Source organism: Neoarius graeffei, chromosome 7 (assembly GCF_027579695.1).
Source record: "Neoarius graeffei isolate fNeoGra1 chromosome 7, fNeoGra1.pri, whole genome shotgun sequence".
NCBI classification, from domain to species: Eukaryota; Metazoa; Chordata; class Actinopteri; order Siluriformes; family Ariidae; genus Neoarius; species Neoarius graeffei.
In genome coordinates this window covers 84,701,166-84,972,023 of record NC_083575.1, presented here as the reverse complement: position 1 = coordinate 84,972,023, position 270,858 = coordinate 84,701,166, and the positions used below count along the sequence as shown (strand labels likewise).

At 42.4% G+C, this 270,858-nt stretch overlaps 2 protein-coding genes across 3 annotated transcripts; both read right to left on the bottom strand.

The window, feature by feature from the left end:
• Positions 1-43,907: 43,907 nt before the first annotated feature.
• mmaa (metabolism of cobalamin associated A) lies at positions 43,908-73,190 on the bottom strand. The gene is made up of 7 exons (XM_060926538.1): positions 73,119-73,190; positions 66,719-67,128; positions 58,807-58,929; positions 55,392-55,562; positions 53,739-53,824; positions 53,464-53,613; positions 43,908-47,496 (listed from the first exon to the last, which is right to left on the bottom strand). The coding sequence occupies exons 2-7, from the start codon at positions 67,107-67,109 to the stop codon at positions 47,209-47,211; spliced, it is 1,209 nt and encodes a 402-aa protein (XP_060782521.1). The 5' UTR covers positions 67,110-67,128; positions 73,119-73,190; the 3' UTR covers positions 43,908-47,208.
• A 12,760-nt stretch (positions 73,191-85,950) lies between these two features.
• Positions 85,951-192,640, bottom strand: smad1 (SMAD family member 1). 2 transcript variants are annotated; one of them, XM_060926537.1, is made up of 7 exons: positions 192,580-192,640; positions 138,617-139,119; positions 128,838-129,116; positions 128,356-128,487; positions 108,486-108,707; positions 104,831-105,087; positions 85,951-96,179 (listed from the first exon to the last, which is right to left on the bottom strand). In XM_060926537.1, exons 2-7 carry the CDS (start codon positions 139,014-139,016, stop codon positions 96,036-96,038), a joined length of 1,434 nt encoding a protein of 477 aa, XP_060782520.1. In that variant the 5' UTR covers positions 139,017-139,119; positions 192,580-192,640; the 3' UTR covers positions 85,951-96,035. The 2 variants fall into 2 exon arrangements, with proteins under 2 accessions (XP_060782520.1, XP_060782519.1); XM_060926536.1 differs by lacking the exon at positions 192,580-192,640 and adding an exon at positions 169,507-169,580.
• Between the last annotated feature and the right edge of the window lie 78,218 nt (positions 192,641-270,858).

The window sequence follows — 270,858 nt, the reverse complement described above, 5'->3', positions numbered from 1 at the left end:
GAGATGATATGAGATTTATTTTTGGCAATTCTAACAAAATATTACGTAGTTATTATGCAGAAAAGGCCTACAGGTTTACTACATCTTTCCATCTTACTGTAATATCGCCCACCTTCGTGTCCCATAATAAGGGCCATATAGATTATAGTCAGGAGGCCTACAGATTAAAGCAGGCTTAGATTACTTTATATAATTAACAGTGGATGTATTCCTTTTATATATATATATATATATATATATATATATATATATATATATATATATATATATATAAAATGTGTGTATAGTCTAGACAATGTAGGCCTAAGAAAACATTTTGTATAAAGGATAGGCTACAATTTGTTTGCCTTCAACTGTCAACAAGGGCTTGTAGTCGTTTTTGACAGCTTGTCTCTCCTCATCCTTCGTTAAAACGCATGGTAAGTTCTGGACTGATGCTGCATAGGCAAGGGCAACCAGTTCTTTACGTTTTGCCCTAGTGCCAGTCGTGGTCTTGGTTGTCACAGGCAGTCCACGACGACTGCAAAACCGTTTCAAATCGTCAACTTTCCAAAGTTTAAACTGCTCTAAATCGTAGTTGTCAATACTGCTTTCCATCATTTTGAAGTGCTGTTTGGTAGCCAAAAAAATTAGCGATCCCATAATGCACTGCGCGGGCCGAGATTCGCAATTCGCTTATAACAGATCTATAGCTCCCTGCACACGGGCAATTGCTCCAAGACAACGAGGGAGGCTCAGCCTCCTCTAAAAATGACGAACATCGTGTAGGATGAATTGCGCTAGGCTTATGTTATAGCCGACCTTATAACATTGCTATTTCAGATCCAGAATCATAGAAATATATGTGCTCAACCCAACTACAGTGCGAAATCATTCCCTTATAACTTTCCCCAGTTCGCCTAATGTGTGCATGAGTTTTTCCCCCTCGTGACAGCGCGATGCAGCCCAGCCTCAGTGGATTGGGAGCTATGCGCTTTTCAATCTCAAAATGCAAGATGGTTATTGGACAAATACTGCGAAAACGCCCGCCTACGGACTCCCAGCCTCACAGTGGGAGGGACATGGCAGTTTCCGCGAGGAGACTGGTGATTGGTGAAAGCGGACGGATATTTTCTTTGACAGCTCGTTTCAAATATAGACAGGCAGCAGTGAATTTCAGTTCAGTCCCATGCAGATTCGCAAGTGCTGTGGTGTATTGTAAGAGATCAGCTTACCTTTCGATTTCATTCATTACATACGGTTTCTACCAGCTTTTTTAGTTTGTATGTTTTCATTGTAAATAAAGTGTAAATATAGTGTTGTCAAGTTTGCTATCTTAGTTCCAGAAATTTCGTTTATTTGAGTGACTGAACTTGAACTTGAGGGGGCTAGTCAGCTAGCAAGAAAGCTGCGCATGGATGCCAAGCATTGCTGATTTAATTTTGGCGAAGCCATTTGCCAGTCTTCTTTTCGAGGAAAAAATTAAAATTAAAGAGCAGGGTAGACCAACGCCTCAAATTGACTTGGTGATAAAGGTAGGGAATAATACTTGTTCCTTTCAGCTCTCCTGGTACGAGAAAGTGAATTGGCTAACAGCAAGTGACCCACATCAACAACAGTAAATAGGCTACTTTAGTAATATGTCATGGATGGACCAAAAATATAGAATCTATTTAAAATGTTTATGCTGAGTATATTATATTGGAATATATATTTTTCTGGATATGAATTAAACACCGCTACAATTTGGAAACCATTTTTAAACAAAAACACAGCTGAGAACATTTCACACTACAGACCTGGATTAAAAGTGAAGGGTTATCAAAATTGTCAATAAAACATTTCTCAGTCAAAATAAGTAAAATATAAGGAAAGTGTCATTGAATGAAATGTGTGGCACCCAGCTCTGTTTGGCTCCCCAAGGTCAGTGCTTGTGCCTATTCCAGAACACTCTGCTGTTACTGCTGAGGTTCCTGACAAAGAGCTGCTTTCAATAATGATCAATTTTTAAACAACATGCCACAATTTTAAAATATAAAATGTTAAAATATACCCCTCCCCCCCAACACCACCATCATGTATATTGGACAGTAGGCTAATGGGCCAAAAGAACCTGTTATTTCACAGTTTGTGACCCTGCCAACAATCAGCCAGATCAGAGGCAAGAGTATGGGCAAAATTGATGTGTTTTTTCTTTTAAGATCTGGAAATATCGTAACTGACCAGCCTCCCCTGTTTGAAAGACTACCAGCCGCCACTGGCCCTGCATGATTCTTGTCCCCCTTGTAAAGTTTAATAAAAAGGGATTTAAAAAAAAAAAAAAAAACTTTTGAAGTTGCTTCATCTCCTACTGAAAAAAAACAACTAACTTTAAACTGAAATAAATTTTCAGAGGAAAAACAAATCCCTCATCAAGAAATATTTAACAAAAACACATGCTCCTTGGCCCTTTGAGTCCTTTTTTGTTTGCCGTAGTGATGACAGACGAAGTGAGGTAAGAGTCACCATGGAACATGATGTTTGCGGATGATATGATATGTGGTGAAAGTAGAAAGGAGGTTGAGTTGGGTTTGGAGAGATGCATTGGAATGAAGAGGAATGAAGGTGAGCAGGAGCAAAACAGAATACATGTGCATCAATTACCCCTTTTCCACCAAATCAGTTCCAGGGCTGGTTCGGGGCCAGTGCTGGTGCTGGTTCACAACTCGTTCAACTTGCGAACCAGCTGAGAACCAGTTTGCTTTTCCATAGCTTGGGGTGCTAAGGGGAGCCATGTCATTATGTCACTGTATGCGTCAGTTACGTCTCTGCATTTGCATAAACCTTGGCGCGAACATCGAAGCAAAAACAACACGGAGAAGAAGAAGAAGAAGAAGCAGCAGCAACAACAACAATAATGGGTGACTGCTGCTTTACTGCATCCATGATATCTCGTTGCTTATTTAAAAATGGCGCCCTCTCGTGGTCTTGCTATTGTTGTTGGTCTTAACAACTCCGCCCCCCCCGCTGACGTAAGCAGTTCTTTCCTCTAGCCCAGCAAAGAGCTGGTGCTACCCTGGAACTGGTTTTTCTGGCCCAGAGCCAGTTCTTTGTCAGTGGAAACAGAAAACCCGGTTCCAAACTAAGCACTGGCCCCGAACCAGCCCTGGAACTGATTTGGTGGAAAAGGGCTAAATGAGAATGGGGATGAGAGTGTAGTGAAGATGCAAGGAGTAGATGTAAAGAAAGTTGGTTAATTTAAGTACCTGGGGTCAACTGTGCAGGAAAATGGGGGCTGGGATAGTGAGGTGAGAGAGAGAGTGCAGGCAGGGTGGAGCAGTTGGAGAAGGATTTCGGGAGTCATTTGTGATCGGAAAGTCCCAGCAAAAGTGAAAGGTAAGATGTATAAGACAGTAGTGAGACCAGCTGTGATGTATGGATTGGAGACTGTACCCTTAATGAAGAGACAGGAGGCAAAGTTGGAGGTGGCAGAGTTGAGGATGTTAAGGTTTGCGATGGGAGGTTGGACAGGATAAGGAATGAGCACATCAGAGGGACAGCACATGTAGAGAGCTTGGGAATTAAGCTAAGAGAGATGAGACTGAGATGGTACGGGCACATCCTGAGAAGAGATGCAGAGCATGCTGGAAGGAGAATGTTGAGGATGGAGCTGCCAGGCAAACGAAAATGAGGAAGGCCAAAGAGGAGATACATGGATGTGGTGAGAGAGGACATGAAAGTGGCAGGTGTGGGAGAGAAGGATGCGGAAGACGGAGCAATGGAGACGAAAGATCCGCTGTGGCAACCCCTAATCGGGAGCAGCCAAAAGAAGAAGACATGCTCCTCAGACCTGCCTGATCCATCCTGGTGCCCTGTGTTTTGGTTGGAGTCTCATCACATCGCTCCTGTAGACGATGGCCCTATATGGACAGTTGAAAGTCACACCTGGAAGACGCTCTGGACACTTATAGTAATGCTTTTATGGCTGAGGACTACAGTTGACTTGCTAACTTTTAGGACTGCAGTTGTCATGAACAGTTTTGCACTCAAGTTTCCATTAATGAAGAGTTTATAACATCAACGAAACTGAATTCATGTTAAGTATAGGTAATTGTATGGGGCAGAGTAAAATTAAGGATTAATTTTACGAGTGATTTCGAAGTTTTGAAAATTGGCAATTTCAAAACTTCAAAATCACAAGTGAAATTGATCCTTAATCTTACGAGGAACCATACAATTACTTGTTTATAATATATAGGGCCAAATTCATACTTCGGAAGCCATTCAAGTTCACAACATTTGTCATTTCACGTTTTCTGAACCAATCAGGGCGCAAGACTATCTTGCACGTTTGAATCAGTTTCTAAAGCATCTTTCATCATGACACAGGGACACGACACGAGGATTTTGAAAGTGGTTTACAAAATTTTATTGGAACTTCTTTACAAAAGCCATTTTGTTGACAAAATTTGTTCATTTTTGTAACCATAACCAAGCAATGAACTAGCCAATAGCATTTCAGAAATACAGCCCCGTGTTAAAAAAGCCCTCCTTGATTGACCAATCAGAATTGAGTAATTTGGCCATTATAAAACTGTTAATGTTATAGTCATGTTGTCTGTTGTTGTCCAGGTGAGGGTGGGTTCCCTTTTGGGTCTGGTTCCTCTTGAGGTTTCTTCCTCGTGTCGTCTGGGGGAGTTTTTCCTTGCCACCGTCGCCACGGGCTTGCTCATTGGGGATAGATTTGGGATAAAATCTGCTCATGTCTTGGGTCATTCAGATTCTGTAAAGCTGCTTTGGACAATGTCTATTGTTAAAAGCGCTATACAAACAAACTTGACTTGACATGTGCCACTGTTATTGTCCCTCTGCATTAATATTTTGTCCAACCTCCCTTTAGTAGTAAGCAGACATGGACAAAGTACCCAACTTCATTACTTAAGTCAAAGTACAGATCCCACTGGTTAAATGTAACTCCGATACAAGTGAAAGTTCTCCAGTCAAATTTTTACTTAAGTACTGAAGTACTTGCTTTTAAAAATACTTAAGTATTAAAAGTACATTTCCTGTCAACGCATTGTTGGATTATTGCCACAATGTTTACAAAACCTAACGCCTCTGAAGCAACCGACTGGATTTTCTGACTAGTTTGTCGAACCTGTAGAGCTGAAACTCCACCTGACATGCTAGCAAACTCTTTTCAAACTCAAAATCGTATTGGGTTGCTAACGTTACTAGAAAAGAAAGGTTTCTACATTCTGTTTATTTGGCAAGATTATGCTAAAACATATTTCTGAAAGGACTATAACGAATATCCAGTGAGAGTTTTCTGCTGCGCATGTGCGCAACCATTTCTTTGCTCGCCAGGAAAGAGAACGACGTGTTGAACACCTGAAAGGTGAACAAAACTTATTTAGATATTCTTCACACACATTTATAAGAGAAAAACATACCAACGGGCATCAAAAAACTGGAAAAGGGAGCAATAGTAACTCAAATGTGTATGTATCAGAGGTGGACAAAGTACCCAACTTCATTACTTAAGTCAAAGTACAGATCCCGCTGGTCAAATGTTACTCCGATACAAAAAGTTGTACAGTCAAATTTTTACTTAAGTTAAAGTACAGAAGTACTTGCTTTTAAAAATACTTAAGTATTAAAAGTACATTTTCTGTCAATGCATGGTTGTATTATTGACACAACGCTTACAAAACCTAATGGTGTTACCAAAGACAGAAATGTGAGTTCACAAAATGAACGCATGCTGTGCCATCATGGTGGTTTAACGTTAAGCTAGCTAGTCAGTGAAGCTCCACCTGACACGCTAGCAAACTCTTTTCAAACTCGAAATCATATTGGGTAGCTAACTTTACTAGAAAAGAGATTTCTACATTGTTTATTTGGCAAGATTATGCTAATGTTAACATTATTCATATTAGCGTAATTCCGTGTTATGCTAATATGCTAACTAACAGTATCCAAGTTAACTAGCAATGTGTTAACGTTAGCCGTGGACAAGGCTACGGCAACTTGGCGGGCAAATCCGGGGCGCCACCAGAAATTTTGGGTGGGCCCCATGAAAGATTAGAATTTTGGGCCCCCCAACTTTGCCCACCCTCGTCACAATTGCACTATTGTCATTATTTGACTTTTGATAGCCCATGGACCTTGATGAAAACTGGTCAGTGACGAATTCTAAAACTTAAATCTAATTTAAAATTTAAAAACTTCAATCCTAAAGCATTTATGGGTTGTATTGCTGCTTACCTCCTTCTCCAAAGGGGGGTTCAGTGGTTTGGTAGGGCGGAGGTCCCCCTGAGGCTGAATCTGTGCGTATTTAGGGCACCCCATTAGTTATGAAACTGGTTATTAGCACTAGTTATTAGCACCAGCATAACGTAATATTTCATCTTGTTTATCACACAGTTATTAAAATGGAAAAAATGTCACTGTACAAACTGTAAAAGTGTTCTCTTGATAGGCTAATCCAACCACGTTCATACTGTTCATTTACCATTCGCTAATATTTTGAACACGCATGTGAGCGATAGCTACCTTTCTTTGGGAAAAACTGAGTGACCAATTGCCTGCCTCTCCGGTCCCTCTCAGCTTTCAGCTGCCTTTCTTTACGTTTTTGACAGCCACGCTTCATATTTAGCGATCATAGACTGTACGCACTCCACTGCTGGCTGCTGCACCGCGACACAGCAGCAAGTAGCGTTGCACTGATCAGCACACAGATTTAACGCATCGCGCTTCTACCAGAACTGGACTGTACCATTTCGCAAAAGGGGGAGGGTTAAATGACAATATGTTGAAGAACTCAAGAAACAGACAACCTTGTTCAATTAGCTCATTTTACCAGATGGAATATTGCATTGTTGTTATTTCAAAAGTCTTATTAAAATCATTAAAAGCCCCTCAAAGGGCCCCATGGCAGTGCTGGGCCCCTAGAATTGTTCTAACCTTTCCCCCCTGGCGGCGCCCATGGGCAAATCCATAGAAAGTCAATTGACTAACCAGACTGCATAGCTACATTTGCAATGTTATCGCTAGCTCTAAAAGCACAGACAACGTCGTTGCAAGCTTTCTCTTGGAATAAAACATTTATATACCTCAATATGCTTCCGCAGGCCGGATGGCGAGTTTTTGAAAGCCATGATGTGGTTCATTTTTGGCAAACAAAGCAAACATTTAAAATGAAATGAATCTAATCTTTTCTGAAAACTGAAACATGAGTTCTAGGTATGGTCATGAGGGCGTGCATTCCCCAGAAGAACCGCCTCCTTCCATTCTGCCATCAACTGATCGTGTTCAAATAATACCGCTGAGAAACTGAACTTGATTTTATATTGTCTATGGACGTGACGTGACCCTAGTGATTACTGATGGACTGTCTCAGTGCCACCTGTGAAAAAAACAATCATGTTTTATAAAAGAAAAGAAAAAAAACCATCCACTTTCAAAGCTGGTTCATAGTAACGAGGACCTTGATAGAAATGTAGTGGACTGAAAAGCATGATATTTGTCTTTCAAATGTAGTGAAGTTAAAGTCATAAGTTTCCAAAAAAAAAGAATACTCAAGTAAAATACAGATTCTCAAAGTGTACTTAAGTACAGTACTCAAGTAAATGTACTTCATTACTGTCCACCTGTTGTAGTAAAACAGCCCTGAGTCTCTCCTATAACATTTTATAAAGGTTGGAGATACAGAACAGGGCATCTGAGACCATTCCTCTTTACACAATCTGTCCAGATCATCCAGGGTCCTCAACCCTCTCTTGTGCTCTCTGCTCTTTATCCCAGCTCGCCCCACAGGTTTTCACTGGGGTTCAGGTCAGGGGACTGAGATGGCCAGGGCATAAGCGTGATTCTGTGCTCAGTAGCCATTTTTTTGTTGATTTGGACATGTGCTTCAGATCATTGTCCTGTTGGAAGATCCAATGACGAGCCAGTTTTAGTTTCCTGGCAGAGGCAGAGGAGCCAGCTTCAGATTTAAAATGTCCTGGTATTTCATGGAGTCCATGATGCCATGGACCCTAACAAGGTTTCCAGGGTCTCTGGAGGAAAAACAGCCCCAAAACATCACAGAACTTCCATCATATTTTACAGTTGGGATCGGGTTCTTTTCATTATAACCATTCTTCTTTTAACACCAAACCAACCGTGAGTGTTTATTACCAGAAAGCTCCATTTTTGTTCCATCAGACCATAGAACATGGTTCCAGTCAATGTTGTAGGAGCAGTTCATAAACTTCAGGTGCTAATGTTTGTGGTTAACTGACAGAAAAGGCTTTTTTTTCTGTCACCTTTTAAATAGCCTGTTGGTATGGAGGTGGAGTCTGATGGTGGTTTTGGAGACTCGGAAACCCTAAGATTTTACATTTTCTTGTAATTCGTCAACAGTGATCATTGGGGATCTTTTTTTTTTTTTTGCCTCTCTGACCCTCCCCTCACTGTACGTGCGCAAAATAAACTTGGGTCCTCTTCCTGTCAAGTTTGTAACAGTTCCAGTTGGTATCTACTTTATTATTGCCCTAATAGTAGAAATGGACATTTTCAGGCGAGTTGCTATTTTTATAACCATTCCCTGACTTATGAAGGTCAACACACTTCTCCCTCATTTGGTTTGTGTGTTCTCTGATCTTTCCCATGTTGAGGGAATTAGGCCTCTGTGTCACCTCCTATTTGTTCCCCAGTTAATCAGGAAGTCCATGGATTATAGCTTGAAAGTTCCTGCACACTCCAATCAACTCAAAAATACTGGACAATTTAAAGAACTGAAGTCATTTTTAAACTTGCTTTATTTCTTAATTAACGTGTTATTCAATAACGTTTTTGGTTTTAGTAACCTTATATCGTGACTCGTATTGGCAACTAATTACAATTAAATATTATACTTATCGGCCTATTCGGTTTTCAGCCATGTTGAATTTAGTTGGTTTGGTCCACGGCAGGCGTCGCTTATCCGCGCGATCTTCACGAGACTTGTGCGAGACTTCGAAACGTGAAATGTCAGCCAGGTGTCAGTGCTGCCATTTTGAAAACTGTTTTCCAAACGAAATATTGCACAAAAATGAGTTTAAATGATGATTACTGCCTACTTTTTTCAAACTTTCCTGATTGCTATCAAAACAAACAAAACTTCCAGCTTGATTACGTCAGCATTCGAAAGAGGACGCGCACGTCTTTGGACAACGTTGGCAGATGTCGGTCACTTTGATTTTCGCTGTACGTTTTACCTTCCGTTCTACGATGTCTCGCACAGGTCTCAATGAATCTCGTTTACGGCCATTGCTTTGACATATGGACTGATATATTACAGAGCACATTTCAAACACTCATAACTTGCTATAGCAGCGACAAAATAGCGATCAGAAATGCATTCCGATAAAATGAGGAATAGAATTTTGATCATAAATTTGCCTTCAGGTTTCCTATTTAAAGGAGAAATGTTTCAGGTATGGTACGTTGTGTTTACGATCATTTCCAGGGGTGCCAATAATAGTGGCTCATGCATTTTTGTTGACAATATATTTCTCGATGAGGGATTTGTTTTTCTTTGAATAAATTTATTTCAATTGAAGGTTGGATTTTCTCATTTTTTCAGTGTGAGATGAAGCGACTTCACCAAAAGATGGGGCGCGATACCTGTGGAGGGCACTAGGACATATCTGCGTTAATTCAGTTTCTCTTTAGTTTTATGATAAATCAGTTCCTGTTCACAATTCAACTGAACTGAAATAATTGAAGGCTGCTACATAAAATAAAGAAAATCTTGATTTTGATTTTTTCCGGTTACAAATGACTGTATAATTATATCACAGCCTGGAGAACTTTAAACTGGAAGACCCATTCAACAGATTTAGATTATTCTTTTTGCCTAAAGCAGATTGCACTATCCAAAAAAAATGGAACAACATGGGTTTCAATGTTTTGCTGAAGGGCACAATGACAACAGTTTTCAGCTGGGATGAAACCCCCTGACCTGATCAAAGCCGCTGGTCTAGCACTCCAGATCCACAAAGCAAAGATGATGTTTGAAAGGAAGGCCAGGAGGGAGAGACACGCTGCACTTCCTGCCTGTCCACTGCTTCATTATAGCATATCATCCCTACCAGACAGAGATGAAGGAGCCAGGCGAGGGGCGCAAAGGCAACCTGCCTCTCCAGGTCTATCTTTTCCGCTTGGGAAACGATGCATCACAGAGAACCCGGTTCACCTCCGTAGCAGGCATGCTGCCATGCTCTGATCTTCCTTTGCTTATTTTATTATTATTATTATTTTTTTTTAAATGTGTACATCTGTATGATGATGTTCTGGCCTGCAAAGAAAGGTTCGTTTTGGCTTTGCAGTCAGCGAGCAGCTGTTTTCTCTTAAACTGGCAAAGTGAGCAATTAGAGGGCGGATCATAAAGGATTGAGTTCTGTGGCCTGAGGAGGATCCGGGCGCCATCTTGAGATTCTTTGGTACCGTTGTGAATGAGAGAGGGCTGCCAGGATAAATGAGAAGACCACAATGCACATATCTCAGTTTAAAGAGGGAAGTTTTGACATCAAAGATCGGATGGGGGTGGAACCACAGGAAAGTCTCTCTCTCTCTCTCTCTCTCTCTCTCTCTCTCGGAAAGGCCAACCAACCCAGGAGACCCCAGTCTGATCCAGCCCTGATTTTGCGATACAGACCAGATGGAATTCATTAACTGAGCGCTGGCACTCTTCTCCTTTATGCCAATGAGTCATCCAGTAGAAGCTCACATATATTTTTTTTTGGTTGTTTTCATTTTCTGATATCACCATCATCAAAAGCTGTACTTTGCAATAATTATTCACTCAGATCCATTACTAGAGGTCTACTGCGTTCGCCTGCTCTCGCTGTTAAACTCTGATTATTCCCGCCAGTGCTTCCTCTATGGGATCAGGACTCAAAAACAGCCCAGAGGCAGACAAGAGAATTACAGAGATATTGACACACACGTACACACACATACACACCATTAACAAGATGAGCTTTTCCTTTGGCGACTAATAAAGCCTTATCACGTTGACCACCTACAGGCATGGCAGGTTTTGCATGAAAATGAAACAAACAATCTGTTGATCTTACTATTGCTGGAATGCTTCATGCCATAAACAAAAACGACAAAACACGATCATTTAATTCTCAGCTGTGGCCAAAGGGAACTGACACAGTTCCTGGGTCTGTGGTGCAGCCTTTTCAAGCTCCAGTCTTGTAACGTTCTTGCAGCACAAATCCAGCACCATTAGGCTTGTACTCATGGGATCATTTGCAGCAGCTCAGCTCTCGAAACAGAGCCCACCACCCTGGAGGAAATGCTTTACACACTCATCTGTCATGAGAAAGAGAGAGAGAGGGAGGTGGACAGCAGCCAGTTGAGCAGTCAGTGTGTATATATATATATATATATATATATATATATATATGTGTGTGTGTGGAGATAGTACAGCAAACACAGCAGGGAGATGGAGGCTTTTGTCAGGCTTCAGAGCGTGACCAGTCTCCACACACTGTACACACACACACCACTTACACTTTCTCCCCATTTAACTCCAAAAGTCGTATTATTTGTTATTTCCTGTCATTCCAGCTGTTCTGATACTAATCACACCTGGAACGGCGCTCAGAAAAGTCAAACCCCACATGTGAACAATCAACATGATTCCCAACCGATGTAATGTTTCACACATTTTTCACATCGAGTTCGTGTTTATATTTCTCTTATAATGTAAACCTCTTATTTGTTGCAGTTCTTCTATTTGCTACACATATGACCTTTACAGGACGCCACACGTAAATATCACACCGATAGTCACGTGCGAAAGCCTTCTGATCACACGGGTAACATGTGATTTCTCTAAGTGTTGGCCATGTGGTGGTTTAGATACACGTGATCCAGATGTGCATGAGAAGAGAAACGTGCTCCAGAAGAGCTTTAGTACATGATGGAAAAAAAAAAAAAAACCACACACAAAACACCCTCGAAATACTCACAGAGGCCCTGCTGAATACTTCAGCAAAGGCAAAACAGAATAACGCAACGACATGATGGACAAATTGCGCTGTATGACTCGAGTCCTGCCAGTTTGAGATCCACTCCCAGCCCGAGTGCAGGAGACGACGTGCCTGTGTGTGATTGATGGTGAGGGAGGTCCTTAGGCCTTAAGAGCTTATTAGTATTCACGCTGCATTCAGCATGGAGTCATAAGACAGAGGGCACATGCATGAGAGACAGGACACACACACACACACACACACGTCCAGCTTGTAGTACAAAGGCACAGATTGTCGTATGCACAAGCAGTTCTGGATTCATCAGTGCAAAATCAAGGCAGGAGGTCATCCAAACACACACCTCTAACATCATGAGGTAATGTTCAGCAACACACTTTTTTTCCACCTCCAGTATGACAGTGTAGACAGGGAGCGAGATGGTTAATGACATACACACACTTTGCGTGCTTCAGTGGTACAACACACTCATGACACACACCACTGCGGACTGAGACACACAGCTGTGGTATGCAGAGAGAGCCTTATTTACATAATGACCAACACTCTGTCCAAGCACATGGCACCATCTAGCGTCAACAGAAATAATTCCACTCCAGAGAGGTCAGATTACAGCAAGTTCGCAGCGATGTAAAGACATACAACACAGTAAAGCTGGTAATTCCAGTGTCTTGCATAAGTAGTCACCCCCCTGTGAACTTTTCCACATTTTGTTGTGTTATGAACTGACCTGGACTTAATTGGGATTGTATGTATGTACATGTTACAGGTGATTTTTGAAACTGGGTGATTCAAGATTTACCAAGGTGAATTAGGTCGACATTTTTTTTTGGGGGGGGGAGGGGGGGGGGGGGCTCATTTAAAAAAAGGACTTGGGTTTTTTAGGGGGTTCATAAAAGAATGAGACAGGCTTATAGTACTGGAGTCCAGGACTTGTACCCTAATTTTAAGGACTCGTGTGTCACGAGTGGTGAGCTGAGGTGAAGTGAGGACCCAAGGGCAGACTCAGAAAACAGGCAGTGTAAAGAGAAAACATCTTTAATGAAGTAGATGGCAGAAAGGCAAAGGTACAGTAGGGCTCAGGCAAAAATCGGGAGTCAAAAAACAGGCCAGGAGGTCAAAAACACAGAGGAGCAGGTGGACACGATTAGGGACAAAAAACAGGGCAGAAAAATATTCACAAAAACTGATGAGCACAGGGACAAGGGAAATCCAGGCAGAGGTAGCAAAAGACACAATCCAAAAGAACAGGCAGGTGAAAACAGGGACAAAAAACTAGACAGAAAAGCTTGACAAAAAAAAAAAAAGGAAAAATTCAGGCAGGGGGAATCAAGAAGACACAATACCAATGAGCTGTAACAAGGCGAGGAAAGTCTACAAGAGACAGTTTGGCAAATGGCGTAGCTCCAAACAGTTCTTAAAAAGCCCTGGCTGATGGGAGAGGAGTGGTAGTAGGTGTGGGAGTGCCACTTCAGGAAATGGCCTTCAGCAAGGCAGGACTTAATTCCTGTCCTGGATCCAGCCTGGAGCTGGCATGGAAGTCCCACAATCTAAGGCATGGATGGACTGGACCAGACTGTGACAGTAACACCCCCCCACCCCCCCCAACTGGAGACAAGGGGTTTGACTTGGGAGATATGGAAAGTTGGGTGAATACGGCACATGGTTACGGGCAGAGACAGTCTTACAGATCAGGGATTAATTACGTTGGAGACGGGGAAAGGTCCTATGAACCTGGGAGCCAATTTGTGGGAGACCGTCTTGAGGGGCAAGTGGCGAGTGGAGAGCATTACCCGCTGCCCCACCCGATAGATGGGAGCTGCCAAGCGGTGTTTGTCGGCTAGCTCTTTAAAAATCTTGACAGAACATAGGAGCTTTTCCTGGTCAATGCCCACGTTCTCCTGCAGCAGCGCACAAACATCTGGGCAGAGGGCATGGCGACTTCTTCTTCTTGGATGGGGAAGAGTGGTAACTGGTAACCCAGCGAGCACTGGAAGGGGGAAAGACCTGTAGCAGAGGTGGGTAAGGAGTTGTGATCGTATTCTATCCAAGGAAGAGTCTTGCTCCAGGAGGCAGCATCCTTGGACACCATGCACCTGAGAGCCACTTCCAGCTCCTGGTTGTCCCGTTCTGTCTGTCCATTGGTCTGAGGGTGAAAACCTGAAGGCAGACTGCGAGAAGCAACAATGAGTTTATAGAAAGCCTTCCAGAATGGGCAGAGAACTGGGGTCTATGGTCTGATATGATGTCTGAGGGGAGTCCGTGTAGACGGAAAACATGGCATATCAGCAATTCGGTGGTCTCCTTGTTGGTGGGAAGCTTGGGCAGAGGGATAAAATGAACAGCTTTAGAAAAACGGTCGACAACAGTGAAGATACAAGTATTGCCACCTGAATTAGGGAGTCCTGTGATGAAATCCAGGGCTGTGTGTGACCAGGGCTGGTGGGGAACAGGAAGGGGTCTCAGCAGCCCAGCAAGGGGTCTGTTGCCAGTCTTGTTCCTGGCACAGATGTCGCAAGCTGCCACAAACCTCTGGATGTCCTCCTTGATGGATGGCCACCAAAAACGTTGTCAGATGAGTGCCAGAGTCTGGGCTGCTCCTGGGTGGTACGCCATTCTGGAACCATGACCCCACTGCAACACCTGTGCCTGCACAGAAACAGGAACAAAAAGATGGTTAGGAGGTGCATTACTGGGTCCTACTCATGGGCCTTCTGGACCAGGGTTTCCACTTCTAACAGAGCAGCCCCCACCAGGCACCATGGAGGAAGGCTGGTCTCAGGGGAGGTCGATTCCTCCTGGAGGGGAGAAAACATTCTGGACAAGGCATCGGGCTTACCATTCTTAGAGCCTGGGTGGAAGGAAAGTGTGAGCTTGAAGTGAGAAAAGAAGAAAGACCATCGGGCCTGACGAGAATTGAGGTGCTTGGAAGTCCTGAGGTATTCAAGGTTCTTGTGATCTGTCCATATGATGAAGGGAAGGTCTGACCCCTCCAACCAATGTCTCCATGCTTCCAAGGCCAGTTTAATGGCCAACAGTTTGCTATTGCCAATGTCATAGTTTCTCTCAGAGGGGGAAAGCCAACGAGAGAAGAAGGAGCAAGGATGAAGCTTGTTGTCACTAGCCGATCTTTGGGACAACATGGCCCTCACCCCTGACTCCGAAGCATCGACCTCAACCACAAACTGCCGGGACGGATCTGGAATGGTGAGTATAGGTGCTGACATGAACCTTCGTTTGAGCTTGGAGAACGCCTTCTCGGCCCCTTCCACCCAACTGAAAGGGACCTTGGTGGAAGTTAGAGCCATGAGAGGCCCAGCCACCATACTAAAGTTCCTGATGAATCGCCTGTAGAAATTCGCAAACCCAAGAAACTGCTGGAGTTCTCGCTGAGAGGACGGGGTGGACCAGTCAGCAACTGCCTTGAGTTTCAGGGTGTCCATCTGAATCTGTGTGGGGGAGATAATGAAACCCAGAAAGGAGATAGAACTTCTATGGAACTCACATTTCTCGGCCTTAACAAAGTTTATTTTCCAGGAGTCGCTGAAGAACCTGCCTGACATGGATGCGGTGTTCATCAAGGGAACGGGGGGAAAAAATCAATATATCATCCAGATAAACAAAAACATTAAGGTAGTCCCTCAGGACATCATTAACGAGGGCCTGGAAAACTGCGGGAGCGTTAGTCAGGCCGAACAGAACCACGAGATATTCGTAGTGGCCCGTGGGGGTATTAAACGCCGTCTTCCATTCATCCCCTTCCCTGATCCTCATGAGGTGGTATGCATTATGCAGGTCTAGCTTGGTGAAAATCTGGGCTCCCTGGAGTAACTCAAACGCCGTAGACATAAGAGGTAGGGGGTAACAGTTCTTGATGGTGATATCATTTAGCCCACAGTAATCAATGCAAGGGCACAAGGATTTGTCCTTCTCCACAAAAAAGAATCCTGCCCCTGCAGGAGAAGAGGAGGGACAAATAATTCCAGCTGCTAAGGACTTGGTGATGTATTTATCTATGACTTGTCTTTCAGAAGGAGAGAGAGAGTAAAGTCGTCCCTTAGGTGGTGCAGTCCCAGGGAGAAGGTAAATTCCACAGTCATAGGGTCTATGGGGAGGAAGGGAAACAGCTTGAGACTTGCTGAACACAGGTTTTAAGTCATGGGTATGTGTGTGTGCTCATTGCTCACGTGTGTGTGCATGTGTGTGTTCACTGCTTCAGATTATACTCGGGAGGCACATTAGAGAGGTCAGGATATTCACCAATGGTGGGCTGGAGCAGCTCGGCGTGAGGGAGGGCAGATCTCAGGCATGATGATAAACAGAATTGACTCCATCCTAGAATGGTGTTGTTAGTCCAATTGACATGGGGGTTATGGAGAGTTAGCCAGGGCAGACCAAGAACTATGGGCACATGGGGATTACTCATGACAAAAAACTGGATGGATTCAGAGTGGTTGCCAGAAATTCTTAAGGTGACTGGGGCTGTTCTATGGGTGGTGGTGGTCAGACCAGTACCGTTAAGGGTCAGGACAGTGAGGGACGGGTTCAGAGCCAGTAGTGGAATCCCCAGGCGCTTGGCGGTGGTTGAGAAGATCAGGTTTCTGTCAGCCCCTGAATCAGTGAGTGCCTGGAGGTCGTGGGGCTGATTGCCATGGATAATGACCACTGGGAATAGTAGTCGATCGGTAGGGGGCTGATTCTGGACATTGCCCACCAGGGCCCCTAAACTCACTGGTGGGCTCTTCCTTTTAAAGGGCAGAAATGCCCCAGCTGTCCGCAATAAAAACATGACCTCATATCCCAACAGCACAGTCGTTCCTCAGGTGAGATGCAGACTCTGTCTACCTGCACTTGCTCAGCGGAAGAAATAGGAGGCTGTGGGGGAGCAAGACTAGTCCGAGTTCTCTCTTTCACCCGCTGTCTGATCTGGGTGTCAATATGACTGGCGAGGTCCATGAGACCGGGGAGATCAGGTGGCAGTTCTCGTGAGACCAGCTCATCCTTGATGGAGTCTGACAGCCTGTTCAAAATGTGTCAAGCAAGGTATTCTCATTCCAGCCACAAGATGCCGCCAAAGTGCAAAACTCAATCGCATAGTCAAAAGTGGAACTGGACAGAAAAACTTGACAAAAACAAAACAAGGAAAAATTCAGGCAGGGGGAATCAAGAAGTTACAATACCAATGTGCTGTAGCGAGGCGAGGAAAGTCTACAAGAGACAGTCTGGCAAATGGAATAGCTCCAAACAGTTCTTAAAAAGCCCTGGCTGATGGGAGAGGAGTGGTAGCAAGTGTGGGAGTGCCGCTTCAGGAAATGGCCTTCAGCAAGGCAGGACTGAATTCCTGTCCTGGATCTGGCCTGGAGCTGACATGGAAGTCCCACAATCTAAGGCATGGATGGACTGGACCAGACTGTGACATCGTGACTTGACTTGGACTCGTGCATTAACTGCATTCAGACTCATAAACTGGAGATGACACTGACACTTGTAACATGCCATAATAATGGGCGGCATGGTAGTGTAGTGGTTAGCCCTGTCGCCTCACAGCAAGAAGGTTCTGGGTTTGAACCCAGTGGCTGATGGGGTCTTTCTGTGTGGAGTTTGCATGTTATCCCCGTGTCTGTGTAGGTTTCTTCCGGGTGCTCCGGTTTCCCTCACAGTCCAAAGACATGCAGGTTAGGCTAAGTGGTGGCTCTAAATTGACCGTAGGTGTGAATGTGAGTGTGAATGGTTGTTTGTCTCTATGTGTCAGCCCTGTGATGATCTGGTGACTTGTCCAGGGTGTACCCTGCCTTTTGCCAGCTGGGATAGACAGCTGGGATAGACTCCATCTTGCCCACAACCCTGCACAGGATAAACGGTTATGGATGGATAATATCTTGGCATAAGATATTTATAGCTACATTAATTTTTATACTCATTTCGTGCAAGAGAATACGCATTCACCTGTTCATACACCATGTTCAGGAACAAACTAATGTTAATGGTCCTAAAATGCCTGGAGAGAAGCCCCTAGGATTGTCTGCTTTGCTTCTTCAGACTTCTCGTGCAGTGGGGGAAAAAAATGCACTGCTATGTGTTCCATATGTAGAAGAACTATCGAGGAGACGATGGGGACAACCTCGAACTTCAATCGTCATTTGGTAAGACTCCACCCAGAGAAGGAAGTGACATGCTATGTTCATTGCCCTGTTGATAGTGGGGCTTGCTTGCTGACCGATGAACTAGCTAGTGTTAACCCTCTCTCATGTTATTTGCCCTGTTGATAGTGGGTGGGGCTTGCTGAGCGATGAACAAGCTTTTTATCTGTAGCCTATTAACTAAAATGGGGCAGTCGAGCAGTAACATTAGTCCAACACAGTAGCAGAGACACTTTCACATAAAGGCAGAAACAGCCACCGTCAAATGATACAGATGGAGTCTTGTTCTCAGATTCAACTCAGAATTTTCTTTAACGACTTGAGGTTTAGTGACTCAACTACAACACTGGAATGAGAACAGTTCAGCAACCACCCTCTATTCACCCCACCCACTTTATATCTTCTATCCTCTTATAGCTGTCTTTCAAATTTAATCTGCTTCCCCCCACCCACTTTTTACTGTCCTTGCTGGGAATCAAACTCAGGACTTTCTGGCTTTGAAGTCCACCACTTTACCACTATACCACATAGGATTCAGTTACAGCCCAGAAATTAAACATTCCACTAGATTACCCAACCTTAACCCAAGCCCTACCCTAAATCCTAATTCACCCAGGTAAATCTAGAATCACCTTGGTGAATCCAGATTCACCTGATTTCAAAAATCACCTGTAACATATGCATCTATCTATCTATCTATCTATCTATCTATCTATCTATCTATCTATCTATCTATCTATCTATCAACCATAACCATATAATTGAACATAGAAACAAACCTGTATAGTTGATAAAATTATTTCCAAATTTTAGAAATGCAAAAGTGGCAATTGCATAAGTATTCACACCCATAGGTGCACCCAAGTCATATGCAATTAAAGTGTCACGTGATCTCATTATAAATATGCATTTTCTTGTTAATCAGAGTTTCATCAGTTTCACAGAAGAGCTACTGTAGCGCAAACTGCTGAAGAAGTTAATGCTGACACCTTTCTGTTTTAGCCAGCATTAACTTCTTCAGCAGTTTGTGCTACAGTAGCTCTTCTGTGGGATTGGACCATATGGGCTTGCCTTCGTGCCCCATGTGACTCAATAAGCGTTTGACACCCATGACCCTGTCACCGGTTCACTGGTTGTCCTTTGGATCCTTGGACCAACCACTACATACTGGGAACACCCCACAAGATGTGCCATTTTTGGAGATGCTCAGACCCAGTCATCTCGCCATCACAATATGGCCCATGTCAAAGTCGCTCCTTATGCTTGCCCATTTTTCCTGCTTCCAATACATCAACTTCAAGAACTGACTGTTCTCTTGTCTTGCTACCTAATATATCCCACCCCTTGACAGGTACGAGAGTAATGAGATAATCAATGTTATTCACTTTTTCACCTGTCAGTGGTTATAATGTTGTGGCTGATCAGTGTAAATACAGCTTTTCTTGTTATCCAGAGTTTGTTAGGCAACTAAACACTAACAGCATCATGAAGACTAAGGAGCTATCAAAACAAGTCCAGGCCAACATTCCAGGAAAGTATCAATCAGGGTTTGGTTATAAAATACAGTAAGTATCCAACAGCACATCATTAAATCTATAAATAATATGGTGCAAATGTTGCTGGTTGGCTGTTCACCCAAAATCTGGCCAGGTATAGACGGGATTGGACAGAGTTTTGGGTTACTTTTTGTGTAGATTCAGGACATAAAGTGCCTTGGAAAAGTATTCATCCCCCTTGATGTTTGTCCTGTTTTGTCGCATTACAATCTGGAATTAAAATGGATTTTTGGAGGGTTAGCACCATTTGATTTATACAACATGCCTACCGCTTTAAAGGTGCATTTTTTATTATTATTGTGACACAAACAATAATTAAGGTGAAAAAATAGAAATCTGGAGTGTGCATAAGTATTTACCCCCTTTTGTATGAAACCCCTAAATAAGAGCTGGTCCAACCAATTCACTTCATAAGTCACATAATTAGTTGATTAAGATCCGCCTGGGGCGGCACGGTGGTGTAGTGGTTAGCGCTGTCGCCTCACAGCAAGAAGGTCCTGGGTTCGAACCCCGGGTCCGGCGAGGGCCTTTCTGTGTGGAGTTTGCATGTTCTCCCCGTGTCCGCGTGGGTTTCCTCCGGGTGCTCCGGTTTCCCCCACAGTCCAAAGACATGCAGGTTAGGTTAACTGGTGACTCTAAATTGACCGTAGGTGTGAATGTGGGTGTGAATGGTTGTCTGTGTCTATGTGTCAGCCCTGTGATGACCTGGCGACTTGTCCAGGGTGTACCCCGCCTTTCGCCCGTAGTCAGCTGGGATAGGCTCCAGCTTGCCTGCGACCCTGTAGAAGGATAAAGCGGCTAGAGATAATGAGATGAGAAGATCCGCCTGTGTGCAATCAAAGTGTCACATGATGTTTGTATAAATCAACCTGTTCTGGAAGGACCCTGACTCTACAACACTACTAAGCAAGCAACATGAAAACCAAAGAGCCTCCAAACAGGTCAGAGACAAAGTTGTGGAGAAGTATAGATCAGGGTTGGGTTATAAAAAATATCCCAAACTTTGAATATCCCACGGAGCACCATTAAATCCATTATAGCAAAATGGAAAGAATATGGCACCACCAAAACTCACAGACCGGGCAAAGAGGGCATTAATCAGAGATGCAACAAAGACACCAAAGATAACACTGAAGGAGCTGTAAAGTTCCACAGTGGAGATGGGAGTATCTGTCCATAGGACCACTTTAAGCCGTACACTCCACAGAACGGGGTTTTATGGAAAAGTGGCCAGAAAAAAAAAAGTCATTACTTTAAAAAAAAAAAAATCACGTTTGGAGTTTGCCCAACAGCATGTGGCAGACTCCCCAAACACATGGAAGAAGATTCTCTGGTCAAATGAGACAAAAATTGAACTTTTTGGCCATCATGGGAAACGCCATGTGTGGCGCAAACCCAACACCCTGAGAACACCATTCCTACAGTGAAGCATGGTGGTGGCAGCATCATGCTGTGGGGATGTTTTTCATCTGCAAAATGGAAAGACTATGTCACCACTACAAACCTGACAAGAGAAGGCCACCCACCAAAACTCACAGACCAGGCAAGGAGGGCATTAATCAGAGATGTAACAAAGACACCAAAGATAACACTGAAGGAGCTGCAAAGATCCACAGCATTTTAATTTTTTGCAAATTCAATAAATAAAAACTTTGTACAAAACATCCGACAAAATCATTTCCACTTAGAATGTAAACAAACTGGCGAACTGACAGTAGCAATTTGTGAAAAATGCTATAATAATAATTCTTGAAAAAAAAGATATATGTTCTTACCATCAAATACTTACATTCCATATTTTGTTGGGTTTTGTTTTTGAGTCGAGCTTTTATTTCGTCCTTGGTTGTTTCAGCAACACGCTCCACCATTTTGTTTTTCTTTACTCATGGTATATGAGCTGATAACCTAGTAGTAGAGTAGCCAAGCAGACCATGCGATTGCTAATATCCAGTGAATGTAGATACAACCTCGGTGCGATTTGCTGGGGGGGGGGGGATCATCCCCCCCTCTGGTTTTTATCTCTGCTGAAAAAAAATCCTCGGGGACAACCCCGTCAATAAAACAAACAAACCAAAAAAAAAGTTGACATGACAGGCATGTTGTGACACAGTTTTCTATGGTCTACATTGCACTCACTTTCAAAATGACCCGAAGTGGCAGTTTTGATGTTCACAAACGTCCCCAGCAAATAGATACATTGTAGATAATAACAATATCTTTGCGTTCTATGCAGGGATGCAAACAGCGCGCCTTTTGGCGGATGCCGCCTTTTTCACGGCCGATTTTTTTTGGGGGGGGGGGGGGGGGCATTGTAGTGTCTGATTATAGTTTCAAAGTAAATTCTGTATTAAAATTACTAAATAAGCAAATCCGTTACAGTCCATGAAACAGGAAGTATAAGGATGAGAAAAAAAAAACAGTTTAAATCGGAAAGCTGCGCACAATGTGAACTGCGCCATCAGAGCAAACTGTTCATTTAGTATTCATGTATTTTAGTGATTTTCGAGTCACTGTCCATTTAATCCGGAGGGAGAGAAACATCACAGCAACGCGACAAGCAATGTGAACTTTGTTGTGTTAGTGTTCGTGTATTTAGTCAGAGAGATAGGAAGATGAATTTACCATCTCTGGTTTAGTGTTCGTTTTCATTTAGTGTTATTCATTTGATATCATCGGATGTTATTGAGCTGTTAGCCTACTGTTACCTTAATTTTGTGACATTTCATGATTTAAAAAAAAAAAAAAAAACATCCCCCTTCTGGTTTTTTGACAAATCGCACCCTGGATACAACTATATATCAGCACTGCCTAAAAGCTGAGCTCCCGATAAGGGTAAAATGTGTGTCTAAGTATTATTCATGTTCCGAGTGGAGCTGTCAGCCCAGGAAGTTATACAGGGTTAGTCAAAATTATGTTAACACTTAAATGATAGAAACCGTTTATTCACAAAACGTACATCATATGTGCAAGATGATTTTCAGGACGGTCTCAACCTGTTCGCCTTTGTGTTCAACACACAAAAACCAGCGAGCAACAGTACCATTTAATCTGTCACCCATGGCGTACGTCTATCTGCAGGAGAAAAATAATCCATTAGTCTGAACATAATTTTGACTAATCCTGTATTTGTTATGCTCCAGACACTCTCTGCTGTGTTTGTATTCACCATGAGAGGTTTAGCGCGGTATGTTGTAAAGCTTTGCTGTCATCTTGATGTCATTCATGCATAGGCAAGGCAAGGCAAGTTTATTTATATAGCGCATTTCATACACAGTGGCAGTTCAGTGTGCTTTACAGAGGTAAAAGCAAAACAGTAAACAATAGAAAATAAAATTACATAAAATAAAGGGGGAAGAAGAGAGAAAGTTCAGTAAAAACAGCAGAATAAAATGGAATAAAAGTTAAGTAAAGTTTAAGACATGCAAAGACTATAAAAGTTAAGTAAAGTTTAAAACATGTAAAGATGATATTTATCAGTTAGCAGAAAGCATCTGAGAACAGCTTGGTCTTTAGTCTAGATTAGAAGCTGCCAACAGCAGGAGCATTTTTGATGTCCTCTGGAAGTTGGTTCCATAGCTGTACTGCATAGTAGCTAAACGCTGCTTCACCACACTTTGTTTTAACAACAGGTTTTACCAGTAAATTTTGCTGCTGTGATCTGGTAGATCTGATTGGGTTAGGCCGCTGCAACATATCAGAGAGGTAATTGGGCCCTGTACCATTTATGGCCCTTTTCCACTACCCTTTTTCAGCTCACTTCAGCTCACTTCAGCCCGACACGGCTCGCGTTTCGACTACCTCAGAACAGCATGACTCAGCTCGTTTCAGCCCTGCTTAGCACCCAAAACTCGCACGGTTTTGGAGTGGGGCTGAAGCGAGCCAAACCGAGCCGAGTGAGGCTGGGGGCGTGAGGAGACACTCCCCTGTGCACTGATTGGTGAGGAGTGTCCTCACATGCCCACACACGCCCCGCGAGCACGCTGGGATCTGTAAACACCGTAAACCCGGAAGAAGGAGAATTACGAGAATTATGAAGCCTTATGCGCCTCGCCTCATCTATACGCTCTTGCCAGTATCTGTTGGCGTTGTTGGCGACAACAAGCCACAGCACCAAGACCAGCAACACTAACGACTCCATGTCCTCCATGTTTATTGTTTACTCTCCGGGTTGTGAGACTACCGCTTAAAAGCTCACTGATGTCACTGTTTGCGCCACTTAACGACATCACGTGACATGCACCCACTTTCGCTAACTCCACCCAATGTGTCCACCCACTTCCAGCCAGCACGGTTCAGCGCGGTTGTAGTCGAAATGCAACTTCAATAGCCCCACTCAGCTCGACTCAGCCCGACACGGCTCAGCCGCGTTTGTAGTGGAAAAGCGGCATTAGAGATTTGTACACCAGCAGCAATGCTTTAAAGTCAATTCTGTAGCTTACTGGAAGCCAGTGAAGGGAGCTTAGAATTGGAGTAATGTGCTCTGTTCTTTTTGTTCGTGTGAGAACCCTAGCCGCTGCATTTTGAATCAGCTGAAGTCGTTTGACGTTTTTTTTTGGCAGGCCTGTGAAAAGGCCATTGCAGTAGTCAACCCTACTAGAGATGAAGGCATGTATAAGTTTTTCCAGATCATTTTTTGACACAAGTCCTCTTAGTTTGGAAATGTTTTTTAGGTGATAAAATGCCGATTTAGTGATTTGCTTTCATGTGACTGTCAAAGTTTAGCTCGCTGTCAATGAAAACACCAAGATTTTTAACCATTTCTTTTGTTTTAATCCCCTTTGTGTCAAGAATAGTGGTAATCCTGAGTCTTTCATCTTTTTTCCCCAAATAGAATTACTTCTGTTTTATCTGTGTTCAGCTGGAGAAAATTTTGTGACATCCAGTTGCTGATTTGGTCGATACACTGGTAGAGACATTCAAGGGGGGCATAATCATTAGGTGATAGATAATAATGTAAAGTTTGTGTTTTGTTCAGTGTTTGATGCTGTACTCGTGTTCAAGAGGAATACAATGCCTGTCAGATTCTCTCTGCTGTTGTCCTGAATGCCGAGAGTTGCTACAGTGTTCGTAAATAATCCCACGTTATTTAAAAAAATGGCTAATTAAAAAGCAAAAAGTGATCATATGGTAGCAAAAGGCATCAAAAATCAGGTCGATGCATTACCATATTCTTTTAAATATGGAGCTTTGCACTGCTACAAAATGGTAGAACATTTCAAGGGCGTAAATACTTATGCAAGATGCTGTGAGTATAGTTGACTGCAAATAAATTGCATTCCAAAATATTTCTCAAGGCAGATTGTGTTTTTGAACAGTTGCACCAGCACAAATACTACAAGAGTTCAGGGTCAGTGCACTCCATCAAGACATTTCATGACTTAACACAAACAACAAATTCAGTTTCATCAATTCAATTCATCTTCCCTGAGAAGATACAAGTGTTAAACATTGCCAAGTGTGTTTACAGGATGTTCAGTATGAGTAGCCGGGAATGAACACAAAACAGCCTTTATGTATAATTTACAGAAGCAGCAGCAGTTCTGAGGTAAAATTTACAATAGCTAGATCAGATACTGACCTTTGAAAGAGATGGAAAGACAAAGAGATAGAAAAGGAGCGGCACGGTGGTGTAGTGGTTAGCACTGTCGCCTCACAGCAAGAAGGTTCTGGGTTTGAGCCCAGCAGCCGGCGGGGGACTTTCTGTATGGAGTTTGTATGTTGTCAGTGTAGGTTTCCTCGGGGTGCTCCGGTTTCCCCTACAGTTCAAAGACATGCAGTTAGGTTTACGTGGGGCAGCCTTGGGCTGAAGTGTCCTTGAGCAAGGTACTTACAGTGGTGCTTGAAAGTTTGTGAACCCTTTAGAATTTTCTATATTTCTGCATAAATATGACCTAAAACAACATCAGGTTTTCACACAAGTCCTCAAAGTAGATAAAGAGAACCCAGTTAAACAAATAAGACAAAAATATTATACTTGGTCATTTATTTATTGAGGAAAATGATCCAATATTACATATCTGTGAGTGGCAAAAGTATGTGACCCTTTGCTTTCAGTATCTGGTGTGACCCCCTTGTGCAGCAATAACGGCAACTAAATGTTTCCGGTAACTGTTGATCAGTCCTGCACACCGGCTTGGAGGAATTTTAGCCCATTCCTCCGTACAGAACAGCTTCAACTCTGGGATGTTGGTGGGTTTCCTCACATGAACTGCTTGCTTCAGGTCCTTCCACAACATTTCGATTGGATTAAGGTCAGGACTTTGATTTGGCCATTCCAAAACATTAACTTTATTCTTCTTTAACCATTCTTTGCTAGAACGACTTGTGTGCTTAGGGTCGTTGTCTTGCTGCATGACCCACCTTCTCTTGAGATTCAGTTCATGGACAGATGTCCTGACATTTTCCTTTAGAATTCGCTGGTATAATTCAGAATTCATTGTTCCATCAACGATGGCAAGTCATCCTGGCCCAGATGCAGCAAAACAGGCCCAAACCATGATACTACCACCACCATGTTTCACAGAGGGGATAAGGTTCTTTTGCTGGAATGCAGTGTTTTCCTTTCTCCAAACATAACGCTTCTCATTTAAACCAAAAAGTTTGATTTTGGTCTCATCCGTCCACAAAACATTTTTCAATATCCTTCTGGCTTGTCCACGTGATCTTTAGCAAATTGCAGATGAGCAGCAATGTTCTTTTTGGAGAGCAGTAACTTTCTCCTTGCAACCCTGCCATGCACACTATTGTTGTTCAGTGTTCTCCTGATGGTGGACTCATGAACATTAACATTAGCCAATGTGAGAGAGGTCTTCAGTTGCTTAGAAGTTACCCTGGGGTCCTTTGTGACCTTGCCGACTATTACATGCCTTGCTCTTGGAGTGATCTTTGTTGGTCGACCACTCCTGGGGAGGGTAACAATGGTCTTGAATTTCCTCCATTTGTACACAATCTGTCTGACTGTGGATTGGTGGAGTCCAAACTCTTTAGAGATGGTTTTGTAACCTTTTCCAGCCTGATGAGCATCAACAACGCTTTTTCTGAGGTCCTCAGAAATCTCCTTTGTTCGTGCCATGATACACTTCCACAAACATGTGTTGTGAAGATCAGACTTTGATAGATCCCTGTTCTTTAAATAAAACAGGGTGCCCACTCACACCTGATTGTCATCCCATGGATTGAAAACACCTGACTCTAATTTCACCTTCAAATTAACTGCTAATCCTCGAGGTTCACATACTTTTGCCACTCACAGATATGTAATATTGGATCATTTTCCTCAATAAATAAATGACCCAGTATAATATTTTTGTCTTATTTGTTTAACTGGGTTCTCTTTACCTATTTTTAGGACTTGTGTGAAAATCTGATGATGTTTTAGGTCCTATTTATGCAGAAATATAGAAAATTCTAAAGGGTTCACAAACTTTCAAGCACCACTGTAACCCCTGACTGCTCCCCGGGCGCTGTAGTGTGGCTGCCCACTGCTCTGTGTGTGTGTGTGTGTGTGCGTGTGTTCACTGCTTCAGATGGGTTAAATGCAGAGGACGAATCTCACTGTGCTTGAAGTGTGCATGTGACAAATAAAGGCTGCTTCTTCTTCTTCTAAGTGCATGTAAAGCATATACGTAATAGGAGAAGCCAAAGACATGATCAAAGTATGTCAGGAAAAGTAACAGGAACATCACTGGAGAGAAGGCAAACAGCAAGAGACATGAAAAAGTCCACATTTATATAATAATTCAGGAATCAACTTCCTCGACAAAGAAATGTCATGTCCATGAATAAGTTCCTGATGTTATTGTACAACCCCGATTCCAAAAAAGTTGGGACAAAGTACAAATTGTAAATAAAAACGGAATGCAATGATGTGGAAGTTTCAAAATTCCATATTTTATTCAGAATAGAACATAGATGACATATCAAATGTTTAAACTGAGAAAATGTATAATTTAAAGAGAAAAATTAGGTGATTTTAAATTTCATGACAACACCACATCTCAAAAAAGTTGGGACAAGGCCATGTTTCCCACTGTGAGACATCCCCTTTTCTCTTTACAACAGTCTGTAAACGTCTGGGGACTGAGGAGACAAGTTGCTCAAGTTTAGGGATAGGAATGTTAACCCATTCTTGCCTAAAGATATATTTTTTTTGGCTTTTTTCACCTTTATTATTGGATAGGACAGCGTAGAGACAGGAAACGAGCGGGAGAGAGAGACGGGGAGGGACCGGGAAACGACCCCGGGCCGGAATCAAACCCAGGTCCCCGGACCCACGGCACGACGCCCCCAACCCATTCTTGTCTAATGTAGGATTCTAGTTGCTCAACTGTCTTAGGTCTTTTTTGTCGTATCTTCCGTTTTATGATGCGCCAAATGTTTTCTATGGGTGAAAGATCTGGACTGCAGGCTGGCCAGTTCAGTACCCGGACCCTTCTTCTACACAGCCATGATGCTGTAATTGATGCAGCATGTGGTTTGGCATTGTCATGTTGGAAAATGCAAGGTCTTCCCTGAAAGAGACGTCATCTGGATGGGAGCATATGTTGCTCTGGAACCTGGATATACCTTTCAGCATTGATGGTGTCTTTCCAGATGTGTAAGCTGCCCATGCCACACGCACTAATGCAACCCCGTACCATCAGAGATGCAGGCTTCTGAACTGAGCGCTGATAACAACTTGGGTCTTCCTTCTCCTCTTTAGTCCGAATGAAACGGCGTCTCTGATTTCCATAAAGAACTCCAAATTTTGATTCGTCTGACCACAGAACAGTTTTCCACTTTGCCACAGTCCATTTTAAATGAGCCTTGGCCCAGAGAAGACGTCTGCGCTTCTGGATCATGTTTAGATACGGCTTCTACTTTGAACTATAGAGTTTTAGCTGGCAATGGCGGATGGCACGGTGAACTGTGTTCACAGATAATGTTCTCTGGAAATATTCCTGAGCCCATTTTGTGATTTCCAATACAGAAGCATGCCTGTATGTGATGCAGTGCCGTCTAAGGGCCCGAAGATCACGGGCACCCAGTATGGTTTTCCGGCCTTGACCCTTACGCACAGAGATTCTTCCAGATTCTCTGAATCTTTTGATGATATTATGCACTGTAGATGATGATATGTTCAAACTCTTTGCAATTTTACACTGTCGAACTCCTTTCTGATATTGCTCCACTATTTGTCGGCGCAGAATTAGGGGGATTGGTGATCCTCTTCCCATCTTTACTTCTGAGAGCCGCTGCCACTCCAAGATGCTCTTTTTATACCCAGTCATGTTAATGACCTATTGCCAATTGACCTAATGAGTTGCAATTTGGTCCTCCAGCTGTTCCTTTTTTGTACCTTTAACTTTTCCAGCCTCTTATTGCCCCTGTCCCAACTTTTTTGAGATGTGTTGCTGTCATGAAATTTCAAAATGTCTCACTTTCGACATTTGATATGTTGTCTATGTTCTATTGTGAATACAATATCAGTTTTTGAGATTTATAAATTATTGCATGCCGCTTTTATTTACAATTTGTACTTTGTCCCAACTTTTTTGGAATCGGGGTTGTATAATCTCAGTAGTTTACACACATGGATGAATGGAATTGAGCATAAAAGCTGGTGGTGGAATGGTTAGACTCTGAGGTGCATAAAGACAAGTGTGTGTGTGTGTGTGTGTGTGTGTGTGTTGTGTTCAATCAGGACATCTCATACAAGAAAAAAAAACCGTTTTTGTTAAATGCGACACGAAAAACCTTAGATGTGTTTCAGCCTTGTAGATCTGAAGACGCTGGCGGTGGAATGCTCACCTGACAGGATTGGCACTGCTTGATCTGATCATTTTTTTAACATGTTCATACACTTTTTGACCGTTTCTGTTCCTTGTAAAATGAACACATGGTAAAAACCTAACTTTTCATCGTAAGGGTGTGCAAACTTTCGTAACAATCAATGAAACAGCTCATCACAACATCATATGTTATGAATTTGTAATATCACATGGCAATCCAAAGAGACACATGAGAGAGATGAGCCAGAGAGAGAGACACACACGAGAAAGAGAAGAGCAAGCAAGAGCAAGAGACCGAGAGAGACGAGAGAGAGAGTACGGAATCACTTGTCTTGGAGGATGTTCTTTCAGCTGTTTTATTTTGTAGCAAAAAAAAAATAAAATAAAAAATAAAACTAGATAGAACTAGATAGAACTCGACACCAACGGCGTCAATGGGGATGCCTCCGCCCGGTAGACTACACGCCTTATTAAAGTTGTGATTTGGGGATGGACATTTGACCTCACAGTAATCGTGACCTGGTGAAATTACTTGTATCAGCCTTGGAGATATTGTGTTCACAAGGTTTTCGGATAGACATTCGACCTCACAGTGACCTTGACCTTAGACCTTTTGATCTCAAAATCTAATCAGTTTATCTGTGTCCCCAAATGTACAAATGGTGAAAGTTTGGTGAAATTCCTTTCCTTTCATTAGCCTTTGAGATATCGCGTTCACAAGGTTTCGGGATGGACGCACGGACGCACGCACGGACAGACAGACAACCCGAAAACATAACGCCTCCTGCACCTTACGGTGGCGGAGGCATTAAAAAAAAAAAAAAAAAAAATCACAGATATGACACAAAATTGTTTTATTTAACAGCTGAACATTTTGGCTTTGTAAAATATACCTCAAAAAAATGTAAATTAAATTGTCAAGTTTATTTGTATAGCGCTTTTAACAATAAACACTGTCGCAAAGCAGCTTTACAGAATTTGAACGACTTTAAACGTGAGCTAATTTTATCCCTAATCTATCCTCAGTGAGCAAGCCTGTGGCAACGGTGGCAAGGAAAAACTCCCTCAGACGACATGAGGAAGAAACCTCAAGAGGAACCAAAAGGGAACCCATCCTCATTTGGGCAACAACAGACAGCATGGCTATAACATTAACAGTTTTAACATGAAGTCAGTTTCGTTGATGTTATAACTCTTCATTGATGGAAACTTGAGTGCAAAACTGTTCATGGCAACCGCAGTCCTAAAGTTAGCAAGTCAACTGTAGTCCTCAGCCATAAAAGCATTACTGTAAGAGTCCAGAGCATCCTCCAGGTGTGACTTTCAACTGTCCACATGGGGCCGTCCTTTACAGGAGCGATGCGATGAGACTCCAACCAGACACAGGGCACCAGGATGGATCAGGCAGGTCCGAGGAACAGAAGAGGTCAGCGTCTCAGTCCCAGGACCGACATGTAACTCAGAGGGACAGATTTGGGGGGGGACACAGGTTGTTAGAGGTATGCCCAATGTCCCAAAGCAGGGACTCCGGCAAAACTAACTATGACAGCATAACTAAAAGGGGAGAGCCAGAAGGTAACACAGGCATGAGGGAGCCCCGGGACATAAAGCAGCAGCCACTGCACCATCAACAAACTCGAGTGAGCAAGCGAGTGGGGACTGACAGCATCCATACATCCCAGTTTACCAATTGTTGTCATTAATGGCACTTTAAGATCAAGTAGAGGAAAAAAATATGGACTCACTCAATATGAGGAAAAAAAATGATGGATCATCCTATAACTTGCATTTCTAACACAAATACCTGCACAAGCCGAAATATGCAAATTATTCTGCAATTAAAAGAGAGCGCTTGTAGACGAGCTGTTACACCTGGCTGATTGACAGGAAACACGGCCCCAGCAAGAGAGCCGTCAGTTGAAACAATGGAAAGGATTATAATAAAACTCCTTAAAGAAGGTAATTCAACACAGAGCGTGGCAAAAGATGCTGGTTGTTCCCAGTCGGCTGTGTCTAAAATTTGGCACAAATACAAACAAAATGTTAAGGTTGTAAAATAGAAACATACAGGGAGACCAAGGAAGACGTCAAAGCGTCAGGACAGGAAACTCAAAGCAATATGCCTTGAAAATAGAAAATGCACAACAAAAGAAATGAAAAACAAACGGGCAGAAACAGGAGTCAGTGTTTGTGACCGAACTGTAAGAAATCAGCTGAAGGAAATGGGATTTACAAACACAAAAGCCAAACGAAAACCATCATTAACACCGAAACAGAAGAAAACAAGGTCCCAGTGGGCTAAAGAGAAGCTGTCATGGACTGTGGATGACTGGATGAAAGTGATATTCAGTGATGAATCACAAGTCTGCATTGGCTAAGGAGATGATGCTGGAACTTTTGTTTGGTGCCGTTCCAATGAAACATACAGTTGTGGTCAGAAGTTTACATACAGTGACATGAATGTCATGGCAATATTTGGGCTTTCAGTAATTTCTTTGAACTGTTCTTTTTCTGTGGCAGAATGTACAGCATACATCTTTAATTAAAAAAAAAACACTATAATTTGGTGCACAAGTTCTAATTTTCTTTGGGTTTTCTGAAATCAACACAGGGCCAAAATTATACACACAGGGTCAAAAATTTACATACGCTCACTTAGATTATTAATTCAGAGGTGCTGAAACTTCCAAAATGTCTATCTTGCCAAGGCCGAGGTCTGTTAACTTCCTGTTAGTGATCATGATTGACTACAGCTGGTAGCTTCTCTGTGCCTTCATAAAAAGGGTTTGTTTACAGCACTCATTGGCTTGACCAACACACAGTAAAATCGGAAAGTCCAAGGAGCTCAGTGCAGATCTGAGAAACAGGATCACAGATATATACAACTCCGGAATGTCTCTTGGAGCCATTTCTAAACAACTGCAAATTCCAAAATCAGTTCAAACAATTGTATGCAAGTCATTGTGAAGTGTAGTCACTTTGCCAAGCCAATTTGCTTCAAGAAAACCCAAACTGTCACCCTTGGTTGAAAGGAAATTGGTTTGGATGGTCAGGAACAACCTGGGAACCACCATGGCACAGCCCTGCCATGAGATGGAAGCTGATGGATCACTGTCTACAGTTCAGATCACCATGGACTAAGAGGCTGCTTTCCAAGAAATAACCCCCTGCTACAAAATTGACACCTTCAAGCTTAACTAAAGTTTGACGCTGACCACACAGACAAAAAAAAAAGCCTTCTGGAGGATAGCTGTATGATCAGATGAGACAAAGATTGAGTTGTTTGGCCACAATGACCACCATGTACAGAGGGACACTGTACCAGCTGGTGGTAGTGGTAGGGTCATCATGCTCTGGGGCTGTTTTCCTGCCAGTGGAACTGGTTCATTGCACAAAGTGGATGGAATAATGAAGAAGCAGGACTACCTCAGAATTCTTCAGCATAAACCATCAGAAACTTGAACACGACTTGGGACTTACAACAGGACAATGAACCCAAACATACATCAGAGCTGGTTGTGGAGGATAAAGCAGGCTAACATTAACTTTAAAACAAGTCCTGACTTCAATTCTATTGAAAATATATGGACCGTGCTTATAAGTCGAGTCCATGCCAAGAAAAAAAAACAAATTTAATTGAACTCTACCTATTCTACCATGAAGAGTCATGAAATACCCAACCAGAATTCTGCCAGAAGCTTGTTCATGGTAAACAAAAATGTTTGGTCAAGGTGAATCTTGCGAAGAGACATTTTACCTAAATATCAGGTGTGCTGTATGTACATTTTTGACCCTGTGTTGATTTCAGAAAACCCAAAGAAAATGAAAACTTGTGCACCAAATTCCAGTGTTTTTTTTTAATTAAAGATGTATGCTGTACAATCATTCTCCCACAGAAAAAGAACAGTTCAAAGAAATTACTGAAAGCCCAAATATCACCATGACATTCATATCCAAGATGACATTCATGTCACTGTATGTAAACTTCTGACCACAACTGTATAAAGATGATTGCCTGAAGAAAACAAGTAAATTTCCACAGTCATTGATGATATGGGGTTGGATGTCAGGTAAAAGACCTGTGGAGATGGCAGTCATTAATTACCTCTACATTAAATACACAGGTGTACATTGAAATTTTGGACACTTTTCTAATTCCATCAATCGAAAGTACTTTTGGTGATGATGAAGTCGTCATTTTACAGGATGATGATGATGCATCTTGCCACAGAGCAAACAGCATTAAAACTTTTCTTCAGGAAAAGCAGATCAACTCAATGGACACGGCCAGCAAACAGTCCGGATCTCAGTCCAACTGAAAATTTATGGTGGAATTTGGAAAAAAAAAAAAGGTCCATGATGAAGCTCCATCCTGCAAAGCTGATCTGTCAACTGCTATGTGAGAAAGTTGGAACCTGACTGATAAAGAATATTGTTTTTCATTAGTGAAGTCCACACCTCAGAGTTCAAGCTGTCATAAAAGCCAGAGGAGGTACAACAAAGTACTAATTGTGATTTGTTTTTGGTTTTTTTGGTTCATGATTCCATAATTTTGTCCTCATCGCTGAGTGATTCCATAATTTCTTCCTTTACTTGATCTAAAAAAAAAGTGCCATTAATTACAACAATTTCATTTAATTTTTTGAGGTATATTTTACAAAGCCTGGATGTTCAGCTGTTAAATTTTGTGTCATATCTGTGATTTTTTTTTTTTGCTACAAAGTAAAACAGCTGAATGAAGATCCTCCAAGACTATTGATTCCATATATATATATATATATATATATATATATATATATATATATATATATATATATATATATATATTTTTGCCAGGGGTTGTATATCATCTCAGATATGCATGGGTAAAGTCGTTCTACACAACAATACTGATTTGAAAAAGAACTAGATGTTTTATGCTCACTTATAGATTCTGTTTATATTTTTCTGGCCCAGAAACAAGCTCCACCCCCATTTGGAACTCAGCACTGTCTCTTTTCACTGAAAGGCAACTCAGGAGGGATGACGAAGAGGGTAGGATTGATGAAATAGGGGAAAGGGAGACGAGGAGGCTTGTCTGTGTAGGAATTAAAACAGAAATTCACCTCAAAGGCAAATAAAGGGCTTTAAAAGTCACAAACTGCGCCTTTAACTCTGGTTGTCAGTTTTGAACATGCACCGCCAGTATAACTGTACTTATACAGTGGCATGCAAAAGTTTGGGCACCCTTGCTGAAAATGTCTGTTACTGTGAATAGTTAAGTGAGCAGAAGATGAACTGATCACCAAAAGGCATAAAGGTAAAGATGAGACATTTCTTTTCAGCATTTTATGCAAGATTTGTGTATTATTTCTGTTTTGTACAATTGGAGTGAAAAAAGAAAAGGAACACCATGCGAAAGCTTGGGCACCCCAATACATTTGAGTTCTCGGGTAACTTTTACCAAGGTTCCAGACCTTAATTAGCTTATTGAGCTGTGGCTTGTTCAAATTCTTCGTTAGGAAAGGTCAGATGATGCAGATTTCAAAGCTGTATAAATTCTCTGACTCCTCAAACTTGTCCCTAAAATCAACAGCCATGGGCTCCTCCAAGCAACTCCGTCGCATTCTGAATAATGAAATAATTGATGCTCACAAAGCAGGAGAAGGCTACAAGAACGTAGCAAAGTGTTTTCAGGTAGCTGTTTTCTCAGATTGTAATGTTATTAAGAAATGGCAGTTAACAGAAACAGTGGAGATCAAGGTGAGGTCTGGAAGATGAAGAAAACTTTCTGAAAGAACTGCTCGTTGGATTGCTAGAAAGGCGAATAAAACCCCCTGTTTGACTGCAAAAGACCTTCAGAAAGATTTAGCAGACCCTGGAGTGGTGGTGCACTGTTCTACTATGCAGCAACACCTGAACAAATACAGTATGACCTTCATGAGAGTCTCATCAGAAGAAAACCGTTCCTGCGTCCGAGCCACAACATTCAGCGTCTGAAGTTTGCAAATGAACATCTAAATAAGCCTGATGCATTTTGGAAACAAGTCCTGTGGACTGATGAAATCAAAATAGAACTTTTTGGCCACAATGTGCAAAGGTATGTTTGGAGGAAAAAGGGGGCCAAATTCCAGGAAAAGAACACCTCTCCATCTCTGAAGCATGGGTGTGGATCGATCATGCTTTGGGGTTGTGTTGCAGCCAGTGGCACAGGGCACATTTCATTGGTCGAGGGAAGCATGGATTCGAATAAATATCAGCAAACTCTGGAAGCAAACATCACACCATCTGTAAAAAAGTTGAAGTTAAAAAGAGGACGGGTCCTACAATAAGACGATGATCCAAAACATTCCTCAAAATCTACAATGGAATACCTCAAGAGGCCCAAGCTGAAGGTTTTGCCCTGGCCCTCACAATCCCCTGACCTAAACATCATTGAAAATCTGTGGATAGATCTCAAAAGAGCAGTGCACGCAAGACAGCCCAAGAAACTTGTAGAGCTAGAAGCCTTTTGCAAGGACGAATGCGCGAAAATCCCCCAGGTAAGAACTGAAAGAATACAACCCCTGGCAAAAAGTATGGAATCACCAGTCTTGGATGAGCACTCATTCAGACGTTTTATTCTGTAGAACAAACTGAGATCACAAACATGATACAATAATAAAGTCATTCCAAAGTGCAACTTCTTGGCCTTCAGAAACACTAAAATAAACGAAGAAAATACATTGTGATAGTCAGCAAATGTTACTTTTATAGACCAAGCACAGGGAAAAAAATATGGAATCACTCAATTCTGAGGAAAAAAATATGGAATCACTCAATTTTCAGGTAGAAAATAAGGACTCACCCAGTCAATTTCCTTTCCCTAAATTGACACCTGCCTCAGATTAGATCTGCTCGTTAGTCTGCAGTTAGAAACAGCGCAGTTATCACACCTTGGAGGGCTGCTGGACCAAGTGGATTGGCAACAATCATGGCTCCAACAAGAGAGATGTCTCTTGAAACAAAAGAGAGGATTGTCAAACTTCTTAAAGAAGGTAACACTTCACGCATGGTTGCCAAAGATGTGGGCTGTTCACAGCCAGCTGTATCTAAGATATGGACCAAGTACAAACAGCATGGGAAGGTTTTTAAAGCCAAGCGTACTGGTAGACCAAGGAAGACATCAAAGCGTCAAGACAAAAAACTTAAGGCCATATGTCTTGAAAACCGAAAAAGTACAACAAAACGAAGCATAAATGGGAGGAAGCTGGAGTCAATGTACAAGTATGTGACCGAACCGTGAGAAATCGCCTAAAGGAAATGGGATTTTCATATAGGAAAGCTAAAAGAAAACCATCATTGACACCTAAACAGAAAAGAACAAGACTACAATGGGCTAAGGAGAAGCAATCATGGACTGTGGATGACTGGATGAAAGTTATCTTCAGTGATGAATCACGAATCTGCATTGGACAAGGTGATGATGCTGGAACTTTTGTTTGGTGCCGTTCCAGTGAGATTTATGAAGAGGACTGCCTGAAGAAAACATCCAAATTTCCACAATCCTTGATGATATGGGGCTGCATGTCAGGCAAAGGCACTGGGGAGATGGCTGTGGTTACTTCTTCAATAAATGCACAGGTTTACATTGACATTTTTGGACAGTTTTCTTATCCCTTCAATTGAAAAGATGTTTGGGGATGATGAAATAATTTTCAAAGATGACAATGCATCGTGCCATACAGCAAAAACTGTGAAAGCATTCCTTGGTGAAAGACACATCCAGTCAATGTCATGGCCTGCAAATAGTCCAGATCTCAACCCAATAGAAAACTTGTGGTGGAAATTGAAAAAAATGGTCCACGACAAGGCTCCGGCCTGCAAAGCTGATCTGGCAACTGCAATCAAAGAGAGTTGGCACCAGATTGATGAAGAATACTGTTCGTCACTCATCAAGTCCATGCCTAAGAGACTGCAAGCTGTTATAAAAGCCAGAGGTGGTGCAACTAAGTACTAGTGATGTGTTTTGAATGTTCTTTTGTTTGTCTGTTTTTCATGATTCCATATTTTTTTCCTCAGAATTGAGGGATTCCATATTTTTTTCCCTGTGCTTGGTCTATAAAAGTAACATTTACTGACTTCCACAATGCTTTTTCTTCATTTCTTTTAGTGTTTCTGAAGGCCAAGAAGGTGCACTTTGGAATGACTTTTTATTATTGTATCATGTTTGTGATCTGAGTTTGTTCTACAGAATAAAACGTCTGAATGAGTGCTCATTCAAGACTGGTGATTCCATACTTTTTGCCAGGGGTTGTATTAGCTGGCTACAAAAAGTGTTTACAAGCTGCGATACTTGCCAAAGGGGGTGTTACTAGGTACCGACCATGTCAGGTGCCCAAACTTTTGCTTCAGGTACTTTTCATTTTTTGCTATTTTACACCTGTAAATGATGGAAATAAAAAATTAATCTTGCGGAAAATATTAAAGAAATGTCTCGTCTTTACCCTTGTGCCTTTTGGTGATCAGTTCATCTTCTGCTCACTTAAAGGGCTGATGACACGAACATGACTCTATGCAATTTCTTAAACTATACAACATGGCAAACATGTTAGATTTCTGTTATAATTACGTGAAAAGAAGCTGTTGTTACGCGAATATCCAACTTTTAATTGCACAGCGCAAGAAAACTGGGTCCGTGGCTCGCGGCCATGTTGTGACGTCAGCAGAAGAACATGCTGCGGTTCACTGGCTGTTCTACTCTGGTTCTACTCAATGGAAATGGCGCATGAAAACGCCGGTGAACTCTCTAGTGCTAGCTCTTCCTCTTCTGGGAGTCTAGAATTGTGTTGATCTCTTCCGAATAGAATCTATGATAGCCTACCCTCTTTACCCTTTGCCTCTCATTGCTAGGCGGCAGTTACATGAAAGCCGCAAGCTTTCACAAGCAAATACATGACTGATATCACGCCGACTTTATGATTACATTTATGATCATGTAGAATCTATAGCTCTACGTACCTTTATCTTATGTCATTTCACAACACATGTTCTGACAGGAGGACTGTCTTTGGATCCGGCATAGCTACTAGTAGACCCCCTCTGGAATACTGGCAGTGTTGCCAGATTGGGAGGTTTCCCGCCCAGTTGGGCGGTTTCAAGTGCATTTTGGTAGGTTTTGAACATATTTTGGGCTGGAAAACTTCAGCAGTATCTGGCAACAGATACTGCTGATGTTTTCCAGCCCAAAATATGTTCAAAACCCACCAAAATGCACTTGAAACCGCCCAACTGGGCGGGAAACCTCCCAATCTGGCAACACTGTGTAGGCACTGCTGATGGTAGTAACACACGTTTGTGCTGAACTGAACACCCAAGAGATTCTTTTAAGCTGGGAAGGGTGTCAAAACAATCCAAATCGAAGTGTTCAGAGCACAGGACGGATGTTGGTGAGGGCTCCCACTTGTCACGAGTGCGCCTGACTTGCTTCACCCACTTCCCATGCAGCTCGGGATCTCTGGGAAACTTGAATAAACTTACCCCATCCTTGTGGGTTTTGGAGCAAAAGCCGGCAACACAACGCGAAGGCATAATAACTAATTTTATATTTATTTATATATATATATATATATATATATATATATATATATATATATATATATATATATAAAAAATGTATAATAATAATACTAATAATGACAAACTGAACACCTGTCGCATCAACAACAAACTGGTAAGTTAGGAGGAAGGTTCTTTCGCTGACGTCATATAGCTCCTCCTCCTCCTTCGTCTCCTGGGTGCTGCAGCCCCGTCAAATTTGCCCAAATAGCCGCGTTTTTTATCATAACTTGTAAAATAGATGCCTTCGTGAATTAATATATGGATCATCAGGAATTACTTTTTATGTTATAAAACATCACCAAAGATGTCAAAAACGTGTCATCAGCACTTTAACTATTCACAGTAACAGACATTTTCAGCAAGGGTGCCCAAACTTTTGCATGCCACTGTATATGAACTAGAGCGACTCATGTTCATTTATACTGATAAGGACAGTCAGACACAGTGTGTAAAAGGTAATAGATAGTAGGCATATCAGACACTCGCTGGCCATGCTGTGAAAATCGTCCATGCAGACACTCATCTAAGTTTCCAAATCTGTCATTGCTTAACTCTTGAATATTTTCTATCGGGAATACGATCATTAAAAAGCTTATAATCTATGCTTTCCAAAGAAATGTATCCCGTTAAGATCTGTTTGGTACTTTGAGAGTAACGGCAGGTTGAAGATTCACAGCAGAGTTCACTCTCTGCTCGCGGGACGTCGGGAAACGGCTGGTGCTTTTCTTTTTGAGTCACGGGAAAGCAGTCAGGCGCCCTCTCTCTCTCTCTCTCTTCTGATCAGTTTCCGACTGGATTACTTGTCAGTATCAATCATAACTTTTATAGGGATATTCTCTCGTTCACACTGTTTCTGATGAAGGATTCAGTAAAATTTTCCGTCAGCTAGTTTTGACATTATGATTCACGGGAGACTTTGAAGTGAGTTTCCATAGCTTTACCTACTTATTTTTTCAAATCAAACTGATTCATGTAAACAAATAACTATTTTAGAATATAACTGTAGTTGGTTTGATGAAAAATATTGAGATCTTAGTGGGTGGAATGATATTCTAAAAAAAAAAAGCAGAAATCAGAAACACGAGTGTCAGTTTCAATTCATTTAATTGGAATTGTTTACTGGATGTGGATCACGCAGTTTTTTTCGAGGTTCGCCTTGAAAGCTGTAAATATTATAATTTATATTCTTTAATATAAACACTAGTAGGCCCTACTTTTGAGAAATACAAAGGCCTACAGAGCATAAAAAGGGTATTAGAAATAAACTTTTATGACTTTTTTTACTGAGTGTACAGATTTAACATTTTACCTAATTAGCATAAATAACACTAATTATACATTAATTTGCATAATATGCTTTAATAATTTTTAAACTTTGCATTCAGTATACAACCATCTACCGTATGTTCCTGCCAATTTCCATGTAAATATCTTGAAAAATAGAAAAAAAGTTATTAAGAAAGAAACATTTGATCTCATTGGTTAATGAGGCCCATTTTGGACCATGTGATCTTCGGACAGAATATTACGGCAGTTTTCTAAAAATTAAGCCGGTTCTTCAGTCTTTGATTTGTAATATCTCAAGAACGGATAAATATATATTAATTCTGTAAAAAGGATGTTGTTCTGCATTCAATTCTGGATTCAATGAAACCAGTTTCAAGCAGTTTGGACTGAACTTGAATTTTCACCTGATATGCCTATAGATAGGTAGCCTGGGAAATCCCATGCTGCTTTGCACAATCGTTCCGATCTGAAAAGACAGCATGGAAACTATGGTCTAAAGGCTCGCCTGAGTTAGGGAGCCAATCAGAGAGTGGGGAGGGGTGGAAAGACGGTGACGCGTACTATTCGACAAACAGAAGCTTGTAGTTTATTTGGGACTGTTTACGGATCACATTTAACATGGCGGCGAGCGATACGAACCAAACTTTCGATCAAGCTTTAGACACTGTTCTGAATAGTTTAGAGCGAAAGTTTGTTTTAAAAAAAGAACAGCGTTTGGCGTTACAGTCTATTTTTGTTTTGCGTTCTCTTTCTCTTTCCTTCTCTTCTTCGCCTCTTCGTCGCTCTAACTACGTCACCGGGTACAACTGCCATGATTGGCCATGGGCTACGTATACGCCAAATGATAGACATTCGCAACGTCCAATAAACGGCCGTTGACAATCGTAAACCACACCTCCCCTACGAGAAATTCAATAGGCGGATTCCGGACCATATTTCACTTGTGATATGGTCTGGTGTTAACCAGACTAATAGATAGGACGTATTTTCAATAAAAACCTCTCCAAGCTCGATTATCCGTCTGTTTATACTCAAAAGAAGCTGGTCTTCAGCGCTGAAAAGAAATGTACTGAACCTGTTGAGACTAAAATGCAAAAAAAAAAAAACCCATCTCAACATAAATGATGAGAAATTATTAATTAATTTAACGTGCTGTTTGAATTATGTATATTTAAAACCTGGACAAAGAGGATCAAATTATAGTACATTTTAACTAATAATTTAATTAATTTATATATCTTTTCATCTTCGTCAAGTAATTAAAACAATCATTAAAACCCATATAACGTACAAGCATCACACTTACCAAAGTAACAGGTTTGATACAGTATATTTAACAATTATTCGCTGAAGGTGAAGTGAATATCGATGAATAATAACGGAAATGAAGTCGGGTACCGATATTCACCGACCCTGAGGTGGATAATTGTTTTAGTGTAAATACACAGGTGATTATTTAAAAAACTTGGCGCAGACTTGTGTCACTTATCTACACCGAGTCACATAAAATACTTTGTTCTGAAATCGATAAAATAAATCCTAATTCCACCTTACCTTTGAATAGTTTTAGACCAAACTTCGTAGTGCTTTTAGGAACAGCATTTTCTTTCATCGTGTGTAATTCTTCCTCACTTACGGTGACGAAGCGATCGGCCGCCATTTTGCCGAGTCGCTTGAGGTGATTATCGAGAAACAGTTTGAATCTCTCGACCAATCAGCACGCACGATTTTCTATAAATCACCTCCGTATTTATACTAAAACACAATAATCAGAGAAGGTAAATATTACATTTCCAATGGTACATTTTGGCTCATTCATTTTGTCTTCACATTGGAGAGGAATATGATATAAACTGTGTCCTACATCACAGCACTGGAGGAACAAACCATTATAAAACACTCTTCAATTCACGAAGAAGAAAAAGTGATACGAATCTGGAGAATGGGTTAGCAACTCCATTTAAAAGTGAGCTCACGAAGCAATATCTTCATTTTTACACACATTGTAAAGCTACAAAGTGTGTTCTGCTCTAACACCACAGTCTACCAGGGCAGGGTGGACAAATCAGTTCCCTGAGCATCCAGGACAAGATGCGTACATGTCCGCGCTATTTGAATTTTATTTATAGTTACTCAGCAGTTGTTTTTTTTCCCCACCTTGTCTCGTTCAACAAGCAGAGAAAATAAAATACCTACTTGATATTTTCTTTCACCAAAGGTAAAGTGCTTCAGAGTGGTGTAAAAACGTGGCAACTCTGGCGTAAGCTACTTGTTCTGAAACCCACCTCCTGCTGCACTACACACATCTCGGCGGATTAATTAGCGTGCATGAATGACTATGATCTTTAAGAATCAGGAAATGGCAGGGATCTGAAAATGCAGACGAAACAGAATATAATAAAGTGCAGTGCGAATCTGTCATATACAGTCATTCTCCTGAATTTTTTTAAAAACCTCAAGAGAAAAAGATCATATTCATGCAGTACCAGTCAAAAGTTTTTATTTATTTATTTCTATTAATTAAAAGTGACTTCATGTCTTAAAGTAATGATGGATGTCGTTTCTCTTTACTTAGTTGATCGGTTCTTGATATAATATATACGGATTACTCCAGTTGTGGTGTGGAATAGGACTATTTACTGTATTTTTATTATTAATGACAGTATTTACTGTGGCGGCATGGTGGTGTAGTGGTTAGCGCTGTTGCCTCACAGCAAGAAGGTCCGGGTTCGAGCCCCGTGGCCGGCGAGGGCCTTTCTGTGTGGAGTTTGCATGTTCTCCCCGTGTCCGCGTGGGTTTCCTCCAGGTGCTCCGTTTTCCCCCACAGTCCAAAGACATGCAGGTTAGGTTAACTGGTGACTCTAAATTGACCATAGGTGTGAATGTGAGTGTGAATGGTTGTATGTGTCTATGTGTCAGCCCTGTGATGACCTGGCGACTTGTCCAGGGTGTACCCCGCCTTTCGCCCGTAGTCAGCTGGGATAGGCTCCAGCTTGCCTGCGACCCTGTAGAACAGGATAAAGCGGCTAGAGATAATGAGATGAGATGAGATTTTGGTTTTTAGCTCATCTGGTCGCAGACCAGGCTGGATGAGCTGATGCCATCGTCTGTCCATTGTCGTCGTCCGTCCACAATTTACAAAAATCGCTACTCCTCTTACAGGATTGATCAGATTTCGATCAAACTCGCATACAATGTTGCCCAGGTGGATGTGCATAAAAGTTGTCAAGATGGTGGCGTCGCCTGTCATCTCATCTCATCATCTTTAGCCACTTTATCCTGTTCTACAGGGTCGCAGGCAAGCTGGAGCCTATCCCAGCTGACTACGGGCGAAAGGCGGGGTACACCCTGGACAAGTTGCCAGGTCATCACAGGGCTGACACAGACAACCATTCACACTCACATTCACACCTACGGTCAATTTAGAGTCACCAGTTAAACTAACCTGCATGTCTTTGGACTGTGGGGGAAACCGGAGCACCCGGAGGAAACCCACGCGGACACGGGGAGAACATGCAATCTCTGCACAGAAAGGCCCTCGCCGGCCACGGGGCTCGAACCCGGACCTTCTTGCTGTGAGGCGACAGCACTAACCACTACATCACCGTGCCGCCCGTCGCCTGTCATATTTACAATTTTATGGGCGTCTGAATTTTCAAACTCATACACAATGACAGTGGTCGGTATGAACTACAGCCTCATTGAGGCTATTTTTTAACGCTTTATTGTTTACCACATGTGTTCCAGATGTTATTTCATAGTTTTAATATCTTCAGTATTGTTCTACAATGTAGAAAAGAGTCAAAATATATAAAAACCTATGAATGAGTAGAATGGGGTGTACAAACTTTTGACTGGTTCGTTGTTGAGGCACGAATGAGACACTAAACGTGATGATACACGGGGCAACTTTCTGGGCAATGTTGCTGGGCAATTGCGCTTCGACACTTTCCCATTGAGATCGGGCAACGTAATTTCTATCTGAACGATTTTGATCGTTTTGGGCAACTTTTTATTAAGATCATCCAATCAGAGTGGTAGCAGTGAATCACATGACCACCTTCTGAAATTTTCAACAAAGATGGTGGCATCTCCAGCAGTGCAGCGAAGAAAAAGAGAGATAACTCGTCTCTTTTTATGCTGGCAAGTTGTTCGATGTAAACCCAAAGTGGTGAATTTACCTCATCAAATGCTTAGAAAACCAACAGACATGTATTTTTATGTGCTCAGGTTGGAATTAAGACATGGATTTTTTCAGCTAAGTGTAAACTGCCGTTAGCTAACCACCGCTCCATAGAGAATGAATAGGATTTAGCTAACTAGTGGTGGTTTTTGCTAACATAGTTAGCTGAAAGTTATCGCTAGCTATGGAATAGCTAATAGCAGGGCTCGAAATTCGCGGTGGTCCGGTCACCCGAGGAGACTTAATTTTTCATTTGGAGGGTAATTCCACATATTAAGTGTGTGCCGTGTCTGTGTTCATCGATGTGTTTATCGGCAGGACGGAAACTACCGAAGAATTCTGAATCATATTGTGTACGAGTCAGGCTGTTGGTTTTTTCACTACTGCGCATGCATATAACGCATCTCGTTGAATATCGTGGTAATCACGTGTAGCATTGGACCAGGTGGGTGGAGCACAGAAGCACGGCAGGACAGAACTGAGTTCTCAATGAACTATTTATTGCTAGCTTTTCAGACTTTTATCACTTCCCAGCCACGCACACGTGTTCTGGTTGGGGAGAGAGAGCTCCCTTTCTCTGCTCTCCTCTCCTTTTAAAGGGCGCGGTCACTGGGGAAGATACGCAAACACAGGTTAATCCCCATCAGGTGCAATGATTCCACCACTTACCTTCCCTGACTCTGCCCTCCATTCACAGACCGACACTTGGCCACGCCCCCGCTGCCACGTCACGTTATCAAATTCAGTAGATGTGGCCACATTATCGCCCATTTAAACACGTGTTTTTGTTGTTGTTTACATCTACATCTGCCAAAGCTACGTTGCGTTGTGGAATTTTCTGAAAGGTGTACAGAAACCGCCAGAGATGGGGACAAAGCGACCTCGGTCTGAAGAGGAGAAACGACAAAGGACTTATAAGCAAACGTGGGAGCAGGGTAGGCCTTGGCTGCGATACGATTTTTATGGAATAATAAATTTTTTTCAAGTTGATTCCTCGTCAATATGAAGCTCCTAATGCTTTCTCTCTCATAAATGGTTAAATACAGAAAGCATGCTGGACATATTTTGGGTGCTATAATAATAATAATAATAGTAATAATAATAAGTTAAATTTATATAGCGCCTTTCAAGAAACCCAAGGACGCTTTACAATTATAGACAAGGAAAAAAAGTGAATAAATAAAAAATGACAAAAATTTTTTTTTAAAATAATAAAAAGTAAAAAGTCCACCAAGTAGGGGTCAGGATGTAATTCCCGTGGTGTAGCAGCCACAGTCCCACCAAAAGGCACACGAAAACGATTCCCACATCTCCAGCACCGCCGCCGTGACGCCGTCAGCAACATCGCTCGAACACCATGCCATGGATCCACAAAGCGAGCAGAGAAGCTCCGCCATGCAAAGCGCTGGTGTGTCCCAAACCGCCTGCACAGCCGCCGCGACACCACCGAGCAACATCGCTCAGAACATCACGCCAAGCGTTAAAGCGCAGAGCGCTGGACAACCACGATGTAAAATGAGCAACGAGCTCACTGCAGTCCACAGCTGGGAGCACAGGCATCACCCACAGCGAACCAAGGCCTGGAGGGAACCGACGCCCAAAACTGGGTCCGGAGCTACACCACAACCGGCGGACAAAACACTCAAACAAACATCAAACTACACAAACACACAGAAAAAATAAATAAATAAAATGAAAATAGAAAAATAAAAATAAAATAAAAAAGCTCTGGTGAGAAGCGGCAGCCAGAACGCGCACGACGTACTCTCAACCGGAAACGGAAAAAAAAAAAAAAAAAAACTTATAGTCATGATAGTAAGTATATTTGTTTTCAATACTCGTACACCAAGTTGCCAAGTTTTCCAATATATTATTATTTGTTGATATTATATTATGGTGCTCTGTGTTGTTCTCATTTATGTATTTAACAACAGTATCAAAATACTCGGGTCTTGAAATAAATGCACATTAGTCATGAACAATGGTAACTACTCTCTTTTGCGTTATTTTTGACAGAAGTAAAATTCATACATGAACAAATTTTGGCTAGTTGATTTTCTGTTTGGCAAGTTACTTTGGAAGGGAACTAGTCCGGCTGGCTGGTGAAAAAAAAAAAAAAAAAAGAATTCCGAGCCCTGAATAGTGATACATACTTGAGCGAAATAAAGACTGAAGCCAAGACAATAGTGACAGCTGCAAATGTTTCAGTGTCCATCTTTGCGGTGTCTGTCTCCCTGGCAATAGATTTGCTCTTACCTGATTGGTTGTTGCCAATTGTCTGTTGCCCTAATTAGTTGCCCCGTGTCTCACCTGGTTGCCCGTTGCTGGCAACATTGCCCAAAAAGTTACCCCGTGTATCAACACCTTAAAGGATAATCACTATGGAACTTCCATATTAATGTGTCTCTGTATTAGTGCAACTACTAACTAACTCTCCATTTGTTATTCCATTATTTAAGCTACCACTTTTTTTTCCCCCCTGCCTTGTCAGTTACGTTTCCGGGCCAAAACGCAGGACTAATCAGCACACTTCGTCCACTTACTTTTATGATTTGTCCAGCCCTGCTTCATGACTTCAATCTGATGTATAAAACCTGGATGAGCCTCAAACTCCCCAGTGATCATACCAACCCATAAACCAAAGCTATGAAACCAGCGTCATGGTTCATTCCTCACAAGTCACTTCTTTATGAAATACGCTTTGTACTACTGTGTGGTCCTGAAGGCCCTCAGCAGGAGGTCGGCTGCCAGTCCGGGAGAGACGTCTCCTTGTGCCACCCTGCGCTCCATCTCGGGCAGCGCCGCCCGCACCTCTGGATGTTCCTGAAAATGGCGCATGGCGTTTTCCTGGATCAGGCTCCACAGCCAGACTTTCTGCTGCTCACGCCTGCGGGTTTGCAGCTCACCGCTAGACAACATGGTGTCTCGATACTGCAGCATGATGTCCCAGAGCTCATGTACACCTTGTCCTGTTTGAGAGGACACCCGGACCACCTGACCGTGACAGCACAGAGACGGAGAATCAGTAATGCTATAGCATGGACTCTTAGAAAAGGATGACAAGCTTTCCATCACATGCAAAATGGCATCCATTTTAATAACTCGGTGGTTTCAGTTAGCATACATCCTGTGTGAATATAATTCTTAGGCGAAATTTTTAATCCAAAGGTCAACTCTGCTGACATTTCTATCAACTTGGACAGATGAAACATAGGAAGTATTAATTGTAGCAGCATGTAGTAGTGTTGTAGTACTCGAGACTGGTCTTCAAGACCACTTCATGAAGGTCTTACTCAGTCTCAGACATGGAGGACTCGGGATTTTATTTCAAGACCGGTCAAGACCACGACTGTGGGGATTTTACTAAATCGCCTATTTATTGTCTGATTTATTTGTTAACATCGTTACTGTGATTGGATGTAAAATTTCGTGCTTCAAAAGCAACCGATAACATGAATCATTCCTAATTTGAAATTTTTCTTCCTGTTAACAGCTGTCACCTCTCCCCCGTCCCCCTTCACACCCACGGGTTCGGTCTTGGTCTTGATTCGGTCTCGCCCTGCCTTGGTCTTGACTTGATCTCAACCCCTCAAAGTCTTGGTCTTGTTTTGACGCACTTTGATCTTGGTCATGACTTGGTCTTGACTACAACACGAGTGTGCAGGCATGAGGCATTGTACAAGGACGCTTGTGCAAACGACAGAGTTCATGAATCTTGAAATGCAAGAACCCTGTGCAAAAAGGTGGGATGTGTCCTAATTTTTTCAACAGGAATCAAAACAAACATTCGCTGGTCAAAACATGACATTTGAGTCAGTGAGGAACAGGAGGTCACTGAAGAAAGTGCTCTCCGTCATGGACAATCTGTCCTACTCTCTTTAGGACACACTGTAAAGACAGCGGAGCTCATTGTCCAACAGACTTCTTCAGTTCCTCTGTCAGGAAGCTCCTTCCAGGAAATCATTCCTAACCTGTGCTAGGACATTGTACAACAGCTCACACAAATATTATATCCTATTCCTGTACATATTATCCACTGCCACTTTCCGCATGTCTGTTCTTACTGCTCCTTTTCTTCTTCTCTTTCTGGTTTTAATGTATGTACTGTACAACCCCAATTCCAAAAAAGTTGGGACACTGTGTAAAACAGAATGGCTGAAGAGGAGAGGGACCATCCGGCTTGTTATCAGTGCACGGTTCAAAAGCCGGCATCTGTGATGGTATGAAGGTGTCTTAGTGCACATGACCTGGGTAGCTTGTACATCTGGGAAGGCATCATTAATGCTGAATGATATATACACGTTTCAGAGCAATAAGCTGCCATCCAGACAAAATATTTTTCAGGGAAGGCCTTCCTTCCTTCCTTCCTTCCTTCCTTCCTTCCTTCAGCAAGACAATGCCAAACCGCTTTCTGCACATATTGAAACTGCATGGCTCTGTAGTAAGAGTCCAGGTGCTAAACTGGCCTGCCTGCAGTCCAGACCTGTCTCCTATTGAAAACATTTGGTGCATTATGAAGCGCAAAATACGACAAAGGAGACCCCGAACTGTTGAGCAACTGAAATTGTGTATCAGGCAAGAATGGGACAACATTTCTCTTTCAAAACTACAGTAATTGGTCTCCTTAGTTCCCAAATGTTTACAGTGTTTTGTTAAAAGTTGAGCTGATGGTAGTTTACAGTGGTAAACATGCCCCTATCCTAACTTTTTTGAAACATGTTGCTGACATCAAATTCAAAATGTAGTAGTTTCGTATGGTGTCACACCTCCAGGTGAGCATCTCTAAGCCAGTTGTTAAAGGTGTCATCTCCTTCATGTATAGTGGCGTAGCCCCCTGGCATTGCTGTTACTGGACAATGCAACACTATTTGGTCAGTGTCTTGTGGGGATTCCTGACATTTAGGGCATACAGGGGACTCTATGTAGCTCCAACGATGCAAACTGGCAGCTGTTCTGGCATGTCTTGATCTAAGCCTGTTTGCTTGAGTCCACTGTATTCTAGTTTGGTTGAAATTCAAAATGAGCATATATTTTTCAAAAAACAAACAAAATTTCTCAGTTGCAACATCTGATATGTTGTCTTTGGACTATTTTCAATGAAATATCGGGTTTCCATGATTTACAAATTATCGCATTCTGTTTTTATTTACAGTTTACACAGCGTCCCAACCTTTTTGGAATTGGGGTTGTCGATATCTTTATTTTATATTCAGTGTCTCGCTCTGTTGATCTGATATTCTGTTTATACTTCTATTGTTACTCTTCATCTACTGTTGATTGCGTTGATGCAACAGAACAATTTCCCTCGCAGGATTAATAAAATCTATCAATCAATCTGCCTATCTACCACCACAAAAAGCATTTTTCACACTAATATTTTAAGGAAAGACTTTTTCACCTGCTTTTCTGCTTATCAAAAATCCAATACGGACACATCCGGCATAGTAAATCGACGCAATAGGGATTCTTTGACAGATGATAAAGTTAATATCTTCTTTTAAAACACACTGATAGAGCTGGACATGTAAGAAGGTTAAGAACACCCACACAGGCCTTCTCAGTTTCAATGGCTGATGAACTGCAGGTTGGAACATCTTCAGAGTAAGGAAAAAAAAATCAATATGGCTGAGTGAAAGGATGCTGCACTGAGAGCCCTCTGTGGATATGGAGACAAAGATGTGAGCGACTCTCGTGCGAGTGGGTGGCCTCTAATCAGTGAAATGCCATGCTGGCGCACTGCCAACAGGCAGATGTACTGCTGTGGGGATAGAAGACAAAGGGCTGTGTGCCAGTGCCCAAAAAGGCAGAGCAGAGCATGCTGGGAATTAGACATGACAGCATGTTAGGTATATTTTATAAATATATATAAAAACTCCTAAGCTCAATGAGAGTGATGAAAAATGTGAAGGAACAGAGCTGGAGTTGCGACTAAATCCCTTATTTAGCAGAACGTTCCATGAATACTAGTCATGTCGATCATGGCATCCCAACCCCAGTGTTAATTAAAGAAGATGGATCAGTCCTCTGGTATAAAGGCAAGTATTCACAGGACGGAATGTTCTCAGAGCTCAGCACTCCATCACCGAGATGCTCTGTGAAGAGCAGCTCTGGACTGTTTCATGTATTCTGGACGAGGACTAGGTTCTGGCTGACATCTGAAGCAGGACAGATCATAAACAGCGTCCCCTGCTGGCTGCAGGGCATGAATAAATTGTGTAGGAATTATATTCGGGACAAAATGACTACATAGGTTTCATCTCAGGCAGAAATCCATGGTGTAACTGCGTCTCGGTCTTGACCAACCTCTGGAGTTTTTATGGAATTTTATTTTTCTCTATTTAGTTGTACTTTTGTCACTTCGTTTGTATGGTTGGTTTGTTTCTTTGGCTGTTTGCTGAGTATTGGTACTTCAACAGAAAATTACGTTTAACAGCTATTCCACGAAATTGAGTGGTACATGAGCTGACAGCTGACAAGGAGCATAGCACCAAGTCTGTGGAATCAATTTTGTGCCAAAATGTTCATACAATACTTTTGAAATATCAAACAAAAACGACAAATCAAAATACAAAAAAAAAAGTCAATTTTTTTAGACTGGCAAACAAATTATTCGTGTAATCGTGCAAAATATCAGTCTATTACTCTTCAGAAACCTTTTATTTTTGTTCCGCGTCTTTCTCAGTTTTGTTTGACGTAATTTATTTTGGTTGCGATTCCAGCTTTCTCGTTTGCGCTCCCTGACTTTTTGCTTGCAGTTTTGGCACAAACTTTACGTGTGGGCGGGCTGTCGAGGAATGCATTCCCATTGGCTAACTTGTGTTTGACTGACACGTCACTAAAGTCCACTCGATCCTTGTTTACCGTCAATGGATCGGTCACTCGTCAAACAGTCCGCCAAAATCCGAGTAGGGGGGGCGTCATGGCTCAGGTGGATAAGGCGCCATACCATAAATCCGGGGACCCGGGTTCGATTCCGACCTGAGGTCATTTCCCGATCCCTCCCCGTCTCTCTCTCTCTCCTACTCATTTCCTGTCTCTACACTGTCCTATCCAATAAAGGTGAAAAAAGCTAAAAAAAAAAAAATCTTTAAAAAAAAATAATAATAATCCGAGTAGGGAATGGCTGAGCGTAGCTGTCAGTCAAACAAGTTAGCCAATGGGAATGCATTCCTGGACAGCCCACCCACACGTGAAGTTAGTGCCAAAACTGCAAGCAAAAAGTCAGGGAGCGCAAACGAGAAAGCTGGAATCGCAACCAAAATAAATTACGTCAAACAAAACTGAGAAAGACGCGGAACAAAAATAAAAGGTTTCTGAAGAGTAATAGACTGATATTTTGCACGATTACACGAATAATTTGTTTGCCAGTCTAAAAAAATTGACTTTTTTTTTCTTTTTTTGTATTTTGAGTTGTCGTTTTTGTTTGATATTTCAAAAGTATTGTATGAACATTTTGGCACAAAATTGATTCCATACAAGTCGGCTATAAGCCGTGTACGACGAGCTCGAGTGGAATAACTGTTTTATTCTACCCACATTCACTGGATTTTGAGAAACGGAGCTTTTTTTTTTTTCAAATCTGATAAATAAAAACTTTATACAAAATGTCCGACCAAATAATTTCCGCTTAGAATGTAAACAAACTGGCGAAATGACAGTAGCAATTTGTGAAAAATGCGATAATAATAATTCTTGAAAATAATTATAAAAAATATGTTCTTACCATCAAATACTTTCGTTCCATATTGTGTCGTTTTTTTGTATTTTTGGGGGTTTGGTTTTCCCAATCCGCCATTTTCTTCTTCTTCTTCAGGGTTTTTTTGGGGGTTGGCAAACCAACTTAAAGGTGCCACCGACTGGGCTGGAGTGTGGAACAGGAGATATTAGGGAGAGAGAGAGAGAGAGAGAGAAAAGAAAAACTATGTTCTTTTAGCTATTTTGGTTTCTTTTTAAAATACTTGATAAAAAATGGGATACATCTGACTTGATACATGCCGCCATTTTGTTTCCTGGTAGTAGAGTAGCCAATCAGAGCGTGCGATTGCTCATATCCAGTGAATGTGGATAAAATAATAAGTGTTAATCTGTCACTTGTTCAGCTGGCACTAGAACTTTCTTATCTAGAAGTTCAGCACTTCACGTACCTGACTTTTGCACTCGTTGTACGTCGCTCTGGATAAGAGCGTCTGCTAAATGCCATGTAATGTAATGTAATATGTAAACGAAAAAAGCAAATAGATTAGATTCATTACGAAGAAAGATAGGGAGGATATGAAGAGTGCGTAGAAGGTTGTGAGTTCAAATCCCAAGAAAAAAATCCTTCTTCAATCACTATCCATATATAATCTTGATTATAATCTTCAACTGTACAAAAATTGTTTCATAATGAAATTCATGGGCCCACCGTTGCCTCAGATTCCTGTTCTTCTGCTGTTGTTGCTCATCCACTTCAAGGTTCGAGATATAGTGCTGTGTAAAAGTCTTAGGCACATGTAAAGAAATGCTGTCGACCAAAATTGGCTTAAAAATAATGAAATGAAATGTTTCAACATAAAAAAAAATACTATAAGCAGTAATCAGTAAGCCATAATACACGAAACAAAGTCAATATTTGGTGAGACGATCCTTTGCTTAAAAAAAAATAAAAAAATAGTAGTCTCAGGTACAATGAGCTGTAGGTTTTACTGAACATCTTACAAAACCAGCCACAGTTCTTCAGGACACTTTGACTGTCAGACTCGCTTCTTAATTTTGCACCAAAACCCAGCAGCCTTCATTATGTTTTCTCTTTTTAACCTGGACGCTTTGTGTTTGACTGATATTTGATGTGACCTTGACCTGAACCTCTTCATGTTTATCTGCATGAGGGTATATAAATAATTTCAAATGTTATAATAATTTGCTGGTGCGTGCTACACAGGAAAGTCTTAAAAATAAGGACCCACTTGAATGAACATGTACCTTAGGTGTCCAGGTTTTGGATTTCTTTCGGAGCAGCTTCAACGCACTCGTGTACTCGGCTTGAATCTTGCGTGCCGGAACGACCAAATCACCATCTGCCTTCGTGACCACGACCAGGTCAGCTTTCTCAATGATACCTCTCTTTATTCCCTATATTCGCAATTTTTTTTTAAAAAAAAGGAGAGAAGAATATTTACAGAGAATTTTAAGAGAGAAATTATAATCATCTTTCACTATGATGGTTTCAGTCGAAATAAATGAAGCGAAATGTTTACTTGTAGCTCGTCGCCTCCTGCTGGTGGAATTAGCAACACAAAAAGGTCCACCATATCAGCCACAGCAAACTCAGACTGTCCGACACCTTCACACATGTCACAGATCAACATTCAGTCATGTTAAAATGCAAAGACACCAACTTAGGGGCAAGTCGAGATTTTGAATCAATCAATCAATAAATATACACTACCGTTCAAAAGTTTGGGGTCACTTTGAAATGTCCTTATTTTTTGAAAGAAAAGCACTGTTCTTTTCAATGAAGATCACTTTAAACTAATCAGAAATACACTCTATACATTGCTAATGTGGTAAATGACTATTCTAGCTGCAAATGTCTGGTTTTTGGTGCAATATCTACATAGGTGTATAGAGGTAGCCTAGTAAACTAGACCCACCCGCCTAGCGGCCAAAAATATTTTTGCCTACGAGTGGGTCTAGCCTCGCACCATATAAACAAAAACACCCCGGGCATCAAATCGTGCCCGCCAATCACAACGCAAGGTTTTTGTTTGGATTCTTTGGGCGGGCTTTTGCAGGAGTGACGACAAAGCTGTGCGATGCTGGAGAAAGCGCAACAGGAAAGATGGCTACGGCTAGTGAACAGCGCGCGTTTGACTCCGCTTTGGAATCAGTTTTAGAAGAATTAGACTTGGAGTTTTCGTTGAAACATGAGCAGGAAGAGGCTCTCCGCTCATTCCTTTTCAAGAAGGACGTTTTCGCTGTTTTGCCGACCGGCTATGGCAAAAGTCTGATCTACCAGCTGGCTCCGCTGGTAGCCAAAAGGATGGGGCTGGTTTGTGCAGTACGAAGAATTAATAAACAGCTTTGAAACATTACTTTTTGATTGTTTCTTATTTTCCCGTTATTTTAAATTTAAGGGAAATTATTTCACCAAACACCACTAAATAAAAACTCTCAAAAACAGTTTAAGCAAACACTTGAAAAACACTTGAAAAAAAAAAAGAGTGTATGTTAAGTATGTGGTACAGACTCCAAACTTGTGGTCATTATCTCCAAACTTCTTAATATCTAGAACCTGTTTATTAATTAATAAGCATTTTGAAAAATTATTTATTTCAAGGCCTCCCCCACTGCTTTCTGTCGCTCTGACTACGTCACAGTCACTGTTGCGCTGATTGGTCAGAGCGTTAGCCTATACGCACAGAGACAGTTTGAAAGACAGCGGTTTGTTCCACCCCCACCCTTCAGAAATGTCGACGGATCGAGGCCAGACTAAATATTCACATTTAGTCTGGCTTGCCAGGCTAGTATAGAGGCCCATTTCCAGCAACCATCACTCCAGTGTTCTAATGGTACAATGTGTTTGCTCATTGCCTCAGAAGGCTAATGGATGATTAGAAAACCCTTGTACAATCATGTTAGCACAGCTGAAAACAGTTGAGCTCTTTAGAGAAGCTATAAAACTGACCTTCCTTTGAGCAGATTGAGTTTCCGGAGCATCACATTTGTGGGGTCGATTAAATGCTCAAAATGGCCAGAAAATCGTCTTGACTATATTTTCTATTCATTTTACAACTTATGGTGGGAAATAAAAGTGTGACTTTTCATGGAAAACACAAAATTGTCTGGGTGACCCCAAACTTTTGAACGGTAGTGTATAAGCGATCCGCTGTAGTCAAACATGTCCTTACCCACGGTTTCCACGAGCACGATGTCATAACCTGCTCCCTCACACAGGACTATCGCTTCATTGGTGGTCCTCGTTACCCCACCGAGCGTACCTGAAGCCGGCGATGGCCGGATGAAGGCGTTCATGTCTCGCGAGAGCTCCGTCATCCGCGTCTTATCCCCCATCAGCGAGCCTGCAATGGCACAGTGGCTTTCATGCTGACGGCGCTTTTTTAAAAATTTGATAACATCAATATGTGGCATTTGTCCTACAGTGCTATTGAATTCTTGATTCATTTTCCATAACAGCAGCATGGACAGTAGCGCAGTTACAAATCAAAGGCTATTTCTTCACATACTACCATTTCTATAGTAACAAATACTGTAATTCATGATGATTTGCATGGTGAATGATCATTGATATCATGAAGTTTTCTGTGAGGAGATATTTATTTAAGATTTACCAGAACGTCAAGGACGTAGTATCTCATCTGGCCTGCTATTAAAACAACCATTACGACCAAAAACATCAAACACAACTGAAATGTGATGATGTGAGAGAGGACCAACCTCCACGACAAATTGTTTACAACAGGAAAATCAACTAAGGACTACGTTTTGTTCCCCGGGGCTACCCAAGATCGACCCAAAACATCGATCAGAACTGAATTCTCATGATAAATGAGAGAGGAGATACAATTCTACTCAGAAGAAAATGTATTAAGTTGACCTAATTACTAATTTGTTAGCAAGAAATTTCAAAATACAATGACCATGTGTTGTGCAGAAGGTCTAGTTCTTTCAAATGAAGAAATCAGAACTGAAATCCATTGAGAACTGAGGGAGGAGACACGATTTAACTGAAAAACAAAGTTGTAAACAAATTATTTACAAGAAAATCAACAAATAAACGACCAAGTCTTGTTCCCCGAGGGAAGATCGACCCAAAACATCGATCAGAACTGAAATCGGATGAGAACTGAAAGAGAAGAGTTTAATGAGAAGTCTGAAAACTCATTCAGGTGATCTAATTAGCAGTTTGCTAGCAAAAATCGACAAGACAATGACCAAGTGTTGTGCAGATGGTCAAGTTCTTTCAAATAAAACAATCAGAACTGAAATCCATTGAGAACTGATGGAGGGAGGAGATACGATTTAACCGAAAATAAACAAAGTTGTAAACAAATTGCTTACAACAGGAAAATCAACAACCAACCAACCAACCAACCAACCAACCAACCAATTAATTTTTGGTCCTCAAGGGAAGATCGACCCAAAACATCCATCAGAGCTGAAATTGGATGAGAAATCAGAGAGGAGATACAATTCTAGTGAGAGGCCTGGAAAAGTCGTTCATTTGGCCTAATTAGTAACTCACTAGCAAAAAATGTAACAAAACAACGACCAAGTTTTGTGCGGACTGATGAGTTCTTTCAAACAAAACAATCGGAACGGAAATCCGTGGAGAACTGACGGAGGAGATATGATTTAACTGAATTGTGGACGGACGCCATGCCATGGCAACAGGTCATCGGCCTTATGGTCAGATGAGCTAATGAGAGGCGTCTCTGGTGTTAGCGCTTTGTAACACTGAGGTACAGTGGTGCTTGAAAATTTGTGAGCCCTTTAGAATGTTCTATATTCCTGCATAAATATGACCTAAAACATCATCAGATTTTCACACAAGTCCTAAAAGTAGATAAAGAGAACCCAGTTAAACAAAAGAGACAAAAATATTAAACTTGGTCATTTATTTATTGAGGAAAATGATCCAATATTACATATCTGTGAGTGGCAAAAGTATGTGAACCTCTAGGATTAGCAGTTAATTTGAAGGTGAAATTAGAGTCAGGTGTTTTCAAACAATGGGATGACAATCAGGTGTGAGTGGGCACCCTGTTTAATTTAAAGGACAGGGATCTATCAAAGTCTGATCTTCACAACACATGTTTGTGGAAGTGTATCATGGCACGAACAAAGGAGATTTCTGAGGAGCTCAGAAAAAGTGTTGTTGATGCTCATCAGGCTGGAAAAGGTTACAAAACCATCTCTAAAGAGTTTGGACTCCACCAATCCACAGTCAGACAGATTGTGTACAAGTGGAGGAAATTCAACACCATTGTTACCCTCCCCAGGAGTGGTCGACCAACAAAGATCACTCCAAGAGCAAGGTGTGCAATAGTCGGCGAGGTCACAAAGGACCCCAGGGTAACTTCTAAGCAACTGAAGGCCTCGCTCACATTGGCTAATGTTAATGTTCATGAGTCCACCATCAGGAGAACACTGAACAACAATGGTGTGCATGGCAGGGTTGCAAGGAGAAAGCCACTGCTCTCCAAAAAGAACATTGCTGCTCGTCTGCAGTTTGCTAAAGATCACATGGACAAGCCAGAAGGCTATTGAAAAAATGTTTTGTGAATGGATGAGACCGAAATAGAACTTTTTGGTTTAAATGAGAAGCGTTATATTTGGAGAAAGGAAAACACTGCATTCCAGCATAAGAACCTTATCCCATCTGTGAAACATGGTGGTGGTAGTATCATGGTTTGGGCCTGTTTTGCTGCATCTGGGCCAGGACGGCTTGCCATCAGTGATGGAACAATGAATTCTGAATTATACCAGCGAATTCTAAAGGAAAATGTCAGGACATCTGTCCATGAACTGAATCTCAAGAGAAGGTGGGTCATGCAGCAAGACAACGACCCTAAGCGCACAAGTCGTTCTACCAAAGAATGGTTAAAGAAGAATAAAGTTAATGTTTTGGAATGGCCAAGTCAAAGTCCTGACCTTAATCCAATCGAAATGTTGTGGAAGGACCTGAAGTGAGCAGTTCAAGTGAGGAAACCCACCAACATCCCAGAGTTGAAGCTGTTCTGTACGGAGGAATGGGCTAAAATTCCTCCAAGCCGGTGTGCAGGACTGATCAACAGTTACCGCAAACGTTTAGTTGCAGTTATTGCTGCACAAGGGGGTCACACCAGATACTGAAAGCAAAGGTTCACTTACTTTTGACACTCACAGGTATGTAATATTGGATCATTTTCCTCAATAAATAAATGACCAAGTATAATATTTTTGTCTCATTTGTTTAACTGGGTTCTCTTTATCTACTTTTAGGACTTGTGTGAAAATCTGGCAGAAATATAGAAAATTCTAAAGGGTTCACAAACTTTCAAGCACCACTGTATGTTTATAGTTAATATAACAAACTATAAGTGATTACTTGTTTCTAAACATAACTATAAAGGGATCAAATGTGGTATAAGAGGAATAAAACAAATCAGGACAAAGAGTTACTGTCCTGAACAGGAAGTCCACTTCTCATTGGATCACATCACCCCACCCTGTAACTGTTCTAACAAAATCCCTCCGCAAGACTTTTTGTGGTTGTTTCGTCTGAATGCTATGAGACACTGTCGTGTACACTGTGGAGCTCACCTCCTGTAGTGCATGACGAAGGGTCCACAGCCAACACTGAGACTTTGTGTCCTTTTCCAGTCAGCAGTTTCCCCAGCACCTCGATAAAGGAGGATTTCCCAGCACCGGGAGGACCAGACAAACCTGAAGCACAATAAAACACAGCTTTTTAAACTTCACTGAAAGAGAATTTTGCAGGATTTTCTCTACATGCTTGAGCACCCGCTCCGCTGCGCTGTACTCTTTGCCAAATGTGTAAATATAAATCACTGATCACTTGGATCAGGAAGCAGAGACCCTCACACGTCTCCATTTTTGAGTCCTAATCAAATTTGAACGTGATGTTTAGAGTACAATTAAAATCTATAATCAAATCTGAGAACATCAGTCCAGGATCATTTATCCTTAGCTGTAGAGTCCAGCTCCTCCTGGTGGATCTCCCAACATTCCCAAGCCAACTGCCAAAGGTTTGTGGACACCTAACCATAACTCTTATACTTATTGAATGTCCCATTTCAAATTTAGTCCCCCTTTTACTGCTGCAACCACCTCCACTCTTCTGGGAAGGTTTTCCACTAGGTTTTGGGGCGTGGCTGTGGGGATGTGTTCATTCAGCTACAAGAGCATTAGTGAGATCAGGTACTGATGTTGGTTGAGGAGGTCTGGGGTCACTCACACTACGTTCACACTGCAGGCTGAAGTGACTCAAATCCGATTTTTTCGCCCATATGTGACCTGTATCCGATCTTTTATTGACAATATGAACGACACAGATCCGATTTTTTCAAATCCGACCCAGGCCGTTTGGATATGTGGTCCTAATTCCGATTCCTATCCGATCTTTTCATATGCGACTTCAGTCTGAACCGCCAGGTCGCATTCATCCAACTTGCACGTCATCAACAAGCCACAAACGTCACTATTCTGCGCTGAAGTAGGCGGCGGGTCTCTCAAAAAAAGTTACAACAACATGGCGCATGACATCAATGCGACTCCGCACCCACACGTTCCTTTGAACGGAAGTTGCAGTCACTACCCCGCAGAACGCCTGAGCCAAACCCCTTGCCCTCTTCCTTCTCAACCTCCTCCTTAACATCAGGCTATTGTGCATGTTCTGGCTCCGTCGCAACAACAACTGCATCATCGCCAGGTACTCCATGCTGGCTACTGTCATACACAGGAAACTTTAGGTTACTTCCGTAAACACTGGCCATGCTCACTGCGTGTGACGTCGTCGTATCCTGCAATGCGCATGCGGAACTTTAGGTCGCTTTTCGTTCATACTGAGGATCACATACAAGTCGCATATATTTGTTAATGTGAACGACCTCACAAAAAAATCGGAATTGAGCATTAAGCCTTGCAGTGTGAACATAGTGTCAGTGTTTCAGTTCATCCCAAAGGTGTTCAGTAGGGTTGAGTTCAATCAGAGCTCTGTCCAGGACACTCGAGTTCTTCCACTTCATCCTTGACAAACCTTTCCTGTGTCTGAAATCGTTCACTACTCCCTATATAGGGAATTACTATATAGAGGACTATACAGTGAGCTCATTGGTAAAATGAAAAAAAAAAAAACGCTTTCGGAGACTACTCCGTCGCGCTGGTATTTACGTCATTACTGTCGCACAATTAAAACGTGCCAGATCAGCCAGCTGGTGGGTTTTCAAAATAATAAATACATGCGTGTATTTGTGTGATAAATCCATATTATACTGAGCGTATGTCCCATATTAATCAATCCAAAGTACATGCATCTTTCAGTTTTTTAAATCAAGGCTGAATACTTTCTTCTTTGCTGCTGCCTTTTATTAAATCAAATTTGAGGCTTCTAGTTTGATTTCTTTCAATGCGACTGCAATGCATGATGGGATATACTGCTTTGGTTAGTGAGGATCGTTGTACTTTTCGTGATGCATCGTGGGATACTTTGAGTGCACTATATAGGGTGTAAATAATCCTCACTAAGGTTTCGGACAGCACTACAAAATGGCATCCTCGTTATATAGTGAGTAGGGAGCGATTTTGGACACAGGGCATGGAGCTCACTGTCATGCCAGAACAGGTTTGGGCCTCTTATAATTCTTACCCTCTTATAAGGGAAATTTTAATCCTCATCTCATCTCATTATCTCTAGCCGCTTTATCCTTCTACAGGGTCGCAGGCAAGCTGGAGCCTATCCCAGCCGACTACGGGCGAAAGGCGGGGTACACCCTGGACAAGTCGCCAGGTCATCACAGGGCTGACACATAGACACAGACAACCATTCACACTCACATTCACACCTACGGTCAATTTAGAGTCACCAGTTAACCTAACCTGCATGTCTTTGGACTGTGGGGGAAACCGGAGCACCTGGAGGAAACCCACACGGACACGGGGAGAACATGCAAACTCCACACAGAAAGGCCCTTGCCGGCCCCGGGGCTCGAACCCAGGACCTTCTTGCTGTGAGGCGACAGCGCTAACCACTACACCACCGTGCCGCCCATAAATTTTAATCCTATAGGGAAAAAAAAAAACATTCTATAGAGAGCGTGCACGTGACGTCACGAGGTCATGTGATATTTGTTTATCTGCCATCTTGGACGGCATGGCCGTGCATAGAACTTAGACGAACCCGTTCTAATTATCAAGTGTGTGGGAGTAGATCTTTCGAGAATGGTTATATCTTGTTCAGCATTTGGTTGTACCAATAGACAGGGCCAAAAAGAGGGCCTGTCATTTTATAGATTCCCCGCAGATGAGGAGAGACGCGCAAAATGGGTGTCCGCTGTGCGAAGAGAAAACTGGTACCCCAGTTCTACCAGCCGAATTTGTAGTGAACACTTCATATCAGGTAGGTGTAATCTTCTAATTCAATACTCCTAGTACATCTGTTAAGTTGATTTTCGGATTGAATGATAACTGCATAGTCGGTGATTTGTGATATTTTTTTTCAGACAAAAACATACATATTTACAACCCTGTCATTATCTGGAACTGAGTTTAGATTTCGAACATTCTTATGATAAAACGTGCTGCATAGTCCCTTTATGATAAACGTCTTAATGCCACTTACCCGTGAGGTTATCAAGTAGACATTCTTCTTCGGAACCTTCCAGAGGTATAGTTGGGATACCCATCCCGCAACAAAAAATAAGCTTCCGGGCTCTTGTAAGCTTTGAGGGCTTTGCCAGTGTAACACGATTCACGATTAACAAGAAAATTGTAAATGTCGTGGTAGGCCAGATCGGGCAAATCGCCGGCACCGCAGCTCCGAATTTCCCTGAACAAGGATTGCGGTAAGTTGTACGAATCTGCAATCCCCAACCTGGAACACTTTTCCATGTAACGCTGCCTCACGTCACCTTCAAGATGCTGAACAAACTTAGACAAGTTATCGCGCGATGTAGATGGGGTATTTTCCGAATTTTCTTGGGGATTACTCCCTGGATCCATTACGCTCACGCAAGGTAAATAATCCTGAAGCCGTCCAATATGGCGGAGTACACATGGACGGGTCACGTGACTGCACATCCTCTATACCAGTGTTTCTCAACCACTGGGCCATGAAGCACCATCTAGTGGGCTGTGAATTTTTTTTCCCAAGCTGAAGCAAATTTTTAGTCGGGTACAACTGCCGTGTTCAAGTCAAGTCAGCTTTATTGTCAGTTTCTTCATATGCACAGGTCATACAAGGAAATTGAAATTACGTTACATTACGTAACGTACGTGTTGCATCCGATGTCACAGCCGCCTCATTAGATATGCAAGACGTGAAGTGGTGGTCAGCTGAGCTCACTCTTTACAAAGTGTTACTATCATTGGGGTTCCTTGCTAGTTGTTAAAATGCCCTCTGCTTGCAATGTTTTGGGCTGTTCGAATCAAACAAACTGTGAAACTGATAAAAGTTTCTTCCTGGTTCCGCATGAAGTGAAAGGGTGAAAGAGCAAAGGATTTTACCAAAAGACAATAAAAAAGCCCAAAAAGTCCTACTTACCCTGGCATAAACGATACAGGATTTATCTTGTAGTGTCCTGATCCCCAGATCTTTAAAGGCCTAGAGAAATGTACCCCTTTCCCCCTTGGATAATAATAGTACAAGTCCCGACAATGAAAAACTCATCATTGAAACCCACATCGTAAACGTCGGGAACTTTCAGAATTTGTCGAATTTAAATTTCCCGCCAAGGGAATCCCAGTACCAACATCCCCATTATTAGCTGGCTTTTGCGTGACATCACGAGTGTGAGTGGTTTTACCGGTGGTTTTTCCACCGACATCCATACAGTGTAGCTTTTGTCCGACTCTCTGCTAGATTATATTCATTTTGACGGAAACTTGCAACAGAACACGACGTAGAAAGAGAGACAAATCGGTAACCTACAATCCAGGACTGTTATAGAGAAGAAGGGGGAAAGAAAAAAGGGAAAGCGCCTGGAAAGTGATGTATTGCTGCTGGGTGCAGCAACACAAATGCCGTGGGGGGAGTGGCCCTGTTCCTTTTCCTGAAAGATAAAGGTAATCCCTAATTAGTCAAGACTTTGCTACAATGAACTGCAAAGCATTTTGTTTCCAACATACTGTAATACTATTAACTTGAGGAATGCATCTTCAACTTCCAGTCATCCAAACCCCTTAAGGCGCGGAGGTGAGCTCGCGCCGGGGCGAATAACGTCCTGAGGCATGGTCCTACCAGGCCGTGGCCATGCTGGTTCGTAGTGGATTGCGTAGAGGGAGGTGCCTGCAAAATTTGGCTTCGCTGGGACTTCCGGTGGCAGAGTTATGAGCGTTTAAAGGCCGGCTGAAGCCGTGGATCAAATTGAAACTTAAGGTTCATCATTGTCACTGACCTCACTCTCATCGGACAATTCTGGCTCGAACCGGTACGGTTCGATACCGCTCCTTTCTTCCCTACTGCTGGCTACTTCTTCTATCAGTACGTCGTCATCAACTTGAACTGACGAAAAACTACTAAAACTTGAATTTTCTCCTTCGCTAAATTCCTGCTCACTTTGGTCGCTCATGTTGTTTGTAGCCGACATACACTCCTGACGTCACGTGGCTCCCGTCTGCTACTTCCGGTTGCTTGGTGGGCGGTTCTAAAAGGGCTAAATTTACTCGGCTTTTGTCTGCGAATATATCTGCTACCGTGCGGTTTAGAGAATAGTTGCCTCTGTCCAGGGATTCAATAAACCTCACCAAATTTAACTGCTATTCTGTTTTAGTGCAAAAAAAATTTAAATAAAACCAAAAAAACCCCGCATTTCTCTCGGCCTTTAACCCAGCCACATACAAAAACTTGTACGCCTCCATGCTCTTCCAGGTTTTCATCTGTGTGTCCGTGTAGAATGATGTCTACAGCACCAGGTAGTTTGAGACGTCGGGGAAACTCAACGGATGGACAATTTTCCAACTCGTAGAAAAATCCTTCTTTGTTAGCGTGTAAGGCTTTAATCCCATTGAGTGGTTTCTCGTCTATATCCACTTCTTTTGAGTGCACTTCTTGGTTTTAATAACCTGCTTGTTTGCTGAACACAAACATGGCAATAAGTTCTTGTGCTAATGGACCACTTTTGGATCATTAATCCCTTTTGACTGAGAATGCCCTGCCTGCATGGTTTGGCGGCTTATGGCACATCCATACAGTTTTAAATACAAAACCTACAATGACAAACAGTTTGTTTTTAGTGCATTTGTTTAATTCCTGGACTCCTGTCTGTAACAGGGAGTGATGTTGCATCCCATTAATACTCTTTACAATAGATTAGTAGATTCTAATCGAACAGATGAGTCAAAATACTTGGTGATCTTCTTTAATGTGCCTTGATTCGTTACAAGTATGAATAGGAGGGTCTTAAAGGTTGAGAACCCTTTTCTATACAGTTGTGTGCTTCAAACTTTGTCGCACCAGTCAGGTGTCCAGAAACCTTTGGCCACATAGTACAAGACTACGTTCAGACTGCACCCTGAAACGACCCATATCCGATTTTTTTGCCCATATGCGACCTGTATCCGATTTGTTATTGACAATCTGAACGACACAGATCCGATTTTTTCACATGCCGCTTGGATATGTGGTCCTAATTCCGATGCATATCCGTTATTTTCACATGCGACTGCAGTCTGACCGGACAGGTCGCATTCATGCGACCTACACGTCATCAACAAGAGACAAACGTCACTATTCTGCGTTGGCTAATCCCGCCTCTTTGGTGGAAAACAACAACATTTGTACAGTTTTCAGAATTTAAATAGACTTTTATAGAATTGATCAAGCTAATGGTGGATTTGGTAGGGACCTGGATGTTGATCTGTTAGCCTGATTAAATAAAACAGTTTCTATAACTGATTTATAACTTAAACCATCCTGTATTACAAGATTATAAGATTGTTCTGGAAATTTCCAGTAATTTGACACCTTCGGTCTCATTACTCTGCTGCCCACATTAATCAGATTATTGTGCGAGTTCCGCCGCCGCCACAAAAACCACATCGCCAGGTCTCGCCTCATCTCCATAGCAAACTGCACTGGTGTTTCTGCACCTTGAACCAGCGCTGAGAGAAGTTGCAGAATTCAGCTGGCTATAAACAATCTAAATAAATATTTATAAAAATGCAGAAAAAGTTTATTAATATGACGAAATAAATATGTGCAAATTATTAAGCCTGAATTAAGAGTTTGGTAATACAGCGGCCGTATCCCAAATGACTGCCTACTGAAGCTCGAGTGCACTATATAGAGTTTAAAAATCCATTACTTCCTAGTAACATGTAGTGCACTTATATAGAAATTAAAGAGACATTTAGGAGTCAACCCTCATTACCAGGCAACACGTTTTCATTTCAGTTCAGAAACAAAAACACACACGAGACCTCACACTTTAACACTAACCAGATAAACAAACAAACAAAAAAAAGAAATCATTAAACTTGAAGACTGCGCTTTTTTTGCTTACGTATTACGTAGATGTGCTTATTACGTGTCAATCTGCGCATGCGGGACACTTTTGGGTCGTTTTCCGTTCATATTGGAGATCGCATACAAGTCTCATATAACTGGTAATGTGAACGGCCTAACAAAAAAATCGGATTTCACAACAAATCGGATATGGGTCGTTTCAGGTTGCAGTCTGAACGTAGTGTAAGAAGTGTATAAGCTCTGTAGCAGGTTCTGGATCTGACCCGGGGTCACAATCCAGTCTATCATACCTGATACAGCTTGGTGCATCCTTATAAAGGTGCTTAAACCAGTTCATCATGCTCTTCATGACTCAGAGGATCATCAGCGATATTCGGAGATGTTTTCTGATTGTCAATCAACTCACCTGATCATGGACAGTAGACCACAGAAAACCTTGGAGTATCTTTATTTCTTATTTATTCGAGTGGCTAAGTTGTGAAGGTCCTGGATCCCTGGTTTGATCCTGGACTTGTGTATGTTCTTCTGTGTCTGCCTAAGTTTCCTCTGGGTTCTCTGGTTTCCTCACATCTCAGAAAGGTGATAGTCGGTAGATTAGTGAGTCTAAATTACATTATATTACATTACAGGCATTTAGCAGACGCTCTTTTCCAGAGCGACGTACAACATACATACCCAGAGCAGCCTGGAGAGCAGTTAGGGGTTAGGTGCCTTGCTCAAGGGCACTTTGGCCATTCCTGCTGGTCCAGGGAATTGAACCAGCAACCTTTTGGTCTGCTTCTCTAACCATTAGACCGTGTCTTCCATTGTCATAAATTGTCCATTCCGTGTGACTGAGTGTGTAAATGAGAGTGTGTATTTCATCCAGGGTGTATTCCCTCCTAGCTTCAGATCCGCGGCAACCCTGACCAGGATAACGCGCTTACTAAAGACGGATGGATGTATTTATTTATTTTCATCCAATTCATATTAATCCCCGAAGCCGTTTCAAAAGGATCAGAACAAACCCCCCAGCCCGAATCCTTTACTCACCCACTCTGAAGGCCACTGGTTTCCCTCCTGCGATCCTCTCGCACTCTTGCCGGTACGACAGCACCCTTTGCAGTAGCACCTGGGCCAACTCCTTCTTCCGAGGATGCTGCGTCTCCACCAGGGTTATACATTCAGCCAGAGATGACCTCTGACCCCTGACCAGGCCGTCATACAGCCGCTCGAGCACTGTCCTCTCTCTGACCGTCAGGTCCGACACATTGTGTCTCAAAGCCTCCTCTGTAGACGCGCTCCTCTGGTGGTACAGGACACAGATGGGTCCGTGATAAAACTCTGCGCTGGTCCTTTGAAAGATGTGGGAGGAATGTTTAGCTGTGGCTGAGCTCAGAGTCCTGATACGATATAAAAACGGGAGGAGGGCAGCTGGAGCCATGGCACTGTGACAAAGAGGCCTGGACACAGTGAGAGGAGGAGGAGGAGAGAGAGAGATCACACACACAAATCAGAATGAGAATCAGACTACTTTGGAAAGTAAAATGGAAAATTGTCTTCGGCACTGGCATGGAATATCTCATCTCATCTCATTATCTCAAGCCGCTTTATCCTGTTCTACAGGGTCGCAGGCAAGCTGGAGCCTATCCCAGCTGACTACGGGTGAAAGGCGGGGTACACCCTGGACAAGTCGCCAGGTCATCACAGGGCTGACACATAGACACAGACAACCATTCACACTCACATTCACACCTACGCTCAATTTAGAGTCACCAGTTAACCTAACCTGCATGTCTTTGGACTGTGGGGGAAACCGGAGCACCCGGAGGAAACCCACGCGGACACGGGGAGAACATGCAAACTCCACACAGAAAGGCCCTCGCCGGCCCCGGGGCTCGAACCCAGGACCTTCTTGCTGTGAGGCGACAGTGTTAACCACTACACCACCGTGCCGCCGGCATGGAATATAAAAAGACAAATACATCATACAAAACAATAGACCTTAAAGGAGAACTGAAGGCAAATTTTTTTATCATCAAAATTCTATTTCTCATTTTATTAAATATCAGAATACACTTTTGATCGCTATTTTGTCACTGCTATAGCAAGTTATGAGTGTTTGAAATATGCTCTGTAATACATCAGTCCATATGTCAAAGCAATGGCCGTAAACGAGGTTCGTCGAGACCTGTGCGAGACATCGTAGGACGGAAGTAAAACGTACAGCGGAAATCAAAGTCACCAACATCTGCCAGCGTTGTCAAAAGACATGTGCGCGCGCCCTCTAGGGGCACCTGTGGTTACTCTCGAAAGATTCAAGTAAGACAAGCCAAATTGGTGTTTTTAAAAAGAAGGGATCATGGAGAATAAAGAAAAAAATATTTAAAAAATCTGCGCACATTCCCACAAGGTGTTATGGTGCTCTGAAAATGACATCCAAAATGATTTGTCAGACTTGTGAGGTCTTCTGTTCAAACACTGATAGAGTTTCCTTTCTGTTTATTGCTTTTTTTGAGAGTGTTTCTACTTATCTCAATAAGGGAAAAAATATGTCTTCTGAAGGCCTAAACAGAACACAGCCAAAAACTCCAATAAAATTTTGATCATCTTTGAGGGAGTGCTATGACCATGCAGGATCATCCAGATCCAAAATGACAGTTTTGCTACATACTATTCCTATTTACGTACCAGCATGCAAAATTTGAGCCTCCTACATGGTGTAGTTCTTGAGCTATGGGCTTGTGAACTTGGACAAAAAAAAAAAGAGTCTGAACAAAATTGACACCCCCCCTCCACCAGTAAAACTGGCTGTAACATGGAAAGTATACATCTTACATTCAAATACATTTACAGCGTTTCTCCTAGGTAACATGGGTACATCTGGTGATTTTTTCAGAATTTTTTGAGACCTAAGTGCGCAGGCCCCGGTTGAATTGATGTGGAATGACCCAATTGTTAATTGTTAAAACACGATTATAAACATGAGTTCTGGGACCAGGACTGAAAAATTAAATCATCTTCTACTTAGAAACCTTGGAACATAAAAATGAAACAAACAAACAAACAAACAAAAAGGCCACAGTACATCAGGCTGAAGGACATCACGTGATTAGTGACACTGTGATTAGCAGCACCAGAGCACCCCAGGGCATGGTGCTGGCCCCTCTTCTCTTCACCCTGTACACCACGGACTTCTGCTACAACTCGGGGCTGTGTCACATTCAGAAGTTTGCCGATAACACAGCCATAGTGGGGTGTATCAGGGACGACAGAGAGGAGGAGTATAGGAGCCTGGTGAGGGACTTTGCCGTTTGGTGCAACAGGAACCATCTGCAGCTCAACACCTCGAAGACCAAGGAGCTGGTCATTGACTTTGGGAGGTCCAGACCAAGGTCACGACCAGTTCTGATCGAGGGAGTCGAGGTGGAGGCTGTGGATTCCTACAAGTACCTCGGGCTGTGGCTGGACAGCAAGCTGGACTGGACTTGCAACACCAAGCACTTGTACAGGAAGGTACAGAGCAGGCTGTACTTCCTGAGGAGGCTGCGGTCCTTTAAAGTGCATATTCTGGACCAATTTCGTGTTTTTTTTATATGAAAGTATGTCCCTTTACACACTCATCCAGAAGGGTAATTTTGCACAAGGCCAGAAAAAAATAAAATAAAACGCGTCTGGAAAAATCTCAAGGGAGTCTGGAGCCAGATTTGTGACGTTACCTGCGGAAGCGCCAGCAGGCTGGGTGAGCTTTGCACGGTTTCAGTGCACAGCCTGTGTAGACCAAGCGCTCCCATTTCTCTCTCATTGTCTGGTCTTTTGGAAAACAATGAGTACTAATCCCAATAAGATTGGTGTTGAGACATGTCAATTTGGCTTGTCTTACTCGAATCTTTCGAGAGTAACCATAGGTGCCCCTGAAATCACTGAATCATTGAAATTGAAAAGGATACCTCCACCCCTGCACAGGCACGAAACAAAAATCAATCACGTCACGAAAATCAATGTTTGCCGGGAAATCCAAATGCCAAGTTTTTTCAGAGGCGGACCAATTCGCCTCAAATGGGTCGATTTCAACTGAATTTTTCTGGTATTGCGCAAGGTAAAAAAAAAATTTGCGCAAAATGTTACAGATATTTGACCAAAGTTTAATATAAAATTGATCTTGCTCCTGAATTTACCCATGATATGCACTTTAACATCTGCAGGAAACTCCTGTGGCTGTTCTATCAGTCCGTGGTCGCCAGTCAAGTCAAGTCAAGTTTATTTCTATAGAGCTTTTAACAATAAACATTGTCGCAAAGCAGCTTTACAGAATTTGAACGACTTAAAATATGAGCTAATTTTATCCCTAATCTATCCCCAATGAGCAAGCCTGTGGTGACGGTGGCAAGGAAAAACTCCCTCAGACGACATGAGGAAGAAACCTCGAGAGGAACCAGACTCAAAAGGGAACCCATCCCTATCAGGGCAAAAACAGACAACATGACTATAACATTAGCAGTCCTAACATAAAGTCAGCTTCACTGATGCTATAAACCCCCCACCGACGGAAACCCGAGCGCAAAACTGTTCACGACAACCGTAGTCCCAAAGTCAGCAAGTCAACTGCAGTCCCCAGCCACAAAAGCACCACTGCAAGAGTCCAGAGCGTCCTCCAGGCGCGAATCCACATGGGGCCGCCCTCCACAGGAGCGATGCGATGAGACTCCAACCAGACACAGGGCACCAGGATGGATCAGGCAGGTCCGAGGAGCAGAAGAGGTCAGCACCTCGATCCCAGGACCGACATGTAACTCAGAGGGACAGATTTGTGGGGGGAAGAGCCAGTGTCCTGTTTTACACCGTGGTGTGCTGGGAGGGCAGCACATCCAAGAAGGACACATCCAGGCTGGACAAACTGATCAGGCAGGCCGGCTCTGTGGTCGGCATGAAGCTGGACTCTCTGGTGATGGTGGCAGAGAAGAGGTCTATGGACAAACTACTGAACATCATGGACGATGCCAGTCACCCTCTGCACACCGTCATCAGCAACCAGAGGAGCCTGTTCAGTGACGGAATGCTCCTTCCCAAGTGCAGGACGAACAGATTTAAAGGGATAGTTCGGGATTTTTGACATGAATCTGTATGGCATCCCCATCAATAGTGTCGTGCAAACACACTGACTTACCCCTGACAGCATCCTGTGAGTCCAGTTCTTGTCCAGTTTTGGTCCAGACGAAAGTAGTCCGGCAAGTTTGTTGGGGTCACGAAAGTAAAACGTTTTTCGTCTCAAAACAGTATGTGTTCAAAAGAGTGATATATTTGCATCACAAAACCGTTGCCAAATAAAAAGTCAGACCTCGAAATAGCTTGGCACTATTTTCTCTCCCTTCTTATCACTGCGCGCTGCCGCCAGGTGACAGCGAAACGCAGACCCACTAAGCTGGTGGGAGACCAAGGCTGCACTCTATCCACGGCTTACACACGTGATGGCACGGAGGATGTGTATAGTGGCAGCATCTGTCCCCCCAGAGAGGATCTTTTCAAAAGCAGGACAGATTATAACTGAGAGGAGAAATAGAATCAGAATTAACTAGTTAATTGCAGCAATTAAAGGAATAGGTAGGAAAAGGAAGGCGCAAAGAGGGCGGCACGGTGGTGTAGTGGTTAGCGCTGTCGCCTCACAGCAAGAAGGTCCTGGGTTCGAGCCCCATGGCCGGCGAGGGCCTTTCTGTGTGGAGTTTGCATGTTCTCCCCGTGTCCGCGTGGGTTTCCTCCGGGTGCTCCGGTTTCCCCCACAGTCCAAAGACATGCAGGTTAGGTTAACTGGTGACTCTAAATTGACCGTAGGTGTGAATGTGAGTGTGAATGGTTGTCTGTGTCTATGTGTCAGCCCTGTGATGACCTGGCGACTTGTCCAGGGTGTACCCCGCCTTTCGCCCGTAGTCAGCTGGGATAGGCTCCAGCTCGCCTGCGACCCTGTAGAACAGGATAAAGCGGCTAGAGATAATGAGATGAGATGAGGAAGGCGCAAAGACACCGCGCAGTGTCTCTGCGCCTGCAGCGGTGCTTTGCTTGTGCTGTGGCTGAAAATAGTTCCAGATATAAATTGGTCTAGTAAATCCCTTCGTGTTAATTTGCATTGATATGTGTACTCGATGTGAATGTACAGGTCATGAGAAATAATTATAAAAAATCTTGAGTTATTTGATTCACTTTTGTAACGACAATGCTAGCTGGACACGCCGGATTACAGCGACTAAGCTAAGCTAGCCTGGGCGTTTCTAGATCAGGGCAATGGCTGGGTCGGCTACAAAACGCTTTGGCTCACTCATCCAACTCTAGGGACTGACTCAATTTCATCTGGGGGTGGCGTATTCCTTTAAATCAAAAATAAAATCTCAGGAGCCGTTTGGGAGCTGAAAGAGCCGGCTCCTTATAGTAAGAAGAGCCAAAAGAGCCGGCTCCCGAAGAAGAGCCGAAATTCCCATCACTAAAGCAATGAATGAAACAGCCGTGGCTGTCACCTGGCGGCAGCGCGCAGTGATAAGAAGGGAGAGAAAATAGTGCCAAGCGATTTCGAGGTCTGACTTTTTATTTGACAGCGGTTTTGTGATGCAAATATATCACTCTTTTGAACACGTACTGTTTTGAGACGAAAAACGTTTTACTTTCGTGACCCCAACAAACTTGCCGGACTACTTTCGTCTGGACCAAAACTGGACAAGAACTGGACTCACAGGATGCTGTCGGGGGTAAGTCAGTGTGTTTGCACGACACTATTGATGGGGATGCCATACAGATTCATGCCAAAAATCCCGAACTAACCTTTTAAGAACTCCTTTGTCCCTCACGCCATCAGACTGTCCAACTCCTCTCTGGGGTAACAGGAGGACAGAGGACGGGAAGGAGCAGTACCCCAGCCTGACTAAAAGCAATACTGGACAGTGTGCAATATAACGTGCAATACCTCTCCTGCTGGACTTTTTTCATATCTTTTTTTTTTAATTATATTTGTATATGTAAATACTTAATTTATCTAGAAGTTTTCTCTATTTTCTATTTATTCTGTAATGATGCTACTGGAATTTTAATTTCCCTGAGGGAACCCTCCCAAAGGAATCAATAAAGTTCTATCTAATCTAATCTAATCTAATCTAATCTAATCTAATCTAATCTTAAAAACAAGTCTGAGATGGACCAATACTAATATTTGTATTTTATTTTAAAGCTCATTTCATGTTACATAACACTGGATGTACAAAAGAGTGTCCTTACTCAACTAAAACTGTATTTTCAATGAGACTTTTTAGCTATTTTAATATTTTAAACCCCTTATTTTAAAATGAATTGTTTACTAGTGTTCTGTAAGTCATTGCTCAGAAATAATGACCCTCACTAACACACACACACACACACACTCTCTCTCTCTCTCTCTCTCTCTCTCTAACATTATTATTATTATTATTTTTACCTCAGAACCCCAACAAACCGCTTCACTCCGCCGGTGAGTCGCTCAACCAGCAGCCGCGTCCCAAACAGCGTCCTGCAGCTCACCAAGTGGACTAGATCAAGGGAGAAACGCCGTTATTTCAATCGCGGTGTAGTGCGCAGACGGAGGGACTGAGGAGATGTTCGAGATGCAGTCACTATATCATTGAACTCGCACGCGAGACAACAGAGGGTTAACGTTCTCTTCCGGGTCGTGACCTCGAGTCGCGTTTTCTTTTTCTATGATAAAAGTCAGGTTTTGTTAAAAGGAAGTGATTCAGCTTCAACCGAAATCAATAAAAAAAATAAAATAAAAATATAATATAAACTATAAACTATTAATGGAACATAAGTATTTATTATTATTATTATTATTATTATTATTATTATTATTATTATTATCAGAAGAAAGTGAGATAAAAGGGCTAGAACTGAATGCAAAGAAAACAGAATGCATGGTGATCTCCAAGAAAGAGCAAAAGCTCACATGCAACATCAACTGCAAAGGAGAAAAAAAATCAAAGAAGTAACTAAATTTAAATATCTCGGCTTCATGATAACATCAGATGCAAAATGCAGTACTGAGATTAAAAGACGCATAGCAATGGCGAAAGATACCTTTGGTAAAATGGGATCCATACTCAAAAACAGAAATATCACAACAGACACGAAACTAAGGACACTAAAATCGTATGTATGGTCAGTCCTCCTATATGGTTACGAATGACTTAAAGAAGAAGTTGGAGGCAACAGAGATGTGGTTCCTCAGACGAATGCTGAGAATATCTTGGGAAAAGAGAAAGACAAATGAAGAAGTGCTACAGCTGGCAGGAACAAAACGTTCACTTATTAAGACAATCAGAAAACGACAACTGGATTTCTTTGGCCACATCAACAGAAAAGACGGCCTAGAAAAACTTGTGTTAAGTGGTAAAATTGAAGGAAAGCGAGGAAGAGGAAGACAGAGAATGACATATACAAATAGCCTTAACACCTTTGCCACCAACAGTTCACTGACCAATAATGATCTTATCCACCTTACTGGCAACAGAACTGACTGGCAGACCATGATCGTCGATGCCTGTGCCAGGCCTGACACATGAAGAAGAAGAATTATTATTATTGAGAAAACAATTTTTATATTTCATTTCTACAGCGTTAGTGGAAACTGATTTAATTTTTTCTTAATTGCGAAGGCAGTGTGGCCATGATTAAAGCTATCTATCTATCTATCTATCTATCTATCTATCTATCTATCTATCTATCTATCTATCTATCTATCTATCTATCTATCTACAGTATCTAGTCTAACTCCCAACTGCTCCCCGGGTGCTGTTAGCATGGCTGCCCACTGCTCTGGGTATGTGTGTGTGCTCATTGCTCATGTGTGTGTTCACTGCTTCAGATGGGTTAAATGCAGAGAGGAAATTTCACAAGTGTGTGATGGATAAAGTTGTGCTATCTATCTATCTATCTATCTATCTATCTATCTATCTATCTATCTATCTATCTATCTATCTATCTATCTATCTATCTGTTGATATTTTCATATGTTTACTTCAGAGTGGTTAGCTCTGTCACCTCACAGTAAAAAGGTTCTGGGTTTGAACCTCATGGCCACCTGGGGCCTTTCTGTTACCCCTTTTGGGCGGCACAGTGGTGTAATGGTTAGCATGGTTGCCTCACAGCAAAGAAAGTTCTGGGTTCAAACCCAGCGGCTGGTGAGGGCCTTTCTGTGTGGAGTTTGCATGTTCTCCCCGTGTCTGTGTGGGTTTCCTCCGGGTGCTCCAGTTTCCCCCACAGTCCAAAGACATGCAGTTAGGTTGACGTGGGGCAGCCTTGGGCTGAAATGCCCTTGAGCAAGGTGCCTAACCCCTGACTGCTTCCCGGGCGCTCTAGTGTGGCTGCCCACTGCTCTGGGTGTGTGCGCGTGTGTTCACTGCTTCAGATGGGTTAAATGCAGAGGATGAATTTCACTGTGCTTGAAGTGTACACGTGACAAATAAAGGTTTTTCTTTCTTCTTCTTCTTTTCCACCACCAGGGACCAGGTTCTGTTCTGGTTCACACACTAAATTTTGAACCATTTTGGCCCAAAAAGAAATTGGTTCAGAACCTGAAAAGCTGGTTCCTAAATGGAACCAATATATGGCTGGTTTTTCCAGAGTGAACCATGACATCAGTGGGCATGTCATTAGCAAATAGAAAACGCAACGGAAAAGGTTAAGGATGTTTTCAGAAAAAAAATGGAAACAATGAAAACATATCTGCAACAACAGAACAAAAGCTTGGAGGTAATCCATGTGCACTGCCATCTTGCTACTACTGTTTACTCCTGGTGTGAACTGTTCCACACCCTCCGTTCATGACACATCCTTGATTACAACAATTCCATTCAAAACTGGTAAAAACGTAGGACAGTTCACTTTGCACCAAGGTTCAAAGATTCCTGAACAGAACTGTTTCAAGAACCTGTTCTCTATTGGTCAAAAAGGTGTGTGTGTGGAGTTTGCATGTTCTCTTCAGGCCTGTGTGGGTTTCCTCAGGGTTCTCTGGTTTCCTCCAACAGTCTGAAGACATGCGGATTCGGTCAACTGACTACTCGAAATTGTCCGTAGATGTAAATGTGAATAGTGTGAATAGTTGGTCATCTCTGTGACAGATCAGTGACTTGTCCAGGGTCAACCCCGCCTCTCACTTGAAGTCAGCTCTGATTGGCTCCAGCTTCCTCTGCGACCCTGATGGATAAGTGATATGGAGGATGGATGGATGTTTACTTTGTTTCGCTTAATTCAAACATATTTCACATTCCTTGATGTCCAGTTCAGAATCAGAATCAGGATTATTGCCAAGAACATTCTCACATATAAGGAATTTGCTTTGGTGATTGGTGCTTGAACAGTTAAGATAGAAATAATTGGCAAAGATAAAAGTAGGTTTTTACATAGAATTAAAAAAAATAGAGGAATCTGAAATATGTATACAAATTGAAAAGTGGGCAAATTTAAGGGAGTTGTTGAAGTCCAAGCGGGACAGTATGTCCCGTTCCATGAAAAACAGAAGTCCAGAAACCGAGCCTTTCTTTATTGTACAGGCTTTTCACTGTGCCTAAGTGGAGCTACATTATTTAAAGTATAGAGGAATGTCTCATCTCATCTCATCTCATTATCTCTAGCCGCTTTATCCTTCTACAGGGTCGCAGGCAAGCTGGAGCCTATCCCAGCTGACTACGGGCGAAAGGCGGGGTACACCCTGGACAAGTCGCCAGGTCATCACAGGGCTGACACATAGACACAGACAACCATTCACACTCACATTCACACCTACGGTCAATTTAGAGTCACCAGTTAACCTAACCTGCATGTCTTTGGACTGTGGGGGAAACCGGAGCACCCGGACACGGGGAGAACATGCAAACTCCACACAGAAAGGCCCTCGCCGGCCCCGGGGCTCGAACCCAGGACCTTCTTGCTGTGAGGCGACAGCGCTAACCACTACACCACCGTGCCGCCCATAGAGGAATGTAGACTCTAAATATTCAGTTGGCTGATCAAGTTGTATGGGGTCTGATGGTGATCCAATCAAAGCTGACAACTTGGAGAGATTATTGATAATACTATACACAGTAGCTCACGTGAATGTACATTTGTCATGGTAGTGTGGTAAGGGGTGTATATTATTATATGGCTGGGAGACTATTGATAAAACTTTGTGCAGTAAAACTGGGGAAGGATAGTCTGTTACAGGAGGCAGAGGAGGAGGAAAAAAGAGAAAAAAGGGGGGGAATGGGAGAAAACGAGAAGAAAGTGATTTTTAAAACTTAATTCTCCATCACAACAGTTTTTAAATGTTGGTGTACATTATAAATTATTTTTAAAACGTTATAATTCTATTTCTCCATGTATTTCTATGACAGAAACGTTCCCTGTAGGATTCTGGTTCGAGTCCCACACTTGGCAGAAATTGAGAGGTGCTGAAAGTTTATTTTTTTATTTTAAATTCTTGGAAATTACATAATTTGTTTGCACATTGCTGATTATGAACATTATTATTGCTATTACTGTTATTAGCTCTGTATTATTAGCAGTTCTCTTGTTTTACCTCATGTTCATACCGGTTTTGGTCAATGTAGTTTTTTATATACTGCCATTGTTGAGTGGAATAAGTGAGGTTCTGATGTACAGAAGTTCAACAGTTTCAAATATGCATGCAAAAAAGTTTTATTTGATAATTTTATATCTGTATCAGAGGACGTTTTTGTTCATTTTTCTTAATATTATTATTTTTTAAATATAATATGTTTAGTTTCATTAAGTTATAATTGGGCGGCACGGTGGTGTAGTGGTTAGCGCTGTTGCCTCACAGCAAGAAGGTCCGGGTTCGAGCCCCGTGGCTGGCGAGGGCCTTTCTGTGCGGAGTTTGCATGTTCTCCCCGTGTCCGCGTGGGTTTCCTCCGGGTGCTCCGGTTTCCCCCACAGTCCAAAGACATGCAGGTTAGGCTAACTGGTGACTCTAAATTGAGCGTAGGTGTGAATGTGAGTGTGAATGGTTGTCTGTGTCTATGTGTCAGCCCTGTGATGACCTGGCGACTTGTCCAGGGTGTACCCCGCCTTTCGCCCGTAGTCAGCTGGGATAGGCTCTGGCTTGCCTGCGACCCTGTCGAACAGGATAAAGCAGCTAGAGATAATGAGATGAAGTTATAATTTTTTTTTTTTTTTGCTGTATTTTATAATTTTTTGTATACCCTGGTTATTTTATTTCCACTACACAGAGGATCTCAATGGAAATAAATCCTCTACTGGACTTTTTTTGAGTAATCTTCGGTATAATATACTGTGGTACAATTTTTACTCATTCACCATTGTATATTTTACAATTTGTGAGTTGATGTATCTAATGTACTCTGTTTATTTATTCCAAATAAACAAATATTACAGCGGCGGCTACAATTATCGACAGTCCATATTTATTGACACCTTTTCAGATTTACCAATAAAAAACAATTTTACAAAGGTGAGTTTCAGTTACAACAGTTATTATTGGTTAATTAATCAACCGGAAGACCCACCCCCTCACCTTTTGATCTTGTCGTCTGATGACGCAGTTTGTTACCTGAGATGGAATTTTTTTTAGCACGATCAGCACTTTGAGGAAAACCCGGACATTATCATCGCAGGTAAGCATGGTGGAAAGATCATGGACATGTTTTTACTCATCAAATTCACCAATATTTCATGATCTCCTCGTCGAAACCTACCTTGTTTCTTATTCTTTCATTTGACAGCCGCCATTTTGTATCTAAACGTGTTTGAGAAGTCACGTGCGTGAGATGTCGATAATAGTGATCACTTTCACCGGTGTCCAACATTATCGACACCCTGTGGAATTAAGTGACATTTACAACTGTTATGGATCGATCTTTGTGTAACATTGTTGAAGTATATATATATATATATATATATATATATATATATATATATATATATATATATATATATATACATACATATATATACACATACATACAAGTGCATCTCAAAAAATTAGAATTTGTGAAAAAGTTCAATATTTTCCATCAGTTATTTAAGAAAGTGAAAATTTTATATATTATTGACTCATTACACATAAATGTTTCAAGCATTTTTCTATTTTAATTTTAATCAGTATGGCATACAGTACAAAAACATAAAAAAACATCTCAAAATATTAGAATATTTCATTTCGAGTTTGAGTAAAACAGTATGAACACAGTGTATCTCTCGGTTCAGTACACACAACCACAATCATGGGGAAGACTGCTGACTTGACTGTTGTCCAGAAGATGATCACTGATGCCCTCCACAAGGAGGGTAAGCTACAAAAGGTCATTGCTGAAAAGGGTGGCTGGAAAAGGTGCACAAGCAACAGGGATGGCCGCAGTCTTGAGAGGATTGTCAAGAAAAGTTGATTCAAGAACTTGGGAGAGCTTCACAAGGAGTGGACTGAGGCTGGTGTCAGTGTATCAAGACCCATCACGAACAGACATCTTCAAGAAAGGGGATACAACTTTCGCATTCCTAATATCAAGCTACTCCTGAGCCAGAGACAATGTCAGAAGTGTCTTATCTGGGCTAAGGAGAGAAAGAAATGGACTGTTGCTCAGTGGTCCAAAGTCCTCTTTTCAGATGAAAGTACATTTTGCATTTAATTTGGAAATCACGGTTCTAGAGTCTGGAGGAAGAGTGGAGAGGCACAGAATCCAAGGTGTTTGAAGCCCAGTGTGAAGTTTCCACAGTCTGTGATGATTTGGGGTGCCATGCCATCTGCTAGTGTTGGTCCACTGTATTTTATCAAGTCCAAAGTCAACACAGCCATCTACCAGGAGATTTTAGAGCACTTCATGCTTCCATCTGCTGACAAGCTTTTTGGAGATGCTGATTTCCTTTTCCAGCAGGACTTAACACCTACCCACAGTGCCAAAACTACTACCAAATGGTTTGCTGACCATGATATTACTGTGTTTGACTGGCCAGCCAACTTGCCTGACCTGAACCCCATAGAGAATCTATGGAGTATTGTCAAGAGGAAGATGAGAAACACCCGACCCAAAAATACAGATACGCTGAAGGCCACTATCAAAGCAACCTGGGGTTCAATAACACCTCAGCAGTGCCACAGACTGATCACCTCCATGCCACACCGCATTGATACAGTAATTCATGGTAAAGGAGCTCCAACCAAGTATTGAGTGTATAAATGAATATACTTTTCAGAAGTTGGACATTTCTGTATTGTAAATCCTTTTTTTGATTGATCTTAGGGAATATTCTAATAATTTGAGATACTGGATTTCTGATTTTCATGAGCTATAAGCCATAATCATCAAAATTAAAACAAAAAAGGCTTTAAATATTTCACTTTACATGTAATGAATATAGAATATATGAAAGTTTACCTTTTTGAATTAAATTATGAAAAAAAGGAACTTTTTCATGGTATTCTAATTTTTTGAGATGCACTAGTACAGGGGTTTTCAAAGTGTGGGAGAGTCCGCCCCCCCCTCGGAGAGCAAATAAACAACAGCGCCCCCCCCCTACAATTTTTGTTGTTGCTATACTTAATGTTCCATTCGTATTTAAAAAAAAATGGTTGTTTTACACATTATTTTTTTCTTTTTCACATTTTAAACATCTGTGCTTTTTAAAACCTCTTGTTTTACACATTTTAAACATCTCATAGCATCGTTAGCTAGCACCTCTTGGCAGACAACACACTGTAGCGGTGGAGCATCTTCAGATCCAGTCCATGAAAATCCAAACTTTAAATAATTGTGGTCATACCTCCTTCTTTTTCCAGTCCCCCAGGATTCCGCGGGCCTTTTTTGTGATTGTTGCGGGCTAAAATGTCTACTGTTGCGGGGGTTTCCAAAAAAAATTGCGATGAAAGTTGCGGTGTTTAGGTTTTTGTTGCGATTACATTGCGGGAGGAAGTGAAAGTTGCGAGAAATTGTTGCGATTTTTTCTTTTTGTGATTAAAATTGAGTGATATGTTAAATATTAAGTTATTACTGAAAAACTATTGATTAAAAAACAAAGACACTGAGAAATGGTCCTATAAACAACTTTACTAATATAAAAGATTACCAGGACGACAAAAATGCAGAAAAATAGGCTTTACTTATCCAAATGCTCCTGTTGGTTCAAAAGTTAAAGTGCTGAGAACCTCACAGCACAACATGAAGTTACCTTAAAATATAATATAAATGCCTCAGCTTTCATGTAAGAAAAAAAACTATTAATACTAGTACTGTGTGCAGGTAGTCTCTCCTGAAGACTAAATTAAACAATAATTATAAACTAATAAAATAAATGGCTCAGGCTTCATAGAAGGAAAAAAAAACAATTTGAACAGAATCTCACAGTATGATGCTGAAGCTGCCTAAACAATGGAAAATAAAATACCATTTTGGCAAAAATGTTGGCATCCATTAATTTCTTGTATTAAGTAAAAAAATAAAGTGCACACAGTCCTTCACTGTAAACATAACACACTTTCAGTAACAGAATTTAAGCCTACAGAAACACTGACTCGCACATCATGCAATGTTGCCAGATACTGCTGACGTTTTCCAGTCCAAAATATGTTCAAAACCCACCAAAATGCACTTGAAACCTCCAATCTGGCAACACAACAGAAGCATGCTGCTTCTCTTGAACATAGACATCTGGAAGTAAGGCGGAAGGTAGTTTGTCGATGTCACCTCAAGACGACGCCAACAATTGGTCAAATTTGCGGGAAAGTTGCGGTGATTGGATATAATTGCAGCACCGCCCTGAATTCGTGGGATTGGTTGAATTTGCGCTGAAGTTGCAAATCGCAACATCCTGGAGGCTCTGTTTTTTTGCTTGGCCCAGACTTTGTCTCCTCACTCACTGTAGCTTTAGGTACTAAAAATCGATCCATTTTGTCTCTCACGTTGCGCCCCCCCTGAAGAACTCTGGCGCCCTCCAGGGGGGGCGCGCCCCACACTTTGAAAAGCCGTGCACTAGTATATAAGTGCTGTAATTTATAATCTTTTTTTCTGATTCATGACAGAATGGAATGTTGATAGAGTATTTGGAATCCGATTGCAATGAACAGAATTAGACCAGAATTAAATTCCACGCATATAAAAAATTACATGCTTGAAATATTCAGATTTTTCTATTCCATTCAGAAAGTATATATTTTGCAGTTTGTTGTAAATATCCACCACATATTACAACATCAGCAGACATTTTATATTTTGGTTCAAGGAACGACATGCGACCTTTGACCTGGATTTTCACGTGGTTACAATGTCAATCGCCTGTTGATGTTTATTAGTAAACAGCAAAATTAGAAATTAATACAAACAACGACGAATGATTAACAAAATGTGATCTACGAAAATACTTAGAAAGTGGAACAAAAAGATTTTCTGATGCAGGTTAAACATTATTTGTTGACAAACAGAATTACTTCCTCATTTATGTAAACACCGACATCAATATATTTATATAAAAGATATTTTATACTAAATATAAGTCTATGTAAAACAAATTTTAAATAAAAACTATGTTTTGTTAACTTAATACCACATACTGATTATTTTTTAAAAATAAATAATCATCTGGGTGTCGATAACTGTGGACAAAGGTGTCTATAATTTTGTGGAATGGTGTCACGTGATCTTATTCGCTAAGTAATCGGGAATCAACTAATTTTTTTGTTCCAGTGGAAGTTTGAGTAATTATTCATGCACAAGTTATGTATTGAAAGTCTTTTCTACTTTTGCAAGGGCCAAAAGATCGTTAAGGTGTCGATAATTGTAGCCGTCGCTCTATTATTATTATCTTGCTTGGGATGGAGTCCACCAGGGGGCGAGGTATTGTTTCTGGTCAGGTTTCTTTTTTTTTGTTAGCAACATTACGGGAAAACAGCTGGACCAATCTTCATGAAACTTTCAGGATAGATGGGCATTGGTCTCAAATAGAACCTCCAACATTTTGAGGGTCATCTGGTCAAGGTCACCAAAAAGGTCAAAATTGTTTTTGGTGCAAATGGTGTCCCAAATATGTCCCAAATCACTTCCTACTCACTACATAGTGGACTATATAGTAAGGTCGCCATTTTGTAGTGCTGTCTGAATGTATAGTGAGCATTATTACACCCTATATAGTGCACTCAAAGCATCTTACAATGCATCATGAAAAGTAGTGCAGCTGCAAAGAAGTAGTTTTATCATTTAATCAATGAGCTCACTATATAGTCCTCTATATAGTAATTCCCTACATAGTGAGTCGGGCATAATGAACGAGCGAGTGATTTAGGACACAGCATTTGTAACCAATCAGCACTTATCCTGATCAAGTTCGATTACCCGTTCTATTTCTTGATAAACTTCGGAACCGATCAGAAACAGAAATGAAACTAGAAAAGCACTCGGAGAGCGCAGACCTCCGCCAAGAATCCTTTAAAAAATTCTGGGATCCAGACAGTGATCCGGATCACCGCCAACATTTAATGGATTGTTACTTGTGCCCAGTCACACCTCTGGAAAAAATTTCAGAGCAATCCGTTCATTACTTTTTCCGTAATGTTGCTAACAGACAAACCAACCAACAAACAAACAAACCAACGCTACTGAAAACATAACCTCCTTGGCGGAGGTAAATATACAAGGTTCCATCAAACACCTTAAAGGGTTTTTGGTTTGTCCCTCTGAGGTTATTCTCAAATTTTCTTCTGCTTGAATGCTTCTCTTTCCAAGCAGGACCTCGACAGAAACCTGATGTGGTTTTATGATGCTGTGACACACAGTGATCTATAAATAACCAGAAAAGCACTCGGAGAGCGCAGACCTCCGCCAAGAATCCTTTAAAAAAATCCGGGATCCAGAAGGTGATCCGGATCACCGCCAAAATTTAATGGATTGTTACTTGTGCCCAGTCACACCTCTGGAAAAAAATTCAGAGCAATCCGTTCATAACTTTTTCCGTAATGTTGCAAACAGACAAACCAACAAACAAACAAACCAACGCTACCGAAAAAACATAATCTCCTTGGCGGATGTAATAAGAGAAACCTCGTTATAACTTCGTAGTATTGGAAGATAATTGGCTGATAAAAAGAGAAACGAAATTCACCTCGTGGTTCGCCGAGGCTACCGATTCGATATCAAGTAAGTGGTGTTTATTTGAAGAAAACTGACCTTATGATTATCACAGCTTTTGTTTAGTCCTTCTGAAAGGTCAAATGAAAGTTGTCTTTTTTTTTTAACTTTTTGGGAGATATTTAGGTGGTGTTTACATTAGACCGTATCCGTATCGTTTTCGTCGCGGATGCACTGTCCGTGCACATTAAAACGCAGGAAACGACTCCACAGGCGGAACAATTTGAATCCGCCAGGGCCCACGTATTCAACCCAGTACGTATCTGATCCGGTGCTGTGTAAACATTGAGGAACGAGGAAACGCTGTGCTGAGCTCTAGCTGACGTCGTCATTGGACAACGTCATTGTGACATCCACCTTCCTGATTCGCTGGCGTTGGTCATGCCACGTTGGTCATGTGACGCGACTGCTGAAAAACGGTGCGGACTTCACTTCCTGCTATTTGTGTGTGTACGCGAATCGTTTTAAAAACGTTAATCTGATGATCCGCTGATTCAAAATAATGTAAACAGGACCTTAGAGTCTTTACACTTATGAAACAAAATCTTTTCATGAGTATTAGTGACCTTGAAAGAACAGAAACCACACTTGTGAGATTGAATCAGTTGTTATAACACTAAAATAAGTGCTACCCTTGTTGTTGTTATTATTTTATTATTCTGTGTAATTGTGTGCGGGTAATAGTTTTCGTTGTTTTAAATGTGATCGATAAATAAAGATTGACTTCACTTGGTTATACTGGGATACGCGGCGCCTCAAGTGCAATTCACTGAACATGGAAGCTCATTTTTGTCTCACAGCTTGATGTGTAGAACGTCTACCAGTAAAGACACAACACGGAGCGTCTCTTTATGGTTGGTCCTCGCTCCAGTTACTGCGTCACGGTGTCCAGAAAGTCCTCACACATGGGGTTGGAGAGCAGGGTGAGTGGACCAGCCTCACTGTGGGCTAGAGCTGCTCTTATCATGCAGTACCAGCACACGCCTGAGAGGGGCAGCAGAGTGAAAGAGCTGGAAATGCAAACAGCAGCAAAGTAAACAGTGATCTATACACTATGTATAGATCAATGTGTGTCACAGCATCATAAAACCACATCAGGTTTCTGTCGAGGTCCTGCTTGGAAAGAGAAGCATTCAAGCAGAAGAAAATTTGAGAATAACCTCAGAGGGACAAACCAAAAACGCTTTAACCCTTTGATGACTGACCCCTTGAAAATGGTTCCTCCAGGAACGATGACGTTTCAGTTGTCAAGACAATGGAAAAACTAAAATACAAGAGCATTTTGTTTTGTGCACAAGAGCATTGTGACGTATCTTTCTGTTTTTGTATTTTAGTTTTTCCGTTGTCTTGACAACTGAAATGTCATCATTCCTGGAGGAACCATTTTCAAGGGGTCAGTCACCAAAGGGTTGGGTGTTTGATGGAACCTTGTATATTTACCTCCGCCAAGGAGGTTATGTTTTCGGTAGCGTTGGTTTGTTTGTTGGTTGGTTTGTCTGTTAGCAACATTACGGAAAAAGTTATGAACGGATTGTTCTGAAATTTTTTCCAGAGGTGTGACTGGGCACAAGTAACAATCCATTAAATTTTGGCGGTGATCCGGATCACTGTCTGGATCCCAGAATTTTTTAAAGGATTCTTGGCGGAGGTCTGCGCTCTCTGAGTGCTTTTCTAGTTTCGTTTCTGGTTCTGATCGGTTCCGAAGTTTATCAAGAAATAGAACGGGTAATCGAACTTGATCAGGATAAGTGCTGATTGGTTACAAACGCTGTGTCTTAAATCACTCGCTCGTTCATTATGCCCTACTCACTATGTAGGGAATTACTATATAGAGGACTATATAGTGAGCTCATTGATTAAATGATAAAACAACTTCTTTGCCGTGGCCTTTTTTTTCTTCTTTGCTGCTGCACTACTTTTCATGATGCATTGTAAGATGCTTTGAGTGCACTATATAGGGTGTAATAATGGTCAATGTTCCAGAAACACTGGTGTGGGGACTTCAGTGGATCAATTTAAACTGTATCCAATAAATACCGACTTTTTTTTTTAAAGAATACTGTATTTTATTATTTTTATTCCTGATACTATCAATGCTTCTGTATTCATCAGGCGTTCTACAGATTAAAAGACGACACGCAAGTCTGTGATATTGAAAATTTTATTATTGTATCTTCCAGTAGAGTTTTGATATTCATAGCTAAAACTGCTTTCTGGAAAACTCTACATACACAGCAACAAGAGCACAAACATAAGGACGAAAACAAAGACACAAAGCACTTAGGAAAGTGCACACAGGACAGAACGATGATAGTTTAAAAAAAAACACACAAGGTTCAAATTTAAACAGTGAATGGGATTTCTTTTAATAAAAAAATGAATGAAAGAGAATCACAAATATAATTTTTTTTTTTTTACAAAATAAACACAAATAGTGCCATTTAGAAAGCAACCGAATAAAATCAGTTATTTTACTTTCAAATAATAATTATTTTAAAAAATGCTCAGGCAAGACTCACTGCTGCTTTACGGATTAATAAATCACAAAAATCACTAAAGTCCGAGTGTGTTTTAATGCGACGCTCCTTTTGGCTTGGACTAAAATTTCCAGATTTATGGCGGGAATTAATGTGGATTCATTTTCACACCGAACGAGTTAAGCGGCTCAGCGTTTAACGTGTACAGTGTGCTCATGATCAGAAGGTTGCGAGCTCAAAGGATAAAGTGTCACCGAAAAGATGCAAGTTAATTTTTCCTTTCTATGCAGTCAAAGTTTCGGAAGAGGGAAATAATCCCACATGGACGTCTCGGGCCTGATTTAGACTCCTGTATTTTAGTATCTGTGAGCATCAGACATTTGCAGAGTTGTGAACAAAATGAAATGATGGAAGAACGAAATAAAGGGTTTCACCAGAACAGAAACATCTGGATATAAAAATGTGCTGAATGTGAGGACTAATGTGTCGATGCTATCCTGAAACGGGTCTCACGCTGCCGGATTTCTTGGAAACCAAACATCCCTTTTTCATCCAACCGTCTTCCACTAAGCAATACCACGAACAGAGAGAGAAGGGGGGGAGAATGAAAGAGAGATGGGGAGAAGGGGAGAGAGAGAGGGAAAGAAAAAGAGGGGAAAGAGAAAGAGAAGGAGAGATAGAGAGAGAGTGTGAGGGGGAAGAGCGAGCGAGAGTGACAGCAAGGGGGAAGAGAGAGGGAAAGAGAAAGAGAGATGAGAGAGAGAGGAGAGCAAGGGGGAAGAGAAAGAAGGAAAGAGATGGGGAGAAGGAGAGAGAGAGAGAGAGAGAGAGTGTGTGTGTGTGTGAGGGGGAAGACAGAGAAGGAAAGAGATAAAGAGAGTGCAAGGGGGAAGAGAGAGGGGAAAGAGAAAGAGAAGGAAGAGAGATGGAGAGAGAGAGAGGAGAGCAAGGGGGAAGAAAGAGAAGGAAAGAGAGATGGGGAGAAGGAGAGAGAGAGAAACAGACAGTGTGAGGGGGAAGAGAGAGGGAAAGAGAAAGAAGGAAAGAGATGGGGAGAAGGAGAGAGAGAGGAGAGAGTGTGTGTGTGAGGGGGAAGAGAAGGAAAGGGAGATAGAGAGAGAGCAAGGGGGAAGAGAGAGAGGGGAAAGAGAAGGAAGAGAGATGGAGAGAGAGGAGAGCAAGGGGGAAGAAAGAGAAGGAAAGAGAGATGGGGAGAAGGAGAGAGAGAGAAAAAGAGTGTGAGGGGGAAGAGCGAGGGAAAGAGAAAGAAGAGAGATGGAGAGAGAGAGAGGAGAGCAAGGGGGAAGAAAGAGAAGGAAAGAGAGATGGGGAGAAGGAGAGAGAGAGAAAGAGACAGAGTGTGAGGGGGGAAAGAGAAAGAGAAGGAAAGAGAGATGGAGAGAGAGAGCAAGGAGAGAGGGGAAAGAGAAAGAGAAGGAAAGAGATGGGGAGAAGGAGAGAGAATGAAAGAGAGGGGGAGAAAGAGAGAGACTGAAAGTGAGGGGGAGAAGGAGAGAGAGGGAAAGAGGAAGAGACAGGGAAAGGGGGAAGAGAGAGAGAGGGAAGAGAGAATAAAGAGGGGGAGAAGGAGAGAGAGGGAAAGAGATGGGGAAAGAGAGAGGGGGAGAGAAAGGGAGATAGAGAGAGGGCAAAAGAGAAAGGGAGGGAGGGGGAAGGAAAAGGGGGGGAGAGAGAGAAGCGAGGCAGGTGAAGGAAGAGCTGTGTACTTTTGCTAAAACGTAAATGATCCCAAGAACTAACTTATCACACAGACATGAGACGTAACTACTTTATAGATGAATATAAAAAGACGTACAATGTGTCGCTCTTTACTTCATAAAAATCCATCCTGCTGTGGTAAAGGGACGCCATGGCCTAATGATTAGAGAAGCAGCTTTGGGACCAAAAGGTTGCCGGTTCGATTCCCTGGACCAGCAGGAATGACTGAAGTGTCCTTGACTAAGGCTCCTGACCCCTGCTGCTGCTCTGGGTGTGCTGTATATCACTCTGGATAAGAGCGTCTGCTAAATACCTGTAACGTATAAGAGGAACAAAACACTACGGATTTAAAATAATACTACGTGCAACAGCCAAGTGGCAGGATACGGCTCGCTCGATGTCTACCCACAATCCCTTTCTCTGCATTGTGAAACAGATCCACAAGTATTAATCAGTGAACTCTCATCTCATCTCATCTCGTTATCTCTAGCCGCTTTATCCTGTTCTACAGGGTCGCAGGCGAGCTGGATCCTATCCCAGCTGACTACGGGCGAAAGGCGGGGTACACCCTGGACAAGTCGCCAGGTCATCACAGGGCTGACACATAGACACAGACAACCATTCACACTCACACCTACGGTCAATTTAGAGTCACCAGTTAACCTAACCTGCATGTCTTTGGACTGTGGGGGAAACCGGAGCACCCGGAGGAAACCCACGCGGACACGGGGAGAACATGCAAACTCCGCACAGAAAGGCCCTCGCCGGCCACAGGGCTCAAACCCGGACCTTCTTGCTGTGAGGCGACAGCGCTAACCACTACACCACCGTGCCGCCTCAGTGAACTCTCCTGTGAAAACAAAGCTGCTGATTAAAGTTCTCTATTGAAAGCTGAACTGAATCTCCAAACATGCTTTTCTGTGGTAAAACATCTGAAGGAGGACGACGTTAAAAGTGTAAAAGCAGGCTGAGAAACAGGAAGTGCGGCTGATTATCTGTATTGTGTGATAATATCCGCTGTTAAAAGCGCTATATAAATAAAATGGAATTGAATTGAAACATCATATCCTGGTTAATGTACTTATTTTGGGTGATTAGTAACAGCTGTGTGTGTGTGCGCGCGCGTGTGTGTGCGTGCGTGCGTGTGTATTTTTCTTCTAACCCAGGTGTAAATTCATGCCGTGTGTTATAAATCTGTAGTTAGTTTTCCCGCATCACTGGACTACTTCTGAACAGCCAGTGCGTGGTTTTAAAATCACTTGGGTTTTTATTACTTACGATAAAAAAGTGAAATAACAAACAGTATTGTTTTACAATGATCTTAGTGAAAAGATCACTTAGTGAAGAGAGAGAGAGAGAGAGAGAGAGAAAGAAACTTTACTCTGGATTTTCCCCATTTGCAGGAAAGCGCTATCTCCCCTCTTCCACATACGTACATGACACTTCAGAGACGCCCACGATTGGCATGTGATTGACAGGTGACTGAGAATATGCCCCTCCCACCCAGACAGCACGGTGAATTTTTCTCTCTTGGGTCCTGTACACGGATGACTGCGGCATCTTTGGGATTCAAACTCACGATCTTCATCTTTAATCTGGAATTTTGAATCTTTTCCATTTTTAATACTGATTATCCTTTGGCATTTTTTGTCACGCAGATGTGGTTACAGGACCTGTTTCAGGATCACGTCCATTAACTTAACTCACATCTATCAACATGCGAGAAACAGGATATTTGTTTTAATACAATAACATTTTTGAAGAAATGATCTAAAACCCTTTGCGGACAAGAAAACCGGAAAACATCTTAAAATTACACACAAGTTTGATTCTGTCATCCAAAGAGATTCTGTCATTCACAAATGTGTAATCCAAAGACACGAGAGAGAGAGAGAGAGAGAGACACACACACACGAGAGAGCGAGAGAGAGAGACACACACACACACACACACACACGAGAGACAGAGTGAGACACACGCACGAGAGAGCGATAAAGAGAGACACACACACACACACACAAGAGAGAGCGATAGAGAGAGAGACACACACAAGAGAGAGCGATAGAGAGACACACACACAAGAGAGAGCGATAGAGAGAGACACACACACAAGAGAGAGCGATAGAGACACACACACACACACACACACACGAGAGAGCGATAGAGAGAGACACACACACACACACAAGACAGCGATAGAGAGACACACACAAGAGAGAGCGATAGAGAGAGAGACACACACAAGAGAGCGATAGAGAGAGAGACACAAGAGAGAGCGATAGAGACACACGAGAGAGTGATAGAGACACACACACAAGAGAGAGCGATAGAGAGAGAGACACACACACACGAGAGCGATAGAGAGAGAGAGACACACACACGAGAGAGCGATAGAGAGAGACACACACACACACGAGAGCGATAGAGAGAGACACACACACACACACAAGAGAGAGCGATAGAGAGAGACACACACACACACGAGAGAGCGATAGAGAGACACACACACACACGAGAGCGATAGAGAGAGAGAGAGAGACACACACACACACACACACACACACACACACACACACACACACACAGAGAGAGCGATAGAGAGAGACACACACACGAGAGAGACAGAGAGAGATGAGAGAGACAAAAGAGACACACGAGAGAGAGACATGAGAGAGAGAGACACACGAGAGAGAGAGAGACATGAGAGAGATAGAGAGAGACACACGAGAGAGAGACACACACATGAGAGAGACAGAGTGAGAGAGACATGAGAGAGAGAGAGAGACAGAGGCACGACAGAGAGAGACAGACACACGAGAGAGCGAGAGAGGGAGAGAGACAGAGAGAGAGACACGAATGTGTCTTTCATTAAAAACAAATCAGGAGTCTGGTCATTTTGGGTCTTTTTTTTCAAATAATGTTTTTGTTATTCATTGTTTCATTTAAACAAACAAACATTGTTTATTGAAATCACATTTTATTAGCGAGCAAACTGATGATGGAAAAGAAACACGTACAGGATTAACCAATCAGAATCGTGCATTTTTTCCTGTTTCGGTTTAACAGCTACTTGAAAGCTCGGTACAGTGTCTTGCAAAAGTATTCATCCCCCTGGGTGTTTGTCCTGTTTGGGATATTTTTTATAACCCAACCCTGATCTATACTTCTCCACAACTTTGTCTCTGACCTGTTTGGAGGCTCCTTGGTTCTCGTGTCGCTTGCTTAGTCATGCTGCAGAGTCAGGGTCCTTCCAGAACAGGGTGATTTATACAGACATCATGTGACACTTTGATTGCACACAGGCGGATCTCAATCAACTAATTATGTGACTTATGAAGTGAATTGGTTGGACCAGCTCTTATTTAGGGGTTTCATACGAAAGGGGGTGAATATTTATGCACACTCCAGATTTCTGGGTGTTTTTTCATCTTAATTATCGTTTGTGTCACAATAAAAAAAAAAAATGCACCTTTAAAGCGGTAGGCATGTTGTGTAAATCAAATGGTGCTAACCCTCCAAAAATCCATCTTAATTCCAGCTTGTAATGCGACAAAACAGGACAAACACCAAGGGGGATGAATACTTTTGCAAGACACTGTATATCAGAACAAATACTAGAGATTTCTATCAAGATGTTTTAGTGTAGATCTGGTGTTAAAATGCAAGATGTCTTTTCTTTTTTTTTTACTGTATTACTAACAATAATATTATAATTAACATTATAATTCATAATGTTCCGACGGTCGATCGTTCCTTACACAGTTATTAAAGCCACAACGTCTCGCTTCTAGACCTCTCTGGCGTCCACTAATCAATTTAACTGCACAAACCACGCTGTGATGTGCGATTATTTAGATATTTCATCATCCATGCTCTGAAATCTCGCTGACACGAGAGAGAGTCTTTATGGGATTTATTTATTTAAGTAGCTTCATCGTTCACGTCGTTCTTTGTTCATGAGCTTGTGTTGTATTCTACTGAACTCCATTTGCACTGAATTTGATCTGTATTTAGCCCACGATTATGGTTAAATGTTAACATTTAAGAAATGCGATGTGACGTACTGCATCAGGCCCTGAGAGTGATCTTGAGCAACACTGGGTTGAAGGGGAAAAAAAAAAAAAAAAAACACTTAATTCCTTAACGCAAAATGAAAGCTGGAGCTGCGTGTCCTTTCAGCGCTGGTCACACTAGAGCTCGCGATGGGTTTACGAATACTTGGCGATGAAAAATTGTTCGCATCGCCACCAATCGTGCGATGCGTGTGAAATGTTCTCCGAGCTTCCTCCGAGTTGTTTTTTGGTGTCTCGACCTCGTGAACAGTAACACAGTACATTTACTTGAGTACTGTACTTAAGTACGCTTTTTGAGCATCTGTACTTAGAGTATTTTTTTTTTATTTTGGAAACTTATGACTTTAACTTCACTGCATTTGAAAGGCACATATCGTACTTTTCACTCCACTACATTTCTATCAAGGTCCTTGTTACTCGTTAAGCCTCGGTCACAACCGGCTGTACGTGCTCCTACGGCCGGTCTACGTGCAAAAAACGCAAGAAACGCACGGAGGGTGCTGATTTTCGAGCCGCAGAGGTTCTTTGTCATGTCAAACAAACTCTACGGGCGCTTACGTTTTTTTCAGGTTGCAAGACAAACTTACGGCCAACGTGCGTCTTTCTCCACGAACAAAAAAACCGCAGCGATTTGGGAAACGCCAAAAATCGCACGGCCAAAAAATCGTACGTCCGGTTGTGACCTAGGCTTTACTATGAAGCAGCTTTGAAAGTGGATGTTTTTTTCCTTTTTCTAAAATGTGATGGTTTTTTCGCAGGTGACACTGAGACAGCCGGTCAGTAATCACTACGGTCACGTCACATCCATAGACTGTATAAAATCAAGTTCAATGATTTCTCCGCAGCGTTATTTGAACGCGATCAGTTGACGGCAGAATGGAAGGGGGCGGTTCTTCTGGGGAATGAACGCACTCATGAACCCATGTTTCAGTTTTCTGAAAGGATTAAAGATTCGTTTCGTTTTAAACATTTGCTTTGTTTGCCGAAAACGAACCACATCACGGCCTACAAAAAACTTGCCGTCCGACCTGCAGAGGCATATTGAGGTGTGTAAACATTTTATTCCAAGAGAAAGCTTGCAACGAAGCCGTCCGTGCTTTTAGAGCTAGTTACAATAGCTATGCAGTCTGGTTAGTCAAATGACTTTCTATGGATTTGCCCACCAAGTTGCCGTAGCCTTGTCCATGGCTAACGTTTACACATAGCTAGTTAACTTGGACACTCTTAAGGCCTCTGCATGCTCTTGCGACAAGGCTTTCGCAGATAGCTTTTCGCAGACAGTTGTAATTTATCATTGAGCGGGGAGTAATAGGCGCGCGCGATGTTATTCACCGCCACAACGCAAGGGGGCGCGAAGTCGCAAAATCGCTAGGAGTAGTTGGTGGGTGTGGTTAGTGGAGTGTTTATCCTCCGGTTACTTATAATGACTAGAACTGGAGTCGTATAGATGTACGTACTTCCTCACTTCCTCGATCAACCGCTCTTCGTGCCGCTCCATCTTCGCTCGTGTTTTTAAAAATGCCGGTCGTGAAAACAAACCAAACCGGGAAAGTAGGGAAGCGGAAGTGCGTGTACAGCGGATGTAGAGTGGACCAATCAGAGCCCTCTTGTCTGCGAGGCTGTCTGCGAGGCTGTCTGCGGTGGTCACAGTTTTTGGGAGGTGCGCGCAGAGCGTCTGCGAGGGGGGGGGGCTTCGCAGACGCCATCTGCGACGCCATCTGCGAGGACTGGGTTGTCAGCATAAATTGGCCCTTAGTTAGCATGTAAACACGGAGTCACGCTAACATGAATAACGTCAACTTATCTGAACTCCTTTAGCATAATCTTGTTGAATAAACAATGTAGAAATCTTTCTTTTCTAGTCATGTTAGCTACCCAATAAGATTTCGAGTCTGAAAAGTTTTTGCTAGCACGTCCGATGGAGCCTTAGCGCTACAGGTTCTACAAGCTAGTCAGTAAATCCAGTCAGTTGCTTCAGCGGTATTAGGTCTTGTAAGCATTGTGGCAATAACACAACAATGCGTGAACAGAAAATGTACTTTTAATACTTAAAGCTAGACCGCCTTTCAGATTTTTCAAGTGTAGGACATAAAAAGAATTTTCCCCAACACCCAATTATTTTACTTTAGTGGACCGAAAGCTACTCAATTCGAATTACAGACTTCCAGTTTTATTAGTTTTTGGGGTTTTTTAAAAAATAGAACAATTAATGAATTTAAGCCCACATGGCCCTAAATTCTCCGCTGTTTTTTCCAGCTTCACCATGACCCAATACATGATACTACATCGTGCATGATGTGGTGGGCTTTCCCCGTTCGAAGGCATTGTGGGATACAAATTTGAAACAGGAGAGAAAAATGGAGGACGTGAGTGTGCGAACGAAACGTGAAAGACCGACTACAGTAACGGAAAGAAAGCGAGAAGAAAAGACGTTATGTTCTATACGAAGGAAAGGAAACGCAGGACCAAACTAATAAATATCGGCGCTCGGCGAGCACCTCGGTGTGATCAGCTGTTCGTTTAGCGACAGAATGATGGACCTAAGTGCACGCTCAAAGGTAAACCTGCGCATGCGCACACACACGGACTTCCTCTGTCTGCTTGACTGCGCGATGCAAGTGATTTCATGCCAATTATTTGCTTTAATCCCCTCAAATTAAATAACTTCCCAGTGACAGAATAGCCTGAGATTTTGAGATATTCCAGAAATAAACATATATCACAATGACCAAATTTCAGCGGGAACTAAATTTCACCGATGTTATGAAATCGAAACTTGTATCAGAGTAACATAAATAACGAAGTTGGGTACTTTGCCCACCTCTGCTCATGAGCGGCCAAAAACGTCATGAAAAATTTCAATGCACACGTTGAAATTTGGTGGCGATGTTTTTGTCGGCAAACTAAGCACCGAATACTCGCAGACGGGTTTGGGAATAGTTCCCGAAGCTCGGTTCATCGATAACTCATCACATCGCGAGCTGGAGTGTGACCTTAGCCTTAACATGATTTAATTTGCGTAAATGATAACAGAGTTTAGTGTCTTTCATTCATTATTATAAATGTTTGAGAATAAAGGGACGCACTTCCATTAGGAATTCGGTAAACAGTGCTTGCCTCTTCTCCCTTTCTTACACTTATTACTCTTATCTGTTAAAATTATACTGGCAAAAAAATAATAATAATAATAAAAACAGACTGCACAGCATTTCCTCTAATAATCATCATCATCATCATCATCATCACATCTACGTTTTTAACTTTTTACACTACCTTTAAAATCATGTGAAATCAGTCGGATGCAATAAAAGTAGAGCACGAGTCTGTGTATGTGCTCCTACTCTACTAACATCATGCCGTTTAATTAATCTGCGTATTGTTTTCCCATTACAACACTCGATTATTAACTTCCATCTCTTTTCTTCCCTCACTAGCGTTTCTTTTTTTTCTCATTTTTGCTACATTTTCTTGCAAAAACAAAAAGAGCATTAAAAACTGTAATACATTCTGTTCTACACAGCACAGACACTTTCTAGAAAGTTCATCATGTCCGATGCACAAATGTCTACGATTATTTACTCATTGTTATCTCTAAGCAGGTCAGTCGAGTCACACGTCCCCCCTACTTACTGTATAATCGCTGTACCTACACAAATCCCCCCCGCAATGGAATACTGACGTGTTTATTTTGCAAACAAAGAAAGAAAAGAAAGGAGAAAACGTGAAATCGGAAAGCGCCTGCTGTCACAAGACCGAAGGAGGATACTTGCAACGAGTACGATGGCCTCATCAACGAATACGATTGGTCACACAGAGTTATCAAGTATCTTCCAGATGTTCGCTGACTGAGGACTTTGCCCGCTGCCAGTCAAATCATATAATATACACAACTGCCCCGCCCCATAACCCCATCGTTAATCCCGCTCCCTCCCCTCTCCACGGAAACCAGGAGGCGGTGTGTTTAGGACACGGAGGAGATGGGGTTGTGAGGAGACCCCATCTGTGTGAGAACCTTGTCCAGCCACTGCAGCGGTCCGTGGAGGTGGATCTCGATCCAGCAGGGGGTGCTGGTCACGTCCTGACGATGGTATTCAGCTCCCCAGCCCTGGGAAAGGAAATCAGCATTAGCAGAGATGTTTACACGCTGTCATGTCAGACACGTTTAATATGACGAATTATTATCCATTTCTGGTTACATGCAGTACAATCTGAAAAAAAAGTTAAATAGGAAAGTAGTTTTTTTTTTTTTTTTTTTTAAAGATGACGACTTAATTATTCACGACTGTAAGAACAAAATGAGTGACTAGATTAAAAATAAATTAAAGGCTGAAAATAAGGACAGAGAGAGAGCGCCAGAGAGTGCAAAAAACTAAAATAAATCATCTGAAAATTTGAAAACAAAAATACTTTTCAAACAAGAGGACATCATTCCACATCATAGGGATAAAATGGGTTAATGGGAAATCAATCAATCAATCAATCAATCAATCAATCAATCAATCAATCAATCAAATAAATAAATGCTGAAATCAAGAATGAATAAATGAATTAAAAAATAATTATCTTCTTTTAAACAAGACCACATTATTCTTCTGCAATATTTGGGTAAATCTGGTAGGTAAAAACCGGAGAAAAAAAAATCCTAATAATAATAATAATAATAATAATAATAGACTAAACAAGGTACACTTAAACAAGGCTACGTCATTCTTCACTATTATAGTGATAGAAATGGGTAAGATACAGAAACTTACAAAATACGGAATTAATAATAAATAAAGGCCCTGCAAATAAAGAAATTAACTGAAAAGGAAATTTGAGGGAAAAAAACAACACCACAATTTTCAAACAAGACTACATCAGTCTTTGCAACTACTGGGGTAAAACGGGTTAATAAGTACAAATAAAAAATCTTAAAAAAACAAAAACAACAACAACAAAAAACCCTACATAAATAATGAATAAATAAATTTAAATAGACTGCAAGTAAAGAAACGGTTTATATGGAAACAGTTTGTAATTTAAATTTATATAGATAAAATAATTATACAGTATGTACATTATTTTGCATTAATATATGGGTAAAATGGGTTAATAATAATAATAATAATAATAATAATAATAATATCAACAACAACGAGACCGTCAATGATGGCGTAGCTCACTCTGGCCCGTCTAGTCCAGAAGGAATGATCTAAAGTGGGCCACCTTGCACGATAAATGTTGCAAGCTATATATAGAAGCGATATACATCCTAGGAATACCGACCTATTTGCCAGAAAGAACCCAAAACGGCGAGGAATTGACCGAGAAGAAGCGTTTTTTGTTGAACTGCTCATTAAGGATTAATTAGTCCATAACTTCATTAATAATTATAATTAAGCAAATCTGTGTAGACGTTGCATGCGCCCTAGGGACCCCTACCTTCATGCCAGAAAGAATCAAAATCGGTGAAGAATTGAGGGAGAAGAAGCGATTTTCGTGAAATGTGGATGACGCCAGACGGACAACACATGACAGCATGAGTTCATCACCTGTCAGCTGGATGAGGTAATAATAATAATAATAATAATGTCCTGCAAATATGAAATGTGTTTCATACACAACACTGCTGTGTTTCTCACAACAGTGAAACATGAGAAAAAGTTTAAAAAAACGATGGAAATGTGGGAAGAAAACTAAATGCAGAAAGAGAAAATGTTTCGATAATAGTATAATTTTTCATGAATACACACTGCAACCTCACAATAATGAATTAAGTTCGTGCCCCTAGCCTTTAGTGACAGAGTCTTAGGGATGGGAAAAGGGGAGAAAAAAAATTCACTGTGTCACGTCCATTCGTGTTGTAGCTCAGAGCACACAGCACTGTTAGGACTGATTACCATGCACCTGTTCCAGATTAGACCTCAATCACAGCATGCACTAATGGCCCTTTTCCACTACCCTTTTTCAGCTCACTTCAGCTCGCTTCAGCTCACTTCAGCCCGACACGGCTCGCGTTTCGACTATCTCAAAACAGCACGACTCAGCTCGCTTCAGCCCTGCTTAGCACCCAAAACTCGCACGGTTTTGGAGTGGGGCTGAAGCGAGCCAAACCGAGCTGAGTGAGGCTGGGGGCGTGGGGAGACACTCCCCTGTGCACTGATTGGTGAGGAGGAGTGTCCTCACATGCCCACACACGCCCCGTGAGCACGCTGGGATCTGTAAACACCGTAAACCCGGAAGAAGAAGAATTACGAATTACGAGAATTTCTGGAGCCTTATGCGCCTCGCCTCATCTATATGCTCTTGCCAGTATCTGTTGGCGTTGTCGGTGACAACAAGCCACAGCACCAAGACCAGCAACACTAACGACTCCATGTCCTCCATGTTTATTGTTTACTATCCGGGTTGTGAGACTACCGCTTAAAAGATCACTGATGTCACTGTTTGCGCCGCTTAACGACATCACGTGACGTCCACCCACTTTCGCTAACTCCACCCAATGTGTCCACCCACTTCCAGCCAGCACGGTTCAGCGCGGTGGTAGTCGAAATGCAACTCCAATAGCCCCGCTCAGCTCGACTCAGCCCAACTAAGCACGGCACGGCTCAGCCCAACTCAGCCGCGTTTGTAGTGGAAAAGCGGCATAAGAAAGACTCTCAAGAAACACAGACTTGTTAAAAGTATATACGCTGTACCGAGTGTCTCACATTACCAAGCCTTATATCTGTGTATTGATTCCTAGTTTTGACTTTGTTTTGTGTATTTGGACTCTTTTTTTTTTTTTCCCCTCCACCATTCTGTTTGTACCTCGCTCTACCATTGCCTGTTTCATGACCCTGCCTTTCTTTGTTTTACGTTTTTGAACTGTTTGCCTTCCTGTTTGTAAATAAACAAACACTCTTCCTGCAATTACATCCATCGTTCGCCTGCTTACATACACACTGAGTCGTGCGTTCCTCCTCTTCTCCCAGAGACAAACAATAAGTAAATAAGTCAAGTCCCGCAGTGAAGATAACAATAAGGTCAACTGTAAGCTCCTGCTCACTTACGTATCCCCCGCTCTTGCTTATATCAGAATACAAGCAATCAAAGGAATAGGACACTTATTATGAATGTGGACTTCAACAAATAATTAACCCTGAAACAAGTAAGTAAAGAGCGGTGTCCTTCCCAGGGATTTCAAATAGCATCCTGGTAAACTGGGAATCTGAAATAGCATTTTGCTTTTTGAAATAGCATGAAAATCCACCCTATATGTTTCATAAATACATTCAGTCGGTAAACAGGAAGTCGATGTGGGACAGACCTGAAAACAGTATACACAGTATAGAACCCCAAGCTGAAGCTCGGTACCAAATATCAAGTTGCTATGATTAGTGGTTGCTGAGAAAAAGGGTGTTTCGGACAGACGGAAATATGGAGATACGGACGGACAGATGTACAGAGGTAAACCAGTATACCCCGCCTCCTTCAGAGAGGGAGCATACAGTGGTGCTTGAAAGTTTGTGAACCCTTTAGAATTTTCTATATTTCTGCATAAATATGACCTAAAACATCATCAGATTTTCACACAAGGCCTAAAAGTAGATAAAGAGAACCCAGTTAAACAAATGAGACAAAAATATTATACTTGGTCATTTATTTATTGAGGAAAATGATCCAATATTACATATCTGTGAGTGGCAAAAGTATGTGAACCTTTGCTTTCAGTATCTGGTGTGACCCCCTTGTGCAGCAATAACTGAAACTAAATGTTTCCGGTAACTGTTGATCAGTTACCTTGGGCTTGGAGGAATTTTAGCCCATTCCTCCGTACAGAACAGCTTCAACTCTGGGATGTTGGTGGGTTTCCTCACATGAACTGCTCGCTTCAGGTCCTTCCACAACATTTCCATTGGATTAAGGTCAGGACTTTGACTTGGCCATTCCAAAACATTAACATTATTCTTCTTTAACCATTCTTTGGTAGAACGACTTGTGTGCTTAGGGTTGTTGTCTTGCTGCATGACCCACCTTCTCTTGAGATTCAGTTCATGGACAGATGTCCTGACATTTTCCTTTAGAATTCGCTGGTATAATTCAGAATTCATTGTTCCATCAATGATGGCAAGCCGTCCTGGCCCAGATGCAGCAAAACAGGCCCAAACCATGATACTACCACAACCAAGTTTCACAGATGGGATAAGGTTCTTATGCTGGAATGCAGTGTTTTCCTTTCTCCAAACATAACGCTTCTCATTTAAACCAAAAAGTTCTATTTTGGTCTCATCCATCCACAAAACATTTTTCCAATAGCCTTCTGGCTTGTCCACGTGATCTTTAGCAAACTGCAGACGAGCAGCAATGTTCTTTTTGGAGAGCAGTGACTTTCTCCTTGCAACCCTGCCATGCACACCATTGTTGTTCAGTGTTCTCATGATGGTGGACTCATGAACATTAACATTAGACAATGTATGAGAGGCCTTCAGTTGCTTAGAAGTTCCCCTGGGGTCCTTTGTGACCTCGCTGACTATTACACGCCTTGCTCTTAGAGTGATCTTTGTTGGTCGACCACTCCTGGGGAGGGTAACAATGGTCTTGAATTTCCTCCATTTGTACACAATCTGTCTGACTGTGGATTAGTGGAGTCCAAACTCTTTAGAGATGGTTTTGTAACCTTTTCCAGCCTATTGAGCATCAACAATACTTTTTCTGAGGGCCTCAGAAATCTCCTTTGTTTGTGCCATGATACACTTCCACAAACATATGTGACCGCTCACCGAATCCAGGGACGCATGTCGGCCGAAACGAATCCGAGATAATCGCAAAAGAAGCATTTTTTTTTTAAATTTGTGATTTTTGTTTTTTTCCATCATGTGCAAGTTGAGATCTTGAAGAATGCAATCAGTATTTCAGATAATAGATTGTTTTGTTGGAAAAGCATACATTTTTTGTTGCAAATTGTCTCGTTTTTGTCAGGACTGTAGCCTGCTGGGGGGTGTGGGTAAATTACCATATGGGCCATTCACATGATGATTTAAGTCATTTGGTTTTTTTTTTCCGCGAATCAGCTGTATGATGCGGGCTGAGCGCATGGCTACTTAACCTGCATACAGGCGTGTGATTTCACTATGGAATGAGTTACTAAACAGAGCGCAGAGGAGCTGAAACACCGCGAAGCAAACAGACACTCGGTATTTACATCGGAGATCACCATTTCTAGCAAAAAAAACGCAACCTCGTTTTCCAGATTGAATGGAATACTTGAATGATTGGATGATACACGGACCGTTCTAGGATTACATTCCATCGGAGGCATTGGTGTGTGCAAGGCGCCGTTCCTCTTTCTGATGGGGTAAGTTTATTAATCTAAGGCTGTGTGGTTATTTTTGCATGTAACGGAGTGTGTTGTGGTTTGGTTAAGCCTAGGTCACAACCGGACGTACGATTTTTTGGCCGTGTGATTTTTGGCGTTTCCCAAATCGCTGCGTTTTTTTTTTGTTCACGGAGAAAGACGCGCGTTGGCCGTAAGTTTGTCTTGCAACCTGAAAAAAACGTAAGCGCCCGTAGAGTTTGTTTGACATGACAAAGAACCTGTGCGGCCGGTCTGCGGCTCGAAAATCAGCACATCACACGCGCGCTCTCGTGCTTTTCACACGCGCGCTCTCGTGCGTTTCATGCGCGCTCTCCGTGTGTTTCTTGCGTTTTTTGCGTGTAGACCGGCCGTAGGAGCGCGTACTGTACGGCCGGTTGTGACTGAGGCTTTACATGAAACTAGTGTTGTGTTAGTTGTGTCATCATCGTGCTATATTTCTTTCTTACGGTGTGAGTAATTTTTCAACCACAAAACGTTAAAGTATACTTTAGAACTTATTTTTGTACTTCATAATTGTTTTGGGCATACTTTGCATGGAAGGAAAATTGACGTGGTGATCTTTGTTTACATGAAAGTAGCATCGTGCTAGCTAGTAGGGGGTAGGGCTTTCCTTAATGTCATGCAAATGAGCAGCATTATGTGCCCGCCCTACACCCAGAGTAGCTGAGATGGAAAACTTTGAGGGCGATTTTCTCCCTTTTCTGTTTTAAGAAGTATACACTTTCAAAAGGCCACACATTCTTCAAATATTGTCAGATCTCCACATGGAAGGCATCATTGGAAAGCTTAGAAACTGTACTTTCTGAATCTGTCAATAACTCAAAATGCCCCCGGGCCGACATGTGTCCCTGGATTCTGTGATCTGCCACATATGCCACAGTGAAGATCAGACTTTGATAGATCCCTGTTCTTTAAATAAAACAGGGTGCCCACTCACACCTGATCGTCATCCCATTGATTGAAAACACCTGACTCTAATTTCACCTTCAAATTAACTGCTAATCCTAGAGGTTCACATACTTTTGCCACTCACAGATATGTAATATTGGATCATTTTCCTCAATAAATAAATGACCAAGTATAATATTTTTGTCTCACTTGTTTAACTTTATCTACTTTTAGGACTTGTGTGAAAATCTGATGATGTTTTAGGTCATATTTATGCAGAAATATAGAAAATTCCAAAGGGTTCACAAATTTTCAAGCACCACTGTAATAATGTGTTAATGCCATAAAACAAAGGCTTAACGGGCCTCGCTTAGGTGTCCATCACTAACAATTATCAAGAACGGTGATCAAAGGATTGATAAAAGGATGAAATGAGTGCTGATCCCGCTAAACTTAATGCCTAGTTAAAGTGCACCGGTGGTGTTTTTATACCCCCCCGCCCAGCCTCGCCCTGCAGCGGGACATAAATGACATCATCAGTGATTTGCAGCACATGAATGAACTGAATGGTGAAGATTTAGAAAACAGAGCGAGTCAATGGGTGGACATTGACAATCAGTGCGTTTATATGCACATCCAAATCGAGCTACTGTCAGTAATCGAGCTAAGGGTCCCAGCAGGGGTGCCAGAGAAATCCAATCCTACATGCACACAAGGAAATCGAGCTATTGTGTGAGGTACATTGTGCACCCGAGCCACAGGTGGCGCTACACGCCCCATCGTGTTGGTACACTTCCGGTTGTCGTCATGAAGAAGAGCTATTCAAGAGTATAAACAAAGTTATCAGTTCCGTGTTCACAAAGTTATCAGTTCCGTGTTCTCTTCTGCTGCTCGCTACTACTACTGTTGTCATGCCGACCGAGGCTGTTGTGTTTCCCGCTTGTGGTCTCGTCACTCGTCACTTCCGGAAGGGGCAGTGCTGAAGTAAGTAGCTCGACTACGTAGCTCGATAGGGTTTACATGCACTAAGTAGCTCGGCTACAATCGCATAATCTAGGTCGCGTAGCTCGATTACGAGAAATCCAGTTCGGTTCGATTTCAGCCGAGCTAAGGTGTTTCCATGGCATTTAGAACTTCGATTTCAGCTGAGCTATGGCAGAAATTCGATTTTCTCTATGTGCATGTAAACGCACTGACTGGTGACCTCTGTCATTTCCATAACAGACAAAGAAGTCATCGTCTCCGTTTGTGATCCTTTAACTCAGTCAGTGCGTTTACATGCACATAGAGAAAATCGAATTTCTGCCGTAGCTCGGCTGAAATCGAAGTTCTAAATGCCATGGAAACACCTTAGCTCGGCTGAAATCGAACCGAACTGGATTTCTCGTAATCGAGCTAGGCGACCTAGATTATGCGATTGTAGCCGAGCTACTTAGTGCATGTAAACCCTATCGAGCTACGTAGTCGAGCTACTTACTTCAGCACTGCCCATTCCGGAAGTGCCAAGTGACGAGACCACAAGCGGGAAACACAACAGCCTCGGTCGGCATGACAACAGTAGTAGTAGCGAGCAGCAGAAGAGGTCAGGAGGAACAAGGAGAACGAATGAACGAACGAAGGAAGAAGAGAAAATGGCGAGCAGAAACGTGCACTTCTGGAGCAATGAGGAGACGACAACCGGAAGTGTACCAACATTCTTCATGACGACAACCGGAAGTGTACCAACACGATGGGGCGTGTAGCGCCACCTGTGGCTCGGGTGCACAATGTACCTCACACAATAGCTCGATTTCCTTGTGTGCATGTAGGATTGGATTTCTCTGGCACCCCTGCTGGGACCCTTAGCTTGATTACCGACAGTAGCTCGATTTGGATGTGCATGTAAACGCACCGAGTCAGTGAACTGCGATTGTGACTCGGAAAGAGAAATTCATGATAAAGAGAATGCACTGAAAATTTCGCATATAACGTGAGTGTTTGGTGTGACAAGTTGGTCCATTTCAGTATTATAAACTTTTCGGTATAATGAACTATTTGGATGTCAACCAAGGAGTTCGTTATCGTGGGGTTGTAGTGTAAAATTAAAAATGTGCGGGGAAAAAAAAAAGAATTTAAGGAACACTATTGATTTGTTCATTTGTAAGAAATGTTTATAACCTAGTAGGAAGTCCAAATGGTAGAAAAAAAAGTTGAAATTTCTTTCACAACACAAACTTTTCTTTCTTTCTTTCTTTTTTTATCATCTTCAAACATGTATTTCTAAAACGGTGGGCTTTTCCTTATTTAAATCCCAAACATGTTATATAATTCCTTAAGCCAAGTCTTTTCCGGCCTGTTCAGTAGACGCTTTCAATTTGCGATCTGAATTTGATTAATTGGTTTAAAACTCCATTACTAAAGGTCTTCTGAATAAGACCAAGGCAGAATGAGATATCGGTACTGACATGTAACTACATTTCTGCTGATTAATTCCAGCCATTTGGCTCGAGTTTTCTTCCCGAGGTGAACACAAGAGACGTCGACGTTACCTTGACAAAGCTCATGCGAATCGTGCACATCTTGGTGAGCTCGTAGACGGCCTCGAAGCCGTGGTTGACGGATTGCGCGAGCAGCTCGGCGAACTCCTGGTTGTTGAAGATCTTGAGGCTGCAGCCGCTCGGGATCTTGCACACGGTGGTGGGGTGGAAGCCGTGGTGGTAGTTGCAGTTGCGGCTCTGCACGAAGATGCTGCTGTCGCTCAGGCACTCGGCGTACACCTCACCTCCAACGTAGTACAAGTGCACGCCTGCCAAAAAAAAAGATCCATCCAGATCCGTTATAACTTCATTAAAGCTCTTTGTTCTGCTGATACAAATAACCAGATTCAACTTGGACGTTGCAGATTGGACTGGAGTAAGAATCTCCAAAAAGATAATAAACTGATCTTTGGAGATGTGTCAGAGATGTCATGCAGTGCTGAATACTCGATTCTGACTGGTCAGAAGGATTTTTCAGGACTAAAGGTTTTACGTTTTCCAGTTTCTCTCCAACATGACATGCTGCTTTTTTAAACCGTATTAACTTCAATACAGAGGAAAAATAAATACCAAAAGTCTGGAATGACTAACTTGTTGCATGTAACTATAAATGGATAAAAAAAAGTAGCACCCCATCACTGATTATTTTCCTATAACAGCACGCTCTGTCTTGTTTTTGTCCCGACATCATAAATCTAACTAAATATCTAATACAAATATGGATCATTTTACAATTATACTAAAGCATTATACCATAGCTGGTAAGAATTCTTGTTTCTGATTGGCTGGAAGATATCAGGACATTATTAACCCTTTGGGGTTGAGAGCTTCGCCGGTGAAGCTCGACAGGTTTAGAATGAGTAGGTCATGTATTTAGATAAATATCTTCGTGAGTTTTTATCATACAAGCATGATAAACCTTTTAACAGAAACTTTATACTTTACACTTTCCTATGTGCCCACTAACAAATAATATTATAGTTTTTAAATTACCTAAATTAGATGAAACATAAAACTTGTCACCTTACTCAGTCACATTGGACTTGGAGCGCTGAGTGCACACTTACACATTCATAAAAGACTGTTCACATGGTAACGGCATGATCATCACTTTCACTCTTTCGGTTTCAACTGGTTTCTCTTTCGCGGTGGGAACACCCACCGTAAACAGGATAAATTCTATCAGACATAGTTTGAGTTATTTGGAGGTAAACTTGTGAGATAGCATGCGGATTTTATGTGTTTCAGATGATTCAGGACAGCGATTCAATTCATGATTCAGGACAGCAATTCAATTTCAGGATAGTGATTCATTTTATGATTCAGGACAGCGATTCAATTCATGATAGCGATTAAACTCCTGATTCAGGACAGCGATTCAATTCATGATTCAGGACAACGATTCAACTTCAGGACAGTGATTCAATTCATGATTCATTTCATGATTCAGGACAATGATTCAATTTCAGGACAGTGATTCAATTCATGATTCAGGACAGCAAATCAATTCATGATTCAGGACAGCGATTCAATTTCAGGACAGCGATTCAATTTATGATTCAGGACAGCAAATCAATTCATGATTCAGGACAGCGATTCAATTTCAGGACAGCGATTCAATTTATGATTCAGGACAGCGATTCAATTTCAGGACAGCAAATCAATTCATGATTCAAGACAGTGATTCAATTTCAGGACAGCGATTCAATTCATAATTCAGGACAGCAATTCAATTTCAGGACAGTGATTCAATTCATAATTCAGGACAGCAATTCACTTTCAGGACAGTGATTCAATTCATGATTTAGGACAGCAATTCGATTCATGATTCAGGACAGCAATTCAATTTCAGGACAGCGATTCAATTCATGATTCAAGACAGTGATTCAATTTCAGAACAGCAATTCAATTCATGATTCAGGACAGCAATTCAATTCAATCTTGAAAACTGCGACACTGATGATGAGCAGCGCCTTGTTTTTCTCCCCCCCCCTTTTTTTTAACTTCGACTTGATCCAGCCAAAGATGAACTCGAGTAAATGTAACTATTTCTTTTATTTATTATGAGCAGATCGGCTGATGTGCGTGCGCTGTAGTGCATAATGACTGAGCAATTTTTCCAGAATTAAAAGTATTTTCCTCAAAAATGGTTAATTTTGCTCTATTTTGAGTTTAGAGAGTAAAATTTGGAGTTGGACTGGGAGCAAAATTACAGAGCAATTGTGTAACAGAGTTGGTTGTGGCTCTGAACTGAGTAAAATAGTACAAGAGTTAATTTCAAGACACACTGAAAAGAGTCAAATACCAGAATAAAGTCGAATACCAGATAAATGAAGCTGCTGTAAAAAGCAGTTTTAGAACTGTGTTGGAATGTGTGAAAAAGCATGACCTTACCCATTGGGACTTGACCTGATATGATTAAGAGTTAATCTGATGGGATTAAGAGTTGCCAGTTGGAAGGGTTTTCACTCTTCTCATTGAATGGAATGGAAATTTTTACCCTTCTCATTGAATACCCCTCCCACTGCCAACCCTTTATTCCAAAACAATAGGACATAATTTTTTTGATGGCCAGTTAATTGTCCAAATCAATGGAGCAGATTTAAGTTTTCGTGCTTGATCCATTCCTAAAACTGAACAGAATCGCCTCAAGTGACCAAAACCGTTCATCACAATGGGTCATGTTTTTTCACACATTCCAACACACTTCTAAAACTGCTTTTTACAACATCTTCATTTATCTGGTATTTTTTAAAAAGTACAATCATGGCATACAGACGACAGAGATATTGTTGTAGCTGAACTTGTGTTGAATACAAAAAAGTCATATGACTTTGAAAATCCTGCTTAGATTTGTTGAAATTCACAAAATCAGAGCACACCAAAACCATTAGAGTGCCAGAAAATACCCTCAGAACCCAGAGGGTTAGACATGCGGTTAGGTTAATATGGGAGGGCTGAGGTGCCCTTGAGTGAGGCACCTAACTCCCAACTGCTCCCCGGGCGCTGTTAGCATGGCTGCCCACTGCTCTGGGTATGTGTGTGTGCGCTCATTGCTCATGTGTGTGTGCATGTGTGTGTTCACTGCTTCAGATGGGTTAAATGCAGAGAGGAAATTTCACAAGTGTGTGATGAATAAAGTTGTGCTTTCTTTTCAATATTGAATGTTTTAAGTCTTTTTTTTAACAGATTGCATTTTCAATACAAGTTAGCTTTGTATAAGTTTCAATATTTGTAATGTTTTATTTTAATTATTTATGCATTTATTATTACTTATTTTATATTTAATTGTAAACATTTTAATATGACTAGCATGTCTTTGCAAAGTTGTAATAAAAATATTATTATTATTATTATTATTATTATTATTATTCATGCACAGTAAATGCAGCTAAGGTGAAAGAAACGTCACTCTCTGGTCATTTTTTTATTTGTCTTCGCCTTGTCCATTAACTTCTGAGCCATTACTGGGCCACTGTAGTCTGATCCTAATGGGAATCTGTTGATCGATTGAAATCAGGCCAAGTGGTACACGTCCCTCCAGGAAGTGTACTGAGTAACATTAATCTATATTATCAGTTTGCACGAGCTGCACCCTGATGGTCAGGTAAACCACACGGAAAACCACAGATATATCCGTAAATATACGCAGCGTCACGTTTCGGACCTTTGCCGATGTGTCGGCGTGTGTTCTCGATGGTGGAGTTGCGATTAACGTTGGACAACAGGCCCAGGCAGAAGCGGTTGCGATTGTTGGACGGGTCGGTGAAGCCATCCACCAGGACGCTGGTCGAGGACGCCTGGAAGGCCTCTCCGACTCGGTTATTCAGCTCGTAGTACACGATGGAGCACCAGTGCTTCGGTTCTTCATAAGCCACCGACTGCACATCTGCACAAAGAGAGAGACAGACACAGAGACATAAATAAACAAAACAGGGAAGAGGACAGTTTTCCAATTTGGTCTCATTAACTTCAAGAAAAAAAAGAGGGAGAGAGACAAACTGGTGAAGGAACGACTGCCATAGTGACAATAACGCAAGTGATAAGAAGAAGTAACTTGGTCTGAGTTGACAAATTACTGTGGTGTAAGTAGTATAAAAAACACACACACACACGCCATAACATTATAACCACTGACAGGTGAAGAAGTGAATAACACTGATTAGGCCAAATTAAAAAAAAAAAATAGTGTGTTTCCGGTAACCCGACCGATTGAGAATTTCCGCGTCGAAATTGCCGACCGTAAAGTTTTTATTACAAATTTCCCTCGATATTTTAGTGTAAGCGGCGTTAGTTTGTCATAATTTTTTGTTTCAACGCATTCAAGTTGTGAAAGAAACGATAAAAAGTAAAATGTTTCGCCACTTCTATCAGCCCTCCTGCATAAACATGGAAGCGCACTTGTATACTGAAGGAGGAAGGAAAACTGAGCCGAGCCGCCATTTTGAATCCTCATTCAAGGCTGTAATGCAAATTGCTTCCATTTCAGTATACACGTGCACTTCCATGGCAGGGAAAAACACTAAATTTTGCCGCCTATGTAGTCCCCTATTTATACAAATAGGAGTCATTCAGGATTCAGCCATGTTTTTGCTCAACCCAAGTTCTACAGTAGGCTAGGCTAGGCCGTCTGCTTTTAATGGAAGTAGCCTAGCCTAGGATGTTATTTTCACGTTATTTCTTGATAAGGTGTTTTCACGTTATTACATGAAAATATCATGAAATATCGCTTCCGTAGATCATGACTCGAACTCTCGCGATATTTTTTTTATTCGTTTAAAGATTTAAAAACACTTATTTTATTATTATGTGTGGTATAAAGGATTCTGTGCCAAAATACTATTTTGTAAGATGTTTACTTGTGTTAATTTTTTCGAACAAAATAAAAAAAAAATTAAGAAAAAAAAAAAAACTTTCCTACCTACCGACCTTATTTTAGTATTTCATGTTACCGGAAACACACTATTTTTTTTTTTGGCCTTATCTCATTACAGTGGCACCTGTCAGTGGGTGGGATATATTAGCCAGCAAGACAAGAGAGCAGTCAGTTCTTGAAGTTGATGTGTTAGAAGCAGGAAAAATGGGCAAGCGTAAGGATCTGAACAACTTTAACAAGGGCCAAATTATGATGGTGAGATGACTGGGTCTGAGCATCTCCAAGATGGCACATCTAGTGGGGTGTTCCTGGTACGCAGTGGTTAGTACCTACCAAAAATGGTCCAAGGACCCAAAGGACAACCGGTGAACTGGCGACAGAGTCATGGGTGTTGATTCGCATGGGGCATGAAGGCTAGCCCATATGGTCCAATCCCACAGAAGAGCTACTGTAGTACAAACTGCTGAAAAAGTTAATGCTGGCAACAACAAAAAGGTGTCGACATGAACTTTTCCAGCAGTTTGTGCTACAGTAGCTCTTCTGTGGGATTGGACCATATGGACTAGCCTTTGTGCCCCATGCGAATCAATTAAACTTCGACACCCATGACCCTGTTGCCGGTTCACCAGTTGTCCTTTGGATCCTTGGACCACTTTTGGTAGGTACTAACCACTGCATAGCAGGAACACCCCACAAGATGTACCATTTTGGAGATGCTCAGACCCAGTCATCTCACCATCACAATTTGTCAAAGTCGCTCCTTACGCTTGCCCATTTTTCCTGCTTCCAACACATCAACTTCAAGACCCCTTGTCTTGCTGCCTAATATATCCCACCCCTTGACAGGTGCCACTGTAATGAGATCTCATCTCATCTCATTATCTCTAGCCGCTTTATCCTTCTACAGGGTCGCAGGCAAGCTGGAGCCTATCCCAGCTGACTACGGGCGAAAGGCGGGGTACACCCTGGACAAGTCGCCAGGTCATCACAGGGCTGACACATAGACACAGACAACCATTCACACTCACATTCACACCTACGGTCAATTTAGAGTCACCAGTTAACCTAACCTGCATGTCTTTGGACTGTGGGGGAAACCGGAGCACCCGGAGGAAACCCACGCGGACACGGGGAGAACATGCAAACTCCACACAGAAAGGCCCTCGCCGGCCCCAGGGCTCGAACCCAGGACCTTCTTGCTGTGAGGCGACAGCGCTAACCACTACACCACCGTGCTGCCGCTGTAATGAGATAATCAATGTTATTCACTTCTTCACCTGTAAGTGGTTTTAATGCTATGACTGATCGCACACACGCACCGCTTCCTCTGAACAATTTATTCCCACCATTAAACCGCATGGGAACATATTCTATCGACGCTATAGCGCTTACTTGTGGTTCCGCCCCCTCTGTGACTGTCCCAGTGTTTGTACAAAAGTGCACACGATTTGAGACTCATTTTTAAATTGTTTTTTTTTTTTACAATAATAATTTGATCATTAATAAAATATTAACAAGTAAATATTAGAGTTTTTTTCTATACATCTTGTAAGCAATGTGGTCTTCCCAAGAATAGGAAAATTATTATTGTGTATTTGCATTTATTTATTCATTCAGATTAATAATCAGGATAATTACAGATTACTTAGAAAAAAAAAAGTCCCCTGTGGCTCCTGCTTATAAATAAAATAGTTTTCTGATCCCATGTCCGTACAGTAAATATCGCATATATACATGTTATCAATGATACTCGCCGCATCTCTTGCAAACATCACCAAGCTGTGAGCAGCATCAGGGCTTGGAGTATTTTGGTTACCAATTTTGTTTCCTGTGTTTTGTTCAAAATAGTGCTGTGAACTAGATCGATTTTCAAACTAGTAAGAAAGCACTTGTTCATGAATTGTCTTCGAAGCATTATTTAGTACTAATGAGCACATTTTGTTTCACAACTGTAGCGTAAAGACTCTAAAATAAAAAATAAAATTAAAAAATTAAAGCGACTTGCAGAAGTTTGACCAATTATACGGGTGTCCACGAATTTATGATAGCGACTAAAATGCTTCTAACTTTTTTGTCTTTTAACATTTTGACTTTCTGTTTCAGATTTAAGGAGCTGAGAAGATAAGAAACCCAGCCACCCATCAAGAATGCCATTCACCAAAGAACAGAAAATTTTCTGCGTGGTTAAAAAAACTGAGAAAAACTCCTTCAAATATGCAATCGCTCAGTTTCGTCAAAAATATGATCATAAATACCCCACAAAAATGCAGATCTATCGCTGGGTAAAGAAGTTTGAGACTGCAGGGACAATAAATGATATGAAGGAGAAGTCTCGTAGCAGAGTTGGCAGAAAACTCACTGTAAGATCTCCAGAAAACATTGCTAGAGTACAGGAGTCAGTGGGACGTAGTCCCAAGAAATCTCTCCGTAAAAGGGCCCAGGAACTCCGCCTAAAAAAAATCATCAGTACAGAAGATTCTGATCAAAGACCTCCATCTTTACCCTTATAGGATACAAATCCAACAAAAGCTGACTCCTGCTGATAAAGAAAAGAGAGTTGTCATGTGCCAATGGTTCTCTGAGAAGATCGAAGAGGAGCCGGACTTCCTGGACGACCTCTGGACCTCGGACGAGGCCCATTTCACCCTGGAAGGCCATGTGAACAGTAAGAACAATGTGTTCTGGGGTTCAGAGCCTCCCAATGAAGTACTCCAAAGACCTCTTCACTCTAAGAAGTGTACGGCATGGGTAGCCTTATCGAAACATGGCATAATTGGCCCATTCTTTTTCGAGGATGCACAGGAGAATGCTGTCATGATAACCAAGGAACGCTACCTGGAGGTCCTCCACAAGTTTTGGGAAGAATTAGGTGTCAGAAATAGGAGAAGAGGTGCAAACAAAGTGAAGAGGAATATACAGTGGTTCCAGCAGGATGGGGCCACCCCTCATACAGCCACTGTCACTCTGGACTGGCTGGACAGCAAGTTCCCTGGTCGTCTCATCAGCCGTAGGCGTAATCCAGAATGGGCACCTCATTCCCCTGATCTGAACCCCCCAGATTTTTACTTGTGGGGATATCTGAAGGACAGGGTATACAAGGACAACCCCAGGACCATTCCAGATCTCAAGGAAGCAATCACCAGAGAAATCCAAGCTATATCAAAAGGAGGAGTGCTGCAGGGTCATGAATCATTTTGCTCGGAGAATCCAAGTGTGCCTCCAGCAGAACGGATCCCATCTGGAGCATATTATCTAAATGACGATTACTTTGTAGCCAGTAGAGCTAGAGACTTGTAGTTTTCAGTATTAGATTTCTTAACTTCTCTAGTTTCCAGAAACGTATGGTTTATATACACTGGAGATCAAAATTAGAGAACAACTTATAAAAACTTGAATAATTTTGAAATAATACCATCTTCACTGCTCAACAGTTTAAGGACATTTTGTTGTGTCTATACCATGCTACAACAACACTTTTTCACAAAATGGATAATGCATTTCAACAAAAAACCTGCATTTTGCAAAAAATGCACTGATCAAAATTAGAGAACACTTTCAGGTGCCTCCCACTTAATGGTGCTAATCTAGCACATGGTGCTAATTTCCTTGATTATCAGTCAACCCCTATTTAAGTGGCATTCTAACTGCCAGTTTCATTGACTTTGCAAGATGGTGGGTCGTTCTAAAGTGACTGAAAGCCTCCGGCAGCAGGTTGTCCAGATGAAAACCAAAGGGATGACCCTATCAGCCATAGCAAGACAAGTTGATCGTTCCAAATCTGTGATTTCAAGAATATTGAATCTTTACAAAACTACAAACTCATTCAAGTCGCCCAAGAAGGCTGGTCGTCCACGGAAGACAAATGCAAGAGAGGACAGGTCACTGCGAAGGATGTCAATGGGTAATCGTTTCCATACTGCAGGTGGAATTGCTCGCCAGTTCAGTGCTGAACATGGTAAGGATCTGTCTCGCCATACAGTGGCTCGCCGTTTAAGAGCATTTGGACTGAAGGCCCACACTGCAGTGACCAAACCTCTCATTAGCAAAAAAAATCAAAAAGCTAGACTGAGCTTTGCTGAGGAGCATGTTGTGTGGACAGAGGAGAACTGGTCCAGGGTTCACTTCAGTGATGAAAGCAAATTTAATTTATTTGGGTCTGATGGGAAGCATTATGTTCGGCGACACATTGGAGAAAGACTAAACCCAAAGTGTGTAAAGAAGTCAGTGAAAGGTGGAGGAGGAAGTGTCATGGTTTGGGGCATGTTTTCTGCTGCGGGAGTTGGGCCTCTTGTACAGCTACATGGCCGAGTGAATGCAAATGTGTATCAGAACCTTCTTCAACAGCACATGGTTCCTTACTTGCGTTCATCGCCCAATCAGCCTGCAGTCTTTATGCAGGACAATGCTCCATGTCACACAGCAAAACGGGTAAAGAATTTCCTTGAAGGTGAAAACATTGAATTAATGGCATGGCCTGCCCAGAGTCCTGATCTCAACCCAACAGAGAACCTCTGGAAAATCCTTGGTGACAAAGTTATGGTCAAGAAACCCTCTACAATCACCGAACTGTGGAGGAGGCTGGAAGAAGAATGGACCAAAATCACACCAGAGCAGTGTGAGAGACTAGTGCTATCCTGTGGCCGCAGATGTGCTGAAGTCATTCACAGCAGAGGCCTGTACACTTCTTACTAATTGCTGACTGTTGTAACCTTCAGATTTTTGTTCCAGATTGTTGTTCTCTAATTTTGATCAGTGCGTTTTCTGAAAAATATTTTTTTGTGTGAAATGCCTTTAGTCATTTTGTGAAAAAAATGTTGTTGAACCATGATATGGACACAATAAAATGTCATTTAACTGTTGAGCAGTGAAGATGGTATTATTTCAAAATTATTCAAGTTTTTATAAGTTGTTCTCTAATTTTGATCTCCAGTGTATATATGTTGTGTACATAAAAAAGTTCTACTCACTTTATCCGGTATCATAAATTCGTGGACACCTTACTTTTAACTTTAACTCTTAGTTTTCACGAAGGAGCTGATTTATTCCCACATGGGACTTTTGTCATTGCAAACCAAGCGGATCGCTCAAAAGATTTCAACGTCGTCTTCGCTGCCTTCTCAAGTTTTTGTTTAATGGCTGGAATTCTGGGCGTAAATATCCGCCAAAAAGCTAAAAAAACCTTACAAAACCTTTCATTTGACCTTTCAGAAGGACCAAACAAAAGCTGTGATAATCTAGTCCTTCCCACGCCATGTGGCGCATAGGGCGGCGCCGATATCCGTTTCCGTAGCCCTCGGCCTCTCACATAGCTAGGGTTACAGTGGGGGGGCTCGTCCTCTGGTAATTACGAGAGTTTGACTCCCCACTCGCATCCGTATGGACCCTTTTCACGTGACGTCACGACAAACGTGGCCACCATTTTGGACATGAACTCCCAGTAGTCTACAGCAGCCAACAACGAGGAACGACGGCGAAGCATCGAAAGGAATATAGCCATCAAAGAAAGTTTTTACTTTCAGCAAGACTTCCATCATGCCGTTATATTGTTGTGCACCTGGATGTAGTAACCATCAACACACAAGGCAAGATTTATCATTTTATCGGATCCCGACAGATGCTGACCGACGGAGAAGATGGATGGTCTCTAAAATATTGGCAAAATGATGTTTATTGACATAGCAATCGTGTGTAACGGGAAGCATTTGCATATCCGAAGTGTTGTGTTTACATCAAAGATAAAATAAACCGATATGACAACGACTGCTGCTGCCAGGTTGGGGACACAAACTAGTAGAAAGGAAGTGTGCCAGCAGTGCCAACAGACTTCCTTTGTGGTCAATTCTGCTTTAAGGTAAGATGCATTTAATTATTCGTCTGCTGTGGGTTTGGAATCGGTAGCCTGACCGATTCGTTCATGTTTGTGGTGCCATTTGTTTGTTGACGCGTGTTGAAATGGAAGATTGGTTGTCGACATGATTTCCAGTGATGCTTTGGTGCTGCTGTGGATCAGATGTGTTGAGTAGCCTGACTGTTTTTTTTTTCTTGCGTGTGGTATCATTGTTGACGCGAGGTTGTTTTTTGAACATGCCAATGCAGACACGATTTCCCCTGATGAGTTATGACTTCAGACGCGATGCGTGTGTGGAGGTGTGGAGTCTGCGTGATATGTGCGTAAGATAGGCTTCTCATGTGTTTGGAGATCCACGCTCTGAGACAAGCGCAAGCACCCCCCCCCAAGGGAAAAAAAGGGACCCCCCGAAAATATCGGCATAGTTCGAACACTGGGTTGGAGAAAGTAATGGCAAATAGTGAGTGCACAAACCATAGAAGGTAAACTGTACACAGCGCCAGGGCAATGTGATGGTATGTCTGCTTTTAGATTGTGTTAGCTTATCAATGAACACACTCGTCACTCGACGAGTTTCACGTCTTTACGACGGATACTTAAATGTGTGTTAGGTATTATTGTTGCAGTCTAAGCAGTCATTGTAGCAGCTAGATGAGCGAGAACCGAAAGGGTCTGTGCCATAAACCGTTATTTCTTCATGTCCAAAATGGCGGTCACGTTTACGAAGGTCACGTGAGTGAAAAGGGTCTATTGCAGCGTGCCTTGCCAGATGACAGTAGGGTACCATTTTTATGATGGTCTTTGGTATGACCCGACCGTGAGTAGAACTCGCGATCTCCCGATCGAGAGGCGGACACGCTAACCACTAGGCCACTGGCCGGTAGTGATAATCTAAGGGCCCGTTTACACAAGGACGCTGTCGGGTAAAAACGACTAAATATTTTATCGGAAGTGCCTTTCGTCTACACGGGGACGGCGTTTCCGAGGCTGAAAAACGGAAAAAATTGAAAACGCCTTCCAGAGTGGATAAGTTAAAAACAGCCCCCGTTGCATATCCGTCTAAACTACCCAATACGCGAAACTCTGCTCGGATCTGCTCACGTCGGGTACGTGTTTACGTCATACATATGTCATATACTGTCCATGCCAGCCCGGGAAGTAAGAAAGTAAGTAAAAAAGTAAGAGCATGTCTGATTACATCGATCCAACGGACCTTCAAGCTGCTCTGGCAGCTTTAATAAACGTCCAGGAGTCCTTCGAACATCTATACCGAATCTGCACATATACCGTTAATGAACAGAGGCGGGTATAGTACGCTCTTACTTTTTTTACTTACTTTCTTACTTACCATAGCCAGAGTAGTCAAAGTTTTCGCGACGCAGATGTGCAGATCAGACAAGACGGAAGACGTTGCGCATGCGTGCAGACATAGCGGAGGTCTTTCACAGCACCACCTAGCCGCCTGGCATGCACATCCAATTGAATTCCACACATTTATGCGTCACCGTATAGACGCAGATTTCCTCCTTGAAAACGGTCGTGTAGACGCGGAAAAAAGTGAGAACGAAAACGGACTTTTGCGTTTTTGTTTCAGACCGTCCCCGTGTAAAGTGGGCTTAAATTTTCTTAAAAAACACCACTTACTGTATATCGAATCAGTAGCCTCGGCGAACCATGAGGTGAATTTCATTTATCTTTTTATCTGTCGATTATCTTCCGATGCTACGAAGTTATAACGAGGTTTCTCTTATTTCATTTCTGGCTCTGGTCAATTCCTTTTTTTAATTTTTATTCAAGAAAGGTAGCGCAATACAGGATGAAATTAAATACAATGTCTTGAATTGTTTTTCTTTGTGTTTTTTCCAATCAAAACCCACCCTCCCACAACACCCACATACTGCTGTAAATAAAAGAAAAGGGAAAAAAAGTATATAATCATAACCGTAATAACATTTATAACAAAAAAATGCAAAATAAATTTAAATAAACTAAATAAAAATAACAGACGGGGGGGGGCAATCTGCACTCTATGCCTATAGGTATGCAAGATCAAAACATAACACAGGGCCCTATTAAATTATGGGAGGGTCTTGAGCCTGTCAAAATACAAAATCAATGGCTCCCATATTTTGTAGAATTTTCTTATTGAACCTCTGGTAAAATACTTAATCTTCTCTAACTTCAGGAATAACATTAGGTCGCTAAAGGCCAATTTATGCTGACAACCCAGTCCTCGCAGATAGCGTCGCAGACAGTGTCCGCGTAGCCCCTCCACCTTCGCAGACGCTCTGCGCGCACCTCCCAAAAATTGTGACCACCGCAGAAGCCTTGCAGACAGCGTCGCAGACAAGAGGGCTCTGATTGGTCCACTCTACATCCGCTGTACACGCACTTCCGCTTCCCTACTTTCCCGGTTTGGTTTGTTTTCATGACCGCCATTTTTAAAAACACGAGCGAAGATGGAGCAGCACGAACAGCGGTTGATCGAGGAAGTGAGGAAGTACGTACATCTATACGACTCCAGTTCTAGTCATTATAAGTAACCGGAGGATAAACACTCCACTAACCACACCCACCAACTACTCCTAGCGACTTTGCGCCCCCTTGCATTGTGGCGGTGAATAACATCGCGCACGCCTATTACTCCCCGCTCAACGATAAATTACAACTGTCTGCGAAAAGCTATCTGCGAAAGCCTTGTCGCAAGAGCATGCAGAGGCCTTAAGCCAGGCTGACACTTTGGGTGGGTCTGGAGATTTCCACTGCAAGACTATTCTTCTACGGGCTATCAAAGAGGCAAAGGCAAAAGCATTCTGTTTATCAGTGGCCAGCAAGATCTCATTAATCAATACTCCAAAGATGGCCATTTCTGCAGAGGGTTTCACTTTGGTTTTGAATGCATCATTCAAAGTTTTGCAAACAGATGACCAAAAATCTCTTAATTTAGAGCAGGTCCAAAACATATGGGCCATATCTGCTGGTGCAGAATTACAGTGTTCACACCTATCTGGGGCGACACGGTGGTGTAGTGGTTAGCGCTGTCGCCTCACAGCAGGAAGGTCCGGGTTCGAGCCCCGTGGCCGGCGAGGGCCTTTCTGTGCGGAGTTTGCATGTTGTCCACGTGGGTTTCCTCCGGGTGCTCCGGTTTCCCCCACAGTCCAAAGACATGCAGGTTAGGTTAACTGGTGACTCTAAATTGACCGTAGGTGTGAATGTGAGTATGAATGGTTGTCTGTGTCTATGTGTCGGCCCTGTGATGACCTGGCGACTTGTCCAGGGTGTACCCCGCCTTTCGCCCGTAGTCAGCTGGGATAGGCTCCAGCTCGCCTGCGACCCTGTAGAACAGGATAAAGCGGCTAGAGATAATAAGATGAGATGAGACACCTATCTGGAATGTCAGAATAAATTCTGGATAATTTGGATTTGGTGTAGTAAATTCTGTGAAAAACTTTGAACTGTATCAGGCTGAGCCGGGCACAAGATGATGTTCCATTAACTCTAGCCTGAGCGCAGTCCCAAACTGCTTCAGACACTTCCATCCCAAGTTCTTCAGCCCATTCAGTTCTAAGCCTGTCTAATGATGTTTCCTGAAGGGAAGTAATTATATTTGAGATAATTGAGATACGTCTCCCATGCTGCATAGGAGCCCGCAAAACCTTCTCAAGTCCTGTGTCTGACGGTAAAGCAGGAAATACTGGACTATGGCTTTGAATAAAGTGACGGGCCTGAAAATACCTGAATAAGTCTGACCGCTGCAGGTGAAATTTTCCAGAAAGATCAGAAAAACTGCCAAAAAGACCATCTACAGTATGTAAAAGTTGTAGCATATAGTTAGACCATTCCTACGCCACAGTGTGAAGGTGCTATCCAGTTTGGCAGCAGGGAAGAGGTGATTGTCACAGATAGTTCTGGTCAATTCCGAAGTTTATCAAGAGGTAGAACGGGTAATCGAACTTGATCAGGATAACTGCTGATTGGTACGCGCTGTTGTTACATTCATTCTTACAACACGATGACGTATGCCCCTTTTCCACCAAAGCAGTTCCAGGGCTGGTTCGGGGCCAGTGCTTAGTTTGGAACCGGGTTTTCTGTTTCCACTGACAAAGAACTGGCTCTGGGGCCAGAAAAACCGGTTCCAGGCTAGCACCAACTCTCTGCTGGGACAGAGGAAAGAACCGCTTACGTCAGCGGGGGGGCGGAGTTGTTAAGACCAACAACAATAACAAGACCGCGAAAGATCGCCATTTTTAAGCGACGAGAAGCAGCAGCTGTACAAACGCGAAGTCATCCATTATTATTGTTGTTGTTGCCGCTGCTGCTTCTTCCGTGTTGTTTTTGCTTTGATATTCGCGCCAAGGTTTATGCAAACGTAGCGACGTAACTGACGTATACAGCGACGTAATGACGTATACAACGACGTAACTGACGTATACAGTGACGTAATGACGTGGCTCCGCGAGCTATGGAAAAGCAAACTGGTTCTCAGCTGGCTCGCAAGTTGAACGAGTTGTGAACCAGCACCAGCACCGGCCCCGAACCAGCCCTGGAACTGATTTGGTGGAAAAGGGGTAATAGTGGCTTCACCACTCGTTCTTGTGTACCTTTGATAACTCGAGATCAACTGTTCGTATTGCGAGATCATGATTCGCCGTTCTGGTGATTTGTAATGTTTATGCATATGCACATGTGCAGTGCGCTATTGTTCCACTTATTCCTACATTCTTACAACACGATGACATAGTGGCTCCGATTCTATGAGGCAGTAGCCACAAAAATTTTTTTTTTACTACATTTTTTTTTTGACATCAGAAGCTATGGAAAAAATTTGGATTCAATTAATTACACTGAAAATCTGCAGCAATACACTACCGTTCAAAAGTCTGGGGTTACTTCGAAATGTCGTTATTTTTGAAAGAAAAGCACTGTTCTTTTCAATGAAGATCACTTTAAACTAATCAGAAATCCACTCTATACATTGCTAATGTGGTAAATGACTATTCTAGCTGCAAATGTCTGGTTTTTGGTGCAATATCTCCATAGGTGTATAGAGGCCCATTTCCAGCAACTCTCACTCCAGTGTTCTAATGGTACAATGTGTTTGCTCATTGCCTCAGAAGGCTAATGGATGATTAGAAAACCCTTGTACAATCATGTTAGCACAGCTGAAAACAGTTGAGCTCTTTAGAGAAGCTATAAAACTGACCTTCCTTTGAGCAGATTGAGGCTACATCCACACGACAACGGCAACGAGATGTTATTTAAAAATATATCGCGTCCAAATGGGCAACAATCAGTAAAATATCAGGTCCATATGGCAACGCAACGCTTGCTGAAAACGATGCAATACACATGCCACACCTCTAGGGGCGCTGTAAGACGGTCCCATCGGAGACACCAGAACAATAGAAGAAGTAAGGACGCATGCGCATAAACTATTATGCGCGAGACTTCATATTAGCCACAGAGTCAGGAAAATATGTTCGTAAAATTACATTATAATGACCAAATACGGGGAGGCACGGTGGTGTAGTGGTTAGCGCTGTCGCCTCACAGCAAGAAGGTCCTGGGTTCGAGCCCCGGGGCCGGTGAGGGCCTTTCTGTGTGGAGTTTGCATGTTCTCCCCGTGTCCGCGTGGGTTTCCTCCGGGTGCTCCGGTTTCCCCCACAGTCCAAAGACATGCAGGTTAGGTTAACTGGTGACTCTAAATTGAGCGTAGGTGTGAATGTGAGTGTGAATGGTTGTCTGTGTCTATGTGTCAGCCCTGCGATGACCTGGCGACTTGTCCAGGGTGTACCCCGCCTTTCGCCCGTAGTCAGCTGGGATAGGCTCCAGCTTGCCTGCGACCCTGTAGAAGGATAAAGCGGCTAGAGATAATGAGATGAGATGACCAAATACAATGAAAAGTATTTTTCCAGTCTTACCTGTGAAAGGTAATCCCATGTGATCTCGTTTGGACGGCAAACCTGTTGGTACAGTTAAACGCAGCTAATCTTTATTCTCCGCTTTGACCTATCCAATATGGCGGCGAGGATGACGTATGATTCTACGCGGAAGGCGGCGTCTTTAATGGTCCGGAATAAATTGAATGCTACACGTTGATGGATTAATTTGCTCTTCTACGCTCTTTTTGAGGAATGTATTGTAGGACTTAAACCATCATCTGAAGAGGTGAGATCGCTCCTTTTTTTCCCTATTTTTGCTGGCGGGATTGACTCTGCCCTAAGGGCTATTCTCTCTCTCTCTCTCTCTCTCTCTCTCTCACTTTGCACCATTACACAATAAATATTCACAGTGAAAATATTTTGTAAGCGCGTTTCATGAACCAAGTTATAGGATTTGTTGACAACTCGCATCGAGTTCGTTACACTTCTACCCAGCGTGAAGCACTCACAGTCATGTGGTTGTGACATCATCGTAAACAAATCCGTTCTACTCATCCAGACGACTTCACAACGGCAACGTTGCCAGATCTTTCCACTCTGGAACCCGTTCTCAAAAAGATTGCGTTTTGGGCACCCAAAACGCCGGTGCCGTGTGGACGCCAGGCCTAAACGATAAGCAATTGTATCAGAGTCACCTGAATCCGTTGCCGTGTGGACAGGGCCTGAATTTCTGGAGCATCACATTTGTGGGGTCGATTAAATGCTCAAAATGGCCAGAAAAATGTCTTGACTATATTTTCTATTCATTTTACAACTTATGGTGGGAAATAAAAGTGTGACTTTTCATGGAAAACACAAAATTGTCTGGGTGACCCCAAACTTTTGAACGGTAGTGTATGTAAAACTGGAGTTGAATTTGAGCCGGACTAAAACCTTACCCCATAAACCGCTTTGTCAACATCTCCCAACTGACATTTTATAATCCGATTATCACTAATATATACCGTATAATCTCTGATCACACAGCTGTATTCACTAACACAAAAGCTATTCACACACCAGACCCTGGATCTGAACTCTGTCTCAGTGTTGTGTCAGCATCCATGGAGAATATCAGATGAACGCGTGTCCTCGCCCATGTCGTGCCCCGTGTCTGCCCTCAGTGAGTCACTCCTGCTGCCTTTCCCACCACCTCCTCCTCCTCCCCCTCTGAGAGAGCTGAAGCGTGTTTATCCAGCACACAGCTCTCTTCTGCTTCCTGATCCGGGTGGCACTGAGTCGCAGGTGTGTTTTGTCTACCCCTTTCCCATTAGCGCTTTCACAATGGGCCAGCGCCCGACGTAGCTACACAGGATGCAGCTTGAGCTCGGCTCCCAAAACTCCCGCTCCACTCACACCTCCCGAGAAAACAAAGCTTCAATAAACTCCATGTCTCCCAACACAGAACCATACAGGTCATGGTACGATTGTATTTACTGATACTTGTATATCATTCTATTGTTTAAATCACATATTTCTGGACATTTTATAGCTACGGAGCCATTTAACTGTTTAAAAAAAAACAGACCCTCCATTAATTCTGATTTATTTTATAATACATTTCACACTGTTTCAGTATTCAGTGACATTTTGGCTCTTTATCCGAGGAGTTATTTTTATTTCTTTCATTTTTTTCCCCCAACCCAAAGAACTAGGCATGAAACAATATATCACGTGATGACGAATCACAATACAAATTTATGACAATTCAAATCGATGAAATAAAAAAAAAAAAGCCATATAATAAACTCCTTATTAACCTCGCTTGCTTGGTCTTTATGGGAAAATATCAGACCGAGCAAGTGAGGTTAATAAGGAGTTTATTATATGGCTTTTTTATTTCTAAGATTAAAATAGATTATCATTTAGACTACGTTCAGACTGCACCCTGAAACGACCCATATCCGATTTTTTTGCCCACATGCGACCTGTATCCGATTTGTTATTGACAATCTGAACGACACAGATCCGATTTTTTTCACATGCGACCCAGGCCGCTTGGATATGTGGTCCTAATTCCGATGCATATCCGTTATTTTCACATGCGACTGCAGTCTGACCGGACAGGTCGCATTCATGCGACCTACACGCCATCAACAAGAGACAAACGTCACTATTCTGCGTTGGCTAATCCCGCCTCTTTGGTGGAAAACAACAACATTTGTACAGTTTTCAGAATTTAAATAGACTTTTATAGAATTGATCAAGCTAATGGTGGATTTGGTAGGGACCTGGATGTTGATCTGTTAGCCTGATTAAATAAAACAGTTTCTATAACTGATTTATAACTTAAACCATCCTGTATTACAAGATTATAAGATTGTTCTGGAAATTTCCAGTAATTTGACACCTTCGGTCTCATTAGTCTGCTGCCCACATTAATCAGATTATTGTGCGAGTTCCGCCGCCGCTACAAAAAAACCACATCGCCAGGTCTCGCCTCATCTCCATGCTTTACTTGCAAACTTGAAGAGTGCGCTTTTTTTTTGTTTACGTATTACGTAGATGTGCTTATTACGTGTCAATCTGCGCATGCGGGACACTTTTGGGTCGTTTTCCGTTCATATTGGAGATCGCATACAAGTCTCATATAATTGGTAATGTGAACGGCCTAACAAAAAAATCGGATTTCACAACAAATCGGATATGGGTCGTTTCAGGTTGCAGTCTGAACGTAGTGTATAATGAGGCATGATGCTGCTTTCAGTCACATCATATTTGTAACATAGTTGAGTCACGCATACAGAATAAACAGCTAGCGGTTTCAAAACTGAATTTCTGTTCGCAGTTAGCGGTTTCTGAATGCTCTTCGTTGCTCATTTCTTGAATAACTCGAGGACTCTTCTTCGTCTTTTGCGTTTCGGCCATTTTTGATTCCGTTTTGATTTCCAATTCATCTTTTTTTGTTGTTTTGCTTTTGTTTTTTGCAACATCGAAAACCAGCGCCTTGGAAAGAAAGTCCATAATCGCCCACAGGCGTTACAGGAAAATTCTGCCCACCAAGGAACCAATCAGAGCGCACGATTTAACCGAAAGTAGCTCGTGCCATATAATTAATCACGATTATTGTTGTCAGACTGCATAATCTCTTAGCTTTTCCTAGCTGCGATCGTGTTGTTTAGACAGCAGAGGGATGTACAATAGTGGGAATACATGTGACTTCACTGTAGGCGGAAGCAACACAGCTCTAATGCCACAAAAATACACAAAAAACAACAGATCTAAAATAAGGTGTTGTGTGATTGTGTACAAATAGATTTAACAAGAACTCAGAGCTCTCTTTTAACAGACTGGAGGAAGTACAAATGTTCATAAAAGTTTATGAAAAAAAGGCCTATTTATCTTTAACTTTTTTCATTTTTTATAAAAGGAATATTTTAGTTAATAGGCTATTATAGTTTACTCCAAACTTTACAAAAATGTGGGTAAATAATTAATGTTGTTATTAAGAAAATGAAAACTTTATTTTTTGATGTTAAATTTAACAAAAGTAATATTTAACTTCATAAAAATATAAAATAAATGTTGCATTTTTTGGTAATAATTTTCTCTTCCTTTCTTTATTAAAAAATATCATGAGAAAACTGAATCGTGAACCCGATATTGTGAATTGATTCGAATCATGAATTGGGTGAATTGTTACATGCCTACAAAGAACCTATTTTTTACATTAAAATTTTAGTAGTTTTAAACAACCACCGCGAGTTGGCCTAGTGGTTAGCATGTCTGCCTCTCGAGCGGGAGATTGTGAGTTCTACTTGCGGTTGGGTCATACCAAAGTCAAAGTCCCTTCCTATGCCATAGGGCGGCATTGATCTCCGTTTCCGTAGCCCTTGACCTCTTGCCTATTACATAGCTAGGGTTACAGTGCGGGGCTGGTCCTCTGGTAACCGCGAGAGTTTGACTCCCCACTCGCATCTGTATTGCAGCGTGCCTTGCCAGACAGCAGGTGGTACCATTTTTATGATGGTCTTTGGTATGACCCGATTGCGAGTAGAACTCATGATCTCCCGATTGAGAGGTGGACACGCTAACCACTAGGCCAACTCGCGGTAGGGTCATACCAAAGACCTTCGTTTAAAAAAAAAAAAAAAAAAAAGGTACCTACTGCCGTCTGGCAAGGCACGCTGCAATACGGATGCAATTGGGGAGTCAAACTCTCGTGGTTACCAGAGGACCGGCCCCCCACTGTAACCCTAACTGTATAGGTGAGAGGCCGAGGGCTATGGAAATGGAGATTGGCGCCGCCCAATTGCATGGCGTGAGAAGGATTTCTTCACGCAACAACAAAAACAGCCAATTATCCACCACAAGGTTTCACAGAGCGCTTGATTGCTTGAGTTAAGGAAGCAGGGTCTTTATTGTTGTTCCTCCCAGAATAGCCATCATCTGACTCCACTGTTTGACCAATCAATGTTCTACCCTATTTCTAGAGGCCTCCAACTGTCCCTGTTTGGTACTTGGTACTCTTGGTACCACGGAGGGCCGGACGATATAACAAAAATATCATATACAGTAACAATTTAATACTTGATATTTCTACGATACACAAAATGCATCCTGATACACAGCGTAGGTCTGCTCACAAACTGTTAGCTATACAGTAGTTAAAAATAAAAAAAAAAGTTAATACTGATAACGTACACCCTAATAAGGAGGACAAATTAAAGAAAGGAATCTGTAAAAATGCTAACTTTACAATTTTATATATGTATATATTTGACAGTTATTCCACGAAATTGAGTCGTACATGAGCTGAGTGCTGACGAGGCGCGTAGCACCGAGTTAGCTATAAGCCATGTACGATGAGATTGAGTGGAATAACTGTTTTATTCTATCCACATTCACTGGATTTTGAGAAACAGAGCATTTTTATTTTAAATTTTTTACAAATTCGATAAATAAAAACTTTCTACAAAATCATGTCCGCTTAGAATGTAAACAAACCGGCGAAATGACAGGAGCAATTTGTGAAAAACGCAATAATAATAATTCTTGAAAAATTAAAAAAAAAAAAAAAAAGTTCTTACCATCAAATACTTTCATTCCATATTTTGTTGCTTTTTTGTATTTGTGGCAGATCACAGAATCCAGGGACACATGTCTGCCCGGGGGCATTTTGAGTTATTGACAGATTCAGAAAGTACAGTTTCTAAGCTTTCCAATGATGCCTTCCATGTGGAGATCTGACAATATTTGAAGAATGTGTGGCCTTTTGAAAGTGTATACTTCTTAAAACAGGAAAGGGAGAAAATCGCCCTCAAAGTTTTCCATCTCAGCTACTCCGGGTTTAGGGCGGGCACATAATGCTGCTCATCTGCATGACATTAAGGAAAGCCCTACCCCCTACTAGCTAGCACGATACTACTTTCATGTAAACAAAGATCACCACGTCAATTTTCCTTCCATGCAAAGTATGCCCAACACAATTATGAAGTACAAAAATAAGTCCTAAAGTATACTTTAACGTTTTGTGGTTGAAAAATTACTCACACCGTAAGAAAGAAAGATAGCACGATGATGACACAACTAACACAACACTAGTTTCATGTAAAGCCTCGGTCACAACCGGCCGTACAGTACGCGCTCCTACAGCCGGTCTACACGCAAAAAACGCAAGAAACACACGGAGAGCGCGCATGAAACGCACGAGAGCGCGCGTGTGAAAAGCACGAGAGCGCGCATGTGACGTGCTGATTTTCGAGCCGTAGACCGGCCGCAGAGGTTCTTTGTCATGTCAAACAAACTCTACGGGCGCTTACGTTTTTTTCAGGTTGCAAGACAAACTTACGGCCAATGCGCGTCTTTCTCCGTGAACAAAAAAAAAAACGCAGCGATTTGGGAAACGCCAAAAATCACACGGCCAAAAAATCGTACGTCCGGTTGTGACCTAGGCTTAACCAAACCACAACACTCTCCGTTACATGCAAAAATAACCACACAGCCTTAGATTAATAAACTTACCCCATCAGAAAGAGAAACGGCGCCTTGCACACACCAATGCCTCCGATGGAATGTAATCCTAGAACGGTCCGTGTATCATCCGATCATTCACGTATTCCATTCAATCTGGAAAACGAGGTTGCGTTTTTTTTTGCTAGAAATGGTGATCTCCGATGTAAATACCGTGCGTCTGTTTGCTTCGCGGTGTTTCAGCTCCTCTGCGCTCTGTTTAGTAACTCATTCCATAGTGAAATCACACGCCTGTATGCAGGTTAAGTAGCCATGCGCTCAACTCGGATCATACAGCTGATTCGCGAAAAAAAAAACAAATGACTTAAATCATCATGTGAATGGCCCATATGGTAATTTACCCACACGCCCCAGCAGGCTACAGTCCTGACAAAAACGAGACAATTTGCAACAAAAAATGTATGCTTTTCCAACAAAACAATCTATTATCTGAAATACTGATTGCATTCTTCAAGATCTCAACTTGCACATGATGGAAAAAAACAAAAATCACAAATTTCAAAAAAAAAAAATGCTTCTTTTGCGATTATCTCGAATTCGTTTCGGCCGACATGTGTCCCTGGATTCGGTGAGGGGTCACATTTTTTAGGGTTTTGTTTTCGAGTAGAGGTTTTATTTTTTTCTCGGTTGCTTCAGCAACATGCGCCGCCATTTTATTTTTCTCTATTCATAGTGTATGAGCTGATATCCTAGTAGTAGAGTAGCCAATCAGAATGCGCAATTGCTCATATCCAGTGAATGTGGATAGAATGTAAAACCATACAAGCGTATGAGGCAAAGACAAAACTGGGAGCATGACTCAAAAATGATTCATTTGGTAGAAGTAGAACCAGGGGACTGGGGAATACAGAATCTTCCGGAAAGGATAAAGTGGATGTGATGGAGGGGGAAAAAGTACAGTGTGTGTGTGTGTGTGTACCTGTCCGGTTGTTGATATCTACAGGCAGGTTGGGGGCCGGCAGGTTGGGGGCCAGCAGGTTGGTGTCCATTGGCTGAGGGCAGTCCTGCGTCATCGGCTCCTCGGGGGGCATATATGCAGGAGGTGGAGTTTCTGTGAGCCAACACACAAACTTTAATCCACAATCTATATGATCATAAGTCAGTTTTAGTCACAGGACATGCTGTTATTGAAAAACGATCAACTCTGGACTGGTAACTGTAACTCCGCTTCATGCTGCGCTGCATCACATCAACCTGTTGACATCCTAGAACATCTCGAAGTGTTTTATTCCTCTAATACCGCAGCGATTTGCCAAACGTAAGGTTACAGCTTACAAAGCGCCGACACTGGAGATGCCTTCCATAAATGTTTAAGTAACAGTAATGAATATAAACCTGTGATCTGCTTTGCATCTACAGTCAGAGCTGCTGTTATTTCTACATCCTGATCATCAGTCTCACCTGGCATCTGGAAGGGGCTGCTGGGCTCAGAGCTGCCTGGGGAGTTTGGGAAGGTTGCGCTGCTTGCCGTGCCGCTGTTGGGTGAGCCAGGGTAGCTGTTGGAGGGCGAGCTGGGGCCGAACGGTAAGCTGTTCCCCGGCTGCTGAGTGAAGGATTCCGGGTACTTAATGTTGTGGGGCATGTGTGGCTCCGTTTGGTGCAGCGGGTTGCGGAAGCGTGGGAGCATGGACAGCTTGGCATTGAACTCGCTGTTCCGAGGCACTAGAACCGGCGGCAGAACTGTACGACATGATGCAGGAGATACACATCAATCCGAAGAAAGAGATGAAATATTAAGATACAACAATATGATGGCATACTATACAGTGAACGTGATACCACATTATATTGTGCATAACTCGTGGAACATTGAACACGAGGCAGGAATGCGAGTCGAGTCGAGTCCATCACATGGCACCATTTACACACTCGTTCACACCTTGGAGCAAGTTAGGTGGGGTTTACATTAGACCGTATCAGCGGATCATCAGATTAACGTTTTTAAAACGATTAGTGTGCACACAGCAACACCAATACACGAGTCGCGTGCACACAGCAACGCCAATACACGGATACGCTCGGCTCCGCAGGCATCCTGCGCTCCAAATCACTCCGCCCTGAACAGCGAGTGCCCTCTGGAGGGTGCGCACTCCGGCCCTGCGCAGCTCACAGAGCGCGCAAGTATAGCACACGAGCAGTGATTCGGGACTGAGCCGCTGTGTGTGTGATCCCAGCGCATATCACTTACCACTTGCAAGTGGAAGGATGGCAAGCCTAAAGACAATCATAACTACACAATGGGCAGTATTTGCATCAGTATTTGCAGTATTTTCATACTTTTATACTCTTTAATGAAAGGTGATACAAGGCGGAAGTCCGCGCCGTTTTTCAGCAGTCGCGTCACATGACCAACGCCAGCGAATCAGGAAGGTGGATGTCACAGTGACGTTGTCCAATGACGACGCCAGCTAGAGCTCAGCACAGCGTATCCGCGTATTCTCAATGCTTACACAGCACCGGACCAGACACGATCTGGATTGAATACATGGACCCTGGCGGATTCCCGTTTCCCGGCGTTTCCAGGCGTTTTAATGTAAACGGACAGTGCATCCGCGAAGAAAACGAGACAGATACGGTCTAATGTAAACTTGGCCATAGTGTAGCCTTTCTGACCTTCCAGCATGAGGAAGCCCATAATGACACGAGGAGAACAAGACAAGATCAACTGTGAGCTACTGCTCACTTACGTATCCCCCCGCTCTCACTTATATCAGAATGCAAGCAATCGAAGGAATAGGACACTTATTATGAATCTGGACTTCAACAAATAATGAACCCTGAAACGAGTAAGTAAAGAGCAGTGTCTCTCCCCAGGGATTTCACATAGCATCCTGGTAAACTCATTTTGAAATCGCATTTTGCTTCTTGAAATAGCGTCAAAATCCACACTATATGTTTCATAAATACACTACCGTTCAAAAGTTTGGGGTCACCCAGACAATTTTGTGTTTTCCATGAAAAGTCACACTTTTATTTACCACCATAAGTTGTAAAATGAATAGAAAATATAGTCGAGACATTTTTCTGGCCATTTTGAGCATTTAATCGACCCCACAAATGTGATGCTCCGGAAACTCAATCTGCTCAAAGGAAGGTCAGTTTTATAGCTTCTCTAAAGAGCTCAACTGTTTTCAGCTGTGCTAACATGATTGTACAAGGGTTTTCTAATCCTCCATTAGCCTTCTGAGGCAATGAGCAAACACATTGTACCATTAGAACACTGGAGTGAGAGTTGCTGGAAATGGGCCTCTATACACCTATGGAGATATTGCACCAAAAACCAGACATTTGCAGCTAGAATAGTCATTTACCACATTAGCAATGTATAGAGTGGATTTCTGATTAGTTTAAAGTGATCTTCATTGAAAAGAACAGTGCTTTTCTTTCAAAAATAAGGACGTTTCAAAGTGACCCCAAACTTTTGAACGGTAGTGTACATTCAGTCGGTAAACAGGAAGTCGATGTACGACAGACCTGAAAACGGTATACACGGTATGGAACCCCAAGCTGAAGCTCGGTACCAAATATCAAGCAGTTCTGATTTGTAGTTGCTGAGAAAAGTGTTACGAAAATTTTGTAAATCCACGCTTTATGTTTCTTAAATACATTCACTCGGTAAACAGGAAGTCGATGTACGACAGACCTGAAAATGGTATACATGGTATAGAACCTCAAGCTGAAGCTCGGTACCAAGGACCAAGTGGCTATGATTTGTGGTTCCTGAGGAAAAAAGGTGTTTCAGACAGACAGAAATACGGAGATATGGACGGACGGATAGACAGAGGTAAACCAGTATAACAGTAACCCAAGACTCTGGAACTGTGAGGTAGCAAAGTTAGGTGTGTTGTGTTTTTTTTTTCTTCGTGTGTGTGAGCAGCCGATGAGTTTGGATCTCAAAAAGAAAAATCTCCCATGATGTACATTAAAGCAGATGAGCAAGTGTCTAAAAACTATCCGAATCATACACACAACACTTCTTGTGGCTGTTATCTAATACGACGTCAACTTCATACCGCAGCAGAGAACCTTTCTGATCATTCTGAGACCCTACTAAAGCACAATCATGAGAAACTTTCTCATAAGCATCATATAGACCCCTTTCACATGACGTCACCGCGCCGCGAGATTTTGTTAGGCGCCATATTGGAAGACCAAGTACATGCACTCACAATATAAAACAAAGTACGAGCGAGAGTAAAGTGACACGATGGATGATAATTCTGGTTATGTGAGTACATTACCAGCTGCAGAAAGGGCACGGTATGTGGAGAAACTGGCTGTGATTGATGGGTTTGACCCATATGATAAGACTCGCGGCAAGGGAGAATGGAAACATAAGGAGGACCTGACACCAATTCTGCCATCTGTTTGCTACCCAGACATTGTAAACTATTTGTTGTTTACACCCAGTGCCTACACTCAGTGTTCGAACTATGCCGATATTTTCGGGGGGTCCCTTTTTTTCCCCTTGGGGGGGGGTGCTTGTGCTTGTCTCGGAGCGCGGATCTCCAAACACATGAGAAGCCTATCTTGCGCACATATCACGCGGACTCCACACCTCCACACACGCATCGCGTCTGAAGTCATAACTCATCAGGGGAAATCGTGTCCACATTGGCATGTTCAAAAAACAACCTCGCGTCAACAATGATACCACACGCAAGAAAAAAACAGTCGGGCTACTCAACAACCAACCTGGCAGCAGCGAGCAAGCCCCTAATCATCCTAAATTATTATTATTATTATTATTATTATTAAATTGTAGAAGTCTGGGAGGCTTGCTCCTCATACAGTTATCAACTTGGGGCCACTTTAGCATGTTTTAAATCTGAATTTCTTGCGTTTGCTTACTTCAAAGTGTCCGCAGATCATGCACAGACTTATCCATTATATCCACAGTTTTTTGCCAAGTCTCACACAGGTTTCTTTCAAGTCTACTGTTGGGCCAATAAATCATAAATAAAACAGCTCAGATTTGTTTGTTTAAGTCGTTTGCCACTCCACTTTATTCTCATGGGTTCACATACCGCTGCCGTTATTATCCCCTGATCACGAGTTTGTTGGTCTTCCAAAATGGCGCAGGGTCTGTTTACTTCCGGTTTCGGGTGACGTCAGTGAAAGGGGTCTATTGTCTTGAAAATTTATCTTCAACTCAATCCTGTAAATAATACGCCACTTGTATTTTTCATATGAGCTCCATCCGGGACATGGAGAACCAAAACCGTGACATAAACTCGTGAATTGTTTTGATAAATTTGGGGACGTTTTATTTGTCGATATAATAAAAAGAAAATCACAATCACGTTGGCTTGAGGATGTGAAGTTTATCTTCTCGTGTTGAAAAACTCATTTCTCATCTGAAATACATCACGGATCTGAGTGACGTATTTAAATAATATCCTTGACTTGTAAGTGACGTCAAAGCAAACTAGAAACCTGGATGTCGGCCATGTTGGTGGATATACAGTACAAATGCGGGGTCAAACGACGTTCCATACAAAACAGTCCCGCGTGCGCGATTCTCTTTGTTTTTCCACTGCTTTAAGCGTTCTTTTAGCTCTGCAATATTTTTGTGCTGTATATGGTTGTGGTCACAACAGTACTCGTGACCGTGGCACATTCCAATTTTTTAGAATTCCGTCCGTGATTCGGAAAGAGGACGAGGAAACTCTGAGGCTTGGTACGGAGAGGAGACGAGCACGGCTGAACAACATCGGCAGGGCTGATCTAACAGAGGCGAAAACCAAAACGGCTCGTGTTTGCAGTCAGTCATCATTTTATCTCAGATGAGGTTCAAAAGCTTTCTCGATAATATCAGCGAAGAATTTTATTTCACGTTGCTAGAATTTTGCTATAAAATGGGCGTTCTTTCTTGTCGTGGTTCACTCGGTCGTTGGTTTAATTTTAACACGTGTATTAGCATTTCGCTTTGAGGAGCGCCAGCAAAATTATACGATAGAAACAATCCAGACTGGCACCCGCTCAGAACATGGGCTCTGTTTCGTCCAAGGTCGGACTTGATTCTGCGGCAGCCGAACCAGAGAGCGCGATGTCTGTCTGGGGACTCGATGGTCGGTAGAAGTGTCTTCAGAAAAGTCTGACTTTTTACAATAATATGGGTCAAAACCACACATATCTATCTTCTCTTTGTATCGAATCTTCGCTCGGTCGTTCAAATCGTGGTAATACTGAGAAAATTCAGCATTGTTTACAGACACGCTTTCAGCGGCTGCCATCCGAGTTGCTTTGTATATCCACCGTCATGGCGGATGCTCATGACGTAGCATATTTTGATCACATGGTTGCGAGTCATCTATTGGAAGCCAGCACGATACTGAACAAGTCGAAGACGAGTAGCTGAATGGAATATATCTGATATAGGGCAATTCCATGTAAATGTCAACCTCACCATGCAAAAATAAAGCAGCATGTAATACATCAAAACCACTCCCAGAGATCTCACCTAGGCCTGTATTTTACAGATGTGAATAAGTTGAACCAATTTGTAACCAACCTAATATGTCACCGTCAGTCTTTCTTTCTTATAATGTAAAACCCAAGCTAAAATCAACTTTGATCATGTACAATTCTATATTATTGCCACAAGCCACAGAAATGTATGCTAAAATCCACAAAACAGCAAAACAATAGCCATCCTAAATATTATTTAAGAACTTTGATAGTTTTAGCTGATATTTAGAGAGTTTTTCAAAGGGTTATGGTGGTTAAATTGCTGATTTTCTAAACATATGCCATGTCTATTTCAGACGCGTCACATCCATAACGGAATTTCGTCACATCCATAACGCTGACTTTTCCTTCCGAAACTCTGCATGAAATACAAAATATTTTAAACAAAGATTTTTTAATATTCACCTTGGACCCCTCTATCAAATGGATATCTCCATTTCGACATTAGGTTTACAATTTCACAGAGTTTGATAAAAATGTACAGTCACCCAAGAAAAGTGATACTTTTTCTGTCACATCCATAACGCATCTTTTATTGGCATTTCCTGGCATGCCCTAGATGTACTATGGGAATTGTTCTTGTTCTATCACTTCTCCAGTATGGTACAGCCTTAAAATATGCAACACCTGTTTAAATACTGGGAGACAAAACATGCACTGGGTCATTTGTTGCCATTTTGAGTTCAAGTGTCACGTCCATAACGCTGGAATTGCTCTATACCATGAAAGAAAGCCAGCCAATATTCTTATTATTAATAATACATACACATTCCTTTCAGGTGTTCGATGCGTCTTTCTCTTTCAAAATACTCTCAAAATCTTCTGTATTTAACCAATCAAACCTGGCGGCCATGTTTGTTTACAAATTGTCCCAGTCGCTCACTCGCTAGCGCTGAAGTTTTACATCTCCGATGTGTGATGTCATGTTGTCTTGACAACAGTGCAATATTGTAAACCATATTCAACACTCATTCTTCATTGGATAGAGTGACATAATACACGTAGGATAAGCGATATGCTAACAATATCGAATGCTATCAAACCAAATGAATGAAACCTGCTAGAAGGGAATAGAACACGTTTTTATTCCGTTGAAAAAGTGTCCTGGATGTATAATAATTCCTGATATTTCACTCTGATGAAGTCACTTCCAGTGTTTTCCCGCTGACTGGACGCGCGTTGTCAAAATGGCGAACCGGTTCAAAATTAAAATTCTTTTCAGTAACTTGCGGGTTTTTTTTTTTTTTTGTGGGTGTGTCTGTGTAATATAAAAGAACATTACACAGTCATGCAAAGATATGAAGTTTGTGTGTAATGTGTGTGTGCATATACACACACACACACACACACACACACACACACACACACACACACACACACACACACACAGTGGTGCTTGAAAGTTTGTGAACCCTTTAGAATTTTCTATATTTCTGCATAAATATGACCTAAAACATCATCAGATTTTCACACAAGTCCTAAAAGTAGATAAAGAGAACCCAGTTAAACAAATGAGACAAAAATATTATACTTGGTCATTTATTTATTGAGGAAAATGATCCAATATTACATATCTGTGAGTGGCAAAAGCATGTGAACCTCTAGGATTAGCAGTTAATTTGAAGGTGAAATTAGAGTCAGGTGTTTTCAAACAATGGGATGACAATCAGGTGTGAGTGGGCACCCTGTTTTATTTAAAGAACAGGGATCTATCAAAGTCTGATCTTCACAACACATGTTTGTGGAAGTGTATCATGGCACAAACAAAGGAGATTTCTGAGGACCTCAGAAAAAGCGTTGTTGATGCTAATCAGGATGGAAAAGGTTACAAAACCATCTCTAAAGAGTTTGGACTCCACCAATCCACAGTCAGACAGATTGTGTACAAATGGAGGAAATTCAAGACCATTGTTACCCTCCCCAGGAGTGGTCGACCAACAAAGATCACTTCAAGAGAAAGGCGTGTAATAGTCCGCGAGGTCACAAAGGACCCCAGGGTAACTTCTAAGCAACTGAAGGCCTCTTTCACATTGGCTAATGTTCATGAGTCCACCATCAGGAGAACACTGAACAACAATGGTGTGCATGGCAAGGTTGCAAGGAGAAAGCCACTGCTCTCCCAAAAGAACATTGCTGCTCGTCTGCAGTTTGCTAAAGATCATGTGGACAAGCCAGAAGGCTATTGGAAAAATGTTTTGTGGACGGATGAGACCAAAATAGAACTTTTTGGTTGAAATGAGAAGCGTTATGTTTGGAGAAAGGAAAACACTGCATTCCAGCATAAGAACCTTATCCCACCTGTGAAACATGGTGGTGGTAGTATCATGGTTTGGGCCTGTTTTGCTGCATCTGGGCCAGGATGGCTTGCCATCATTGATGGAACAATGAATTCTGAATTATACCAGTGAATTCTAAAGGAAAATGTCAGGACATCTGTCCATGAACTGACTCTCAAGAGAAGGTGGGTCATACAGCAAGACAACGACCTTAAGCACACGAGTCGTTCTACCAAAGAATGGTTAAAGAAGAATAAAGTTAATGTTTTGGAATGGCCAAGTCAAAGTCCTGACCTTAATCCAATGGAAATGTTGTGGAAGGACCTGAAGCGAGCAGTTCATGTGAGGAAACCCACCAACATCCCAGAGTTGAAGCTGTTCTGTACGGAGGAATGGGCTAAAATTCCTTCCAAGCCGGTGTGCAGGACTGATCAACAGTTACCGCAAACGTTTAGTTGCAGTTATTGCTGCACAAGGGGGTCACACCAGATACTGAAAGCAAAGGTTCACATACTTTTGCCACTCACAGATATATAATATTGGATCATTTTCCTCAATAAATAAATGACCAAGTATAATATTTTTGTCTCATTTGTTTAACTGGGTTCTCTTTATCTACTTTTAGGACTTGTGTGAAAATCTGATGATGTTTTAGGTCAGATTTATGCAGAAATATAGAAAATTCTAAAGGGTTCACAAACTTTCAAGCACCACTGTACATACATATACACACGTGTATATATATATATATATATATATATAAAAATAAAAATCTCAGCTCATGGTGTCCTGCTATGATGAAAGGAGGAGAGCGGAGTGTGTGTTCGGCAGGCCTCCATTCCTTCCTGCTATTGTGCGAGACGTCGACAGGACTTCCTGTTGCACTTTTCCTTTGCGCGGCCACATGTTTTCTGCACACGCGCTCAACACACACACACACACACACACTCGATAAAACAAAGCCCTCATTCTCCTTCTGAATGGAACTTCCTGCTCCCGCTCTCCTCACAACACACACACACACACACACACACACTGGACAGCTGTTTCTGTCTTGTCAGCTGACCCTCTTCTTCTGCTAAGCCAACAAAAACGGAGGCTGTGTTTCAAGCTGCCTCTTTCCCTCTGAGCAGGAGTGAAGGACAGGTTTTGCTTTGTCAGACAACACACACACACACACACACACACACACACACACACACACACACACACACACACAGTCGCTAAAACCTCCCAGATTATCACTGCAGCTCGTTTCGGTCTTGTAGTATTAATGATAAAATAAAGGCCAAACGCTTGTTATGTTCTGGATCTATTTACACACAAAGTCATGCATATTCAGACAAACACCTGCTTAATTTAACTTTCCCCAGTCGGATCACGCAAATTTGTCTTAGCATACTGTTCAGGCTCAGAAGTCGGCAGATTTTTCTGGAGCAGGCGTAGTCTGTACGTTTCTGATCTCCTGACAGGACTATCATAGACTTTACTCCATTCTTAACGAGATAAATCATATGTTACATAAAGGCCCGGTCCCACAATACTAATAACTATAACTACAAATAAATAATTCCCCTGCAGTTTATGTAGCTGACGCTCACACCAGACCCATAACGATACCTATAGCCCAGACCTGGGTTTATCCGTATCGCTGAGATTTGCTTCTGGAACCATTTTTCCAGACCTGGAAAAACCTGATCCGATAAAACATCTGACCAGTCAGGTAACTGTTATTATTTCCGTGTGACGTTCTCCGAGCACGTCCTATATTTCCTGCACATCTTCGTACATCCTTGTTGCATCATGAGGTCACGGAATACGGATTCACGGAAAATAAAAAAAATAGAATACAGAAAGACAGATCTTTTATTCACGGATATGTGATTTTCCATGAAACATCGATTGTAAAGTAAGAAAGTACACATATAAATGCAGGTAAGATAACTCCAGCAGTCCACATGTTTAATTGTTTTCGACTTCTTCATTTTTTCCGGATGAAATCGGTAACCGACCTGTAATATACTGAAACGTCCGCGATCAATCTGTAATTATTAGCATCCGTGATTATTATTAAAACCCGTAACCAGTCCGTATTTTGTATCCTTTTCTTTTTATTATATTTCCGTAGTCTGTGACCTAGCCGTAGTTTATCAACCACCGGAGTGTGTACATGGGTTGTTTTGGACTCCAAGCTGTACCATATGACCCGGAATAATGTGCTACTACTTGGAAAAAACTTCCAGGACTATTCCTAAGCTGTCCAATTTATTTCCCTGAGTGTCAGGACCAAGCGGGATTATAGTTGTGGTGTTTCTGCTCCAGACTGGAACTAAATTCAGGTATAGATGAAGTCAGAGTTGGAATTAGAGTTATCGGTGTTGTGGGACCGGGGCCTAAGTGTCATACATGTGATGACAGGTATCTCATGCTCACCTGGACTGTCCACCCTTTTGTAGTGGTAGGGGTTGATGCACACGTCCTTCTGCTTGGATCCGAAGGGAAACTGGCAGCATTCGAGGGCTTTGAGCTCATGGTGTGACTGCAGGTCAGGCCAGCGCCACACGCGGCAGTAGATGACATGAGGCAACCCTTTCCGATGCGACACCTGCAGTCGTCCGTCCAGCGAGCGCGGGATGGTCACGCAGCTGCTGGGTTGGCCGGGGCAGCTGAGCGCACGTTCCAGCTCCTCCATGGCGCCCTTTTTCTTCTTCAGCTTCTTCACCAGTGCGTCCACAGCCTTCTCGGCCCATTTCTCCTCCTCGTCACCCTGCTTCCAGCCCAGGAGGCGCTTCACCGCTGGGCTGGTGAAGGAAAACAGTGACGTGACGTTCATCCTGCTGGGACAAACACACCAAAGGTCGCACCAAGCGTGGATTCTTGGTCAGAACGGCCTCGCGCAAAACGGTGCCAATGACGGACCTGGATTTCCAGCTGACCTGCAGAGAGAAAGAAAGAGATGCATTCGTTAGAACACTCCTGTGTGTGATTCTCCCACAGGAGCCCTACAACAAGAGCAAGAGAAGAAGCAACCAGCTGCACAGCCTTGACCTTATTCTGTGACATCACTCCCTTACACATCACCGCTTCTGGGAATCCGAGTCACAACGCACAGCTTTACAGTATTTCCAGTCAACGGCGCATTTTCAAAATGGTTTCCGGTACAGCTGAGCGTTCACGCAGCGCTCTCGCATATCCGTCAGCGATGCCGAGTGGCTTTGAATATCCTCCTGAGTCACCGCTGGCTTCGTCTATAGAGTTACACAGCTATCTGTCAAAGATGCCAAATTTATTTTTCAGCAGTCCCCCCCCCCCGCAGCATCCCCACAAGGCCTACAGAAAGACAACACATTGCCTCGAACACATTGAAGAGCTTGTGCCCTTGACATCGTGAGAGGAAATGCTGTTTGGACGAGGATGAAAGTGGCCATTCAGTGAGATCCCAAGACAGCAATTCAGCAGCAGGAGAATGATTACAGAGAGGGAGAGACGGCAGAGAAAACACCAGTTCACGCTTCTTTTGAAATTACTCTGACCGAAAGCTGACACATTCAATGGTTATTCATGGAGAGGAAGGAAGAGGATTAGCTGAGAAAAAAAAAAGTCTCGGACGGCGTGACGTGAATAAACGTTCACGAATTTAATGCAAAAATTAATCGAGACATGATTATGTGAGCACGCCACAAAAACCAGAACGTCAAGGACGTAGCAACTCATCTGGCCTGCTATGAAAAACAACCACGATGACCAAAACAAACTGAAATGTTCTGTTTGATAAATGAGAGAGGAGATACAATTCTAGTCAGAAGAAAATGTCTTAAGTTGACCTAATTAACAATTTATTTGCAAAAAAAATTGACAAAACAATGACCACGGTTTGTGCAGAAGGTCGAGTTCTTTCAAACAAAACAATCCGAACTGAAATCCATTGAGACCTGACGGAGGGAGGAGACGTGATTTAACTGAAAATAAACAAAAAGGTGGAAGCAAATTGTTTACAACAAGAAAATTAACAAAAAACAAAACGACCAAGTTTTGTTCCTCATGGGAAGATCGACCCAAAAACATCCATCAGAACTGGAATCGGATGAGAAACGAGAGAGGAGATAATACAATTCTCGTGAGAGGCCTGGAAAATTCGTTCATCTGGCCTAATTAGTAACTCGTTAGCAAAAAAAAAGTGACAATACAACGACCAAGTTTTGTCCAGAAGGTCAAGTTCTTTCAAACAAAACAATCAGAACTGAAATCCATTAAGACCTGAGGAAGGAGATACGATTTAACTGAAAATAAAGTTGTAAACAAATTGTTTACAACAATAATAAAAAAAAAGATCAAGTTTTGTTCCCCGAGGGAAGAGCGACCCAAAACATCGATCAGAACTGAAATCGGGTGAGAACTGAAAGAAGAGAGACACTTCTAATGAGAAGTCCGATAACTCGTTAAGGCGACCTAATTAGCAGTTCGTCAGCAAAAATTTGACAATACAACGACCAAGTTTTGTGCAGAAGTTCGAGTTCTTTCAAACAAAACAATCGGAACTGAAATCCATTGAGACCTGAGCAAGGAGATACGATTTAATTAAAAATAAACAAAGTTGTAAACAAATTGTTTACAACAGGAAAAGCAACAAAAAACAAAACGACCAAGTTTTGTTCCTCAAGGGAAGCTCAACCCAAAAACATCGATCAGAACTGGAATCGGATGAGAAACGAGAGAGGAGATAATACAATTCTCGTGAGAGGCCTGGAAATTTCACTCATTTGGCCTAATTAGTAACTCATTAGCAAAAAAAAAAGTGACAATACAACGACCAAGTTTTGTCCAGAAGGTCAAGTTCTTTCAAACAAAGCAATCAGAACTGAAATCCATTAAGACCTGAGGAAGGAGATACGATTTAACTGAAAATAAAGTTGTAAACAAATTGTTTACAACAATAATAAAAAAAAAGATCAAGTTTTGTTCCCCGAGGGAAGATCGACCCAAAACATCGATCAGAACTGAAATCGGGTGAGAACTGAAAGAAGAGAGACACTTCTAATGAGAAGTCCGATAACTCGTTAAGGTGACCTAATTAGCAGTTGGTCAGCAAAAATTTGACAATACAACGACCAAGTTTTGTGCAGAAGTTCGAGTTCTTTCAAACAAAATCAGAACTGAAATCCATTGAGACCTGAGGAAGGGAGGAGACATGACTTAACTGAAAATAAAGTTGTAAACAAATTGTTTACAGCAGGAAAAACAACAACAACAACAAAAATGACCAAGTTTTGTTCCCCGAGGGAAGACTGACCCAAAAACATCGATCGGAACTGAAATCGGATGAGAAACGAGCGAGGAGATAATAAAATTCTAGTGAGAGGCCTGGAAAATTTGTTCATTTGGCCTAATTGCTAACTTGTTAGCAAAAAAATTGACAAAATGCTGACCGAGTTTTGTGCGGAGTGATGAGTTCTGTCAGACAAAACAATCGGAACAGAAATCCGTGGAGAACTGACGGAGGAGATACGATTTAACTGAATTGTGGACGATGGACAGACGATGGATGACAGACGCCATGGCAACAGCTCATCGGCCTTACGGACAGATGAGCTAATAATCGCATGATGATTCGCTGGTGTTTATTCATTCACAAAAGAAATGTTGACATACAGCCGACAGAGTTTCACCGCTTGGTTCGGGAGGTGCTGAGACTCGTACATAGCAAGCGTCACCATATCTACAGACCATGGACTGTCCAGCCATCATTTTCATTGCCGAGCTCCTTGTTAAAAAATTTTTTCTCTCCTGGACGTTGTCTTTCAAGTCGCCATCTTTATCATTTTTTTCCACAAAGGTATCATTTAAATGCCTATTGAGTATTCCCAAGGGCGGCACGGTGGTGTAGTGGTTAGCGCTGTCGCCTCACAGCAAGAAGGTCCGGGTTCGAGCCCCGTGGCCGGCGAGGGCCTTTCTGTGCGGAGTTTGCATGTTCTCCCCGTGTCCGCGTGGGTTTCCTCCGGGTGCTCCGGTTTCCCCCACAGTCCAAAGACATGCAGGTTAGGTTAACTGGTGACTCTAAATTGAGCGTAGGTGTGAATGTGAGTGTGAATGGTTGTCTGTGTCTATGTGTCGGCCCTGTGATGACCTGGCGACTTGTCCAGGGTGTACCCCGCCTTTCGCCCGTAGTCAGCTGGGATAGGCTCCAGCTTGCCTGCGACCCTGTAGAAGGATAAAGCGGCTAGAGATAATGAGATAAGATGAGTATTCTGAACACCCTACACACTGCTTTTTGCGTACTAACACATGCTCAGGAAATAAAGTACATTATTATTTCATACAGGACACTTTTTCGATGGAATAAAAACGTGTTCGATTCCCTTCTAGCTTGTTTCAGTCATTTGGTTCAACGGCATCTAATATTGTTAGCACATCGTTTATCCTACATGGTGAAGAAGGAGCTGAGCCAAAAGGCGAAGCTCTCGATTTACAGGTCGATCTACAGTACGTTCCGACTCTCAACTATGGTCATGAGCTTTGGGTAATGACCGAAAGAACAAGATCGCGGATACAAGCGGCCGAAATGAGTTTCCTTCGCAGAGTGGCTGGGCGCTCCCTTAGAGATAGGGTGAGAAGCATAATCACTCAGGAGGAGCTCGGAGTAGAGACGCTGCTCCTCCACATCGAGAGGAATCAGCTGAGGTGGCTCGGGCATCTCTTTCGGATGCCTCCTGGACGCCTCCCTGGGGAGGTGTTCCAGGCATGCCCCAGGACACGCTGGAGGGACTATGTCTCTCGGCTGGCCTGGGAACGCCTCAGGCTACATCCACACGACAACGGCAACGAGATTTTTTTTTTTTAAATATTGCGTCCACATGGGCAACGAATCAGTAAAATTTCAGGTTCATATGGCAACGCAACGCTTGCTGAAAACGATGCAATACACATGCCACACCACTACGTGCGCTGTAAGACGGTCCCATCGGAGACACCAGAACAATAGAAGAAGTAGACACATGCGCATAAAACCCTTCTTCTGTAGCATGAGCCACAAAGTTTTGATTATTAATCAGTAGCATAAAACGAAAGACGCGGAAAGAGGAATGAACGGGGGTAGATGGAAGCTGGTACGCCAACATTCTGATATCCTCCAGAATTCTTTAATGGTCCAGAATAAATTGAATGCTACACGTTGATGGATTACTTTGTTCTTCTACGCCCTTTTTGAGGAATGTATTGTCGGACTTAAACCAACATCTGAAGAGGTGAGATCGCTCCTTTTTTTTTTTCCTATGTTTGCTGGCGGGATTGTTTTGTTTTTGGAAAGCGCACGGGTGGTGCGCGGTTTGGTACTGCTTCCGCAGTGTTTGGACTAAAGACTCTGCCCTAAGGGCTATTCTCTCACTCTCTCTCTCACTTTGCACCATTACACAATAAATATTCACAGTGAAAATATTTTGTAAGCACGTTTCATGAACCAAGTTATAGGATTTATTGACAACTCGCATCGAGTTCGTTACACTTCTACCCGGCGTGAAGCACTGACAGTCATGTGGTTGTGACGTCATCGTAAACAAATCCGTTCTACTCATCCAGACGACTTTGCAACGGCGCCGTTGCCAGATTTTTTCACTCTGGAACCCGTTCTCAAAAGATTTCGTTTTGGGGCACCCAAAACGCCGGTGCCGTGTGGACGCCAGGCCGAAACGATAAACAATTTTATCAGATTCACCTGAATCCGTTGCCGTGTGGACAGGGCCTCAGTGTTCTTCCCGAGGAGCTGGCCGAGGTGTCTGGGGAGAGGGAAGTTTGGACTTCCATGCTCAGACTGCTGCCTCCGTGACCCGGCTCCGGATAAGCGGATGAAGATGAGATGAGATGAGATGAGATATTATGTCTCTCTACCCAATGGAGAATGAGCGTTGAATATGGTTTACAATATTGCACGGTTGTCAAGATGACATGTCACACGTCGGAGACGTAAAACTTCGGTGCTAGCAAGTGAGCAACTGGGACAATTTGTAAACAAATATGGCCGCCAGGTTTGCTTTGTTAAATACAATAGATTTTGAGAGAATTTTGAAAGAGAAAGACGCATCGAACACCCGAAAGGAACGTATAATAATAATAATAATAATAATATTATTATTATTATTGGCTGGCGTAATGGAATGCTAGCTGAATGGAATATATCTGATATACCATGAAAAAAAGCCAGCCAGTATTAATTAAATTATTGTACCTTTAGGGGTACAGTGGCTTGTGGCTGGATCAGTCCCATCTAAGGTACTTATCTGTGCCCTTTAGATACTGCTTGAGAACATACATGTACTTTTTTGACCCTAAAACCCTCTAATCTACCTCAACTTCATCTCTATGACTAACGCCATCAGGGATTTTTATTCAAACACGCACCAGCTCTATCTCCAGCTGTTAAAGTGCTAACACTGGAGACTCCTTATATAAATGCTTTATTTAGCGTTTCATCTCCTTAAATATTAAATCTGTTTGTGTCGAGCGTCCATCGCTGGATTTTCTTGCCTTATCAGATGTATCGGGGAATTCTGATGGCTGGAAAACACGCAATCCTTTTACATACGCAGTGTTTAGTCAGTTCGAATCTCACCCTTGTTTTTTTTTTTTTCCTCCCATATGGGAATCATGCTCGGGTGCAGAACTAAACTCCCGTTTCCAAACGCGTCTGAGTGAGTTTCATGCTCATGCACGGTCCAACTGCAGTGAGAAAGTGATTCAGCCCTGAATCGACTCGACTGCATGGGCGTGAACCGAGCACGCTCTTTCTAACAGATACTGAGCCAAAGGACAGAGCTGTAGCCCTGCAGGAAAACCCTGCGTTCTGGAGATGAATAAAAACTGAAAGTGATCCACAAACAGTTTTGAATGAATCATTTATGACGATGAGGGTGAGTCAGTTGAAAACGTTATTTTTATTTTGAATTGTTTATCGCAAATAGGAGTCCAAAAAGTGCCATTTTTCTACATCATCTCTATTTTGTTCAATGGAAGTGTTTTAGTGCTTAATGGATTCCTTCAAAAAAAATATCCAATCCTAATTTTTCGATACACTTTGACCTTTTTCATTTGACTCACCGTCTATGACTTGTATACTTTCTGTAGTTATGAATGAATGAGTTTTATTAGGATGCTTTCAGCCTGAACGCAGAGCGAAATCAAACCAAAGCAAACAGGAAAACATATCAAAAGGATCAAGTTGACTCTCATTCAAAACTGGCACAAGGAAGGATGGAAGGAAAGAAGGAAGGAAGGAAAGATGGATGGCAGGAAGGAAGGATGGAAGGAAATAAGGAAGGAAGGCAGGAAGGCACGATGGATGACAGGAAAGAAGGATGGACTGCAGGAAGGAAGGATGTCAGGATGGACAGCAGAAAGGCAGGATGGACGGGAGGAAGGAAGGAAGGAAAGGAGGATGGACGGCAGGAAGGATGGACGGCAGGAAGGACGGCAGGATGGACGGCAGGACGGCAGGATGGACGGCAGGAAGGCAGGAAGGATGGATGGATGGCAGGAAGGAAGGATGGCAGGAAAGGATGGAAGGAAGGAAGGATGGATGACAGGATGGATGGCAGGAAGGAAGGAGGGATGACAGGATGGATGGTAGGAAGGCAGGATGGACGGCAGGAAGGCAGGATGGACGTCAGGAAGGCAGGAAAGAAGGATGGATGGCAGGAAGGAAGGAAAGAAGGATGGATGGCAGGATGGATGGCAGTATGGATGGCAGGAAGGAAGGAAGGAAGGAAGGATGGATGGATGGATGGCAGGAAAGGATGGATGGCAGGAAGGATGGATGACAGGATGGATGGCAGGAAGGAAGGATGGATGACAGGAGGAAAATAAGAAAAAGAAAGAAAAAGAAAGAAAGATGAAACACTTGACAGAAAAAAATCTATTTAGTTTTATTCCACATTTTGGCTCGTAGAATATTTGTTTTTTAATTGGATGGTGTTGCGATGCTCCAGACGAGGTCAGCGTTTCTGTTCAGTCGAATCCCGACTCCGATACGATTCGTGCTTTGAAACAGCGCAGGCTGAGCCATAAACCACATCATAACACGGTCATATCATGTGTTTAGACAGAGCACACAGCATATCACAAATGTTTTTTTTTTTTTTAAATCCAGATCTGTACATTCCATTACGCTGAAAAAAAAAATAAGCAAAAGAGGTCACTTTGATCTGAGGGTTAGGAAACAAACACTGGTTACGTGACTGTTCATACTGAAGGTTTTCAGTGCGCAGCTCTGCCAACCGTCTGCAAAACAAAGCTGATTGATTCACAAGACTGATTAACGCTGTGCCCTATACGAGTTTATTTACGAGTCCTTCATTGCTCTGGATCATACGAATAAAATCTTCCAGAACGTGCGATATCCGTTACGCTCACATCGTACTTCAGATCAGTCAGACAGGATACGATTCACAAACTTCATCTCATCTCATTATCTCTAGCCGCTTTATCCTGTTCTACAGGGTCGCAGGCAAGCTGGAGCCTATCCCAGCTGACTACGGGCGAAAGGCGGGGTACACCCTGGACAAGTCGCCAGGTCATCACAGGGCTGACACATAGACACAGACAACCATTCACACTCACATTCACACCTACGGTCAATTTAGAGTCACCAGTTAACCTAACCTGCATGTCTTTGGACTGTGGGGGAAACCGGAGCACCCGGAGGAAACCCACGCGGACACGGGGAGAACATGCAAACTCCGCACAGAAAGGCCCTCGCCGGCCACGGGGCTCGAACCCAGGACCTTCTTGCTGTGAAGCGACAGCACTAATCACTACACCACCGTGCCACTCTAATGTAAAACTATAAAAAAAAAATTAACACTCATTTTTAGTGTTAAATAATCTTATTTTATGTCCTGTGTGTGTGTGAGAGACGTTTTTACACCATATTGGGGACCAAAGATCCCCATAAGGATCAGCAATATCTAATGGCCCTTTTCCACTACCCTTTTTCAGCTCACTTCAGCCCGACACGGCTCGCGTTTCGACTACCAAAAAACAGCACGACTCAGCTCGCTTCAGCCCTGCTTAGCCCCTAAAACTCGCACGGTTTTGGAGTGGGGCTGAAGCGAGCCAAAGCGAGCTGAGTGAGGCTGGGGGCGTGAGCAGACACTCCCCTGTGCACTGATTGGTGAGGAGGAGTGTCCTCACATGCCCACACACGCCCCGCGAGCACGCTGGGATCTGTCAACACCGCAAACCCGGAAGAAGAATAATTACGAATTACGAGAATTTCTGAAGCCTTATGCGCCTCGCCTCATCTATACGCTCTTGCCAGTATCTGTTGGCGTTGTCGGTGACAACAAGCCACAGCACCAAGACCAGCAACACTAACGACTCCATGTCCATGTTTATTGTTTACTATCCGGGTCGTGAGACTACCGCTTAGAAGATCACTGATGTCACTGTTTGTGCTGCTTAACGACATCACGTGACGTCCACCCACTTTCACTAACTCCACCCAATGTGTCCACCCACTTCCAGCCAGCACGGTTCAGCGCGGTTGTAGTCGAAATGCAACTCCAATAGCCCCGCTCAGCTCGACTCAGCACGGCACGGCTCAGCCCGACTCAGCCGCGTTTGTAGTGGAAAAGCGGCATAACGGTTTTGACCTTGTAGGGACATTTGGAGATCATGAAGACCTTTTCGACAAAAAAAAAAAAAAGGACTTTATGAAAAAAAAAATTAATAAAACTAAATGAACCAAAAAGTTTCCTTTAGATACGGAGACTAGGGTTCGATTCAAGTGTAGGTACAGTATTAATTATGTGCATTATTAATAAAGTCAATGAAAGGTCCTCACAAGGACAGACAGACCCATATATGTGTGTGTGTGTGTGTGAGAGGAGAGAGAGATACTGTCCTTGTCTACTACTAGATTAAAAGTCAGACAGATACACACCCCTCTCTGTTGTGCATTAAAGCCCGACATCAAGGCCTACTCGTCCACTTCTTCATTGTTATTTCATGATATCTTCCACTCCGTATTTCTCTCTCTCTCTCTCTCTCTCTCACATCCGAGCCGAAGTTCTGCTTTTCTCTCGGAGGCCAGGATCTCAGCGCTGGAGCCCTTCAATGGAAACAGGTGCTGTTTACATCGATTGTGGACAGCACCATGACAGGAAAGCTAAAAAGTTCCTCCTATATTTAGAGCCGCCGAGTTGCCAAGAGCTAATTTAGACGCTCGGGAACTCGCGCTGTTGTCGGGGAGGAGCGGAGCAGAGTGGGAAGCACGTCCCTCACAGCCAAGTGCAACAAAGCAGGCGGCTCGAAGTGTTCGGCACTCACACGGCTACGGCCTTCTGATTAATCAGAGCCCGAGATCAAATAACCAAGTTTACCGTCCAGCGTTCAGTCACGCCGAGTGCTTTCTATTTTTGTTTCATACGAGTGCATTCTCGCAAGGAACATACTGACATAACCTGGCATCACGGCCAATGCCGCCACCTTTAACGGTGAAAATGTGGTCTGTGGAAAAATGCCGTGAGCTTGTATATGCTTTATTTATGGACTGAATTGTAAATTATTTTAAAATGATTCAAATTAATACAATTAAACGTGTTTCCATTAACTGTTGTGTGGTTAAGTTTTTCTGTGGTTTGTGAATTTGTTTTAAAAAAGGCGATGTTTTGACATTTTGGCGAAGAACCAAGTTAAATAAATAAATAAATAAATAAAAAGATTTCCAAAAGGTTCAACAAGACAACAAACCAAAATCAAGAGAGAGATTATTTTGAAAGGTTGCGTCATGACCCTGTTGGTTTCCAGACCTGATCTGAAGCAGCCTTGGAGTACTCGAGTCCAGGACTCGTGCCCTAATTTTAAGGACTCGTGACTTGACTTGTACTTGAGCACCGATGACTCCGACTTGGACTCGTGCATTAACTGCATTCGAACTCGTAAATTGGAGACGAGGACTCGGATTTTTTCTTTATTTTTTGCAACGTGCCATAATAATTTGGCAAAGGATATTTATGTCTACATAAATTTTTATACTAATTTCGTGCAAGAGAATGCACAGTCACCTGTTCAGGAACAAACTAACGTTAATGGCGCTAAAATGCCTGGAGAGAACGCCCCCAGGATTGTCCGCTTTGCTTATACAGACTTCTCGTGCAGTGGGGAAAAATGCGCTGCTGTGTGTTCCATATGTAGAAGAACTATTGAGGAGACGACGGGGACGACCTCGAACTTCAATCGTTGTTTGGTAAGACTCCATCCAGAGAAGGAAGTGACACTTAGGTGGGGTTTACATTAGACCGTATCAGCGGATCATCAGATTAACGTTTTTAAAACGATTAGCGTGCACACAGCAACACCAATACACGGATACGCTCGGCTCCGCAGGCATCCTGCGCTCCAAATCACTCCGCCCTGAACAGCGAGTGCCCTCTGGAGGGTGCGCACTCCGGCCCTGCGCAGCTCACAGAGCGCGCGAGTGAAGCGCACGAGCAGTGATTCGGGACTGAGCCGCTGTGTGTGTGATCCCAGTGCATATCACTTACCACTTGCAAGTGGAAGGATGGCAAGCCTAAAGACAATCATAACTACACAATGGGCAGTATTTGCATCAGTATTTGCAGTATTTTCATACTTTTATACTCTTTAATGAAAGGTGATACAAGGCGGAAGTCTGCGCCGTTTTTCAGCAGTCGCGTCACATGACCAACGCCAGCGAATCAGGAAGGTGGATGTCACAGTGACGTTGTCCAATGACGACGCCAGCTAGAGCTCAGCACAGCGTATTCTCAATGTTTACACAGCACCGGACCAGACACGATCTGGATTGAATACGTGGACCCTGGCGGATTCCCGTTTCCAGGCGTTTTTAATGTAAACAGACAGTGCATCCGCGAAGAAAACGAGACAGATACGGTCTAATGTAAACTTGGCCTATGTTCATTGCTCTGTTGATAGTGGGCGGGGCTTGCTTGCTGAGCGATGAACTAGCTAGTGTTAACCCTCTCTCATGTTATTTGCCCTGTTGATAGTGGGCGGGGCTTGCTGAGCGATGAACAAGCTTTTTATCTGTAGCCTGTTAACTAAAATGGGGCAGTCGAGCAGGAACGTTAGTCTAACGCAGTAGCAGAGACGCTTTCACATAAAGGCAGCAGTAGCCACCGTCAAACGATGCAGTTAGAGTCTTGTTCTTGGACTTGACATGAAATTTTCTCGAGACTGGACTCGGACTCGAGGTTTAGTGACTCGACTACAACACTGAGCTGAAGGCACAGGTCTGACTACTGCACCTTTCCTTTTCTTTTGAACCGAGATGATCGTTTTTCCGCAGCACTGTCGAATTCTGGATTCCGAGGCGTCAGAAGGTGAGGCGTAATTTTCTGCAGCTCTGATAGCACTTCTGCTGCAAGGTTTGTATTTATTAATGCACGCGTTCTGATACGTTATCGTTTCTAAATGTGTCACTGATATGGTGATGTGTTCTATTACTGCTTTTCGACCAACGGGACAGGTTCTTGAACCGGGTCTGTTCAGGATTCTTTGAACCTTGGTACAACGTGAACCAGCCCACCATTTTTTTCCACCGGTTTTCAGCGGAACTGCTGTAATCAAGGATGCGGTGTGAACGGAGGGCGTGGCACAATTCACAACAGGGATAAACAGTAGTCGCAAGATGGCAGTAGGCATTGATTGATTACCTGCGAGCGTTTGTTCTGTTATAGATAGTTTTCACTGACGTCACGGCATTCCGGGGAATGCCCCCCAGCTGCCATCTTGGAGGGCAAACAAAACGGACCATCGCCACTACCGGCTACGTTATCTCGGACGAATTTATGACGTTATATAGTCAGTTTTCTAAAATAAAGATCAATGTCGGCAAAATCAAGCAAACAGAAGTATATAGATACATTAGACGACACCTCACGACAACGGTATGCAGCCAAACTGGCCTTGATTGGGGGAATTGACCCCTACGAAGTGGACAAAGATGCATTTTCAAGTGACTATGCAGGGCTGCCAAAGCCTGAAACTGCCAAAGCCTGCTCCAAAGCCTGAAACTGACTTCATCAAACTTTAAAGGCTGTCTGATATATACAACTTTATATATTCACAGCGCGCCTTTTGGCGGATGCCGCCTGAATCGCGCAGATCTGATTTTTTTTTTCTTTTGGGGGGGGGGTTGGATTGTCTGATTGTAATTTCAAAGTAAATTCTGTATTAAAATGACTAAATAAGCAAATCCGTTACAGTCCATGAAACAGGAAGTATAAGGATGAGAAAAAAAAACAGTTTAAATCGGGAAGCTGAACACATTTGCGCAGTCCTGCACACCGCTCGGGCTGCGCAAATGTGCGCAGCTTCCCGATTTAAACTGTTTTTTTTCTCATCCTTATACTTCCTGTTTCATGGACTGTAACGGATTTGCTTATTTAGTCATTTTAATACAGAATTTACTTTGAAATTATAATCAGACACTCCAACGCCTCCCCTAAAAAAAAAAAAAAAAAAACGGATCTGCGCGATTCAGGCGGCATCCGCCAAAAGGCGCGCTGTTTGCATCCCAAACACAAATGAAATCATACAGAATAGACCTAAAATGTTTTTCAAAAATGACCCTTGTGTGAGTGAAGTGACAAGTTTCAAATAGAAAAGTGACAAACGAGCGATATTAAGTGTACATTACAATGTAAGCGTACACTCAGCGGTTCCAGTTAGGCATTCTCCAGAGATTGTTCACACGATGTTTTGGTTTCCAAAAACAAACTTCAACACAATTGATTGTTTATTTAAACAACTTACCACTTATAAAATGATCGGAGCAGACTTTGCTGTGTTTGGAAGGCTGATAATCCTTGCGGTTGATTCTCGCAAGCCATAGATTTCTCCTTTGTATGCCGAGTTTGTTTGCTCGCCTTGTGGAAATTCCATAAAAGCTCCGCTTGACTTCATCATCTGACCTATTACGACAGCCGTGAATACAACAGGTGTGCACCATTGCTAGCTTTAAATAGTAGTAATGTAACTATAAATGTAAATCATATATAAATGAATGTAACTCGCGCGCTACAATGTGTGCTCAGTGACCCGTACGGTAAGCTAGCCCTCCAAGATGGCCGCCACCAGGGAATCCCCGACTCTGTGACGTCATGTGAAAACTATCTATTGTAGACATTCGTTTTCGGTCCATTTTTATCTGAAGATGTATCTGTTAGAGGTCAAAAAGAAATGTCAACCTAGTTCATAATTTCCTAGAGATGATAAAGATTCTTCAAAGGGATTTTCCATCACTTCTTTTGTCTCTCTTTCTTCCATCCACTTCCTCTCAGTCTACACCTGCCTAGTATTTCCACTTGTCTGTCTGTCTGTCTGTCTACCTATTCCTATCTACCTAATGAGCATTTTTTTAAAATATCTTTTTTATCCCCCACCATTAAAAATTCTAACCTGACCTACAATTCTGACCTGTAACGTATCCTTTTCCGTTGCAGTGCTCTGCTTCCTGTCCAAACTAAAGACACGCCCACTGATGTCATCACAGTTCACGCCGGAAAAACTAGCTATAGTTTGATTTCATCTGGAAACCAACTTTTCAGGTTCTAAACCTATGCATTTTTGGTTGAAATGCTCTGAACGGTTCAAAATTTGGTGCACGGATCAGAACAGAATCCGTTCCCTGTTGGTGGAAAAGGGTTATATGAGCAGATGTTGGAAGGAGTTTCCAGTATCAGTGCTGCAGTAACAGTCAGAGGTAAAGCAGTACATTTTTCAATACAGGAAAGGGCTCTAACTATAACTAGGGGGAAGTCATGAGGGAAAACCATGGCCGAATGGTTAGAGAAGCAATTTTGGGGCCAAAAGGTCACTGGTTCAATTCCCTGGACCAGCAGGAATGGCTGAAGTGGCCTTGAGCAAGACACCTAACCCCTAAGGGCCAATTTATGCTGACAACCCAGTCCTCGCAGATGGCGTCGCAGATGGCGTCTGCGAAGGTGGGGGGGCTTCGCAGACGCCATCTGCGACGCCATCTGCGAGGACTCTGCACGCACCTCCCAAAAATTGTGATCACCGCAGACAGCATTGCAGACAAGAGGGCTCTGATTGGTCCACTCTACATCCGCTGTACATGCACTCCGCTTCCCTACTTTCCCGGTTTGTTTTGTTTTCACTACCGCCATTTTTAAAAACACGAGCGAAGATGGAGCAGCACGAAGAGCGGTTGATCGAGGAAGTGAGGAAGTACGTACATCTATACGACTCCAGTTCTAGTCATTATAAGTAACCGGAGGATAAACACTCCACTAACCACACCCACCAACTACTCCTAGCGATTTCGGGCCCCCTTCCGTTGTGGTGGTGAATAACATCGCGCACGCCTATTACTCCCCGCTCAACGATAAATTACAACTGTCTGCGAAAAGCTATCTGCGAAAGCCTTGTCGCAAGAGCATGCAGAGGCCTTAACTGGTCTGGGTACGTTGTATGTCGCTCTGGATAAAAGTGTCTGCTAAATACCATTAATATAATGTAACTATAAATCAATAAAGAACGACACTTCGTACGACTTTAACGCATAAAAATTGTTCGTGTTGGTGAACTGCTGTAGTAGACGAAGAACAAATTAGTAGGTCGCTGTTATTTACCGTTATTATGCTATAACGGTGTCGTGTGGGAATGGAAACAAAAGCCAAAATGTTAATCGACCAAGTGGTGACCTAATAACATCGCCAACGGAAATCTTTTGTTACGGCTCGGGTGGGAATCAGAACCATCAGATTTACGTGTTGTGGCCGGTCGTGACGTTACTGGCAGGGATGTAAAAGATGATGTAGTCGTACTGCGACAGCACCACAACTGCTTCAGTGGAAAGCAGCTGGAAACAAACTCCAAACAACAAGCAAAGAAAACATCGGTAGATAGAGTGGGACCGTCGTATCCGTGAGGGGATCGGTTCGAAGCAAACACCAGGCAAGAAAACACGCGAGTAGAAAAAGTGAGGAACACAACAAGCATTCACGAGGAAAAGACAAACGCAAGACAAACTAATGGCCCTTTTCCACTATCCTTTTTCAGCTCACTTCAGCCCGACACGGCTCGCGTTTCGACTACCCCAGAGCAGCACGACTCAGCTCGCTTCAGCCCTGCTTAGCACCCAAAACTCGCACGGTTTTGGAGTGGGGCTGAAGCGAGCCAAACCGAGCCAAGCGGGGCTAGAGGCGTGAGCAGACACTCCCCTGTGCACTGATTGGTGAGGAGGCGTGTCCTCACATGCCCACACACGCCCCGCGAGCACGCTGGGATCTGTAAACACCGTAAACCCGGAAGAAGAATAATCACGAATTACGAGGATTTCTGAAGCCTTATGCGCCTCGCCTCATCTATACGCTCTTGCCAGTATCTGTTGGCGTTGTCGGTGACAACAAGCCACAGCACCAAGACCAGCAACACTAACGACTCCATGTCCTCCATGTTTATTGTTTACTCTCTGGGTCGTGAGACTACCGCTTAAAAGGTCACTGATGTCACTGTTTGCACCGCCTAACGACATCACGTGACGTCCACCCACTTTCGCTAACTCCACCCAATGTGTCCATCCACTTCCAGCCAGCACGGTTCAGCGCGGTTGTAGTCGAAATGCAACTCCAACAGCCCCGCTCAGCTCGACTCAGCCCAACTCAGCACGGCACGGCTCAGCCCAACTCAGCCGCGTTTGTAGTGGAAAAGTGGCAAAACAGAAGCCGGGGTTTCGATAAGACGCATAATAAGTGAAAGTGAAAGTAGGCATGTGTGTAGGTAAGAGTTAATAAGCAGGGTGTGTAGGAATTGGAGTTCGCGGTTCGGTTACTGAGACAGTGAATATGGTGGTCTCACTGTATAAGAAAAAAAATGCTTAATGTATTTTATTCTATCCACATTCACTGGATATGAGCAATCACGTGCTCTGTTTGGCTACTCTACTACTAGGCTATCAGCTCATATACCATGAGTAGAGAAAAACAAAATGGCGGCGCGTGTTGCTGAAACAACCGAGGACAAAATAAAAACTCTAATCGAAAACAAAACCCTAAAAATACAAAAAAAAAGCAACAAAATATGGAATAAAAGTATTTGACAGTAAGAACATCTTTTTTTTCAAGAATTATTAGAGCATTTTTCACAAATTGATACTGTCATTTCGCCGGTTTGTTTACATTCTTCATCTTTAAGCATTAAAATTTGTTGAATTTTTTTCAACTGGTTGAACTTTGAACACTTTCACTTCTTTTAGAAAGTTTGGAGCTTAATTTTTTTTTTTGATAAAATGTGTGTTCATTGATCAACTGTTGAGGTCAATCTTGTTAAATTTGAATATTTTATTACGCATGTATGCAATTTGTGACGTGTCCGCCAAGCATTAATGATTTTGTCGGACGTTTTGTATCAAGTTTTTATTTATCGAATTTGCAAAGTATAAAAATAAAAATGCTCCGTTTCTCAAAATCCAGTGAATGTGGATAGAATAAAACAGTTATTCCACTCAATCTCGTCGTACATGGCTTATAACCAAGTCGGTGCTACGTGCCTCGTTGGCTATCAGCTCATGTACGACTTGATTTTGTGGAATAACTGTTTAATAGCCTTTGCTTGAACAAAACAAATGTTCAGAAGCAGGAAAACGACTCTCTCAACAGGGACATGATGCAGCTTGTGGCATGCACCATGTTGCTAACTAGCGCTTCACGACAACGGACTTGCCGCCTCGTGAATTATACGTCATATCTGGTTTCACATGGTTCACACTTTGTAGCATTTGGATAAATGGGAATTCTTGGGTTTCAGTCACGTGATTTTTCTGAGTGATTTCACTTCCGGTAAAACAGCTGGTGGTCGAGCAAACCAAAATGGCTGCCGTAGTGCAAACAAGTAGTGATAAGTTATCAGAGTACGCTCGTAATCTAGAAGCCACTGCTGGCTTTAGATATATTCAGAAGATTGCTATGTGCAATGGAATCGACGCCTACAGTCTGGGAAAGAAGGATTTGTCAAACGATCTCGAAAACTACCCTTCAGTCGAGTTCCCCGACATCTCGAACTACCTGGTGTTGCAGACGTCCTTCTACACCGCAAAACAGATGAAAGTGTGGAAGAGTATGGAGGCTTACAACTGTTTTGTATGTGTCTGGGTAAAGGACCTCGGTATCAAGTCACTGCTGAATGAATCCTGTATTGTTTTTGCCCGTGTAAGTGTGTTTTTAAGCTTTTCGTTCACGTCTTTACAACGAAGCGCTGCAAGTTGAAGTGTAAACAAACAGTTTGCTTGATTCTCACTTGTGTTGGCTCTTATCTCTCAGCTAAATCATTCACAAAGATCATCAGAAACCCCTTTAAAGACCTGGATCTTAGTTAAACAAGACGGAGAAGTGATCACGAGGCATTGTAACTGTACGGCTGGGGAAGAATTTTGTCACGACCTTCATGCATATGGACTTTGTAAGGAGGAAACAAAGAAACAGCTGGGGACTTTAGCGCTTCGTGACTAAAAAAAGTACCGTAAAATAACGACACATAGCAAGAAAAGTACTTGGAAAACATTAAGGACATAGCTGAGAGGGAAATACAAACCTTTCACCAAGTGAAACTCGAGCATGCTTCGACTCGTCTCCCTTCGATTTCAGTCAGTGCGTTTATATGCACATAGAGAAAATCAAATTTCTGCCGTAGCTCGACTGAAATCGAAGTTCTAAATGCCATGGAAACACCTTAGCTCGGCTGAAATCGAACCGAACTGGATTTCTCGTAATCGAGCTACGCGACCTAGATTATGCGATTGTAGCCGAGCTACTTAGTGCATGTAAACCCTATCGAGCTACGTAGTCGAGCTACTTACTTCAGCACTGCCCCTTCCAGAAGTGACGAGACCACAAGCGGGAAACACAACAGCCTCGGTTGGCATGACAACAGTAGTAGAAACGTGCACTTCTGGAGCAATGAGGAGATAGAGTTCATGCTCATTCAGCTTAAGGAGTTGAATATATATATATATATATATATATATATATATATATATATATATATATATATATATAAATATGTAATATATCTTGATGTTGCTGTCCTTGTCGTCGTTCTTCTTGTGAACACGAAACTGATAACTTTGTTTATACTCTTGAATAGCTCTTCTTCATGACGACAACCGGAAGTGTACCAACACGATGGGGCGTGTAGCGCCACCTGTGGCTCGGGTGCACAATGCACCTCACACAATAGCTCGATTTCCTTGTGTGCATGGATTTCTCTGGCACCCCTGCTGGGACCCTTAGCTCGATTTGGATGTGCATATAAACGCACTGAGTGAGAGGTTCAAAAGCCACCTTTCTCGACGTCTTTTTGTGAAATCCTGTGTTCGTTCACCATTTTTTATTAGTTCACGGGGAACCCTGAAAAACTTTGATCAGTTTCATGGTTTGATCGATTCGAACAACCTAAAACAATGCAAGCGTGCAACATTTTTCATGCGAGCAATGCACCTTCTCCGTACAAACGCTTTGTCAACTGAGCTTTGGTAGACCACCAGCTAAAGTTTTGAATAACTAATGAGGCGGATGTGACGTCACGTGAAACCCAGCAATATATGATATCCGTTATGTTTCCATTATGGAAGATTGAGTAGGAATGAACATTTTTATCTACTCGTTGTTTTTGCCTCCTACAATAATGAATTCTGTATGTTCGTAAAGGGGTTAGTGAGTCTGTTTTGCATTAATCCACATCACACCACCTTGTTGCTGATTATTTTTCCTACAACAGCTTTTCCCTGAAGTTTTATTCATTACTCACAAATACGTAAATTATCCATGACACAGAATAATAATAATAATAATAATAATAATAATAATAATAAAAGAGGGCGGCACAGTGGTGTAGTGGTTAGCGCTGTCGCCTCACAGCAAGAAGGTCCGGGTTCGGGCCCCGTGGCTGGCAAGGGCCTTTCTGTGCGGAGTTTGCATGTTCTCCCCGTGTCTGCATGGGTTTCCTCCGGGTGCTCCGGTTTCCCCCACAGTCCAAAGACATGCAGGTTAGGTTAACTGGTGACTCTAAATTGACCGTAGGTGTGAATGTGAGTGTGAATGGTTGTCTGTGTCTATGTGTCAGCCCTGTGATGACCTGGCGACTTGTCCAGGGTGTACCCCGCCTTTCGCCCGTAGTCAGCTGGGATAGGCTCCAGCTTGCCTGCGACCCTGTAGAACAGGATAAAGCGGCTAGAGATAATGAGATGAGATGAGATAATAAAAGAAGAAGAAGCTTTTATTTGAAACCAGGGCTTTGAACCGGTTCAAGGAACGAAAACGAAAACCAGGAACTTTTTCTATTTCACATGGAACAGAAACGAAACCAGAAACTTTATTATTTATGTTCTGGAACAGAAACGCTTATTAAAAATAATGGTAACCGGTTAATACCGGTTTTTATTTCGTTCCTCAAAGTTTCCGTAGCCTACAAATAAAAAAGTCATTCTTCTCCTGCGCAAGTTTCTATGACCCGCTGGGGTTCACTTCCTGTGTGACGTTCGCTGACTGAATGGAGAGAGCGGGAGGGTGGACTACTATCACGTCTCCACATCTTAAATAAGAGGTAAATATTGCAGTCTATCGTTATTCAAAAACGTCAATTTCAAACACGATATCAATATATTTGTCCACGTTAATGAGAGGCTCGCGAACATTAAATGACGTTAACCTCTGTTAGCCTATCAATGCATAGGGCCTGACTAGCCTTTGGTAACACACTAAACGAATTATCTTTCATTTTTGGCACTTTTTCTGTTTGTGTAGATGGGAAGACATACTGAGAATCCAAATCGCCAACGTTTGAAATAATAATTGTTTTGAATTATTTCTTGTCTTATTTAATGAAGGTTGTAATAGAATTAGCCTACATTTGGCTTAAGCTGGATGAGACGGAGACATAATTTTATAGCCATTTGTTAAACCGCTGACAGGGAACGTAATTAACCGTTCCGGGAATGAAAATTTTTTGTTCTAACCGGTTCAGGAACGTCCATTTAATGGTGGAACCCAAAACCGGAAACGTTAAAATTCCATTTCTGTTTGGAACGAACCAATAGGAAAAAAATTCTGGTTCAAAGCCCTGTTTGAAACTCCTCCTCTCTGTATTTAACCCATCTGAAGCAGTGAACACACAGGTGAGCAATGATCACACACACACAGAGCAGTGGGCAGCTATGCTACATCACCTGGGGAGCAGTTGGCGGTTAGGGGCCTTGCTCAAGGGCACTTCAGCCATGATACAAAGGGAGGGGAAAGTGCTGTTCATTCACTCAACCCCCCTCACATTTTCCCTGCCAGTCCCAGGAATTGAACCAGCGACTCTTTGGGCCCAAGATTGCTTCTCTTACCTTCAGGCCCCAATGAAGACCTGTTCCTATAAAATACAATTCTTTTCATTTTTTAAAACGTATACACATTTTTACACAAGGCTTCAAAATACTGCACTGATTTTTTTTTTCTCGTTCGAAGTGTATTACTGATGTCTTATTCGACCGTTCCAGTGCAGAGGCATGTAATATTTATTCCTCTGTATTATTTGTACATCGCATTTAAAACATTTGCTCCATTTGAAAAATCGCCGTTCGGTGACATGTCAAATATTATCACATGATGATGAACAGGATGTTCAAAGGGAATTGAACTTTAGCCTAGATAATCAAGGTCTACTCATGAAGTTAAATTCTAAAACAGTGCTGGTGGTCAAAATGTGGGCGAAGAAAACAGTGCATTAGTCAGGTTTTCCCCTTCTGATTCACTCCTGTGAGTTCAAACACACTCTCCGCTTGTAATGTGGTCGAAACCATGACAGAAAACACTGACAGTTTACGAACATCCAGTCTTAACTTTTTTTTTTTTGGCTACATTTCGAGATCTGGTTTCACTTCACATGTAAGAAATGATTATGAGAGAAATGTTTGACTGTTTATCTTGAGGGGGGAGAAAAAAAAAAACATGGCAAAATGTCCCGTAATATACAGGGTATGCACTGATGTCACTTTCCCACTGGAAAACGCCACTCAAATCAGACCGAGTGGCAAAACATGCTGCAACATGGTATGGGAAACTGCGAAACGGAGTAAAACAAATGATTATCAGCTTAAAGCTAGACTCATCTCATCTCATCTCATTATCTCTAGCCGCTTTATCCTGTTCTGCAGGGTCGCAGGCAAGCTGGAGCCTATCCCAGCTGACTACGGGCGAAAGGCGGGGTACACCCTGGACAAGTCGCCAGGTCATCACAGGGCTGACACATAGACACAGACAACCATTCACACTCACATTCACACCTACGGTCAATTTAGAGTCACCAGTTAACCTAACCTGCATGTCTTTGGACTGTGGGGGAAACCGGAGCACCCGGAGGAAACCCACGCGGACACGGGGAGAACATGCAAACTCCACACAGAAAGGCCCTCGCCAGCCACGAGGCTCGAACCCAGACCTTCTTGCTGTGAGGCGACAGCGCTAACCACTACACCACTGTGCCGCCCCCAAGTGTACAGTAGGTCATGAAAAGAATTTTCCCCGACACCCAGTTATTTTTCTTTAGTGGACCAAAAGCTACTGAAGTCAAATCACAAACTTCCAATTTTATTCGTTTTTTAAAACAGAACAATTAATGAATTTAAAGCCACATGGCCCTAAATTCTCCGCTATTTTTTCCTGCTTCACCATGACCCAATACAAGATACTACGTCATGCATGACATCACGTGGTGGGCTTTCCCCGTTCGAAGGCATTGTGGGATACAAATTTGAAACAGGAGAGAAAAATGGAGGACGTGAGTGTGCGAATGAAACGTGAAAGACAGACTACAGTAACGGAAAGAAAGCGAGAAGAATAGACGTTATGTTATATACGAAGGAAAGGAAACGCAGGACCAAACTAATAAAATATCGGCGCTCAGCGTGCACCTCGGTGTGATCAGCTGTTCGTTTAGCGACAGAATGATGGAACTGTCAGTGCACGCTCAAAGGTAAACCTGCGCATGTGCGCACACACGGACTTCCTCTGTCTGCTTGACTGCGCGAAGCGAGCGATTTCATGCACATTATTTGCTTGGGAATCCCTTCAACTTAAATAACTTCCCAGCCACAGAATAGCCTGAGATTTTGAGATATTACGGAAATAAACATATATCACAATGACCAAATTTCAGAGGGAACTGAATTTCACTGATTTTATGAAATCAAAAGGTCGTCTAGCTTTAAATTAAAGGCACTTGGACTCTACAGTGAGTCTTAAGACTTACCAAAGAACCAGTGGTCCACAGACCTTGACATATGGCCAGGAATCGGGTTTACTGACATTTATATGAGCCTGATTTCAACACCAGGGAAGCAAAGCCTGAAGGCATACAAAATCCTCAATGCTTGGTTGGACTTCAAGGCAGGATTTGTTGGCAAATTTAAATGTGGTTGTATGTGGAAAGATTTGTACAAATATTTGTATTTTATTACAACTCTGGTACCGCGGGTTGGCCGAGTGGTCAGCCTTTCAACCAGGACATCGCAAGTTCTACTCGCGATCGGGTTATACTACAAAGACCATCATAAAAATGGTACCTACTGCCATCTGGTAAGGCATGCTGCAATAGAGATGCGAGTGGGGAGTTAAACTCTCGTGGTTACCAGAGGACCAGCCCCCCACTGTAACCCTAACTGTATAGGCAAGAGGCCGAGGGCTATAGAAGTGGAGATCGGTGCCGCCCAATGCACCTTAAGGGTCTGGTTAGTACTGGGATGGGAAGACTGGGAAGACCAGGTCCTGGCAATGGGAGGGACTTTGACAAAATTGGCAACTGCAAATCCACAATTCGGGGCCTGGATTACAGCAATCCGTTTGGTTCTCTTTTCTTTCACTTTCGCAGTCTGGAAAAAGATAGAGCTCTGATTTCTTGTTCAATTGATTGGTGCAGTCAATCATATAACATCTCTTTCCAATTTTATGGGATTTTTTGTGCCTTCATAGCTAAACACTAAAGTTGCCACTCAGTAAGTTAGCCTTTCTGCCACTCGGTGGGTGTAACCACAGTGATGTCCACTTACTGTGATGTCACACACATCGCCTCTATTGAAGTGGATGGAAAATGAATGGCTTCCAAAATTTTTCACAAACAAAATAAAATTTGTGACTGCATAAGTATTCACTGCTGTAACATGCTGCGGAACACTTGAATTAGTTCTGATTACATCATAAGTCGCATAACTAGTTGAATGGAGTCAACCAATGTGCAATTCAAGTGTCACCTGTTTCTCAGAGACCCCAGAGTTTGTGAGAGAACATATCTAAATAAACATCATCAAGACCAAGGAGCTCTCAAAAGGTCCAGAACAAAAGTCCTGAAAAAGTATTTAAAAATCTCAAACTTTGAACGTTCTACAGAACTTGGAACATTTTTTTTTTTAAATGGTACAGCTGTGACCAGGCAATGTAGAAGGCTGTTCACCAAAAGTCAGCGAGTGGGTAGAGAGGGGATTAGTCAGAGAAGCAACACAGAGGCCGAGGGCAAGTGAAGGAAATGGGGGAACCATAGCCTAGACACTCCACAAAAGGTGAAAGAGTGGTGAGAACAGGGGGGAAAAAAAAAACAAAAAACATGAGTTTGTCAAAAGGCATGTTGGAATCTCAGGAAACATATGGAAACTTTTTTTTCTGGTCTAATAAGACCAAAAATGGAGCATTTTGGCTTTGGCACCACCAGTGTTACGTTTGGTGGAAACCTAGGTTCATCCCTCCATTGAAGCCTGGTGGTGGTAGCATGATGATGTGGGGATGTTTTTCTATCAACAGGGACTGGTAAAATGGGCAAGGTTGATGGTAAGATGAATGGAGCCAACTACAGAGCAATCCTAGAGGAATGCCTGTTCCAGTTTCCCAAAGACTTGCGACTCGGACAATCTTCCAAGAACCCTAAACACACTGCCAAAGCTACACCAGAGCGGTTCAGAATCAATAACTCGACCGTGTTCAAACAGGTCAGTCAAAGCCCAGACCTCAGTCTGATTGGGGATATATGCAGGCTTCTAATGACACCAAAAATATCAGCGCAGTGGCACCAGTCATTATAGCCGGGGGTTTGGGGGCCGCCTTAGGCCCCCGAAAGCTCATGGGTTCTACATGCTTGGCTCAGAGATACATTCTTATGCATTTCCTGGCACTTGCAGAGGCCTCCCTGAAAGTCACTCTTTTTTTGGTAATATTAATGAGATTTTTTTTTTTTTTGCCAAAAGTTGCTGTGATTGTTTTTGATTGAAGACTTATTATAATTAATATTCAACAATATTAGTGACACATTTATGGAAGACGAATAAAACAACCAGCTGATGTTCACCAAGCATCAGGTTTATTTTCAGCTTCAGCCATTCAATTACAATACATGACGATCCAGATGGAACTCGGGGACCCGTGCATGGCATGTAAGCGCTTCTTAACACGGATGACACTTTACCGCACTTTAACACAGCATAAGGAAGGCGGTGAATTGGACTCGCATGATCAGTGACGATCTCCACATGGAACTACTCGGACAGCTCTGCACTGGGCGCTTACGTGGGTGGAGAGTGGAGTGTGTCCGAGCGTAGAACATTCGTATGGCGGCGCGCCGTCTCCGCCGCATCGGGATAACGAGAAAATTAAACTAAAGACCATATTTTCAAGATTGACAAGTCTTTATGAGTGTAGCGGCAACTTTTACAGGCATGTCAACAATATTGTGGGCGTAGTGGTAAACACACGCTGCGTATTGGCCCGATACGCTGAAAAGGCCGAGTTAGAACCCTGTATATGGCAAGACTCGAAAATTCCTGTCTCCATCCAATCAGAAAGTGTGAGCAATTCTACCAAGAAGAATGGGCAAAAAATATCAGGACCCAGATGTGCAAAGCAGACAGAAGCGTATCACGGAAGACTTGCTGCTTTTATTTCAAAGATTCCTTACAGCGCTTACTGTTTCACATCCTCTACAGGTGCTATGGTACTTCGTCATTTTATTTCTATCCAAATTGGTAATGTTGGTGTTTTCCTTCTCGACCCCTGAGAAACGTCCAACTAAAAATACTTACTGTTTTTCAACTGACTCATGGGGGGTCTGATTTTTTTTTTTAAATTTATTTATGGCTCTGTAATTTTGCTTCTGGTCCACTGCAGGCGGCACTTGACCTCAAGGCCAGATATCGCAGACACCTGGATAAACTCTATCCAAATGGGGAACACGGATTTCTCAAACAGATGCTGCATTAAATAGACTACGAGCTGACTATCTGAGGGAGAGGAAAGATTTAGATACCTCTCCAGCACCTGTTCAGCTATAACACATACTTTTGCTTTAATAACAAGGAAAGTATTTTAAAGCCAGGCACCACCAATGGCGATTTTACTTTTTTAAAAAATATGTACCAGTTTATAAGTTTAAAATCTAAAAATAAACTGACTATTATGGATACAAATTCTTATTTTAGAAGTAACTCCTCACAGGGGCGTGTTTAGCCTATTTTTGGGGGTGCTCAAGCACCCCCAAAAACGAGCTCAGCACCCCCTAGCTCAGCACCCTCAAAAACACTGCTTTTGAATGTAATTTTCAGAAATAAGTGCCCTTGCGCACGGGCGTGTGTGTGTGTTCTTGAATTCACCTGTTACGTGATAGTTCTATGAGCAGTAAAATCCCTCTCCTCCTTGCGTCCCCTCTGGTTGAGTTGCCTGTCCGCGCGAGTGCTTGCTATGACATGGTGTTTTTTTTAACTGGATTCCACGCCGATGAGGAACTCGAAGTAGCACCTGAGTATTACTGGCATAGCGAGATGTGAAGGTACGGACTGGAGTTACAATTGTTAAACACAACACAATAATATGCATAATGCAATATTGATGTTCCGTGGTCTATGAACAGAATGATAAAAACGACGACATTTATCATCCATATCGAGATACTTTTGTGCAGAGCTGTACAAGTGCTACGGTGCTAGACCACCGTGTGTTAGTCAATTTTATTTAAAGGGCCCATGGCATGGTGGTTTGTTGATGCTTTAAACGGGCTCGTGGAGGTTTCCGGATGTTATATCCGCAGCCTTTCTCGAAATGAACCCTCGGCACGTAGATATAGCCTCCTGGGAGAAAGCCCCATTTCAGCCCTTTTCCCAGTGCGTCGTTTTGCTAATGAGAAGCAGGAGGCGGGGAAGGGTAGAGGGTGGGGGCGGGTCTTATCATTAATATTCATGACATGTAAACATGTTACCTCTGATTGGCTAACAGCACTGTGACGCTACCTCCAGTGGGTCAGAACAAGCGGATGTGGGTGTCTTACTATGGCGAGAGAGAAGGAACAAACCGCGAAGGGAAAAATACCGCGCGCTGACGTCATTAAGGTGCGACGCGAGGAAAGAAAATAAATTCAACAAATGTTTGGGGTTTTACTGAACAAACAAACAAACAAAAAATGAACGAGTGACTTAAAAAAAAAGAATGTGGGTGTCTTTGTAAAAACTGTTTTGGCTATTATAACAGAGCATGCTGCATGCTTTTTGGTTTTGTAGCGCAGAGTACCTGGCTAACTGCAGGAAGCGGTTAGCTGCACAGCTAATGTAGCCATTGCAAGGCTAACGTGGCACCGATTTTAAAACACAGCAAAACGACTTAACAGTTATACACTTACTTGTTCGGTGTTTGTGGCTGATGCGGCAGGGATGCTTGGTACGGACCCAGGCTTCAGTGACAGTTGATGTGCAAAACCTGCCCTGTACTGTCCCAAGTTGTGGAAACATTCCTCAGGAAAATGCTTCCGACAAACATACACCGTCTTAGGTAGACTCGACGGCGTATTATTGAAGTAAATAAAATTAAGCCACTGCGTCTTCAGGGGCTCTCCCGTCGGCAGTAAAAACAGACTCCTTTCTGTGTTGTCACATCCATGTACAGCGCAACTTCCATGTTTCGCTCGCTTAGGTGATGCCATGTTGTTGTGTCCTCTATGGTCTTCTCACTACAACTGGGCGGGGCAATTCATACAGTGGGTGGGAATCCAGAGGGGGGGCGTGGGGATCATCTCCCTTGCTGACGTAGTAAAGGGAAGAGTTTATCAACGCGCCGTTTTGACGCGCCATTCTCAAATGCTGGGCATAGTTTGGCAGGCCCGGCGCCATGGGGGGGTGAAAGGGGGCGTCGCCCCCTCGTGGCTACAGCCCCGCCCCCTCTACAGAGACTCAGATCACTTAATTGTTTTCTTATGAAAATATAATGTATTATAGACGTATTAATAATTTGTATTTTCAAATACGAAATATTAAGTGGTTACGCATTGCACAAAAATACATTTCACATAAATCACTACTAAAACTGGCACGGTAGAACAAATCTGATTGGTTGTTATGATTCTTACGTTGCAATCGTAGAATTCAACTGTATTAAGGTAGGATTATTTCAAAAAGCCTGAATTTAATATTAACCCTGTTTTAGACAGATGTATCAATCCTAACTACTGGGGACTAGTTATTGTGGGTGTACTATGTGTGAAATGCTGACACAGCCGCGCACACACACACCTGTGATAAGGACAAGGGGAGGGGTCGTGCGGGCGGGCGGGGGTTTTACATGTACACTTACAAGTGCACTGTCTCTGCAATATCCTGTAATATGCAGTCAGTTTACGGGAGTAGTCTTTCCTCCTCCGAATTAAACGAATTCAATCACAATATTGTGAATCCATTTTCTTTCTTTGTAGGCTAAGTTTATCTCCGTTTATGTTGGTGTATGTGTTCATATATGGTCCGCTTTGTGCGCAAATAGCGTAAGAATATGTGTCGTTGACGTCACCCCCCATGCAGCGGGGGGGAAAATTCATCACTTCAGAGTGTTTAGTCCCCTACACGCCTAAACTGGGATCGCGGATTAAGTGGTTAGCGTTGACTCGGTGCGAGTCAGGAAGGCTATTACTGGTGCAGCCGTGGGGTCTGTTGATTTTTTTAAATTATGATTTTGGCCGCCGAGCCAAGTACCTTAGACTTGCATTGACGTTTTGTTTTCATGCCGCGGAGCTATTTGTATGTATTTTAAATTTAAAGGACTTGCCTGTAGGTTTGTGTGTGTTGTTTTATGTTTGGCATCTTTCCGGTTGTAACGCGTCTGTGAGAAAATTGGAGGGGAAGGTTAACAGGTGGGCACGGGTGTTGATAAAGCGCAACTGCCCTGGTAATATGTCATGATTTTCCCGTACTAAAGCAACCTTCGGGGCCGTGGTTTTGTGGTTGGCGCAGTTAATTGTTTGAAACACGTTGTCAGACCGCCATCACTACTACACACTATATGAAAAATATTTGCCCCCTTGCGATTTCTAATTGCCCCCTTAGTAAACTGTTCCTGGTGCCGGGCCTGTAGTTTGGTTTACACATTATGAAATTTCTAGCCACTGGGGTGACTTAAGAAGGTCAGAGGAACTCATTTTAACGTTAAAAAAACCTCAGAAAGTGAAAATTTCATGCCATGGGACCTTTAATGTAACGTAGCGTTTACGTTTGCATAGATGCTAGAATCGCCCCTGCTGTCAGCTCTGGGGGCTAAGCACCCCCAAAGATCAGATGCTAGAATCGCCCCGACTCCTCATGACAAAACTTTGGGTGAATTTTCCATTGTTTGGGCAGAAAACGTTCATTTTACAGCACAAAACTTAAAAAAAAAAAATTTGTATCTGAGCAGCATACTCCATAAGAGAGCACTTTTCAGGTTTAAAAAGAAAACATAATGAAGGCTGCTGGGTTTTGGTGCAAAATGAAGACGCGAGTGTGACAGTCAAAGTGTCCAGAAGAACTGGGGCTGGTTCTGGAAGATGCTCAGTAAAACTTACAGCTCATTTCCTTATCAAACTGCACTCACTGTACCTGAGACGACTATTTTTTTTTTTTTAAAGCAAAGGATCATCTGACACCAAATACTGACTTTGTTTCATTTATTATGGCTTACTTTATATTGTTTATAGTATTTCTTTAATGCTGAAACATTTCATTTCATTATTTATTTTGGCCTATAGCATGTCTTTACATGTGCCTAAGACTTTTGCACACTACTGTAGAATTAATTTCCGAAACGCAACGATGTATAGACGTTTCCTGTGAACTATTTCCTGTGATTCTACTGATTACTGACTGTGGTTTTATTGCTACAGCCCCACACTAGTTCATACTTTTTTTTTTAAAAAAAGATGATGATTCATACATAAAGCCTGGCGATGCAGTGGTTAGCACTGTCACCTCACAGCAAGAAGGTTCCGGGTTCGAAATCTCACGGCCGACAGGGGGTTTTCTATGTGGAGTTTAATCCGGTAGCTCCGGTTTCCTCCCACAGATCAAAAGATATACAGATTAGGTGCAAATACCCAGCCACTGGGGTTGCACAAGCCAGTGTATATTTAGTGCCAGTCCCAAGCCCGGGTAGATTGGGAAGGGTTATGTCAGGAAGGGCATCTGATGTAAAAACCGATGCCAAATCAAATATGCAGCTCCAGATGATCCGCTGTGGTGGCCCATAATAAAGCCTGTCATGGTACACCATCATATATTATAAAGAATTTCAGCTATACAACAGTAAAAGATGGGTGTGAACAAGATGCATTTGCAAAATGACAATACTGCAATGTAAATGTAAACTGTGAATGCATATATGTAGATAAAAATTATATATCTTTTTTAAAAATATTTTATTTTATATTCATTTTTTAAATATATTAAATTCAATGTAAATAACTAATTGATATCAATATAAACCATCAATATAAATAAATTAACATTTATTTTTAAATATTCTATTTAAATATTCATTTTTAAATATATTAAAGTCAATATAAATAATTTATTTTTTCAGTATAAACAAATTAATATATATTTTAAATATTTTATTTAAATATTTATTTTTAAATAAATCATTTTATATCCTTTTCCAATATAAATAAATTAATATTTATTTTCAAATATTTTATCGAAATATTTATTTTTAAATATATTGGTCAATATAAATCATTTATATCAATATAAAATAATACAACATTTAATATTTTTTCTATATAAATATATTTATTTTTTAACATTTTATTTAAATATTCATTTTTAAATATATTGAATTCATTATAAATAAATCAATATTCTGATAAACTTCCTTTGCAAAATCATGACCATTAATAAAAAAAATAAAAAAAAAACCCAAACATATTTCTATATTATGCAACTAAGTGTTATCCTGGATCATTTTTCCTTCTTTTCAACATTTTATAAATACTTTATTTTTATAGATAAATTAAATTATACTCACAGGGTCTTTTTTTTTTTTTTTATATAACTGCTCTTCTACTGGTAGTTTGTCTGCATATCAACTAAACAGACCTTTCTCCCTGTTGAACGATTCCCGATTCCCCTCTGCAGTGAAACCAGACATCTCTGTGAACTTCTGCCTTCCAGACCGACAGTCAGCGAAGAAACTCCATCGTCAGCAAAGTTCTTATATTAGTTCCTCATATTTAGTGTGTGACCAAGTGGAAAAAATTTCCCAACACCTGCGCGAGCTGTGCTGTTACAGCGCTGCCTGACACACATTTATCTAAAGCAGGCTTTCTCTCAAGGTCTAAAACCCACTGTCGAGCCGAACAAACATCCATCCAGGTGGTGTTGGAGAAAACCTCACTGGTGTGTGATGAAAAGTTCCAAAAACACTCTTTTCTAGCCCAAACACGGCTCCGAGCTCTTACTCGCACGCAGCAGGTGGGCTGTGTTCACGGACACCGCGTCGTCTTTCCATGTCCTTCACCAGCTCCCTCCGTCAATCCATCCAGTTCACATGACTGACCTTAACATCTGGCCTGCATGACTGATAGACATGATTTGGTTTAAATGTTTTGACCTTCTTTCAATCCGAACTTGGGGATCTATATTATCTGACCGCTGGTGTGACCACATCCTGATTCGAGAGGTCGATACACTAAACACTGACACTATGCCAGTTTGGGTGAGTCAAAATATATACAAAGGCTTGTACAACTTCAGAGAGAGAGAGAGCGCGAGCGCTGCGTATAGCTGTGTGGTCCTGAAGAGCGTTCATTTGTAGAATCGGGTCAAATATTGAATAAACATTAAAAATAAATCCAATCTAGAACTGACCTGGTATTGATTTATTGAAAAAAGCATGCATTTTTTTTAAGCATGATTTATTTACCAACCCATCAGCACTTTCGAGGTGTAAGTCACTGAAATAGAGTGAAACCGAGAACGCAAATTTGACTTCTTGAATGAGAGACTTTCTCTCCAATGTCACATGCAACCAATGAAAATTAGGTACAACAGAAACCCATGTTATCCAAATAAACCTCAACACCCTGAAGTCGATCATCTTTCCTAAAGATAATGCGTTAGTTGCACTTCTTTTTATACTGTACATGAATGACACTTTTAACAGTATCATCAAAATCTTCGCTGATTATTCCAAAACTCCACAAGCTCATTTGAAGCTTTCCTGACTGCATCTTTCTCCAGGAAGATACAGTGGTGCTTGAAAGTTTGTGAACCCTTTAGAATTTTCTATATTTCTGCATAAATATGACCTAAAACATCATCAGATTTTCACACAAGTCCTAAAAGTAGATCAAGAGAACCCAGTTAAACAAATGAGACAAAAATATTATACTTGGTCATTTATTTATTGATGAAAATGATCCAATATTACATATCTGTGAGTGGCAAAAGTATGTGAAACTCTAGGATTAGCAGTTAATTTGAAGGTGAAATTAGAGTCAGGTGTTTTCAATCAATGGGATGACAATCAGGTGTGAGTGGGCACCCTGTTTTATTTAAAGAACAGGGATCTATCAAAGTCTGATCTTCACAACACATGTTTGTGGAAGTGTATCATGGCACGAACAAAGGAGATTTCTGAGGACCTCAGAAAAGGCGTTGTTGATGCTCATCAGGATGGAAAAGGTTACAAAACCATCTCTAAAGAGTTTGGACTCCACCAATCTACAGTCAGACAGATTGTGCACAAATGGAGGAAATTCAAGACCATTGTTACTTTCCCAGGAGTGGTTGACCAACAAAGATCACTCCAAGAGCAAGGCGTGTAATAGTCGGTGCGGTCACAAAAGACCCCAGGGTAACTTCTAAGCAACTGAAGGCCTCTCTCACATTGGCTTATGTTAATGTTCATGAGTCCACCATCAGGAGAACACTGAACAACAATAGTGTGCATGGCAGGGTTGGAAGGAGGAAGCCACTGCTCTCCAAAAAGAACATTGCTGCTCATCTGCAGTTTGCTAAAGATCACATGGACAAGCCAGAAGGCTATTGGAAAAATGTTTTGTGGATGGATGAGACCAAAATAGAAGTTTTTGGTTTAAATGAGAAGCGTTATGTTTGGGGAAAGGAAAACACTGCATTCCAGCATAAGAACCTTATCCCATCTGTGAAACATGGTGGTGGTAGCATCATGGTTTGGGCCTATTTTGCTGCATCTGGGCCAGGACAGCTTGCCATCATTGATGGAACAATGAATTCTGAATTATACCAGCTAATTCTAAAGGAAAATGTCAGGACATCTGTCCATGAACTGAATCTCAAGAGAAGGTGGGTCATGCAGCAAGACAACGACCCTAAGCACACAAGTCGTTCTACCAAAGAATGGTTAAAGAAGAATAAAGTTAATGTTTTGGAATGGCCAAGTCAAAGTCCTGACTTTAATCCAATCGAAATGTTGTGGAAGGACCTGAAGCGAGCAGTTCATGTGAGGAAACCCACCAACATCCCAGAGTTGAAGCTGTTCTGTATGGAGGAACGAGCTAAAATTCCTCCAAGCCGGTGTGCAGGACTGATCAACACTTACCGCAAACGTTTATTTGCAGTTATTGCTGCACAAGGGGGTCACACCAGATACTGAAAGCAAAGGTTCACATACTTTTGCCACTCATAGATATGTAATATTGGATCATTTTCTTCAATAAATAAATGACCAAGTATAATATTTTTGTCTCATTTGTTTAACTGGGTTCTCTTTATCTACTTTTAGGACTTGTGTGAAAATCTGATGATGTTTTAGGTCAGATTTATGCAGAAATATAGTAAATTCTAAAGGGTTCACAAACTTTCAAGCACCACTGTACTGAAACCGTTGTGAAGTTTTCCCTCAATAATAACATGGAGATAAATCCATCCAAGTTCCAACTCCGCCAACACAGCAAGAACGAGGCTCTTAAACTCCCTTACACTTTACCATCCAGAGAGGTACGGTCAGGTGAAGAGTGTGTGAAAGATCTTGGAGAGTCCATAGCTCCAAATGTAAAAGATCTTGGAGAGCTGGAGAGCCCATATCAATATTAAGGCAGCTGAAGCCAGCAAAAAAGCCAGTTGGAGCTTGAGAACCTTCTCGTGTTGGGACAAGGACACTATGATGCTCTTATGCAAGTCATATGTAAGGCCCATCGTTGAGTATTGCAGTCCACTCTGGTCACCGCACCTTCGATGTGATATAATCAAGATTGACCGCATCCAAAGATCCTTCACAACAAAAATCAATGGTCTTCGAACTACTGGAAAAGAATTAAGGCTCTCAACCTCTATTCCTTACGAAGGTGCCGTAAGCGATACGCCATCATCTTGACCTGGAAGATCCAGAACCACCTTGTACCCAGGTGCATCAATATTGAGTTCAATGAATCTGCTAGAAGAGGAATGACGTGTATCAGACCTCTTGGAAAATCATGGTCCAGCAGTGTTAACACGATAATATTCAACTCTTTCTCATTGGTCACACCAGGTCTTTACAATGTGGTGCCAGCAAACATCAAGTCGATCCCTACCCTGATGAGGTTCAAGACAGAACTTGATGAGTGGCTCGGATCATTCCCTGACACTCCACCTACACCTTGGAGTGAATAGGAACTAATTAATGGAGTGGGTCGGTAGCACGTGTTAATAGCTGCTATCTTGGGAATCGATGGTGGAGATATGAGATCTGCTTGGCCTGAGTGATCAAGCTCGAAGCAGGGCCAAGGTATCCAAGGTAAGGTAAAGAGTTCGTATTCCTCTTACACCACACTAATGTGTACTTTTTATCCACTTATCCTTATATTATGGAATGTCTGCAAAATGAGTTAGTTCCTATTATACCTTATACAGTTAGGTCCATATATATTTGGACACTGACACAAATTTTGTTTTTTTACCTGTTTACTGAAACATATTCAAGTTATAGTTATATAATGGACATGGACATAAAGTCCAGACTTTCAGCTTTCATTTGAGGGTATCCACATTAAAATCGGATGAAGGGTTTAGGAGTTTCAGCTCCTTAACATGCACCACCCTGTTTTTAAAGGGACCAAAAGTAATTGGACAATTGACTCAAAGGCTATTTCATGGGCAGGTGTGGGCAATTCCTTCGTTATGTCATTCTCAATTAAGCAGATAAAAGGCCTGGAGTTGATTTGAGGTGTGGTGCTTGCATTTGCAAGATTTTGCTGTGAAGAAAACATGCGGTCAAAGGAGCTCTCCATGCAGGTGAAACAAGCCATCCTTAAGCTGCGAAAAGAGAAAAAACCCATCCGAGAAATTGCTACAATATTAGGAGTGGCAAAATCTACAGTTTGGTACATCCTGAGAAAGAAAGAAAGCACTGGTGAACTCATCAATGCAAAAAGACCTGGAAACTCACAGAAGACAACAGTGGTGGATGATCGCAGAATAATTTCCATGGTGAAGAGAAGCCCCTTCACAACAGCCAACCAAGTGAACAACACTCTCCAGGAGGTAGGCGTATCAATATCCAAATCTACCATAAAGAGAAGACTGCATGAAAGTAAATACAGAGGGTTCACTGCACGGTGCAAGCCACTCATAAGCCTCAAGAATAAAAAGGCTAGATTGGACTTTGCTAAAAAACATCTAAAAAAGCCAGCACAGTTCTGCAAGAACATTCTTTGGACAGATGAAACCAAGATCAACCTCTACCAGAATGATGGAAAGAAAAAAGTATGGCGAAGGCGTGGTACAGCTCATGATCCAAAGCATACCACATCATCTGTAAAACACGGCGGAGGCAGTGTGATGGCTTGGGCATGCATGGCTGCCAGTGGCACTGGGTCACTAGTGTTTATTGATGATGTGACACAGGACAGAAGCAGCCGGATGAATTCTGAGGTATTCAGAGACATACTGTGTGCTCAAATCCAGCCAAATGCAGCCAAACTGATTGGTCGGCGTTTCGTAATACAGATGGACAATGACCCAAAACATAAAGCCAAAGCAACCCAGGAGTTTATTAAAGCAAAGAAGTGGAATATTCTTGAATGGCCAAGTCAGTCACCTGATCTCAACCCAATTGAGCATGCATTTCACTTGTTAAAGACTAAACTTCAGACAGAAAGGCCCACAAACAAACAGCAACTGAAAACTGCTGCAGTAAAGGCCTGGCAGAGCATTAAAAAGGAGGAAACACAGCGTCTGGTGACGTCCATGAGTTCAAGACTTCAGGCAGTCATTGCCAACAAAGGGTTTTCAACCAAGTATTAGAAATGAACATTTTATTTACAATTATTTAATTTGTCCAATTACTTTTGAGCCCCTGAAATGAAGGGATTGTGTTTAAAAAAATGCTTTAGTTCCTCACATTTGTATGCAATCATTTTGTTCAACCCACTGAATTAAAGCTGAAAGTCTGAACTTCAACGGCATCTGTCCAAATATTTATGGACCTAACTATATCTATGTTACAGCAGCTATAAACAGTCATGTCTCTCTTTTTCCTCTCTCTCAGGGTGTACTCGCTCTGGGCACCGTGCCCCAGTACGACCGTCCCTGCTCCCCAGATTTTCAGTAAATCACACTGCATGCATAAGAAGATTTTTAACAGAGGCAGCCGCTGACATCGCAAGAGGAATTTACATTCATCAATAAGGTTCGAACCACACGTGTTATTAAGAAGCATGTAACGATATATCGTGCAACAAGATAAACCGTGATACAAATTTGAGTGTGAGTGCGAGTCCACCCTTAAAGGAGAATTGAAGTCATTTTTAAACTTGCTTTATTTCTTAATTAACGTGTTTATTCAATTACGTTTTCGGTTTTAGTAACCTTATAGTGACTCGTATTGGCAACTAATTGCAATTAAATATTATACTTATCGGCCAATTCGGTTTTTAGCCGTGTTGAATTTAGTTTGTTTGGTCCACGGCAGGCGTCGCTTATCCGCGCGATCTTCACAAGACTTGTGCGAGACTTCGAAACGTGAAGAAGTGTCAGCCAGGTGTCAGTGCCACCATTGAAAACTGTTTTCCAAACGAAGTATTGCACAAAAACACATTTAAATGACGATTACTGCCTACTTTTTTTTTTTTCAAACTTTCCTGATTGCTATCAAAACAAACAAAACTCCCGGCTTGATCACATCAGCATTCGAAAGAGGGCGCGCGCGTCTTTCGACAACGTTGGCAGATGTCGGTCGCTTTGATTTCCGCTATACTTCCGTCCTACGATGTTTCGCACAGGTCTCAACGAATCTCGTTTACGGCCGTTGCTTTGACATATGGACTGATATATTACAGAGCATATTTCAAACACTCATAACTTGCTATAGCAGCGACAAAATAGCGATCAAAAATGCATTCCGATATTTAATAAAATGAGAAATAGAATTTTGATAATACAGAAAAAAAATTGCCTTCAGTTCTCCTTTAAAGCTAAGATAAAACAGAGCACCTTGTAATGCTACAGAGACACTCCTCTGTCCTGAAGACTTTCCTGTCCTGGAAAAATGACTGCCTTAATGCTCCAGCCCATTGTACTCACAACTCGGAAACCTGACCTCTGACACGGAAAAGTGCAATGGAACGCTCGTTTAAGTTGGAATTCCAGCCGGGAACTCGTGCCCAAGTTCTCTGACGAACACACCAGCTCAGTTTTACTAACGTGATAAAGACCATAGTGACGGATCTTTTCCATTTCAGCACTTCACACTGCTAATCATGCAGAAATCATGTCGACAGTCATATACAGTACGGCGCAAAAGTCTGAGGCACCATGTTATTTTTTCCATCCAAACTTTGTTATAGATTTCTATTTTATGACTTCGAGTCAGTACAAAAAACATTTTAGAGTCCAAATGTTCATTTTCCAGCACAAAATTAAAAAAAGAAAAAATGGTTGTGTCTGAGCAGCGTGTTACATAAGAGAGCACTTCTCAGATTAAAAAAGAAAACATAATGAAGGCTGCTGGGTTTTGGTGCAAAATGAAGACGCGAGTTTGACGGTCAAAGTGTCCAGAAGAACCGCGGCTGGTTCTGGAAGATGCTCAGTAAAACCTACAGCTCATTTCCGCATAAAACTGCACTCACTGGACCCGAGACTAAAGCAAAGGGTCATCTCACACCAAATACTGACTTTGTTTCATTTATTATGGCTTACTGATGACTGTTTATAGCATTATTTTAATGCTGAAACATTTAATTTCATTATTTTTAAGCCATTTTTGCTCTCCAGCACTTTTTTCCATGTGCCTAAGACTTTTGTAGAGTACGATAGATCTTGTTAAAATGCTTATCAAATTTGGAGACTAGCCACACAAGCATGGTCTAATGGATATAACAGATTTTATTCTATCCACATTCACTGGATATGAGCAATCGTACGCTCTGATTGGCTACTCTACTACTCAGCTATCAGCTCATACACTACCGTTCAAAAGTTTGGGGTCACTTTGAAATGTCCTTATTTTTGAAAGAAAAGCACTGTTCTTTTCAATGAAGATCACTTTAAACTAATCAGAAATCCACTCTATACATTGCTAATGTAGTAAATGTCTGGTTTTTGGTGCAATATCTCCATAGGTGTATAGAGGCCCATTTCCAGCAACTCTCACTCCAGTGTTCTAATGGTACAATGTGTTTGCTCATTGCCTCAGAAGGCTAATTAGAAAACCCTTGTACAATCATGTTAGCACAGCTGAAAACAGTTTAGCTCTTTAGAGAAGCTATAAAACTGACCTTCCTTTGAGCAGATTGAGGCTACATCCACACGACAACGGTAACGAGATGTTATTAAAAAAAATATCGCGTCCGCATGGGCAACGGATCAGTAAAATATCAGGTACATATGGCAACGCAACGCTTGCTGAAAACGATGCAATACACATGCCACACCTCTAGGGGCGCTGTAAGACGGTCCCATCGGAGACACCAGGACAATAGAAGTAGTAAGGACGTATGCGCATAAACTATTATGTGCGAGACTTCATATTAGCCACAAAGTCAGAAAAATCTGTTCGTAAAATTACATTATAATGACCAAATACAATGAAAAGTATTTTTCCAGTCTCACCTGTGAAAGGTAATCCCATGTGATCTCGTTTGGACGGCAAACCTGTTGGTACAGTTAAACGCAGCACATGAATGAGGCATCTTTATTCTCCGCTTTGACCTATCCAATATGGCGGCGAGGATGACGTATGATTCTACGTGGAAGGCGGCATCTTTAATGGTCCGGAATAAATTGAATGCTACACGTTGATGGATTAATTTGTTCTTCTACACCCTTTTTGAGGAATGTATTGTAGGACTTAAACCAACATCTGAAGAGGTGAGAACGCTCCTTTTTTTCCCTATTTTTGCTGGTGGGATTGACTCTGCCCTAAGAGCTATTCTCTCTCTCTCTCTCTCTCTCTCACTTTGCACCATTACACAATAAATATTCACAGTGAAAATATTTTGTAAGCGCGTTTCATGAACCAAGTTATAGGATTTGTTGACAACTCGCATCGAGTTCGTTACACTTCTACCCGGCGTGAAGCACTGACAGTCATGTGGTTGTGACGTCATCATAAACAAATCCGTTCTACTCAACCAGACGACTTCGCAACGGCGCCATTGCCAGATCTTTCCACTCTGGAACCCGTTCTCAAAAGATTTCGTTTTGGGGCACCCAAAACGCCGGTGCCATGTGGACGCCAGGCCGAAATGATAAACAATTTTATCGGATTCACCTGAATCCGTTGCCGTGTGGACAGGGCCTGAGTTTCTGGAGCATCACATTTGTGGGGTCGATTAAATGCTCAAAATGGCCAGAAAAATGTCTTGACTATATTTTCTATTCATTTTACAACTTATGGTGGTAAATAAAAGTGTGACTTTTCATGGAAAACACAAAATTGTCTGGGTGACCCCAAACTTTTGAACGGTAGTGTATACCGTGAGTAGAGAAAAACAAAATGGTGGCGCGTGTTGCTGAACCAACCGTGGACGAAATAAAAACTTTACTTGAAAACAAAACCCCCAAAAATAAAAAAAAGGCAACAAAATATGGAATAAAAGTATTTGACGGTAAAAACGGTTGGGTTTTTTTTTCAAGAATTATCACATTTTTCACAAACTGTGACTGTCATTTCACCGGTTTGTTTACACTCTAAGCAGAAATGATTTTGTCGGATGTTTTGTATAAAGTTTTTATTGATTGAATTTGCAAAAAAATAAAAATGCTCCATTTCTCAAAATCCAGTGAATGTGACTAGAATAAAACAGTTACTCCACTCAATCTCACCGTACACGCAGGGGTCGAAATTAACTTTTGAATGTACTTGCCCTCAGGGCAACCAACCCCAAAAATTTACTTGCCCGCATGCGTGCATCAGTTGCTCTACTTTTCTGCAGGTTGACTGGGTAAGTAATTTGCATAAAAAGCAATCTGGATGTATATTATAGAGGATGCAATAAAATATTTCAACTTGTTTTGCCATTGTTTGATTACTGATTGATAGAAATAAAGTTATAACACTCATATGTGTTTGGTGTTTATTTCATCATGATGAACAGTAAAACAACTAGGTATAACTACTCAGGGCCGCATTAACCCTTGCCGAGGCCCTGGGCAGACACCCCCCGAGGCCCCACCCCCGCCTGTTGTCAACTGTGCTCAGCAATTTCACCCCCTCAGACGTGCCTGTCTAAGGGCCTCTGCGTGCTCTTGCGACAAGGCTTTCGCAGATAGCTTTTCGCAGACAGTTGTAATTTATCATTGAGCGGGGAGTAATAGGCGTGCGCGATGTTATTCACCGCCACAACGCAAGGGGGCGCGAAATCGCTAGGAGTAGTTGGTGGATGTGGTTAGTGGAATGTTTATCCTCCGGTTACTTATAATAACTAGAACTGGAGTCGTATAGATGTACGTACTTCCTCACTTCCTCGATCAACCGCTCTTCGTGCTGCTCCATCTTCGCTCGTGTTTTTAAAAATGGCGGTCGTGAAAACAAACCAAACCGGGAAAGTAGGGAAGCGGAAGTGCATGTACAGCGGATGTAGAGTGGACCAATCAGAGCCCTCTGGTCTGCGACGCTGTCTGCGAGGCTTTTGCGGTGGTCACAATTTTTGGGAGGTGCGCGCAGAGCGTCTGCGAAGGGGGGGCTACGCAGACGCTATCTGCGACGCCGTCTGCGAGGACTGGGTTGTCAGCATAAATTGGCCTTAACTAGACACAGAAACTTAAATAATGACAGTGGCACAATTAGAAATACTATTGAACGATAAAACTTTATATCCATCAACACCTATTTAATCGAGAAAAAGCAATGGTGAAATAGGCAACTGCATGGTGAAAAACTCCATCAGACATCACGGTTAACAAGTCTGGTTAACTAAAGTTTAGCCTCAAGAAGCCTTTGAATGAGTGAATCAATGAACAACATGTCAAGAACATAACCTCGGCCTACAACAGTTTCTTTAGTATTCAGAACAAGAACATTCATTTGGTATATAACCGTTCGTTTTCATTTTGGAATCCAGGCGACTTAACTTGTGAAAACAAAAAGCGATAACAAAGAAAGAAAAATATCTTGCTTCTCAGAAATAAATCTCAAAATGTTAGGCTATGTGAAACATTTCATCCTTTCACACACGTAATGTCCCAAACAGCAGTGGCACACAGCTTTGCGCATTCAGTTTGACAGCCATGGGTCAACTTACAAGGGCGCTTTCCTACTTTTCTGGAAAGCGAAGTCATTAATTAAATCATTGAACTCAAGCTGGCGTAGCGTGTGAAGACATGGTGGACAGTGATCATATTGACAATGACGGGTGATTTATGCAACGGGACGAGGTGGGCTTCCTTACAGGTGGCGAAATGCATCAAAAATGTTATCAATATGATCAAAACTTCTGAAAATATCGTTTCATATTTTCCGATCTCGCTACCTCCGAGGCCCCCTAGTGGCCGAGGCCCTGGGCAGCTGCCCATGAAGCCCATTAGGATAACGCGTCCTTGTAACTACTAGTATCTTCTATTAAACATGTTAAACAGTCAGAAAACATCATGTCATCATGGTCAAGTGTAACTGATCAAATCAGAATTAAAAATCAGTCCAAAAAGACGCTTCGTTCGTTCTAGCCTACGTGACAGTGGCGCCTCGTGTGAATAATCATATCATGTAGCGCCATCTCGCGAATCGAAGCGTCAACTACCGCAACGCACCAAAGTCAAGGACAAATGAAAGAGAAGACGGGAAAAATAAAGTTTTCGTTCTGTTTCTGTTAGGAATCACAACAACTTAATTTTTCTTGGTAAAATAGACATTCAAACACAGTTGTCCGACGCACAACTAGTGATAATTTTATTGTTGCCCGAGTATGAGAATGACTTGCCCATGTCCGTCGGTACATGCTTAATTTCGACCCCTGGTACATGGCTTATAGCCGACAAGGCGCGTATCAGCTCATGTACGACTCGATTTCATGGAATAACTTTGAAACAGTATAACGGATATAGCGTTACTGGCAAAGCGACGACACTGAAGACTCCTTCCATGAACGTGACATAAAAACGTCTCCTCACAGAAAACACCACCATATCAGTGTTTACACGGTTTTCACTGTTAAATAACCAAAAGTTTATTGTTATGCGTGTTTGTGTGGCGAGTCCGACGTACAACCCCGATTCCAAAAAAGTTGGGACAAAGTACAAATTGTAAATAAAAACGGAATGCAATAACTTACAAATCTCAAAAACTGATATTGTATTCACAATAGAACATAGACAACATATCAAATGTCGAAAGTGAGACATTTTGAAATTTCATGCCAAATATTGGCTCATTTGAAATTTCATGACAGCAACACATCTCAAAAAAGTTGGGACAGGGGCAATAAGAGGCTGGAAAAGTTAAAGGTACAAAAAAGGAACAGCTGGAGGACCAAATTGCAGCTCATTAGGTCAATTGGCAATAGGTCATTAACATGACTGGGTATAAAAAGAGCATCTTGGAGTGGCAGCGGCTCTCAGAAGTAAAGATGGGAAGAGGATCACCAATCCCCCTAATTCTGCACCGACAAATAGTGGAGCAATATCAGAAAGGAGTTCGACAGTGTAAAATTGCAAAGAGTTTGAACATATCATCATCTACAGTGCATAATATCATCAAAAGATTCAGAGAATCTGGAAGAATCTCTGTGCGTAAGAGTCAAGGCCAGAAAACCATACTGGGTGCCCGTGATCTTCGGGCCCTTAGACGGCACTGCATCACATACAGGCATGCTTCTGTATTGGAAATCACAAAATGGGCTCAGGAATATTTCCAGAGAACATTATCTGTGAACACAATTCACTGTGCCATCCGCCGTTGCCAGCTAAAACTCTATAGTTCAAAGAAGAAGCCGTATCTAAACATGAAGCGCAGACGTCTTCTCTGGGCCAAGGCTCATTTAAAATGGACTGTGGCAAAGTGGAAAACTGTTCTGTGGTCAGACGAATCAAAATTTGAAGTTCTTTATGGAAATCAGGGACGCCGTGTCATTCGGACTAAAGAGGAGAAGGACGACCCAAGTTGTTATCAGCGCTCAGTTCAGAAGCCTGGATCTCTGATGGTATGGGGTTGCATTAGTGCGTGTGGCATGGGCAGCTTACACATCTGGAAAGACACCATCAATGCTGAAAGGTATATCCAGGTTCTAGAGCAACATATGCTCCCATCCAGACGACGTCTCTTTCAGGGAAGACCTTGCATTTTCCAACATGACAATGCCAAACCACATACTGCATCAATTACAGCATCATGGCTGCGTAGAAGAAGGGTCCGGGTACTGAACTGGCCAGCCTGCAGTCCAGATCTTTCACCCATAGAAAACATTTGGCGCATCATAAAACAGAAAATACGACAAAAAAGACCTAAGACAGTTGAGCAACTAGAATCCTACATTAGACAAGAATGGGTTAACATTCCTATCCCTAAACTTGAGCAACTTGTCTCCTCAGTCTCCAGACGTTTACAGACTGTTGTAAAGAGAAAAGGGGATGTCTCACAGTGGGAAACATGGCCTTGTCCCAACTTTTTTGAGATGTGTTGTTGTCATGAAATTTAAAATCACCTAATTTTTCTCTTTAAATGATACATTTTCTCAGTTTAAACATTTGATATGTCATCTATGTTCTATTCTGAATAAAATATGGAATTTTGAAACTTCCACATCATTGCATTCCGTTTTTATTTACAATTTGTACTTTGTCCCAACTTTTTTGGAATCAGGGTTGTACGACGTCATTACAGAAAATGAAATCAACACCTTCTGATCAATCAGAAATCGAGAAAGCACAGTGCTGCGGTCTGAATAAACGTAAAACCTCTTTCCTGTTCTTGAGTGAATCATTGACATAAGACATAAAAATTACTGTGATATGATTTTTTTTTATATAACGGGTCAGAATTGTAGGGCAGGTCAGAATTTTTACCCAGTTTATAATTTGTTCCTTGTATTAGTGAGGCTTGGTATATTTAGGGTTAGGATTTGGGAAAACTTTGTATTTTATACTACATGATAATGTAATAAGACTGGACTCATTAATAAATCCAAAATATATACCATTCCTTCCATCATAGTCTATTGGGTAAGGTGTTGGGTTAAGAATCAGAAGGCTCCAAGTTTGAATCCTGGTTACGATGAAACCAGAAAGAGAGACAAAAGAAGTGATGGAAAATCCCTTTGAAAGCTAGACGGCCTTTTGATTTTATAAAATCGGTGAAATTCAGTTCCCTCTGAAATTTGGTCATTGTCAGGCTTCAATTACATGAAACCTGCGACGGATAACTTCGTAGGCGCTCAAATTAAGGTCAAGCGCCCAAAATATGCTATCAAAAGTAAAAAAACCCGAAATGTTGATTAAATAAACTTGCCTGCATAAAACCCAACGTCTTGACTTTCTTCTTTAAAAACACCGAAATTAGCATGTAGTTCTCGTAACTGACGCGAAATCTGCACCATTCCCATGTTGTTCCGGGTTCATCAAACTAGCTGTAAGCCTCGCGCAGAGCATGAATTCTCCATCGACGGCGATCGGAATGCCATGATTTCATGGAGGAGCGAGACTCATGTACCAATGACCAGAGCGGGATTTCCACATTAGATTGTGATACATGTTTATTTCTGTAATCTCATCTCATCTCATTATCTCTAGCCGCTTTATCCTGTTCTACAGGGTCGCAGGCAAGCTGGAGCCTATCCCAGCTGACTACGGGCGAAAGGCGGGGTACACCCTGGACAAGTCGCCAGGTCATCACAGGACTGACACAGAGTGCGTTTACATGCACATAGAGAAAATCAAATTTCTGCCGTAGCTCGACTGAAATCGAAGTTCTAAATGCCATGGAAACACCTCAGCTTGGCTGAAATTGAACCGAACTTGATTTCTCGTAATCGAGCTACGTGACCTAGATTATGCGATTGTAGCCGAGCTACTTAGTGCATGTAAACCCTATCGAGCTACGTAGTCGAGCTACTTACTTCAGCGCTGCCCCTTCCGGGAGTGACGAGACCACAAGCGGGAAACACGACAGCCTCGGTCAGCATGACAACAGCCGTAGCGAGCAGCAGAAGAGGTCAGGAGGAACAAACGAAAAAGAGAAAATGGCGAGCAGAAACGTGCACTTCTGGAGCAATGAGGAGACAGAATTCATGCTCATTCAGCTTAAGGAGTTGAATATATTAAAATTCATGGACGGGAGAAAAACGCGCAATGGAGAACACGGAACTGATAACTTTGTTTACACTCTTGAATAGCTCTTCTTCATGACGACAACCGGAAGTGTACCAACACGATGGGGCGTGTAGCGCCACCTGTGGCTCGGGTGCACAATGTACCTCACACAATAGCTCGATTTCCTTGTGTGCATGTAGGATTGGATTTCTCTGGCACCCCTGCTGGGACCCTTAGCTCGATTACCGACAGTAGCTCGATTTGGATGTGCATGTAAACGTACTGATAGACACAGACAACCATTCACACTCACATTCACACCTACGGCCAATTTAGAGTCACCAGTTAACCTAACCTGCATGTCTTTGGACTGTGGGGGAAACCGGAGCACCCGGAGGAAACCCACACGGACACGGGGAGAACATGCAAACTCCACACAGAAAGGCCCTCAGGGCTCGAACCCGGGCCTTCTTGCTGTGAAGCGACAGCGCTAACCACTACACCACCGTGCCGCCCTTATTTCTGTAAGATATGACAAAATCTCAGACCATTCTGTGGCTGGTAAGTTATTTAATTTGAGGGGACTAAAGCAAATAATATGCATGAAATCACTCGCTTCGTGCAGTCAAGCAGACAGAGGAAGTCCGTGGGTGTGTGTGCGCATACGCAGGTTTACCATGCACCGACAGTCCCATCATTGTGTCGCTAAACGAACAGCTGATCACACCGAGGTGCTCGCTGACCGCCGATATTTATTAGTTTGGTCCTGCGTTTCCTTTCCTTCGTATATAACATAACGTCTTCTCTTCTCGCTTTCTTTCCGTTACTGTAGTTGGTCTTTCACGTTTCATTCGCACACTCATGCCCTCCATTTTTCTCTCCTGTTTCAAATTTGTATCCCACAATGCCTTTGAACGGGGAAAGCCCAGGACGTCATGCATGACATAGTATCTTATATTGCGTCATGGTGAAGCAGGAAAAAATAGCAGAGAATTTAGGGCCATGGGGCTTTAAATTCATTAACTGTTCCGTTTTTAAAAATTGCAAGTCCGTGATTCGGATTCAGTAGCTTTCGGTCCACTAAAGAAAAATAACTGGGTGTCGGGGAAAATTCTTTTTATGGCCTACACTTGAAAAATCTGAAAGGCGGTCTAGCTGTAAAAATGTTAAATAATCCAAAATTTTACCTCGGATGGAAATTAAGAGCTAGTTTAAAAATGTTAACCCAGGTTAAAAAAAAAAAAACAGTCATCTAGGTTGAAATTTTTTGACTTGTAACAAATATTTCCAGCGATGTTTCCATGTTATTCTCTAAATGCTGCTTTGCTCCTGATCACAGTAATGTATTGAGGATTTATCTGATATTCAGACCGCGCTGAACTACACATCATTATTATTTTTAGCTCACTCCCTTTCGGTAAGACTAATGATCTGATCCCAGGTTTCCTTGCTCACTGTACCGTTTAAGTATTTATCCTCATTATATTTTCAGTAGCATAAAATAAACGCATGCTATAAAAGCATTTATCTTGTAGCTCCTTGTTTGTTTTAATCGTTGCATGTATTTTACTGATGACTTGTTTGTACAGAGCGCTTATACTCGTACTATCGCGAATTTTTCGACACAAATACGTACGAGTTAAATCAAATTCCTTCCGGAGATTCATCACACTAATCCCCGACTTGTCCCTGCCTGTATAAACGATTCTCCTGTTATCAATAACGTTAACATTATGCACCAGAGAACGATCCTTCGACATTATTGGGATCTTTTAATGCTCGTAATCCATTTAAGATGCACTAATGCGGTGGTTTTATCGTATGAATTTAAAGCAGAAGAATTTATATGCATAAAGAGTGAACCCTGACAGGACTATTGAGACAGAATGATGTATCTGAGCGACACTGAGCAAGCCTCCAGTTGAAGAATGACCCAGATGAACTGAAATGGCGTTCCCGGATGCTATAAAATCCCCATAATCGTGATCAAAACTCTCAGAGCTTGAGTGCATGTAAATATTAGCAGTCCACTGAAACCCAGGCTGATGTGGCACCCATCACACACCTCGGCTGAGCCTGACCCCCTGCATCATCTCCATGTATCATTGTGCGCCGCTTCAGTGCCGTTAATCAATTTAGGAGGCAGTAATGATGCTCTCTCGGTTCTCTCCGGGGACTCGGCGTTATGAAGAACGTACATTATTTATCAAACCATGGAACACGGGGCCTCCATTAGGCCTGGACTGAGATGTACGAAGAAAAAAAAAAAAACAGCAGGGTGGAGGGGAAGTAGAGTGGAGACGGACAAACTGTATATAGATGGAGGAATCGGCGTTGACCTATACATCAACTTCACAGTGGCTCGAGGAGCTCTGAGCCAGGACACGCCTGACGGGCCAAATACACCTTACGCCTGTGCACACATGGAGGGCAAATGTTTGGGACGGTAAATTAACACACTTCACCTGTGGTATGCAGTTAGAGAGAGAGAAAAAGAGAGAGAAAAGAGAGAAGGGAGAGAGAAACAGAGAGAGAGGGGAGAGAGAAACAGAGAGAGAGAGGGGAGAGAGGGGAGAGAGAAAAAGAGAGAGGGGGGAAAGACAGAGAAAGCAAAAGGGGGAGAAAGAGAGAGAGAGGAAAAAAGGGAGGAGAGAGAGAGAAAGAGAAAGAAAGAGAGGGAAAGAGAACACAAGGGAGAGAGAAAAAGAGGGAAAGAGAATGAGGGGAAGAGGGAGAGGAGAGAGAGAAACAGAGAGAGAGAGAGAGAGAGGGGAGAGAAAGAGAGAACAAGAGAAAGAGAGGGAAAGAGAGAAGGGGAGAGAGAAACAGAGAGAGAGAGGGGAGAGAAAGAGAGAACAAGAGAGAACGCAAGGGAGAGAGAGAGGGAAAGAGAGAGGGGGAGAGGAGAGAGAAAAAGAGAAGGGGAAAGAAAGAGAAAGCAAGAGGGGGAGGAAAAGAGAGAAAAAAGAGAGGGGAGAGAAAAACAGAGAGGGAAAGAGAGGGAAAGCGAGGGAGGGAGAGAGAGCTAGAGAGAGGGGGAGAGAAAAAGGGAGAGAGAGAAAAAGAGAGGGGAGAGAGCAAAAAAGGGGAGGGGGAGAGAGAGAGAAAAGGAGTGAAGTAGGGGAGAGACACCAAGGGTCTTCCCAAGGAGATGCAAAAAAAAAAAAAACCCGCCCCACCACCCTGAAGTGGATTTTGGACGACAGGGAAGTGATTCGGCTAAAACATCACCCCATGATCCTCACTATGACTGATATTACACTGATACTGCGATATTAATGACTGATATTACACTGATACTGCGATATTAATGACTGATATTACACTGATACTGTGATATTAATGACTGATATTACACTGATATTGCGATATTATTGTAGAATTGTTAATAAAACTATTACACACTGTAAGCAGTCGGTGTGACATTAATATTTTGTCCAAAATTTTTTATTTTTTAAAGATTTTAAATTTTAATCCTTTCAGTGTTTTTCATAAAGAAATATTTTAACCAAACTTTTTTTTTCTTTCAGAAAAAAAAACAACAAAAAACACTGCTATACCTGCGGGGAAACTGTTCCCAAAGCGATCGGTCAGAACCCATACCCACCCTGTATCCTGTAGAAACGTGTTCAGGAATCGTGACGTGACATCTGTGTCTTACGTCACCCTGTAAATCTGACGTGACGTTACAGAGCACATTAGAGACGCTCTCGAGGTCTACAGCAGCCTTTAAACACAGATTCAATCCATTTCAGATCCATTTATTTATATCGCGCTTTTAATATAAAACATCGTCGCGAAGCAGCTTTAGAGACAAATACAGATTTTAAACATATTAGTGAATACATTTAGTGAGAATTTACGAGATTAATAAAGTATTTGTTTAAATCGGCCGATTCGTTTTTCTTGGGTATTTTACCGAAATTGTGGAAAACTTTGCACCAAAATATCGGCAGACATTATATATAGAAAAAAAAAATCAAATAAGAAAAAATATCTGCTTTGACCTCACTGAGGGTTTAAAAAACACCAACAAAAATGATGAAAAAACTTTCGGGATGTAAATTTTGGAAACGAAAAATGCGACAAAAATTAAATGTTTTAAAAATGACAGTTTGGATTTTATATTATTTACATATTGTTCAGATGTATTTTAATGTTTTTACATGTAAAGCACTTTTTAAAATTTAAATACAACATTTACATTTAATAATAATAATAATAATAATAATTGAACTTTTCTTTAATAACACACATTATTTTTTTCGCGGTCTGGTTTCCATCAAATCCTGCGCTCTGATTGGCTGGCGAGCGGGTCTGTATCCTACGATACAGACCCCAGTTACGGACCTCTGGCGACTCGCTCGTTCACAACAACAACAAACATAGTAGAATTTTTTGTCAACATTTATCTTTTTTTTTTAATAAGATTTATTTCTAAGATCATCAAAAATCTTATGCCTGCATTTCTCAGGAGAATAGCATTAATTTTACAGCATGGATAGCGATAACGACAGCGTTCACAGCGAAAGCGAGTTTTACTACCCTGAGGAAGAAGAAATAAAAGAAAACATTTCAGGAGAAAGCTAAAAACCTCTAACTGTTGCTAATGCCGAGCAAAAACATGGCTGAATCCTGCATGACTCCTATTTGTATAAATAGGGAACTACATAGGTGGCAAAATGTAGTTTTTTTCCTGCCATGGAAGTGCACTTGTATACCGAGGAGAAAGCAATTTGCATTACAGCCGTGAATGAGGATTCAAAATGGCGGCTCGGCTTTCCCTTTCGGGCGCTCTCGTTTTCTGTTAGAATTTGGTAAAGAAAAAAATAAATATATTATTTACCAGCTTAAGGTCGGTCCGTATGGTGAAATACCGTGACCTCGGCCTTGAATACTGACCTCGGCCCAGAGGGCCTCGCTCAGTACTTTCAAGACCTCGGTCACGGTATTTCACCATACGGACCTACCTTAAGCTGGTAAATAACACACACACACACACACACACACACACACATATACATACATACATATATATACACACACACACATATACATATATTTTGTTATTTTGTTGCTCGCGAAAGTTATGGTTTACAAGAAAAAAAAGGCAAAAAAAAAAGTGATACTAAAACAATGCTGTTATAAGTTGGAGTGTCGTACAATCCAGCAGAAATCTCATATCGCAATATAAAAGATGATCTTTTTGTCACGATATGGATCACGATACCAAACACTTTTACTTTTTTTCCTTTTCTGTATTTGTTGGGGGGGATAAAAATGAGTTAAGTTTATTAAAAACGTTATTTAGATGCCATAAATGTTACATAATGTTTACACCAAAATACTGACCGAAACTAGAGAACCAGTCAAAAGTTTGTACACCCCCATCACTCATTCATAGGCGTTTCTGTATTTTCTACAACTGAAGACATCAAAACTATGAAATAACATCTGGAACGTGTATGGAATTATGTGGTAAACAATAAAGTGTTATTCTTCAAAGTATCCAGCGTTCACCTTGATGACGCATTACATACAATTGGCGTTATCTTAACCAGATTCATGAGGTCGTCACCTAGAATGCTTTTCAATTAACAGCCGTGCCTTGTCAAAAGGTAATTAGTGGACGAGTTTCTTGCCTTCTTAAAGCTAGACGGCCTTTTGATTTCATAAAATCAGTGAAATTTGCTCATTGTGATATATATTTATTTCTGTAATATCTGACAAAATCTCAGGCCATTCTGTGGCTGGGAAGTTATTTAATTTGAGGGGATTAAAGCAAATAATACGCATGAAATCGCTCGCTTCGCGCAGTCAAGCAGACAGAGGAAGTCCATGTATGTGCACATGTGCAGGTTTACCTTTGAGCGTGCACTGACCGTTCCATCATTCTGTCGCTAAACGAACAGCTGATCACACCGAGGTGCTCGCTGAGCGCCGGTATTTATTACTTTGGTCCTGCGTTTACTTTCCTTCGTATATAACATAACGTCTGTTCTTCTCGCTTTCTTTCCGTTACTCTAGTCGGTCTTTCACATTTCATTCGCACACTCACGTCCTCCATTTTTCTCTCCTGTTTCAAATTTGTATCCCACAATGCCTTTGAACGGGGAAAGCCCACCACGTGATGTCATGCATGACATAGTATCTTGTATTGGGTCATGGTGAAGCAGGAAATAATAGCGGGAAATTTAGGGCCATGTGGCTTTAAATTCATTAATAGTTCGGTTTTAAAAAAACGAATAAAATTGGAAGTCTGTGATTCGAATTCAGTAGCTTTCGGTCCACTAAAGAAAAATAATTGCATGTCGGGGAAAATTCTTTTTATGACCTACACTTAAAAAATCTGAAACGAAGTCTAGCTTTAATGCGTTTGAACTCAAACAGTAAATACTGTCATAAATAATAAAAATACAGTAAACAGCCCAATTCCACACCACAACTGTAGTAATCCATATATATTATGTCAAGAAGCACTCAACTAAGTAAAGAGAAACGACATCCATCGTTACTTTTTTTTGTTGTGTATATTACGTACATAGCCTGTTTTGACGTTTTTATACACACACTTTATTCATTCCTATACCTTTACTGCACTCTTTTTTTGTTACTGTCTATTCCTGACTCTTTTCTATCTGTGAGCTGCTGAAACATATAAATTTCCCCACTGAGGGATGAATAAAAGTTTATATCTTATCTTACCTTTAAGACATGAAGTGACTTAATTATTAAAAACAAACAAAATAACCCACTGAATTATATTCAAGGTGTGTCCAAACTTTTGACTGGCACTGTATATTTACATACACACACACAAAAAAAACCCCTGCTTTAACATCACTGAGAGTTGGAACGATACGAGATATCATAACCTCGGTCATGTTTTATTCATTCGGATTTTTGTTTATGAAATAAATGACGAGGAACAGAGGCGAAAATACAAAAACAAACAATCCATAGACCATATTTAGAAAAACGCATCGCAGCGTTAACACATCATCGGATTTTATCAGCATTATATGACGTCTCGCGCGCGCGCTCTCGGTAGCTATTAGTAGCTAACGTCTTAAAAGATAAAAGCACTGCCGATCTCCGTGATGCTCTCAGAAAAGTGTACTGTAACTCAATATATCACAAAATGACAGTAAGAAACCTTGCAACTCTCACTTGTATTTATTTATTTATTTATTTATTTTCAAATGTCCAAGACTCGAGACGCTATTTAAACCGAACTAGCGTCATGATTCTAAACTAAAACGCTTTCGTTCACTGAAAAATTTCTTCGCAGATACGCCGAATTATTTTCTCTCCCTTCCATTTACGAGAGATGAATAACGTAACGAGGACTTTGCAATCGTGTGATCGCGGCGCACGAGTCTTAAACGTCGCGTCGACGTTTATCCGTAAGTTAGATCAGCAACGCTTCGACTTCTTGATGTTTATTACCAGTGTTATTTGTTTAAAATAATTTTGTTTTCGACGCAGGTTTATGAGCAGCAACGTGATGCCCTGAAACACTCCCACATGTACACACACAGACCACAAAACTGTCATTTAAGGAAACCTCTTTGTGTAAAATGATTACGTATCACTTAAGAGACAGTTCTGGAGTTATGAAGAACGGTCCAAGCGGACTCTTCGATCCAAACGTATAACGATACGGAGAACCGAAGCAGTTCAGCACCAAACTAAATCACGGACAAGGACGAATTCCTGTCCTCTGAGTAATCTGATATGTCATCTTCAATGATGTCAGGAACACGAGCTTCAGTCTATCAGCTCCTGCATCCACGCTGCAACGATGCCTTAATCCCTGACAAGTGTATAATAACCATAATGGACCACACACACACACACACAAGAAATACAGTATGGGTTATAACAACACAGTGAGTAGAGCCAGAAAGGATAAAATAAAAGTTTTCATGATGTATGATATATGTATTGAGCAAAATAAAATACAATCAGCATTTAGGGTCATGCATAATAATAATAATAATAATAATAATAATAATAATAATAATAATGCACAATCAAGAATCCATGCATTGCAGAGAAGAATGGAAAAATGGGTTTGTGCATGAAATCCAGTGCAGAAAAATGATCTCCATTTCCAGGCCAGGATCTAAAACCCAGTGCACCTCCATCCTCCTCCTCCTCCTCCTCCTCAGTGTCTTCTCCTCTCCAGAGTTTCATCACTTTACTACCTCCAACTTCTCCTCACCACTCACTCAGCACGCGCCTACAAACTGCTCCTCACACACTTTATAACACACTTTAACATCTAAACCTGTAAAAGAGCTCCTCCTCGGGCTCCTAGCGGCGCATTTGAGATCAAAAAGTCAGTAGTTGTGATGTTATTTTTTGAAACAAAGTATAAAGTTGAGTACTGTACCTCCGCTGCGCCTCCTCCCTCAGCACGACGCCGTTCACCCGAGCCGACCGGATCTGCTTTCGCCTGGCGTCAGGGTGTCGCGAGCCGCTTCACTCCTCCGCGCAAACACCAGGTATCACTGCGCGAGAGGAAGTTAGAGCCGAGCAGACAGGAGAGAAAGACAGCGAGCTGTCTGTCTGTCTGTCTATCTAGATTATAAAAATATCTCATCTCTCATCTCATTCTCTCTAGCCGCTTTATCCTGTTCTACAGGGTCGCAGGCAAGCTGGAGCCTATCCCAGCTGACTATGGGCAAGAGGTGGGGTCCATACATGTCAACCTTTGGTCAATCAAACCTGTATAACCAACCTCCAAAATCCGTATTTCCCTTATAAAATCCTTATAAGATCTCATCTCATCTCATTCATCTCATTATCTCTAGCCGCTTTATCCTGTTCTACAGTGTCGCAGGCGAGCTGGAGCCTATCCCAGCTGACTACGGGCGAAAGGCGGGGTACACCCTGGACAAGTCGCCAGGTCATCACAGGGCTGACACATAGACACAGACAACCATTCGCACTCACATTCACACCTACGGTTAATTTAGAGTCACCAGTTAACCTAACCTGCATGTCTTTGGACTGTGGAGGAAACCCACGCGGACACGGGGAGAACATGCAAACTCCACACAGAAAGGCCCTCGCCGGCCCCGGGGCTCGAACCCAGGACCTTCTTGCTGTGAGGCGACAGCGCTAACCACTACACCACCGTGCCGCCCCTTATAAGATGCAAATTAAAATAATTTACCTAAAATTTGAATGATATTTAACAATGGTGTATCCCAGTTACTTTTTATTCAATATTAAAGGGGAACAGAGGGCAATTTTGAGGTATTTCACCTGATGTCACAGGGTCACGTGACGCCCCGGTGTCCGCCATTTTGAACGTCAAGCTAACTAATGTCAACAACAGTAGCTGGTATGTTACTGTAGCAATGTTTACGTTCAGTCATTTGGATGACTGTTAAAACCTTTCAGTCTCAAGTTTTTCCTTTACTGGATTTACTAGTTTACTGAGCTAGCGCGTGCGCCGGCCACCGGCTGGCAGGCTAGCGCGCGCTAGCTCCCAGCTTGCCCGAGCGCGCTAGCTCAGTAAACTAGTAAATCCAGTAAAGGAAAAACTTGAGACTGAAAGGTTTTAACAGTCATCCAAATGACTGAACGTAAACATTGCTACAGTAACATACCAGCTATGATGTTGTTGACATTAGCTAGTGCTAACAGCTAGTTGCTAATACACTGCTACAACTACACCGACCCTAATAATACAGTTCTTGGTCATTGCCTGGTAACAGCAAATTTATAACGGGCCATGTCTCAACAGACTAAGAAGTTATTTCAATGACATTTAATAACATTTTGTTTATCCTGAGGACCGAAAGTAAATGAAAATGTGAACAAACCTTAGCTGTAATAAGATGGCGACCACCGGCTCCAGGGACGACCCACTGATGTAGGCATGTTACCCAGCCTGACACAAAATATTTGTAGGTATCCAAACTCTTATACGCTTTCAGATCAATACCTGTGTATGGCAATGGGTTTTTAACGACATAGGTATACAGATCATGTGGGCCGAAGTCAGGTAAAGACGAGGGCTTCGTGTACTTCCGTACGTCAGTGAACAATCCTGGTGGAAGCAGGTAAACGTCATTCTCTAAGCCTGCTAACCTCAATTTTTGCAAATACCTCTCCCTCTGCTCGCCCTGTAAATGCCCTACGTCGCTGGATAGTGAAGGTGTTTTTTGCATCTCGCTCCTTTTTCTTTTACGTTTTTCGTTTGTCGCCTTCCTCGCATTCAAACTGATTCGAGCCGTGCCGTCCAAAATGGCAGCATCACATGACTTGGTCACGTGGGTGAAATACCTCAATATAGAGTAAATATAACAATAAAACACACATTGATGAACCTTATTCAAGACTTACAAAAGTTTTTTGTTCTAAGGTTGGAAAGTTATAGTGTTTTGAAAGTAGCTCGAGTAAACTATTTCTGCAGTTTGAACAGCCCGCCATGATATTAATTTTATCCAATCAGAATGCACGTTCATTTTCTCTGCGTAACACTTATGACGTATGTATTTGCCCAGTTGTGTTGGCTCATTGAGGTTGGGAATAGCACGTGTGAAATACCTGTTTCTAGTCTGGTTAACACCAGACCATATCACAAGTGAAATATGGTCTGGAATCCGCCTATTGAATTTCTCGTAGGGGAGGTGTGGTTTACGATTGTCAACGGCCGTTTATTGGACGTTGCGAATGTCTATCATTTGGCGTATACGTAGCCCATAGCCAAGCATGGCAGTTGTACCCGGTGACGTAGTTAGAGCGACGAAGAGGCGAAGAAGAGAAGGAAGGAGAAAGAGAAGGCAAAACAAAAATAGGAAAACAATGGCACTGAACGATTACTGCTCTAAACTATTCAGAACAGTGTCTAAAGCTTGATCGAAAGTTTGGTTCGTATCGCTCGCCGCCATGTTAAATGTGATCCGTAAACAGTCCCAAATAAACTACAAGCTTCCGTTTGTCGAGTAGTACGCGTCACCGTCTTTCCACCCCTCCCCACTCTCTGATTGGCTCCCTAACTCAGGCGAGCCTTTAGACCATAGTTTCCATGCTGTCTTTTCAGATCGGAACGATTGTGCAAAGCAGCATGGGATTTCCCAGGCTAACCTGTTTCTGCCTCTTGCGACGATTTCGCAAGTCCACGGGTGGCGCCTATCTCATTGCAGCAAATAAATTCTGCTGGACTCGTGAGCAACTCCACGTTACATTTTCCACACGAGCACCATGCCGTGTCACCTGCACGCAGACGCTCTGCCCCACGCTCGCCATGCCCATGGTCAGCATCAGTCTCATCCTCGCCGTCATCCGAGCTTTCTTCTCTTATTTCATCACTGGAGTCGAGAGTACCTCTCCTAGGTTCAAACTGGTACCCTTCTAAGCCATAGCCTGCTTGCAGTGTGTCTTGCGGGATCTCTTCGTATGATTCGACAGAGCTGTCGCTTTCACTTGATGCGCCCGACGCCATGATTACACGCTTATCTCCTCTATTTCGGAGAGTTCCGCTAGTGCAGTGGGTAGCGCTGACGTCACGGTCTTTTAAAAATGGCGACTCTTGTGCGGTTTAGCGTATAAAGTATTATATTTACAATTACCAAGATATTTCGTTGTTTTCTAGTATATAAATTTGATAGAATACTTAAGAATACGTTACTTTGTCACATCAGCAACTGTATATATTATATTTGGTACCCCTTTAATAACAATAAACCTTCAGGATGAATACAAAGCTCCAATGTTTGACAAAAACACAAAGTGTCACTCTAATGCCGCTTTTCCACGACCAACGCGGCTGAGTTGGGCTGAGTCGAGCTGAGTGGGGCTGTTGGAGATGCATTTCGACTACAACCGCGCTGAACCGTGCTGGCTGGAAGTGGGTGGACACATTGGGTGGAGTTAGCGAAAGTGGGTGGACATCACGTGATGTCGTTAGGCGGCGCAAACAGTGACATCAGTGACCTTTTAAGCAGTAGTCTCACGACCCGGAGAGTAAACAATAAACATGGAGGACATGGAGTCGTTAGTGTTGCTGGTCTTGGTGCTGTGGCTTGTTGTCACCGACAAAGCCAACAGATACTGGCAAGAGCGTATAGATGAGGCGAGGCGCATAAGGCTTCAGAAATTCTTGTAATTCTTCTTCTTCCAGGTTTACGGTGTTTACAGATCCCAGCGTGCTCGTGTGTGGGCATGTGAGGACACTCCTCCTAACCAATCAGTGCACAGGGGAGTGTCTCCTCACGCCCCTAGCCCCACTCAGCTCGGTTTGGCTCGCTTCAGCCCTACTCCAAAACCGTGCGAGTTTTGGGTGCTAAGTAGGGCTGAAGCGAGCTGAGTCGTGCTGCTCTGAGGTAGTCGAAACGCGAGCCGTGTCGGGCTGAAGTGAGCTGAAAAAGGGTAGTGGAAAAGGGCCATAATGTTCTGAATTGTACTCCATGACAGCTTTTTTTTAGCAGTCTGCACCAATACCTCACGAGGCTGCATGTCACAGCAAGTGGCTGTGTTGATCTTGCCGGAGTGCCCATTCAGAATCTTTTCAGTCGCTAGTGAAAGTCGCTCAGGTGGAAATACGCGTTTCAAACAAAATGTTACTTCCCAGTTGGCGGGATTCTCGCAATGCGGTGTGCGCATGATCAAAAGTGGAATGAAGTCTCGCTACCACAAGATAACGCACGATTTCATAAGACTCTTTACTGGCTGTCTGTGCTTTCTGTGGTGTACAGTACGTTTGTAAATGTTATGCGCTCTTTTATCATTGTGGGAATTGATTATAGCTCTAAATAAATATTGGAGTTTTTTTTAAAGAATCCGTATAACTTTATTTGTACGCCGGTATACTACGTTTATTGAATCAAATCCGTATAAAATACAGACATTCCGTATAGGTTGACGTGTATGGGGGTCCATCCTGGACAAGTCGCCAGGTCATCGCAGGGCTGACAGATCGAGACACAACCATTCACACACCTTCACATTCAAACCTACGGTCAATTTAGAGCCACCAATTAGCCTAACCTGCATGTCTTTGGACTGTAAAGGAAACCGGAGCACCCGAAGGAAATCCACACAGACACGGAGTTGCAGAACATGCAAAGTCCAGACAGAAAGGCCCTCGCCAGCCGCCGGGCTCAAACCCAGGACCTTCTTGCTGTGAGGCGACAGCGCTAACTACTACACCACTATGCCACCTGTAAAATCCATATAATAATAATAATAATCACAGGCAAGCTGGAGCCTATCCCAGCTGACTATGGGCGAGAGGCGGGGTCCATCCTGGACACATCGCCAGGTTATCGCAGGGCTGACACATCGAGACGCAACCATTCACACACTTTCACATTCACACCTACGGTCAATTTAGAGCCACTAGTTAGCCTAACCTGCATGTCTTTGGACTGTAAAGGAAACCGGAGCACCCGGAGGAAACCCACGCGGACACGGGGAGAACATGCAAACTCCAGACAGAAAGGCCCTCACCAGCCACTGGGCTCAAACCCAGGACCTTCTTGCTGTGAGGCGACAGTGCTAACCACTACACCACTATGAAGATTGTAAAATCCATATAATAATAACAATAATCGCAGGCAAGCTGAAGCCTATCCCAGCTGACTATGGGCAAGAGGCGGGGTCCATCCTGTACAAGTCGCCAGGTCATCGCAGGGCTGACATATCAAGACACAACCATTCACACACTTTCACATTCACACCTACGGTCAATTTAGAGCCACCAATTAGCCTAACCTGCATGTCTTTGGACTGCAAAGGAAACCGGAGCACCCGAAGGTAACCCACACAGACACGGGGTTGCAGAACATGCAAACTCCAAACAGAAAGGCCCTCGCCAGCCGCTGGGCTCGAACCCAGCGACACTATACCAGCAATTTGAAGTCTCATCTCATTATCTCTAGTCGCTTTATCCTGTTCTACAGGGTCGCAGGCAAGCTGGAGCCTATCCCAGCTGACTATGGGCAAGAGGCGGGGTCCATACTGGACACATGTTCAGGTCATCGCAGGGCTGACACATCAAGACACAACCATTCACACACCTTCACATTCACACCTACGGTCAATTTAGAGCCACCAATTAGCCTAACCTGCATGTCTTTGGACTGTAAAGGAAACTGGAGCACCCAGAGGAAACCCACACAGACAAGGAATTGCAGAACATGCAAAGTCCAGACAGAAAGGCCCTCGCCAGCCGCTGGGCTCGAACCCAGGACTTTCTTGCTGTGAGGCGACAGTGCTAACCACTACACCACTATGCTGATTGTAAAATCCATATAATAATAATCACAGGCAAGCTGGAGCCTATCCCAGCTGACTATGGGCAAGAGGCGGGGTCCATCCTGGACAAGTCGCCAGGTCATCGCAGGACTGACACATCAAGACACAACCATTCACACACTTTCACATTCACACCTACGGTCAATTTAGAGCCACTAGTTAGCCTAACCTGCATGTCTTTGGACTGTAAAGGAAACCGGAGCACCCAGATGAAACCCACACAGACATGGGGTTGCAGAACATGCAAAGTCCACACAGAAAGGCCCTCGCCAGCCGCTGGGCTCAAACCCAGGACCTTCTTGCTGTGAGCCGACAGTGCTAACCACTACACCACCATGCCGCCTGTAAAATACATATAATAATAATAATTATCATCATCATCCATCCATTATCTGTAACCGCTTATCCTGTTCTACAGGGTCACAGGCAAGCTTGCTCCTATCCCAGCTGACTGTGGGCGAGAGGCGGGGTTCATCCTGGACATGTCGCCAGGTCATTGCAGGGCTGACACATCGAGACACAACCATTCACACTCACATTCACACCTACAGTCAATTTAGAGCCACTAGTTAGCCTAACCTGCATGTCTTTGGACTGTGGGGGAAACCGGAGCACCCGGAGGAAACCCACACAGACATGGGGTTGCAGAACATGTAAACTCCACACAGAAAGGCCCTCGCCAGCCGCTGGGCTCAAACCCAGTGACAGTGAGGCAACAGTGCTATCCACATACACTAGCATTTCGAAGTGTTTTACAAAATGACAATTAGCCCGGCATTTATTACAAACTCACGATTAACAAATGTCTTTTTCATAAACATTTGACAAATATTATATCTGAGTTAGGCAGCACGGTGGTGTAGTGGTTAGTACTGTCGCCTCACAGCAAGAAGGTTCTGGGTTTGAACCCAGCGACCAACAGGGGCCTTTCTGTGTGGAGTTTGTGTGTTCTCCCCGTGTCTCCGGGTACTCCGGTTTCCCCTACAGTCCAAAGACATGCATCCATCCATGTCCATCTATAATCTGTAGCCGCTTATCCTGTACAGGGTCATGGACAAGATGGAGCCTATCCCAGCTGACTATGGGCGAGAGGCAGGGTACACCCTGGAAAAGTCACCAGGTCATCACAGGGCTAACACAGACAGTCACGGTCAATTTACAGCTGCCAATTAACCTAACCTGCATGTCTTTGGAAACCAGAGCGCCCGGAGGAAACCCACACAGATACGGGGAGAACATACAAACTCCACACAGAAAGGCCCCTCATTGGTCGCTGGGCTTGAATCCGGGACCTTCTTGCTGTGAGTGCTAACCACTACACCACCGTGCCATCCCTAAGACATGCAGGTTAGGCTAATTGGTGGCTCTAAATTGACCGTAGGTGTGAATGTGAGTGTGAATGGTTGTGTGTCTCTATGTGTCAGCCCTGCGATGATCTGGTGACTTGTCCAGGGTGTACCCCGCCTCTCGCCCACAGTCAGCTGGGATAGGCTCCAGCTTGCCTGCGACCCTGCACAGGATAAGCGGTTATGGATAATGGATGGATGGATATATCTGAGTTATCTTTTTTTTTTAAATTCTACTTTAAGTTTCTACATCATGCATCATAGCCCGTCATAAAAATATTAAAATGCCTTATGATGGGGTATGATGCATGATGTAGAAAACTTAAAGTGTGCACTAGGATAGGAAAGTTTAAAAAAAAAAAGGTAACTCCGATATAATATTGCTAAATCATGTTATACTGACAAGTATTAAAAGTCCATTTGTTAATTGAGACTTTATAATAAATGCCAGCCTATTTGTCATTTTGTAAAGCACTTTGAATTGCTTTTTGTATGAAAGGTGCTAAATTAATAAAGATTACTTAGATCAACTGTTAAAGATTTGTTAAGAATTCTGATAACTATTTTTTTGGGGGCTTTTTTCACCTTTATTGGATAAGACAGTGTAGAGACAGGAAGGGATCAGGAAATGACCTGGGGTCAGAATTGAACCCAGGTCCCTGGATTTATGGTATGGCGCCTTATCCACCTGAGCCACGACACCCCAACTAGTTTTCAAATTATCCATGTATATACAGTATATATTTTTCATACAAGCTCCATCCGGGACATGGAGAACCAAAACCGTAACATAAATCTCTAAATGCCAGTTGTGAGAAAATCGATGAATTTTGATAAATTTGGGGAATGTGTCGATATAATAAAAAGAAAATCACACTCGTGTTGACTTGAAAATCTGAAGTTTATCTTCTGTTGTTGAAAAACATGCATTTTACATATGAAATACATCACGCATCTGAGTGACATATTTAAATAATATTGGCTGGCTTTTTTCGTGGTATATCAGATATATTGCTTTCAGCTAGCATGATATTGAATGAGTCGAAGACGAGTTAGGAATACACATCGGGTGTTCCATGCGTCACTCTCTTTCAAAATTCTCTCAAAACCATGTGTATTTAACAAAGCAAACCTGGCGGCCATGTTTGTTGATAAATTGTCCCAGTCGCTCACTCGCTAGCGTGTTAGTTTTACATCTCCAACATGTAACGTCATGCTGTCTTGACAACCATGCAATATCGTAACCCATATCCAATGCTCAGTCTCCACTGGGTAGAGTGACATGATACACATTGGGTAAGTGATACGCTAACAATATTGCATGCTATCAAACCAAATCAATGAAACCTGCTAGAAGGGAATAGAACACGTTTTTATTCCATCGAAAAAGTGTCCTGGATGTATGATAATTCCTGATATTTCACTCCGATGATGTCACGCCCAGTGTTTTTCCGCTGACTGGACGCGCGTTGTCAAAATGGCGAAACGGTTCAAAATTAAAATCCTTTTCATTAACTTGCATATTGCACATTTTTTTGTGGATGTGTCCATATAATATAAAAAACATTACACGGTGGAGCGAAGATATGAAGTTTATGTTCTCGTGTTGAAAAATATATCACTCATTTCCTTCGCTCACTCGTGAATCTGTTCACCACTCGAAGATAAACTTCATATCTTTGCGCCACCATGAATATCCTCTATATATATGGTATATTTTGAAATTAATTTCTACTCTAATTATCTCATCTCATCTCATTATCTCTAGCCGCTTTATCCTGTTCTACAGGGTCGCAGGCAAGCTGGAGCCTATCCCAGCTGACTACGGGCGAAAGGCGGGGTACACCCTGGACAAGTCGCCAGGTCATCACAGGGCTGACACATAGACACAGACAACCACTCACACTCACATTCACACCTACGGTCAATTTAGAGTCACCAGTTAACCTAACCTGCATGTCTTTGGACTGTGGGGGAAACCGGAGCACCCGGAGGAAACCCACGCGGACACGGGGAGAACATGCAAACTCCAGACAGAAAGGCCCTCGCCGGCCCCGGACCTTCTTGCTGTGCGGCGACAGCGCTAACCACTACACTACGCCCTGACTGTATAATATTTTACACAATCATATAAAATACATATATTACATTTTACAACATATTAAACATCGATAACACTTAGATTATGCATTACACTTCATCATCATCATTATCATCATGATATCAGGGGCGTAGCTAGAATTTTTCAAAGGGGGTGTGTGTGTCACAGACTGACTGAGTACAAACCCACAGGTTTGTAAATGAAAAAATACACTGAATACATTTGAGAAAATAACGTGGTCTTTGCATCATTCTTTCATCTCATGTTGCGAGATGTCGGACAATGATTAGGGCAAATCAGCTTTATCCGGCAGTGTATGGATAGCGGCTCGACATCTTACCGTAGTCAACCGATGCAGATCTTTCTATTCTTGTTGTTTGACTGCTCATCGGCCAAAATGTTTCTAAGTAAAAGGTGTCGTGGATGACGAATGGCAAAGATGTCAACGATCTTGTCAATGTTGATCGCTCTGCCATAGTGTATTCTTCCACATTTTCTTGATGTTGTGTTCTAGAAATGGCACACTAAAACTTAGCTTCGAAGCCACAAAATGCAACTTTGATGGAAAAAATATATAAAAAATTGATTACTTCTCTTCACGTTGAAAGAAGGAGGAAAGTTTCACTTGTTTTGATGTGGCGAATTATTAACACAAGAGGAAATACTCATAATTCGCAACTAAAAAGACTGTAGCTATACTGGCAGCGTGACCATGCTTTCTAGTGTGATCATGTTGTGCTTGCGCAGAACTGGGTTTTCGCGCCCAAACCACAGGAAGTCCATACAAGGTTATAGAAACCCTAATGAGGCTGAGGTGACAATCTAGTTTAGTTAGAAAAATTACAGTGGCCACTTTTCTAATATTCTTATGCAGCTATTGAAAAAATGTATGGTCCGACAAAGGGGGGGGGGGTCACGGGCACCCCAGGACTCCCCCCAGCTACGCCCCTGCTTATCATGGTGCATTTTTCTGCTCACGGCTTCCCATCTTCTCACTTTGGCATAGACAGAATAAATAATGAACCTGAGAGATCATCTTCTGCTGCCTCTCCATTTTCAATGCACTAACCTTCCAGATCATGTTCATCACACGTATTTATGTTTACAACGCATCCAAAAAGTCAGAGCGTTAAGTGTCCTTTCACTTTTACATACTGTATATTACATGCAGATTACATCATTTATATCTGCAACACTGAAAACTGATAAGATTTAGGATTATGTAATCAGATTAGATATTAATAAATGAATAATAATAATAAAAAAAATCCATCCAGGCCCTTGTTAGTATTTAGAATAGCAGATATTATATTGTATTTTTTTCGTGGTCTGGTTTCCATCAAATCGTGGGCTCTGATTGGCTCGTGAACAGTCCAGAATCCTACGATACGGACCCTGGTTACGGACCTTTGGCGACTCGTTCTTTCACAACAACAACAAACATCATAGCAATTTTTTGTCAGTATTTATTTTCACATTTCTCAGCATAATAGCATTAATTTTACAGCATAGATAGTGATATTGACAGTGTTCGCAACGAAAGCAAGTTTTGCTACCCTGATGAAGATGAAATAAAGGAAAACATTTCAGGAGAAAGCCGAAAACTCTAACTTTATACTTAATGATGAAATATTATGATTAAAATCCTTCAGAAACAGTATTTCTTTTGCACTGTTGTGTGACTCCATATCCTATCCATGGTTTAAATATATTTTTTCATAAGAAATCCACAATATCTTAGTTAAAATACACATTTTAGTCGTGTCCCTGGGTTTTCACTCAGTCCTGTTACCCAAACATATTACCCCATCTGACAAATTTGGAACATTCCATAAATCACATGCTCAACAGGAAGTTACATCAGTTGTGTCTTCTGAAGGCCATGGGAAGACCAAAAGTTAGTTCTCTCATTTACTTTTCTGTATATTTGATGATTTTTTAACTTTGACTGATAAGGTCAATGCCAACATACTGTCCTGTTACTTAAATTATTTCTTAGATGATATTTGTTTATTTTAAAAATACAGATTTTTGGTAAATCACTAGAATGTGCTAAATGTGGTCATGTTATTAGCGATGATGCCATGTGGCTTAATTCCATGTATTAGCTAATCCTAGGCTAAAAACTCAGTCCTGTTACTTTCAGTCCTGTTACTCATATAAAGAGTATCTTTGACTTTCAAACCTTGTAAAAAATAAATAACGTAGCCTGAGGTTGACCAATACACATTTTGAATAGTTAAATGTGTGTGTTATTATAATCAGTGTTGAAAAGATATAACAAATTAAGTTTAATTTGGGAGTGATACAACAAGCAAATGGCACCCATTCGGTGGAATGTCCCATATATAGTATTTTCAAGACCTTGGTCACGGTATGTCACAATATGGACCTCCCAGCTGGTAAATTTATATATATATATATATATATATATATATATATATATATATATATATATATGGGCGGCACGATGGTGTAGTGGTTAGCGCTGTCGCCTCACAGCAAGAAGGTCCGGGTTCGAGCCCCGTGGCTGGCGACGGCCTTTCTGTGTGGAGTTTGCATGTTCTCCCCGTGTCCGCGTGGGTTTCCTCCGGGTGCTCCAGTTTCCCCCACAGTCCAAAGACATGCAGGTTGGGTTAACTGGTGACTCTAAATTGACCGTAGGTGTGAATGTGAGTGTGAATGGTTGTCTGTGTCTATGTGTCAGCCCTGTGATGACCTGGCGACTTGTCCAGGGTGTACCCCGCCTTTCGCCCGTAGTCAGCTGGGATAGGCTCCAGCTTGCCTGCGACCCTGTAGAACAGGATAAAGCGGCTAGAGATAATGAGATAAGATGAGATGAGATCTCACGGTGGTGTAGTGGTTAGTGCTGTCGCCTCACAGTAAGAAGGTCCGGGTTCAAGCCCCGTGGCCGGCGAGGGCCTTTCTGCACGGAGTTTGCATGTTCTCCCTGTGTCCACGTGGGTTTCCTCCGGGTGCTCCGGTTTCCCCCACAGTCCAAAGACATGCAGGTTAGGTTAACTGGTGACTCTAAATTGACCGTAGGTGTGAATGTGAGTGTGAATGGTTGTCTGTGTCTATGTGTCAGCCCTGTGATGACCTGGCGACTTGTCCAGGGTGTACCCCGCCTTTCGCCCGTAGTCAGCTGGGATAGGCTCCAGCTTGCCTGCAACCCTGTAGAACAGGATAAAGCGGCTACAGATAATGAGATGAGATGAGTTATTTCCTCAGACCCTTATGTTATAGTGCTATACAGTGCTATATAATAGGATTAACTTTGTAATGCGATCAACAAAACTTGATTTTAACAAGTTTTACTCATTTAAATTGTTGTTATGTTGGCTTAAATGCCCATCCAAATGAGCAACGGTGGAACTAGTTTACCATTCAAGCGCCACTGGTGGCGGAGGGATACATGAGAAAGGCAGGGGCGCTGTGAGGGCGGATGACGTCACGCGGTTGGCGACAGCAAGTCTGTGTGCTGCGTCCAGAAGCTCCGCATACTCGCGCACTAACGAGTGTGTAAGAACAGTAGGGTTCAGCGCCGCGGCTTACAGCAGTGAGCGCGCGAGGAGTCCGGCTTTAGCGCACTGTGTAGTAGGGAAGTATGCGGTTTGGGCCGAGGGCCGAGTCTGTAATGTGAATGTGAAATCTGGGAAAACACTGCGAGTTGCAAGAGTGTGTGTGTGTGTGTGTGTGTGAGAGAGAGACTAAAAGCCAGAAAGATTCATTATTCATTCTAGAGCTCCACATCAGCAAAAACGCTTCTATTGCTAATTCTTTCACATTCTGGAATTATTAATATTATTATTTAAAGCTAGACTGCCTTTCAGATTTTTCAACTATACATCAGAAAAATAATTTTCCCTGACACTCAATTCTTGAGTGGACCGAAAGCTACATAATTCAAATCACAGACTTGCAGTTTTATTCGTTTAAAAAAAAAAACAGAACAATTAATGAATTTATCTCCATGTGGTGTAGTGGTTAGCGCTGTCGCCTCACAGCAAGAAGGTCCGGGTTCGAGCCCCGTGGCCGGCGAGGGCCTTTCTGCGCGGAGTTTGCATGTTCTTCCCATGTCCGTGTGGGTTTCCTCCGGGTGCTCCGGTTTCCCCGACAATCCAAAGACATGCAGGTTAGGTTAACTGGTGACTCTAAATTGACCGTAGGTGTGAATGTGAGTGTGAATGGTTGTCTGTGTCTATTGCCGCTTTTCCACTACCAACGCGGCTGAGTTGGGCTGAGCCGTGCCGTGCTGAGTCGGGCTGAGCGGGGCTGTTGGAGTTGCATTTCGACTACAACCGTGCTGGCTGGAAGTGGGTGGACACATTGGGTGGAGTTAGCGAAAGTGGGTGGACGTCAGGTGATGTCGTTAAGCGGTGCAAACAGTGACATCAGTGAGCTTTTAAGCGGTAGTCTCACAACCCGAATAGTAAACAATAAACATGGAGGACATGGAGTCGTTAGTGTTGCTGGTCATGGTGCTGTGGCTTGTTGTCACCGACAACGCGGACAGATACTGGCAAGAGCGTATAGATGAGGCGAGGCGCATAAGGCTTCAGAAATTCTCGTAATTCGTAATTCTTCTCCTTCCGGGTTTACGGTGTTTACAGATCCCAGCGTGCTCGCGGGGCGTGTGTGGGCATGTGAGGACACTCCTCCTCACCAATCAGTGCACAGGGGAGTGTCTGCTCACGCCCCCAGCCTCACTCGGCTTGCTTTTGGCTCGCTTCAGCCCCACTCCAAAACCGTGCGAGTTTTAGGGGCTAAGCAGGGCTGAAGCGAGCTGAGTCGTGCTGGTTTTTGGTAGTCGAAACGCGAGCCGTGTCGGGCTGAAGTGAGCTGAAAAAGGGTAGTGGAAAAGGGCCATATGTGTCAGCCCTGTGATGACCTGGCGACTTGTCCAGGGTGTACCCCGCCTTTCGCCTGTAGTCAGCTGGGATAGGCTCCAGCTCGCCTGCGACCCTGTAGAACAGGATAAAGCGGCTAGAGATAATGAGATGAGATGAGATGAGATCTCATGGTGGTGTAGTGGTTAGCGCTGTCGCCTCACAGCAAGAAGGTTCCAGGTTCGAGCCCCGTGGCCGGCGAGGGCCTTTCTGTGCAGAGTTTGCATGTTCTCCTCGTGTCTGCATGGGTTTCCTCCGGGTGCTCTGGTTTCCCCCACAGTCCAAAGACATGCGGTTAGGTTAATATGGGACGGGCTTGGGCTGAGGTGCCATTGAGCGAGGCACTTAACTCCCAACTGCTCCCCGGGTGCTGTTAGCATGGCTGCCCACTGCTCTGGGTGTGTGTGTGTGTGTGTGCTCATTACTCGCATGTGTGTTCACTGCTTCAGATGGGTTAAATGCAGAGAGGAAATTTCACACGTGTGTGATGAATAAAGTTGTGCTTTCTTTCTTTCTAACAGGGTAGTCACACTAGAGGCGGAATGAGCCGGAATGCTGTCAGAATGAAAATTCTTCGTATATTCCGGGATATTCGAAGTGCATTCTAAAAATTCTGGGTGCATTCCAAACATTCGGGCCCATTCTTGTGGCTGGCCAGAATGTTTTGCTCATGCTCAAAACATTCGAGGTGCATTCGAAGAGGAGAAATATCGAACGGCATTCGAAGTGTATTCTAACTGCGTTCTGACTGCATTCTAAATATTCTTACGGCATTCCAACAGCATTCGAAACATTCTGATTGTGTTCGAGGGAAAAATCGAAATGGCAAGCCACTTCAAATCCTGCCAGAATGTCCCGAATGTGCCTCAAATGAGCCGGAATGCCGTTGGAATGAAAATTCTCCATATATTCTCGGATATTCGAAGTACATTCTAAGTATTCGAGCTGCATTCTCTTTGAATTCTTAGATGTTCGAAACATATTCGGCGGCTATTCCGGGAGCGTTCTGACTACATTTGAGGTGAATTCGTACAGCATTCGAGGCACCTTCCGACCAGACTTCGGGTGGTATTCGGGCAGCAATCGAACTGCACTCGTACGGCATTCGAAGTGCATTCTTAATATTCTTACTGCATTCTAAGAGCATTCGAGGTATTCCTACTGTATTCCAACTACATCTGAACTGCATTCAAAAGCTAATACACCCGGAATGTGCAAGAATCATTCGAGGCGGGTTCAAAGCGCATTCTTACAAAGCTGTAAGAATGTTGGTCAGTTTGAAATTCCCGCCCGAATGTGGCATGAATTTTGAAAAATTTTTCATTCCGGCTGGTTCTGCTTGATTCCTGCTAATTCCGAATAAGTGTGACAGGGCCTTAAAGTGCATATCACGGGTAAATTCAGGAGCAAGATTCTCCTATTTTATATTAAACTTTGGTCAAATATCTGTAACATTCCGCATTCTCTGCAATTTTTTTACCTTGCACAATACCAGAAAAATTCAGTTGAAATCAAGCCATTTGAGGCGAATTGGTCCGCCTCTGAAAAAAACTTGTCATTTGGATTTCCCGGGAAACATTGATTTTCGTGACGTCGCGTGCAGGACGCCTCCCTCTGAATCCTACGTCAGCGCTGGTTTGTTTATGAGAAAACTACCTGGTGGCTTTCTGCAAATTTCTTCAACGTTACTGGGTAATTATTAAAATGGTTAACAGATGTGTGACCTCAAACCTAGTGTGAAAAAAAAGGATTCAAAAAGATGAGAGAGGCCTGTAATTTTCATCATAGGTATACCTCAACTATGAGAGACAAAATGAGAAAAAAAAAATCCAGAAAATCACATTGTCTGATTTTTAAAGAATTTATTTGCAAATTATGGTGGAAAATAAGTATTTGGTCAATAACAAAAGTTCATCTCAATACTTTGTTATATACCCTTTGTTGGCAATGACAAAGGTCAAACGTTTTCTGTAAGTCTTCACAAGGTTTTCACACACTGTTGCTGGTATTTTGGCCCATTCCTCCATGCAGATCTCCTCTAGAGCAGTGATGTTTTGGGGCTGTCGCTGGGCAACACGGACTTTCAACTCCCTCCAAAGATTTTCTATGGGGTTGAGATCTGGAGACTGGCTAGGCCACTCCAGGACCTTGAAATGCTTCTTACGAAGCCACTCCTTCGTTGCCCGGGCGGTGTGTTTGGGATCATTGTCATGCTGAAAGACCCAGCCACATTTCATCTTCAATGCCCTTGCTGATGGAAGGAGGTTTCACTCAAAATCTCACGATACATGGCCCCATTCATTCTTTCCTTTACACGGATCAGTCGTCCTGGTTCCTTTGCAGAAAAACAGCCCCAAAGCATGATGTTTCCACCCCCATGCTTCACAGTAGGTATGGTGTTCTTTGGATGCAACTCAGCATTCTTTCTCCTCCAAACACAACAAGTTGAGTGTAAGATTGTGTGTGTTCTCGTGCATAGCTGTCCTGAGCTTTATGACCCTTTCACACCCTGGTAAACGTGCATAATCGCGAGAACATACTCTTTTATTTTCTCTGTACCTTCTAGTTTCGCTGAAACCACATTCCTGGTTCCTCCTGTTCTAGGGGGTGTATGGTCTGCTCTTTCATGTATAACAAAAACGACTCCTTATCTGGCGAGTTTCACCTTGTGCCCCCGAGCCCCTTACTTATCTTGTCACGCAAGCTTCTGATGTATATAAACCCTGCTCTTTCTGTGTATCACTGAGCAGTGCTTGAATAAACCAGATTGATTTAACTCGTGTGGTTTGTTCTCTCCCTGCTCCAGAGCGCTCTTATGTCGACGCATCTGAACTAGGACAGACGCAGGTTCTAACAATTTGGTGACCCCGACGTGATACTCTCAATCAGGTAAGACATGTTTGATTGACTACCTGGTTGGCAGTAGTTTCGTAGTGTCCTACGGAGGACAGTTTTCCCTGGTTCGAGTCCAGGAAGAGCGCGCTATACAAATTTACGACACATTTCCGTCTGTTCCTCTTCAGATCCGTCTGTTGTCATTGTACGATGGGAAACTCGTTCCCTAAGCCTGCGCCAGGGGAAACCCCGGCCGAATGGATGACTAGGTGCGGTTTTGCTTATTATGTTTCTCCCTGGCTCGATAATTTGGCAGGTTGGACTGAGGCCAACCCTCAAATTCCTTCATATCCTCGCCAAGGTACTTTCGATCCTGGTTATCTTGCATCGGCCTATCGCATGATTTATGAGGGATTAGGGGACCCCGGCTGGGATCGCCCGTATATGCGGGATGGATATGCCAAATGGTATGATATGAAGAAGATTTGGGATAATTTTAAACAGGCTTATACTCCCCGTTCAGTCCTGAAATCCATCCCGAAGCCTCGGGCTGCACCCATCACCAAGGAAACGGAGGAGGCGGCGCTAGGAAAATCCAAATCTCATTCTGCTCCTCCAGCCTCGTTAGATAGTAAACCTCCACCTTACAGTAAGACCGGAAAAGCTACTGGTAAATCGCCGTCAGCTGTAAAAACGATTCCTAAAATATATCCGTCCTTGGCTGCTGTGTCTGCGTGCCCCCCCCCCCACGGTTGACAGAGGGCAGCGTCCCGGAGGGATAAAGGGTGCGCCTGCATCAGCCAAGAACGGCAAAGACGAAGAAAGTAGTGACGATACCGATGATGACACCGATGACGATGATGATTGGGATAATCCCGACGATGTGGGACCAGACGCCGGCTCGCGTCCTTATCCGCCACAAAATGCTGCTTGTGTATGGGTCGCAAAGCGCAGTGGTATTGATATAACTCCTCCGTCCCCGTCGGCTCTTAAGGACATCATCTCACTTCTTCTGTCACCCGACAAGCCTCTGCTTTTTGTTGATCAGTTAATTAATGTTTCTCGTAATTGTCAGCTTACGGGAGCCGACTACCGGTTTATTCTGCAGAATAAATTAGGAGGCGCATACGATGAGACAGCCCTGTTAGAAAACGTACAGGTTCTCGCCCCCGTCAATGATCAAGCTGAAAATATTAAGGAAGAGTATGAAGGGGATGACGGTCGCCCGCGTCGGCGCACCGTGACTACCTTCTTTTGGAAAGACACGCCGGACGCGCTGCAGCAGCTTCGCGAGCAGTTGACGCGATACCTGCTCGCCTTAAAACAAGCAAATAGAGACCTGTCACAGGTCACTAACTGCAAACAGGAGCGTTCTGAGCTGACGTCGGCTTTCTGGAAGCGCTTTGGGGAAGTTTGGCAACATTTGGGAGGTCTTGAACTTGATTTGGCAAACCCGAACCCAATGTTCTTGTCCACCTTTCTGTCTAATTGTCGCCCCGAAATACAGAGCGTATTAAAACATCACTGGAGTGACCGGAATAATCTGGTCCTCCGTCAGGCCGGGGAGCGGGTACGCACGCTGGAGAGCGATGGTCTCCTAGACTGTAAAACGAATAAAGCATGTTTATCCGTCGTGCCGGGCGGACGAGCGGATGGACGACAGGAGAGGGGTCGCCGAACGGGGCCGCGCGGCGGGGGAGGGAGGAGAAATGGAAAGTGCCACTATTGTGGAAAAGAGGGACATTGGATAAGAGAGTGCCATGCGAGACAGCGTGATGAACGGGAACGTGAAAAACCTGTCATTCACGCTGCCCCGAGCCCTTCTGGGCAGAGAGATTTTTCCCGCCCATAGGGCTGCCCTCAGAGCGATGAAACCCCGACCGTTGTTATGTTAAATCTTTCATTCAGCTTCCCCCTTAACGAAGATCTCCCTACCATTGTGTTATGCCTGGCAGGGACTGAATATCCTTTTTTACTCGACACCGGGGCTACCATGTCCTCAGTGGGGAGGGAATATGCGGGTCCTTTATCTACACGGTCTGTAAGCTCTGTGGGAATAGAAGGGGTTCCTTTCCATTCCAGTTGCACGCCCCCCCTTTCTGTTACTTGTGCCCTTGATCCTTTACTGAAGTTTTCTCACTCCTTTGTTTGCATGCCTGATTGCCCTTTTAACCTGCTTGGACGGGACCTCATGAGCCTCCTAGGGCTCTCTATTTCTTTTAGTGGCTCACACATGGTTGTTGACGCACCAGACGACACTTCGTCGGCTGCTCTTGCCCTCACCTCCCTTTCTCTTCCCCATAACCTTCTCAATGCTGCTTGTGCCGTTACCTGCCTCACACCCTCTCTTTCTGATCTCCCAGCTTCTCTTTGGGCGGAACATAAGGACGAGGTGGGCTTTGTTAACTGTACCCCTTACGAGGCGGTCATTAAACACTCTTCGCCAGTATATGTAAAACAGTACCCCCTTTCCCCAGCTAAACTGTCTGGCATTGATGATGTTCTGTGTTCTCTCCTAGAGCAAGGTGTGGTTGTCCCCTGTGTTAGCCCTTATAACACTCCAGTGAATCCGGTGCAGAAGCCCAACGGCACGTGGCGTTTCACCCAGGACTTGCGTAAGATTAATGAGTTAATTATCCCAGTCGCCCCATTAGTTCCAGACGTTCCCTCTCTTATGGCCTCGATTCCGTGTGAACATGCTTTTTTCTCTGTAATTGATCTCTGTTCTGCCTTTTTCAGCGTCCCTGTGGGCCACGACACGCAGCCCCTGTTCGCTTTTACGCACAGGGGAAAGCAGTACACATGGACCAGGTTACCCCAAGGATATGTCGATTCCCCCGCGGTTTTTACAGCCGTAGTGAGGGACGCCTTGGCCGGTTTGTGCCTCCCCTCGGGCTCCTCCGTGCTCCAGTACGCGGATGATCTTCTGGTAACGGCGGAGGACGAGGACCTTTGCGCTAAAGCCACACTCGCTCTCCTCTCTCTTCTGGCGCAAGAAGGTTTCAAGGTCTCACGAACTAAGCTTCAGTTCTGCCTCCCCACTGTTCGATATCTGGGTCACGATCTCTCCCAGGGCTCCCGCAGGCTCAGCCCCGAGCGTGTGCAGGTCATCCTAGACACTCAGGTGCCTGCCACCAAACACGCCCTCATGGCTTTTCTGGGACTTATCAATTACTGCCGCCAGTGGATTCCTGACTGTTCCACCTATGACAAGTGTCTGCGCTCTGCAATTCTGCACTCGGACCCTTTGACTCAGCCCTTGGTATGGTCTGACGAGATGTTGTCGGCCTTCAGGGCCCTGAAGCAGGCTTTATGCTCGGCTCCTGCTCTCGGACTTCCGAATTACCGTTTGCCGTTTCATTTATATGTGTGCAACCAGCAGGGAACTGCGTCTGGGGTTTTGGCGCAGGAGCACGGGGGGGGTATGCGGCCTTGTGCGTTCCTCTCTAAAACTCTCGATTCTGTGGCACAGGGTCTCCCTGCTTGCCTCAGGGTGGTGGCTGCATGTGCTGTCATGGTCACGGACGCTGAACGGCTGGTTTTGTCTCACCCGCTCGTTCTCCACACCTCACATGATGTAGTGCACGTTTTAAAGAACCTCAGTACCCAGCATTTATCTGCTCAGCGTCGCTCTGGATATGAGTCTATTCTTTTGGCCACCGAAAACCTTACTGTTAAGCCCTCCTCCTCCTTTGATTCTCTCGCGCACGCACTTCAGCGCCTCCTCAATTCACAGGATGATTTTCTTCCTTCTGAAACACACGACTGCATTTCTAGCATTCTTTTCGAGACAAGTATCCGCCCCGACTTACGTTCCACCCCCTTACTTTCAGGTGATTCGCTGTTCGTGGATGGCTCGTGTTCACGCCCCTCTGACGGCGTCTTTGTGTGTGGTTATTCTGTGTGCCGCCTTCCTGATGAAACTGTTGAAGCTTTTTCTCTTCCTTTCTCCTCGGCTCAGGCTGCCGAACTATACGCTCTAACCCGTGCATGTGTTATTGCTCAGGACACAGACGTCACTATCTACACTGATTCACGTTACGCTTTCGGCGTTGCTCACGACTTTGGTCGGATTTGGGCTTCGCGTGGGTTCACCACTGCAGACGGTAAGCCCATTTCTCATTCTTCGCTTGTTACTGATCTTATTACAGCGTGTCTTCTCCCGCGCTCTTTAGCCATTGTTAAGACTCGTGCTCATTGTATTGGGGACTCTTTTGAGATCAGGGGAAACTCTCTCGCCGATCGCATTGCCAAAGCCGCGGCTGCCTCCGGTGTTTTTCCGCCTTCGCTTACTCTCTCCCTGGTCTCATCCAGCCGTATGATTAGTGCCGTTCTTCCGGACATTGACTTGATCTCCCTCCAGGCCTCCGCTTCGGCCTCAGACAACCATTTCTGGGACTCATGCGGCGCGCAGCCGTCTGACGGCGTTCGGATCGATGCTCAGGGCCGTCTTTGTTTACCTCGTCACTGTACTCCCTTTCTCGTCCGCGAGTTTCATGGTCCCACTCACCGCGGCCGAAGAGGGGTAGTGGAGGATCTATCCAAAACATTTTGTATTGACAAAATACACACCGATGTACATCACATTCTAGACAGATGTTTAACGTGCGCCCAGAATAATCCATCTAAACCAGGCGCGGTACATCAGCACCTTCCCATACCTGACACGCCGTTCCAGGAATGGCAGATTGACTTTACTCACATGCCAAAACAGGGCCCCTTTAAGTATCTCTTGGTCATGGTCGACAAATTTTCACGATGGGTGGAGGCTTTCCCTTGCGGGAAAGAAGACGCTCGCACGGCGGTAAACAAATTGACGCAAGAAATCATTCCGCGTTATGGTCTCCCGGTAGGGATAGACTCTGACAAAGGTACGCCGTTCACCTCTAAGGTGACACAAGAACTGTGTAAAGACTTAAAGATCCATTGGCGTTTCCACATCCCGTACCATCCGCAGTCCTCCGGCATTGTGGAGCGCGCAAACAGAACAATCAAGGGTAAGCTGCGTAAAGCCATGCAAGAAGCTGGTACTAAAAATTGGGTACAAGTTTTGCCTTTAGTTCTCGCTGACATGCGAATGACCGCTCAAGTGGCCCTCGACAACCTGTCTCCGTACGAGCTCGTGATGGGCCGGCCTTTTCCTACACCCTGGCGCAGAGGTATGCAGGCTATAGGAACGAGTGATCTTGATGTACATCTCAGTGAGTACGCCGTGGGTCTCATGCGGGTGTTGGATGAGTACTGGACGAGACTAAATTCCAAAAAGCCTCCCATTCCTGAGGCACCCACTCACCCCTTTGAGGTAGGGGATAAAGTGTTGGTAAAGAAATTCGCTAAATTAGGCACTCCTCTAGAGGAACCACCCTACAGTGAACCCACGGATGTGCTCGCTGTAACTCGAACGGCTGTACTAACTGACCTTTTTCCACAGTGGATTCATGCCAGTCGAATAAAGAAGGCTCCAATGTAATAGAAATCTATATTGTTGATGCTTAACAGGTTTTTGTGTTTCAGAAAGTTGCTGTGACAATAGCTGACGGCCTTTTCAGGGATCCCCTTTCCAGCATCCGGAGTGATCCGGTTTCGGCTGATCTACAAAGAGGGGATGGTCGGTGCGTCCCGCAGACTTCTGAACTGAGGAATCTGGAAGACACGTGAGCCTGGGCTACCTTCAACTATCTACATCCTGTGGACACAGAAAGAACAAAGTCAGTGACCAGTATGACTTTCCTTCTGGTATTGGTCTTAGCGCTTGGAGCAGGGAATCCCGCTCAAGCCAGCCACGAGGACAACGTTTTTTGGCGATTTGCCAATTGGACTGCTAAACAACATACTAATCAGTCTTGTTATGTCTGTCAATACGTTAGAGTCTAAACTGTAGTTATACTCTGTAAACAAAGTATAAAAGAGGGGATTGTAAGATTGTGTGTGTTCTCGTGCATAGCTGTCCTGAGCTTTATGACCCTTTCACACCCTGGTAAACGTGCATAATCGCGAGAACATACTCTTTTATTTTCTCTGTACCTTCTAGTTTCGCTGAAACCACATTCCTGGTTCCTCCTGTTCTAGGGGGTGTATGGTCTGCTCTTTCATGTATAACAAAAACGACTCCTTATCTGGCGAGTTTCACCTTGTGCCCCCGAGCCCCTTACTTATCTTGTCACGCAAGCTTCTGATGTATATAAACCCTGCTCTTTCTGTGTATCACTGAGCAGTGCTTGAATAAACCAGATTGATTTAACTCGTGTGGTTTGTTCTCTCCCTGCTCCAGAGCGCTCTTATGTCGACGCATCTGAACTAGGACAGACGCAGGTTCTAACATTGAGTTTTTACCAAAAAGTTCTATTTTGGTTTCATCTGACCATATGACATTCTCCCAGTCCTCTTCTGGATCATCCAAATGCTCTCTAGCAAACTTCAGACGGGCCTGGACATGTACTGGCTTAAGCAGGGGGACACGTCTGGCACTGCAGGATTTGAGTCCCTGGTGGCGTAGTGTGTTACTGATGGTAGCCTTTGTTACTTTGGTCCCAGCTCTCTGCAGGTCATTCCATAGGTCCCCCCATGTGGTTCTGGGATTTTTGCTCACCGTTCTTGTGATCATTTTGACCCAACGGGGTGAGATCTTGCGTGGAGCCCCAGATCGAGGGAGATTATCAGTGGTCTTGTATGTCTTCCATTTTCTAATAATTGCTCCCACAGTTGATTTCTTCACACCAAGCTGCTTACCTATTGCAGCTTCAGTCTTCCCAGCCTGGTGCAGGTCTACAATTTTGTTTCTGGTGTCCTTTGACAGCTCCTTGGTCTTGGCCATAGTGGAGTTTGGAGTGTGACTGTTTGAGGTTGTGGACAGGTGTCTTTTATACTGATAACGAGTTCAAACAGGTGCCATTAATACAGGTAACGAGTGGAGGACAGAGGAGCCTCTTAAAGAAGAAGTTACAGGTCTGTGAGAGCCAGAAATCTTGCTTGTTTGTACAGTGGTGCTTGAAAGTTTGTGAACCCTTTAGAATTTTCTATATTTCTGCATAAATATGACCTAAAACATCAACAGATTTTCACACAAGTCCTAAAAGTAGATAAAGAAAACCCAGTTAAACAAATGAGACAAAAATATTATATTTGGTCATTTATTTATTGAGGAAAATGATCCAATATTACACATCTGTGAGTGGCAAAAGTATGTGAACCTTTGCTTTCAGTATCTGGTGTGACCCCCTTGTGCAGCAATAACTGCAGCTAAACGTTTCTGGTAACTGTTGATCAGTCCTGCACACCGGCTTGGAGGAATTTTAGCCCATTCCTCCGTACAGAACAGCTTCAACTCTGGGATGTTGGTGGGTTTCCTTACGCTTCAGGTCCTTCCACAACATTTCGATTGGATTAAGGTCAGGACTTTGACTTGGCCATTCCAAAACATTAACTTTATTCTTCTTTAACCATTCTTTGGTAGAACGTCTTGTGTGCTTAGGGTCATTGTCTTGCTGCATGACCCACCTTCTCTTGAGATTCAGTTCATGGACAGATGTCCTGACATTTTCCTTCAGAATTCGCTGGTATAATTCAGAATTAATTATTCCATCAATGATGGCAAGCCATCCTGGCCCAGATGCAGCAAAACAGGCCCAAACCATGATACTACCACCACCATTTTTCACAGATGGGATAAGGTTCTTATGCTGGAATGCAGTATTTTCCTTTCTCCAAACATAACGCTTCTCATTTAAACCAAAAAGTTCTATTTTGGTCTCATCCATCCACAAAACATTTTTCCAATAGCCTTCTGGCTTGTCCATGTGATCTTTAGCAAACTGCAGACGAGCAGCAATGTTCTTTTGGAGAGCAGTGGCTTTCTCCTTGCAACCCTGCCATGCACACCATTGTTGTTCAGTGTTCTCCTGATGGTGGACTCATGAACATTAACATTAGAGAATGTATGAGAGGCCTTCAGTTGCTTAGAAGTTACCCTGGGGCCCTTTGTGACCTCACCGACTATTACATGCCTCGCTCTTGGAGTGATCTTTGTTGGTCGACCATTCCTGGGGAGGGTAACAATGGTCTTGAATGTCCTCCATTTGTACCCAGTCTGTCTGACTGTGGATTGGTGGAGTCCAAACTCTTTAGAGATGGTTTTGTAACCTTTTCCAGCCTGATGAGCATCAACAACGCTTTTTCTGAGGGCCTCAGAAATCTCCTTTGTTTGTGCCATGATACACTTCCACAAACATGTGTTGTAAAGATCAGACTTTGATAGATCCCTGTTCTTTAAAGAAAACAGGGTGCCCACTCACACCTGATTGTCATCCTATTGATTGAAAACCCCTGACTCTAATTTCACCTTCAAATTAACTGCTAATCCTAGAGGTTCACATACTTTTGCCACTCACAGATATGTAATATTGGATCATTTTCCTTAATAAATAAATGACCAATTATAATATTTTTGTCTCATTTATTTAAATGGGTTCTCTTTATCTACTTTTAGGACTTGTGTGAAAAACTGATGATGTTTTAGATTATATTTATGCAGAAATATAGAAAATTCTAAAGGGTTCACAAACTTTCAAGCACCACTGTAGGTGACCAAATACTTATTTTACCGAGGAATTTACCAATTAATTCATTAAAAATCCTACAATGTGATTTCCTGGATTCTTTCCCCCCATTTTGTCTCTCATAGTTGAAGTGTACCTATGATGAAAATTACAGGCCTCTCTCATCTTTTTAAGTGGGAGAACTTGCACAGTTGGTGGCTGACTAAATACTTTTTTGCCCCACTGTATGATCTCCCGTATGGAATACGTTCTGTCTAGATGGACCCGGCTGGATTACGCATAGTGGAGATGGACACGCAGTATAAAAAATATCAGAAGGGATTCAACTAAAAAAAAATGAAACAAAACAAAACCAAGCAAAACAAAACAGTGACTATTGACGCTACTGGCACCGCTGTTCCTGAAACAGATATAGCCACAATAAGTATACAACAGCCACGCGCTATAAATGCGCCATAGCAAAGTTTGTACCTGTTCCGCGATAGTGCGGCAATAACGTTATGCAGCTCAGCTAGGGCTTCCTACCCAAGACACTGCAACACAATCCCCCATCGGTGCAACTTGCACCTGTAACAGTGGTTCAGTAGTAGAGATCATTAAGGCTAGCACAGACTTATGATTAAGGTTCATACAAACAACTGAGACCGTTCATACTTGGCAATGGCAACAATAGAAAGGCACCACCAGCGAAGGCCCATGTCTGGTTACGTCTCTGGTACCTCGCAGTTACGCGCTACATCTGAAACAATTGTCTAATTAAAACTGGTGTTCACAACCCCAGTAATGAAACTCCAATCATCCCACAGCCCATAACATACCAGCCTGCAGGCTTAAGACAGACAGACTCGCCTTGGGGTTGGCACAGGTTTAATCGCCTCACGCGACTTAACTTGAGAGGATTATAATGTTGCGTTGTGTTGCGTTGCTGAAGTCAATAAATGCAACTAGTAGCATGGTGAGTACTCCAGCATAGGTGCTGCCATTTGTTGCTGGCGAACACTAACGAGACCAAACGATACTTTGCCTTACGGCAGGAAACTTTATGCTCCCATGACTGACTATTGTCAAAGTAAAAGCCCCCCTTCCCCAACCTAGCCAACTGTTGGCTACAGATGTATCGTAGGAGGGTGTAGCAACACCAATCTTGATGGGATTAGTACTCATCGTTTTCCAAAAGACCGGACAATGAGAGAGAAATAGGAGCGCTTGGTCTACACAGGCTGTGCACTGAAACTGTGCAAAGCTCACCCAGTCTGCTGGCGCTTCCGCGGGTAATGTCACGAATCTGGCTCCAGACTCCCTTGGGATTTTTCCAGACGCATTTTGTTATTTTATTTTTTTCTGCTGTAGATAGATGGCCTTGTGCAAAATTACCCTTCTGGATGAGTGTGTAAAGGGATATACTTTCATATAAAAAAAACAAAATTGGTCCAGAATATGCACTTTAAAGCCAAAGCCAAAGTTCCTTCCTACGCCATGTGGCACATAGAGTGGCGCCGATCTCCGTTTCCGTAGCCCTCAGTCTCTCGCCTATTACATAGCTAGGGTTACAGTGCGGGGCTGGTCCTCTGGTAACCGCGAGAGTTTGACTCCCCACTCACATCTGTATTGCAGCGTGCCTTGCCAGACGGCAGTAGGTACCATTTTTAGCAGAGCTCCATACTTAAGAAAATCCGGTAACCCATCGAGTTGCTTTTTCATGGACACACAGGGATCCCAGCCGTGTCCGTCCATCCATGCCCCTCGCAATTCTGATTGGCTGTTTGATTTTGGCGGGAACTAGGAGTGTGAGCGCGCCTACATAACTTATTTTTGTCTCCAGATAATTTCATATTTATCGGGTTTTTCCACCGAGAAGAACTCAAACAGCGCAACACAATAATCATCATTTTTACAAACTTTAATACAAACTTTAAAAAGATGTCAGAACAAGTGAACCAAGGAGAGAAAGATGAAGTCAAAACCGGGAAGAGAAAGAGAGTTTTGACAGAGGACGAAAAGGAAAGAAGACGTGAAAGAGCGAGAGAAAGGCGAAGAAATCTTTCACAAGAAAAGCGACAAGCTGAAAGAGAAAGAAAACGTGTAAAAAATGAATTAATAGAAATGATGAGGGGCAGCACGGTGGTGTAGTGGTTAGCGCTGTCGCCTCACAGCAAGAAGGTCCGGGTTTGAGCCCCGTGGCCGGTGAGGGCCTTTCTGTGTGGAGTTTGCATGTTCTCCCCGTGTCCGCGTGGGTTTCCTCCGGGTGCTCCGGTTTCCCCCACAGTCCAAAGACATGCAGGTTAGGTTAACTGGTGACTCTAAATTGGCCGTAGGTGTGAATGTGAGTGTGAATGGTTGTCTGTGTCTATGTGTCAGCCCTGTGATGACCTGGCGACTTGTCCAGGGTGTACCCCGCCTTTCGCCCGTAGTCAGCTGGGATAGGCTCCAGCTTGCCTGCGACCCTGTAGAACAGGATAAAGCGGCTAGAGATAATAAGATGAGATGAGAAATGATGAGTTGTAGGAATTTAATTCTAAATAGTGATGTTGATTTTGAAATCCTGCGGGATGTGACAAGTTGACCTGAATCCACTCAGTGTTTTCATGAATCGTGTATCTTTTGTTTTCAAAACATTTTGCTATAAATCCCTAAAGCACACTGTAGTTTATAGTAATAAAAAGAATAATACACATGCGAGTTTGGAGAAATTTATCTTCTCGTGATAAAATTGAAATACATCTATTGCATGTTTGTTTTCATTCGAATGGAAGCTCCACTATTAGGTAGCACCTAATTTTATATTATAATGGTCTTTGGTATGACCCGACCGTGAGTCGCACTCGTGATCTCCCGATCGAGAGGCGGACACACTAACCACGAGGCCACTCGCCGGTGGACCAAAATTCTCTGTTATTTTTTCCTGCTTCAAGATACTACATCATGCATGACATGTTGGGCGTTCCCCATTTGAAGGCATTGTGGAATACAAATTTGAGAGAAACCGGAGAGAAAAATGGAGGACATGAGTGTGCGAATAAAATGTGAAAGACCGACTTAACAGAAAGAAAGCAAGAAGAAAAGGCGTTATGCTATATACGAAGGAAAGGAAACGCAGGACCAAACTAATAAAAATACTGGCGGTCAGCGAGAACCTCGGCGTGATCAGCTGTTCGTTTAGCGACAGAATGATGGAGCAGTCAGTGCACGCTTAAAGGTACACGTGCGCGTGTGCAAACACACACACGGACTTCCTCTGTCTGCTTGACTGCCCGAAGCGAGCGATTTCATGCACATTATTTGCTTTAATCCCCTCAAATTAAATAACTTCCCAGTGACAGAATGGCCTGAGATTTTGTCAGATATTACAGAAATAAACATATATCACAATGACCAGAGGGAACTAAATTTCACCGATTTTATGAAATCGAAAGGCCGTCTAGCTTTAAGGGTCCAAGCACTTAGAATTCGGAACATCCATCCATCCATTATCTGTAGCCGCTTATCCTGTGCAGGGTCGCAGGCAAGCCTATCCCTGCTGACTACGGGCGAAAGGCGGGGTACACCCCGGACAAGTCGCCAGGTCATCACAGGGCTGACACATAGACACAGACAACCATTCACACTCACATTCACACCTACGGTCAATTTAGCGTCACCAGTTAACCTAACCTGCATGTCTTTGGACTGTGGGGGAAACCGGAGCACCCGGAGGAAACCCACGCGGACACGGGGAGAACATGCAAACTCTGCACAGATAGGCCCTCGCCAGCTGCTGGGCTCAAACCCAGGACCTTCTTGCTGTGAGGCAACAGTGCTAACCACTACACCAGCAACTTGAAGTGTTTTACAAAATGACAATTAGCCCGACATTTATTACAAACTCACAATTAACAAATGTCTTTTTAATAAACATTTAACAAATATTACACACTCACATTCACACCTACGATAATGGATGGATGGATGGATGGATGGATGGATATATCTGAGTTATCTATTTTTTTTAAATTCTCGTACCGCTCCAGTACATTTAAATCATTTTGAAATAAACCCTAATATCTTCTCAGCTTCTTTTGTTTAAACGTCCTTCAGGGAAGAGAAGCTTTAAAACACACTAGCTCTTCCAAAAGGAAATAAAGTTTTATAGCATATTCCAAGGAATAGGCACATATGAAGAGTTTGGTTCCAAAACGTGATAAACACCAAATTTGAAAAATTGAAACTCCCGCCACCAAACCATGAGCAATTATCATATCTTACTCGTACCATATTTAGTTTTCACCAAAAACACGATATCTGCCATTGATTTACACACTGAATTATGGCCTTTCATTCCAAAACGCAACAAGCGCCATAAATGATTTTTCTCAAAACCAGACATGTCCATTTGGCCAATCAGAGGCCGCCATTGGCGTGAGGTGTTCTAAGATGGCTGCGCCTGTGAAGTAGGGAATTGCTTCATCACTTCTTGCATTTATTGGACAATTTCACGCTGAATTATGAATAATTTCGATAAAATTATCTGAAAAAAAATCTATAAAATAAAATAATCTGTCATGAAAGAACACGGTTAAATGCACTTTAAATAGAAAGGGATATGTAGCATTTTTGGGAAAAATGCCGTGGCGTGGATATGTAGTGACTTGACAAAAAAATAATTACTTGGTTCGGTTAAAAGCTGGGTGGCACAGTGGTGTAGTGGTTAGCGCTGTTGCCTCACAGCAAGAAGGTCCGGGTTCGAGCCCCGTGGCCAGCGAGAGCCTTTCTGTGCGGAGTTTGCATGTTCTCCCCGTGTCCGTGTGGGTCCCCTCCGGGTGCTCCGGTTTCCCCCACAGTCCAAAGACATGCAGGTTAGGTTAACTGGTGACTCTAAGGCCCTGTCCACATGGCAACGGATTCAGGTGACTCCGATACAATTGCTTATCGTTTAGGCCTGGCGTCCACACGGCACCGGCGTTTTGGGTGCCCAAAACGCAATCTTTTTGAGAACAGGTTCCAGAGTGGAAAGATCTGGCAACGTTGCTGTTGTGAAGTCGTCTGGATGAGTAGAACAGATTTGTTTACGATGATGTCACAACCACATGACTGTGAGTGCTTCACGCCAGGTAGAAGTGTAACGAACTCGATGCGAGTTGTCAACAAATCCTATAACTTGGTTCATGAAACGCGCTTACAAAATATTTTCACTGTGAATATTTATTGTGTAATGGTGCAAAGTGAGAGAGAGAGAGAGAGAGACTCTGCCCTTAGGGCAGAGTCAATCCCGCCAGCAAAAATAGGGAAAAAAAGTAGCGATCTCACCTCTTCAGATGTTGGTTTAAGTCCTATAATACATTCCTCAAAAAGGGCGTAGAAGAGCAAATTAATCCATCAACGTGTAGCATTCAATTTATTCTGGACCATTAAAGACGCCGCCTTCCGCGTAGAATCATACGTCATCCTCACCGCCATATTGGATAGGTCAAAGCAGAGAATAAAGATTCATGTGCTGCATTTAACTGTACCAACAGGTTTACCGTCCAAACGAGATCACATGGGATTACCTTTCACAGGTGAGAAACAACAAATTAATCCATCAGCGTGTAGCATTCAATTTATTCATCACACATTCACATTATCTCTAGCTGCTTTATCCTTCTACAGGGTCGCAGGCAAGCTGGAGCCTATCCCAGCTGACTACGGGCGAAAGGCGGGGTACACCCTGGACAAGTCGCCAAGTCATCACAGGGCTGACACATAGACACAGACAACCATTCACACCTACGGTCAATTTAGAGTCACCAGTTAACCTAACCTGCATGTCTTTGGACTGTGGGGGAAACCGGAGCACCCGGAGGAAACCCACACGGACACGGGGAGAACATGCAAACTCCACACAGAAAGGCCCTCGCCGGCCCCGGGGCTCGAACCCAGGACCTTCTTGCTGTGAGGCGACAGCGCTAACCACTACACCACTGTGCCGCCGCATTCAATTTATTCCGGACCATTAAAGACGCCGCCTTCTGCGTAGAATCATACGTCATCCTCGCCGCCATATTGGATAGGTCAAAGCGGAGAATAAAGATTAGCTGCGTTTAATTGTACCAACAGGTTTGCCGTCCAAATGAGATCACATGGGATTACCTTTCACAGGTGAGACTGGAAAAATACTTTTCATTGTATTTGGTCATTATAATGTAATTTTACGAACAGATTTTCCTGACTTTGTGGCTAATATGAAGTCTCGTGCATAATAGTTTATGCGCATGCGTCCTTACTACTTCTATTGTTCTGGAGTCTCCGAAGGGACCGTCTTACAGCGCCCCTAGAAGTGTGGCATGTGTATTGCATCGTTTTCAGCAAGCGTTGCGTTGCCATATGGACCTGATATTTTACTGATCGTTGCCCATTTGGACGCGATATATTTTTAAATAACATCTCGTTGCCGTTGTCGTGTGGATGCAGCCTAAATTGACCGTAGGTGTGAATGTGAGTGTGAATGGTTGTCTGTGTCTATGTGTCAGCCCTGTGATGACCTGGTGACTTGTCCAAGGTGTACCCCATCTTTCGCCTGTAGTCAGCTGGGATAGGCTCCAGCTTGCCTGCGACCCTGTAGAACAGGATAAAGTGGCTAGAGATAATGAGATGAAGTTTATTATCATTAAGGAGTTAGTCAATACATTTTAAAAAAGGATACCGTGGTTTTCTTTTTATCACTTCCCGTAATCAGAAAAAGTGATTTTTCTTGAAATAATGGAATTGGATATATAGTGTTTTGGAACCAAACTCTTCATATACAGTCCCATGCAAAAGTCTTAGGCACCTGGAAAGAAATGCTGTAGACTAAAAATGGCTTAAAATAATGAAATGAAATATTTCAACATTAAAAAATACTATAAACAGTAATCCATAATAAATGAAACTAAGGCAGTATTTGGTGTGAAACGACCCTTTGCTTTAGTCTCAGGTACAGTGAGTGCCTGGAAATGAGCTGTAGGTTTTACTGAGCATCTTACAGAACCAGCCGCAGTTCTTCTGGACACTTTGACTGTCACACTCGCTTCTTCATTTTGCACCAAAACCCAGCAGCCTTCATTATGTTTTCTTTTTTAATCTGAAAAGTGGGCTCTAAACAGCGTAATATGCTGCTCAGATTTTTTTTCTTTTTTAAAATTTTGTTCTGGAAAACGACCGTTTGGAACTCTAAAATGTTTTCGTACTGACTCGATAATGTACGTTTCCTTGTAATGCAATACGGTAATACCAGTTTACCGTCACACCCCTATTCCAGACCCTGGCAACACTGCTTTCATTTTGTGCCGTCTGAAATTTTTGGCAAAGTGTCAGAGTTTTCAATAATGCCAAACATGTCGGTCGAGCATCAGGCAGCTAACATTACACAGCACAGCACAGAGCCAACAATCCCGTCTCAAAATAATATCTGGAGTCATTTTTAAATGCTGTCTCCAAGGCCTTTTTTTATTCAGACGACATTTGCACTACAGCGTTTGGTTCAGGCAGCCTGTTGTTTTCAGTGGAAATATATATCCGAAGTCCTGAATGGAAACGCTGAATTCATCACACACTGTTTTAAGTGCTGGAAAGGATCACAGAATAGCAGTGGTTCTATACAGTAACAACATACACACTCACTGACCACTTTAATAGGAACTTATTCTTGGTTCTAAGATTCCTGTTCTTGGCTGCAGGACTGGAACCCAATGTGTTCTTCTGCTGTTGCATGCTGAGATGCTTTTCTGCTCACCACGGTTGTAAAGAGTTGCCATGAGTTACTATATCCTTCCTTCCTGGCAAAAAAGCTTGACCCAATCTGTCCATTTTCCTCTGACCTCTCTTATCAACAAGGCGTTTGTTTTTTTCCACCTACAGAACTGTCCTTCACTCAACTCAACTCAATGTTTTTTGTTTTTCGCACCATTCTGTCTGTGTAAACTCTCGAGACTGTTGTGTGTGAAAACCCCAGGAGATCAGCAGGTTCTGAAATACTCAAACCAGTCCATCTGGCTCAAACCAACACCCATGCCACAGTGAAAGAAAGTCACACTCAGTATGAGATCACAATTTTTCCCATTCTGATGTTTGAAGTGAACATTAAGCTCACTGAAGCTCTTGATTTGTATCTGCACGATTTGATGCATTGTGCTGCCGTCAAGGGATTGGCTGATTAGAGAACAGTATAAAACAGCAGGTGGATGGGTGTCCCTCAGTACATGGATTTATAGAGCAAATGAGCCACATAAACAGATTTTCCGTGAGGAAGGAGTCTCCAGTGTCAGCACTCTGTAACAGCCAGTAAGTCTTCTGTGACATTTGCATGATAAGCTGCATCTATCATTAACTTCAAGAACTTCTAGAAAGATGGAATGACTGGGATAACAGGAATTATTCTATCCACATTCACTAGATATGAGCAACCATGCACTCTGATTGACTACTACTAGGATATCAGCTCATATACCATCAGTAGAGAAAAACAAAATGGTGGAACGCATCAAGTCAGATATATCACTTTATTATCAAGTATTTAAAAGAAACAGAAATAGCAAAAAGAATAAAGTCCCCCCCCCACCACCCAATATCTCCTGTTCCATACTCCAGCCCAGTCGGTGGCAGTAATGCACCTTTAAGTTGGTTTGCCAACTGCCAAAAAAAAACCTAAAGAAGAAGAAGAACATGGTGGAACGTGTTATTGAACCAACCGAGGATGAAATAAAAACTCTACTCGAAAACAAAACCCCAGAAAATACAAAAAAAGCAACAAAATATGGAATGAAAGTATTTGATGGTAAGAACGTATCTTTTTTAAAATGTTCAAGCATTATTATGAGAGCATTTTTTCACAAATTGCTCCTGTCATTTCGCCGGTTTGTTTACATTCTAAGCAGAAATGATTTTGTCGAACGTTTTGTATCAAGGTTTTATTTATCGAATTTGCAAAAAATAAAAATAAAAATGCTCTGTTTCTCAAAATCCAGTGAATGTGGATAGAATAAAACAGTTATTCCACTCAATCTCATCCTACATGGCTTATAGCCTACTCGGTGCTATGCACCTCGTCGGCTAGCAGCTCATGTACAACTTGATTTTGTAGAATAACTGTTAAAGTAGCTTATTTTGTTGGCGTTTTACAATATTGAAAGCAACTTTAAATGGATAAAAGCATAATGTGTTGTTCTTTAATAAATAAATATAACATTTTAGAGGTAAATCTTTGTCATATAAGAGGAATAACATATTTCATGATTGTCACCCCACTAATTAGCATAAATAGGTGTTGCATGTCAAATCAGAAACTTTTGTGTTTTGTGGGTGTGGCTTTGGAAATAATTTTAATTTTGAATTTCTAAACCGTTATCTACACCTACCTTCTGCCAAAAGTACGATCTATTACTCGAACCATCTAATGGGGATCAATAAAATCTATCTATCTATCTATCTATCTATCTATCTATCTATCTATCTATGACCAATGATTTAAAAGGGACATATCATTATGAAAAAGTTACTTTTTCAGAGCTTGTGCACAGACATTTGGGTATCCGGAGCCTACCAACCCACAAACTCTGAAATAAGACACCCAGTCAGGTTTTTTTTCACTGCCAATTTCAGAAAACATGTGCTTCAACAAGCCGTCCAGCTTCGCCTCCACTTTCGATGTCACAAGTGGAGCTCATTAGCATGATCCCACCTTCTCATCTGAGTATCTCCACTCATGGATTGAGAACTGCCTTTGGGAATGAATTCATGAAGTAAGTGCTACCTGATTGGCTGGCACAAGAGGGGGGTGGGGTGATCAGTGGCTCATTATCATTTAAAGAAACAGGCACTCAATCAAATCAGCCGTTTTGAACAGGGCTGTTTCAACAGGGTGAGAAGGGAGCAGTGGTGCTTTATCTCATCTCATCTCATCTCATATCTCATCTCATCTCATCTCATCTCATCTCATCTCATTATCTCTAGCCACTTTATCCTGTTCTACAGGGTCACAGGCAAGCTGGAGCCTATCCCAGCTGACTACGGGCGAAATGCAGGGTACACCCTGGACAAGTCGCCAGGTCATCACAGGGCTGACACATAGACACAGACAACCATTCACACTCACATTCACACCTACGGTCAATTTAGAGTCACCAGTTAACCTAACCTGCATGTCTTTGGACTGTGGGGGAAACCGGAGCACCCGGAGGAAACCCACGCGGACACGGGGAGAACATGCAAACTCCACATATATAATGTGGTAATTAATAATTGAAACTATTTTACATTTTTAGACAATAACATTTTTATTTCAAGCATATATTTTTTTTAAATTAAATGAACATGCGTTCATGCGAAAGAATGAGCAAATAATCAGCTAAATAATTGCCTGCTCAATTCACTGTTACCCAGACATACAGTCATGATTATTTCAACTGTTATCCACAATGCCAAGTTGGCACTATTCTCCCTTTATTTATATACAGTATATTATTTATATATATATATATAAACCGTTATTCCATGAAATCAAGTCGTACATGAGCTGACAGCCGATGAGGCGCGTAGCACCGAGTTGTCTATGAGCCGTGTACGGCGAGATTGAGTGGAATAACTGTCTTTGGACTGTGGGGGAAACCGGAGCACCCGGAGGAAACCCACGCGAACATGGGGAGAACATGCAAACTCCACACAGAAAGGCCCTCGTCGTCCACGGGGCTCGAACCTGGACCTTCTTGTTGTGAGGCGATAGCGCTAACCACTACACCACCGTGCCGCCCCAGTGCTGCTTTATGCATGTGATATTTTCACTAAAGCATATCCTAGATATTTCATTAAGACCTCAGGGAACGGTGTCAACTTGTGGAAAAGGGATATAATATGTCACCTTTAAACAGTTCTGCCCCGTCTTAAAGATCTGGCCACTGAGTGAGTCAGATATGACACAAGTGGCATGTGATAATTATTGTGTATGGCTTATTGATGACCGTGACAGAGTAATCGATATGTGTGGTGAGGAGTCGGTGTTGCGATTACGACACTGTGGTTTCCTCTCGTTGATTCAATAACAGTGTCGATGATTGGCATTTGTCTCAAACTGACAATGTGTTATTTAGACCCGTGGGTGTGTAAGACGAGCCTCGCCCTGAGACCCGACAGCCGTACCTAAACACGCAGTTGGCTTTCCCACCCCCACGGGTGAGGAGGGTGGCCTGTCCCGCTCTGGCCCTCTGCACAGACGAGGTGTGTGATGTGGCTTTGAGCAGCAGCAGGTGACTGGAACAGCTGCCATGTTCCCTTAAGGACAGGGCTACACTGTGAAATACTCCACACCTAGTGTGCATATAGACATTTGATATTTATTCAAGTGGAATCTTTCCAACTTTCCCCCTGACCTCTTTGGAAAAACAGAGGAAAATAATCAACAGAGTGGTGTGATGTGAAATGATGCAACACAGTGTCACTGTTACCACCCTGGAGTTGATTATTTTCCACAAACAGCGCATCCCAGAAGGTTTTATTCCTTGTTTATGAATTGCCAGTGATTGACAGAATGACATGTAGTAGTTTCATTTAATATTGTCGAACTTTTGAAAAACAAATTCGCCCTTGTTCTCACTTATGATATATAATTTCCTCATTTTCTCTTGATGTCAACAAGACAGGAAACATCCTGTTAGGGGAGAGTTGGGACAGTTTGTCTTCCCATAAATTAATTTCAACCAATCAGGTTTTAAATTCCATCAGAAGTTCGATGGTGCCCCTTAGAGTAACCAACTTCCTTTGGCGCCACAAAGCTGGACACTGCAGTAAGGTTTGTGCAGTTCAATATTTTATCAACCAAAACGTGTCTTTTCTACTTCGCCTCCACTTCCATTCTATGGTCAGGGATGTGATTTTTCCGCGAATTCGCGGAATTCCGCTTTTTTCACCTCAAAATTTGAAAAAAAATTTTTTTTCCGATTTTTCGCTCAAAAATCCGCATTCGTATCCTATTCGTTCCGACTTTCAGTAATTCCGTCATTGAGATGAAACGAGGTACGTGATTGGCCCATCGCTCTGTAACAACCAATGAACGTGCTTGTTAGATAGCTGTACGTAAGCTCGCTTCAAACAAAGAGTTGAAAGATGGCAGCCTCCATGATCGAGCGTAAAGATGCAAATCGAGTTAAAGAAATCGACAGAATAGTGAAAAACAAGTTCCGCTGGGAATGGTTGGAGAAAGAGGTTGCTACAGACGAACAATTCAAGCTGCTCAAAAGCAAGCCCCCCCCTTGCGCGCGCGAGCAGCCCCCCCCGTGTGTGTGTGAGAGAGAGCGAGCAGCCCCTCCCTCATGCCTACTCGTCACGGCTTATGGCCCATAAAGTTGTTAAGAGTTGTTACACACTCCTTAGCGGATTCTGACTTCCATGGCCACCGTCCTGCTGTCTATATCAACCAACACCTTTTATGGGGTCTGATGAGCATGTCAAAAAGGAAATAGTATGTTGAGGATTTTGTGATCTAATTGAAAAATGCTCAAGTGAGTTAACGCTGTATTGAAGAACTTGTTGAAGTTGAATGACATTGGTAGAGTATAAATATTAGATAGAGATATTGGCTTCTTCACAGACTTCTGATTGGATTGAATGGATTCAGCAAACACATTTTTTGTGAATGTTGTTTAGTGAAAAAGTGATTTTTATTCTTGCATATGAAAATCCTCAAGTGAGTGAACACTGTACAGTTCTGTATATGAGTCAATTTCACAGAAAACGTATTTTTTTTGTCCGGACATGTTTTGTTTACATTTTGAGATTTCTAAAACCTTTTTATGGTCTCATATGATAAAACATTATCAGTTCTACCTTGCATTTCAAAATTTGACTTCTTTGGTTCATTGACTACTTTGTCCCCCCACCAGGGCGCTGCCCTTGACCAGCTGGGGGCCTGCGGCCCCCAGACCCCCGGCTAAAATTTTCAGATAATTTCACCAGCCCCAAATCACATCCCTGTATGGTGTAATGTTCACTGGTGAATTAGGGATTTGTTAGGAATTAAAGTATGGAGCCTAGAGTGACCGGCTATCCATCCATCCATTCATTATCTGTAATTACTTATCCTGTTCTACAGGGTCGCAGGCAAGCTGGAATCTATCCCAGCTGACTATGGGCGAGAGGCGGGGTACACCCTGGACAAGTCGCCAGGTCATCGCAGGGCTGACACAGAGACAAACAACCATTCACACCTACAGTCAATTTAGAGTCACCAATTAGCCTAACCTGCATGCCTTTGGACTGTGGGGGAAACCGGAGCACCCGGAGGAAATCCATGCAGACACAGGGAGAACATGCAAACTCCACACAGAAAGGCCCTCATCGGCCACGGGGCTCGAACCCAGAACCTTCTTGCTGTAAGGAGACAGTGCTAACCACTACACCACCATGCCGCCCCATGACCGGATATAGTATTTATTTATTTAACTTAACTTCTGCAGAAAAAAAAAAGATTTTTTTTTCAAAATGTCCAGATAGAGTTGGGACAGTTCATCATGTTACAGGTTTTTCTTGTGGTTTACAAATATAAAATTGTTTAAAAATTTTTTGCTAAAATTGTGGACGTGTCCCTGTATGAGGATTAAACTTATTTAATTCCTTCTTGTGAATGGAACTGTTTTGTCGAGTCAGGTTTTGAGTAAACTGACATTTTTCTATCACTGTACCAGCATTTTGTGTTCACACAGTTCATATGTTACAAGTTTTGATCATAAATAAAAATTAAACATGTAGGCCTAAGCTAGGGATTTTATTTTTGTTCCATATCTCCTCACTATGTCCCAAGTCTCCCAACATAATATGTACCCGCTGCGCTCGGTCCATACAGCATGACCTCGAGCCAAATATTTTCCTGTCCGGCCCGACTTAACTCAGTCACTAAGCATTTTATCATATGACTGTTTTTAACTAACATACACAGTGACTTTTTAAAGTCTTTGTCTTTCAGGATGTTTATCTTACTGTTGTTGTTGTCAAGGTAGCATTGAATACTTCGCGTAAAGGAAGACAGTGTCAGAGTCGTAGTCTAAATTTCCATTTTTCTTCACTTGTATAGAGAAAATACGTAGCAAGCTGTTGAGCTCCTTAGAGGGTATGACTGTTGTGTCTCTTTCCTCTTTAACTTCAGCAAGAAATCTTTTGAAAACGTTCATATCGTACTTATTTTTTTTTAACAGTGTTTTCTTGTTGCTGTCTTTGTATACTTGAAAGTGCCTTTTTTCATTTTCTTCAACAATTTCAGCTTGTTCAGTTTGGTCTGTGTCTGATAAATCATTTGGATAATAAACTTCATTTTCACTGTGCTCAGTCGTGTCGTTCATTTTTCAACGTCCCTTATCAAAAAGAAGTATACTTCAAGTTCATTTTATTAAGTATACTTAAGTAAAGTTAAAGTATATTTCCTTAAGTATACTTTTGTGTACCAAGTATACTGATATCAATGTACTTACAGTATACTTGTAAGTAAACAAATCTAATACTAATTGGGACTAAATTGGCCCACTTTTAGTTTATAAAAAAGTATACTTTAAGTCTAAGAGAAGTAAACTTTGAGTATACAACTAGTATTTTTTATTTTGTACTGCAAGTATACCACAAGTAAACTTATATACTAATAGATTACTAGTTCTATACTTGTAGTCCACTCTTTAGTTTACAAAAACATACTTCATAGTATACTGGAAATATCCTATTGGTTTACTTGAGTCATTACACACTTCTAGTCCACTCTTTAGTTTATAAAAGTATACTTTATAGCATATTGGAAATACTATTGGTTACTGGTTATATACATCTAGTCCACTTTTTAGTTTTGAAGTATACTGCAATTCCCCTTCTAGGTATACTATTAGTTTTCTAGCCCGAACCCTTACCTCATGCACACGACCAGTAGACAACTGAAGTGTTTTGTACCTTAAGTTACAATGAAGTTATAAAGGTACGAATTCACAAAATAACAACAGATACTCAGGATTAAGAACATATTCATTTTCTTTAAATATCAAAATTTAAAGCAACATTTGTATTAAACGCCAACGTATAAAAACATGCCAATGACGACTGAAATTGACATCCAAGCTCGAAAGAAAAAAAAAATTGAATTATCCCACTCAAGAGAAATAAATAAATAAATAAATAAATAAAAATAAAATAAAAACCTTATATGGAACCACAGACATACCTAAGAGTCAACAATGCTGAAGCACAGCTACAGGGCAAGTACACTTAAACATAAGGCACAAATATTTTAATACTTTATTACACTTTTGTTCCGTATATCTTGATCAAAAGTTTAAGTATAAGCTTAATATCCCTTACAAAAAAGAAGTTTATTCAAGTGTGCTTCTAGTATACTTCTTTTAAACTAAAAATAAGAGAGCGTGCTTTCAGTTTACTTTTTATTTACTTATCAGAGATATACTTAATAAAGTTATACATAAGTATACTTGGCTTATACTGAAAAGTATATTGAAAAGTCGAAGTATATTAAGCTTATACTTCAACTTTTGATCAAGATTTACTTAACAAAAGTGTAATAAAGTATTAAAATATTTGTGCCTTATGTTTAAGTGTACTTGCCCTATAGTTGTGCTTCAGCATTGTTGACTCTTAGGTATGCCTGTGGTTCCATATTAAATTTTAATTTTATTATTTTTTATTTTAAATTTCTCCTGAGTAATCACATTTTTTTTTAAATTTATTTATTTATTTATTTATTTATTTATTTTTTCTTTCAAGCTTGGATGCCAATTTCAGTCGTCATTGCCATGTTTTTATACTTTGGCATTTAATACAAATGTTGCTTTAAATTTAGATTTTGAAAGAAAATTAATCTGTTCTTAATCCTGAGTATACTTTTATTTTATACTTTAATTTTATTTTTATTTATTTATTTATTTATTTATTTATTTCTCCTGAGTGGGATAATTCAAATTTTTTTTTTCTTTCGAGCTTGGATGTCAATTTCAGTTGTCATTGGCATGTTTTTATACGTTGGCGTTTAATACAAATGTTGCTTTAAATTTTGATATTTAAAGAAAATGAATATGTTCTTAATCCTGAGTATCTGTTGTTATTTTGTGAATTCTTACCTTTATAACTTCATTGTAACTTAAGGTACAAAACACTTCAGTTGTCTACTGGTCGTGTGCATGAGGTAAGGGTTCGGGCTAGAAAACTAATAGTATACCTAGAAGGGGAATTGCAGTATACTTCAAAACTAAAAAGTAGACTAGACGTATATAACCAGTAACTAATAGTATATTTCCAATATGCTATAAAGTATACTTTTATAAACTAAAGAGTGGACTAGAAGTGTGTAACAACTCGAGTAAACCAATAGGATATTTCCAGTATACTACAAAGTATACGTTAGTAAACTAAAGAGTGGACTACAAGTATAGAACTAGTAAACTATTAATATATAAGTTTACTTGTGGTATACTTGCAGTACAAAATAAAAAATACTAGTTGTATACTCAAAGTTTACCTCTCTTAGACTTAAAGTCTACTTTTGGTAAACTAAAAGTGGACCAATTTAGTCCCAAGGAGTATTATATTCGTTTACTTATAAGTATACTGTAAGTACATTGATATCAGTATACTTGGTACACAAAAGTATACTTAAGGAAATATACTTTAACTTTACTTAAGTGTATTTAATAAAATTAACTTGAAGTATACTTCTTTTTGATAAGGGATACTTAGACGTTTCTATATACTTTTAAGTATAAGCCAAGTATACTTAACTTTAAGTATATCTCTGATAAGTAAATAAAAAGTAAACTGAAAGCATACTCTCTTATTTTTAGTTTAAAAGAAGTATACTAGAAGCACACTTGAATAAACTTCTTTTTTGTAAGGGGTAACAATTCAGAGTGAAATGAAAACAGCGGAAGCGAGGAAAACAGGTCCAGGGCCGCATACGGCTTTTCCCAGGCTGGATTCAGAAATCCTTATCTACCCACTCGTGAATTTTCCCAGTGGTTTTATTAAGAGAGCACACACAGGTCCATATGGGACATATAATAACGTCCTATGTCTCCCTTCAATGTCTCATGTCTCCCTACAAAAAATAATGACAGAAAAAGTGAAGCCTGAAGGCAGAGCCGGCCCGTGGCATAGGCAATATAGGCAAATGCTAAGGGCGCTGCGTCCATCCAGGGGCGCAGAAACGGGGGGAGAAAAATTATGACTTCCACTATTCTGAAAACGAGTCAGCATTATAATGTCTTAGCCTAATTTAATTGTACAGCAAAGCATGCAGTCAGGGTGCGATTTGTCAAAAAAAACGGGGTGGGGTGGGGTGGTGGTTGTTAATCATGAAACAATAAGCGCTCAACAGTGGTTCGCCCTGTCTATAGTGTGTCTTCGGGCGCGCAAGTGCGCATCCACGGCTATTCTCTGTTTTGGCCATAGCCGGCGATTGCTATAGGCGGCCTAGGCAATTGCCTAGAGCGCAAAGTGTGCCCAGGGGCGCCAAGGGCGACCAAAACCCCACCAAAAAGGAGGGATGGAGTTATTGAATGGAGATGTTACCAAGTGCATCAGTGGTGTACAGTGTTTTCAACCACTGTGCTGCCGAACTCTAGTACCGTGGAACACTAGTGTGCCGTGAGAGATCACCAAGTGTACCGTGGAAAATTATAGAATGACTGTATATTGTAAATATTGGCAACAGCGTTTTAGTTTCAGTCAACATTTTCTATTGGTGATGTGCCTTGAGATTTTTTCATTGAAAAAAGTGTGCCCTGGCTCAAAAAGGTTGAAAAACAAGTGTAGCCTATGCAGTAGTGGTCGGTGATTTCCTTATGCCTACTAAAAATGCACAATGATAGGTTATAAGGGGGGCGGGGGGAGCAGTGTTCCACTGCAAAAAGTAGCCCAGACTACAAGTGCTTAAATGAAGAAACCCGAACTCTTGGGTGCGCAAGGGCGCAAACGAAGGCTACAGGAAGAAACAAATAGAGCCAAGTATAGAGGTAAGTCTGATCTAATCTCTCATATCAACCATTATAGTGGCAAATTAATATTTTAGACACCTGAATCAATGTCTGCCTAGCTAACTAGATGCAAACAGCAATAGACTTCAATAACAAAGTACCCATAATAGCACTTTTGTTTGAAAATACAGCCCATTGATGTCCTAACAGGGTGCTTAAGTTTGCACAATTTAGAATTGTAGAATTTTTATTCATTTAATTTGTTAATTCTTCAGAGATGACTTAACTTTTAATAGCAAAAAAGAAACTAAAAATAATTTCTTGTTTATTGTCCATGCACTACACTTTGAACAGGGTGCGGAAGAGTTTTTGCCCATTATATGGAGATATGTATTGAATTTGTGTGGTCATTTTACTTTGTGACACTTTATGTTAATAATGATAACAATAATAACAATAATGAAAAAGATAAAAATGACTTCTTGTTTATTGTCCATGCACCGTACATTGTTTAATAGTAATAAAATAGAGTGATTAGATTAAAGTGTTATTTAGATGTTATTAGAGGGGTTTTTTTCCTTGGGGGGGGGCGCCAAAACTCAATCTCGCCTAGGGCAGCCAAAGACCTAGAGCCGGCCCTGCCTGAAGGCCAGTATATGTAACAAGCCGAGAAACTAATGTTGTGGTAAGAGGGTATAGTACGGTAAATACTCTCTCATGCAATATGAATGCGACACTAAAGAATTTCACACAATCAACAAAAGATGAAAACTCGTCCCAAGTCTCCCTGCTCTCGTCTACTGAGAAACCGCAAAATGTAAAAGTGAAGAAATTACTTGATAATAAAGAGTAAGACAGCTGGAATGATGTAAATCACTATATATTAATCTTAAACGTTTAAAATTTTGAACATTTAAACATTTTTTATTTTGATTTGTTAATTTATATTAACTCTGCCATGTGTCCATTTTGCTTCCGTCACTTTCCAGGGCTTAGTCGTTTAATTTAGTTCCCCATGGGCTCAGTTTTAATCATATTATTCATTCAAAATGCATTAGTTTCTGGGAAAAAGAAAACATTTTTCCACCTTAAAAGTCACAGCTGGCATTTTCTGTTAAATGGAATTATAAAATGCCTGAGGTTTGGAAAGAAAGACAGCGCAGGCAGCTACACCTTCTCGCTATAAATTCATATCTCTCTCTCTCTCTCTCTCTCTCTCTCTCTCTCTCTCCAGAAGTGACAGAGTTTCCACATGATGGGGGCCTTTCATCAAACGCACCAAATGCAAGCACTTCCGTTCATACAAAATGTTTTCCTGAATAGCTCGGAAATCTACTTCAAGACACTCTTGCATTCTTTCACATTTCCTCCAAGGACTTTCAGGTCACACTTCAAGATCGCAGTTTCACCATCTCGTAAGCTCCCTACAGCTATTGCCAGGGTTATTATAGTTTAGAAATGCTCAAGGGCATTCCTAGCTAGTGAAAAGACCAGGCGCTATGTCAAGTTTTCCTGGGGCTTGTATTTTTTTTAGGGAGATTGGCATCAATACGTTGCGGAGGTTATATCTAACTTTACAAGATAATATTATCACCCACACACATTTAAAGGTTATGACGTCTTTATTACTGAGTTTTTCCACTGCTCTTTTTAAATTTATATAGTTCACTTCAGTTTCTGTTTCATTATTATCATCATCAACACCTACACTATATTGCCAAAAGTATTTGCTCATCCATCCAAATTATCGGAATCAGGTGTTCCAATCACTTCCATGGCCACAGGTGTATAAAATCAAGCACCTAGGCATGCCGACTGTTTTTACAGTTTGGAGCTGGCCCCTTCCTCTTCCAACATGACTGTGCACCAGTGCACAAAGCAAGGTCCATAAAGACATGGATGACAGAGTCTGGTGTGGATGAACTTGACTGGCCTGCACAGAGTCCTGACCTCAACCCGATAGAACACCTTTGGGATGAATTACAGCGGAGACTGAGAGCCAGGCCTTCTCGTCCAACATCAGTGTGTGACCTCACAAATGCGCTTCTGGAAGAATGGTCAAAAATTCCCATAGACACACTCCTAAACCTTGTGGACAGCCTTCCCAGAAGAGTTGAAGCTGTTCTAGCTGCAAAGGGTGGACCGACGTCATATTGAACCCTATGGATTAGGAATGGGATGTCACTTAAGCTCATACGTGAGTCAAGGCAGGTGAGCAAATACTTTTGGCGATATAGTGTATAATGTCTCAGGAAACTGAAGCATGTGTCAATTGACTTAAATGTCACTAGTAAAATTAATCATCAGTCTAATAAAAATAGATCATTTCTTACTTGCATAGCTCTCCTTTAGGACCACAAAGACAGATTCTAAGCTACGTTATTATATTGCAACATTCAAAATCCCAGATGACATCCCATCTCACAGGACTATGATCAGAGAAATATGTCTTCCACGTTTCTCTCACACACGCACACACACATAAATACCATTTTCTCCAGTGTATCCAGGCTCAGTTGACTGCAGCAGCTCATTTGTAGTATATGGACAACACAACATTTATGTTGACATTAATATTGTGTGGCAAAAAAACCCCAAAAAACAAACAAAAAAACCCTATTTTATCCCTATATGTGACTAATATGCCAAAGGCTGTCTATGGTATTGCTGGGTTTCAGTCACGTGACTTTTCTTAGCGGTTTTACCGGAAGTGAAATAGCTGGTGGTCTAAACAGCTGCCGTAGTGCAAACAACTTAGCCTGGGCCCACCCATCTTAAGTGTGACGCAACACGAGGTCCTGTTGCGAACTTAGTCTGGCAAGGCAAGCTATCTCCAGCTCTTCCAAGCTCCCGAAAAATCGGGAGCCAATCAACTTTGAGCATCTCCAACGGCCCTGGGTAGAGGCGTATTCAAGGCAGTGACGTAGTAGAACTGCGACCGGAAGCCATAGATTGTTTACAGAATCTATGCCAGAAGCGCTTCATTCACTAGAAACATTACGAACATGGAGCAGCGGCAAGCCTTTGACACAGCGGTAGATGCTGTATTGAAAGCATTCAACGGGAAGTTCTCATTGAAAACGGAGCAAAGAGCAGCCCTGGAGGTATTTATCTTCTTCCTGTTACTCAAGCAGTTTCCGTCGCGTCACATACGTCAGAGGAAAGAGTGATGTGATTGGTTTAAGCTTCGTCACAGCCTTTTCTGGCTTCGACCAGTAGCAAACTGAGGCATTTCAGGGAGGCGGGTCAACCACGCCTTTGGGAAACGGTTGGGCTTAATATCTTTGCCAGACCAAATGCTCGCAGAGCTTTGAAGTCGCGTTAGCCAGACTACAAACAACTAGTGATAAGTTATCAGAGTATGCTCGTAATCTAGAAGCCACTGCTGGCTTTAGAAGAAAAAAATTATAAATTCAGAAGAAATTTAGAAATTCAGAAGATTGCTATGTGCAATGGAATCGACCCCTACAGTCTGGGAAAGAAGGATTTGTCATACGATCTTGAAAACTACCCTTCAGTCGAGTTCCCCGACATCTCGAACTATCTGGTGTTGCAGACGTCCTTCTACACCGCAAAACAGGTGGAAGAGTATGGAGGCTTACAACTTTTTTGTATGTGGCTGGGTAAAGGACCTCGGGATCAAGTCTTGTTTTTGCCAGTGTATGTTTTTTTAAGCTTTTCGTTCTCATCTTTACAACGAAGCGCTGCAAGTTGAAGTGTAAACAAACAACAGTTGGCTTGATTCTCACTTGTGTTGGCTCTTATCTCTCAGGTAAATCATTCACAAAGATCATCAGAAACCCCTTTAAAGACCTGGATCTTAGTTAAACAAGACGGAGAAGTGATCACGGCGCATTGTAACTGTACGGCTGGGGAAGAATTTTGTCACGACCTTCATGCATATGGACTTTGTGAGGAGTAAACAAAGAAACAGCTGGGGACTTTAGTGCTTCGTGACTAAAAAAAGTACCATAAAATAACGACACATAGCAAGAAAAATACTTGGAAAACACTAAGGACGTAGCTGAGAGGGAAATACAAACCTTTCACCAAGTGAAACTTGAGCATGCTTCGACTCGGCTCCCTTCGATTTCAGTGAGAGGTTCAAAAGCCACCTTTCTCGATGTCTTTTTGTGAAATCCTGTGTTCGTTCACCCTTTTTTTATTAGTTCACGGGGAACCCTGAAGAAACTTTTATCACTTTCAAGGTTTGATCAATTTGAACAACCTAAAACAACGCAAGCGTAAGGCATTTTTAATGCGAGTAATGCACCTTCTCTGTACAAACGCTTTGTCAGCTGAGCTTTTGGTAGACCACCAGCTAAAGTTTTGAATAACTAATGAGGTGGCTGTGACGTCACATGGAACCCAGCAATAGTACGCTGGCTGGTTCTGCGTAGGCTACATATAGCATTAAAACAAAAGATTAAATTATGTCAGGGCAACTATCGGTGTCTACATGAACACAAATTGTTGTTGACCTGTTAACCTGTTAGTCGGGGCAAATAGAGCACCACCGTAGATATTCATTAAACCATTTGAACTTTTGAGCTCACCGACCTGGCTCACTAATCATGCAGGCCCTACGCCGTAAAATCAACATAACCAGGCTACATAGAGCGGTTTCTGTGCAACAACATAATTTGATTGGTTACACTGTTGATATATTCTATACAGAGACTTGCAAAAGTATTCATCCCCCTTGGTGTTTGTCCTGTTTTGTCGCATTACAAGCTGGAATTAAAATGGAGTTTTGGAGGGTTAGCACCATTTGATTTACACAACATGCCTACCGCTTTAAAGGTGAAAATTGTTGTTTTATTGTGACACAAACAATAATTAAGATGACCCCCCCCCCCCCCCCCCCCCCCCCCGAAATCTGGAGTGTGCATAAGTATTCACCCCCTTTCATATGAAACCCCTAAATAAGAGCTGGTCCAATCAATTCATTTAATAAATTACATAATTAGTTGATTAAGCTCCACCTGTGTGCAATCAAAGTGTCACATGATCTGTCACATGATGTCTGTATAAATCACCCTGTTCTGGAAGGACCCTGACTCTGCAACACTACTAAGCAAGCAACATGAGAACCAAGGAGCCTCCAAACAGGTCAGAGACAAAGTTGTGGATAAGTATGGATCAGGGTTGGGTTATAAAAAAATATACCAAACTTTGAATATCCCACAGAGCACCATTAAATCCATTATAGCAAAATGGAAAGAACATGGCACCACTACAAACCTGACAAGAGAAGGCTGCCCACCAAAATTCACAGACCAGGCAAGGAAGGTATTAATCAGAGATGCAACAAAGACACCAAAGATAACACTGAAGGAGCTGCAAAGATCCACAGCGGAGATTGGAGTATCTGTCCATAGGACCGATTTAAGCTGTACATACCACAGAGTGGGGCTTTATGGAAGAGTGGCCAGAAAAAAATCATGACTTCAGAAAACACTAACAGCATGTGGCAGACTCCCTTAACACATGGAAGAAGATTCTCTGGTCAAATGAGATGAAAATTGATCTTTTTGACCATCATGAGAAACGCCATGTGTGGCGCAAACCCAACACCCTGAGAACACCATTCCTACAGTGAAGCATGGTGGTGGCAGCATCATGCTGTGGGGATATTTTTCATCTGCAGCGACAGGAAAGCTGGTCAGGACTGAAGGAAAGATGGATGGCACTAAATACAGGGCAATTCTGGAGGAAAACCTGTTTGAGTCGGCCAGAGATTTGAGACTGGGATGAAGGTTCCTGTTCCAGCAGGATAATGACCCTAAACATACTGCGAAAGCTACACTGGAGTGGTTTAAAGGGAAACATTTAAATGTCTTGGAATGGCCTAATCAAAGCCCAGACCTCAATCCAATTGAGAATCTGTGGCATAATTTGAAGATTGCTGTACACCAATGCAACCCATCTAACTTGAAGGAGTTGGAGCAGTTTTGCCTTGAGGAATGGGCAAAAATCCCAGTGGCTAGATGTGCTAAGCTAATAGAAACATACCCCAAGAGACTTGCAGCTGTAATTGCAGCAAAAGGTGGCTTCAACAAAGGATTGACTTTGGGAAGTGAATACCTATGCACACTCCAGATTTCTGTTTTTTTCATCTTAATTATTGTTTGTGTCACCCAAAAAAAAATTCACCTTTAAAGTGGTAGGCATGTTGTGTAAATCAAATGGTGCTAACCCTCTAAAAGTCCATTTTAATTCCAGCTTGTAATGCTACAAAACAGGACAAACATGGTGGCACAGTGGTGAGCACTGTCGCCTCACAGCAAGAAGGTTCTGGGTTCAAGCCCAGTGGCCGGCGAGGGCCTTTCTGTGCGGAGTTTGCATGTTCTCCCCGTGTCTGCGTGGGTTTCCTCTGGGTGCTCCGGTTTCCCCCACAGTCCAAAGACATGCAGTTAGGTTAACATGGGGCGGCCTTGGGCTGAAGTGCCCTTGAGCAAGGTATTTAACCCCTGACTGCTCCCCAGGTGCTGTAGTATGGCTGCCCACTGCTCTGGGTGTGTGTGCGTGTGTGTTCACTGCTTCAGATGGGTTAAATGCAGAGGATGAATCTCACTGTGCATGAAGTGTGCATGTGACAAATAAAGGTTTCTTCTTTTCTTCTTAAACACAAAGGGGGATGAATATTTTTGCAAGACACTGTACATACACCCACGATCAATGGCTTTCCATCTGTTTTCATCTTAAAAAAATCCAACGATAGTGGATTATTTTTTGAAGATGTCTTCTGAATGTTCTTCTGTTAGCGGTTACTAAAATTTTAAATTTGCACTGTGCAGGGCTCAATTATGGTCCCCCCCCAACGTTTCTCCCTCCACCTCTCTGTCTTTGGATGATGCAAGTCAAGTTCCAATCTGTTTCTGTCAGTTGTTTTCTATTAATCTTTTACTTTTTTGAGGGTGAAAAAACCCGGGGCTAGGCTCAAAATACCCAGGGCTAAGCTCAAAATACCCTGGGGCTAGGCTTAAAATACCCGGGGCTATAGCCCAGAATGATAGGGCCTAACAAGCCCACTGTTTGTTTGTATTTTTATTTAGTCTTTCAGGTTGTTTTTTCTTATTCCAGTTTAGTTATAATTAGTTTCACAAGTCCATAAGTAGTTTTTTTTTTAATATTGGGGAATTGACGAGTTTTATTTGTCTTTTTATTGAGTTTTTGTGTTAGTTTTAGTTTTTCAGGTATTACCCAGCCATACAGTGGTATGTAAAAGTTTGGGCACCCCTGGTCAAAATTGCTGTCACTGTGAACAATTAAGCAAGTTGAATATGAAATGATCTCCAAAAGGCATAAAGTTAAAGATGACTCATTCCCTTTATATTTTAAGCAAAAACAATTTTTTTTATTTTCATCTTTTACATTTTCAAAATGACAAAAAAGGAAAGGGCGGCATGGTGGTGTAGTGGTTAGCGCTGTTGCCTCACAGCAAGAAGGTCTGGGTTCGAACCCCGTGGCCGGCGCGGGCCTTTCTGTGTGGAGTTTGCATGTTCTCCCCGTGTCCGCATGGGTTTCCTCCGGGTGCTCCGGTTTCCCTCACAGTCCAAAGACATGCAGGTTAGGTTAACTGGTGACTCTAAATTGACCTTAGGTGTGAATGTGAGTGTGAATGGTTGTCTGTGTCTATGTGTCAGCCCTGTGATGACCTGGTGACTTGTCCAGGGTGTACCCCGTCTTTCGCCCGTAGTCAGCTGGGATAGGCTCCAGCTTGCCTGAGACCCTGTAGAACAGGATAAAGCGGCTAGAGATAATGAGATGAGACAAAAAAGGAAAAGGGCCTGAAACAAAAGTCTGGGCACCCTGCATGGTTAGTACCTAGTAACACCCCCTTTGGCAAGTATCACAGCTTGTAAACACTTTTTGTAGCCAGCTAATAATCTTTCAGTTCTTACCTGGGGCATTTTCACACATTTGTCCTTGCAAAAGGCTTCCAGCTCTACAAGTTTCTTGGGCTGTCTTGCATGCACTGCTCTTTTGAGATCTATCCACAGATTTTCAATGGTGTTTAGGTCAGGGGATTGTGAGGGCCCGGGCAAAACCTTCAGCTTGTGCCTCTTGAGGTATTCCATTGTAGATTTTGAGGTGTGTTTTTTGGATCATCGTCTTATTGTAGGACCCATCCTCTTTTTAACTTCAACTTTTTTACAGATGGTGTGATGTTTGCTTTCAGAATTTGCTGGTATTTATTCGAATCCATGCTTCCCTCCACCAGTGAAATGTGCCCTGTGCCACTGGCTGCAACACAACCCCAAAGCATGATCGATCCACACCCATGCTTCAGAGTTGGAGAGGTGTTCTTTTCCTGGAATTTGGCCCCCTTTTTTCTCCAAACATACCTTTGCACATTGTGGCCAAAAAGTTCTATTTTGATTTCATCAGTGCACAGGACTTGTTTCCAAAATGCATCAGGCTTATTTAGATGTTCATTTGCAAAATTTGCAAATTTTGTGACTAGGACGCAGGAAAGGTTTTCTTCTGATGACTCTCCCATGAAGGTCATATTTGTTCAGGTGTTGCTGCATAGTAGAACAGTGCATCACCACTCCAGGGTCTGCTAAATCTTTCTGAAGGTCTTTTGCAGTCAAACAGGGGGTTTTATTCGCTTTTCTAGCAATCCAACGAGCAGTTCTTTCAGAAAGTTTTCTTCATCTTCCAGACCTCACCTTGATCTCCACTGTTTCTGTTAACTGCCATTTCTTAATAACATTACAATATGAGGAAACAGCTACCTGAAAACACTTTGCTACGTTCTTGTAGCCTTCTCCTGCTTTTTGAGCATCAATTATTTTATTATTCAGAATGCAAGGGAGTTGCTTAGAGGAGCCCATGGCTGTTGATTTTAAGTTTGAGGAATCAGAGAATTTATATAGCTTTGAAATCTGATTCATCTTACCTCTCCTAACAAAGAATTTGAACAAGCCACAGCTCAATAAGCTAATTAAGGTCTGGAACCTTGGTAAAAGTTACCTGAGAACTCAAATGTTTTGGGGTGCCCAAACTTTTGCATGGTGTTCCTTTTCTTTTTTCACTCTTCAATTGTACAAAACAAAAATAATACACAGATCTTGCATAAAACACTGAAAAGAAATGTGTCATCTTTATCTTTATGCCTTTTGGTGATCAGTTCATCTTCTGCTCACTTAACTATTCACAGTAACAGACATTTTCAGTAAGGGTGCCAAAACTTTTGCATGCCACTGTAGATATCCCATAATAACTAAATAACTAGGACCCAAACCATTATTTCTAATACAATAACATGTCATATTAGTTTGCTGATTCTTCTTTATATATATTACCTAATCTTCTCAGTTCTTCCAACTATAGTTCATGTTTTGGAGGAAGACCATACCTGAAGCTCCACCTTCTTTCTCGTTCACATCTTATAAAGTCTTCATGCCACTTAGTTCAGGGTGTGGTCTGCACTTGCAAAGTATCCTCTGTTGTACCTCTAAGAACCCTTAATAGTATGAGTACTGCATATAACGAGCTCTCCGATGCTCTGATGTGTGTGAAGGTACTTGAGCCATATAGGAACTGATCAGACATCTCAGATAAAAATACAAGAAAATACATTATACATACAAATTTAGAGTTGAAATCAGACGTTCTTTTATGTCAAACCTCTTAGCTTTTTTCTGCTGGTGATTTGGGGAGGGCAAACTAGCAGCTGCTTTTATTTCTCACATCTTGACAACCCTTTAACAGTGCTGATGTTGAAAGAAGAAGAAGAATATCACTCCAGCTTTTAATAACAATTAATTTGCCCATGGTAGAGATGAATATAATGTCAAGTTAATTCAAGTGTATTTGTATAGCGCTTTTAACAATAGACATTGTCGCAAAGCGGCTTTATAGTACAACCCCAATTCCAAAAAAGTTGGGACAAAGTACAAATTGTAAATAAAAACGGAATGCAATAATTTACAAATCTCAAAAACTGATATTGTATTCACAATAGAACATAGACAACATATCAAATGTCGAAAGTGAGACATTTTGAAATTTCATGCCAAATATTGGCTCATTTGAAATTTCATGACAGCAACACATCTCAAAAAAGTTGGGACAGGGGCAATAAGAGGCTGAAAAAGTTAAAGGTACAAAAAAGGAACAGCTGGAGGACCAAATTGCAACTCATTAAGTCAATTGGCAATAAGTCATTAACATGACTGGGTATAAAAAGAGCATCTTGGAGTGGCAGCGGCTCTCAGAAGTAAAGCTGGGAAGAGGATCACCAATCCCCCTAATTCTGCGCCGACAAATAGTGGAGCAATATCAGAAAGGAGTTCGACAGTGTAAAATTGCAAAGAGTTTGAACATATCATCATCTACAGTGCATAATATCATCAAAAGATTCAGAGAATCTGGAAGAATCTCTGTGCGTAAGGGTCAAGGCCGGAAAACCATACTGGGTGCCCGTGATCTTCGGGCCCTTAGACGGCACTGCATCACATACAGGCATGCTTCTGTATTGGAAATCACAAAATGGGCTCAGGAATATTTCCAGAGAACATTATCTGTGAACACAATTCACCGTGCCATCCGCCGTTGCCAGCTAAAACTCTATAGTTCAAAGAAGAAGCCGTATCTAAACATGATCCAGAAGCACAGATGTCTTCTCTGGGCCAAGGTTCATTTAAAATGGACTGTGGCAAAGTGGAAAACTGTTCTCTGGTCAGATGAATCAAAATTTGAAGTTCTTTATGGAAATCAGGGACACCGTGTCATTCGGACTAAAAAGGAGAAGGATGACCCGAGTTCTTATCAGCGCTCATTTCAGAAGCCTGCATCTCTGATGGTATGGGGTTGCATTAGTGCGTGTGGCATGGGCAGCTTACACATCTGGAAAGACACCATCAATGCTGAAAGGTATATCCAGGTTCTAGAGCAACATATGCTCCCATCCAGATGACGTCTCTTTCAGGGAAGACCTTGCATTTTCCAACATGACAATGCCAAACCACATACTGCATCAATTACAGCATCATGGCTGCGTAGAAGAAGGGTCCAGGTACTGAACTGGCCAGCCTGCAGTCCAGATCTTTCACCCATAGAAAACATTTGGCGCATCATAAAACGGAAGATATGACAAAAAAGACCTAAGACAGTTGAGCAACTAGAATCCTACATTAGACAAGAATGGGTTAACATTCCTATCCCTAAACTTGAGCAACTTGTCTCCTCAGTCCCCAGACGTTTACAGACTGTTGTAAAGAGAAAAGGGGATGTCTCACAGTGGTAAACATGGCCTTGTCCCAACTTTTTTGAGATGTGTTGTTGTCATGAAATTTAAAATTACCTAATTTTTCTCTTTAAATGATATATTTTCTCAGTTTAAACATTTGATATGTCATCTATGTTCTATTCTGAATAAAATATGGAATTTTGAAACTTCCACATCATTGCATTCCGTTTTTATTTACAATTTGTACTTTGTCCCAACTTTTTTGGAATCGGGGTTGTAAATTAAAGACTTTGAACGTGAGCTAATTTTATCCCTAATCTATCTCCAATGAGCAAGCCTGTGGCGATGGTGGCAAGGAAAAACTCCCTCAGATGACACGAGGAAGAAACCTTAAGAAGAACCAGACTCAAAAGGGAACCCATCCTCATCTGGGTGATAACACATAGCGTGATTATAAATAACTCGCTTCTATAGTGGTATCCTGTAGAGTCACAAAGTATAACTGGGAAACCAGGAAATTCATTATCATTTTGTTGAAGTTATAAACTGTTCATTGATGGAAACTTGAGTGCAGAACTGTTCATGACAACTGCAGCCCTAAAGTTAGCAAGTCAACTGAAGTCCTCAGATATAAATGCATTACTGTCAGGGTCCAGGGCATCTTCCAAGTGCGACTTTCGACTGTCCTCTACAGGAGTGATGTGATGAGACTCCAGCCAGAAGTAGGGCATCAGGATGGATCAGGCAGGTCCGAGGAGCAGAAGAGGTCAGCATCTCTGGTGTCTCAGGATCACCATGTCACTCAGAGGAACAGACCAAAACACTCTATAATGACTAATGATTTTTTGATCACTTGCATTTTTCGAGATAGTAATCAGCAGATCACCTACTTTTATCCATTATAGCTCCGAGAACCATCTTCTCGGTCTCTGTAACTCCACAGTTGCAGCCACTGCTCTCAGACTTTGTAAAAATCTACCTCTCGGTGTCTGATGAGCTTCTAGTCTGCTGCTGGTCCAATATAAAACTTAAAAACATTTTTATTCATTACCATTTGAAGATCTCTGTAAAGACCTTCATGCTATAGTAAAACCGGAGCTCCATACTTAAGAGAATACGGAAATGCATCGACCGGAGTTTTCATGGCTTTTGCGATGGTATGACGGCTGTACATGGGTCCGTCTATTTGATTCTATCAAAAGTTCAATCTAAATTGACCATGGTTGCAAAATATTGGCCAAAAATACACAAACATGACAAAATATGAAAGTAAGATGAAAAAGAAACATTCTATTGTCTTATACTGCAAGACTAAAGCAAAATAAAACTGTCAAAACTCACCTTTTCAGTGATAACGTCCGAACAGATCACCCGCGTAACATAAAGACCGCAAATGGAAGCACGATCAACTTCTAACTGTTGGAGTGGAAAATTCCATTCTACACATGCAAATTGTTAATGTGTGTCCTTCCCCGCACACAAATAACACGCTACGGTAAAAAATAGACCACAACTCATTTTATAGCTCAGAAATTCATACAAGCCCAGCTACCATCATAACATATTCTGTAAGAAACATATTCTATACCTAACTTTCAGCTTTCGTTTTAAAAAACAAAATTGCAGATTTATCACTAAATTTTTATATGGCGTAGTGATTTTAAGTTACTACTTTTGGTGAGGTAGTGACCTTGACCCTGAGGCTTTCCGTTTAGATCAAAACAGACGATCGTATTGGTTTTGGGTCTGCGGAAAATGGAGTTACAACGGTGATGAAATATTTTGCATGATGTTTTATTACGGTTATGATTATTCTGTGAGCGCACCAATCCTTAGGTGTGTAAAGTTACAACTTAAAATACAATTAGTGATAACTGTAGTCTTTTCTGTGGACTACAACCTTTTTAAGGGAATGCGATGCAGTCAACCATTTATCATGTCCCAGATCAAGCTGCCATTTTTCCACAAATTTGCAGAATTTTTGCCAAATTCTGAATAGAATATTCACATCAAAGAAAGATTGTTTTATCTGTATTATTTCTTTCATCATTTTATTTCAAATTAAAACCAACATCACCATTCAAAACCGTATAGTTTATTGACTGTGAGTATATTTAGTGGGGGACCCCCACAGTACCCAGTTTCTGAGACAGACCCACATACAAACGACATCCGTGTACCAACACAGGGAACTGGGTTGTAAGTGCAAAGTAATGTATCTCAAACACCTGACCACCGGACAACTAAATTTGTATCTTTATTTACAGAAAGATCGAGGAGTTTTTATCCAGTGCTTACTTTTAATTTGCTTTAAAAAACTAACGCAGGATTATTTACGAACACTGGAGCGACCCTTGGTATTAAGAACAGCAGCAGCGAGACTCTGATGGGTCCAGATGCGTTTTATTCCTCTTGAATACCAGACATAAAACATCATACACCGTGAAAACTAAAGAAAACTAAGCAAAAAAAGAACCTCACATGGTTGTAAACAAATACACAATTTTACAGAGTAATATTGACAGACTACGCTCTGAACGTTACACACCTCGCGCCGCTCAACCAAGGACCAACCAAACCTTTATAAGTTCGCCGAACGTGCACCATTAGTCTGCACTCAAAGCCTTGTGCTAAACCAAAGTTCAACCAATGCAACGAACATGAACAAAACACACTCAATAAACAGCACACACAAACTTTACACTGTGCATGAATTAAATTCAGAATGAATGTATATTTACAAAACAAACAAACAAACAAAAACAAAAAATGGCTGTAGCTCATATCGGGCACTGTTGTTGTGTGCGAGTTTGAAATCCGAGCATTCCTGTACACTGCAAAAAATAAAAATCTTCGGAAGTTTATTTGTCTATTTTCAAGTCAAAACATCTAGCCACCCTTATTATAAGACATAATTGCCCAACAAGCAAAACCTCATTTAGCTAGAAAGGCTAGTTTTTAGACAGTCCATCTTGAAAATCTTGTATCGACAAAATGTCTTGAAAAAGTCTTATTTGGAGCACCTTTGAAAATAAAACAAGTTTTTTTTAAAACAAGTAAGTACATTTTGGACATTTGTCAAATGCGGTTCATCTTGTTTCAAGAAAAAAACAAACAAAGTATGCTTGTTTTGGGAATAAATGAACTTTACTGAAATCTCTGAATCTTTCATTACAATTCAACTCCACCTTACAGATCCTAAGTTTACTGCGACTGTTTTCTCAGTCATTCAGAGTGAGCTCCTTCTAGATGCTGTACAGACTCTAGACCAGACAAGTGCCTTCAAAAAGGCTATGAGTGAGTGGAGGGCGTTTTAGTGAGGGCTTTTTGGAATGCTGTGAGTTAAGTTCAGTGTTTTTTTTTGTTTTGTGCCTGATCTTGTAAACCCCTCGTACACATGAATAGTCAGTGCCCCCAAAATGCACTGTTGCTTTGGTGTTGTGTAAGCACTGTAAGTCAAAATGTGTAGACTTTTTTATTATTATTATTATTATTTATTTATTTTTGGTGCCTGAGGTCCTGGGGAAGTGGAATCTTAAGAGATGTTTTAATGTTTGAATGTTGAAATGGGAAAAAAATAAACTTGTTGCGGCGGCACGGTGGTGTAGTGGTTAGCGCTGTCGCCTCACAGCAAGAAGGTCCGGGTTCGAGCCCCGTGGCCGGCGAGGGCCTTTCTGTGTGGAGTTTGCATGTTCTCCCCGTGTCCGCGTGGGTTTCCTCCGGGTGCTCCGGTTTCCTCCACAGTCCAAAGACATGCAGGTTAGGTTAACTGGTGACTCTAAATTGACCGTAGGTGTGAGTGTGAATGGTTGTCTGTGTCTATGTGTCAGCCCTGTGATGACCTGGCGACTTGTCCAGGGTGTACCCCGCCTTTCGCCCGTAGTCAGCTGGGATAGGCTCCAGCTTGCCTGCGACCCTGTAGAACAGGATAAAGCGGCTAGAGATAATGAGATGAGATGAGATAAACTTGTTGCAATGCTACACGTGTCGTCAACTTGATTCAAGATAATCTGGTCTCATATCTAGAGTATTTTACTAATTACAGGTCACAAAAGGAGAATCTTTTAAGCTAGCAATGCTTAGTTGTAGAATTTAACAATCCTAATATTAGTATATTTATCTTAAATTCAGTTTTTACTGCTAAGACTTTGTCATGAATTTAAGTGAAATACACTTAAAATGAAATAAATAAAAATGACTTGAATGGCTAAATGTACGATCTTGTTATAAGAACTATTTTGATTATTTTGAGTTAATCAGATCTCGGATATTAAGTTCCCCAATCTTATTTTGGAATTATTTCATCTAAAAACAGGTTAGATTTTTCATCTTACTTTAAGAAATCTTACCAAGTCAAATTTGATTAGTTCCACTGGCAGATTTTTTTCACCTGATTCAAGCAAATATGCTTTGTTTTAATCTTTTATTTCTTATTTTTGAAAGGCCATTTTTTGCAGTGTAGGAAGAGGAACGATTTTCGTGAAACTGCACATGACCCCTGTGTAGCCGCATCCATGGCAGGTGGCGCCACCTGGTGAACAGTTCTTGTTGGAATATTGTATGTCTTTAGAGTCTTCTGGGTGAGTTTCAGTGAAAACGTCCTAGCAGTTGACGAAGAGTTGCGTTTAATGTGACGAATCACCCCAAAAATTTCAGACGCCCATAAAATCGTAAATATGAGAAGTGGTGCCACCGTCTTGACAACTTTTATGCAGATCAACCTGGCGAACATTCCGTATGAATTTGATCAAAATCTGATCACTCCTATAGGAGGAGTAGCGTTTTTTGTAAATTGTGGACGGACAGACGACATGTGATCGCATAAGCTCATCCAGCCAGATGATCTTAAAACCAATAAAGTTTATCAGCTTGAATATTAAATATCTTGTCTTTGTACTGCATTCAATTGAATACAGATCGAAAAGGATTTGCACTTCATTGCATTCTGTTTTTATTTGTTTTACACAGTGTGTACAAACACAACTTCTTTGGAATCGGGCTGTATAAGCTTTTTTATTGATTTAAAATGTGATGTTTAAAATAAGGAAAATATACATCCTTACTTGCCTGTGTGCCTATTTGCTGTATGAGACATAATTTTATTTATGGTATGACAGATTTATGTTTCATATTAACTCTAAGACCCCTGACCCCTCCTCCTCTCCCCCCCCCAATCCACACACACGCGTACACACACACACGCACACACACATTTCTGACATTTATTACCCTGCTTGTAACACTAGTAAGATGATGTCAGGTTCTCTAAGGCCATTTGCTGAAGCCATTAATGGATTATTAACAGACTTTGTCAGACCTAAAAGACAAGTGTGCAAAGAAACGACCTGGAAATGGCATGAAATAGAGACAATAAGTCACGGATAATTAACCGATGTCAAATTCATTGCAAGTAAATCACACTCAGTTGATAAAACTGTTGTGAATTAGTTCTGTAAAACCTGGCACAAATTACAGCGTAAAGTGTTACGTTATATTCTATACTTGCTAGAATGAGCTAAACATGCGTATAGTGTAGATATAGAACGTATAGATCTCGATACATGCCTTTGAGTCAGTTCTTGCTAAAACTCATATCCAGGAATAAAATGACATCGGGGTAAAACATTTCTTGAAATCAGCGTGTGGACTGAAGTCATGCTAATGTACCGAGCATCTCACAGATGTTCCTCTAACACAACACAGTGAGGTCATTTCTCATGAGATGAGAGTGTGAGAGAGATGGGGGGAGGTATCCATCTGGAGATATTGTAAGTGATAGAACACTGACATCACCCTTTTCCTGTAGAGGAACAGAAACATGGTTTCAATAAAGGCAAGTTTCCCATGTCTGATGTGTTTCTAAATACAGATGTTAGATCAGCACTTAGATATAAACCATTACGTTCATACAGAAAACATGACTCACACAGGTGTGTGGTTTACTATTATTAGTGTGCTTGCAAAGCGAGCACACTATTGTTCTCCGATTGTTTATTATTATTATTATTATTATTGGCGGCACGGTGGTGTAGTGGTTAGCGCTGTCACCTCACAGCAAGAAGGTCCGGGTTCGAGCCCCGTGATCGGCGAGGGCCTTTCTGTGCGGAGTTTGCATGTTCTCCCCATGTCCGCGTGGGTTTCCTCCGGGTGCTCCGGTTTCCCCCACAGTCCAAAGACATGCAGGTTAGGTTAACTGGTGACTCTAAATTGACCGTAGGTGTGAATGTGAGTGTGAATGGTTGCCTGTGTCTATGTGTCAGCCCTGTGATGAGCTGGCGACTTGTCCAGGGTGTACCCTGCCTCTCGCCCGTAGTCAGCTGGGATAGGCTCCAGCTTGCCTGCGACCCTGTAGAACAGGATAAAGCAGCTAGAGATCTCATCTCATCTCATTATCTCTAGCCACTTTATCCTGTTCTACAGGGTCACAGGCAAGCTGGAGCCTATCCCAGCTGACTACGGGCGAAAGGCGGGGTACACCCTGGACAAGTCGCCAGGTCATCACAGGGCTGACACATAGACACAGACAACCATTCACACTCACATTCACACCTACGGTCAATTTAGAGTCACCAGTTAACCTAACCTGCATGTCTTTGGACTGTGGGGGAAACCGGAGCACCCGGAGGAAACCCACGCGGACACGGGGAGAACATGCAAACTCCGCACAGAAAGGCCCTCGCCGGCCACGGGGCTCGAACCCGGACCTTCTTGCTGTGAAGCGACAGCGCTAACCACTACACCACCGTGCCGCCACGCAGCTAGAGATAATGAGATTATTATTATTATTATTCCGCACCCACTTTTTTGAGCCGCTACTCCTCCCGGGCCATTCGAGTTAGAGACACCGTTCCACTTCTCACTTTTTTCCCCATTGAATTGAATGGGCGCTCGATGCAAAAAACACATTTTCCCTTCGGGAGGCCAAACCGTAAGGTGTAAAGTCATGAAACGTGGTACACTGATAGAAGAGTGGACCCTGATTGATTTCATCAAGTTTCATGTTGGTACGTCTCACGCTCTAGCACCACCAACTGATCAAAGTCTTACATGCGTTCATGCACGTAACTTTTGATCCGTATGTCCGATTTTCATAAGTCTGGTACCATTGGAATCCTTGGAGCTAGACTATTCCAACGCACCCTATGACGTCATTCTCCGCCTCATTAGATTTTCCGCCATTTTGAATTTTGTCCAAAGTGAAGGTAGCGTGACCCTGGCCGCATGTTTTGTCCGATCATCACGAAACTTGGCACACATGATATCCAGTCCATGCCTAATGGATGATATTCATTTTGCTCTCATAGGTCGAAGCATTCGCCCATGGCAGCCAATCAAATTCGATGGCGGAGCCACCAAACAGGAAGTGAGCTCATATCACGGAAACGCATTGACATTTCAAGACCATATTTAGTGGCATGACTTTGGATACCATCCAAACTGCCCTCATCAATTCTGGTGTCATTTGGCCACTAGGGGGCGTCACAATTAGCAAGAACGTTTTTTGGCTCATATCTCAGAAACTCTTTGACGTTTATTGAGATGACTTTCGGCACCAGTTCATGTGCGCTCATCAAACTTGGTGTATTGTGGCCACTAGGGGGCGCCACAATGATCAATTACATGTTTTGGGTCATATCTCTTTACAGACTTAGAATTACATCTAAATTTTCATGTTAGTGATGCTCTGGGATGTCCCTGTAAAGAACCTAGCCAGCCTTCCATCTCCGTATGAGAATCTGCGTTGTGTCTTGGCCAAACTTTCGCGTGTTGACACGAAACTTGTCGTGTGGGCGTGCGGTCGCCTCTCTTGCCGGGTCGCCATGGCGGCGCACCTGAGCAAGCACACTTTCACATTTTCTCCAGAAATGCATTCTAGTTATTATTATTATTATTGCTATTAATAATAATAATAATAATAATAATTATATTTATTTATTTAGAAATATGCTTTATGGAGATGAGTAATAAATTCTTACCTAAAAGTACAACGTGAGATGAACAAAAATGTAAGATAATGATCACAGGTTTATATTAATACCTTTTTGTTTCCATAGTAACATCTAATTCATCTAATGCAACTTAGATTGAATGGTGGATAAATCAATGAAACAGATTCAAATTATGTGTAACTGTTCATATTTTCTCTGAGTATGTATGTATGTATTAATTTATAAATTCATTTATGCATGCATGCATAATTTATTAATGTATGTATGTATGTATGTATGAATTATACATTTATTGATTTATTTATGTATGTAGAATTTATTAAATTATGTATGTCAGTATGAATGAATGCATGTATTAATTTATTGATTTATGCATGTATGTATGCATGCGTGTATGAATGCATGAATTTATTAATTTATGTATTCATTGACCAATTAATTTCTTTAATTTTGTATGTATATTTTAATGTATTAAAGTATTTATGTATGTATGTATGAATAAATTAATATATGTATTATGTATTCATTTAATTATGCATGTTTGTATTAATTAATCAATTAATTAATTGATTGATTTATTTGTTAATGTGTTTATGTATGTGTGCATGTATGTGTGTATGTAGATTAGATTAGATTAGATTAGATTAGATTAGATAGAACTTTATTGATCCCTTTGGGAGGGTTCCCTCAGGGAAATTAAGAATCCAGCAGCATCATTACAGATAAACAGAGAAACAAAATAGAGAAAACTTCGAGATAAATTAAAATAAATTAAGTATTTACATATACAAATATAAAAGAATAAGATATGGGGAAGAGAGGAAGGGGGGAGGGGGAAAGGGGGGAGAAGTGGGGTTAGGGTAAGTGTGTGTGTGGGGGGGAAGCAGGAAAGATATTGCACTTTATATTGCACATTATATTGCATATTGTCCAGTATTGCTTATTGTTAGGCTAGGCTACTGCTCCTTCCCATCCTCTGTCCTCCTGTTACCCCTCCTCTCCCCCAGAGAGGGGTTATACAGTCTGATGGCGTGAGGGACAAAGGAGTTTTTGAGTCTGTTCGTCCTGCACTTGGGAAGGAGCATTCTGTCACTGAACAGGCTCCTCTGGTTGCTGGTGACGGTGTGCAGAGGGTGACTGGCATCGTCCATGATGTTCAATAGTTTGTCCATAGACCTCTTCTCTGCCACCATCACCAGAGAGTCCAGCTTCATGCCGACCACAGAGCCGGCCTGCCTGATCAGTTTGTCCAGCCTGGATGTGTCCTTCTTGGATGTGCTGCCCCCCCCCAGCACACCACGGTGTAAAACAGGACACTGGCGACCACAGACTGATAGAACATCCACAGGAGTTTCCTGCAGATGTTAAAGGACCACAGCCTCCTAAGGAAGTATAGCCTGCTCTGTCCCTTCCTGTATAAGTGATTGGTGTTGCAAGTCCAGTCCAGCTTGCTGTCCAGCCACAGCCCGAGGTACTTGTAGGAATCCACAGCCTCCACCTTGACTCCCTCGATCAGAACTGGTCGTGACCTTGGTCTGGACCTCCCAAAGTCGATGACCAGCTCCTTGGTCTTTGAGGTGTTGAGCTGCAGATGGTTCCTGTTGCACCACACAGCAAAGTCCCTCACCAGGCTCCTATACTCCTCCTCTCTGTTGTCACTGATACACCCAACGATGGCTGTGTCATCGGTAAATTTCTGAATGTGACACAGCTCCGAGTTGTAGCAGAAGTCCGCTGTGTACAGGGTGAAGAGAAGAGGGGCCAGCACCATGCCCTGGGGTGCTCCGGTGCTGCTAATTACAGTGTCAGATGTGATGTCCTTCAGCCTGACGTACTGCGGCCTGTCAGTGAGGTAGATGGAGATCCAGGTGACCAGGCAGGGGTCCACTCGCATCCTGTTCAGTTTGACCTGAAGCAGTAGGGGCTGGATGGTGTTGAAGGCACTCGAGAAGTCCAAGAAGAGGATCCTCACTGTGCCATTTCCCTTATCCAGATGCGAGTGGGCTCAGTGTAGCAGGTAGAGGATGCCGTCTTCCACACCAACACCTGCCTGGTACACAAACTGCAGACAGTCCTGGGCATGTTGTACCTGGGGTCTGAGGAGGCAGAGGAAGAGCTGCTTCAACGTCTTCATCAGATGTGAAGTGAGTGTCACCGGTCGGAAGTTGTTCAGCTCACTGGGCCGATTGTTTTTGGGAACTGGAACGATACATGATGTCTTCCAAAGGGTTGGCACTCTCCCCAGCTGCAGGCTGAGGTTGAAGATGCATTGGAGTGGTTCACCCAGTTCAGCAGTGTAGGTCTTCAGTAGTCATGGACAAGCTTCCTCAGTTGACCTCTGACCTGGTCTGCAGTAATGCATAGAGGAGTCTGTGTTGAGGTGGGGGAGGAGGGGGAGGAGGGGAGGAGGGGGCTGCTGTGATGACTGGGGGAGGTGTGTTGAGGGAAGAAGGAGAGATGGCTGCAGTGAGGGAGAGGGTGGAGGGGACGTGGGCTGGTTGAACCGATTGAAGAAGTCATTCAACTCGTTCGCCCTCTCCACTGTCCCCTCAACGACTCTGATCTTTGTATTGTGGCCTGTGATGGTTTTCACACCTTCCCAGACCTCCCTCATGCTGTTCTCCTTCAGCTTCTGCTCCACCTTTCTCCTGTAGCTGTCCTTAGCTGCCCTCATGCAACGTTTCACCTCCTGCTGCGCTGCTTTCATCACCTCCCTATCCCTTCTCCTGAAGGCAGCCTTCTTCCTGTTGAGGACAGCTTTGACTTCTTGTGTTACCCATGGCTTGTTATTAGGGTAACACCGTACAGTCTTAGCGGGGGAGACCACGTCTGCACAGAAGTTGAGGTAATCTGTCAGACAGTGTGTCAGCCCCTCTATGTCCTCACAGTGTGGGCTAAGCAGCGCATCCCAGTCTGTGATGTCATAGCAGCCTCTGAGGGCATCTTCCACTTCAGGGGACCACCTCCTGATGGAGCTAGTTGTTGCAGGCTGCCTTTGAACCAGGGGGGTGTACTTCGGCTGTAGAAGAACCAGGTTGTGGTCAGACTTCCCTAGTGGGGGGAGGGGTGTGACTCTGTATGCATCCCTCACATTAGCATACAGCAAGTCAATTGTCCTGTTGTTCCTTGTTGGACAATCCACAGCCTGGTAAAAAGCAGCCAAAGTAGAGTCCAAAGTAGCGTGATTAAAGTCCCCAGAAATGATGATAAATGCCTCAGGGTGCTGTGTCTGCAGCCTTGCTGTGACAGAGTGAATCCTCTCACATGCAGCGGCTGCATCTGCCTTCGGAGGGATGTAAACACAGATGGTGATCATGTGACTGAACTCCCTTAGCAGATAATATGGCAGCAGGCTAACAGCTAGCAGCTCCAAGTCCGGGCAACATAAAACTGTCTTTAAAGAGATATGTCCCGGGTTACACCAGCAGTTGTTAACATAAATGATGAGTCCCCCACGTGTTAGTGTCTCTGTCAGCTCTCACAGCAGTGAATCCCCGTAGGTCCACATTAGCATCCGGTACAAGGTGTGTTAGCCATGTCTCTGTAAAGATAAATAAGCTGCTCTCCCGGTAAATCTGCTGGTTGTTCAGAGCGGAAAGCTCGTTGACTTTATTCAGCAGCGAGTTGACATTCCCCATGATAATGGAGGAAATGGATGGTTTGCAGTGCCGCCGATTGTCCGCTAACCTAGCCTTTAGCTTAGCTCCAGCTTTGCAGCCCCTGGGTTTCCTCCTCAGCTCTGCTGGGATGGGGTGTTGTATCCCGGCTCGTCCCATTGTTTTCAGGGCCAGCAGCTCCTCTCTCGAATAAGTGAGAAAACTGGCTCCTGGTTGCATGTTAAAGTTAAACATATCCATGCTATATAGTTAAACACACAATGTCTTCGTAAGAAGAGCAAAAATGTAAAAAAAAAAAGGTGGAAAAAAAAGAGGTTTAAAGAGCTAAAAACTACAGAGCTACTGGAGAGGTAGCCGTCTCACACAGCGCCCAAATGGTAATGTATTCATGTATGTATTAATTTATGTATGCATGTGTTTATTAATGAATGAATGAATTTAGAAAGGAGTCTCCTGAGTCAGTGATGAAGAGTTTTCCAACATTGGAAATTGTTCAGAATAATTGATAACAGGAATGAACTTGTTTTTTCAGATGCTCTACAGCACTGAATGCAAAGGATAACAAAATATGACAGGTTGCTCTTTGAGCTATAAATTGCAACCGTTTTGAAAGCGATGTGGTATAAAAGGAATCAAACACCAGTTCAGGATGATAAGCTCAGGTCAGGCTTGTAGTACTCGAGTCCAACTTGTGCCCTAATTTTAAGGACTCATGACTTGACTGGGACTCGGACTCGTGCATTAACTGCATTCGGACTCGTAAATTGGAGACGAGGACTCAGATTTTTTCTTTATTTTTTTATTATGCCATAATAATTTGGCATAAGATATTCATATTTATATCTACGTTAATTTTTATACTAATTTCATGCAAGAGAATGCCCATTCACCTGTTCATACGTCATGTTCTAACTAACAAACTAACGTTAATGGCGCTAAAATGCCTGGAGAGAACGCCCCAGGATTGTCTGCTTTGCTTATACAGACTTCTCGTGCAGTGGGAAAAAATGCACTGCTCTGTGTTCCATATGTAGAAGAACTATCGAGGAGACGACGGGGACAACCTTGAACTTCAGTCATCATTTGGTAAGACTCCACCCAGAGAAGAAAGTGACACGCTATGTTCATTGCTCTGTTGATAGCGGGGCTTGCTGACTGATGAACTAGCTAGTGTTGACCCTCTCTCATGTTATTTGCCAATGTTGATAGTGGGCGGGGCTTGCTGAGTGATGAACAAGTTTTTATCTGTAGCCTATTAACTAAAATGGGGCGGTCGAGCAGGAACCTTAGTCCAACATAGTAGCAGAGATGCTTTCACATAAAGGCAGCAACAGCCACCATCAAATGGTACAGCTGGACTCGGACTCGACTCAAAATTTTCTTGAATGACTCGGACTTGAACACTCCGGACTCGAGACTGGACTCGGACTTGAGGTTTAGTGACTCGACTACAACACTGGCTCAGGTTGATTACAGTAACTCCGTTTTCCATCATCAAAATAATTGTTGATTGTATTCTGATAAGAGCATGCTACCAAGTGTTTAATTCCATATCTATTAATTAGATACAGTATATAAAGAGCTCCAAGTTCCTAGAGTAGAAGAAAAAGTTTGCAATGTCATAGTGTATAATATCAATGCGGAAAGAAAAATCTATTTATTGATGATGATGATGATGATGATTATTATTATTAATGGCGGCACGGTGGTGTCGTGGTTAGCACTGTCGCCTCACAGCAAGAAGGTTCTGGGTTCGAGTCCAGTGGCCAATGGGGGGGGCCTTTCTGTGTGAAGTTTTCATGTTCTGCCCGTGTCTGCGTGGGTTTCCTCCGGGTGCTCTGGTTTCCTCCACAGTCCAAAGACATGCAGATGAGGTAAAATACCCAGCCACTAGGGTTGAACAAGATAGTGCATACTTAGTGCCAGTCCCAAACCCGGATAGATTGGGGAGGGTTGCGTCAGGAAGGGCATCCAGTGTAAAACCTATACCAAATCAAATATGCAGACCAGATCATTAATGGCATTTAGCAGATGCTCTTATCCAGAGTGATGTACAACATACCTGGAGCAGCCTGTGGAGCAGTTTGGGGTTCAGTGCCTTGCTCAAGAGCATTTCAGCCATTCCTGCAGGTCCAGGGAATTGAACCTGAGACCTTTTGGTCTCAAAGCTGCTTCTCTAACCATTAGGCCATGGCTTTCCCCATGGGTAAATACAGTTAGGTCCATATATATTTGGACACTGACACAAATTTTGTTTTTTTTTTACCTGTTTACTGAAACATATTCAAGTTATAGTTATGTAATGGACATGGACATAAAGTCCAGACTTTCAGCTTTCATTTGAGGGTATCCACATTAAAATTGGATGAAGGGTTTAGGAGTTTCAGCTCCTTAACATGTGCCACCCTGTTTTTAAAGGAACCAAAAGTAATTGGACAATTGACTCAAAGGCTATTTCATGGGCAGGTGTGGGCAATTCCTTCGTTATGTCATTCTCAATTAAGCAGATAAAAGGCCTGGAGTTGATTTGAGGTGTGGTGCTTGCATTTGGAAGATTTTGCTGTGAAGAAAACATGCGGTCAAAGGAGCTCTCCATGCAGGTGAAACAAGCCATCCTTAAGCTGCAAAAACAGAAAAAACCCATCCGAGAAATTGCTACAATATTAGGAGTGGCAAAATCTACAGTTTGGTACATCCTGAGAAAGAAAGCAAGCACTGGTAAACTCATCAATGCAAAAAGACCTGGACACTCACAGAAGACAACAGTGGTGGATGATCGCAGAATAATTTCCATGGTGAAGAGAAACCCCTTCACAACAGCCAACCAAGTGAACAACACTCTCCAGGAGGTAGGCGTATCAATATCCAAATCTACCATAAAGAGAAGACTGCATGAAAGTAAATACAGAGGGTTCACTGCATGGTGCAAGCCACTCGTAAGCCTCAAGAATAAAAAGGCTAGATTGGACTTTGGTAAAAAACATCTAAAAAAGCCAGCACAGTTCTGGAAGAACATTCTTTGGACAGATGAAACCAAGATCAACCTCTACCAGAATGATGGAAAGAAAAAAGTATGGTGAAGGCGTGGTACCGTACAGCTCATGATCCAAAGCATACCACATCATCTGTAAAACACAGCGGAGGCAGTGTGATGGCTTGGGCATGCATGGCTGCCAGTGGCACTGGGTCACTAGTGTTTATTGATGATGTGACACAGGACAGAAGCAGCCGGATGAATTCTGAGGTATTCAGAGACATACTGTGTGCTCAAATCCAGCCAAATGCAGCCAAACTGATTGGTCGGCGTTTCATAATACAGATGGACAATGACCCAAAACATAAAGCCAAAGCAACCCAGGAGTTTATTAAAGCAAAGAAGTGGAACATTCTTGAATGGCCAAGTCAGTCACCTGATCTCAACCCAATTGAGCATGCATTTCACTTGTTAAAGACTAAACTTCAGACAGAAAGGCCCACTAACAAACAGCAACTGAAAACCGGTGCAGTAAAGGCCTGGCACAGCATTAAAAAGGAGGAAACACAGCGTCTGGTGATGTCCATGAGTTCAAGACTTCAGGCAGTCGTTGCCAACAAAGGGTTTTCAACCAAATATTAGAAATGAACATTTTATTTACAATTATTTAATTTGTCCAATTACTTTTGAGCTCCTGAAATGAAAGGATTGTGTTTAAAAAAATGCTTTAGTTCCTCACATTTGTATGCAATCATTTTGTTCAACCCACTGAATTAAAGCTGAAAGCCTGAACTTCAACTGCATCTGAATTGTTTTGTTCAAAATTCATTGTGGTAATGTACAGAACCAAAATTAGAAAAATGTTGCCTCTGTCCAAATATTTATGGACCTAACTGTATATAAAATTATATATAAAATATATAAAACTGATGTAACATGTAATAGGAGTTATATCCATTTTAATTATGTATTATACTGAATAAAATTTTGATAAAGACAAAATTCATTTTTATTGTTCTTATCAAGTGGGCGGCATGGTGGTGTAGTGGTTAGCACTGTCGCCTCACAGCAAGAAGGTCCGGGTTCGAGCCCCGTGGCCGGCGAGGCCCTTTCTGTGCGGAGTTTGCATGTTCTCCCCGTGTCCACGTGGGTTTCCTCTGGGTGCTCCGGTTTCCCCCACAGTCCAAAGACATGCAGGTTAGGTTAACTGGTGACTCTAAATTGACCGTAGGTGTGAATGTGAGTGTGAATGGTTGTCTGTGTCTATGTGTCAGCCCTGTGATGACCTGGCGACTTGTCCAGGGTGTACCCCGCCTTTCACCCGTAGTCAGCTGGGATAGGCTCCAGCTCGCCTGCGACCCTGTAGAACAGGATAAAGCGGCTACAGATAATGAGATGAGATGAGATGTTTTTATCAATGATTCAGATTTTTGTACCCAGTTTTTATACACATACTGATGTATGAACAGTTAAACACAGTTCAGTCCGACAGTTCGAGATCCTTACCAACAGCAAAATCATCACCAGCTCGCGACTGGAGACAAATTCATTAAATATGGTGTTAGCTGTTAATAAAGAATCAATAGCATAATAAAACTGATTTAAGAAAATTAAGCAAAAGGTACATGATCAGTCAATTTACATATTTTTCTCGGTCATGCTTGGAAAATTGATAAAAGCATGACAAAATATAATAATATTGTATATTAAAATAATTTATATAATATTTTTAACCATCGCTTGGGGGCTGGGGGTTGAGATGTCAGAGGATGTACAGCACTGGAAATGTTTTTAGTATTTATTTTTAATTCTATTCTATTTTTTTAAACATATTATTGACTTAAATCTAATCATAAATATATAATTCATATCTTTTAATTTAAATAAATAATTTTATTATATATTTCTTGTTAATGTTCAAAGAATTGATCATAAGAAAAATAATTTGTCAATATTTCTCAAAAAAAAAAATCCCAAAGCCTCAAAATCCTAGATAAAAATATCAGCATGAAGAGTGTGTTTTTGTTATAAAATAAAGACAATTCCTTGGACCTTATATGTATTTGAGAGGGATAAGGTCTGAGAAGCATGATGTCACCGCCAAACGCTCCATCGATCTTCCCTCTGCCATCGCAGAGACCAAAGTGCTCTAACTATAGCTGTGGGGGTCGAAGGTCGCGCAGTTAGCCCGGTAAACTGCCTTAATCGAACTGGCTGATTTCCGAGAGGGCTTGTGGGTATCAGGTTTAGCCATCCTTCCCTCCCTCTCTCTCACCCGTACTCCCTCGGTTTCTAGCAGAGGAGCCCCATCGATCAGCGCCAATTAACCACCGCATTCTAAAGTCACTGAGAACGACGCTCCTTGCTTATAGTCCCTGACAAAACACTGGCCTGTGATCAGCTTTCCCATGTGGGGGACGTGCTCAGTGTGATAACTGTCCAACTGTTCAGCTTTATTTATTTATAGCTTTAGATCTATTAAAATAAACTCTAGTGCTGATTCAGAGCACAGGTTTAACGACAGGCCGTGATCTGAGTGAAGGTAATGCACACATAGTGTGTGTGGTGCATGGTGTACAGTGTGTGTGTGTGTGTGTGTGTGTGTGTGCGCGTGCATGTGCACATGCAGTGATGGTGCACAGGATCTATGTGAGTGCGGTGATGTTGCACAGTGTGTGTGTGTACGCAGTGATGGTGCACAGTATGTGTGTGTGTGGTGATGATGTACAGTGCATGTGTGTGTGTGTGTGGGGTGATGGTGCACAGTATGTGTGTGTGTAGTGATGATGCACTGTGTGTGTGTGTGTGTGTGTGTGTGTGCGCGCAGTGATGGTGCACTGTGTATGTGTGTGCGTGCAGTGATGGTGCACAGTGTGTGTGGTGAAGGTGCACAGTGTGTGTGTATGCGCGCGTGCGGTCATGGTGCACAGAGAGTGTGTGTGTGCGCACGTGTGCTTGCATACGTGTGTTGAAGGTCCACAGTACAGGTAGTCGTCGACTTACGACTGCGTTTGGTTACGACTGACCGGTCGTAAACCGATCTGGTCGTAAGTCGGCCTATGTTAAATGAACGTAAGTATATCGTGATGTGTAATGATATTGTAATCATCTTAAAGTCTTATTTTATCAACATTTTCTTATTTCATTACCTTGGCTCATTATTTGGTTTAAGTCAGACACTGCATACTACACTGCGTACAGTACAATTCGTTTAATATGTGCAAAACAAAAAATACGAAATACAGGTGTGAAAAATAGAAAACATTTTAGTTTGAAACATACCAAAATACAAATGTAAAACTTAGTGACCGCTGGCATCACTGGTGCTTGGCTGTGGGTCGTCTACGTCATCATCAGCTGTTGCAGCGCTCGGGCTGGCGGGAGGATTTGCTCGTTTCATAAACCAGGAGCTGGGGCAGAAACTGTATGACAGAGTGCGCGAGGGAGCGCGAGAGAGACTGCGCATGTGCCTGGAGCTGGGGCGGAAACTGTTGTACGCGGCGAGAGGCGCTGCCGGGAGCTGGGGCGGAAACTGTCGTACGCTCAGCTGGGAAACACTTGCCAGTCATAACCAGACAGTCGTAAAGTCGATCGGTCATAAGTCGCATAGGTCTTAAGTCGACGACTATCTGTATGTGTGTGTGCAGGTATGGGTGTTTGTGTGCACAGTGATGGTGCACAGGTTGTGCGGTGATGGTGCACAGTGTGTGTGTGTGTGTGTGTGTGTGTGTGTGTGTGGTTGTTGAACCTGTAGATAAACTGATACAGTGGGGAAAATAATTATTTGATCCCCTGCTGATTTTGTACGTTTGCCCGGTTACAAAGAAGTCAAGTCAAGCTTATTGTCAAATATGCTATACATGCTCGACATACAGCACAGATGAAATTACAGTCCTCTCTGACCCACGGTGCAAACAGACAATGCAATAAATAAAAATAAAATAACTGAAATAGACTAAACACTCATATATATATATATATATATATATATATATATATATATATATATATATATATATATATATATAAATAAGTGGCGGCTGGTAGTCTTTCAAACAGGGGAGGCTGGTCGGTTACGATATTTCCAGATCTTAAAAGAAAAAACACATCAATTTTGCCCATACTCTTGCCTCTGATCTGGCTGATTGTTGGCAGGGTCACAAACTGTGAAATAACAGGTTCTTTTGGCCCATTAGCCTACTGTCCAATATACATGATGGTGGTGTTGGGGGGGGTGTATATTTTAACATTTTATATTTTAAAATTGTGGCATGTTGTTTAAAAATTGATCATTATTGAAAGCAGCTCTTTGTCAGGAACCTCAGCAGTAACAGCAGAGTGTTCTGGAATAGGCACAAGCACTGACCTTGGGGAGCCAAACATAGAGCTGGGTGCCACACATTTCATTCAATGACACTTTCCCTATATTTTACTTATTTTGACTGAGAAATGTTTTATTGACAATTTTGATAACCCTTCACTTTTAATCCAGGTCTGTAGTGTGAAATGTTCTCGGCTGTGTTTTTGTTTAAAAATGTTTTCCAAATTGTAGCTGTGTTTAATTCATATCCAGAAAAATATATATTCCAATATAATATACTCAACATAAACATTTTAAATAGATTCTATATTTTTGGTCCATCCATGACATATTACTAAAGTAGCCTATTTACTGTTGTTGATGTGGGTCACTTGCTGTTAGCCAATTCACTTTCTCGTACCAGGAGAGCTGAAAGGAACGAGTATTATTCCCTACCTTTTTCACCAAGTCAATTTGAGGCGTTGGTCTACCCTGCTCTTTAATTTTAATTTTTTCCTCGAAAGGAAGACTGGCAAATGGCTTTGCCAAAATTAAATCAGCAATGCTTGGCATCCATGCGCAGCTTTCTTGCTAGCTGACTAGCCCCCTCAAGTTCAAGTTCAGTCACTCAAATAAACGAAATTTCTGGAACTAAGATAGCAAACTTGACAACACTATATTTACACTTTATTTACAATGAAAATATATACAAACTACAAAAGCTGGTAGAAACCGTATGTAATGAATGAAATCGAAATGTAAGCTGATCTCTTACAATACACCACAGCACTTGCGAATCCGCATGGGACTGAACTGAAATTCACCGCTGCCTGTCTATAGTTGAAACGAGCTGTCAATCAAAGAAAATATCCGGCCGCTTTCACCAATCACCCGTCTCCTCGTGGAAACTGCCATGTCCCTCCCACTGTGAGGCTCGGAGTCCGTGGGTGGGCGTTTTCGCAGTATTTGTCCAATAACCGTCTTGCATTTTGAGATCGAAAAGCGCATCGCTCCCAAATGCCATTGAAGTCCACTGAAGCTGGGAGTCCGTGAGACTCCGTGGGCGGGCGTTTTCGCAGTATTTGTCCAATAATCGTCTTGCATTTTGATATTGAAAGCGCATAGCTCCCAAATGCCATTGAAGTCCACTGAGGCTGGGAGTCCGTGAGACTCCGTGGGCGGGCGTTTTCGCAGTATTTGTCCAATAACCGTCTTGCATTTTGAGATTGAAAAGCGCATCACTCCCAAATGCCATTGAAGTCCACTGAGGCTGGGAGTCCGTGAGACTCCGTGGGCGGGCGTTTTCGCAGTATTTGTCCAATAATCGTCTTGCATTTTGATATTGAAAAGCACATAGCTCCCAAATGCCATTGAAGTCCACTGAGGCTGGGCTGCATCGCGCTGCCACGAGGGGGAAAAACTCACGCACACATTAGGCGAACTGGGGAAAGTTATAACGGAATGATTTCGCACTGTAGTTGGGTTGAGCACATATATTTCTATGATTCTGGATCTGAAATAGCAATGTTATAAGGTCGGCTATAACATAAGCCTAGCGCAATTCATCCTACACGATGTTCGTCATTTTTAGAGGAGGCTGAGCCTCCCTCGTTGTCTTAGAGCAATCGCCCGTGATATACACACACACACACACACACACACACATATATAAATTGGAGCAAAAGGACATAAAATAACCAGTATAAACAATAAACTAATAGCTGTTCAGGTGAGGTAGTGTGGAATAGTGCAAATGAGCGAGGTAAAGTGAAATGTGCAGTCCCTGAGTTCAGTGTGTTAATGAATGTTGAGAGTGTGTGTGTATGTGCTGGGGGGGGGGGGGGGACTGTGAGGGTGACATGATGTCAGATGCTGAATGGGGGGCAGGGGGGTGTACGGCAGGCCCGGCGCCAGGAACAGTTTACTAAGGGGGCAATTAGAAATCGCAAGGGGGCAAATATTTTTCATATGCAGTAGTGTGTAGTAGTGATGGCGGTCTGACAACGTGTTTCAAACAATTAACTGCGCCAACCACAAAACCACGGCCCCGAAGGTTGCTTTAGTACGGGAAAATCATGTGACATATTACCAGGGCAGTTGCGCTTTATCAAAACCCGTGCCCACCTGTTACCCCTCCCCTCCAATTTTCTCACAGACACGCGTTACAACCGGAAAGATGCCAAACATAAAACAACACACACAAACCTACAGGCAAGTCCTTTAAATTTAAAATACATACAAATAGCTCCGCAGCATGAAAACAAAACGTCAATGCAAGTCTCAGGTACTTGGCTCGGCGGCCAAAATCATAATTTAAAAAAATCAACAGACCCCACGACTGCACCATCTAACACACGGTCAGCAGCAAACTACGAGCTAACCGCCAACACTCTCAAAACCCTTTGCCTGCGTGTACAGCGTCAGCAATGAAAGAGTAACAATGTGCAACGTAAGAATCATAACAACCAATCAGATTTGTTCTACCATGCCAGTTTTAGTAGTGATTTATGTGAAATGTATTTTTGTGCAATGCGCAACCACTTAATATTTCGTATTTGAAAATGCAAATTATTAATACGTCTAAAATACATTATATTTTCATAAGAAAACAATTAAGTGATCTGAGTCTCCGTTGAGGGGGCGGGGCTGTAGCCATGAGGGGGCGACGCCCCCTTTTGCCCCCCCACGGCGCCGGGTCCGGTGTACGGGCAGAATCTGTGGCAGGGGGCAGAGGGGCAGAACAGGGAGGGAGTTGAGCCTCCTGACCGCCTGGTGAAAGAAACTGTTCTTGAGCCTGCTGGTTTTGGCCCGAAGACTCCGCAGTCTCCTCCCCGACGGCAGCAGACTGAAGAGGCTGTGAGATGGGTGGGTGGGGTCACCTGCAATCCTGATGGCTTTGCGGGTGAGGCGGGAGTTATAAATATCCATTAGAGAAGGGAGAGAGACACCAATGAGCCTCTCAGCTGCTCTCACGATGCGCTGCAGAGTCTTGCAGCAGGACACGGTGCAGGCGCCGTACCACACGGTGATGCAGCTGGTCAGGATGTTCTCAATGGTGCCTCTGTAGAATATGTGCATGATGGGGGCCGGGGCTCTTGCTCTCCTCAGTTTGCGGAGGAAGTACAGACGCTGTTGGGCTTTTTTGGCCAGTGATGCAGTGTTGTTGCTCCAGGACAGGTCTTCAGAGATGTGCACACCCAGAAACTTGGTGGTGCTCACCCTCTCCACTGCAGAAATGAGCGGTCTATAATTTTTATGGCACTTTTATTTTAACAAATAGACAAAATATCAACAAAAAAGTCCAGGGAAAAAAACACATATAAAGGTTATAAATTCATTTGTATTTGATGGAGTGAAATAAGTATTTGGTCCCTAAGCAAAACATGACTTAGTACTTGGTGGAGAAACCCTTGTTGGCAAGCACAGAAGTCAGATGTTTCTTGTAGTTGGTCACCAGGTTTGCACACATCTCAGGAGGGATTTTGGTCCACTCCTCTTTATAGATCCTCTCCAAATTCTGAAGGTTTCAAGGCTGTCGCTTGGCAACTCGAAGTTTCAGCTCCCTCCACAAATTTTCTATAGGATTAAGGTCTGCAGACTGGCTAGGCCACTCCATGACTTTAATGTGCTTCTTCTTGAGCCACTCCTTTGTTGCCTTGGCTGTATGTTTTGGGTCGTTGTCATGCTGGAAGCTCCATCCACAACCCATCTTCAGTGCTCTGACTGAGGGAAGGAGGTTCTCTTCCAAGATCTTACGGTACATGGCCCCATCCATCGGCCCCTTAATGCTGTGAAGTTGTCCTGTACCCTTAGCAGAGAAACAGCCCCAAAGCATAATGTTTTCACCTCCGTGCTTGATGGTGGAGATGGTGTTCTTGGGACTGTATTCAGCATTTCTCTCCCTCCAAACATGACGAGTTGAGTTGATGCCAAAGAGTTCAATTTTGGTCTCATCTGACCACATCACCTTCTCCCAAGCCTTCTCTGAATCATTTAGGTGCTCACTGGCAAAATTCAGACGGGCCTGTACATGTGCCTTCTTGAGCAGAGGGACCTTGCGGGCACTGCAGGATTTCAATCCATTATGGCGGAGTATGTTACCAATAAGAAGAAACCTTTATTCGTCACATGCATACTTCAAGCACAGTGAAATTCATCCTCTGCATTTAATCCATCTGAAGCAGTGAACACACACGTACACACACCCAGAGCAGTGGGCAGCCCAGAGCACCCGGGGAGCAGTCAGGGGTTCGGTACCTTGCTCAAGGGCACCTCAGCCCAAGGCCGCCCCACGTCAACCTAACTGCATGTCTTTGGATTGTGGGGGAAACCAGAGCACCTGGAGGAAACCCACGCAGACACGGGAAGAACATGCAACTGCATGAAAAATGGTTTTCTTGGTGAATATGGTCCCAGCTGCTTTGAGATCATTAACAAGCTCCTCCCGTGTAGTTCTGAGCTGATCCCTCACCCTTTTCGTGATCATCCTTACCCCATGAGGCAAGATCTTGCATGGAGCTCCAGGTTGAGGGCGATTGATGGTCATTTTGTATTTCTTCCATTTTATAATAATTGCACTAATAGTTGTCTCCTTCTCACCAAGGTTCTTGCTGATGGTCTTGTAGGCCATTCCAGCCTTGTGCAGGTCTACAATCTTGTCCCTGGTGTCCTTTGAAAGTTCTTTGGTCTTGCCCA

What these genes read in the sequence shown, in the direction of transcription:
- mmaa (XM_060926538.1), bottom strand. Translation starts at nt 67,109, where the DNA reads ATGGCTCCAGCTGCCCTCCTCCCGTTTTTATATCGTATCAGGACTCTG. An exon ending in CGTGCTCGTGGAAACCGTGG is followed by an intron (nt 53,825 to 55,391) that starts GTAAGGACATGT and finishes ACATGTGTGAAG; the next exon opens with GTGTCGGACAGTCTGAGTTT. An exon ending in CAGGAGGCGACGAGCTACAA is followed by an intron (nt 53,614 to 53,738) that starts GTAAACATTTCG and finishes TTGCGAATATAG; the next exon opens with GGAATAAAGAGAGGTATCAT.
- smad1 (XM_060926537.1), bottom strand. Translation starts at nt 139,016, where the DNA reads ATGAACGTCACGTCACTGTTTTCCTTCACCAGCCCAGCGGTGAAGCGC. An exon ending in ACGCCGACACATCGGCAAAG is followed by an intron (nt 105,088 to 108,485) that starts GTCCGAAACGTG and finishes TTTTTTTGGCAG; the next exon opens with GCGTGCACTTGTACTACGTT. An exon ending in TTCGCATGAGCTTTGTCAAG is followed by an intron (nt 96,180 to 104,830) that starts GTAACGTCGACG and finishes TTCCTTTCCCAG; the next exon opens with GGCTGGGGAGCTGAATACCA.